Below are 284,350 nucleotides of genomic sequence, written 5' to 3'. Positions count from 1 at the left end.
GATAATTTATCTCTAAATTTGCAGTTTATGGGAATTTAAAGTATATAGAATTATATTTATTGCTTCGATTAAAAGTTAAATCTGTGGGATTTTATATTTTTGTGTGAATAATTTTATTATCTCCCGTTATTCGTTATACATATAAACGTACTTGTTGACTAGCTGAGGAGATATTAACTTTGTAACTAGAAATTGTTTTTGTTTTTGTTACAGGTTAAAATATTTCTTGAATATTTCAACCCATGGAATGGCCAAAGCCTGTTCAGTTTCAGACATAAAAAAATAATTTCGGCACAATTTTTATCTATCTCAGTCCTTGGAGGGACAAGCTCAGACATCAATTCATTTAAAACTAGACATACATTTTGCTGCATGATTTTCTAACAAAAGACAACAACAAACTAAATTCTCAGAACAAAACTTGAAATATGTTACATGGAAATGGGTCAACTCAGAACTTTCATGAACTTAACAGTCGATTCGTACAGTACTCGGTTTTAAGAGGTGTTTACAAACTGAACAGCAAAAGAAGCTCTTTGATATAGCATATGCTCTCTGGTTATACAACTATAGCACGAGCAGTGTGTCGAATTGTTTAAAAGGCATATATAGAACATCTGTGTCTATTTCTGTTTATATTTCTCAGATTTGTATGGATTTCCTTTGAGAATATAAAATAATGAAAGCAAAACTAGTGTAGAAAGTTGTCTTCAATGTGTGATTATTCGATTTTAATTTGTTTTTGAAATGATATTCATTATTGAATATATAATGTGAAGCTATGTACCTTATCGGTTAAAATTTCATCGGCCAAATTTTTTCGTCGGTTATAAAATTTCGCCGGTAAAAAGTGACGAAACTTTTTTTTAATTTTCGTCACTTTTTTTTCACCGATAAGGTACTATGTGGTTTTTGTATACTATTTTCTTTTTTTGTTTTGCGGGTTTAGTTAGAAGAACTTTAAAATGGGATCATGTCACGGTTTGTTTTTGAGACTAGTGGGTATAGCAAGGAGACAGAGCATAATTTTTCTTACCACTGGGAATTCGAAATAGTTAAAGGTGGTGTCTGCTATAAAAATAAAACAACATAGGAGAGAAAGATGAAGCTGGTTAAAGTTTGCTAGATTTATCTTGTGTCAACATAAAGAAAAATATACTTGGCCATGTTGAAACACAGCGCTCACTTTTCAAATGACTTACGCATAAAAGAGACTGGGTAAATAATTTAGTATGCGTAATTATACGTTTGACGTAGACGTTTGTATAGAAAAACAAAGACAAGAAAGGCGAGTAAAAGCACTACACCCCCAGATGCTTCCCAAGCTTATTTCCTAAGAAATATTCTTACAAAAATAATTCAGTTTCTTGTAAGAACGTGTAAGTTTTGATGTGTTTCTACTTTTTAAGAATTTAGAATAAACCTGTTACTATTACTTTTAAACATCTTAAAATTTATCTTGATCGTTGTAAAGAAGTGGTTTTTATTTAAAGTAAATTTCTGCTGGACTACGTGTTCAGCTTATTAAAAAAAACTAAAAATTTAGGGACAAAATAATATATCTATAAATTTATTTATTTAAGGTGGCTCACCAATAAAAAATACCCGATTTTGGTCAAAAATTCGATTTTGAGATTTTAGTTGATTTAAAGTAATTAAATATCCCTGAAAACGATTCTGAAAACCAATTTTTGATATCTGGTATAGTTTTTCAGGAATTAGCCCATTACCAGTGAATGTCCCCCTGGCAACGGTCCTTAGCAACGGTGATTTGGTCCCTTTTAGGGCTTTTAGTACTTCCAATTTTAGTATTTTTGACCAGCTTGGTTAACCACGCTTTCGACTAATAGGCCAGCTTAGTAAATTTCTTTTTTCTGTATTCTTTGATTGAGGAATAAAAAACAAATTATAATTTACAATCTTTTAATTATCTTTTAATTATTTCGTCGCGAAAAAGGCTTTCTTCTGGTGCAACAAGTTCCAGCAGACGCTTCTGGTCGGTCCTTCTGGCCCTCCGACTTCTTTTCGCTAGCGCGAGCAGTAATTTTTTAATAATATTTTGGCAAGTATTCCTAATTTTTCTCCTCTTTTACCACCTTGGCCACAAATCGTTTTGTTGGCTTTGAATATGAACACAAAGGTTAGTGGTTTTATCTTGCCGTTTTCATCTTCCACGCATTTCTAAAATAATTTGAAACGGTACAACTTAAAACAACCAACTTACTTAGTTTAAAAAATGTAAAATTAATCTACCTTGGCCACGATTAACTTCGTGATTATGATTGAGTGCGGCTAACTGTGTTCCGGCTAACATCTTTTTCATATGGTGCTTTTTGGAAGATACCGGATATTGAGAGAGTGGTATGCCTCAAGCATAGTTGTGTGAACTTGTTCGGTTATTTTCTCAAGGTCTTTCATAAATCTGGTCTCGGTAACTATTTTTATTAACTTTGAGTGAGCCTGTGAGCCCATGATAAGCTATTCTTTGCTCCGCACATCATCGTCACATAATGTAACATAGTCACACTTTATATAGTACTTATTATGCGGAGAGGAGTGCTTATTTACGCAGTGATGTACTACTGACTTGAACCTTTCTACAAGCTCCTGGTCATTCCCCCACATGTTGCTATGGAGCAGTAAAGGTGGTTAACGATGGCTGTTGACCAATTTTCAAGGATTTTCGAATCTAAGGAAAAACTCAAATTGAAAACGCAAAAAAATACTTTCATATGATTTATCATCGAAAAAAAAAACTAGCTGATTTAGGCAACTTCTCTTTTGGATTCCTTTACAAGTATTTTAAGAATTCTTTTTCCAATATGCCACGGATCAAACTGATGATGAATTTTGTTGAATCTGGGTTTATTAATAAAGAATTGTTAGAATTTTTATATATTGATGTTGGCCAAGTGTTTTAATCAGGACGCACTAACAAAAATAACAACTTACCGTGGATCTGTCCTCAACACTTTCTTAATATGAGGCGTGCTTATCGGTTTATAGGAGGGAAATTTGCAGATTGAAAGAACTTTAAATGTTGTTATTGCAACTAATGTTTTTTCTTCATTGTCTGAGAACTGAAGACTCCTTAGAGAATATATTATCCTCGAAAAATGGCCCTAGGTTGTGAAATTTCATCATAGACATTTGTTGCTGTAGCACCCCCGTACTAACCTTAACGTGGACAATGTTGGATCCTCCATAGCAGACACAGTGTTTTACGTGGCATTATGCCCAGGTGAATCACAGTGACCATCACCAGTAAGCGTCAATCTCTGAACATTTAATGATTTTTGCAAGTTCGTTCTGTTCCTTCCTCTATTCATGGTTGATTATAGGAAATAATAAAATTGGAGCAATATACGAAGTACAGTGGTTTTGAAAAAATACTTTATATTAAGCAAGTTATCAAGTTTTTTCAGAAATGTAATTGACCGTTGCTTTCAATGTAGGTCCAATATAAGTACTTTCAACTAACGATTGGACATTTAGACACTTACTCAATTTGGTCCCCGGTGGCCCCTAGTTACCCACGCAGAGTTTCACTATTCTTATTTAATGAAATGACGATCTATATGCAGTGATTTTCGGCTATATTAAAGGAAAATGAAAACATCTATTTTACTTATTACAGACAGACACACACACACACTCTTTATTATTAAAAGGGAAGACTAATCGATAAGATCCGTGGAGAAATCCAGTTACGCAGTTAGGAGAATGGAATAGTTCTGAAATTATAGGAATTTTGATGACATCAGCAACGCATATCAAAAAGAATTTGTAGAAATTTAAATAGAAATTGCTTTCATTGGGTTCTTGTCAAAATAACGTATAGGATCATCAGCAAACGATCAAGTCATATAGGAGATTAAAAACTTTAATGACGTAAGCAAAGATACGGAAGTGCAAAATAATTTTTTTAGACATTAGTTTACTGGTTGCCTCTCTCGCGTAGAGCTTCAAAAGCTGATCAAGAAAATGTATATCCGACACATTTCCTTGATTAGCTTTTTGTATTTTTGATGAAATGTTGAAATGATTTTGGGGTTTAAAGATTCTTGATGACGTCATTAACCTATCTATTCCGAAACGGGTGAATTGGCTCAGTTTTTAGAAATTTGTCCAACTTTAATACCTTACCAACGCAGAAGATGAATTCAATCATTCCCGTCCGTTTTCTAGTTATTCGGCGTTAAATTTAAATATGCAATGCAATGGCTTTACTAATTCTAAACATGATATTGCCATCAGTCTAAGAGGCATTGGCATCGTGCCGCAACGTCAGAAAAATTGGGAAATAAGACATAACTTCTTCGGGTACATAAAGGGAGAATGAGCCTGTTCACTCGCCTGTTACAGACAGAAAAACAGAAAGACAGACGGAAGTAGCCTAATAATATAAGCTACTTGTCAATAAGGGCCATGGAGCAATCCACTTAGGCAGAAAGGCAATTATAAATTTTAATGACGTCAGCAAATATTTCAGCATATTGCATACTGTTCTTTAGCACAAAAAATAATCTAAAAATGTAAAAAAGGGCTATTGCAAGGTTTAATTCCTAATTTAACAGAAAATGTTCCTAAAGTCTTAACAAAATATTATATCGAATCAAATCCTTCCCACAAAACCTTACACAAAATATAAAAAAACCGGCTTGCAAGATGTAAGTGTGGATACTACAAAGTTACAACATTGGCAGTCACAACACCAACAGCCACAACACCGATAATAACAACGTCAGAAATAACGCATATCAATTAAGTATAACTATAATGTTGATAACCTTTAAAATTGTCAAGAAAGAACAGAAAAAGAGAAACTAAAAAACTCAAAAAGTGAAGTAAAAAAAATCTAGTATAAAGAAAAATCGAATTGTAAGCAATAACCTAAAAAAATAGTTTATTTTAATGTTCCTAAGAATATTATTACCAGTTTCTCCTAAAATTTAGCTCTCATATAATACATTTTTAAACCCAAGCTTACATTTGGTTAACTGCTGGTTATTCCGCGTATTCATTGCGTTACTCTGACTCTCAAAATAAGCATGAAAGTTTGAACTAACCACAATTTTAACACTTTTGATGTTTCGGTGCACGGCAGTTTTTGTCTGACAATCCGCTCTGCACGTTGTTCTATTGATCTCAAATTGAACGACTGTGTTCTTGTGACATGCTGCTTTTACCATGTTTGTATACGTTAGTATCTGCAGAAATGTAGATACTGAAATTCGCATAGCTGAAACCTGGGTATAGTAAGATCGTAGTTTCACCATTAAATGGATACGATTTGCACATATTCTGTAGGATGTATCATTCGACTCTAACTTTTGTCGTGCACATGTTCAAGGTAAATGTAAGAGATGGTGTTTTAACGATTTGATTTCTGTACCATATTCGGAGAAGACGCGGTTAAGCTGCACTTCTCTTCGACTTTCCAAAAAGGATAAACTCTGTTTTCCCAACGTTCATGTTAACAACAAATTCATTTTTATCAAAATATTTAGCAACTCTGTCAAACTCATCTGTTAGTGTTGTCTTGATTGACTGTGAGTCTTTACCACACAATCAATTACAGTGTCATCGGCATACATTACAATTTTTGCAGATGATAGGTGGTCAATAAAATCGTTGAAAAATACAGCACAGACTAATTGTCTCAATATAAATCGTTGTAGGACACCTGTGAAACACGTTTAATTATTATATGCTTGATTCAGCATTTGAACGTATTGACTTATAGCAAACAAATAATCCGTAAACTGTTGCAATTCTACTCCGGTCACGACATACGTTTGCAGTTTATTCAATAATGTTCCACGGCTCAGCGTAGTCCACTGTTTACTTTCTTCTGAATATGATCCAATGAAGCAATTGTTGCCATATTAGTTGATCTGTTACGCCGATAACCAAACTGGCAATGAATAACAGTGTTTTAGTTTCTAAAAATTCAACTAGTTGAATATGCACAATTTTTCTAACACGCTCGATAATACTGGATTAGACACTCCCTTTTTGTGAAGAGGAAATACACGTGCAATTTTCCAGATAGTTGGGACAATGCTAGTATGTATTGATAAGTTGCGTACGAAACATATTGGTTAAGATATATGTTAACGACAGTACTTTAATGACCCTGTTGGAAATTTATCTACACCAGTGTTTTTTGAAAGATTTTAATTGGTTAAAAACAAATACGTTGAAAATTTACTGAAAGCGAAATATCTTTTTAGTGCATATCTGATACTTGTGTATGGGTTTTCAAACAAAGTTTGCCCGTGAAATTGCTTTTTTCTTTGTAATATTAACCGCTGTTGCAAAATAGTTGCTACTTCTGTGAGCAAACGATACGTCATTGCTGTTTACACTAGCTGGACGCATTGCCTTTAAACAGAACAAACAATCCAGACGCGTTTTGTTTTATCCTTATTTACTATAACGTGTTAAGCATTAATGTAAAATATGATGTGAATGAAACAGTAAATTTGTGAGTGCACAAACTTCAGTGGAGAGCTTGAATATGCTCTGGAACACAACAGCCTTCTTCAATGATGCTTCAAGGTGAAGTACGGGTTGTACTTTTATTTTTTTTCGGCTCTTGCTGGCGCGTTATTCTTTATTTGGCGTCGTTCGTCGGTAGTATCGGTTGTTCTTTTTCTTTGAACAGCGCGTAACACGCGACTTCTCCAAAAATAGACAAGTGGATTAAAGAGCGATAGTAACTTTCGCTGTTGTTGAATCATACGGCATGCAAAACGAGACAGCCAATGGATATGTCAGTATTATGAAACCACTCGTAACCATTCCACCAGTTATGGTAGCCGTAGTTTCTTTCCTCAACCTTTTGCTTTGAAATTGCACTCTCATGGACTCTTGTGATATAATATGTTTATATAAGGCGAATCCAACAAAAGAATAAACATATCCGAGAATAATTCCGGATGTAAATATTATTCCTGCCGATATGTAAAAAACTTCCTGTTCATATTTGATAGACGACACAAAACCATCATGAAATTGAAAAATTGTTTTTGAGCTTTGAATTAATAATGTCAAGATCCATAAGATAAAAATGATTTTTTTCATACGCCTTGTACCTGTATATGATTTATACCTCAGTGGATGCAACACAGCTAAGTAACGTTCAAATGAAATCATTAAGACATGCAGAGTTGAAGCAATAACCGAGAGGTGGGTAAATTCAAATGTAACAGCGGATATAACAAAGACGTCGAAGTAACCAAACTTTGCTCCGACCATGGACAAAAGTAAAGCTATCGCAGTGATGATGTTAAATATTGCGTCAGAAACCGCTAAACTCAATAATAAAATATCCATCGCCGATTTCTGTTTTTTTTTACGAATGGTGCAGTATATTACTGTAGTGTTTAAGGTTAAGCCAACTAAGGTAACAACGATTACTGATACAAAAAAGTAAATCGGGAGATCCTTACCAAAGTCTGTCGCATCTTGACAAAATGTTGCAGTATTATTGAGACAGAAACGTTTTAGTTCTTCACTGTCCATTGTAATGAAATTATATTCACTGACTTTAAAATCGTATGTTTAAAGTCTTTCCAGCAACATGGAAAAGTGTAGGCAGCTTTATCCGGGTTATTGACCTACTTTCCTTATTAAAACCATTTATTTCCCAAGACAACACTAAATGATAATTACACCCGCTCTTTACGTAAATTTAATCAATAAGGAATTAAAAAACTCATTTAGGAAACTTAATTGAAAAGCCATTGCAGCTTGCCTCAATGGTATGACATCGTTTTTGGCACGTGTTTTGTACGTGTAAGTGTTTTTCATTTTTGCCGATCGAAAGTGAAATGTGACACACCTTAGTTTCCTGTTTTTAATAGTATAACTATTTCGGTTGTTTTCCTTTCTTCAAGTGAAAAGAAAGATTACTGCTTAAAACTTAAGTGTTAAAAAGCAATTGATACACCAGTCAGGTGACACAGCATAATTTTTGGCATCTGAAAAATCGGAACAGTCGTTGGGAAGATTACGCTGGATCTCAAACGGATTTTCTGCCGTCAGAATACTGCCACATATTTAAATATGTGGTGGCGCTGTGTCTTCGGTGTTGAGAAGCAAGAAAGCACAGGAATAAGTCATAAGCGGTTAAGCAGTTGTAGAATAAAAATGCTACGCAAAGCGAGCAGAGATAGGCTAAATGTTTGTTTTTCCGACTGATGTACGGGATATAATCAAATAATTTCGCTTGTGCAGCATTGTCATAAACTTTGAAAGTTGAATACATCGTACTTATTTTATATTTTTAATTTCACAACTGCTTGTGTGCACAAAAATACGAAGAGATGACAATAGGAGTGCATGTAATCTAAGAGGGTAGAAATAGAGGAAAACTATCTTAATTCACAGCTGTTGAGATCTATTTAAATCCTGAATTGTTTTTAATAAAAATGGAATCATACACACGTCTTACTTGACCGAGTCTTTGTTGCTGAAAATATGATCAGAGCGCGGGAAAAGATACTAACTGGATGTTAAATTGACCTTCATTGTGCTTAATGTAGCAATTAAACGTTGTAAAAAGTTTATATATTGGTGCATCAATAAACCACATAAGGAACATTTGTAAAATAAAAATAGGCAACTGGTGTAGGCAATAAAAATAGGCAACTGGTGTAGGCAACTGGTGTACAATGTAAGCAATATGGCAGAACGATCCAGAACTAACATGCAGGTGAGAAACGCGTAGACGTCAAAACAAAGCGACTTTTGGTGGCTCGTAATCTTAGTAATTCATCGCATGTACCTGTGCGTGTGCATGTAGCTAGCTAAGTGCATGTAGCTAGCTAACAAAGTGTTGGTAGAGCTAGCAAATAGTCGAGTGGGAGAATATAAAAGAAATATATACACAGATATTTATTAGATCGGTAAAAACAATTTTCAGTCAATTTTGTGACGGATTTAGTTATATGTAAGAACAGGTTAATACATCTTTGTTCAGATAATTCCTGGCCTTTATCTTATAACTACTGTCCACAAAATTTCTTACATTTCGTTAGCAAAGAGCTGTAAGATGTTGACATTATAAATAGGCACCAAGTGAATTAATTGGGTTTTTTTATAGGTTTTCAGTGATTTTATTTTTCAAATAAAATTGACTCTATTTTTCCAACGTATAAAATAATTTTCAAAAGTTTACTTTGTCTTACATGTCGATGATTGGTTTAAAAAATGCTTTAGCGGAATCAACCATAACCATTGTCTACTAATAATAGTGCTTGTTTTTCGATCGTTTATTTAATATTTCGGTACAGAAAATGCCGCAAACACTTGCAGTGTAGATGAGCTAAGAAAGTTTGCAAAGTTCCATATATTTACGCTAGTTTATAGATTTGTAGGAATAAAAGGTTAAAAATGTATTGGTATTGTTTTTTCATCAACTATCCAATCACTTACCATTTTTAGCCTATTTTTTTATTATTTTTTTATTTAATATTTTCGATCGTCTGTTGTTTATATTTTTTGCCTGTGGACACGCGTGCGCATGTTCATATGCAAACATTATGTCACGCCACAACTCATCAATGGATTTAGAAATTTGTTTTATATTTTTTAGCTGCATGTCAACGACAAAGCAATATTTGTGGGTCCAATGGTACTTAATATACACTTTCTATACGCAACGCTGAAGAAACTCAACTCTGCGAGCGAAAATGTTCAAGAAAAAGTACCTTCCTAGATGAAGATGTATTACTAAATCTTAATAAAAGTTACCCTCGATACGACTTGATATTACACGGCATGTGCCGTCCGTAAAAAAAAAATATTAGACCTTGTCGAGAAAAAAAACAAATTATAATACTAAACTTTTCGTTGTAAAGAAAAAATAAAAAAAATAAACGTGAGGGCTTTTATAAAGAAACAACTTAAGCGGATGAGAAAAAACAAGTTTAAGAGCTGTTTTGACTAATAGGGGACGTTAATAAGCGGAGGCTTCTAGGGCGCCCCCTGAATCCGATGTTTTTTTATCGTCAGTACGGACGACATGGCCCTTTTTAGGTTAATTTTCAACCAGACAAAAAAAATCCTAATTCTGCCCAGACTTGCAAGAAAGTCATCGTTAGGGTTTCCCATGACAGGGGAATTATTATAGTTCACCCACATACTACCATATTTTATTCACCAAAGAAAGACATACGACTTTCTCCTCCTACTAATTCTATTAATTTTTCGTCAATATTGATAATAAAAGGTATTCGGAACCACTGGAAAATTATTAATTATAAAAATACACACTTGTACTAACATTGAGTGTAAATGAGTTTGCATTTTATCACCAAGAGTGGAATAAATATAACTGTGAATTCACTGTTCTACCTCCAATGTTTACAGCAGCTGCACCTATTGGTGCAACACTCGGTGTTTTTTTTATATTTTCACTTTCGTATATTAATAATTCCGAGAGAGATTTGTAAACAGTTTCGATCAGATTTTACTTTTAACTTTTCCACTAACCTGGTAGTAATATAGACAACGGTTTAACAACAGTAGGTTAAATGCAGTTACAATTCCTGATAAATTTTATTATATCCATATCTGAGGCGATAACAAAACTGCTACTGGATAAATTGGAATAAGTTGGTTCGTTTTCATTTTTTGTATCACTACGCTCCCTTTTGATGCTAAGAAGTCGATTTATCCATTTTCCTGTTTTGCATATAGATATTAATTAGTGTCCCTGAAAAAACTTCATCGTAAATTTCACCAAATGATCCAAGTTTTTTGCTGTTCGATTTAAAAATAATCAATATTTGCGGATGGTTCAGCTTTCCTATGTAAGCACCAAAGAGTAAATCAGATTTAAAAGGGTAGCATAAAAGCCAAAAGTGTTGACCATGTTTTTCTGGCGGAGTGTGCCGGTGAATTGTGGGACCTTTAGAATTCACGAGAGATATTGTTGATTGATACATAGAAAGTATATTGTTGATTTCCATCGATTCAATATTTACAATAATAAGTTGATTATCATTATCATCTTTTTCAGACGTAACAAAAAGCTGAAAATTTTGCACAACATATTTTATCCAAAACAGCATATTTACTTTTTTATAACATTGTATCAATTCTGCTTAAATGACGATCAAGAATGTTTAAAAGACTGCCATCAGGTAGCTACTACAGTTCTATCTTCCTTTTTGAAAACTCTGAATGTGATTACAGTAAATTACCATTTGCAAAGATCACCTTAAGGTTATCTCCCGCGCAAAATAAAGTTAATTGCATATGGAAGAGCTTGAAAGGTTGTCTATGAATTTGATTATTTTTTTTTTATTTTTTGATTGGTTCTTTAGAATTGGACTAAGAAGATTCACTAAGTATGCATGATGTCCTGAGTATGCTCTGCGAAGGTGTTATATCTAACATTTTTGACAAGACATATAGAGCTAAAAATGTTTTCTGGTCAACGCTTGCCTGTAATAAACACAACCCTCTTCCTACTTAAGAAAGATATTGAAAAATTTAATAATAAACGCTTCGATCAAAAAGGTTCGTTTATTAGAATTTTCCTCATTAAGTCATTTTATTATTAAACGGACCCCTAATATTTTAATATAATTTTTAGCATCCACTTCTTTGACGTAATATCAATTCATTTTTTGTTTTGTCAGAACGTATAAATTTATCGCTTATTTACAAGCTACATAAAAAGAAAAATACTAGGCACTTCGAGTTTTCTTGTCTATGCGGACTTTCCACAAGAACTTCTGGTAATTTCAAGTCAAGTAACCTGGCTTTACGTCAAATGGATCTTTATACATCGTTATCTTCTGATTCCATAGCTTTTAATTCTAGGTAAAGATTGTGTTTTAAATTGAATATACTAATAATATAATATACCAATAATATTAAATATACTTAAGTGGTTGTCATGGGTTTTGTTTATTATGATAACAGTTAACAGTCAGCGTTTTATAAAAACTGTTTTTTCAACACAAAAAAACTGTTCGTGGTATTTTGAAGTGAGTGTTCGCAGAAAGAGCTTGTTATTTCGAAGTCGCCTACAAAAAGGATACAAAACATGTGTAGCTATTACAACGACACAGGTGAAGATATTAATACGTATTTTGTTCTAAATAAAACGCTAGTTAAGAGGATATACATAAACCATGTTAGAAAGATAAAGCAAGTGAGTAAGCATTAAATAAGTAAGTGAGTAGGTAAGTACGTAATGGCGAGTTTAACGTCCTTGCAGATTTTGTAAACGTACTATTACATGAAAAATCGACACACTGTACAAGTAAGCGAATAGTAGCAAAAAAACTGTAATTTTTTATACTTTTGCAAACAAAGTTCACTGTTTGTTACCTTCGTAGAAGTGACGGATGAAGATATTGATAAAATGGAAGAACATTTTATGGTTTTCATAAGAAAACGACTCCGTGTAAAATATCTGTTGCTTGCAGAAGCTGATGAGCTAGAGAAACATCTCCGAAACGCAAAAATTGTTAAGGTGAGAGGAGTAGGATATACAGAAAGTTTCCTTTAGTGCAATAAGTGCGTCACAAAGAATGTTGTAAGCATATTCAGGTTTATATTTATTAAAAAATGAAGCAAAGTTTGGCAGATATTATATTTCTGTAAAATTGTAAATCAGGGGTGAGAGGTATTTTTTACAAAAAGTAAGCAGTATTTTGTCCAAAAACTGGATCGTCACAAAATGTGCTAAGGATAAAAACCTTTTTTATTTGTAGGATAATATTCTTTAAAATAAACGTTTTCAACGTAATCTAGCCTGTTTTCAAATGCCTGTAAAAAACAAGCATTTCTTACAGCTAGGAGGATGGAGAAAAAAGGAGGCAGATGTCATTTTAAACGACATAAATCTAATCATTTTTATTTTTAACAATATAAACTTGCCCACTCGCCTGAATTTTCTTTCATTAAAAAAATTAACTTGTTTAACTCGATTGACATGTTTTATCAGTCAAGGCTATGAAAGATAGATAATATTGCATGTGTTTAATAAAAGAAATTACAGCAAATATTGTATTGGAAATCGCATTACTTTGTATAGTCAATGCAAAGTGAAAGTTAAAAACGTGACTCCAGCTTTATTTATAAATAATCTATGCTTACAATACCGTGTTTTTTTTTTCTACTGATGGTTAAAAGTTTGGACTCAGACCTCCTAAGCCATTCCGCACTGATGTTCGCTATTATCACACAGCACAGATCAATAAGTCATACTTACGTCAACCTACAGTTACGTCGAAATGTCTGAGCAAATATCTGCCAGTTTTATCTGGTCTATGTGATATAATAGACAAAAATGTTATATTGTATAGCTAAGCACCTTTGCACTTTCATTTCTGATCTTTCATTTTCATAGTTATGTGCATTATTTGTGGAGGTTGAAATTGCAAGTTGTTGGAAGTTCCTTAGGTTCGTTTACCATGACAAAATAGTATTTAAGGATAGCTGCTAAAGGAAATTTCTTATTTGTGTCAGCAAATTTGAGAGGGGGATCGGTAGCTCAGTCGGTAGAGTCTTCGACTCATGACCAAGAGGTCTGGGTTCGATCCTCACATAAGGGTCTTGTGTAGTTGGACAGAAAATTCAAAAAGGTTTTTATAGCTTAATTGGGAGATTCAAGCACTCTAGAACTGTCTTTGTGTTCCCTGCTTGAAACAATTGACACAGTATACACTTGAAATTAGTAAGGCTAACCACAGGAAATATAAATGAATATTTTTTGCTTGGAAGTTAAATTCTGTTAATTCTTGATGTCATTGGATGTTGTAACTTTTATTTTGTCATTTTACAATATCTGGTATGAACAACGCACAATGTAAACTGTCCTTAATAAAGCTATATGACAGGTGGTACACGATCATTAAATTGTGTTGTAGAACTTTTCACATTTTCATGTATTTCCTGTCCTTTTTTATCACAAATCTTACTGACATTGTAATCGTAATTGCTAGCTAACGCAGAGCATATGAAACAGCTTGCAAGAAATGGCAATATGTAATGCACGTTTTTACAACTATGAGAAAACAGTAGGAAATACCAATTTTGAAAAAAAAATTTAGGAAACTTTATAACTTGCAACATGTACATGCAACAGAGCAAGACGCACAAACATAGTAAATGACGTTCATATAATGAAAACCATAGTCCAAACTTCAAAAGAGCCTTGTAAATACAAGAGTTTTCGCATTGAAATGAGGAGAAATTAGGAAATATTTGAGGCTCAATCATCAAAATTTTAAAAAACTACGAGCTTAACCAAACTCCTATTTTTTTAAAAAAAACCGTAAAATATATACCAGAAGACAGCATTTGTACAAATGATATTTGCCTGGAAAATCTTATTTAAATAATCATCCATTACAGCACGGTTTGTTTCACAGTTTCTTATTATTCTTATTGGACGAACGGCTAAAGAGATATTGGCCAAGGTATTTTGATGAAGTCGTCTGTTCCGAAACGGGTAGGATGACCCAGTTTTGTGGAACTTATCCAAGTTGGTCCCCAGTTGGTCCCCTAGTGGTAACCTAGTTACCACTAGGGGACCAACGGGACTTGCGGGAGAAGACGACAGTTGTTTCAAGCCCTTTTCAAGATGTAAGGCCGTAAGCAATGACATCGCTAATTTTAAAAATGCTATTGACGTCAGTCTAAAGCATTGACGTGGCACCTGTCTATTCTGAAACGGTTTCGGGGACCAAGGTTTGGACACTTATCCAATATGGTCCCAGGATGTTCCTAGTTACCTGCGCAGGGAAAAATAATTTATGTCAGCACCTCATTTTCAAGTTATCTGGCCGCAAACTATAAATGCATTGTAATCGCTTTATTAATTTTAATTAAGCTATTAATGTTTAATTAATGTTTATGTATCCCGAAGACAAATAAAACGCATAACTCTGTTGAACTATAAGAATTAACGCTAATGAAGTTTTTTTTCTCTACTTCCAAAACGATCCAGTTGGCGTTTGGAGTTTGTATTGTTTTGTAAATTGTTGCCCTGAGATATGATATAATTTTATACCTTGTAGATAATTCTGTATGTTCCCTCCTAGCACAGCATCAGTTAAAAGATTGATAAAACTTTTAAAAAATATTACTGCAGGAGGGGTTGCATATTAGTACATATTCTTTTCTTCAAAGTTAATGAATTTTCGGTATAAAATCGCTGTTCGGTGGTTGTTGTTTCTTTCATAGAACAAAAGAAAATATTAACTGCTTGTTCCAATCTCTAATTATGCGTTTTTGTTGGGTGATGGTTTACTTTTATTTCTTCGCGGTTTTATGTTACACAGAATGTTTTTTTAAAACGAAACAAAAAGTTGGTGGTTAATAGAAAAAATATATGCCTTTGCTTTGAATGATATTCCAGGTGGTTTTCCTATGTTTGATTGTTATGGGGCGTGTGTGCGAAATTTCGCGATTTTAAAAGGGAACTTTTTTATTTATTTACTGAACACATGGTAACCACTTTTATATTACGTAACCACACAAAATTGACATCAATTTGTTTATTTGGTAAACGAATTATGTTAATTTATGTTTAATGGCTCCTTACAATAACTACAAAACATTTAAACCAAAGTTTTAAATCTTAAAATTCGCTGTTACATGGATTGGACGAGCTTTCCAAAACAGGCGCACAGACACAGATCTCTCGGTTTACATAGATTAGCACGCACATGTCTAAAACGAACACATTTCTTGTTAGTTTTGGTAAAAAAATTTCCACACTTTTTTTGATTCATGACAAAAAAAGTGTGACAGAATATAATATAACAGCCAATCAAAGTTTTGATTAATTGTTAATGAAAAACAATCTCATTTTGGTATTTTTAATGTAGCATAATTTTATGCGCTAAGCCGTCAAAGTTTTAAATTTTTTAATTAACAAAAGAAAGATTATTTGGAAGACGAGCTTATTTCAAAAGAAATTTAAAAGGTGTTCCTCTTTCCCGTTCTCCATCCTTCTAGCCTACACGCATTTTTACAAAACATGGCTTATAAGAAGATTAGACTGGAATATCAGATTGAAAATAAGAGAAATAAAAACAATGACCAGCCGGGTTAAACTTTGGGTATTCTTATAAATGAAATCGTGTACAAACAAAGATAAGGCATTAGTATTGCAAAAGCATTCTTTAATTGTGACGTAGGTATGAGAGAAAAGCTTCATACTGTGGAAAAATTAGGTAGATAAAAATGTCACACGAAATATCACGGGTTTCATTTTAAATGTATACAGTGCACACTTTCTGTTTCAAGTAGCCTCTATGTTGAACTCTCTGTCTCGGACACGCACCCTTGCCTTCTATATGTTACTGTCTTACGTCTTACGTTTTCTATCTAACAAGTTTTTGGGTCCCTAGCGAGTTCGGGTTAGAGAGATTCCACTATAATGGTTTTGTAAGTATGTTGTCGGGAAGCATTTTTTATGTTTTCTGACAGCATAATGAGAGAGAACAGGCCCGTGCCAACCAGGGAGTAGAAAAAGGGGGTTAAACATACAAACAGCATTACGCCGAGGGGCAAGACTGCGGGGAGGGGCTTGACTTACTTCAAAAACGATTGATTGTAACTAACCCTTTGCAGCATATGAGGAATATATGGGCCGGCTATGACTGAAATATTTTAACTTTAGTTAACAGGTGCTCCACTCGGCATAATTGGAACTGGACTTGGTATCGCTGGTTTTGTTTCTGGATTTTTCACTCTTGGTGCAGGATTTTCCTTGTGTATTGCAGGAGCGGCCGTTGCGGGCGCTGGTGGTGCACTTGGAGTAGGTGGGAATGCAACAACATTTGTTGCTACAAAATGCAGTGTTTCTGAAGCAAAACGCTTATTAGAGGAAGACAGGCGCGCAACTGAACGCCTTAAAAGAGAATTGAATAAATGGTCTAACTTAGCATCTGCTGCTGGAGGAGTGGTAAGCACGTGCGTAAATGGTTGGAGTATCTACACCAATTCTATCAGGATGGTGAGCGCGGCATGCAATGCGATGGATGATGTAGCTCTCACTGCTTTTCGTTCCTTATCCAGCACAGCAAGAGTATTTCAAGCAATAGGCGTTGCGGTTTCTGTGGTATTCTTACCCTCTGATATATACACCATCGTTACACACTCACAAGATATTCACAAAAATAAAATACCACAGACAGTAACCTATTTGCGTGAAGTTGCGGAACAGATAACCATTCCAGATGAAAATGAACTCAAAGAAAAGTTTAGACGTCTGAAGAACCGGTCATCTTATTATTATCGGGATTCACTTATGTGACAAATCAGTTAGATATCTGTTTTATTTTGCCCACAAATGTGTCCATTTCAGTAGTAGATTACTTTCTCTTTTAAAGGCTTATAACAGGGGGAGGTGGGTTACTTAAGGAATGCGGAAGTGGATTTGATGGAAATTACAAACTTAAACTCTTTCTTTATAAAAACGGTTAACGTTGGATAAGTTTATTCTGTTGAAGAAATGAAGGCAAAAATTGTCCACATTACGTTCTTGGCTAACCAATATTTGTAAATGAGAAAACTATCATATTTAGCACTGTAAAAGATGTTTACAGCTTCTCGTTTCTAACCCAGTTCCGTCGACTAATTGTAGACATACGTGATTTTTATAACGTCCTGTAAACAATGTTATTGTAAACACTTATGCACCAATCTAACACCGATTTTTAAATTTGATGAATAGTTTCAACCCTTCAGCAAAATGCTGAGACAATGGCCATTTTGCAAATTTTGCAGAACGCATCAATTCAATCATTCTCTGACAAAAATTTTCAGGTCCGTAGGTTAGGTAAGCTGCGTTTATATTTCGCTGTTCGCACTTTCTAATACGTCAGCTTTTTACAGAATAATCCACGTCAGGTTTCACAAAGGCGTCGAGCTTTAATGAAATATGATCATATGCAGACGTCAGCAATAATTAGCATAATTTGAGAGTTGCTATCTAACCAAATCTCCCAAGGTCCTAAATTGTAAAGTCGTTGTAAACATCAAAAATTGCGTGAACCTAGTATAAAAGTAGCCTATATAATTATTTGTGGGATGGACTTTGAAATTTGCTCTCTATTTTTTGGAGTGAAGACGGGAGGGGGAGGTGTTGTAGTGTTTACTTATGTTTCAAACTTGTTTAATGGTGTTCGGTTAATGTATATAAAGGCATTTAATAAAGTAGGTTCTAATAAAGAAAACGTGTATTTGATTAGCCTTGGATAGCGAATCCCATAGATTTAGGTATACGGGACAAATTAAATGCTTTTTTTTTCTTTAAATTTTATCTTCACCTATGTGTTTGTATTATGGGGCAGAAATTGAGTTACTTTTCCTAACTTAAAAAATTTGACAAAAAAAATTATTTGACAACTAAATGTCCGAAACCTTCCTTATAGACGATATTCCAATAATTACAAAATTCCGTAATGTACGCGCCTATTCGACGGCAGGCTTTAAAAATTATTTTCCTCCTTTCTTAATTCGATCATCTTTGATTTCTAGGGTCTGTTGTTTATTTGCTGCTCCTGTATTTTTGCGCCATTGTTTTCTGAATTAAAATCAAAACAGACGTCAAACAAGATAATATATATAATCTTCCAACGAATGAAGAGCCGCAAACGCAATTTGTCAAAATGGCGTGGTGTGAAGGGCTAAGAGAGGGGGGGTTAAAAACTAGCTTATAGCTTTGGCTGCGTTAATCAGCGGCATAAAAAAACGTTTTCGTAACACCACGAAGCATACCACAAAAGGAAAAACATATGGACAGAGTGGGTGATAAAATCAGGTTAAAATTGTTAGCAGTACTTCTGAAGATCAAACAGTACTGCAAACCAGATGCCATTATTTATTCCTATTCTTTTAAAGTTTTTATTCAGTTTGGTATACCATTTCTTATATGCATTTGGTGTTGTGGCTATCTAACTAGGTACCTCTAACTAAAAAGTTAAATTAGCCAAATACAGTTTGGTTATCAACAAAATTCCAAACAGATTTTATTACTGTTATGAAAATTTGTTGTGCAAAATAAAATTGCTAAGTAATTTTTTTAACTGGACCGGGTAACGACACGCGGTTTCCTAAATTTTTTTTAACGGAAGTTGCGATAAAGTTTTTTCGAAAATGTTATTACGCCTATACTCATGTGTGACACGGTTTATCTGTGAAGTGCTTAGACGGGTTTTAACAAGGTTGTTTGCTGAGTTTTTATTTAAACTGGAGTTGCGTTCAATTGTTTTTGAAAAGGGTATTACGCCTATACGCATGTGCAACATGGTTTACCTCTGCCAAGCGCTTAGTCCGGTGTCAAAATTAACTTTCACAGGAACCTTTTCTGCGAAAACAAAGCAGTGTTACATGATTGTTTTTGCTTTAACAGGGTAAAAACAGGTTTAAAACTGTGTTTTTACTTTTACAAAATTTTTTCACAAAATAAAATTGCTGACTGATTGTTTAGCTGCATAGGGTAACAACGGACTGTTTCCTTTGTTTTTATTTAAACCGAAGGTAGATATTTTTTTTGGAAAATGGTATTTATTACTATGCGGATGTGTGACACGCTATACCTGTATTAAGCGCTTAGCCCAGTGTTAACGCCAGGCTGTTTGCTGTTTTTCTATTTAACTGAAGTTGCGATAAAGTTACACCTATATGACATTGTTTACCTGCACTAAGCACTCAGCTCTGAGTAACATTCATTTTTGAACTTTCACCGGAAACATTTTCCAAAAAAAATAATAAAAGGTTGGCCAACTGTTTTTACTATGACGGGATAACAACGGGTTGAAAACTTTGTTTTCATTTCAGCTGAATGTGGGAAAAAGATTTTTTTGAAAAAAAACGTTACACTCAAAACACCATAATGTTGTGTGCGCTTCACTTGATTTACGACATACTGCATACCTGTACTAGAACGCTCCAATTGTAGAATTTTTTTTAGTTGGATGGGGGTAACTTCTGGCTTTTTTCTGTGTTTTTACTCACACTTGTTGCAATAAAGGTTTTTTTGAAAAGGGTATTATGCGTTCTAGGCCTGCTGTCATGATTAGGTTTTGAATTTTCAAAATTAAAACATTTTGCCCAACTGTTTTTGCTATGATAGAATAACAACAGGTTGTAAACATTGTTTTTTTTCAGTTAAAGTTACGAGAAAGTTTGTGAGCCCTTCTCTCCATTTACGACATACTGTATACCCGTACTAAAGCGCTCCGCCCCACCGTGTCGCACAGTTTGCGGTTCTTATTAGGCGCTCCTTAGGGCGTTCAACAACAGTTACTTGCGGCTTAACCCGGTGTTTTGACGCCGAGCTTCCCGGCTAGTCTATATTATAATACCCGTATACGTTTGTCTATACTTCACGGAAAATGGTACCGCAGGATAAATTGGACGGGCGAATTCGTAGACTATACTACGGGCCACCGACTAGTCTCATCGGGTTTTCTATCCATTTAATGAAATTTAGAAAGAACGTACCGGATGCAGTCCTCCTACTTCATCTATTGCATTCAGCAGTGTGAATCTTAATGCCTTCCTTAACAATGTAAAATGCGACACATTATCATCTTCATCTGGTAGTAAGAAATCCACTTGCTATGCCCGTATATGCCATTGCAATAATTTCACTCATTATGACGACACTACGAACAATCTATCTGGAACAAACACAAACAGGGGCATATGTAGATGAGCTTTCAACATATGGATGCCTAAAAAAACTTTAAAAAATGGTGGGAACAGCTATGCGCAATCGCAACACTCTTTTTCCCTGAAGAAAGTGCTGGCTAATTGTAAATGTTGACCAGGAGGAAAAACCTAACAAAATCTTTAACTAAAATAAATATTATTAAAGATGGCAAGTGACCCCTTAATGTTATAATTGGGTTTGATGACTACAAGGAGAGCTATGTGCTAGGAAAGATCAACGGATGGTGTGCCGAATTGAAGAAACTATTTGAAATCGTTCAAACAGAGTCTCACACAACATACATGCCATTTTTGATTTCATGACGTGACGAGAACTATACTGGGGATATCTTACCATTTAACCCTATTAGCAGCGGTGAGGAGAAGGTGCCTGCTGCCCCTTTGACAGGGCATACCTTTTTTGGGTACGTAATTGACTGCTGAAATTTTTGTTATATTTCCTAACTTTTATTAGGGCTTGTAATAAAAGGAAAGTTTTTTGGAAAATACATTTTTCGAACGGGGGTAATTTTTTGTAAATTGAGCAAAATACCGTACTATCGAAATGAGATCATTTTCGATCCCAATGACGTGATTGAAATTCATTTATTTATATGAAATCACTTTTTTTCAATCCAGTGGATAAGTCTACCAAGAATGTAGGCTGCATCGTCAGTATTACTTCAGAAATTCAAATACATTGCAAAATTAGAAAATTGACCATTCTTAGGCATGTGTGACGTCATTTCTGATCCCAATGAAGTCTTTAAATTAAATTTTACCTGGAATTTGTTTATTTTTAGACTTTCTAAAAGTATGCCAAATTTTATTGTTAACTAGCCGGGGGACACGCCTTCGAAACACCGGGTTAAGCCACAAGTGACCGCTTGACCCGGTTTTAAACGCTGGGTGGAGCGCTTGATAATAGCCGTAAACTGTGCTATATATCCAGGTGAAACACCTTAGTACAGGTATGCAGTATGTTGTAAATAAAGTAAGACGCACACGACATTATAGTGTTTTCCGTTGTTACTCTGTGCAGTTAAAAAAATTACTCCATAATTTTATTTTGCGGAATAAGCAATAAAAGATGTAGCTACCTAACTGCATTTAGTATAAGGATTATTAAGATTTTTGTAGTAGCCAAACTGTATTTGGCTACTTTCACTTTCTAGTGTCAGAGGTACCAAGAACTAGGTAGATAACCACAATCCCAAATGGAAATAAATAACGACATACCAAACTGAATAAAAACTTTAAAAGAATAGGATTAGATAAAGGTACCTATAGCGAGCTGACTTAAGCAGGATTCTGCCTCATAATTCACGTTCATAGCTAGTAAAAGTCTTGAGATTGGTTTGTTTAAGATTTATACATGGCTAGATAACGTGATGAAATATTCATCTGAACATGTGAAAACACACAGGAAATAAATTAAGCTAAAAGCCTTCATTGGGACCATAGGGATATTATTTTGGCAATTCCTGTTTTCGTAATCCTATTATCGTTTGTGATATGGATGAACTTCAACTTGCAATGTGAGACCACCTTTACGATTGACCATGCACTTTTATACAAAGAATGTGAATGCATAACCATGTGACACAACTAGCTTTCAACTTTAAACCCAATTGTTGTCACAATGTGAAGATAGACTTGCGTTGAAAGAGTTAAGTGATAAAGTTTTACCAACATCGAAAATTATCTGTTGTCTAAAATAGCTAGACTAAATATAGTTGCAAGGAAAATTTGGTTAGCAGGCCAGATAGGAAAAATGGATGTCACGGTTTCGATTCATTAGCCAGACACCGTTCTCCAAGTGCTATGAACTAAACAAACAGGAAAAATAAGGCGAATGGAAAATGGAGTAGTCGAAGTCAAACATGGTTCTTTCACAGCACTTTTTTGAGCAATAGGAGGATCCCCCAATATCTCCTTAACCTTTCGTCAAAAGCACGTGACCCTATACATTATCTTGATCAGAGATTATACAATGGAAGTAACTGAAAAGTAAATTTCTAAAGAAAGGCATTTGAATATGCCTTGTTGATGTCGTAATTTCATCATAATTTCTATAACCTATCTTCTTCATTGTTGTTGAAAAGCACATGATCTATTACATTTCCTTGATTAGTACTTTAAGGTCTACACAACAGATGCAGCGGCTAAACAAATTTCTAAAAAATTTGTATGTGGACGGCTTATTACTGACGTAGTTAAAGTTCTTATTACCCCACTGTTGAGTATTTTCGAATGTTTACGTTTATTCGAACGTTCTCGGAAAATTTGATTGGTTTTTTTTTTCACGTGACCAGTCTATATGACGCCGTATTAACCAACATCAAAACAAAAACAAAACAAGAAAGTATTTGGTATTTGAAAACTCCCTTCGGGAAAAATAAAATTGGAGAATTTTTAAGTTCCAAAAAACACGGGCTTACAGGCAGAAAAGTGGCAAATCATCCCGTTAGAAAAACATCGATTGGAAAGCTTTTGAATGCAAATGTCCCCGAAGTTTATGTAGCCCATCACAGTGGTCACAAAAATATTGATTCGTTAAGAAATTACAAATCAGCTAGTACCACTCACTGTTACAAAATGTCAAACATCTTGAGCTCAAATAATAACCAACTTGACGTACATAACCAATCGACAGCTCTTAATACTTCCAGTTCCACGCAGTCTTCAACCCTCCCTTCATTTTTTTCCGGAGGAAATTTTAATAATTGTACATTTAATTTTAATACGAACACTCCACCAGCGAAACGACAAAGAATTGAATTTTAAAACTGTTTTGGAAATATTCTATTTTTAAAAGTTGTATTGTATTGTTTATTTTTGAACGAGTTGTGGATCGAATGTCTGTGTACGTTCGAAATATAAAGAAAGTTACATGGTTTCCACCTAAGCCTTGTTTTTGTTAAAGACCCCTGGACTCTAAAACCTTTTTTTCATTATTGGTTATGAAATAATCAGTGGGGTAATAAATGACTTATTAACCTTATTAGCCTGTCTATACGGGAAAATATAGACCTCTGTCACTCGCATGGACCTCACTGCGTTCGGTCCATGACGTCATGACCTCGGTCTATATTTTCCCGTATAGACCGGCTAAACGGTTAATAAGCCATTAATATGACGGATCTTTTCTATTATCCTTCTTCTGCCTAAGTGGATTTTTCCTAGTAATATATGTTAGGTTACTACGCTGTCTTAACAAAAAAAAAATAACGTTTTGAGCAAGAGAGATATTATGACGTTGACTGTGTCATGTACATGAGGAAGATTAAAGGTATACCTATTAATTGTGCTTTTGCGAAACTATTCACATTGTATAATGCAAAGTCATTTAAGAAAAGAGGATATGGTGTAAGCAATATAATATGCTTCGAAATACAATGGCTTCAATGCTTGAAAAAACTTGTCATCAGGTGGAAACAAAAACTTTTACCACTGCTTGGAGAAGAACTTGAAAAGAGGGGGAGGGAAAGGAGGTATTGTTCGTTGAGACATCAGCACGGTTGGATTTTGGACACAAAGAAAAAGGAAATATTTTGACACAAGGATTTTAATCCATTTGTCCTTACAAGTCTTCGTGAGAATTGGACAAAAGTCATCCTGGCAAATGAAAAGAATAAAAAAGTACACAAACAAAGAACCATTGAATTGCGCATAGTTTTCTTACCTCGCTATTGCTATTTCCAATAGTAGTGTGAGTCGAGAATATCGACATTTTGTTTCCACGTTGGCAGTCTAAATATCGATGAAGATAAATATTTAGAAGCGATAAAAAATATTTATTTTTTTGGTCCGGTTACTTGTGCTTTGTTTACGTGATTCACCGACATCCTGGTTAAATTTGCCGATATCTCAAAAAGTGGGATGAATCTTTCCTATGTAAATACATTCCACCAAGCCAGCCTGCCTATGCCAGATGAGTTTTTTATACTCACGTAATCAATATCTTTGTAATGAAAATTATTTCTTTTGTCCACATTGTTTAATGTTTTCATTGTTCACCCAATCCAATAGTTTTTTTTATATAAACACAAGCTAAAAGCCAACCTGGCAAATGATCAACCTCGGTTTGTATAACTAGCCCGCCTCAATATGAAAACTGCTTAATAGTCACTTCTGTTTTTCCTTTTATAAGATGCATAAAAAAATAGTTTATATTCAGCTTTTTCTATTCGCAAACAAAGTTATTTTAACATGAGAAAAAATATCGCAAAGGACTGTCGCAAAGGACTGTCGCAAAGGACTGTCGCAAAAGACCGTCGCAAAGGACTGTCGCAAAGGACTGTCGCAAAGGACTGTCGCAAAGAACTGTCGCAAAGGACTGTCGCAAAGGACTGTCGCAAAGGACTGTCGCAAAGGACTGTCGCAAAGGACTGTCGCAAAGGACTGTCGCAAAGGACTGTCGCAAAGGACTGTCTTTTTTCGAGTTATTTGATGATGATATCATAGCATGCGACAGTACGACAAAATTAAGCCAAAATTTATTCGATTAATTCCCATGGTTACACATAGTCAGGCAAAATATGGGCAAAATAAGACATTTTGATGCTTAACCAACTAGCTAAACAGCGTATGCGCCTTAAAGCGCGCTTTCGATAATCTATGTTTCCCACACGGTGCGATCATGGATTGAGCAAAAGGAAATCTTCTAACACTGAATCGTCTTTCAAAGAAATGATGCAGAATTTCTAGGATGAGAATTAGGCAACAGCAGGACGAAACTGGCGATTTCTCAGAGGACTAACTCAAAGTGAACACGCTAATTTAAAAATCAGTTCCGTTTAAACACTTAGTGGTCCTAATGGCTGCCGCGACAGAAGAAATTGTAAAATACACGTGCATAGATCTTGACATTTTCTGTTTCGCGTACTGAACTTAAACGGCGAAAGACGCGTTTTTGATATGTGGATCGACAAAAGGGATACCTGTGATCTTGATGAGTTCACATTTTAGAGCACATTGTGGAGTCTGATTTGTATGTACTTCTTACGTAATTTCATTTAGAATTTATGAGCTTAGAAACTTGCGGTAAGACCTGCAGAAATGTAAATTATGGACTAAAATGCGTTAAATTTAAGTAAAGTGGTTGGCGAGCTTCTTAAAGTTGTTGAAAATGGTTGCTGTGGAGGTTGTTATGTAGTTATTGCCGCAACTTGGTCAGCAAAGTTCCGAATTGCACAATATATGAACCAAAATTTATCATGAGCACTACTTTTCGCCGTATGCTAGGACAAATTTGGTGTCTAATAATAGGTAAAATACTGTTTCTGAAACTTGACCATTTTGTCTAAATTTTTAGCCTGATATTTCCATGAAGCATGCTCTTATAAAAGAAGTAGCTAACCTTTTATTTTTAACATTGTACGAAATTTGATATAAACAAGAAAATAAGTTAATTTATTTTAAAAAAAAATTTCACGTCTTTTTATAAGAACCAGTGAAATCTGACCTGAGCCTTTCCAGCCTGGTTTATTATTATTTTGTCTTTAATAATAAGAACACAACTTTAGAATTCAGAGTTATTTTGTTTTTATTTATGGTATTTTTTTCTTTAAAGGCTGAAATACACTATCATTTTTCAATGATCATTTTCCAATTATCATTGAAAAATGACAGTGTATACAGAAAAAAAATATCATTTTTTACACTCTTATTTCCAATGATCCTTAAAAATTAAAAGTTGAACATGTTCAACTTTTAATTTTTCAATGACATTTTTTTCTATTGTTTTAAATCGAATCCATTGTTTTCGCACACGTGTTTGTTGCACGTGATATAGGTTTGGGCGTAAACATAGTTAAAAACAAAGATTTAAACAAGATAATTCACCCGAGAATGAAGACGCAAGAAGCGACTGAAAATTTTATTGAGATTTGGAGAAGCCAGCCCAGTTTGTGGGATATCCCACATGATAAAAACTTCAAAGTTGCGGGTAGTTTGACTTTAACACGAATTGGATCTCGTTAATGCGTTTTTTTTTTTTCTCAATGTCAACTTCTATGAGATTAAGGAGCTCATCAAAAATATTCCACGGCTTCTTAAAAATCGCGTATACCCTTGGTATTGTAGTATTGTAGATGTCAAGTTCAGTTCGCCTATTTAACCACGGCTTCACCCATACACTTCTGTACTTTCTTTTTCTAAGTTTGACTATATTTTTTGATAACATACAACAACGGCAGCTGCCATCTCTTCTTCAGAGTCCATGTTGCAAAGAAAACATGCTCAAGTTTCATGTTTTTAACGATAGTGTATTTGCGCCAAAATTTGTCATTTTTAACGGCATTGGAATGTATCATTAAAAAATGATCATTGAAAAATGATAGTGTATTTCAGCCTTAAGATCTATGGATGTTTTGTTGTTGATGGAACTTTATAATTGTGCTCTGAACTTTAAGCTAGAGAAAAGATACTATAAGATACTAAGATAGATCACTAGCAAACCTTAGCTTGAGAAAGTATTTCAAGAAAGTTAGCTTCCTGTTCCTATTTTTTGCCATATTTTGAACTATTTTGTTCTTATTTTTCAGCAAAACACAAGACTTATGTTCTTATAAAAAGCGAGTGTTAATCAAAATTCCTATAAAAATGGTAATTTAGGGAACATATGAAGATTCCCCTTTGTGTATTTTATATTCCTTTTAAAATTAACCAATTAAATAACGCTTCTGCACAAAGTCCTGATACACTAGGAAAATAAGACTATAAGGCCAGTTATTCGAAGATTTTTATTACTGTAAACTTTTACAATATTTTCTTTTAAGTCGAACTTATCTCTGTGAATATAAACGAAATGAAATTTCTAATGACTTACTGTCGTTGTGCACAAAAATAACTTTTAAAATTATATCAGCTGTACATAAAAGTGCGTAAGAGACGATTTTTAGCTACAACCACTTCAAGTATCTCGTAAACATTTATTTTTAATTGGATAACATGCACCTACTAAAATCAAAACGTTGGTCAGAAAACTGATTCATGCATTTACAAACAATCTCTTTTTGATCATAGTTCTGTTACAATCAACTTTTTAGATTCATTCGATCGCATCTTGTTTAGGACTATACATCTTCACAGGATCACGATATTAAACAATGAAGTCGTTAATTTTGGTGTTTTGCTTACTTCATCTAAACCGATTCCGAGTCACTACATCGTCTACTGGCAAGTCTTAATATTTTTATGGGCAGATTTTATCAATATGTAATTTTTTTATCGTGTCGTTAACATCACCTTAACACCACGTTAACATCAACGTTAACATCATGTTAACACCACGGTAACACCACGGTAACACCACGTTAACATCACGGTAACATCAAATTACATATAACTAGTCGTTAGCTCGTGGAAAATCTACGGGTTCGCCCGTCCTTTTTATACCGCATTGCGTGCTTCTCGCTATTGCGCAGCTAAGCTACCATTTTGCGTGACAGACAGACAGACGTATACGGGAGAGATTATAGATTAAAGAACTCTTAACTTGTTTTTTTTTTTTTGCTTTCTTGAATCTTCGATTATATTTCCATTAAAAATCACCCGTTGAGTTAAATATGTAAAAAAACTTGAAATTCTTGGGAACAAAAGAAACTGAACGTAGATTTTCATGATAACGTCTAAGTGCTTTTATTTTTTCAGTTTGCAGAGATATAAGCACTCGCACACGTTGTTTGTATCATTTACAGAATTGTCAAACCAGCAGTGAAGTGCGTTATTATTGTCGAAAGTCATGTGGATTGTGTGGTTAGTATGACATACGCAGAAGATAAGTTGAGTCTCTTTTAATAAACTTGATGCTCAACACGTTGTGTTTACATTTTTTAGGTTGCAGGGATAGAAGTTTCAATTGTTTACATAACATTAAATTTTGCAAGAGCTACAAAGACGTACAATATTATTGTCCAAAGTCGTGCGGACTATGTGGTTAGTATTTACATATGCAGTAGCTATATACGATCGTGGATTTGTATGCTCGTTGAGGTATTATACCTATCCATGATTTGTAATATTTAAAAGCTAGTTGTAACACATCTGTCACACATACGCAAACGCAATAAAAAACATGTGTGAACACCGCAAGCGTAAACGCAAGAAAAATTTCGACGCTAGATATCAAAAAGTTTTGATATTCTTGCCTTTGCGTTATTGTGAGCCAGAAAAAGCAAGTAAACACAGACGCAAAGCACTGTAACAGGAATTTTTCAAAAAAAGATTAATAGAAAAAGTTGCTTAAATATTCATTTTTCCATAGATAGCGTCTATAGAATGTGTCACATTCCATAATCTCCTTATTTTGTTTTTCTCTTCTCTTTTCTTGAGTAATTATAACACATTATAATAGGGACTAGACATTTAAGCAAGTTCAAAAATCCACTTAGGCAAAGGAACAATGAAAAAAATCGTTCATATAAATTTTAATGTAATGGAGAACAAAAGAAAGTCCGAAAATTGAATTCATCGAGTCGAATGATCTTAAGACAAGTGAATGTATTTAAAAAACATCTTTCAGCAGAGTAAAATGTTGCAAAAAAGTTTAGTAAAAAAGAGAAATTTTCAAGATAATTAAAAAATAAAATAATAAAATGATTAATAAAACTTTGATGACGTCAGCAATAATGCCTGTATGGTATAGAACCTGAAATGCATCAACATAATGTACAAGATCATGTGATTTCAACGAACGGTTAAGGGAATGTTACAGTTTAAACATTTTGCTGACATCACCAAGGCCCTGCCAAATAACAAAAAAGCTTTTTAATAAAGTTTTTAACCCGCCGTGGTTTGCAACCCTGATCAAGAAAATGTATAAGATCGTGTGCTTTTAACGAACAGTTAGAGATTGGGGTTTAAAGGTTTTTGATGACGTCATCACCCCATCCATTTCAAAACGGATTCAGAAAACCAAAGTTTGGAAACCTTTCGGTCCAAGTGAAACCTCTCTCCAAGGTATTTGGCCTCAAAATTAGAATTGCATTGTAATGGCTTCATTTACTTAAAAAAGCTATTGGCGTTAAATTAATGGTATTGGCATTCTAGCCGTAGTGTGTGAACGCCTTGTGTTTTCGTTTTTGCGTCGGAAATTTTAAAATCAACATATATTGGCTGCGTTTGCGCTTGCATCGCAAATGTGAACCTGCCTTAAAGAAGATATTTACAGCAAAAACGTCATACAGTTTTATCTTGTTTTAGGAACAACGACACACTCGCCAACAATAACAAAGCTAGGTTTGTTTTTTAATTTTACAACTGCAATTGATCAATTCTAACTCAAAGGATTTTTGATTTTACCTCTGGTCAATTGGTTTCGGTTATTATTAACATTATGTTCTTACGTTGGTGCTATCCTAGCTTTAGGTGTCTATTCCACTTTGATGTCAGCTTGTTTCGAGAAAAAGTCAATCTAAGACAATAAATTATGACCTGCTTACGTAGGGACAACTACGTCTGCAGCTAAAGTTGCAACAACGATAAAAACAACAACTAAGTCAACTACAAAAAAATTACTAATTCTATAAGAGGTATGATTTTGCTGTTTGCTTCCTTTTAATGCTGCAATCAATTTTAAAGTTGTAAATATTGTTAAATGGTACTCGCTTCAATGTCGTGTGCTATATCCTCCATAAGAGGTGCTCGGGGTTTCAATGGGAACATTTCCAAACTATACTATGCTCACACTTGTTCATAACAATCGAGCAAGTATTTCAGAGGCTATTTAATGAATTTGAGAAGCTTTTAAATTTGAAACTTCCTTAGGCATTAGACATAGAGTCCCCTTTCCCCCATACCAAATATAACAAAATCTTTACAGGTCAAGTGCTAATTATGCGTGTTGATCGTAAAACCGTGTTTTTTTCTTCATTAAACATTCTTTTGTAAGTTCCATTCCTCCAAGGCTGTGACAGCAGGCGAAATTTTCCTGAACTATCATACGGATAATACACTCAGTCGTCTGTGAAAAATGAGGCGAAATGAATCGCTATTAGCTTTTAGACTACTAATTCGTTTTTCATTGATTTGTCTTTGCTTATAGAGATTATAATGCAAAGGTTTTATTACCGTTATGTACCACAGGTCTCTAAGTTCCCGGTCCAGTATTTGTTTTCCGTGTCTCAAGTGTAACTAAGGGTATTCTATTCTTTTTTGTTTTATTTCCAAAAGCGTATAAAGTATTATCTAAATTTTATCTTCCCAAAAATAATGTACATAATCTCTGATATAAATATCACGTCTGTCACCATCTCTATACTAATAATACTCGTGATCTGTTTGTATTTACAGACTGTTTTGCAGACAGGAAAATGTCATGTATGTACGTACGAAATATTTTTAGGCTAAAAATACAACGTAATATATTCAAACTGACTTTGTGTTAAACGCTTACGCGTGGTAAACCAATCACAGAGCGCAATTTTGACGATAAACCAATCCACGTTATTTGAGGCCATAACGTGCGACGAAATAATAGTAAATAAGGTCTTTTTGACTTAGAGGTGATAATTTTAACATCGAGAGGTGTCTCATTGCCTATTTTCTCTTCTGAAGATTTTATTTATAGAAATATTAAATTTTTATGTATGCACATGTATCGGTTTTGGCTACTTAGCTAGACTGGGTTAACGACAGGCTAAGCCTATGTTTTCATTTAAACCGAAGTGTTCACAATTAATTTTAGAGCTTTCACAAAAACGCAAGGATGACAGTTTTACCTGAATGACAGGATGTTTTTAATTAACCTAACACTGCTGGATAGAGTTTAAATAGAGTGTACCCTAAAAAGGCCTGTTGCTGTAAGAGCCCCACACGGCGTTGCGATATAATTTCAGAAATTTTCGGGAAATTATTCTGCAAAATAGTGGGTGGTTGTTTTTAGGTTATGATGTGTTGTAATCTGTGCTTGTATTTCAGCCCCAGTCGCGAGAAGGCTATTTTTAATTTTTCTTTACTGGATTTAGAAAAATTCGTTTTTTTTTAAACCGAAATTGAAATTTAATTTTTGAAATTAATAAAAAACTGTTTTGCAAGAAAACATTTTTAGGTGTCATGTTGTTCACTTTACGTAGTAACGATAAGCTGTATTCTCTGTTTTTCCTTGATCTGCTGTTACAGGAAAGTTCTTTTCTTAAAATTAATATATAGCAGATGTACGGCGTGAAGTATACCTGTACTAAACGCTCCAGCTGCATGTACGAATCGATTATCCAATTAGTTAGTTAAAAATGCCTGTCTGTTGTGATTGTGTTCTCTGTAGATCTATGTTTGGAAGATTTTAGTGCTTTTACTGGCGACCTACCTTTATAAGATATCCATATTCTACTTCTTGTTTTATTTTTTGAAAATAAAAACACATTGTATTTCGTGTTACAATTAACTATCTCACGTCTTTTTCAAAACAACTAAATGATTTACCGCAAAAAGAGCAATATAACAACAACCAACATCCTTTTTTTATCGAACTTAAACTTGAAATAAAGTTAGTACTATCGCTATCACTTTATAAAATTTTGTTATGCCCTGTAGAACAGGATAAGCCTAAGTATAAGTTGTTGTCTTATTTTGGAAAATCGTGAGACTTGAATTATTCCGTAGCTAAGGAACATTTGAAGATGTGATTAGCAGGTCCTAAATGCTGTTTAGCGTGCTTACGGATATGTAGAAGTTGCACTTTTGCAGTTTGTCGTATTGGCGAGTTGATGGTTTTTAAAAATTTTGGAAAGTGTCCAAAAAACTGCCGTGGTGCCAAATTTTTCGTCACTCATTGTAGTTAGACAAACAACACATTTAGAGTTATAAGTTTGAATGTTTGACTGTGAGAAAGTGATACACAACAACTCTTTGCTCAGAATTAATTCAGCAACTTTCCAAGAAGCAATTTCAAAACGAAAAATTGTTGATTCGCTGTTTCGACTATAGCAGAAAATATTAAAAGTTCCTTAGTGTTGCGAAATTGCAGGTAAGCATTTTCTTGAGCGATGCTATGCCAGATTGGGGGCATCACTGAAAGTGCTCCGCTGGATTTTTTTCTACAGTGTTCCTGTACTAAGCACGTTGCTCGGAGCCACTACACGATTTACCTCTAATGAGCGCTCAGCCTGACATACAATGCTTGGTCTGTCGGTTAGTAAGGCGATATAAGGGATAATAATGGATTCCAGGGAAATCTTACTTAAGATTAAAAAGCTGTGTTAAATTATATATTTGAGCCCATTTTTTGAATATTTTCCAGGATTTGCAAACTTCGCTTTTTTAAACTGCCAACTTTTGTTCGATTTTTAAATTTCGTAAATTGAACAAAAACTTAAAAATAAACTCCTTTTGTCTTCCACACAATGTATTTGAATAAATATAAAAAGACCTATTAAAATAGTGTTGTTACACAGAGAAACTCCATTGACAAATTCCTTTCTGTACAAGCAATTCGCCTTCTTCATCAAGATACAATTATATCTAAATAAAAAAGAAATAGGGTCTTATAATTAGTGCTCTAGATACTAATCCATATATATCTAACTAAAGTTAAACTACATAAAAATGACCACCTTTTTACACTCCGCACTGCAATCACAATAATTTGAATAGCATTTGTAACCATCACCATCGCACGGAGTAAATCTACAGGGATCTACAAAGCACTGAACAATCTGACATTTAGGTCTCTTTGGAGAACCTGAAAGGTGAAGTAAATGTATTCATTGTCACAATGAATTGTCACAATAACTGTCACAATAATCAATTTAAAGTGCAAAAAATTAATCGTACATCTCGCGACACATCCTGAACATGCATCAGCAACGCATTGTGATCCTGGAGAACATAATTTTTGGCTGCATGGGTTATTGATGCAGAGCTTGATGCGACATGCTAGAAAAAGTAAAAAAAGGTATAAACGGAGAGCATATGTTGAAGATACACGAATAAAAACTCTGCTAATTTCAATGGATTTCTCCTACTGTAGCTTATTCGCTAAGATTGAAAAATCACTTTTAAAATGATTTTCTTAACAAATTGTTTCAGAGTTACCAAAAATGTGCATTCTCAGTTTTAAGCCGCTTTACAGAATTTTAAGTTAACTGTATTTAAAACAAACAACAATTTTGAAGAATATAAAAAGAAAAGATAAAGTAAAAATCACTTTCCAAACTTTCGTTGACTTACGTTCTTGGATTACCAAACTTGAAACACACACTGCGTATGAAAGCAAACAAATCAAGCCACGGATATAATTCTCCATTATTGACTATTTTTCTTTAGATGTAGCTAAGATGTAGCACAATTTGAAATTTAAAGATGGTGAGACCTCTTTATATACATCAGTCACAGACAGTAAAATAATTAACCATTAGAAGCAAATTACTTAAGCATTTTCGCTAGCTATTATGTTTGTATGACAATGAGAAACATGATACCATGTGTTACTCGTCATTCCAATAATACCTCCACGCACTGCGTTTAATTTTGCATTTTGTAAAGATACTGACGTAGACAGATGACAAGAAAAATAACTTGTTGTAAATTGTTGCAAATATGACATTATTAACATAAAATATACCAAATTCATGATATATAACCCCACTGTTACAGTTTTTCAACTTGCTTTTATTAATTTATAAATCTTATTTTATATTTGGCGTGGCAGCTGATAACTGAGTTAGGAGCACTAATTATCTCTTAATAGTTTAAAACAACGTGCGATATGCAACTAAGATGAAAAAACACATTTCTCATGATGATGTCCGTTCCTCGTTAGCGGAAATGTAATCTTGTTGTTAATAATGTTGGCGCAAATAATTCATTTTATTGCTATATCATGATGGATTGTTGATCTTTTTCACTTGGCATTTAAAAAGCCAGTGAGAGAAATTTCAAGTTGAAAGTTGCGTTAATTTCACATTATGTAGACCAAATGAAGCAAAATTGATGGCTTAGGCAATTGGTAATTTTTCATGGTGGCGCCCGGGAATTAATAACTTATAAAATAGAAATGCATTATTTCAGATTTTTCGCTTTCCTTTACAATGCCCCGATGCATACTTGTAGCAGCAAGTGTGTTTTAAGTCTGGTTTGAAATCCGCTTAAAGTTTAAAGTAGACGATCAGTTTAAGCTGTCAATTTTAAACTGAGAATGAAAGGTGACCATGTTAACAGTAGCAAAAACTGATTCTTTTTAATTTTTTAAACGTGTCAGTGTTATTAAAAGATGGGCCTGTTCTTCAGTTTATCATGGTAAAAGAATGAAAATATCCATTGAACCCTTTTTTTTCTTTAGTCATTGTTTTTTCTTTCCTTTTTTTGCAATTAGCAACCACATCCCATCTAACGGTGAATTAGAGCTAAAAGAGGGTTATTTCAATACTTTAAGGATACTATAATAAATCAAATTACAATTATCTAATTAGGTCTTAATATTTCACGATTTGTGAAAGAAAAATGTACAATAATGTATAGAACCTGGGGCTTAAAGACCCTAGAGAGTAAGTGCCGAGACCTACAACTCAGAGCAAACTTTTTAACTTAAATGGTAAAAAGAGAACGCAAGTAAACGCTTTTTTTATCCAAATTTTTGGTTATCTCTTATAATAATACGCCAGTTCCGTGTCTCTGTGACAAGCAAAGAGGATATGATTATTTTCCTTTGATCTTACTGAAATTTTCTTTGAAGTAACCGAAAAATGCATGTCTAATATGTTATATTTTCTGACGTTACGGCGCGACGTCAATAACACTACTTTAACGTCAATATCTTATATTAAATTATGAAGCCGTTACAGTGCACTTAAAACTTTGAGGCCAAATAACTTGGAAACGAGGTGGTGACGTCAATGATTTTTCACCGCGTGGGTAACTAGGGACCACCTGGGACCAATTTGGGTAAGTTTCCCAAAACCTTCAAACCCCAATATCTCTGCAACTGTTGTCAAAAGTTCATGTTTCTATACATTTTCTTGATCAGCATTTCAAGATCTATACGATGAATGCAACGGGTGTACGAATTTGTGAAGAAAGTTTTTTTGGAACTTTTGGTAGGGACTTCGCTGACGTCAGCAAAGTTTTTAAGCCCTTATATCTTCTTAGGCGTTTGTCAAAAACATACGATACTATGCATTATTTTGACCAGCGTTTCAACTCTACACATTACAGACAACGAATGACTAAATTTCACCAATTTTCCTTCTGTATATGCACTGCTGATGTCAGCAAAAAATCTAAAGCAACCTATTTTTCTATTGTTCTTCTGCCTTAGTGGATTTTTCCACGGGCTTTATCGACTAGTCTATATAATAATAAGCCAGTTCCGTGTGTCTGTAACAGGCAAAGTTGATATCGTCATTTTCCTTTGATGTCGCCGAAAAAAATCTTTGATGTTGCCGAAAAAAATATGTCTAATATGTTATATTTTCTGACGTTACGGCGCGACGTCAATAACACTACTTTAACGTCAATATCTTATATTAAATTATGAAGCCGTTACAGTGCACTTAAAACTTTGAGGCCAAATAACTTGGAAACGAGGTGGTGACGTCAATGATTTTTCACCGCGTGGGTAACTAGGGACCACCTGGGACCAATTTGGGTAAGTTTCCCAAAACCTTCAAACCCCAATATCTCTGCAACTGTTGTCAAAAGTTCATGTTTCTATACATTTTCTTGATCAGCATTTCAAGATCTATACGATGAATGCAACGGGTGTACGAATTTGTGAAGAAAGTTTTTTTGGAACTTTTGGTAGGGACTTCGCTGACGTCAGCAAAGTTTTTAAGCCCTTATATCTTCTTAGGCGTTTGTCAAAAACATACGATACTACGCATTATTTTGACCAGCGTTTCAACTCTACACATTACAGACAACGAATGACTAAATTTCACCAATTTTCCTTCTGTATATGCACTGCTGATGTCAGCAAAAAATCTAAAGCAACCTATTTTTCTATTGTTCTTCTGCCTTAGTGGATTTTTCCACGGGCTTTATCGACTAGTCTATATAATAATAAGCCAGTTCCGTGTGTCTGTAACAGGCAAAGTTGATATCGTCATTTTCCTTTGATGTCGCCGAAAAAAATCTTTGATGTTGCCGAAAAAAATATGTCTAATATGTTATATTTTCTGACGTTACGGCGCGACGTCAATAACACTACTTTAACGTCAATATCTTATATTAAATTATGAAGCCGTTACAGTGCACTTAAAACTTTGAGGCCAAATAACTTGGAAACGAGGTGGTGACGTCAATGATTTTTCACCGCGTGGGTAACTAGGGACCACCTGGGACCAATTTGGGTAAGTTTCCCAAACCTTGGTCCCTGAATCCGTTTCGGAATGGACGGGTTGATGACGTCATCACAAAACCTTCAAACCCCAATATCTCTGCAACTGTTTGTCAAAAGTTCATGTTTCTATACATTTTCTTGATCAGCATTTCAAGATCTATACGATGAATGCAACGGGTGTACGAATTTGTAAAGAAAGTTTTTTTGGAAGTTTTGGTAGGGACTTCGCTGACGTCAGCAAAGTTTTTAAGCCCTTATATCTTCTTAGGCGTTTGTCAAAAACATACGATACTATGCATTATTTTGACCAGCGTTTCAACTCTACACATTACAGACAACGAATGACTAAATTTCACCAATTTTCCTTCTGTATATGCACTGCTGATGTCAGCAAAAAATCTAAAGCAACCTATTTTTCCATTGTTCTTCTGCCTTAGTGGATTTTTCCACGGGCTTTATCGACTAGTCCTAAAAGAATATTTACAGAAAAACATTGCAGTGCGTAGAATTTGCATGAAGGTAAAAATTGCAAAATTTTTACCAAACTTGATAAAGAACAAACAATGGCAGATGGCATTCTAAAAGGAAATTCGTGTTAAGCTAATTCTAGTCATAAAAAGGACTGGATTAATATAGCTATCCAAATGTATATGTAACAGTCAATGTGGACTTATTTTTTATACTACCATATTTGTCTTTTAATATAAGGAATTCTTTTGGACACTTTCAGCGCACTATTTTTTCTTGTGTTAACCTGGTTAACTATGCTCTATCTACTTCGTCCCTTATCTTTTTTTAAATCCACTTACTTTATGGTTTTGACTGCCACCTTGGCTTAGATATGCTTTCTGAACTTAAAAATATGCTTATTATGTATGTAAAACGATAGTTTGCAATTAAATTATCCTAAGAAAAAGGAGTTACAATTATGTTATGACTTTTGAATAACGCGAAATAAGATATTTGCCTTGGCCTCATAGCATACCATATATTATTTCTTCTTGGAGTAAATGTGAACTTGAATATGCCTATAATCGTTATATTCTAATTAGAAAAAACAAATTTTGCAGCAAAATGTATTTATCTTTCATATGATTTATGGCTACAGTATCAAAAACATAACAGTGTCGTTTGGTAGAAAATTCCTTTATAAATGAATTTTCACTTGAAAATGCATTTCTCCCTCGCCATCAATCAACAGTTATGCCTAAATAAAAATAAATTAAAAGTTCTTATTATTTGCTATATCAACCCGTATATTTTAAATTAAATACAATATCTTATTTTGTGGCATTTTTATTTCATTCTATTCTCCAATTTTTTTTCTGTACCGCTTTTACGCTCCAATTTAGCGCTTATGATTGTCTACTAATTTTTATATTTTTGGCTTCTAAAAGCGGTTTTGGCGAGGTTACTTTAAAAGTAGTAGTAGTCATTGCACGGTGCCAATAAAACTATTTAAGGTGGCAGTAACCCTTTTTAGCTGCCTAAATAGCTGAATTATTTACTAAGTGCTTTATTTTTTTTTTATTTATTTTTTTTTTTTTACTATTTTTTGAAAATATAGGCCTTAATGCATAATAAAATGATTTTAACTTAAAAACTGAGTCAGCAGAAATTTCTATTTATAAATGTATCATTAACAAGAAAAAAATCGGCTTCTACGAGCTCCAACTTTTTACAATCTCGTTATATTTCCTTAGCTTCTGTTCCTAAATGAACGTTGGGTTAACCCAGTTGAAACCGTGTGCGGATTTTTTTTGTTCCTTCTTATTTTTTTAACAATAGCCTTTTGTTTCTTTCGAAGGATTCTTTGTTAGCATCCCCTGCTGCATCGAACGCTGTTAAAAGAAAACTATCCCAAATAAAAAGACTTCCCCACACTGTCTCATAGCTGCATGGTTCATCAAGCATGTCTGAAAATTTTAAAGTAAAACAAAAATGCTATCGAAAATTAAAGTTGTAGCATAATGAAATTCGTCTTAAATTTCTACATAATGCGATATCTTTGTTGTTTTTAACGTTTTTCTTTAATAATTCCCCGTTCCCTCTATACGGCTAATTCGCAATGCATTATGGTAGTTGTATTCTACAGTTTTCCCTCCCAGAAGCGAGAGTTTGTAAATAAATAACAGCATTCTTTTTATTGTGGCGATAATAACAAAAAGCCGTTATTGTTTGTGATAATTTTCAAATCTCCTCAAGAAAATCATTATCTCCCTTATCCAAAACCCGTGTTATTGATGTAAACATTTAAATATTGTTAGTTAGTGAGGTTTTAGGAGTGAAAGAAGTCGAAATGGAAGTAATAAATAAGGATACAGATTTAGATATAATTTTAAGCTCTACAGATCTTGGGCCTAGCTTTTCTCAAAGCTCTTGTGTGGTACCAAGACCTGTTTTTAAAGAATTAACAAATGCCGAGAGGGACGAAGAAGTGGAGGAAAGAACACACGAAGATATAAGTCAATGGTCAACTGATCTTGCAGCTATGCCTTCGATCACCCAGGAGAAAATTCACCAATATTTAGTTCTTGGAAATAGCTGTGATAGCAAGCCGAAGGGTGCTACAAAGCATAAAATTCTTGGATACCAACTATTCAAGGAGAGCTACGTGAAGAAAGTGAGAGTTAAAAGTAATGTTATGGCTGAAAAATTAACTTTTCTTGTGAAATGTTTTGTAGCTGCTTCCATGAAAAGAGAAAAATATTCTGTTTATGTCCACCTGTGTCAAAGAAGTGGTGATATTTTGTATGCGAAATGTTTATGTAAAGCTGGAGCAGGAGGATGCTGTAAGCATGTCGCAGCAGTTCTATTTCAATTGGTTGAATACAAACAGTTGGACTTAAAAATTGTCCCTGATGACAAGACATGCACAGATTTGTTACAAAAATGGCATGTACCTGGAGAAAGTGCAAATTCTGCACCAATAAAATTTTCTGCAATGGCATTCGAGAAAGCAGACCTTACGAAAGACACAAATGAAAGTCGCAAAAGACCGTTGGTCACAGGAAATAGAAAATTTTGTTCTACACCACTGTTTGCACATGAGCCCTCAACCGAAAAAGTCAAAAAATTAGCGACAGACTTATTTGAAATAGGGCAAGGAACTTCAATGGCATATTTATTACAAGGAAATGACTATAAACCATCATCATTTTATGACACATCTATAAAAGAATTTAATTTTGAACAGACAAACAGTGAAACAGTTGAATTACGTCCGACAGTTAATTTATTTTTGCAGGCTCTTGACTTTGAACCAGAAATAGCAGAGTTATCAGATGAGCAAAAGTCATTTGTAAACAATTTCATTCATGTCAATGCCGAACAAGTTCGAGACATAGAAAAATCCACATGTACTCAGTATAAATGTGATATGTGGTACACAGAAAGAAAGAAACGCATAACATCATCCAATTTTGGATCTATTATAAATAGAAGAAAAAATATACATCCAAAAAGCATATTACAAAAATGTCTAAATAAAAATAATGAAGTTAATGCTCTAAACTGGTATCAAACCGAGAAAAATATTGAAGTCGAAAAATGTGGTTTCGTTATTAATCCAAAATGGCCGTGGTTAGGTGCAAGTCCTGATGGCGCAACAACTTTGAATGGGAATGCTCGATTGATTGAGGTGAAGTGCCCATATTCAAAAAAGGATTGCTCTATTTCTGACGCATGCAAAGATAAAAATTTTTTTTTACAAATATCGAATGGCAAGCCAAAACTCAAAGAAAGACATAATTATTTTCACCAATGTCAAGGTGTGATGGCAGTAACACAAGTCAATGAAATTGATTTTATTGTTTATACAAAAGTTGACCGACATGTGGAAACAATAGTTTTTCAAAAGGAAAAATGGAACAGAATTACTTTGCCTGAGCTAACACACTTTTATTTCACTTTCATGCACAGCAACATTACAGAACAACAGTGTGAGTAAATAAAATTGTTTCCTCACAATATTGTTTTGTCTTTATATTTCATGATCTAGTATATATATATATATAGTGTACGAAAGTTTATAATTTTTAGTCATTCGTATTTACATCTGGTACCAACTGTGGTAAAAAATTAACTAAATAACAACAAATAACCCATATCTTATTGAGTTCAGCAGCCATTGATAGTTTGAAAACTGTTTGTAAAATTCGGTAATTTTTTATACGTTCGATTGCTCGTTCGACATGTACACGTACAGATGCTATTCTTCTAGTTTCGTTTTCCTCTAATAAACTTAGCTGAGGTTTTCCATCTAAAAATGGTGGAATATTTAATGTTACTCCATCAGGTAAATCTTCCTCGAGCTCAAATCCTCTATCAGCCATCACAGAATCCCCAGGCTCTAGCAAATCGTATATACCACTATCTTTTGTTATTCGTTTATCCGAAAAGCGTCCACCATACAAATCAGAGACAAATGTCACTGATCCATCAGGAGCTATTCCGACTAATCCTTTTGCTGTATTATGGTGTTTGTAATTTGAAAAGGTACTGGACTGTGTGCGATATGACGTAGGCATTTCCACAAATACTTCTGTACAATCTAATATGACACGGGTATTTGGGTAACTTTTTTGAAAACATTTCGGCATTCTATTTTGTACTGTTTCTTTTGAAGCCCATATTGGAAGCATACGGAATTGTGAATGTAAAAAATCTGTCCATGTAATCAATATTCTGCTTATGTGACTTGTCGACATATTAAATCGAACAGCCATATCTTCTAACAAAAGTCCACATCGAATTCGAACCAGTATCATAAAGAATTCTTCTTCTGCGCTCAATGATCGTGATCGGCCTCGTTTTGTAGAGTTTATATTTTTTGTATTTTCAGTGTTAGTATTTGAACCCCAATATATTAGTTTATTTGCAGCTGGTTGTAAATATTCTAAAACTGCTTTGAATAATTTATAAGATTCGAATCCGGTATAAAACTTAAAGTGTGCTTCATTGTGTTTAAACCGGTCAATTGAAAATGCTATGTCACTTATAGTGGCTTGTTGTTTTTCAATAGTTTGATCAAGTTCCTTTTCATGAATTCTCATACAACTAATTTCGGCTCTCAATTTTTCCAACTCTTGTTTTAACTCTTCCTCCACAGATAATTCTGCAGCAATGTCATTTGTCGTAGCCCTCACAGGAGAAAATAGTTGCAATTTACAGTTTGTACTGTTGAGAGTTTTTCTTGGTTTGCTAGCTGTTGGTTTGATAGTTTTTGGGACTATTGTGGGAACATTGTTCATATATGTCTTCTTTCCACCAGTGAAATGAACAGAGCAAACTCTATGCGATGTAGAAGGTACAAAATCCTTTCTACTGATCATAAAAAGCCATTTCTTTCGAAGCTCTGAGTCTTTAGGAATGACATAAAAAGATAAGTCTGGATTCTTCTTTGAGTTGTTTTGACAGAGAGGTACACAGCAAGTTATCCCTCCTCCTTTACTTTTAGCTTGCAATAAAAAGCTTGAACTTGATGAAAAGTTTGAGCCAATGCTTGCAGGAGAGCCCAAGTTTTGAAAAAAACTGTTGTCTTGATTAGAATTTTGTATATCGCTTTGGTTTTGAGTAGAATTAAGGATGAAGTGTACTTGTTCGGCCATTTTTGTTACTACGAATGGTTTGTTTACGTTTTCGCGGAATACAACTACCATAATGCATTGCGAATTAGCCGTATAGAGGGAACGGGGAATTGCGTCATTTTTTTCTGTACAAATTCGCAAGCGCGTAGACTTAACTATAATTGGCAGAATAATTAATTATTCATGAATTTTATTTTAAAGAGGAATTGTTGAGGCTGAATATTTTTGGTGAAAGATAATAGTATTTTAGCCATCAATTCGTGACAAGTGTGTTATAGCAGAATACATATTGTTATATTCTGAAAATAACCTTTCATAACTAATTACGTAAAAAAAAGTCTATTTTTAAAAGGGTTAACTGCCACCTTAAAATATTTTATGGAGTTCTTAATATTTTGCTTAGATATTTCACTATCCTTTAGGCGAGTAAAATATACGAGAACTATAGAATTAAAATAAAAATTTGACGATATTTTTCGAGAAAAAGTGGGATAAATTGTTTTTCATATAAATCGAGCGAAAATCATTGTATTTGGTATACTCGGAAGATTAATGTACAATTTTAGTCATGTTTCACGAAAATCTCTTTCCAACAGCGATTGAAGTTATTTCAAGATATTATATATATGAACGTGTTTATTAACGCATGAAAAACTTTCTGATGAATCTATTTATCTGAAGTCACAGGTGAATTAAGCACTGGCTCCCAAAAGTACAATTGAATTGTGTGATTATTGTTCCACAGCTTTAGCCGGTAGAGCTTTAAAATGGGCTTCTTTTTCTGTCGCCGTTTTTACTATCGAGACTAGTGAACACGGAAGGGAGCGGCACCTAAATTTTTAGTTTTTGAGTGTTGATAACAGAACTACGTTTCTGAACGGTGCAAAAGGTACAAAAACCTATTATTTTTATAAATAAACCATTTTGAATTATTATTTTATTTTTAGCTGATTTCGCCAGTTTCACAAAGCTACAACGGTCGTTTGCTATTTTTTGTGATCTGAAATTTATAAAGCTAGATTTGTATTTGCATAGAAGGAGTTTCAACAGGCTAAAATTCTTTTAAAAAATCAAAATAAATCAAAAATAGTTGTTTTTATTGATTTTTGTGTTTACTTGAACTCATTTTTCTACTTTCATATTTTTCTTTCGTGCTTTGCTGTACCAGTTGAAAATAATTAACAAGAAGCCCTGGGGGCTCTAAGAATTTCCGCTCGCTACCAAAATATTTGATGACAACCTGCTAATTTGTTGTGTTATCATGCCAAACATTCGAAGAGGTTTGGTGCATGAAGCTCTGAAGGATTTGGTACAAATCAGTAATACGTCGTTGAAGAAACAGCTGGTTTATTAGTCTTCATTTTAAAAATATTATGTTTTATTTAACAATCTCTCGTTCTGCAAAAAGACAATAAATTCACTCAACCAATCCAGAAAAAAATTTCTGCTTTTTACAACCCAAAATCAACGACATGAATTCTACTTCAATGTTTTCTAATTGAAACATTTTGTTAACAACTCACCTTTACACATTCCGCAGTGCAAGCATAATAATCTGTTTGGCATTTTGAACCAAAAGGACACCATTTAAACATGCAGGGATCTCCAAAACTATGATCAGGGTTCAGACATGGTGGTGTGTTTGTTGTTGCTGCTCCTGGTTGTGGTTGTGGTGGTGGTGGTGGTGGTGGTGGTGGCAAGGAAAGTATTGGTGTCGAACCTGCCATAAAAAAAGAAGCCAACATGTATTAACCACGAAATATCGAAATATCAAAACTAAATGGTGCTACCGAACGCATGATATAAGTTTAACATGCACGAAATATCCAAGCGAAAAATTAGGGCGAATTTCTGTGAATTATTCTACGGCTACTGCTAAAATAATATTAAATTACCAAGGCATTTTTCGATACATCTACCGGAATCACATACACGAACGCATGGTCCTGTGAGGCAAGCTAATGTGGTACATGCTTTACTGAAAAGAAAATCTAAAACAAAGTAAAAATAAAGTAACTTGTTTTTCTAATTTTTATACAAACACATTGCGATGCTTTGGAGGATCATCATAGATAAATATGCAGATCACATGTATAACGTAGTAAAAAGCATGATGTGCTAGTATTAAGGAAAAAAAGTCTCTAATGCAATAAAAAATCATTTTTAATTTTATAGAACTTACGTTGGAGCGTTAAGCTTGACACAGTCATAGCGCATGCTAAAAAAATAAATAAAAAAAATTTCTTATCCATTTTAACTTTCTTCAGCCCTGCTTGCAGTATATTTTAAACTTTTATGGTTCTTACACTTTTATAAACCATCAGTTATGCAATTGCAAATCAAGCATTTGCAGAAAAAGATTTAATGATTTCCGTTAGCGGAAGCCGAAGAGTGTGTCCAGACTTCACGCAATCCCAGCTGCTTTAAATTATTCATTTTATTGAGGTACAGGAAAAATCTAATTTTAGTTAAATACTGAGATGGTCCTCAATGTTGCAATTTTTTAGCATTGTGTACCTGTTGTTATTAAAGGCTGTATCAATATTATTTATTTTTTAATTTTAATTTTTCGTGACTACTTGGTGAAGAAGTTAAGACGACTAATTAAATTAAGAATTTTTAAACAATTTCCTGTGATTTGGAAGTAACATAAAAATAATTTGTCATGATGACTCGACTGTTTAATGTTAGCAGTGATGTAATTTTATTTGCTGAGTCGCTTAAAAATCAGCGAGTCGTTGATATGAGTCGTTGATCTGACTTGAAGGCATTTCATATGCAAGTAAGGGAAATTATAATTTCATAAAACAGCGATATCTTATTTTTTTAATCGGTTCACATTTTATAGACTAATTGGAAATGATATGCATAGATGAATGTTCAACTTTTCAACTTTCACAGAAAGTAATTCCGTAAAATAAAATAATACTGACTTTTGTTTTTGCTATGACCTAATAAGAACAATTTGCAAACTATCTTTTCATTTTAGCTATCGTTGCTGGAAAGTTATATTTTGGAAACTATATTACACCTGAAACACCATAATGTTATGTACGCTTCACTCGATATACTTTATATACCTTTACTAAAAAACTCCACCCAGATTTATGACACAGTGCGGCTTTTTTACTAATGTGTAATCCTTTATCTAATATTCTGTTATTATTTTAATATTTTTTATCTAAAGTTACGGCCATATGTTTGCTACGTTTACAGTCGGCAATAAGAGACGTGAAGAAAGCTGATAGTTTTCACTTTCTCTCCCATAGTGTGGGTGAGTGGGTGTGTGTGAAAGGAAGCTACGCATGCCTATTAATTTTTTCATGAACTTTGATGTTTATAGAGTACTGGAAAACCTAATTTGGCCGTGGCTAAAGCTAATTAAACATTGAACAAAGAAAATACAACTAACAAAATTCATATTACCGTAGAACTTTGATCATTTCCCTTATCAGATAAATGTGCATATTTTACATGGCTAGCCTCACTAACATCGAGGGATTTACCCTATCTATTATTTACAGGATGGGGGCATGGCTTAGATGGGGAGTCCTATGACCGAGTAAATGTTACTATAGCTATGGTTTAACCCAAGCCATGTGAGAAAAATTGGGGAGATGACACACTGTGTGAGGCGTTGGATGTTGCACGGGCTTATTAAGATTTTTTCTAAAGTTTCTAATTTAAAACTTTCTAGAAGAGATTAGGGGCAATGCTACGAACATACAAGTTGGCTAAACGTCAGTTTTACCTGATAAAATGAATTTGGGTATACTGAATTTAACAATAAAGAACATTGTGTATTTAATAAATGAATTGACAAACTGATTCAAGTTCTAGCTTTTTATATTTTAAATATAAACTTGGAGATTCCTCTCGGATATGAACAATTCTATTTTTCATTACAAGTTTATTTAAACAGCTTTTTTAAGCTCATTTTTAAGTAAGAAAACTGATCGAGTCCACGCAACATTCGCAGATTTAAGTTTTTTTGACATGATATCGTTGCTTCTCGTGGTTATTTTGCTTTGCTTTAAACAAGGAGCTTTTTATCAATTCACAACTCCAACTGGTTAGTGATAGCTTCTTTATGATATTAATTTTGTTAATTTTAAGCGTTTTTGTGGTGCTTGTACTGGATGCAATAAAAAGTGTATTTGTTTGTACGTGGTAGGCTACGCACACATCCATAACGTATAATATGTTGACAGCGTGTTATACCTCTACAAATTTATAGCTGGATTGATTACACTTAGACTGTATTTACACTTGAGTCAAGTTACTAATAATAGAAATTTACACAGATTGCGCTTACATGAAATTTTGCAAAATTAGAAGGTTTAAAATCAAAACAATAAAAAATAAAAACGGAACAAAATTCCGAAAATATATTTTTTAATGTAACCTGAGAATAATTTATATATCTGTATAACTTCGATATAATACGAAGGTGATAATTCAAAACTTTTTACTTTTTGCATATGAGTGTACTTTTGGTTTTCGAACTTTTAAGTTTTCGTGCATATCCAATGACATACTTTAAATCGGTGTAAGTGCTCAAGTGTAAACGCAGTATTAATGCTTAGAACGTGAGTTTTATTCTTTTTATTTTTTTGAGCTTGCCAAGATAAAATCACGCTTTGTCGATATCTCATTCAAGATTGCAAAACCAACACCAACGTACAACGTGACTGCCAAAAGTCATGTGGGTTATGTGGTAAAATTTATATATGCAGAGGCAAAGGGTGTTTAACACTTTAATAAAATTTTTCGCAGAAGTAAACAAGGGGAACAGAACAGAACAGAAACTTTTCTGCCAGTAATTTCCACATAATAATACTGCGCACATTTTAACACAGAAATTAAACACGCGAATTGGAAAAATCTTGTGGGCTAACTAATTTTCTACCTGTCGTTTCTGTACACAACGCAAAACAAAAGCTAAACTTATTTCCTCTTTGGCCAGAGCAGAACAGATAAAAAAAATTCGATCTTGTGATGTAAAAATTTTAAGTACTTATGCTTATAAGCTTTTCTGTTCCATGAAGTGTAAGATGGTTTTAATTGACATTTGCTTTTCAATAAAAACAAAAGAATGGTGCTTTGTTTCTGATGCAGTGCAAATATAGCTTAAATGGTGTAGGGTAGGTTTTTATGGACTTTTTGCATTTAAATAACTAAGTAGTCCCCAGCAGAGATAGAGAAATGTTACTTCTGGCACAGTCGAGTGCTTCTAATACAGTGACGTCACAACAAATCCGGCACATACCATGCTTAGCAATGCCTGGTCATGCGTAGCAGTGTAAAGTCCCTAATAGGTAATGACGTCATCAAAGTATACAGAATGAGAGGTCCAAAAATGTTCTAGCGCAAATCTTATAATATTCTACGCGCATAAGGGGAAATTCCCTGAAGGAAATAACCGCGTTAGTTTTGACCAGAATGAATTCTTTTGACAAAACAAAAATTCCATAAAATAAGGAGAATGAATATACATACTGTCAAACAATTACGTGATATCACAAAAACCCGTGGACTTAAAAGGATACCTTTTGACCTTTGTTTTGCATAAGCACCTGATTCTTATGGATGTCAACGCCCTTTTCGCTGATAGTCATCAAAGGTGATGGATTTCTCGATGACACATCTCTTCACACCCTTCCCCTTGCGATCACCGCCCTCTTTGGTGAGGCTCTTGTATGCATATAACTTAGCCCTTAGGGTGACAAACTCGGTCATGATTTTGCCGCCTAATTCATCCTTCATCAGGCCTAGCACCGTCTTGTTTTTCCCTATAATCGGGATTATAAGCACTTGTATCAAAACGTTCCTCGACATCCTGTGCTATATACCTATAAAAGTCCTCCTTTCTGATGTGGTAATCGAAGCTGTCCGTATCCATATAGCAGAATTGGAGCTTGCTACTGTATTTGTGTTGCATGTAATCGTAATGGAACTCGTACAGCACCATTTTTGACATGTCCAAAATAGCCTGGCCTATATACACCGGTTTATTCATTTTAACCTTGCTCTTTCCCATTTCAACGCCTACCAAATTTTTTGCTAAACCGGCTTCCACCCTTGAAATTTGGCCTCATTACCAGCTTCATGTACTTGCCCTCATTGTTGACCAGCTGAATATTGCGGTGATTTCTGATTTTCTCCATGGTCTTGCCCAACACCTAGAGGTTCATAAACTTGTAGAAGTCCTTGTCAAACTCGCTCTTTGCGTTTGTTCTCAGCCTCGTGTTGTGATCGATATATCCCTTCAACCACGCCTTCTGGTTGAATCGAATCACCCTTCTTACTTTCTTAAGCTCAAGCGCATGTTTTAAGGCCTCATGAAGAGCCCTGATATGCACAACGTATTTACGCTTATCCTCCACATTCGGTACCAATTTCTTAACCTTTTGGACCATAGTACGTTCGGGTAGGAACGGCAGCTCGTTATGTTTGTCGTGTAACTCCTTGGGACAGTCAATATCAACCTTCATATATACCCATGCTTATTATCCTCAATGAGCTTCCCAATCTGCCTTTCGGTAAAGACCTCAACGTTTGATACCCATTTGAAGCCATCCGTTGGCAGGTCTTGACGCATCGCCCATCCGTATAGCTTGTTCGCATACAGGTATTGCAGGTAGGAGGACTCCTCATTCCGGTTATGCTGGCCCCCCATATACTTGTTATTGGCCTTGGCATACTGGTGTACGGCCTTGTTATACCTCCTTTAATACCTCTTTGAAAAATTAGGAGCATATCGGGGTCTGTGAGAAGCTCTAACTTTAGCCCCGTAAATTTGAGTGCAGCCTTCCATGCCAAGCCGGATGCAATGTGAAAGTGTGCGGGATCAAGGCTGCAGTTATCCAAGCAGACGACTGGAAATATCTCGAAGACGTTGGCCTATAGCAAGAAGGCTATGGTCAGGTAGATGTCATGGTAGTCCCCCATAGTAACGTTATCACCCTCTGAGGAAATGACATGCCATACCTCTTTAGCATAGGTATAGTCCCTTTCTCTGATCCCCTTTATTTTCAGCTTGCTGTAGAAAGATTCCTTTGATGGCAGCTACAGCTCTTCGAATCGCTGCCATCCATCCATGTACTCATAAGGATACACGCCTTTTCTTAGCATCAGCCTGAGGACATCTTCTTTGTCGATAAACTTTGCCATGCACGTTACATTTGCCTTTACTTTGTCTTGATGAAGTTCCTTGGTGGTATTCGAGTCGCAAAGTTTACACTAAAAACTTGACATGTATTCAGCGTCTATGCCCTGGGATTCTAGACAGGTATCTGCACATTGCCGACATTTCATACCTGCGGCATTAGTACCAATTAGGTTGCTTGCCAATTTGTTAACGAGGATGCCATAAATCGACAGCTATCGATGAACCTCATTTTGATTGTCATGTACTTCTCACCATCACCATAGCCCATGCCTCCAAGGGGTACTTTGATTTTCACGTTAAAACTGATATATTTTTCAGTATTTTCGGCGATGCACCCGATGTCCTGAGTGTCTTACTTTTCACCTAATTCTCGTATAAAGAGATGTGCATCATATCGTATGAAGATATGTGCATCACCCTGAAAGATTGTGGAATATCACAGGGATGTGGCTGGGTATCTTGTATCTGAGGTTGCAAATTGCGTGCGCTGCACCTCTATACAGTCCGGTTTGGTGGCAGTAATCTTAAACCTTACGACTACACTCACAGTCATCAAACGGCTTCATGCAGATACGACATTTCGATGCTTCGTCATGTTTCTTTTTAGGATCTCTGTTAGAGGCAGTATGGGCTGCTGCGGGTAGGTATTGTAGAGACATTTCTCCTCATCCTCCAGGTGATTCACGAACTTCGTCAAACAGTCCTCACCCCTGTATACTGTTAGGGGATCTGGTACATCCCCATAGACAAAGGTACTATACGTGAACCAATTGGATGGTACTTGCTTGCCCAGCCTTTTTTGTCTTTGTGTCCCTGGCATCTTCTACCGGCACTAGCAGACTCTTGAAATCTGCATAGATTGCAAAGGGCACCCTAAATTGCTGTTGGCCATCCGTATAGTATAGCCCTTTTTCAGCCTCATTTGGCATTGTGGTCTCGACTGCTTCGTGATCGATGCAGTATCTATAATCATTGTCCCTCGATTCAATTGTGGGAGAACCCTGTAGACAGTTTAGGCAGAAGTGCATTGGGTTCCAATTTGTCGAAGTCTCCTTGCTCGGGAGCCTTGATAGACTTTTCTTGGGTTTGTAATTGCGTCTTTGGAGGCTACCCATTTGGGTAGATCAATATACGATGATCCTCTTGTTAATCTCAATTTGTGAAAATCTGCATCGAGGTATAGTATTTTAGATATTATGAAGCCACTCAGTGGACGTGCAGGATTTTCCACGCCTGTTTTGACTTGGGCAAACATCCTATCCAGCACATCATCTACATCGCCACCCTGGAATACTTAGGCCATATTGCTATGAAAGACCTTCTTCACCTCAGTATACACATCATTAGCCCCCTCTATATTTGAGGGCTTCTTCCACATAATCCACAGGGGTAACTGTTCCTTTGCCGACCCCATATCTCCTACCTGGTCCCCAACCAAAGCTTTCACGTTTGATGGCACCATCCTTATATACCCGTCAATGTCGGCCTCTCCTACACTATTAATATGGAAACTTCGGAAGGTCCTTTAGAGAGCATGTTTATGTCCCTTAGGCGTAAAATCTTGCCCCGGCTGTCCATATAGATAGTCTTCCTCAGCCTCTTTTTCTACCTCATCATGGAGCGTAGGCCTTGTGTTGGCTGTCCTGTTATAGAACCCTATCACTCCACGTTTGAATGCTGCATAGGTACTCTTGACCCCTTCTTTTATGGGCTTTGGAACAACATTAACAAGCCTGTTTTACCATTTTTAGACAGTTCCGGTTTCTCGAGGACGTCCATTTTGGATGGAGGCAATACCCAGTTGTACCATTCCCTGATTTTACCCCCGTTGGTTGGACGGGTCTTGGCCATCTCCTGTCTTTCTAAGACATCCATATTCTCTGATGTTATAGGTCTAACCAGTTTCTGTGATACATTCTCCAATAAGGCAACCAATTCAGCTTTACGTAGTCTATAATACCCTTTTTATCCGCGGGTTTTTGCGATATCACGTAATTGTTTGACAGTGTATGAATTCATTTCTCTTTATTATGTACGATTTTTTGTTTTGTCAGAAGAATTCATTCTGCTCGACTTGCGTGTCTTTATTGCACATGCGTTGATTATTGATGAATATCAGAGAATATCCCCTTATGCGCGTAGAATATTATGAGAATTACGCTAGAAAATATTTCGACCTCTTATTCTGTATACTTTGACGACGTCATTACTTATTAGGGAATTTACCCTGCTAGGCATAACTAGGCATGGCTAAGCATGGTATGGTGCCGAATTTGTTGACTTGCCGTAACGTCACTGCATTGGTCACACGCGACTGCGCCAGAAGTAACATTTCTCTATCTCTTCTATTATACTAAACAAGTAAAAAGCCATGTGTGCCCAGCTCCCTTGATACGGATACAATGCTGTATTTTTTGTAATTATTATTCTGCAAAATAGTAGGTGGTTTTTTTTAGGTTATGATGGGTTGTAAAAAACGTTTTTTTTTTAAACCGAAATTAAGAGATGTATGGTGTGAAGTATACCTGTACTTAACGCTCCAGCTGCGACTTAAAATGTTTTGAAATGGTTGTTGATGGTATTGTATTTTCTTTTTATAACAAAAAAGTTATAAAATAATTGTTCTAATATTTTTAACGTACTCTAATGACGTATTTGCTTCTGTGTGTATAAAGGGTGTGTGTATACCAAGCTGCCCAATTGGTATGCATCAGGTTGGCAAATCACAACAACCAATATCCTTTTTTTATCGATATCTTAAAGTTGAAATAAAGTTGTTACTATCAACATCACTTTGTAAAATTTTGATATGCCTTTTAGAACAGGAAAAATATGTTGTAGATGCCTTATTTTGGCAATTCTTGGGACCTGGCGTGAATTACTCCGTAACTAAGGAATGTTTGACCATGTTCTAAATGCTGTTTAGCGTGCCTACGCATATTACAAAGTTGGACTTTTTCAGCTTGTTGTATTGGCGAGTTGATGGTTTTTGGCAAGTTTGAAAAGTGTTTAAAAAACTGCTATGGTGCCAAATTTTTCGTCACTGAGTTGAACGCACCACACATTTAGAGTTATAAGTTCAAATGTTAGACTGTGAGAAAGTGATAAACAACAACTCTTTGCTCAGAATTAATTCAGCAACTTTCTAAGAAGCAATTTCAAAATGTAAAAATTGTTGATTCACTGTTTCGACTATAGCAGAAAATAATAAAAGTTCCTTAGTGTTGCGAAATTGCAGGTAAGTATTTTCTTGAACAATGCTATGCCAGATTAGAGGCATCACTGAAAGTGCTCCGCTGGATGCTTTTCTACAGTGTTTCTGTACTAAGCACGCTGCTCGGAGCCACTACATGGCTCACCTTTAATGAGCACGCAGACTGACATACAAAATTGTGAGTTAGTAAGGCGATATAAGGGATAATAATGGATTCCAGAGAAGTCTTATTTAAGTTTAAAAAGCTGTGTTAAATTATATATTTGAGCCCATTTTTTGAATGTTTTCCATAATTCAAAAACTTTGCTGTTTTAAACAGCCAATTTTTGTTCGATTTTTAAATTCCATACCTTGAACAAAAATTTAAAAATAAACTCGTTTTGTTTTCTACACAATATATTTTAATGAATATAAAAATACCTATTAAAATAGTGCTGTTACACAGAGAAACTCCATTGACAAATTCCTTTCTGTAGAAGCAATTCGCCTTCTTCATCAAGATACAAACATATATCTAAATAAAAAAAAGAAATAGGGTCTTACAATTGCTGATCTGGATACTAATAGATATCTATCTAACTAAATAGAGTTGAACTACGTAAAAATTTCCACCTTTTTACACTCCGCACTGCAATTACAGCAATTTGCATAGCATTTGTAACCATCACCATTGCACGGATTAAATCGACAGGGATCTACAAAGCCCCGAACAATCTGACATTAGGTCTCTTTGGAGAACCTGAAAGGTGAAGTAAATGTATTATATCTATTCATTGTCACAAAATAACTGCCACAATAATCAATTTAAGACTTAACTGTACATCTGGCTACACGTCCTGAACAGGTATCATCAACGCATTGTGATCCTGGAGAACATAATATTTGACTGCATGGGTTATTGGCGCATAGCTTGATACGGCATGCTAAAAAAAGTATAAACAGAGAGGATATGTTGAAGATACACGAATAAAAACTCTACTGATTTCAATGGATTTCTTCTGTAGCTTATTCACTCCATTGTCAATAGGCTAAGATTGAAAATTACTTTTAAGAGGATTTTCCTAATGAATTGTTTTAAGGATATCACATGCATTCTCAGTTTTAAGCCTGTTTACAGAACTATAAATTAACTGTATTTAAAACAAACAACAATTTTAGAATAAAATCACTTTTCAAACAAATGTATTACCAAACTTGAAACACACACTGCGTATGAAAGCAAACAAATCAAGCCACAGATATATTTCTGCATTACTGACTTTTTTTCTTCAGATATAGCTAAGATGTAGCACAATTTGACATTTAAAGATGGTGAGACCTTTTTATATACATCAGTCACAGACAGTAAAGTAAATAACCATTAGAAGCAAATTACTTAAGCATTTTCGCTAGCTATTAGGTTTGTATGACAATGAGAAACATGATACCATGTGTTACTCGTCATTCCAATAATACCTCCACGCACTGCATTTAATTTTGCATTTTGTCAAGATACTGACGTAGACAGATGACAAGAAAAATAACTTGTTGTAAATTGTTGCAAATATGGCATTATTAACATAAAATATACCAAATTCATGATATATAACCCCACTGTTACAGTTTTTCAACTTGCTTTTATTAATTTATAAATCTTATTTTATATGGGGTGGCAGCTAATAACTAAGTCAGGAGCACTAATTATCTTTTAATAGTTTAAAACAACGTGCAATTTGCAACTAAGCTGAAAAAACACATTTCTCATGATGATGTCCGTTCCTCGTTGGCGGAAATGTAATCTTTTTTGCTTCGGTAGCGCAAATAATTCATTTTATTGCTGTATCATGATGGATTGTTGATCTGTATCGCTTGGCGTTTAAGAAGTCAGTGAGAGAAGTTTCAAGTTAAAAGTTGCGTTAAGTTCATATTATGTAGACCAAATGAAGCAAAATTGATGGCTTAGGCAATTGGTAATTTTTCATGGTGGTGCCCAGGAATTAATAACTTAAAAATAGGAATGCATTACTTCAGATTTTTCGCTTTTATTTACAATGCCCCGATGCATACTTGTAGCAGCAAGTGTGTTTTAAGCCTTTTTTGAAATCCGCCTAAAGTTTAAATTACACGATCAGTTTAAACTGTCAATTTTAAACTTAGGATGAAAAAAATGACCATGTAAACAGCAACAGTTGATTCATTTTTAATTATTTGGTTAAACGTGTCAGTTTTATTAAAAGATGGGCCTGTTCTTCAGTTCATCAGATTAAGAGAATGAAAATATTCATTGAATTCTTTTGTTTCTTTACTCATTTTTTTCCTTTCCTTTTTTTCTCAGTTAGCAGCCACAGCCCAACTTATGGCGAATTATCGCCATAACAGAGTTATTTTAATACTTTAAAGATACTATAATAAATCAAATTCTAATTTCCTAATTAGGTCTAAATATTTTACGATTTGTAAAAGGAAAATGTACAAAATAATGTATAGAACCTGGGATCCAAACACCCTAGAGAGTAAGTCCCGAGACCTATAACTCAGAACAACTTTACTAATTTAAAATATTACAAAAACCAGAATGGTGCAAATGTAAATATGGTAAAGAGAGAAGGCAAGTAAAGGCTTTCTTTGTCCAAATTTTAGGTTATTCCTAAAAAAATATTGCAGAAAAAAAAATTGCAGTACAAAGAATTTGCATGAAGGTAAAAATGACGAAATTTTTACCAAATTCGTTAAAGAACAAACAATGGCAGATGGCATTGCAATACGAAAGTCGTGTTAAGCTAATTCTGGACATAAAAAAGGGTGGATTAACATAGCCATCCAAATATATATGCAATAGTCAATCTGGACTTATTTTTTATACTACCATATTTGTCTTTCAATGCAAGGAATTCTTTTTGACACTTTCAGCGCACTATTCTTTCTTGTGTTAGCCTAGTTAACTATGGCTATTCTACCATTTCCCCGAGGGTAAGAAAATCACCTGTCTCCTGACTATTTTTTCTTTTTTTGTTAAACTACTCTGTCTATAGTTTTGATGCTTTTTCTGTAAACTTTAATGTTTCTTTTGTACTTATTTCCTTCTGTAATTCTATCCAGGTGATAACTGTTGGCTTTCTGTAGCCTGGACTTTAAGTTTAAAGTTAAGAAAAACTTGATATCAAGCTTTCTTTGATTGAATGATGTTAAATTGAATACGCTAACCATTTAAGTTTTCAACCAAAGTCGTCACTTGAATATAGTAAAATATATTTAAAAAGCTTTGTGTTCCATTTAAGAAGATATGTCGAAGTGGCAGTCCGTCTAAGAATAGCTGTAATAGACGCATACTTCTAATGGAACGCCTGGTCTTACCTTTCTCTTCGTCATAAGTAGACCCGTCACAATGACCAACCGCTAACGCCCGGTGGATTGGCTTTGATTATATCATAGATCAATTTTACTAACCGAGTAGAAAGCAGTATCAAGCCCTTGTTTTGTAGGTCATCCCTTACCCGCAAAACATCCTTTCTCTACATATGATACTCCGAATCCTCTATTGGAAAGTAGGAATACAAATTGAAAAACACGTCCCAGGTCCTAAGTCCAACCCTCTCCCGGCATCCAGGATCATACTTTTAACGTACGCCCGTTTTAGAATGCGCATAATAAACCCTATTTCAGGGGGTGTGTGGGGTATTTTCTTTAGGGGGTAATTTTACAACTGCCAGTGAATTCAAGAATGAGCAAATGCTTCTCTTAATAGTAAATATATTTAAGTCAGAAATTTTTTAGCCCATACCTCATCTAGACCAAAAGCTATTGATAAAGTTGATATAACTATTATCGTAAAGAAAAAGAATTAAAGATATAGTAGCTACATTTTAACCCTATTTTGTAAACCATAAAAATAAAAATTTTGGAAAAAGCTTACGTGGATCAAGATTTGTCTGTAATTTTGAAGGGGCGTTAAATATAGGTAAAATCCCAAATTTTGCCCTTAAAGTACACAATTTAGAACCTCCAGAAAGTTTATGACCAGTTCAGTTGCTCAGTATAAAATGAGGTTCCACCGAATTATAACATACTAGTCGATAAGGCCCGTGGAAAGATCCACTGAGGCAGGATAAAAATGAAAAAGAAACGTCATATGAATTTTGATGACGTCAGTAACCCATTCACAAAAAAAAATATTACCACCTCGTTTTCATGTTGCCTCTACTGTGTAGAGCTCAAACTGCTGATCAAAAAAATGTATATGATCATGTGCTTTTGATGACTTCAGCAATGGCCCGTTTAATCTTAAAAATGTTTTTTCAGAAATTTGTACACCTGTTACTTTACCGTATAGTTCTTGAAACGCTGATCAAGAAAACGTATAGGATCATGTACTTTTGACAAACAGTTGCAGAGACATGAATGTTTAAAGGTATTTGATGATCAACCCTTTCATTTCGTAACAAATTCAGTGACCCAGGTTTGGGAAACTTACTCAAATTGCTCCCAGGTGGTCTCTACCTACCAAAGCTGTGAAAAAACATTGGCGTCACTACCTCCTTTCCAAGTTTTTTACCCTTAAAGTTTTAAGTGCATTGTAATGGCTTCATTAATATAAGTTAAGATATTGAGGATAAAGTAGTTATATTGACGTCGCGCCGTAACATCAGAGAATTTTACATTTAAGACATAACTTTTTTTCAATTACACCAAAGGAAAATGAATACATCCACTTTGCCTGTTACAGACACAGACACACTTAGCGTAAGCCGTGGAGAAATCAACTCAGGCAGAATAAAAATGAAAAAGAAGCGTTATTTCAATTTTAATGACATCAGCAACCCATCCACAAAAAATTATTAGAATATTGTTTTCACGTTGCCTGTATTGTGCAGAGCTTAAACTGCTGATCATGTGCTTTTGATGAGCGGTTAATGAGATACAAGGGCTTCAAAATTTTGCTGACGTCAGCAATGACCTGTCAAAATTGTAAAAAAATGTTTTAGAAATTTGTATACCTAATGTCTTCATGGTATAGATCTTGAAACGCTGATCAAGAAAACGTAAAGGATCATGTAATTTTGACAAACGGTTACGGATATATTGAGTTTGAAAGATTTTTTGATGACGTCATAAACCCGTGCATTCCGAAAGAGATTTTGAAACCCAGGTTTGAGAAACTTGCCTAAATTGGTCTTAGGTGTTCCCTAGTTACCGACGTGGTGAAAAATCCTTGCCGTCACCACTTCGTTTCCAAATTATTTGGCCTCAAAGTTTTAGGTGCACTGTAATGGTTTCATTAATTCAACATATAGGATATTGACGCTAAAGTATGGTTATTGACGTCGCACTGTTACGTCAAAAATTCTAAAATTTGAGACACACTTTTTTTCGGCATCTTCAAAAGAAAATTTGGCAACATCAATGGAAAATGATGATATCCACCATGATCGTCACATACACTTCATATTATTAGAAGAGATTTAAATGAAGAGGCCAATAAATTTTTTGAACTTTCTTATCTAAATATCTTGTTTTTCAAAAATATTTTGTTTCAGTTTAAAATCTGAAAGTCGCATTCTCTAACGTGACTTTTGCAAGTTCAAAATGCCTAAATTGTCTGAATAATTTTTTATCGGAGTCGTACCTAGCTTTCCTTTCTTTTTAATTATGCTTAGCTTGACATAAATTAACTTCGTTTCTTATCTTTTTGAAATTCACTCACTTTCTGGTTTTGACTGCCACGTTTTATTATATGCATATGAATCGTGAAGTATGCTTGCTAAACTTTTTTTTAAAAACTTAAAAATATGCTTATTTTGAAAAACGATAGTTTGCAATTAATTTGCCGTAAGAAAAAGCACTTACAATTAAGTAAAAAACACATCTTTTATGTTAACAAATTACTTTCTTGGAAAAAAATGCCCATTTTCATAAAAAAAAGGTTCTCAAATATGACTTTTAAATAACGCAGAAATAGATATTTGCCTGGGCATCACCATCATGCATAACATATGTATCTTTTTGTTTTAGTAAGTGCTAACCTGAATATGCTTTATAAACGTTATTCTACTAAGAAAAAACATCTTTTGTCAAAAATGTATTTATCTTTAAAATGATTTATCGTTATAACGTGAAAAAAACATATTATAATGGTAAAAATTCCTTTATAAATGAATTTTCACTTGAAAATGCATTTCTCCCTCGCCATCAATGAACAGTTATACCTAAGTAAAAAAAAATTAAAAGTTCTTATTATTTGCTATCTCAACCCGTATGTTTTAAATTATACACAGTATCTTCTTTTGTGGCATTTCTATTAAATTCCTTTCTCCAATTTATTTTCTGTACCTCTTTTACGCTCCAATTTAGCGCTTATGATTGTCTACTAATTTTTATATTTTTAGCTTCTTAAAGCGCTTTTGGCGAGGTTAATAAAAATAAATTATTATCCATTTCACCCTTCCTCAACTCTGAGTTGAAGTATATTTTAAACTTATATGATTTCTACACCTTTATTTACCATTAATTATAAAATTGCAAATTAAGCATTTGCAGAGAAAGATTTAATGATTTCTGCTGTCGTTAAAACTAGAAGAATCCAGTGTAACAGCTTCCATTAGCGGAAGCCATAGAGTGTCTCCAGATTTTTCTTCACGCAGTCCCACGCAATCCCTGCTTTAAATTCTTTATTTTATTGAAGTACTGGAAAGAACTAATTTTAATTAAATACTAAGGCGAGCCTCATTTTTACAGTTTTACTAGAGTTATGTAAACTGCTGTTATTAAAGGCTGTATCATTCTTATTTATTTTATAATTTTAATTTTTCGTGACTACTTGGTGAAGAGTTAAGACGAGTAATTACTTTAACAATTTCTAAACAATTTCCTGTGATTTACAAGTAACATAAGAATAATTTGTCATGATGACTCGACTCTTTCATGAGTGTGTCGTTGATATGACTAACTTAAAGACATTCCATGTGCCAATAAGGGAAGTTAAAAATTATATAAAACAGCAATCTTCTTGTCTTTCTAATTTAATTTGCATTTTATACACAAATTGAAAAAAGAATCCTTTTTTCTTTTCATATAGAGGGCAAACTAACAACACACAAGGTAAAAAAAGAAAAAAAAACGGTTTAAAATGTTTAAAATACGATTTATTCGATAGAGAAGTTTCTTCGTCTATCTTCGTCTAATTTATGTTTTCCCTAAGGCATTCATGTTAACGATAATGTTAATTTCATTTTCACTTTAGTCTCTTTATTATCTTTTAATCACTTTATGTTTATACCAATGTTTTTGTCCATCTGAATTCTTAAGTACTGATGGTAAAGAAACGAAACAAATGGTTGGACACATGGATAAACTTTCATCCTTTCATCTGTTTATTGCATATTTGCGATTTGCACTTGTTCAGTCAGGTTAAAATGAGATTGTACCCAATCGTAATGCATTTATGTGAAGAGGCCAATATTTGACATCAAGGCCATTTTGAATTACTTTATTGAACTTTTTATATCTAAATATCTAGTTTTTCATGAATATTTGATATTGGTTTAGATCTGAAAGTCGCATTCTGTAACGCATTTACATTTTAAAATAATTCACTTTGAGCATACACTTATAAGCCAACTTTTACAAGTTCAAAATGCCTAAATTTGCAGTCTTGTTTGAATATATTTTTACCGCGATTGTAGCTAGCTTCCTTTTCTTTTTAATTATGTTTACCTTAACATAAATCTACTTCGTTCCTATCTTTTTTTAAATCCACCAACTTTGTGGTTTTGACTGCCACGGTTTTTAATACGCATAAGAATCAAAATTCGACGCAGAATATCCAGTCAACTTAAAGGTTGAATTTCACAAGCCTAGAAGAAATTTGCTATCATCCTATCGAGAACCCACTGTTAGCTTTGGGGAAAGCAAAATGTTTGAAGGTCAAGCGAGAATATTTGATGCACTTCCTAAAAACCTTCGGAAAACGCAAAGCTGCAAACATTTTTCTATAGATTCTAAAACGAGATTCTTGGGACATAATTTTAATCTGGCTTATTATATTGGCTCTTTTAATTCTTTGTGTCAATAGTTTTTCGCATTTTTTTTGTTTTTTGTGCCCACACCTTTTTTTTCTTATGTGACCATCTTTCTTATTTCCTTTTCCCTGTGCATTAATGCGACACAATTTTACCCCGTGATTTTAAGTTTATGGTTATTTTAGAATTGTATTTTTATATTATATACTAATAAATTTTGATTTTTTATTTCTATTTTTTAGGAAGAAGAACCATATTTTTTATATGGGTTCCGATTAAAAGATAATAAATAAAATTAATAAATAAATAGGCTCGGATATGTTTGTTAAACTTTGATTTTTTAAACTTAAAATTATGCTTATTTTGAAAAACGATACTCTGCAATTAACTTATCCTTATAAAAAGCAGTTAGAATTAAGTAGAAAGCACATCTTTTATTGTAACAATGCCTTTTCTGGGATAAAATTGAGATTTATAATACAAAGTTTCTCAAATATGACTTTTATATAACGCAGAAATATCTGCCCAGCTGGGCCTAACAATCATGCATAGCATATGTTTTTTCTTCTCCTAAATATGCTTATAAACGTTATTCTGATAAGAAAAAACTAAAAATCTATTAACTTTTCATATTGGTTTATTGTTACATCGTGCAAAAAAAATGTTATAAAAGTGTTGTTTGGTAGAAAGATTCCAATTTCACTTGAAGATGCATTGCTCCCTCACCATCAATGAGCAGTTATACCTAAATAAAAAAAACAAATTCAAAGTTCTTATTATTTGTGATCTAAACCCATATATTCTAAATTATATAAAATCAATATTTCCTTTTGTGGCATTTTTTTTCAATTTTATTCTCTAAGTTTTTATATTGTACCTCTTCTGCTCTCCAATTTAGCGCTTATTATAACCTATTTACGTTTATATTTTCAGATTTTTAAAGCGCCTTTGGCAAGGTAACTTTTAAAGTAGTAGTTATTGCACAGTACCTAGAAAAGTATCTGAAATATTTTTTTGAGTTTTCTATGTTCTTGTTCAGATATTTCGCGAGCTTTGAGCGAGTAAATTATACGAGAACAATAAAAACTTGAAAGTATGAGGTCATTTTTCGGGAAAAAGTGCAATAAGTTGTTTATTAGTTAAGATTAAAAAAATGCGACAAAATCAGAGAAAAAAACGTAACCTTTTTTCAATGTAAAATTTAAAAATAAGTAAAAAAAAACTCTCTGTTTTTTACAACACAAAATCAACGACATGCTGTATTCTAGCTGAATATATTTCGTTAACAATTCACCTCTACATTCGGCAGTGCAAGTGCAATAATCTGGATGACATTTTTGACCAACAGGACACCACTTAGACATGCAGGGATCTCCGAAACAATGGTCAGGATTCGGACATGGTGGTGTGTTTGTTGTTGTGGTGGTGGTTATTGTTGTTGCTGTTGGCAGAGAAAATATTGGAGGCAAGTCTGTTATAAAAAAGAAAAGCAACATTCACCCAATATCGTTCATTTCCTCTATAATAATAGCCGTATTTACCTGTTCGTGCATCAAAATCAATTGGTGCTGCGTAACGAAACGAAATGTTAAAGATACAACAAGAAAAATAAGTAAAACGGGCGAACTTCCGTGAGTTTTCCCACGGTGTAACTGCGAAAATAATTTAAAAATTACCAATGCATCTTCCGATACATCTACCGGAATGATACTCAGGAACACATCGAGATCCTCCTGCACAAAGTGTAAACAAGCACGGATTATTTACCAAGCACGCTAAAACAAAGAAAAAATAAATTAACTTTTAATTACTAGCTTTTTATTATATCAATTTCGTACTGTAATGCGAAGGGATTGCAGTGTTTCAGATGAAGAGACAGTAAAGATGAATATGCTGATTACATGTAAATTCATAGTACAAAGAACGGTGTTCTTGTGTCAAGGATAAAAGGTTTATGGTTTAATAATTTCCTAATCTTTAGAACTTACGTGAAAGCACGAAGCTTGAAGCAGTCATAGCGCACGCTAAAAAACTAAATAAAAATATATTCTTATCCATTTTAACCTTCCTCGACTTAGGGTCGAAGTATATTTTAAACTTATATGATTTCTATACCTTTATATACCATCAGTTATGAAATTGCAAATCAAGCATTTGCAGAAAGAAAAATTAATCATTTCCGCTGTTGTTAAGTACGTAAAGTGTAACCAGACTTCTTCCTTATGCATTCCCAAATCCTTCCACTGCATTAAATTCTTCATTTTAACAAGGTACTGCAAGATCTATTTTGGTCAAGTACTGAGATAGCCCTCGATGTTGTAGTTTTTTGGCATTGTGTAGGCTGCTGTTATTAAAGGCTGTATCATTTTTATTTATTTTTATATCTTTCATTTATCGTAACTACTTAGTCAAGAAGTTAAAAGGAGTAATTAGCTAGATTAACAATTTCTCAGCAATTTCCTGCGATTTTCAAGTAAAAGTGTCATGATGATTCGACTTAATGTTCGCGGTAATGTAATTTTATTTGCTGAGTTCGTTAAAAAATAATTTATGAGTCTGTCGTTGATATGACTTCTTCGATCTGTCTTAAAGACGTTTCATGTGCCAGAAAAAGAAATTAAAAATTATATAAGACATATTATCTTTTTAATCAATTCACATTTTATAGACAAATTAAAACAGAATGCTTTTTTTCTTATCGTGTTAAAGGACAAACTAATAACACACAAGGTAAAAAATAGAAAGAAAAAGGTTTAAAATCTTTAGAACACGATTTATTGGATAAGGAGTTTCTTCATTTTTTCACTATATAGCTAACCTTACTTATTTCTTTTATTTTAAAGGTTTTATTCAGTTTTGCATTATGAGATTATTATTCCAGACAATATTATTTATTGTTATGTTGAGGTTGTGGCTATCTAGCTTTCCATTTAGCTACCTCTGGCAATCAAGTGAAAGTAGCCAAATGCAGTTTGGCTACTTTCTGCAGATTGGTGAGTGATTTCTTTTAGCCCGGTAGGGGTAACAACGGGCTGTTTTCTATGTTTTTATCTAAACCGAGATTGTAATAAAGTTTATTGAAAAGGGTATTATGCGTAGATGGATGTGCAACACTGTTTACTGCACTAAGCGGTGTCACGATTGTTTAACTTTCACGGAAACATATTCCGTAAAATAGAATAATATTGATCGATTGTTTTTGCTATGACCGGATAACAACAGTTTGCAAACTCTGTTTTTATTTTTCCTATCCTTGCAGGAAAGTTGTGCTCGATCACTCGATTCACAACATTCTGTATACCTGCACTAAAGTGCTCCACCAAGATGTGTGGCAGAGTTTGCGGCTCTAATTGAGCGCTCCAATGGGGGTTCAACGGCACGTCGCACAGTTACTTGTGGCTTAACCCGGTGTTTCGATGCCGGGTTAAGTAAAATATATCCTGCGTAAAAAGATATGTGATATGCAATATACATAGCATCAACGCTAGGAATCTTGAACAAGTACTATTCTTAAAGGCTATTTTTTCACCAATGTGTAATCACTTATCCATAATTCCCTTATTTTTTTGATATTTTTTATCGAAAGTTACGGCCATATGTTTGCTATGTTTACAGTCGCCAATGAAAGACGCGAAGAAAGCTGATAGTTTTCACTTTCTCTCCCATAGTGTGCGTGAGTGGGTGCGTGGAGAGGAAGCTACGCATGCACTTTTTAATTAACTTTGATGTTTATAGAGTACTGAAAAACCTATTATAGCGGTGGACATCTGCGAAAGCTAAATAAACATTAAGAAAAAAACCTTATACAAAAAAGTATTCAATTTATACGACTAACAATTTTCACATCAACTTTGATCATTTACGTCATTAGATAGATGTGCATATTTTACATGGCTAGCCTCACTAATATAGATAGGGATATATCCTGTCTATTATTTCCAGGAAGGGGCATGGCTTAGATGGGGAGTCCTAAAGTATTTTATGCTCATTTTGAGCTATAGAGACCCAATTATGGGCTGCGTCTACCAGACAACTCAACGCAACATCCAACGGACCAGAAATTGTGCCATCTCCTCTATTTCACCTTACATAGCTTGAGTTATGAGCAAGTTATTGTTACCATAGCCAGTGGGTTAACCCAAGCCATGTGAAGAAGATTGGGGAGATGGCACACTGTGTGAGCCTTTGGATGTTGCACGGAGTCAATAAAATTTTTCTAAAGTTTCTATTTTAAAACATTCTAGCAGTGGTTGGGAGCAATGCTACAAAAATCAAGTTGGCTAAATGTCCTAAAACACTGAATTTAAGTACCCTTAATTTAACAATTAAGGGCATGTGTATTCAATAAATAAATTGTCACAAAAGCTTGATTCTACCTTTATTGGTGAGAATGTTTTACCAAGGTGCCAAGCAACAAACTGATTCAAGTTTTAGCATTTTATATTTTAAATATAAACTTGAAGAAGCTTCTAAGATATGAACAATTCTATTTTTCATTACAGGTTCATTTAAACAGCTTTTGACGCTCAATTTTAAGTAAGAAAATTGATCGAGTCCACGCAACATTCGCAGATTTAAGTTTTTTTTGACATGAAATCGTTGCTTCTGGTGGTTATTTTGCTTTGCTTTAAACAAGGAGCATTTTATCAATTTACAACACCAACTGGTTAGTGATAGCTTCTTTATGATAATGATTTTGTTAATTTTAAGCGTTTTTGTGGTGCTTGTACTGGATACAACAAAAATTGTATTTGTTTGTGCGTGGTAGGCTACTTATACACCGTGTTTCCCACTACAAATCTATAGCTTGAGTCAAGTTACTAATAATAGAAATTTCCACAGATTGCGTTTACATGAAGTTTTGCAAAATTAGAAGGTTTAAAATCAAAACAATAAAAAATAAAAACGGGACAAAATTCCGAAAATATATTTTTAATGTAAACTGAGAATAATTCATATATCTGTATAACATCGATATATTACGAAGGTGATAATTTAAAACTTTATACTTTTTGCATATGAGTGTACTTTCGGTTTTGAACTTTCAAGTTTTCGTTTAGGTCCGAAGACTTACTTTATATCGGCGTAAGTGCTCAAGTGTATAGGCAGTATTAATGGTTAGAACGTACGTTTTATTCATTCTATTTTTTTTCAGCTTGCCAAGATAAAACCACGCTTTGTCGATATCTCATTCAAGATTGCAAAACCAACACCAACGTACAACGTGACTGCCAAAAGTCATGTGGGTTATGTGGTAAGATTTATATATGCAGAAGCAAAGGGTGTTTAATACTTCAATAAAATTTTCCGTAGAAGTAAACAAAGGGAACAGAACAGAACAGAAAATTTTCTGCCAGTAATTTCCACTTTATAATTCTGCGCACATTTGAATACAGAAATAAAACACGTAACTCTCGCGAATTGAAAAAAAACTTGTTGGCTAACTAATTTTCTACCTGTCGCTTCCGTACACAACGCAAAAGTTAAACTTAATTCGTCTTTGGGCAGAACAGAACGGATAAAAAAAAAATTCCGTTTACATGATGTAAACATTTTAAGTACTTATCCTCAGAAGCTTTTCTGTTCCATAAAGTGGAAGATAGCCTTAATTGACATTTGCTTTTCATTAGAAACAAAAGAATGGTGTTTTGTTTCTGATGTAGTGCAAATATAGCTTAAACTGCGTAGGGTAGGTTTTTATGGAATTTTTTGCATTTAAATAACTAAGTAGACTTCAGAATGGTTTGAGCCTACTGATCAGAAGTTTTTGAAGCTTCAACCCTTTTCGCTACATAAAATACATTTCAAATTGAAGAGTACCAGTATTTTTGCAATCATTTCTCATGCAAGTATAAAAATTCTCTTATGGGTATCGCTCCCTACTCCGTACCAAATTACCGCCTCCATTCCCATTATCTACGCCCCTAATTTAAAAAGTACTTTTACAGTGTGCTATGCCTTTAGTTATTTTATGATCTCTAGCATATTTCAGGTAAAAAAGGGTGATTAGTTGGGGATACTATACTGTAATTGACATTGGGATAACGTTGCTTCCTTCTTGCAGTCAGAAGTCTGACTTCATGAAGCCGTGGCTACGATCTTAAAATAAAGAAATTATTTTAAAAAAATAGGACCCATGCGCCCGTTTTGACGTTCAGGAAAGTCTGTGATATCATTATCGTACTTTAGGAATGATTACAAGGAAACCAACAGCAACAAGATCAGGTAAAGCGTTTTAAGATTTCTAAATTTCACAACACATATTATTGCGCGATATATCTCAAGCATGTCACAGCATATGTATCATTTATACTTTAGCATGATTTTGGTCCATTGATATTTGTAATAAGTCATCAAAAATGCTTTAAGGAATACAATAAAAACTAACTATAATCTTAAAGCTGTTTGTCTTAGTACTAGCTACTTGCTAGCTAAAAACCACATGTTAATGTTACGTCTTTTGTAACGGGACAACAACAAAAACAAGGACGGTAAAAAGAGCGACAACAAATCAATTAACTACACCTAATTTTACGACAACAAGGAAAGGTAAGGTTCGACATGAAAAAGCACAGTGCCTTAAGTGCTGGAGGAGCCAAGAAAACTACTTTTGTTGGAAGTTATGAAAGTGGAAAAACTCATGTTAGTTATGCCTGTTACAAATGCTGTTAGCGAACGATGGTTTCAGCTTTGAATCGCATAAAAACTTACCTTCAAGCTACAACCACTGATACACGGATGAATTATCTGACGGTATTGCATAGTCACACTGATAATATGAAGTAGCTAACAAATGTATTAAAAAGAGAGAAAGTCATTCAGAAATATTCGGATCCTTCCCACATTTTAAAAAGTCCAAATGCGATGTAAATTTTCTAAAAAGTTCGGGCATCCTTAAATCCACCCCAATATTAAAATTGAAGTATATTCATTCTGCAAACATGTTCACGATGACTGTTAATGCTTCTCACATTTAGCATTGTGTGGGATTTCCTCGATAAGAAGTGCTCGGATTATTAATGGAAACATTTCCAAACCAGGAGAATGGCCTTGGCAAGTAGCTTTACTAAGAGACAATGTTTTTATCTGCGGTGCAATGCTCATATCACCGACGTGGGTACTAACGGCTGCACAATGCATTGATCGCATATCAGTGTCTTCCATTAAAGTAGTACTAGGTATGGCCTATGATTTCAAGTTTTGTGATACACACTCGTATACACACTCTATTTCAATAGAAAGTTTACATTAATAGGCAAAAAAGAGCCTTAAAATAGGAGTGTTTTCTTTATGTGCAATTTATTCCAGGAGAAGATGATCGCGAAAAAGCCTCTGGAAGTGAGCAAATAATTTCTGCCGCACATTTTGAAACGCATGGAAAATATAATCAACCAACAAATTTAAACAATGACATTGCATTGATCAGATTGTCAAAACCTGCACGTTTAAATAAATACGTAAAACCTATATGTTTACCGCTGCAAGGAACGAAACCTGGAAAAGCAGGAAGCTGTTACTTATCCGGTAAATAACTTTTTATTGCATTTATTGTCTGTTTTCATTTCCTCTTTTACCATATTGACACATTTTTCGTTTATATCTTTCTGTTTTTAAGGTTGGGGAAAGTCTACTCAACCTGGCCAATATGTCAATCGTTTGCATCATGCAAAATTGTCCATCATGGAGTCTGATAAATGCAAAAAATCCAACTCAAAGTACGTTCCAATAACTCCTCAAATGTTATGTGCAACTGGTGAAAACATGGCTTCTGGTTGCTATGGCGATAATGGTGGACCGTTTGTTTGTCAGGCTGCGAATGAACGTTGGACACTGCACGGAGTATTTAGTTGGGGATCTCCACGTTGTTCGGTTTCCGATGCTTACTCCGTCTTTGCGCGAGTGTCATCATTCCGTCAATGGATTGACAGATTTGTGTAATTATCGATTTATATAAATCTTATATTCTCAATAATTTTTTTCTACCTTGTAATCAAGCTGATATTGCTTATAATTGGGTTGGTTCTTTTTTGGTGTACTACTGCTACCAAAAGTTAATTTTAGTTTACCTTAACAATCTAATATCTCTATTAGATTTAAAGTTTATGAAATGGGAGTCCCGACCGAGTGGGCTGGAAGCTTTTAATTGCTTCAGGTTGGAAAACCGACATCTTTGTTTATGTTTAAATTTACATTTTTTGAGACAACATTTTGTGTTAAGAATGTTAAACACGTTAAAAACAATTTTATCTGGCTTTACAAAGTACTAAGAAAGAAACAAAGCGTTAAAGCGACGTGTTAAGCTACCAGTAATGAAATATTAAACGTCAGGTTAAGCGCCAAAGTACAGAAAAGCCTTGCTGCATTTCTAGGTGGAACGCTGTAGTAAAAGGTATACAGTATGTCGCAAGAGAAGCGCACACAGTGTTACCGTTTCGGATGTAATGTATAACTTTCCCGCAACTTTAGCTTGAACAAAAACAGATTATTACCTGATGATACCCTGTCATAGCAAGAATCGGCCGACATATTTTAAAATTTGCAAAATGAGTTCCCGTGAAAGTTCAAAATTTAATCACACACCAGGATGAAGGCTGAGTGACTTCTTTTTACATCTTTCTGACAAACACAAAAAACTACTTTTTTGGTGTACATTGGTATTTCGTTCTGGCTGAAATCGTTGAAATCGGTCGTGAATAATGTACAAGTACGAGTAATACAAGTAAAGTTTATAACGAAATCGTCGACGTGAGATCATTGCACAAAGAAGATTACTTTCATTGTAATTGCCTCCTACTCTAGGATAACAACCACCGTACTTTGTAATAGCCGAACTAATAGCTCTGATGCTTTTTTCGGTTGGGAAAACCTTTGAGATTGCTACTCAATGACGACGTAAGCAATTACTAACATAATTTCATATTTAACAATTTTAGACAGAATAATAAATGTTGAACTATCGTTGTTTGTTGAATTGATTAGGTGGTATTTTGTCTCGTCGAAGTCATTAAAGCAAACTGAACAATAAATTTAAAAAAAGGGCAATAAATAAGGCTAGCTGGCTATAGATGGCTTGATTCTCTCCCAAAATCTACGTTTGTAGCCAAAACCTTAGTCATGAAAGGAACGATTTACATGGCATACGTAAATTCATTATTAGAAAGGCGTACTTAAATTATACGGCTTTAAATCTTTTTTTTAAGATTGACAAGTTCGGAGTACGTATTACTTACATAAAAATAATCTTGTTGCTTTTGAAAACCCGCCCTCCTTTCTACTCATGCGTGACCAGTGTTGTAAGTTCATTTTAATTGTTGCTATTGTAGCAGCTCTTGTTGAATATCTAATTTTCATGGTACTTTTCTAAATTACTTTACGGTCTGATACCAGTGTATTATAGAAGACCTTGTTTGACTTTTTCGTCTGATTTTCATATACATAAGACATACATAAGACGTATTTAAATGCCTATTTAAAAATAAATATGGAGATATATCACTAGATTTTTTTGCAACAGTCTAATTGCCATGGGAGTTAAACCTTTTTGTAGATAAAGACTAGGCTTAGAAATAACAGAACTACCCATATTAGTTTCACTAGGATAGCTGCAAGCCACATGCAAATCTCATGGAAGGGCCCTAGTCATCCAGATAGTTAATCTGCAAGGTAACAAATAGCTACAGGACCAATTAAATGTTTGTATTAAAATAATTCCCAGGTGCTTTACTGTCGGGATAGATCGAAAACCGGTGTGAAAAAAGAAACTAAACAATTTTGGTTTGTTTGTGGAATCGCTGACATGTCTTTATGAAATGCACAAATCTCAAAATTTAAGTTTATTTGTTAAATTACATTTATTAACTTTATTTTACCTGAGAAAGTCGTTATTCATTATATATTCTATAATATATAATTTATAATTTCCTTCTACTTTAAAATAGATTGAATCGCTGATTTCAAAATAATATATTATTCAGGCTACACCACCGTCCTTCTTGATTCTGAAGCAAATTCTATAACTGTATCTCCCCTCTAAAAACACACTTCTGTGACAGAGGACGATATCATCACGTACGCAATTGTTACTAGTGTCTGTAGATCATAGTTTGCAGAAACAAGTGGTGTTGATAAGTGTTTCTTTAGTTGTATCCATAACAATAACTAGAAAGTGCTACAAGTTTTATTTAAAGATTTTTAAAAGACTTCTTAAGCTTTCTCTTGTGAAGGATAGTGGGAGTTATTTTACTTGGCATCGTATTTTAATCCTGTCCTGCAAATATTGTCTAAATAAATTGGATTTATGCTCCATTGGGAAAGGATAGAATCTTTTCGTTTATGAATCTAGGAATAAAGTAACTTTTCTTATTTTCCCGAAACACGTTATAACAAAATATACGTATTTTTATTGGTCAGCATTTATTATATATATTGTTCCTATACAAACAAGAAAGGTACATAATGAAAGAAATAGATCTTGAATGATCCTTTTGTTAAGGATAGTGGGAATTGATTTTACAGAAAATGTATAACAAAATATGCGTTTTTTTATTGGTCAGAATTTATTATAAATATAGTTCATATACAAACAATAAACGGGAGAATTTGATGCTTTATCGGCGTGTAACTGTATGTCACTGTGCTGTTCCATGTTAGGACAACGGCCAATAGTCGGACGATGAATTGATCAGTCAAATTTGACTGGTCACTCTGGAGGTTGGGTAGGGTGTCCAGGCCCAAAGAATACATGATGAAAACATTTACAGTTCACCCGATGATTACAAAAGTTTACTTTGTTTATATCAAAGAGCAACATTAACAAAATCAATCACCAAAAAAAACATGTTTGAGTTGAAGTGTGGTGTGCTAAATAGGTTAGTTGGACTACATCCCTCAACAAGTCAAAAAAACAACATATTTTTTCCATCTGTTGTTGCTGAAATATTAGAGCTTTAGATACCTTTAGCTGTACAAGGCAGATCTTATATCAAATTAGAAAACTCCAATTTTCTCTCACAGAGTCCTATAATTTCGTTCAATTTTTCAGCAATGTCAAACGTTTGTCTCCAGTTAGTCACTGTCAAAAAATGGGCTTTTAGTCATTACACTGGATTTAATTTTGGATAGGATAATACATTACAACCTTTTTAAATGACAATATGTTTTGTAATACTTATAAACCATCCGTGCAGGTAACTGCAATTATGAAGATAAAATTTAAAATGATGTATTATTTGTACAAAAAGATCTTTTAAAATTGTACCAGCTGCACAACAACGTGAAAAAACCGATTTTTTATATAAAACATTTGCCACCCACTTGAGTGCTCGATAAATATTCTTAAAAAAGAAAATTAATTGAAAATCGCTGATACCAACATACGCCTGAGGAGTTGGAGGCACTAGTCATAGAACAACTTTCAATGTTTCGTTTGTAAAATAAACAAACACACTTTCTTCAATTATATAATTATTTAAATAGTTTCAAGTTTCATTTCAAAAGATATTATCATTGAGTCTACGTGACGTTTCAGCCTTACAATGTTCAAATTGAAAACGTTTCTTTTGGTGATTTGCCTAATTCACTACAGTCAAGAAATATTTTTTCGAATCAGATTTAGACGACGCACATCGCCAACTGGTTAGTGATTACATTTTTCTTTTCGAATTCTGAAACTTATTTTCCATATTTTACATAACTGAATTTTCAAAAAAAAACCATATGAACCAAATTCACGGTAAATTAATTTTTATGGTTTGCTCCCTGTGACGTGGTAGTCTAAGTCGTCTATTTCATTAAAAAAGTTTTAATAATTCCTGCTCTTGATTTTAATTTGCTAAAGAAGATTTTAATGAAACGAACATGAAATTATGGGGTCGTTCAATTTTGGAATTATATTTTATGGCTTTTAAACCTGATAAAATTATCGCACCGAAGTCTTTTAGAATGTGATATATTTTTTTCGTTTTGATATTTTTGTCTGACAAGAACATCACAACTCAAATAATATTTGCCATATTTGTTTTTTAGTTTGTCGAGACAGAAGCGTAAATTGTAAATATCACATCCAAAATTGTCAAACCAACAGTGATGTACGTTACTATTGTCAAAAGTCATGTGGATTATGTGGTTAGTATGACAGGCAACAGAAATTGTACTTTTTATTGGCTTACTTTTCTTAGAACCAGGTTCTTGAGGTATTCCTATATTTTTTCACTTGTTAAGCCCGAAAATGTTTTTTCTTTTGTTCATATATTTTGAGCATTTTTAATACACTTTGCAAACTTGCATCACATGGTTTTATGAAATATTCTGTCTTTTCTCATGTTTATTGCGTCTGTTTCGGTAAATAAAGGGAAAATCAATTATATTGCAAACCTTCCATTGTTCTTATTTTTCTAGCAATTCTTAGTCTCGTTGTTGTGGGAAACACGGGCCTTATGCTTGATGCTCCCTTAAATATCGACATGCACAAGATTTGCGAAATTGCAATAATTGGTTCTGTAAATGATACCGTCTTTAAATGTGTTTCTTGCGCTTGTTTTGGCAAAAAAAGAGAAAATCATTAACATTGCACCATTCTTTACTTCATCATATGATACTGGCACGCGGTTATTTTGTTTAAGAAACCTCTTTTGTGTGATAAACTTTCTTATTGAAATAATTTAATATAAAAACAAAAAGGCTTGCTAAATAAAAGACACATTTGTTTTTTTAAAAAAAGAACAAAAACCAAGGAGTCAATATAATTCAAGGCAGAATTTTCGAAAATTAATTGCTTCGATTCCTCTAAACTTGTACTCAAATTTTACATCGTAAATATTTGTAATGAATTGTCAAACAACTAAGAAAAAAAAGGTCAAAATATTTGGCAAACTTTTTTATTCTATTTTAGGAACAACTACAAGACAACCAACAATTACAAAACCAGGTTGGTGCAAAAATGTTTCTTAATCATTACTGGCTTTTAAATTTGACTTGGATTGAATCTCCACTTCCTACTTTTTAAAAAGGTTTTATTCTAGTCCTATGTTACTTATATGTATATTTCAAACTATTCATTAGGGTAGTATTTTTTAGCATGTGTTGATCCACCACAATGCGACTATTATACTAAAGGCGTAAAAGAACTTGTGTGCGCAGCTCCATTGATACAGATACAATGCCGTGCTTTATGTGACAATTGCGGTAAATGTAAGTATTAAGTATTTTTTGTGCACATTTCTGTTTTACATAGACGTAACCTATTTAAACAATAAAATCAACACATATTTAGCTTCTCAAAACTTAAGCTACAATTTGTGACTGAGGAAGGGACCCAGACGGTTTATGTTTGGTAGCGTTGGGCAGACTAATTCATTCTCTTTACGAAACATAGGAGCTCTTTTTACAGCAACGTTATCCTCAGGACTTATAACAGTCTAATTGTGAGGCTTTTTTGCCCGATTTAGCTCGGATATCTTCAACCAAGTCACCTTGAGGTTTTTAAATGGGCATTTCCAATTTTGAGATTTGCTGTCAATATCAAGTAGACTAAACTCCAGTCCGCGTTTTGGTTGGCATGTACCTTTTGGAAGATAATATGTTGTTGGGCTGTAGTCATGCAAAGTACATAAAAGTAATATATAGGGTTTATATTTAGCAAAAGGTTTAGAATTTATAGGACTAAGCCATAGGCCTAAATAAACCCTACACGTAAACAATGTGGATCGGAAGCCTCAGATTAGTTGCAATAAGTTTCTCCTCTACGAGTCTTAACAGGGTATATTGTCCTAAGTGGCTTTCCTAAGCATTAAGCTTGTAAAACGCCAACATCTTTGTCAAGACCGGCACAATTTTTTACGTTTTTTGATATGTTTGGTATACTTATCTTCTTATTTTTTTGAGGATTAAAAAAATAACTTTATTTATCGTGTTTGTTGATGTGCAGAACATATATCAAACTAATTCTTTGTGACGTTTAAAGTTGATATAATTTTTAAGTAAAAAGTATTTGCAATATGATCGCAACTTCGTGTGATGTATAACTTGAATATATACTTTGGTGACAAAAAATACTGAATAACATAAAGAAGATTTCTAAAAAACATTTCAAAAAAACGTGCTGGAAGAAGACAGATATATCCTCCTGTCCGTCACTCCTATTTTAAACATTGTATCAACTTCATTTTGGTTGAAATATTCATATTATGTAATACGTGCTTTTTTCTGTAGGGACAACGCCAACGAAAACGACAACAAAACCAACAACAAAACCAACAACAAAACCAACAACAACAACAACAAAAACAACAACAAAAGCAGCAACAACAACAAGTAAAGCAACTACTAGAAAAATTACTACAACGACGAAAGGTAAGGTTTGACCTGAAAAAGTATATTCATTCTACAAACATGTTCACACGATGACTGTTAATGCTTCTCACATTTAGCATTGTGTGGGATATCCTCGATAAGAAGTGCTCGGATTATCAATGGAAACATTTCCAAACCAGGAGAATGGCCTTGGCAAGCAGCTTTACTAAGAGACGATGTTTTTATCTGCGGTGGAGTGCTCATATCACCGACGTGGGTACTAACGGCCGCACAATGCATTGATCGCATATCAGTGTCTTCCATTAAAGTAGTACTAGGTAAGATACGAATCTAGATTACTGTGATATAAGGAACACATAATATAACACAATTATTGTTTTTCAATATATTATTTTTATATTGTAGTCTTTATCTCTGCTTCTCTTTTGATAAATCAGCTTACTTGAAGTTTAAGATGAGCTAGAAATGAACTATATATAAACATTTTAGAAACATCTTTTGGGGTTCGATTGTATACCCTTAAAATGCTTTTTAGAGGAAGGCCTGTAAATAGATCATTTTTCTTTTTATGGAAGTATTTTGTGATTTAACAGTTAAATGTACCTATAATCTTAGTTTTTTATATGACAGAACATTCAGTCAGCTACTATCTTTGATTCAGATGGATTGACCTTGTACTTTTCCAGATGGCTAACATTCTCACAATGCTAAAACATTATTTTTTTGTGAGATTCATTGGCGACTTTAATGTGTCCTCTTGAGTAATAACTGGTGATGGGATGGAGCAGGGTGGGATGGGGTGGCGAAAACCCTTGTATTTGAACAAGGATATTTCTCTGCATCACTTTTAGTTAGTTTTAAAAAAGACAAAAAAGTTGATATGACGTCCCGCCTGATTTCATGGGACGCAATAAATAATTAGTAAAAAATTCGGACATTTTTCTTTATATCCTTTTTAACAATTTTACAGCCTTTTATGCATTTATCAAGTGATTTTCAAAATCTAAATCGAGTGTCAGTACATGTTTCTCTCTTTCTTATGCTTAGTCTTGATTTGATGACATCTCTTGAATTCTTTTGCCTTAACTGTCCGTGTGTCAAGTTTTGTGCAAAACGATGTTTCTAAATCTTTCGGAAGGTGGGGGAAGAGACTTTTTTACTCCACCCCCTCCCCTCCCCCAGTTTTTGGGAGTACCCAAAAAGCCCGTTCTAAGCACTCCATAAAAAATTTTTAAAAAATTAAAAAATTTAAACTGATCTGTCACCATATGAGCAACCATAGCAATGTAAGGTAAAAAAATTTGTGGAATAGGTAAGTGAATATTAAAATTATTATTTTACTTTCTAGGAGAACATCATCGCGAAGTACCCTCTGGAAATGAGCAAATAATTTCTGCTGCACATTTTGAAACGCATGGAAAATATAACCAACCAACAAATTTAAACAACGACATTGCATTGATAAGATTGTCAAAACCTGCACGTTTAAATAAATACGTAAAACCTATATGTTTGCCACAGCAAGGAACGAAACCTGGAAAAGCAGGGAGGTGTTATTTATCTGGTAAATAAGTTTTTAATGCTCATTATTTATCTGAATGCCTTAGCCCTTAGAATCCACAGGTCGCCCGTACACATTCTGGTCCTCAGGTTTTCGTCGTCGTACATATTCTGGTCATGCATCTTTGTTCTCCTGTTAGCATGAATTGAAAAAATTAGTTTGCAAGGGGTTCGAAATTGACGCGGCGAAATCACTTTGATCCATCCTTTTGGAATAAAAAGGAAAAAATTTGGTATGCCACGCCCATTTTCGAAAGCACTAGTTTATATTTTTTAAATTTATCGATAAATTAATGCTCTTATTTATCGAAAATTTTTAATTGTGGATTCTTACGTTTTATATAGTTTAAATAGTTTAGGTCATTGCTTTTAACACCCTTTGACGTCCGAGGGGGTTACTATGTGCCTACTTGATCCTTATTTCATTTTTCAATTTTAAGCTTGTCGTCCTATACAATTATCCATTTCCATTCCAGTTAGTAAAAAGGTACTCCTCCAGGTAACATTTGCTCTAAATAAACTGTATTGCATTAAAAATTTAAACTATTTTTGCTCTTTTGTTTAATTGGCGACTCAAATTAGTAGAATAATAAGACTGAATAAATAAAATCGTGTAAAATATCGTGTAAAATATCGTTTAAAATATCGTGTAAAATATCGTGGAAAATATCGTGTAAAATATCGTGTAAAATATCGTGTAAAATATCGTGTGAAATATTGTGTAAAATATCGTGTAAAATATCGTGTAAAATATCGTGTAAAATATCGTGTAAAATATCGTGTAAAATATCGTGTAAAATATCGTGCGAAATATCGTGTAAAATATCGTGTAAAATATCGTGCGAAATATCAAAATTATTATTAACTTCAACAATTCTCAAGCATATATTTGTTAAAAATATATGCCATCTTCGAGAATGGGAAGGAAAAATGCTGACGTCTGCTAAAATTATATTTGAAAATCATTACTTGAAGTGTGGTTTTTAATTTCCTTGTGACAAAGGAAAACTAATCTATATCTATAACCTAAAATAACGGAGGTTATGAGGATTAACATATCATTCAACATTTATGATTTTTTAAGGCTGGGGAAAATCTACTCAACCGGGAAATCATGTCAGAGAATTGCATCATGGAAAATTGTCCATCGTAGAGTATGGTAAATGCAAAAAATCCAACTCTAAGTACGTTCCAATAACTCCTCAAATGTTATGTGCAACTGGTGAAAACATGGCTTCTGGTTGCTTCGGAGATAATGGTGGACCGTTTGTTTGTCAGGCTGCGGATGGACGTTGGACACTGCACGGAGTATTTAGTTGGGGATCTCCACGGTGTTCGGCTTCCGATGCTTACTCAGTCTTTGCGCGAGTGTCAGCATTTCGTCAATGGATTGACAGATTTGTGTAATTATTGATTTATATCAATCTTATTATTGTCAATAAATCTTTTTGTTTCAATTGTTATTTATCATTTTTGGTGGTTCTCATTATATTTGTGTCCAGTCCATATTACCTGTTCTTTTAATTTTTGCGATGTCGCACAAGCCTGATTGTCTGTTAACCGCTTAATGTGTGTTATAGTTATAACTTGTGTTTCTGTCAACATCAGCCAATGAGTGGTCCGTAGATGGCTCCAAATGATACTATATTAAAAGAGTAGAGAAAGTGACCTGGAGTAGGTACTCTATCCACTATCACACTCAGTATGATTTAAGACCCTTTCTACGTAGTTCAAACTCTGGCAACCTTAGGAGTACATGTCAAATGCTATACCATCACGATGGTATCTCCGATGGTCATGCCTTGGAAAGTCATCAATTACTTTATTTGCTGACAGTCAAAAAGAATGAATTACAGTATCAATACTTGTAATCTTACCAAGATATTTTGATTCGCTGTGAACTATAAAGAATGAGAATTGTACTGAAAGTTGTAATGAATACTGCTAATCGTACATCTTCTATGGATAGTGGCGAGTTCCCCTTTATTTTTTAAATTTTTGCAAAAAATATTTTTGTTTTTAGAACAGAATTTATCAAAGCAAACAATTTCGTTTGTTACAAAGTGCTCCGGCCTGTTTGACTAGGTATAGCTTTTCTTGGTCACGTGATTCACTGTTGAAATTGCGTAAATTTTCCTAACTTTAAGTGGGACTTGTCAAAAATTTGACACTTTGTGGATATTGCATTATTAGGACAGGGTAAATATATTTGCATTTTAAAAATGGCTGACATTAACGTGATGGCTTAAAATGATACATTTGTTATATAAATATTTCTTACGTGTATGTTGGTCATCACGCGGTTGCCAAGAGGTTTCTGATGATTTTCATGGGTACTAAGGATAAAATACGTACCATGTTTGAGGTAAATATTAATCCGACTTAAATGACGTTGGTTCTAATCTCAATGACGTCATTACATTGCTTTTCTTACCACAACCATCTATAAATGCAATATTCTTTATATGTATCAAATATAATGGCATAAGTGTATTCTTAAAATAGCAAACTTTCTTGCAGTTATGACGTCATTGCCTATTCAATGACGTCATTAAGACTTACTTTTCATGTAAAATTGGTATATAGTACACTAGTGCAGCAAAAATTACAGCCGCAACATCATGAATACGTAAAAAAATAAGGCATAAAGAGGAACATAGTTTATTTCATGTATGCGTGACGTCATTTTTAATCCTTATGACGTCATTAAATATTTTTTTTACCTGAAATGAATTCGTATTAGGACGTTCTATAATTGTGCTAACATAATCACTTAAGCGTGATTTATGTCCCCCGCATTCACTTTATGCCCCCAGGGTTGCACGAGCCAAAAATGGCCCGATATAGTAGTGCTAAAAAAGCGTAGAATTCATCTTTACTAGACTTATAAAAGATATAACGTCTCTACAATTTTTTTCCAATGCACGCAATGGTCAAGTACATCCTTTTGTTTTTTAATCGTGTCAAACGAAAGGTAACAGCGCAGGATCCGTTTCATCTGATATAAAAAGAAATTCTACGATGGTCATTTTTGGTTATACGACTTTTGAAAAAAGACCTAATTGGCTCTTGAAAAGCATTTAATTTAATCGTTAGACAGTCCCGGTTCTTATATTGTCACATGCTTAATATACTATCTGATATTTTGTCGATTTAAATGAGTTTAATAGCTATCACGAAGATTGACCTAACATTAAAATAATACGCAATTTAAGTCCAATTTTTTAAAACAAAATTAATTAGATATTAATTAGATAATTGCATCTTTTTTATTGTTACCCAGGAACAACATTTTGAAATTTTTGATGTCACTGTTTTTAACTAAGTCACATAAACGACATAAGGAATTTTAGGATACGCCCTATCTTTTTTCTGTAGGGCTATACGATCACAGACAGTGTACACATAGAGGGGCCGCCCCCCTTTAACACATAATCTAACCCTTTTAAAGAAAATTTTTAAATATATGTTTTTGTTATATTTTTTTAGTTATTGAACTTTTTTACAAGTTTATCAATCCAGTCACGAAATGCCGCAACCTTTGCAAAAACAGTAGCCCCGTGCTTTATATCACATTTTGGTGACCCCCAACTAACAACGCCTTGTAGCACCCATCTCCCACCAGTTTGCTGACACACAAATGGACCACCCGAATCACCATGACAGCCTGATTGTCGATTATAACCTTTATTAGCGCCACATATCATTCTGTTAGTGACAGGAGCAAGTTTTGAATTTCTCTGTTCACACTCAGTATGATTTAGGACAAGCAAACTTGCATGTTGCAATTCTTGTGAACCAAAGAAACCAGCAGGACTTGTCTTGCCCCAACCTAAATTGTAAAAGATAAAAAGATAACCATGCAACGAGCCTCCAATTGTGATGCCTTGATGTGATCAATCGTCTCTAACACAGCATATCTTAAAGATTTTTTACTTTGAGTCCAAAATTATTGTTTTTACAACTCTTGATACAACAAGAAGGAGGCCTTACCAGAAATATAACATTTAGTACCAACAGCCACCTTCTCATTTTTCCCTGGCAAGCAAACTGTTTGGACATATTTATTCAGAATTGCTGGTTTTGATAATTTCAAGAGAGCAATATCGTTATCTGGTCTGACGTAATCTGGATGGTAAATTAAATACTTGACTTTGAAAGTTTGTTCATTGTTGGACACACGTGATCGATGTAGGTCACCTAAAGAAGAAGTTGTGTGTACCTATGTAGATAATCTATTGGTTCTATCAAGATTTTACAGTCAACCATATATCATTTTGGTAATTTAGTACTACACTGGTACAACCACAGTATTTGATCGAGGACAACACTCATTCCAAAAATTTGAGTAGCATATTTCCCCTTTTTAACTAAACCCTCTGGTTATTATAGTCATTAAAATTCACAGTGTATAAAGACAGAAAGAATTTTATTAGGGAAAGATTTACATACCTAGAATAACTTCTAATTCTTCTGCGTTGTGTTTATTTACACAATGCGCAGCCGTTAGCACCCACTCCGGCGTAATTAATGAACCACCGCAGGTGGAGTGTCCTCTAGTTTTAAGGTTAACTTGCCACGGCCATTGACCAGCTTTTGATGTCCTTCCAGAGATGACACGCCCTTTTGCAAAAGATCGGCCACAAATTTCTACGAGTTAGGATTAACTTTTTAACAAAAATTTGACATAAATAAGACATGCTGCTCACATGTAAATGATTTCTATATATTCCTTTAAATAAAATATAAAATATCAAACATAAGAACCTCTTGGTGTCGTTGATGTAGGGTTTGTAAACGCTTTAGTTGTTAATGTAGCGGTTGGTGTTGCTTTCCTTGTTGTTGTTTTTGTTGTTGTTGTTGTTGTTGTTGTTGTAAATGCTGTTTTGATCTTCGTTATTGTTCTTATTGGCGAGCGCGTAGTGGAGGATGCTTCTTTAGCTAAACGAGTGTTTTTAACACTTTTGCATACACAAACTTTTTGACATTATAGAGAAATTGCAACCTCTAACAAAACAAACAAAGCAGAACAAAACAAAACAAAACAAACAAATACTTGTTCCATGTGTTACAACAGGACTTGTTGTGGATGATGTTCCTGGAATTAAAAAACTAGTATTATAATAACAATGGGTTAGGTTTGTTATTGGCATGTGTGACCACAAACTTATAAACCTTTTAATTTTACTTACCACACAAGCCACATGTCTTCGTACAACGTTTTCTCAACCAATCAGCCACCTTACAGTATCCTCGATTTTTATAAAATAAACAGTTCCCACTGCTCATATCATCCCTGCATCCTAAATACATTTTTGGTCCACATTAATGACGATGTATATGAAATTGATAAAAGTTGTTAGCGACATTTTGCCAAAAGAAAAGCAAAGTTTGTAAAATATGGATTAACATAATTTTACCTTTCTGAGCAAGAATAATACCTAAAACTAAAAAAAAGAAGAAATGTAAAAAGGTAGCAAATAGCAAACAGAGTTATCTTACATTATAAATTTGAAATGAATTTATAGACAAACCTGTAAGTTGTAGTAAGTAGAATAAAAAACTTTTCTTGCTCCACATTGTTGCTTACCTCTAGCCTATCAACTTAAAAATGTTGTGGCTCGAGCTTGCGACGTTATAGTTTCGGTAGCACTGTGTTTTTAAAGTTGCATCAAAAGCAGTATGAAAATCTTTTTTATTTATGTAAAATGCTAGCAAGTTCTGATATAAACTTTTTTTGACATATTTTGACTTTGCCTAAAGTTTGGCAGGACAAATGTACTATTTTACCATAATATTAATTTTCATGGTGATAGAAAACTAAGTGTGTAGCAACTCTTTTGTTCGCCTTTAAGGCGACATTGATATTTTCAGCTACATACACAACACTTGAATAACACTAATATTTCCACTTGTTGTTTCAACAAAACTTTGACATTAAAAATTAATTAAGTTTTTTTATTGTAATATTATTGACTTAATTTTTCATCTATTTCAATTTTATGCAAAACTACTTGAAAAACGCATGACATTTGATAAGGACTTGATTTTGTTTCCTTTGCCAATTACATTAGTTGGTGGACAGGGAGAAAAAAATTTCGTGTTTACACATCAATCAGTTTATGTGCCCTTGTATTAAACCCATATATTATGACAAATCTCCTTAATGCCATCTGTCTGTTTGTGCGCGAGAAAAATTCGTGTTACGGAACCACGAAATACGGTAAATCACGGGTTGACGACTAGTCTATATTGTAATACTCGCTCTTTGTTTCTGAGCCAAGTTGAAGACCGACGAGCTGTAATGGAAAACGTCAATACATACACCTATAATTATAGTATTAACCCCCGTCTAAGTAAATTGCGTTACTTCATGTAAACAGGGGGCAAGGATGTACGAAATAGAGATGTTTTAAATATGTATGGCAAACAATTTTCGACATGTGGAATAAAATGTGTTTTTAAAGTGAAACAAAATCGAAAGCTTTGCTTAACATAGTTTTATTACAAGTAGGCATATTACATACTCCAAAATCTTTAACATTGGAAGAAGTTTCTAAAAACCTTTCTGAAAACGAGTTTTCATAGATTACCAGACGCCAGACATGAAAAATTTCGCAATTTTGCAATATTTAGAGACCTGTCTATGAAAGTAAAATGATTTTGGAGTATATAATGGGGATCACTGTGTTAAACCAGCCTACCAAATTTCATTTTAACTGCTCTTAGTTTTTCATGTGAAATGTTGTCACAAGTATACGCCCTTTTTTCTTGCAAGTTTAGCCTGAAAAGGGTGTGGCCATATTAAAATATTTAAAAATTTTAAGCCACCATGTCTTTGATGTATTCCTACTATCATTTTTTGATGAAAAAAGACATAAACAAAGGTGAAATCAATTTTTAGGTTTTTTTCCCTAGGAACCCCTTAAAAGCATATAGTTACCCAAGAAACCCTAAAAAAAATAAGATCTGGAAACTAAGTTGAGTACATGTATGCAATAAACCATCTATTTTTTGCTAATTTGATTAACTTGCTTATTGTTGTATCCCACGAGATGTGTAAATTCAATTAGTTTCAAAATTAGATCGGTACAATCCTTTGAATCGAATTTTACCATTGTCGTAGGTGTTGCACGGAAAACTATGAAAGAACACCGATAAGGTTTAACCAGCTGATCAATTCAAAATCTAATTAGCTTTATTTAACTTAATTAGCTTAATTAACTCATTAATTGCATGTATATACTAATTTTATTAAGAAAACAATATTTCGATTTTTAATCTTTTGTTTTAAAGCACAATTATTTTTGTAGTGCCAACATCAAAGAAATGACATACAATTTCTTCCGTCATGACTTGGGTTTCACGTACGAAATAATTGAAATTTTTAGCTAAAAGTTACCGCATTTTGAGGGTGTTATTTATGTTAGTGTAACGCAGCAGCTGCTACATACCATGGATGTTTTTTGTAGACTCAAATCCCCGAAAAAGCACTGCATAATTCTTATGTCTGTGCCATCATTGTTTTTAGGGAAAAACTTTAGATTATAAATTTGCGTAGAAAAGGTTTCTTTGAAGGGAGGGAGAAAGGCGCAGAAGGGCGCAGAAGGGGGTGGTTGCAACCATTTGTTATGTCTTTCACGAAATAGTTCATCACATATTCTTTATTTGAAACATGCATGAAAATTCTTGGTGATAAATAAGTAATGTCCTCCAAACACTCGCAAGTTCGTATAAGTTTATTCACCTTCATTTCCATAAAATAAGTATCCTATTTTTAGGACTCTTATACGCATTTATGATAGAAAATAACTGCCTTGTTATTGCAAAAAGATTGTTGCAACGTTAACACTGTGATGCAAGAATCACCATGGTTAAGTACATTTTACTCCAATATAAAAAACATTTTTTTTTTATAAAGCACGTTTTGAATAACAAGTTCTCCTATGAAAAAAGCCTAAAATTTAGATGCGATTTCGAGCTGATTTTTTACAGCTAATCATTTATGTTATTGATTTCAAGCATGCGCAATACCCTTATTATGCTTATCAGTCAGCATCTTTGCAACCCACGATTTATTGTTTACATTAAAATCTTATTTGCACAAAGAAAAAAAAGGATTATAAACGCAATTTAAAGCGACAACCATAGCAAACGGACAGTTTAGAAATAAAAGGTACACTCGTTTTGACAGGCTTGTTTCTATAATTCATCTACAGTCAGCTCGAAACGGGAAAGTATGGTGAAATCAACGTTGTTACTTCTTCTAGTTACCATTATAAATTGCGAGTACTTGCGTGTTTGTTACTACACAAATTGGGCGCAATATCGAGGTGGATTTGCGCGATACACAGCGAGTAATTACGAAATTGACTTATGTACGCATATTATTTATGCGTTCGCACAAGTGACGGTTTCCAATGGCAGATTTCCCATTCTTCCGTATGAATTAAATGATATTAGTTTTGGTTATCCCACGGTAAGTTCATTATTTTTTTTAACTTTGCAAGTAATTTTTTTGCCTCAAAGAAATTTTTGTTCCATTTTTGCGAGAAAATTCGCGTCTGTGATACTCAAGACCTACACAAAGGTCATATAATACGCTACTATACCTTCAATAAGTAGCCCTGGGTTTTGTTAGTTGAAAATCTTTAAAAATATTAATTTTAAGAGGCAAATTTGAATTAAAGGGGATAAGCGAGAAAACCGGCGTTTTAATTACATTAACTAAATTAATCTAATTAAACTCAGTAATTAGATGTTCTTCTATTGCAATTTCATTTTTAAGATGGCGTGCTTAATTTAATTGAGAAAAGTGACGTGTTGTTTTTGTTCAAATCAACTGCTAAGGTATGAGCAGTAGCAGTCCTTTTTATACCCTTCCGCGTGTTATTTGGCCGTGCGACACCTTGAATTTCATTGGACGAAGTAGCCACGCTGCTTATAAGTGCACTGTTCTGCGATTTAAAGAACGCTTTATCCTGTTTTCCATACAGCTTAACATAATTATATCAAATCAAAGGAGCGTTAAGAACGAAAACAAAACTGCCGCCTTAATTTTTCAAAGCTCAACAAATTTTTCTCTCCTGTGGTCGAATTTCATTGTTAAATAAAAGATAACTAAATACATCAAAACCTAACAAAACTACAGTTAATGTCGCTACACTTTTATGTATAAGACATTTATGCTAAATTCACACTGGAAAAAAATATTTTCTGTTGCGGCATGTGTAACCGTATATGGTAGCTGCGAAGTGACGCATACTCACTCACACACAGTTTTTCGCATGATGCTACCGTAAGTTTGAATCGAATCCAAATTATTTTGGGATCACATTTTTCCATTGTATACAAAGTGAAAAAAACCTTTTAAAATTTATTGTGTAGAAAGAAATGTAACGGTCGTGCAGCGACGTGCAGCGTTGCAGGAAGCTGCGCGTAAAATTAGGTTCAGGGAGATAACAGATAAAATGATGCCCAAACTGCCAATTCCATTAACATAAATTTCAAAAAATAATTAGATTTATTCACAACTCTGTAAACGTCCTTTACATCATGCTTGTTCAATTTTGTTCCTTTCAAATAGTTTCGGCCGCACTTTAGTCCCATTTACCCAGTACCTGTTCTCTAGTTACATAGGAGACGAGAGTCAGCTTCCTTCCAAGATTAAGAAAGCAATAACAGAACAAAGATGTCACTAAAAGAACCGCTCAAGGCCATAGATTTAGTGTCAGTTGTGTCGAGTTGTTTATTAATGTCTCTTTTTAACTTTTTCCCCAAACCATTTTACAAAATATAGTTGTAAAGCTTTAACGAAAGATTTTGTCGGTAAATCGTCATCTTACGGTACATAGCATTCTCGACCCCGGAGTTCTTTGAGATAAACTCAAAAGTAGTGCTTTCGAGGTTTTAATATCAAAGAGCTCTTGGGACGAGAATAGGTACATAGTTGATTAAGTAAAATCTTTAAAGTTCTATTTTCGATAATCTTACATTTCTTCTCAGGTAAATGCTCTGAAAGATATCGACCCAAGGTTAAAGACATTGCTTGGGGTAGGTGGGTGGAGACACGCATCAGCGATGTTCACTGAAATGGTGCAAACACACGAAACAAGGAAGATATTTATTGATGACGCTGTGGTTTTTCTGCTCAATCATGGTAAGCAAATATTTATTATCCTAATTTTAAAATTGTGAAATAAACGTCAAACCTCCCATTGTGTGTGTATCATGTGTGTATAGTGTTCATATCGTGTATGTATCGTGTATGCATAGTGTGTGTATCGTGTGTGTGTCATGTGCGTATCGTGTGTGTCTTGTGTGTGTATCGTGAGTGTATCATGTGTGTATCGTGTGTTTACCGTGTGTATATCGTACGTATATCGTATGTATTTTGCTATAGGTTTCGATGGATTAGATCTTGACTGGGAGTACCCTGGTCAAAGGGGTTCACCGCCTGGTGATAAGTTCAAATTTACACAGTTTTGCGAAGAATTGAAAAAAGAATTTTCCAAACATGGTTTGTTGCTTACAGCTGCTGTTGCCGCTGGGCAGGTTTCAGCACAAACATCTTACGAAATTTTAGAAATATCTCAACATCTTGACTTCATAAACCTAATGGCGTATGATCTACATGGAGGATGGAGCACCATAGCTGGCCATCACACAGATGCCAGTGCGGACAGACTGTCATTGGAATTAAGTGTTTTAAACTCTGTAAATTATTGGTTGAGTAGTAATATGGACCCCAGAAAATTGATTATGGGACTATCTACGTATGGGCGCACAATATCATTAGTAGATGCATGCAATGACTGGGAACTAGGGGCAACTACACGAAAGGCAGGTAAATTTTTACCATTTTATGAAGTTTGCAATATGACATTTGAAAATCGGGTCTGTACCGCGTCAAGTAGCGTGAATGCACCGTATGGTTCGAATGGAGAAGATTTTGTTGGTTATGATGATGAAGAAAGCATCGCGTACAAAGTACACAACATTATCAAAAAGAAACATCTAGGTGGTTTCATGGTCTGGTCATTGGATCTGGATGATTTTTCAAATCAATGTGGCAGAGGAAAATACCCGTTGATTAAAGCAGCTATTGCAGCTTTAGAGGATAGCATACAGCCAACAGGTGTATGTCAAAACATAAAACGCACTGGCGAATGCCCCCCACCACCAACGTTACCTCCAAGCAGGTGTAGAGTTAACCCGATCGGTCCATGGCGAGGTGAATACAATGAGGACATGTGGTGCAGAAACGAAGAAAATTGTCCTGGTAATTGTGAACATTATGAAGGTTGCACAAGTTGCATGTGTGAATGCGACGGCGCAGGAACATCACCTCCAACGACATCAATTCAACCGATCTCTTCTGTTAGTACTAAAACCTCAACTTTTTATCCAGGTGTACCTGGTACTTGCACCGTCCCGTCGGATCTTAGTTTAAGGAAAAAATGCTACTTAAACCCAAATGGATTATGGCCAGGTGATGACATTGCTAAATGGTGTCAAACAGATTGTCCTTCTGTTCCTTCTTGCGAAAACAATATGTGTTGCTGTGATTCAGGAAGTAATTCACTTTCGACTGCAACTTCGGCACCAACGACGGCAACATCTACAAAGATGGTGACAGAAACAACATCAACAACATTGCCTCCACCAATAACGACAACAGTAACGACAACAAAGTCAACAACAACAACGACGACGACGACGACGACAAAACAACAAGCAACGACAACAGAATCAACGTTAACATTGAAACTAACGACACCAGCAAAGCAATCGTTGACAACAAAACCAGCAATGACAGTGACGACGACAACGACGACAAAACCAACGACAACAACACAGACGGAAGCGACAACAGAATCAACGACGTCAAAAACGACGACAAGGCTACCGATAACAACAACATTAACAACGACGACTAAACCAGATACGACGACAGAACAAGCAACAACAAAAAGCGCTTCTATATCAACGACGAAATTACAAAACACTTGCACTCCTGTAGATCATCACGTTAGCAATATTTTCTTAGAACAATTTTGCCAACAGTCTTGCGCTCTGTGCCTTACAACGGCTGAGATAAGAATTTACTGCAAGTGTTCTGTGTGATCTTTTCTTTGTTAAACAGGTAACAAATATTGTCCTGATCTTTGTTCTTTGATGTGCTTTAGATTTATTTTCTTATGGAAAAGGAAAGAGTTTTAAGGATTCTCATTCAACACCTATTTGCTGCAAAGTAATGGTGAACTTTTTGTATAGATTTAAACTTCGATATTATGAATGAAAGTGTGTGGATATAGGAGTTGCACGTGTATACTATTTGATTGAAATGTATACAATGAACACAATATAGATGGTGGTTATATTTAGTTGTAATTACATTGCTCTGGAGTAATGGTTAAGAGGAGAGGCATACTGATTGAGAGGAAGGGAGTATTGGCTAAAGGAAGAGGGGGTAACACATGGATACTTTGGGGAAAAGTGTCTTAAGCGCAACGGTGATATTAAAATTTACAATCATCTTGGTGATGTCGATTAATTACAGCTCCACGTGGATTTTTTTTCACGAAGACATAAGTGTTTTTTTTTCTTTGAAGGAGCAAAAACGACTCTATTTATATTTGATGTTAATAATTATGAGTTTTTATATTTTAGTTACGCTTTTTATTATTAAAAAATACAGCTATAATTAATTAAGGAAAATATAAAACAAAATGTTAATAAAAGTCTTCGGTAGTTAACTACTGTTTAAAATCTTTTTGTGAAGACTATAAGAAAATCAAAATTCTAAGCAGACTGGACATTTTCTTATTTTTCTATTGTTCGAACATAGACTTATTGTTTATAACTGGAAATCACAGCCTGACATTTTTATCAATCATATTCTTTTAAAAGAAAAAGCGTGTAGCATTCTTTATAATACATATATTACATAATTTTCTTGTTTTTCTTTTTTGGGATTAAAACACCCATTTTTATATACGATAATCTTGAAATGCGAAGCTGTTTTTAAATTCGAAAACATATAACCAAATCTGTACATTAAATTAGATAAACTTCCACTTGAATTTCATTGTTTATGTTTTCGAATAAAATTTGCAACTTTAAACGCAGTTCTTATATCCTCTGTTTGCGACCCACCGGTGGATTTCGGTAACTTTCGACCAGTTTGTTTAGCCATTTTTTGTTCTATTTTTCTTTGCTCACTCAGCTGCTGATCCCGCTGAGATTTCATATTCAAACCGTACCTCATAGCTTGCTCTTTGAAATCTGGCGGTGGTTGCTGATGGTGACTTTTTGACTTCTCCTTTGAATGATGACGTCGATCCACTGTTTCTTCATTGCCTTTCGAATGTGACTTTTTAAACAAAAATGACATTCTGTTTTCTTACTTCAGTCAGTTCTACTTTTGGTACTACGGTTAGAACACTAAAGAGATACAAACGCAATTACATTAAAATATTATCATCTTAAAAAATCAAGTTGCAAATCTGTATGATAATAGACTTTTCTTGTTTGCGATTTTTTAGATGCGTCTGCAGTATTTCATTTTATTTTTACGCAAAGTTAATAACACTGTACCGGCTTGACACATAATTATTCTTACAACCATTTGCTTATTTTCTGTGTTTAAACCTTCTTCTCAAAACGAGGCAATAAAATGGTGAGCCCAAAAGTAGAAGGCTTTGAATATGACAAGCACGGCCCTGTAACTAGTATTCCCAAACTTGAATCAACTTTGTACACATAACAAAAAGTACAATACAAGTAGCTGTTTGTCGGCCAAACCACAACCTCGTCACCAGAATCTTGTGGCCCCTAAGCCGTTATTACGGAGTGGTTGGCTAAACCACGCGTGAAATTTTTAAACCATTGATAACAAAATGCGATTAATTTTTATTGGCTTTGTTGCTGGATTCCCGAGGACTTTACACTGGCTATCAAAGAGCGTGTATAAAATCCACGGTTTGTTTATCAACTTTAAAGAAAAAAAAATTTCCCGCTGATGTTCGCAATGGCAAAATAGAAACAACGATTGCGCAGAGTCGAAAGAAAGTCTTTGGAAAAACAAAATGCACTGCCAAGTTTTCGTCTGTAAATCACCTAACTGTGTTCGATAATTTAAAAAACAACAACAACAAGTTTCACCTTTCTGCTTCTTTTTCTTCTTTTTTTTAAATTCTTTCAAACACGTTTAGAATCTATTATTAATGAACTTCTTAAAAGTACAATATCAGACGATCTTTTTTTCCTTTTTTTTCAATAATGCTCTCCTAAAGAGAACTTGAAAACTTTTGGTATATTTTTAATTTTGTGAACTGTTAAATTCCATCTGTGCGTAAAACTGTAATTCTTTTTAAAACGTTGCAGTACTTAAATATCAATGTGTCGAGAGAAAAACACCTGCAATCAAATTCAGGAGAGAAAATACAAAAAAAACAGATGAAAACACTTTAAATGACTAAAAAAAATTTATCAGACTTTTTTTGTTTTCATTTTCAATTTTACTAAATACATTAATTGTCGGAGCATAAAAAATATAAAAATAGAAAAAAGGGAACGAGGAAAAGAACTTGTAAAAAGTGTGATTATCAGACAAAGATCCCAGCGTTATCTTTTATACCATTCATAACAGAAAAACAACTATATAGAAGGGTAAAAGAGAGGTGAAACACAACGAATTTCGCGGGTAAATACTGGACTTGCTGATTGGGTTACAAACTATTGTTTTTAATCACGTGGTCATCAAGAAAATATTGCGTTTACTGACTAATTTAAAATAAAATTTCCCGAGACTTTCTGCGAAGTTGTTGTGTTCTAGCTTTTGTTTGAAACACCCATCTGTTACGACCCCTAAACGAAAACTTCGCTAACTTGGTTAATTGCTACCTTATCGGACCAAACTTAGTTGGACAAAAGTGACTAAATTTTTTGGAAGTGACTAAAATTATGTCCGACTAATGTTTTTGTTCGACTAAAATTTTATCCGACTAATTATTATGTCCAACTAAATATTTTGTCTAAATCAAGATTTTCAAAATTATTGCTCAGTGCGAAATTTTACATGTTAATGATTTTGTAAAAATCTTTTTCTTCTTGCTCACCAACGAATACAAATATTTTTGGATAAACTAACGACTTAGTCATAAAAAAAACAATTTTAACAAAGTGGCTAAAGTAAGTCTTGATAAATATGATGTAAAAAATGGCACCAGTAAGTCAGAATCGGATGAGGATGTTGATGAGGTAATCAACATATGCATTCAAGTCTGATGAATCTTCAGAAGGGAGTGACAGTAAAGTCTTAAGGAATCCACATGACAAGAGAAAAGCACCGGTAATTACAGAAACTTCCGATGAAAGTGACAGTGAAGTTATTCAAAAGAAAAAAAAGAAGACAGCAGTAAAAGAAGAAACACCAGAAAGCAATGCAGGAAGCTGCATAGATCAGGAATATGACATTAAAATTGAAAAATAGAATTATGCCATTCAAGTAAATAAAGTATTGTATTGTTTTTTTGTCTCCCAAACCAAAATTAAGCAAATTAATGAAATTTAAAAAAAGAACCAAAATATTAGTCGGACAGAAATAACTAAATTTTTTGGAAGTGACTAAAATTATGTCCGACTGAAATTTTGTCCGACTAAGTTTTGTCCGATAAGGTATATGAACAAATTCTTCACCATAAATTGCAGTAAAGATTACAAAATAATCGAACCATTTAATTTATCTTCACATTTTCATTGTGGAAGAAAAGAATTTTTCATTAATAAACAGAAACAAGATGGCCTATTTAATTTTTAATTTCTGAAGTTGTTGCTCAGTGGAAATGAAACTTACCACAAGTTTTGTGCAAACTGTCAGTAACTACTCAAAAATGTCTGGTGCTTTTGCTAATGACGCAATCGGCTTTGCTACGGACGTCATCAAATTTGTAAAAAAAAAATGGTAAAACATTTACGTAACATTAATGTTCAGTTCCAATACTGCTACGCATAAGTATAAGTATATAAGTTTACAGCTGTTATTATCCCTTTTCGAACATGGTTAGATAGGCCTTATTATAAACTTTGACGCACATGTAGAACCTTATTTATTCAAATTAATTTATATAAATTTCAATAATGAATTTGGTTAGACACACCTTTTTAAATTTAAATCCCACCATTTATTAAATTATGGTAGGTATAAAGATTTCGTTTGTACATGGTGATGAAAGTTCTACCTTATCGGTTAAAATTTCGTCGGTAAAAAGTGACGAAATTTGAAAAAACCGACGAAATTTTATAACCGACTAAAAATTTTGATCGACGAAATTTTTCACCAAAATTGAATGTTCTATTTTACGTGTTTTTATTCGTGTTTGAAGTCGACAGGCCCTTTTAAAGTCATATTTGAAGCCATAAAAAGAGGTATTAAGAGGAAAGATAAGAAAACTAAAATTTAAGTAAGTAAAATATAAGTAAGTTTTCCCTTTTCATTGTAAATAAATCTATCAAGATAAATGACTAAGTTGTTGTCTCTGCTCATCAAATGGGTTCTCTATACGTGCAAAGACGCTGGTAGCAGACTTAATCACTTCTGTGATCCCTGCAGCATCAAAATCGTTGATAATAGAATCATTTTTAGCTTGAGATGGTTGTATGTTTCAACAATCCCCTGCGCATGTAGAGGTTTTAAATCACTTAACTGGAGAGAGGCTTTGACATCACCAGGTGCAACTCCGTTTGACAACTGCTTGCTTACTCTATTAGTGTACCACGTGTTGAACTTATGTAAAATGCATTTCTTGGCAGACTGTTGATGCTGATGTCTAAGGATTGGAACTTATTCTTGAGATTATGCGGAACAATAGCCAATTCACAGTTGTTTTTCGCACATAATTATTTCATTTCGTCTTTGTCTTGACCTTTAAAAGTATCCATGATAATCGAGGACCACTGTTCTTCTGGGTAACCAAGCTCTTTCTTTTTGGCAGATAAATATGGGAATATGATTATTTTAAATAGATCTTCACACTTTTCTAAATTAGACCAATAATTTGGAGTATGCGTGACATGAAAATTGGTCGGACATGCAAATTTAGGTAAACATCTTTTTGACTTCCCTTGATAAATAAGCTGGACAGGGAGAAAAGCACTAGTAGCATAAACAACAAAAGTCGCTGTAATTTGTCTTTTGTCATCAATACCTTTGAGACATTTTTTGCCTCCTTCGATGAAAATGTATACCTCCCAGGAGATACATAGGAGAGAGGGGTCTGGTCGAGATTCAGAACAAGAGCTTCGGGAATAACGTGATCCAATATAACATTTGAAATTTTTTTTTGGAATCTAAGTTTTTTCTTCTTCAAGAAACTTTTTTCATGGTTCCATTTTTCCAGTCGTGCCTTTTCTTTTGGTCAAATTCATTGATTTCAAGACATTACGAGCCCAATTTTCAGTTAATTCTAGTGCTCCACCGAATTCTTTTAACAAACGTAAAATATAAAAAGAATGGAATTGTTTTTTAATTTCTCTTGGACTTTTTTATAAAGTTTACTAACCTCTTTTTTCAACCTGAGAAATATTTCAAGTAATAACTTAAAGCTTTAAAATAATTCATGCCGAAAATTTCCTACTGATTTGTCGTTCGGGAAAATAAAAAACCTATACCTAGATCATTTGCTGTTATAACTCCTGTCCCGGTGGCGATTACTATCTTTCTCGAAATGACGGTACCTGCAAGACGTGAGCCTATTATACCGTCTTGTGTTTTTGTCAGCAATTCATCGGACAAAAGATTAGGTCGACAGATTTTTTTAAAAAAAATTGTCATTTTCATTGTTTTTGGGTGATGCTTTCCAGGAGTTTACAGAAGTTTGTTTAAATTTTGTATTTAAGATATTTCTTTGAAAAATGATCAAGAGTATCTTTAGTGCTATGCCTCAAAGCATATTTTCCAACTTCTATGCGAACTTTCTTTTGTACGCTGTTGTAGCTTTGACGAGCAGTTGACTTTTCTACCTCATCCTTGACTGTCTGAATTTCTCCTCTATTTACACTTTCTGTTGCAGAGACAATTATTTCTTGGTTAGACGGTTTGTTCTTTGAAGTTGGTCCATTAGAACCTGCTGCTCTTTTGCGGTTAAAGAATGCTCTTATATCTGTTTTCGACGACATTTTCATTAATGGAAGATAAAAACACTATTTAAACATTCGATTCGATCTTCGAATTAACTGTTCGAATGGCTTACTTTAATAAATAGCACAGTCTTTATTTCTCTATACACAGCGAAGAGAAATGTATGCTTTAGTTTTTAGGCAACAATTGCTTTACGTGGGTACAATATTTAAAAAGACACTTTGGTCGAATGCGAAAGTAAACAAGTAAGGTAAGATTGAAATTGAAACCAACCAAATTTCCATTGCGATTGGCCCATATGCCTGTATAGTAAAAGCAAAAGAAAGATACTTCGATAGATGGAAAACCATTAGTCCTGTTCCGAAAGAAATTTCCCGCTACATTAACTTCCTTATTAAACAAGAGAATGGAAAAATCACAGGTAATGTAAAGTCAATAAACTACAAGCCATCACCTATTCCTTCAACTAACATTTTGATGTCCCAAGCGATGGGTTCGAGTGATGAAATATTTTATTGATGATTTCTACTCATGCGATATCATTCATTCGATATGATATCATTCATAACAACAAAAGCCCTGACGAGGGTGATTTTGAAAACTGACCTTGAAATAGAAAGTACTAGTACTGGTATACTGATGTACTAGAAGAGGAAGAAAAAAGCGAAGAATGTTTTGAAAATGAAGAAAAAACACTTGTATTATTATTGCTTAGCATGTGTTTTGGCAAATATAAGTAAAAAAACTAAAAAACTGTTTTTTTCTGAAAGGGGGTTAAAAATTTTCGAGGGTTAAAAGTGGCGAAATTTCAGAAAAATTTCGTCACTTTTTACCATCGAAATTTTATAACCGATGGAAAAAATTTTGACCGACGAAATTTTAACTGATAAGGTACTTGGTGTATTCCTTTCTCGTAATGTTCTTGATGTTGTCTTTAATATGCTGATATTCGACAGCTGGCAAGCTCGAATACTTCGTCTTGTGTTGACAAAGACGACGATAATCCTGAATAAAAAATAAAAATTGTGAAAGGGCGAACAAAGGACAAAAATGTTGCTCGAGATAGACAGCTTGAAAAAGGATAAATTTGCTCGTAAAATGATCAGAAGTTTTATTTAAAAAAGGATCTATTTTGCGTGACAGACAGACGAACGGACGGACAGACATATACGGGTATTATAATATAGATACTAGAGTTTATATGAATAAACGAAAGTCCATAACAATAAAATCACGAGACCCTACGCAGGAGAGAGTGAATTTGGTATGAGAACAAAAAAAAAAAGAGATTTTTGCACACAATTTTTATCGTTCGAAAAAAGATTTGAATGTCTTTGTTAATACAAGCTTGTATTAAAACGCAAATGTGTCCCACAAGAATAATTTTTTTTGCCTCTCTGAGCACGGAAACAGGATTAGTCGTGTGTTCGAATCTTGTCTTAGTAACTGCTTTTATTTTTTTTCTTTGCTGTTATAAGTTTTATTTTTTAAAACGATAAGATAAGTGTTCAAGAGCATTATTTAACTAACTGGTAAAGTAAAGGTGTTTCCAATAAAGTTTACAGAAGTGAATGTAGGCAGAATTAAGGTCTCCCCAAATGCCTGAAAAGTAGTCTGCGAAAAATAAAATTTCCACAACATAACGTAAGAGAGAAACGAAGACGCTCCACCATATCAATCTAATAAATACATAGATTTTACAAAATTTGGTTGTGTAAGCAAAAGGCAAATTATATTGTAAATAATGACGAGAACAGAATTCTTTTCGCTACGCTTATGACACGCAAACATAGAGAAATATGATTTCGGAAATACTCCGAAAAAACGTAAATTTTCCGATTCGTTCTTGTTATTTGTCTCCGTGCCATAAGTGTATAGGATTCTTTTTAACAAAGTATGCTGCTTGTAAGGCTTACTCTTATCTTATTTTTTTATTTGCTTTTTCTTACTGATCGACTCTTTTATATTCCGTTCTTTTTTTGGTGGATCTACTGAATTACTACATTTCTTTCTTCTGTCAGTCAGTTTCCCAAGACTGACCCGTTGAAAATTAAAATTTCGAAGAAATTTTCCGTTCAAAAGATCTCACAAATCAATTTTAAAAAATAACTGTATAGTGTGTAACAATAGCAAAATATGTCGTGTCTAACTTCGTAACAGAAATCACAATCTAATAGACAGCTTTCTGTTAAATTTATTGGCGAGGTTGTTTACGTATATCATACGTCTTGTTATTACGTTTTTATAACTGACTGAGAAGTGAATAGATCAGAAGTAAATAGAGTTTGCTGACAGAAAAGTATGGCGGAGCAAGTTTTTCAATTCCCATCAGCTGTTTGAGGTTTATATTATTATCGTCGATACTGGCAACCAAGTCTAGAAGACAAATTATTTGCCACGCATGAAGAAGGAAATCCTTATGATTTTTTGCTATAAAGAATTGTTAAAAAATACTGGCGTAACTGTTGCTCATCCAGCGGTGGAAATCTGAAGATCAACTAAATTTTTATTGGATAGGGAAGCTACAATTTATATCGAATTAATCTCGAAGAATTATTGCATTTCTTCCCTTGTTCCAGGGAGGTCTCGAAATTCCTTGCTTGGTGAAAGTTTTAATGGCGCCAATAATCGTTTAATTGACATTTATAATGACTTAGTCGAGGTTTATTACGATGCGCGTAAAAAAGATAATTTGGCTGGGTCTTATTTTTGTTCGGATGAGGTCAATGTTAAAACAAAACTATAAAACAAAAAACAACAAAGAAAAACTGTGGTGGTACAGATACCTCTTTTACCGATAAAAGATCGTTTTTTAAAGTTAAGCAACAGTACAAAGCACAAAAACGTTTGCAAATAAAGATGCTGTAGTTGTATCGTTATTGACGAAGAGTAATAAATAATTCAACAAGCTCATTACCGTTTTAATTCTTCTTTTTCAGCCCCCTTTTTTATTCTCGTGTTGTAAAGCTAAAGAGGCTTCATTTCTTCCCTTAACTTGCTCACGCGCCATGAGGCATGGATAAAACAATCTCACGAATCAATTCATCTTATTAGCAGGGTAGTTAATTATTAGACAATAAATGGTAAAATAAATGGCTACCCAGAGTCTACAAAATCATGGTAGTATCCACCAAGTAATGGTTTTTCTTTTACAAGAATGTGCAAGAATATTAGGTTGAGATTTTAGGGTAAAAATACGTATTTTGTTTAGAACAATAGAAAAATAAGAATAATGACCAGCCTGGTTAGAGTTTTGGTATTCTTATAAAAAGCGTTCATTGAAAAAGTTGAAGGAATAACCTAAACAGAACAGCAACTAGAATGTATTTTTTTGAAAAGTATGTAAATTTTTGGAGATTTGTTAAGTGCTAAGAACACTTGATTTTTTTGCAGACCAGAATTGGGTCTCATAAATTTTTAAGTTCGTGGAAAAGAAGTGTCTTAGACTTAGGAAGAGAAGTGTTTTGAACAGATGAGAAGATTTTGGAAGAAAGAAGAAGAAGTGCTTTAGAAAAGAACAGAAGTGTTATTATTAAAAAGAGAAGTCGACCACAGGGGCCATCGTAATTAAGGTGTTAGGTATGTTGGTATGAAGATAAAAATGCTTAAAGAGAAAATTGAATAAAATAGTTACATTGTTTATTTTCTTCAACAATAAACAAATTGCGAAAAATAACAATTGGTTTGTATTGTTCACTGTTGATTTTTCTTAATCTCTGCGAAGAGGGAACGTTTGATTCTCCACACCATCTTTTGTTATTATACTTATGTGAACACCATCACCAGTTTCGATGTCTCTCTCAGCTGCAGAAATAAAGATATCTTTGATGAGTTCCACACATCTTTCTTTACTTAGAGGTTCATTTGACTTCTCTTTCAAATTCTTCTGTCCAATTTGATTATCAAGAAATGATTGCAGCATTGAAGATGATGAACCAGTGGCACGGTAAACTTCTCTTTCATATGATCCAACAGGGTCATAGCTGTACACAGCACCTTTGCCATCCTTGTCCAATCCAGCAATTATATTATATGTATAATATGGAAAAAACCTTTTATAATATAGCATTGTGGATAACATTTGAGCAATTGATGTACAACTCATAGTCTTATAATGTTCATGCTCATACATTTTCAAACGTACCTGGACATTTTTGACCAAGGTAAGAACATCTCCATGAAAACCACAAGATCCTAATATGGTTGTATCAGTGAGATGATATGTTTTTGGCTTGTCACGAGTGTGAATGTGAAAGCCTTCAGATAAACGTGTATCTGATGCTATGACGGCATAGTCTTCCCCTGCAATTGCGAGAACAGTTCCTCCATGGAAAGAATAGGGATTAAAACGATGTTGCAATGGAGTAGACACGGCTTTCTGCTCTAAAATATCCACCATTTTTTCGCCTTGTTTCTTGGTCTAGTCAAAATGTACTTTAACACACCATTATGAATCTTTCTCACAAATGCTGACTAGGCCTAATAAAACACATCCTTCCCCATCTTAAAATCAGAAAAATTAAAGGAGCAATATTTTTTAGAACATATCATGTAGCATTAAATTATTAAGTTTGAAGGCAGTCTATGACTTTTTGTATTTTATCTATATCTTTGATTTACATTTTTTGCGAAGAAAAATAGGAAAGCTAGGTCTGCAAATTGTTTGCGTATTTGTTCGAATCCAAAACATAAACATTAAAGATGGTGGATTAGCCGGGAAAATTTAAAAGTGATGTAATGTAGTTAATGTGGTGGTCAAGGAATATATTTTAAACGTCTAATTAATTCAGGTAAAATATATTGTCAGTGTAAGAAATAGTGTTTTTTCTTGGAAAAGTCCTCTTTTTTAAACACATTAATAGCAATGCGCATTTACCTTCTCCAGAGAGAACAACTCCAGGTTAGCTAACCTGTTAGAATTCTACCCACAAGCGACAAAACAACCAACGTTGCCAATAAACGCTGCTTTTAGAAGTGTTTGTTTTATAGGTTATGTAGATTATACATTTGGGGATCCAGAGGTAAACAAGAGGGTGCCGATAAGCCGCAAACGCCCGCATATATACAGGCGAGTTCGGGCGACTTTTCAAATAAAATTGGCGTTTGCCCCCCGAAATCACCTGCACTTTCCCGAAATTTCCCACGGGTCTGTCGAACGACTTCAGGGATTTCAAAAAAAACCTTAAAATTACGCCTGGAGAAACCTGAATCAACTCAAACATTTTTTTAAACATTTATTATCATGTATATATATATATGATAATAGATGACAGATGTGGAAACATAGCCTAAAGTAAACTCGCTTGTTCTTGACATGATATCTGTATTATTCAATGGCAATGACTGAACAGATAAGTAGTAATATTTTTAAAACAATTCTATACCGTAAATGGCAGATTAAGTGCCCAGGGCACTTATTTTAAAATTTCATCTTGACAGGGGCAGTTAACTCAGCAGGGGCGCTCCTAATTTTTTTTTCAAAAAAGCAAATTTTTTAAACTTTATTCTCATAATTTCTATGAACAAAAAACAGAAATACAAACAAAAAAGAAAGAAATACAACAGTAATATTTTATACATTGTTTTTTGTGCCGATCTGAATAAGCGGCCCCTTTTTCCAAGGGGGAAGGGGGGGGGGGCTTGTAAGAGCAGGGGTGCTTATTTACAACTTTTTCCCTAACCCACAGGCATTTAATTCGTCATTTACAATAGTTTAGCCCTACCTTCATTTTTTATTTTTGCTGAATTTAAATTTTATTATTTTAGGTATTAAATATTTTTCTAGTGACATGCCTCCAAAACACAATTTGAAGGTATAAATTATGTTTTTTCTATTGTTGTTGTTGTTGTATATTTTTCTCAACAAGAATTAAAAGTTTTTTTCAAATTAAATTAAAAGTCAGGATGCGGGATAACACAGACAATAGTGTTCTGTCCTATTTTTTAATAACGCCAGCCCAACTATCACTACTTAACTCCCAGATTTGTAAACAGGACTGCTGTTTTCTAAATTTTAGGGAAGCCATCTCCTGTTTTATACCCTTAAAATTATTTTTAGTAATCTCCCGTTAGTCTAGTTTTTTTCTAAAAAAGGCATATATATATACATGTTTTTAAATAACAAAACTCTGTTTGAAAATAAGCCACCTGACTCACCTGCCCCTTCCTATTTCTTTCCTTCATTAAAAATAAGTATATAGCTGTAGAATTTTTGTTTACATTTCTAATAATAATTTGTCCTGATGACAAAACACATATTACGTACAAGACTGAACTAAAGTTAAAAGCGACTGAGAAACATGCTCAGAAACATAAAAATCGAATTGTTGTTAAAGGGAACCCGAGAAAATGTTGTTGGATAAAGTTTGAATGCACATCCCTTAACAGGTCTAAAATTACTGATGAAAGAAAATGTCCAAATTTGCTGCATAATTAAATCTGAAATACTTTAAATGTGGATATCTTGAGAACGAAAAGAGCTTTTTAAAAAATTTAAAAAGACTTGTTAACTAACTTTTTAAGCTCTATAATAAAACTCCAACATCATTTTGTACCTCGGGTTTCCTTTAAATCAACTTTCAAATTTGTTCCAACATGTAATAATCTTAATAATCTTATATTCCTACAAAGATTCATCAAAATAGCTTACTTAAGCCATCGCAAAGTTATTTTAGATGGATAAATCCACCTCATTCACATGGTATAACACCCAAAACGCTCAGTATGAATAGGGTTAAATAAGAAGAGGAAATAATTTTATTAACCTTTTAATTGGACTTTTTAATAAAGAGCAGCAAACATTCATCTTAACTAATCAAACTGTTCTTTATTATTATACTCATAGAAATCAAGCCAGTCATTAATTTCAAGAGGATTGCCTCCAAGTAAGAAGTATGTTGCAGCAGTGTCTAATAAATTATTTATCTTCTTATTTTATTTTTTATTTTTTTTACTCAAATAAGAACAATAATATTTGTTTTTAGATCTTCATTCTATAGTGCTCACTGCGTGTTGATAGACTTGTACATAGTGATAGAACAATTTCTGTGGATATTCTTGTGAATTCACTAAGATGTTTTCACAGGCTTCACAACTCATTCACTTATATTTTTATTGCTGTACCAATATATTTAGCATAAACAATGTTTTTGAGTTCGTTTCAATTAATGTGTTGTGTGCAAAAACTGACCCTGCATTTAAGATAAAAAAGTCCATTTTTTTAAGGGTGTCACTGAAAGTGAAAAATCAAAATCCAAAGAAAAAGAAGGAATGCAATGACAGTGACAAGGTATTTGGGAGTTATTTTTGTTTGTATATTTTGATGATTTTTATAATTTTTTAGTGCTTTTTCCTAAATTTGACTCCGAAACCTAAATTCTACTAAATTCTCCTAAAATTATAAAGTTTTCAACATTTCAAGTGCACCATGGATTTTTAACTACAACTTTCTGATTTCAAATACAGCAAATTGCCATACACTGCCACTTCAAGTTCATATCCGTTTATCTTATACATTTACTAGATTGTGTTTATCTCTTCAGGTAGATTCAGTTCATCATGGCTTAGATAGATGTGCTTCCTTACTTGCAGTAATGCTGGATCCATCTCCCAGTATGTCTATAGATTTAACAAAAAAAATTATAATTATTTCGAAATTTTACACAGGAGAGTATCTTCAGTTTTTATTTCCATTGTTATCAATGAGGGTCCTGCGAAAAGTGTCCTATCTTTATTGTAGACAACACACTTATGTTTTTAGATGTACGATGTAGTAAGATCAAAGTGGCAGGTAAAGCGCAAGTTCCACATGCAAAACAACAAGGTTGGTGCTTTGTCGTTTCATTGAAGTTTGTTTAGAGCTTTAAGTTTAAGCATCTTATCACACAGCATATTGTTATGTACATATCTTGTGTTTTTAAGTTTTCTTTTTGCCCTATCAGGGAAATTTGTAATCAGATGCTAAATTTTAACAGACTAAGTCTTTCTTAGGATAAAGGATTGTCCAAATCTAATATTTTTACAGTTTTGTCCTGTAAATTTTAAAAATCTATTGATCAATCAAAATTTAAATGTTTTGGTGGAATAATGTATGTTTTTGGTGTCATTCCATATTAAAAAAGCTATAGTTTTTTTTAATTGTTTTTAAATGCATTTTTTTGTTTTTTTTTTTAAAACCGACTGGTACCCTTATGGTAGAGCGTTCGCTTCCAGTGCGGGAGGTCTTGGGTTTAAACCCCAGCCGAGTAATGCCAGAGACTATAAAAGTGTGAATCTGTCCTTTCTGCTTAGCGCTCAGCATGAAAATAGGATTGATATCTTAGGCAGTTGTCTAGTTGAGCGATTGCTGTGCTCCCACGACTTTCGTAGCCTAAATGGGAGCCTTAAATGCGCTAGGACCCGCTTCACAGAACCCTCTTGGAAAGCAGTACCAATAGGAACTGAAGAGGCTATCCTGGGTAAATAATTTCAATAAACTATTATATCAACTCCAAACTAAAAACTATTATATCAACTCCATACATGTAAAAAAATTGCGGAAAAATTTTAGTGTGCAAAATTTTAAGTAAATAGTAAATCTGTAAATTTGCTTCAGGTAAGAGAGAAAAAAGACTTGATCACACCAAACCAGCCTATAACAAACGGTTAATCTCCTCCACGCCACTGTTAAATGCGTCGAATGGAGACAGCCAGTTTACTGCCACTGAAAATGACACTGTGGAGGAGTTAATACAAGAAAGGGAAAAGTTACAAAAATATTTACAATCAATAACGCAGGATAAAAACAAAATTAAGGTAAAATATATCATTGATAAAATAAAAGATAAAAACGTAATTTTTTGTTTGATTTTTGAGCAGTATATTGCATATTCTTTTTCGAAAAAAAAAATCTTTCAATTTTTGATATTCTAGGATACATATAGTACGCTACTTCAAGAACATAATCAACAGGCTAAAGACAGTGAACAGTCTGGCAGTAAAGATGATACTACGAGCAATAACTTGCTACAGTCAGAAGGATATTTTAGCACGTCGAAACACTCTTCTCCCCATTTTCAAGCACAAAATAACGTAGTAGAGAAATCTCCGAGACAACTTGTTATCCAACCTTCCAACGGTCTAGACAGTGTGCCACCTGATGCGAATGATAGAAGTAGAAATATAAAGATGACTCCTACATCCGATAATGAGACCAGCATAAAAGAACTAACTAATCTAATGGCAAGTATAGCGAAAAAGCTGACACTTCAAAAAGACAGACCTGCGAACCCTGATCTGCAAGTCACTCCTATACCTAGTAAATCCACTGAAAATGTGTTTCCGACAAGTTTCAAGAGTAAAAATACTGATACCAAGGTTGTACCAAGTCTTAACTATCCACCCAACGAAAATGAACATGCGTGCGAGAGAAGTAACAAAGAAAACGTTGGAGGTGACACACCTGGAATGAGGATAGAAAACTTTACGGTTCGTGACGCCTCATTAGATGTTTCTGCTCCGGCTGCCGCTCAATATAAGCGATGTGATCACGATAGTGAAGAGCAAAAATCAGAGCATGTGCTAAGCGATCAACTTCCTCCAAAACGCGAGAAAACAGGAGTGACTGCGGGAACGGTACCTAAAGAATTGGGGATCGGCTCAGTTTCCAATAATATCCACCTTACTACGTTGAATTATTTGCTAAAAGAACTAAACGCACTGCTTGGTGAAAAAAGTAAGTTTTTTAATCAAGATGTCAATACGCCATATGTTAAGGGAGTAACTTTATTGGATTTTTTTTTTACTCAGTACTTTTTGTGTGAATTTTTTTTATTGCGAATCAGAGCATAGCTATGAGGGAAAAATATATAAAGTCAAAAATTACTATTTTGAGACTAACTTTCGGCTAAAAAGTCAGTTTAATGCGCACATAAAATATAGTTTAGATCGTCTGTAGTTTCAGTAAGGAACGTTTTCAACTGTTTTGCTGCGTCGGGAAAATGTCAGTAATTTAGGTTTAAATGACCAACCAGAACTATATTTCCCCACCCCTTAAAACATCAGCAAATTTAAGATGTGTTTTTAAAGAATAGTATTATCTTTGTGTAAATGCTTATCTAAATTAACATTTTTTAAGGAAATAATAATGTTTTCTCAAAATATCTGTACGACATAATTACAGCTGAAAAAAGTAAAGAAATATAGCTCCAAAATGTTAGGAAAATAAAGAGTGGTGGTCTGGAGACAATAAAAGTGTCCATCCTTTCTGTTTAGCGCTCAGCATGAGAATAGGATTGATATCATAGGCGGTTGTCTAGTTGAGCATTTTCTGTGCTTGCACGACTTTCGTAGCTCATATGGGAGCTTTAAATGCGCTAGGACCCCCTTCGCAGGATCCTCCTTGATAGGGACTGAAGAGGCTATCCTTGGTAAATAATTTCAATAATAATAATAATAGTTTAGTGAACACCCTGTTTGAATGTGTGTTCTTCTTGACGCAGGAGATTTAGAAGTGAACCGGTTATTGACAGAAATCGACCATGCTGTTGGGATGCTACCATTCTCAATGAATAGTCTACCTATTGATGTGCAAACGGAAATCAATTTTGCTTTGCAACCATTACGTGTCGATAATGCAGATTTGAGAAGGTAATTAATTGTTTGCTCTTCTTTGTGTGTGTGTTTATGTATGTTCTCACTCATGCTCTTTTTATTACGAGCCGGTTCATAGGAATTCTTGGTAAATTATGGAAGTGCATTGCTCTAATGTTTTGCTTTAAAAAAATTTGCAACAAAATGGAAGAGGTATTTCGTATTACAGAAATGGTTGTTGTTTAAAACTTCTTTGTAATAACATTTCATTACATTAAAACCAATAATTGGATTTATTTGGTACAGTTCTTATGTAGGACGTTTTTTAGATACTAAAAACTGCCTTCAAAGGTAACTTTTTAATACTAAAAACTAAACCGTAATTTTTTTAAAGAAATTGTACACGTTTTTAAAGTCTAAAATGTATGTACCTGGCCTACGTTTATTTATCTTTATACACTAACGTATTATTTTCCCTTTTAAGAAAACTTCGTTTGGCTAACCAAAAAATCAAAGAGTTAAACGCACGTTTGAATGAACAGCAACACGATGATAAAAATGAACGTAAGTTGTAAAAGAATCACGTTCGTTCGTTTGTTTGTTTGTTTGTTTGTTTGTTTGTTTGTTTTATTTCTATATTTTTTTGTTTGTTAGTTTTGCGCCCATTTATTAATTTCATGTTATATTAGTGGTGAAGTATGTTGAAGAGCTAACGCATAAATTGACGCTTGAAGAAAATACAAAGAAATTGCTAACCACTCAGATTGCTGACGTGTGCAAGGTTATTTCCCTATTTTTAGTTACTGGTTTCTTTTTTACACTTTCGTTTTACATACTGCTCCCCGATAAACGTCTCGTGTAATTCAAACGCTGCTAATAGACACCAGGAAAGCTCCTTAATGGCAAATCGTAAAACACCGTACCATTTTTTAAAAATAGCTTTCTTTCCTGCATCAAATGATTGCATTGATTTGTTTTTAACACAAATGCGTAATACCGGTATAAAAAATGTCACTTTTGACTGTTTTTGGTGTTCCACGAACTACACCTCGGTTTTTAAGTTCTATTCAGTTGTGGCTTTTGTGATGAGTAATTTAAAATATTGTGTTTGCGAAGTTGGTATACATAATTTTTGTTGTCAAGAAACTGTTAGATACTAAACATTTCTTTTTTAAAGTTATGTTGCTCGAAATTATCGATGAAAGAGACACCCTGAAATGCCAGTATTTCTGTCGGACGGACGCTAATACTACATTTCTGCGGTTTAAGGGAACTCTTCTAGAAAAACCTGTTTTACGGTGATGGATACTAATTTTATGTGAAAAATGTCACTGATTTGAAACAGTCTTATCATTGGAATACACGTCACTGTCTTCTTTTTGGTGGCCAAACTCATTAGCTAGTAAGAAATGTCACCTTGCGTCAGACGACTATGAACTCCTTGGCGCGTAATTTGGAAATAGTTGTAGTAAAGTTTGACAAAAATTATGCTTTTTTTTGCAGGTGAGCGAAGACTTACAAGTTGAAAATCAAAAGATACTTCAATCAATCTCGAGTAAGGTAAGTACGAGAGCGAATGAAGATTGTCGTAATTTTATAACCAAGATGGATGAAGAAACGGACTTGTTTAATCGCGAAGCTATTCTACTTTTGATTGCTTTAAGTTACTTTCCCAACGATTTCCTGTTAGTTTCTGTTAGTTCTCATTTATCTGATCTTTTTATGCGGTTTCCTGGTTTCATTATTTTCCGTAACAGAATCCCGATTTTATTGTTTTGTGTCTGGTGTAAAATCCTAGATGTAACCGGAACACCTTTTCGCCTGTACGCAAATTCCCGAATGCATTTAGTTTAAAATATTTTCTAAGGGCATATTCTGTACTGTTTAACATCATCGCCTACCTATTCTTAAGGTAAATAAAGCGAACCAACAATTGGAATTGCGAAAGAAAAGATTGCGGAATTAAAGATTGCGAATTTGGCCAAAATCCGCAATTTTAAGAAAAAGACAAGTTATTTATGTTTTTTGAAGATTTACAGGGGAAACACGTTAATTATTTGCATAAAAGGGAATTTTTAAAGAAACAAATCTTAATGACCAAGATGAAAAAAAATTATGAAGCGATTTTGTGGAAAAATTTATGGCTCATTGCTTCCATTCGCAATTTTAAATGGCGCATTTTGATGATTGTATCAACAATTTGCAAACTTTAGTTCCGCAATTTACGATTTTTTCCTTTTTTTTTCCTCCAATAAACTATTCTTTCCTTAAAGCAATCATTTTGGCATTCCGTGGCTGTCGCTAATTGGAGTTTACAGGAGTCACAATAAAGCGGCTGAATTAGATATGTTCTCTTTAGCTATACAATAACATACAAACGTTGCAACGCTAAGTTTAAGTTAGATACGAAAATATGCTGGAATGCGTTACTAAATTTCTTTTGCTGTATCTGTGTGGAAGTTGTATTGCATGAATATCTTCTTGTTTAAGGATCTGAAATACTTAGAAGATCATCAACTTTGGTTAAATGAGAAGTCTAGCCTCCAGCAAAGTAGTTTTTCCAAATTTAATTTTGTAAAATTCTCAATTTTAATTGACAACACTTGTGTTCTTAATGCAACATTTTTTTTACTATATATTTTTAGAAATACAACAAGAGCAATCTCGAACTGAAGAATTGCATTTGAGCTTACAAACACAAGAGAAGGAACTAAACATATTGAAATTATCAGCAAAGCAAAAAGATGCAGAAATTGATCGCTTATCAAATCTTAATAGGTGATTGTTCTACAGCTATCTTATTGATTTTCTTATGTGAAATTAAAAGTTTATGATAAGTGTATGGTAGTCCTGCAAAGTGACTTCGTAGTCCTGAAAAATGTTGTCTCTCCTCGACAGCAGTCACGTTAAGCTAAAATATTTGTAAATTCAGATGTTAAAATCGTTTAAGAAAGCACCAAAAGTTTAAGATAAAATTTCCCCCAAAAGTAAACAACGGTAAAGTTTAACGTTCTTGGGGATTCTATCTTAACGGCTGACTCTTCCTCTCATCTTACTGAAACTACGTTACGTTACTGCCAGTAGATGGCTCCAAATGGGCTGACAACTAAGGGCTGGCTTGAACCTGGAACCTTTTGATTGCAAGGCGAATGCGCTACCACTAAACCATTTCTGCTAAGCATTTAAAAAGAAACAAAGGATTATATTTAGTCTTGGAATTTTTGTAAAATTTTAAACAATTTTGTTATAGAAAAATCAGGAAAATACTATCCTTGAATGATTTACATTTATGTGTGGTCTCCATGAATCAGGAACAAATCCGAGGATTTTGAAGCTTCTCTTTGTAACAAGCCATATAATTAAATTTTAAATGAAGTAGTCGTAGAAATTTGCGAGAATTTCTATCCAATAATATTTTTCCAAAGTTTTTTTTTTGCTTTTTACAGAGATTTGCAGCAATCTGTGGCGTCATTAATAGCAGACATTGAAATCGAAAGAAACGCAAAAGCTAAACGTTTACCGAGTAAAAGGATTCTACCAAACGATAAAGAAGACATCGTAAAATTATTCGTGAGAAGTACGAACTATAAATATGATCAAAAACCAAGTTCGTCAAATGAAACATCTGATGTGACTTTGGAAAACACGACAAAAACAAACTCGTTATCCTCCACCACCTTTGCAACCAGTAAATTCGATTCAATGTACAGTGGTACTGAAACTTTATCAACTCTAGCGACATATGACAACTCGGACTTTCAAAGGGATATGGAGCATTTAGATGAAGAAATCGAACGTATACAGAAGTCCCTTAAGAAAGCTAAAAATTCAATTTGACTTTCTGTAACAAATTACACCATAAATTTTATTCAGTTTTATTTGTTGATCAGATAACATATAGATACAAATGTTGCAATGTTGTTTACTTTTGTGCTGGTATTAAATCATCAATTTGTTCTCCTTTCTCAAGACGTTTTTCCATCTCGATAAGGAGGCTTACACCATCAATAACGCCTTGCACCAACTCGACTTCAGAGAACCCCAAGCGATCTGCATTTGAAATATCAAACACACCACCCTCGGCTGCCGTATCAACTCCCCCAGTGCCTCGTTTCTAAAGTTGAATAGAAGCGGATGATATATTGCTTTAAATCTAAGGTAATAAGGAGATTATAAAAACAATTCAGGCGTCAAGTGTTACCTGTAATCGAAGTATGTCAAGTATTTCGTCGAACTTTGGGTGTTTTGCCATGTTAACCAACTTCACATGAACACCTAAAAGAAAAAAAAGGGACAAGTTATGATGGCATGTTCGATGATAGAGTAAGAAAAAGCAACCTGGTGTAATGTGGATCGTTAGCTGGGTCGTTAAATGCTCGACTTCGTTGTCTAATTGGGCAGAAATTTCCGGACTTTCTGTAGCTCAAATGGGACCCTTAAACACCCATAAACGATTTTGTTGTCCCTTCTGGCTAAACACAAACCAAATACTATCTGCTATATTTGACTAACAAAACAACACAAACCTCCTCTCAAGCCGGTTCCCAGATTTGAGGGACACGTCAAGACGTAACCCAAATGCTCATTCCACATAAACTCGTATCCATCGGATTTTATCAAAGATTCCACTTTATTAATTCCATCACAGAAACGCTTGAACACAGCTGCCATGTTACCACCTGTTTCCATTGAAATCATTCGGGTATGATCTTCTTCGTTTACCCAGACGAGGAAGTTTTTAGCTTCGTTATGCCATATACCACGGGCATCAGGCCAGTCCCGTGCCATGCCAGCACACGTAAGTAGAGGCGACACCTAAAAGTAAACACAAATATATTTTTTGTCTGGTTTTGAACATTAGGCAAAATAACTTCGCCACTCATGTTTTTTAACTTACAGGTTTGTCAAAAAGAAAATGATCGTTTATTAACTGATCTTGTTCTTCTTCCGTCATGGTTACCAAAGGATAGTATTTTCCTTTGAAATCTTCTGTCAGCTTTGCCAGCGCATCTACTGTTATCTTTTCAACTGCGCGCCTTTCAGCTCGGTTGCAATGAGGTGGAAGGCAAAAACCTCTGATACTTCTACCAGTGCGTACACGGCAGGAAAAGACATAATTGGAGTCAAGCTGGCCACCTTTCAAGTTAGCTGGGTTCATGTCGGTTTTATGTTTCTTGTCTTTGGTGTACCCGCTGTGACGGTTTTCGATTATTGGATCCAGCAATTCCGCAAACACGTCGTAAGTTTCTTCATCGCCTGCTACACACCCAACGGTGTAAATAAACGGATGGCCAGGATTGTCAACCCCTGTTTGAATGACATTGTCAAGAGTATATCCATTTGGTGTTACCTTATCTCGAAGATTTTTGTAAATATCTTTGGTTAAGCATTTTGCCATCCAGTTGTTGTGTTTGCTAAGATCAGGAAAGTCTTCGTCAGCTGGGAAACGGTTGTATGCGCTCTTTACGTTTGAAGCCATCTTTAAATGTGTCTTTTTTATGTGTGTGTTTTATGTTTGTTAGATCAACCAATGTGTTATAGATTTTGCAACGGTTTTTAACATTGCAGCGCGTTTTTATAGATAAAAATTCGAATGACGTTAGAAAGGTTTCTTTGAGGCAACTGCATTGTGACGCCGAGATCTTACAGATCTGTGTTTCAACGCAAATATAAAATCCTTAGATCTTTATATTTTATTTTTTATTATTAACTGTCTTTCAGGCACTTCCATATTATACAATGGCTATTCGTCCTATTAAAATAACAATAATATTTAAATAAAGAAATAAGTTATTCTATAAAGAAAAAGACACTGTAAACTGTAGACAGGATTGGCAGAGTTCAAAGTGGCGAAGGATTGAGAGACATCGATATAATATTCTGACGGAGAATTAAGACCAGAACATATAAAAAAGATAATTATACACCAAAATATATAATATGAAAATATACATACATTAAATATATTTATTAATCGACGGGCTTAAGAAATAAACAAAAACAATCGAGCAAATGAACAAAAATTGAGACTAAGTAGAGCAGAAGGAATCAATCAAAGCATAAAGTATTGCTTATGGATTTTTTTATCGGTCGGTAAAAGTTAAGTTAGGATATTGAGAACTTCGTCATCATTACGAGTTCCACGTACAGCAATTCTCAACTTGAAATCTTTCAAATACGATGGAAACTCATCCTGGTGAATCGATTTGTGGGCAAGTCTTAAAATTTCAAAGTGTATTTTTTGCTGGATCGGTAACCAACCAAGTTGTAATACATCCTCGAGCGGGGAATATCTCCGCGTTACAAAAAACGCAATTCTGCATAATAGTTCATCAAGTTTTTTCAGCTGGAATAGTGGCAGGTTCCAAAACAATGAACAGCAATACTGAATTTTCGAAATTAGAAGGGCTTCTGCCAGTTGCTTCCGCAAACGAAATGTTGCTGTGCAAAGGAGATAGCGAAGAACGTATAGTTTCGCAAAAACTGATTGAGAGAGTTTATTGATATGAGTTTCCCGGGTTAGATTTTGATCGAACTGGATGCCAAAAAGTCTGTAAACGGTAATGCATTCGATCAGTTGGTCCGAGTGGTGGACATGGAATGTTGAATGGTTGGGGTTCATGAGGTCGTGAAGTTTTGCCATTCTTGGGGTTGACAAAAGCATGATTTTTGTTTTTCTGTTATTGAACGCAAGATTATTTGTGGCCGACCATTGCTTCAGCTTGTCTAATCGTTGAGTCAAGTTGTTGATTGTAGGTTGTATGTTTACAGTCTTACAATGTTAATAAATAATATCGTCTGCATATTGATTTGTGGTCCCACCCTCGACGTTTTCTTGTAGGTTATTATACTTTTATGGTGGTTTAAGATGTTAGTTTGCGGCTACATGTAAAGGCTTTTTCCTTTTTTAGAACATGAGCATGATCACCATCTCGAATAAGCAACAGAACCGAAAAATTTGTTTAAAATGAAAATGAGAAAAACCGGAAATAAAATTTAACATTGTTTTAAGAGATCAGAAAATAACGAATAATAACAAAACATCTAGAGATTTCGTATTTCATCTAACGCAACTTCATTAAAAATAATCCTACGAAACTTTTATTCTAATGCCTCTTGCACTAGCGCCTTTTCTTTAATGTGCGCTGAGTCGATTCTGTCAGAGACTTTCTAACGCGGGTCAATCAAATCTAAGGAGCTGATAATTTTGAGTTTTACGATATACTGGTGTATAATACTTTTTATGATTTTGTCCTTTCTTTTTTTCAACCTATCAGTTTCTACATTCCAATTTCATTTGAAACTAACACACATCAACCGGCGTCATATCATACTCGACGTCATATCTTACACAGCTAACCAGACTTATGCGATAAGTCTTGATAATATGACGTCAAATACGCGCAAGATCATTACGTAAATTGTTATCGTAAAGCGAAGTTTAACTTCCACAAGATGTACAGCAAGTATGGAGAAATATCTGTTATCGTAAAAAATCTGCGAACTTGCAACATCTGTTACGAACGCCCTATTTTCTTCTCTGATGCTGATCTCAGAATACACGAGAGAAATTTCCATCACTCTTATCAGGAGGGAAGACACGAAGATCTGAAAGCAATCAGGTCACAATTACCGATTCTAACCAATCTGTTATCTCGACAAATAAACCCAGATCAAAGATCTTTTTACAATAGTATAGAAGAGAATAGTAAATTTACTGAAACAGAAATTCTTAGTCTAAAAAGACGGATGGTTGTTTTAGAAAACGAAATCAACGATTTAAAGAAAAGCTGCACGGGGAAATGGTTTCTTTCAAGTACAGAAAGTATGTGCTCATCTTGTACAAGGTTTGAGAGTCAACAACTTGACAGGGAGGAGGAAAAAACCCTAGACGGTGTTGATGGGCAGACGTTAGAAATCGGAATGTTGCAGAAGGAACTAGCCAATACAACAAGAGAGGCCAGGCAGTTACAAGAAGAAAGATCTAAGGATAAGCAAAAATTACGCAAAATAAAAGCTTTACTTAACGCAAAACAACAGAAGATAAAAGAGTTAGAAAAAGTCAAAGATGCTCAAAAAGAAAAAATAGAAACGAAGAATAAATTTAAAACTGCAAAGCAGAAGTTTAATCACATTAAAAGAGAAGAAAATCCTTTTTCACACGTAGCAGATGATGATGGTAAAGATAAGTTAAAATTTGAAAAAACGGAGGATAAAAGAGAAACCTTCCTGACGCAACAACGCGATAACACTAGCAGCTTTCCCGCAGTAAGGAATGAAAAGGAAGAATGCCCGTTGGATTCCTCACCTACTCAAAAATCAGAAACACTGAAGAACGAGATTGGAATAATTACTAAAAATGAAAAAGTGCCTAATAAAGACCTTGGTGAGTTTGTGGAGAAATTAGAAAATAAAACGCGAAATGAAGAACTAGAGAATAACGAAGAGATCGAGTTACCCCAAGAAACAATTTCTTTTTCAAACACTGTTCAGAGTTACAAAACAACTACCGTTGTACGACCAGCTAAAAGTCAGGAAAAAGAGAGAGCTGTAAAACTTTCGCAAAAGGAGAAAGAATTGAGAGGTACTCGGAAAAGTTTAAAAAGTCATGACAAACAGCTTAAGGAACCGTTGTCTGCTACGCTAATGTTAAAGGAAGAAAAACAACACCTTTTCAATCATGTTATTCAAATGGAGAATGAAAAAAAAAGTTTGTTTGAAAGCAAGGCAAATCTTCAATTGAAGTTCGACGAGTTAAATGATAAATACAATAAAGAAGTTAAAAAAGCTTCTAAACACGAAGAAGATTTAAAAAGATTAAAAGAAGTTGAACAAGAATTGTGTGAGGTCAAGCAAGAAAAGAAGCTTGTAGAGGGACGCGAAAAAGAGTTATTACAGGAACTATCCCAACTAACAAATAACATGAAACAGCAAAGAGAAAGATTCGAGTTAAGATTGAAAGCAGTTAACATAAAAGTTGAAGATTTAGAAAAAGAGCTTGCCTCTCGAAAGGGAAAGTTCAAGAATACTGAAAAAGAGATCTATAGCTTAACATTGGAAGATCGAAACATGCTAAATGAAGCTGATCAAGCACTGAAGTTTAACAAAGGATTTACTTTAAAACAGTTATCACAAGACTTACAAGAGGAAAGTCAAAAGGTAAAGAATGTTGAAAATAAAAATAAAGGGTGCATGAAGACCATTAAAGAGTTAGAGACCAAACTGCTTGCGAAGAACGAATGTCTTGATGTTACCAATAAGAGAATTGAAGAATTGAGTGCAGACTTGAAACAAATCAAGATGGTTTTTAAGAAAGAACATAAAGAAGCAAAGAAGGTGGCGTCAATAGAAGCTGACAAATCTGAAGACAATGTTTCCAATTGCAGCAAACAACTGATTGAAATACGAAAGAATTTGAACGAAGCGAGAAAGCAAATGCCAAAAGGACAGACTAGTTGCAAGAAAGATGTTGCAGAAAATACAGTGACTGACTTAGGTTTATTAAACAAAGGTAAGTGTTTTTAGCAATAAACAATTTTAAAAGGGACATTTTGTGTTTGTGAGACTACCAGGATTATTTATATTTTAAAACAAACCAATTGATGTTTTAGATAACACTGAAATAAAAGATCTGAAGTCTACTGAAGACGGCTGTTTTACTTTGCTTCCTACGCCATTACCACACCAGTGTGGAAAGTTAGCAGCTTTATCTCCATCGGGAAGTATTGTCAATCAAATTGAGACGAAGGTTGAGGAAAAAAACACAATTTTAACTTTGACTGGTAATGAAACAAAGTCTGCAAATGTTGAAATAAAATTCTCGCCATACCAAAAAACAGAACCTGAACTTGATGCTACGAAAAAAATCACCTCTTTTTTAACCGAAAGACTTACTGAAATGCGAAAAGACGTTGACAAAGTTCAAACAGACTTGTCTGAAGATCAGCCTGATTGCCAGAGCGCAGATAATAGTGAAAAAGATAAAACCAACATCACCGGACTTAAAGATATGAAATCATTTGATGACATCAGTTACTTCACGTTGCTCCCGAAATCTCCACAACCTTACAACAAGTTGGTACCTCTACCAACGTTAAACTATAGTAGTGTGTTTGACCTTCCACCATTTCATACAGCTGGCTCGTCATCGATTTTGATGGACAAAGATTCTGCAATTCAGGAGTGTCAACCGCTTGATGACAGTAATAACCACGATTGTGTCAGCTTCGATGGTGATGATATTGATAAACTTTTAGCAGGTGAAGATGATTTGGAAACAAAACGAGCTAGTAAACAGCAAAAGCAATTTTTTCGAAGGACTTAAAGATCATATATTGTTTCTTGAAAAGTTAATGTTTAAATATCAAGGCTTTTTTTCTCGCAAAAATCGTTGCGTCTCAATTCATATTATTTTAAGGACTGGCAAAAGGTTTAAGAATATTATGTTTTATCCATCAAATGGTTGTTGATTACTTGATATCGTCTGTAATATATAAGTACAGCATTTAAGAACAAAAAGGTCTCTTACTAACGATTTATTTTAGATCAAGATCTCGTTAGAAGCATATTAAAAATAAGGTTTTGCGTAACTAGTAATAAGCTTGAACAAGTAATACGAATACGGTTGAAAATACGTAAAACCTGCATGTAGCAGACGCCACTAAACATTTTTAAAAAATGGCGGCAGACCAATTACCGCCAGTTACAGTCGATCACTCAAGTGGACGCTATTCACTGTGTTCGTTTCAGCAAAATTGCCGCAAATTGCCGTCGCAAATCATGACAATGTGCAAACTTTGTTGGCTTTCGTACGATAATGGCAGCGAGTGCCCATGTAACCTGATTGCAGAAAATGTTCTTGGTTTAAAATCACTCCCTGTCTTGTATGTCGCTTTCAACATTTTTTATTTGTTTTTTTCAAAAATTAGCCATTTTTTTCCGGATTCAGTGGAAACCTTAAATAATTTTCATTTTTTTAAAACCTGCAGATAAAATCAAGAACGGTGAGGTGTAATGAAATAACAAGTTAAACAATTGGACTTTTTATATCTAGTTATTTATCACTTAGCTACACAACTTCTAAACTTACAACGTATCATATAATTTCTCACAAGCCCTTCGCGAAAATGCTCAGTAATAAATAACTTTAATTCAAAACCTAATGAGGATTGTATATAGCGAGTACATCATCCAACATACCGAAATGAGCATAAAGCAGATAAATCAGCTGACGTCACAGGTTATAACAAAAAAATAACAACCACGTGACAATTTCGCTACAGGCTTTACTTATGATATAGAATTTAAATAGGAATCAACGTTATAAATCTTGTCATATTGCGTCATACCACCCCCGGATATTTAATGCTAGTAAATCATTGCTGATATCATATTTAAGGTTTATTGAGAAATACACATCATTTCGGGTAAATACACAACAACCCAGGCAAACACACATCATCCTACTTCACCATCTTCTGGATTGACAGTCTTTATAACGTAGTTAACAGTGAGTGCGAACAGTGCAAAACCGATAAACACACAGAGGTTTGTGAACATGCTACCGTTTATAAAACTATCATTCTCATTTGACTCGTATTCGTCTCTTAATAATGGATCTGTTTGTGGAGAGCCGGTAGTATTCTCTGGATTGAGCTCCTCCTCACGTTGCTTTTGTATTTTATTCATTTCCTAAATAAAAAGCGAAACCAGAAATCGTTAATATCTTGTCAGGAATATCTTGTAAATGCCTATAGAATTAGTCGACTGAAGTTGGGTCTCAGGCGAAGAAAAAAAATTAGTTCAATTGTTAAAACTTCTGGAATACGAGCAATTTTTTAATGGGGGGAGGGGGGCAATGCAATCTGTTTGTTGCATACGCCTTAAAAAATGCACCGTGTACCATACGTTTTACGTATTCTGCAACAAAACACTGACGTTATACTACTACTTTTATACCACTATTTTATTCACACAATAAAAATAAATTCAGAAAAAGTGGATAGTGTTAAGTAAAGACCTTTTTACATTGAGCTAGCATTGAATTTATGAACAAAATTTTTGAATTCATAAATTATTTTCACATTTTTCTGACAAACACAAAAATCAGCAATTTGTTGCGTGAAACATTGTTAAACTAACAATAAATAAGAACTGTGAAACACATTTTTCTTGAAAAATCTTTTCACCTTTTTTGTTTCCTTTTACGTCCTCTTTTAAAAGGCTACCCTTAAAAACAAAGTTATTTTTAAAATTTCATAGTCAAAGTTTCTTTTGTCTACATCAGCGATTTTATTCTGAACTTCTTTCTCTCAAACGGGGAAAAGATTTCCATTAACTTCAAACTCGAGAGTAAAGCGCTCGCAAGCTTTTTTTTTTTTTTGCAAAGCTTTTAAAAACTTACCTCGACTATATCGGGAAACAATTCGCAAAATGTTTTATCTTTTAAATTATAATTTATACTGTTGATCGCAAATTGTTTTTTCTAAAACAGAAAACAAAAATAGTTAACTAAAAAACCGACTTACAGTGGCAATTTTAATACAATTAAATGGCTTACTTACATTGAACGTTAGAATCAAATGCACGAAATTTTTGACTATATTAAATTTAAAATCAGAAAATCAGAAAACACCCGAAGTTTAGTTTTTACGAATTTAAAGTGAAACCAGAGTAGTGTTTTCTTCTAAATTTCTTACTTAAAAAAAGGTCTTGGATCCAATATCGCAGTGCAAAACGCCTCAAAGTCGTATTTTAAAGCAAGACTAAATTTACAAATGTTAATAATATGATGAGATTTTTATTTATATCAGGAGGAAAAAAGCTGTAAGTCATAATTGTGGACTTGCAATCCGTGTAGCCTTGAATAGTATGATTTGTGTAAAAGACAAAATTGAACAAGGTATTTTTAATTTGATCCACAAACTTTTTGTATTTGTACTTTTCTGCAAGACATTTCCCATAACAGGGAGAAATGGACGAATTTATTTTATTAAAAGTTAGTTCTCCATGTGAAAAAATGCAAACAAGAAAATCAGCTTTTAAGAAACAAAACTTTTTCATAATGTCACTGGTAATAGATGTGACCACTATATGTAAAAAGAATTGCATACCTGATAGTCTGTCGTTTCTATGCTTCCTAGGGTGGGCGACTTTTCCAGCTAAAACAATAACACACTGTAATTGACACGCATCATGTACTTTAAAGTAAAAAAACTTTTACGAAAAAAACTTTCGCAAATTAAAAAAAATCGCGAAATGCAAGGGAAAAAACATTCGCAAACGACCATGTCAATGATTTCTGCGAGAATCCACTTTCGCGATAGTTGAATATTTTTTCAAGGTCTTAAAATTGCGTATGGAGTTACCGTTAAAATGTCAACAACGAGATAATTTTTAATCCATTTAAAGAGTAGGTTAATGATTATTACATGAAACTTAAGGCAAATAAGAACGAAAGTGTTGTAAAGGAATTTTTTATCCCACAAATAAAAATACGAGAGTAAAATAAATTAAAAAAGAACTAATTCTCGTGAAAAGTCTTTTTTAAGTGAAGTCTTTTCAAAATTTTTGTGGGCCTAACTTTTGCAATTTGGGCTAAAAACGAAGAATGCATTTGAAACGAAATCATTTCAAATGATTTAGCACATTACATCTGTCATTATATTACAGTCTAATATTATGACCACTTAAGCAATGTGCACAAGAAAACAGTATTAAAAACCTATACTTTCAAAAGTCCATACCATAAAACTTAGCAATCCTGTCAAGATAGTAGCCACAGACCATGCTGGATTCCACGTATCTGGATGGAAGTCACTTATTGATAGACAAAGTCTATAACAAAGAAACAATGACAATATATGGTTTTCCAGATAAGCATATATACAAGTAACAAAGATACACTTAAAATCACACCAAAAGAACTGTTAGAGTGAAGGTGATTACTACAGCTTATAAATACTAGAAAAACTTATTAAACATAGCAAGAAATATAAAAAAATTTGAAAAATTGGGTCTGGCCAATCAACACATGAGAAATGAGGATAACATACCTTGTATGAGTTTTGAATCTTCCATTCGGTGTAATCATAATAATTTTTGGTGGTTTGAATGGAAAATCTTTTGGGAAGACAAGTTTTCCATGAAAATAGCCCCCTTCGTAAAGTGATGTTTCTGGTCCTTTGATAACATAATGCCTAAAAATTGTCATTAAAAAAGGTGATTAAAAGAAATTAAATTTTGGCGCAATATTTTTACAGACAAATGTTTTTACTGGCTTTCTTTACACGACCATTCATTTTTCCTAATGTTATTTCTTGCGGAAAATTCTTTGGTGGATTTTTGATTTTCCTTTTTTTAGTGTGTTAAAAAGAAAAATGCCTTTAAGGATAAAAACGTTGTATTTTGAAAAACGTTGTATTTTGAAAAAAATTGTATTTTGAAAAAAATTGGATAATTTGTAATAAATTCTTATCAATTATTAGTTTGCTCTTTAACTCACCGTAAATGCTCAAAAATGTTCAGTATATGCTAGGGACCCATTTCCAATCCCCATGCCCTACTAAATGTATGCCTTAAATAATTTGTTTATTTAAGCTACAGTAGACGTCCGTTAATTCAAACGCGCAAAGGACTAAATTATTTGTTCGAATTAACGAATGTTCGGATTATCGGAAGTTCAGAAAAAACAAGAATTTTAATATGCTAATATAACTTTATTACAACTTCACTACAACTTTTTAACAAAATTTTTTGCCGTTGTTTGCTTGGCGATGGGCAAGGCCTCCAAATTCCTTATAAACTTCATTTTATATGAAATGCCTATTTAATTGATAAATTGAAAGAAATTTTGCCACCATTGATGCAATAAAAAGGAATAAAAATGAGAACGTTTTTTTTTTATTTTTCCTTAAAATTTTATTTATCAATACATAAAATTTCGAATTAACGAGCATAATGCAGCCTTGGGACTAAAAAATTGTTCGAATTAGCGAAATGTTCGAATTAGCGGAGTTCGAATTAAGCAGCTCCAAATATAAGACTTTATTAAACCAAACTCAAGGGGCTTGGCAATTTGTTCGAAATAACAGAAATTCGAATTAGGCAGCATTCGAATTAACGGATGTCTACTGTATATACTCCTAAACTATATACAATTTTGTTGGTACTTAAACTGTTTCTTGGTTGGGAAACACTGGAAAAATAGCAAAATGTTGGAATCATCCTGGCACAAGATTTTTGTTGACGGTGAGTGATTATTATTATTATTATTATTATTATTATTATTATTGAAATTATTTACCCAGAATAACCTCTTCAGTTCCTATTGGTACTACTATCAATGAGGGTCCTTCAAAGGGGTCATAGTGCATTTAAAGCTCCCATTTGAGCTACGAAAGTCGTGCAAGTACAGCAATCGTTCAACTAGACAACCACTTAAGATAACAATCCTATTCTTATGCTGAGCGCTAAGCAGAAAGAATAGATGACACTTTTATAGTCTCTGGCATGACTCAAGTTGGGTTTGAATCCAAGACCTCCTGCACTGGAAGCAAATGTGTCGGAAAACAGCAGACAAATAAGTAGGGGAATCAATTTTGGCAAGAACTAATTTCTGAAAATTCAGAAAGAAGATGTAAAAAGCAACTAAAATGTTACCAGTATTTTTACTGACTTTTTTGTCGCCAACTTCTTGTTTTTTACAAGATCTCATTTTGACATCTTTTAAAAGTGGTTGTTCAAGACAAGTGGTTGTTCAACATAAAAGTTTCTTAGTGTCTTAGTTAGTACTGCAACTTGTGCGAAAAACACAACAAATTCACACATTTAAACCTGCCCAGGTGAGTGGTAAAACAGGTATCATATTTTGATAAATAAAGATTGAAATATACCATTAAGCTTTATACGATCAGGTTTTAGATAATTTAAAACAAATTTAAAAACATTATCAGTGCCTGTGTATCATCATTGTAACTAGTTGGTTGGCTCCTAGAAAAATCCACTTCATAAGGAGACAGGCATTATGACAACAGAAATATAATTATGATGTGACGTCAGCTAAATCAATCTGATCAAGACATTTGTTAGGCTCTCAACTTGTATTGTGTATTGGTTAAAATGCTGATTGAAATAATAGGATCATGTGCTTTCAACAAATGGTTCAAAGTTATCTGGGGGCTCAGTTATACTAGCAATGTAGGAGAATTAAAAACCCTAATTAATGCGTTGAAGACATTCTGATACACTATGCTAAACATTAAAAAAATAAAAATACTTTAGGCACAGATAAGACTGACACATTAAACACATGATTATAGTGATCCTGCTTTACTAGTTATATACCCTTTCAACACATATTAATTTAATCAGTACTAGAAAGAAATGTGACAGTAAATTAAATTAAGAATATCTACTTCATTTGGAGAAACTTTTGCGAGAGAAACTTTCGTCAGTCTAAAAACTTGCCAATTTCTTTGGATAAATTTTTCGTGAATCTTTAAATTGAAAAATTTTCGCGAGATAAACTTTCGCGAAATCTGAAATTGGAAAGTTTTGGCAAGATAAATTTTTCGCGATTTGTGATTATAAACTTATTTTTTGTTCTTATAAAAAAGGTGACCTATATATTTCTTATGATAGAAAAAGGACGAAGTGTCATTAACGATGTAATTTTCTTTCTAATGGTATGTAAAAACTTCTATTTACAAATTGGGTTCATCGTCAAAATCACAAAACAGATCAAACACATTTCTAGGCTCCTAGTCTTCTTCCGGCTCCCATGTAACGTGGTCATTGTCTTATTCGCCAGTAACTTGGCTATAAGCACTCCACTCCTTTTTTATCAATTCTACAAACAGCGTCCAGATCAAAGCTAAAAAGGGGGGGTCTTGATCGATCAAGGGATCAATATCATGGAAAGGATCTATCGTCGGTAGCTTGCTTAATCTAAGTACAATGGCGTCGTATATTCCAGTGGCTTTCTATCCATAAATGATGATATCTTTAACATTGGCTGTTGTTATGTAGTTTTAAAGGCAATCGTCCAACCAGCATGCACAGACTTCAATGTTTCTCTTTTTTATATCAGGAGGGCGAGCCAAGTGAGGGAAAGTCAAGAAATAACATTTAAAACCAGCAATTTTTTTTAAATTTTAGTGGATAAAATTTCGCTAATCAACAATTAAGAAAGTTTGTACTGAATAAACTTTCACGAATGGCTATTTTTAAAAGCTTTGTCTCGCGAAAAAGGTAAAAAACCGCGAAATTTGCGAAAGTTTCTCTCGTGAAAGTTTCTCTGAATAAGGTAAGATTTTTTTTAAAAGTTTTGCAACGATAAGCTTCAATTAAGTTACAAAAAGATGCCATTTAATATTGGGAACAGAACACAGTATATATAATATAATTTTAAGCTATTTGTCAATACATTTTGCTAGTTTTGGAATAAATTATAATGATAGTAAAGTTAAAATTATATAAAAAAGGGTCATTTTATGCAGCTCTAGCCTAAAGTAAAATGATCATAAGTACACTGAGGGTAAGACCAGTACCTGTTGTAGCAAGTTTATCTGTTTTACAAACAATTTAATCCTAACAAAATGTAACATACCATTCTAAAATATTGGATGGTAATGGTTCTGCTCCAATCACGTAGGGAACTGGATCCTTTTTGATTCGCATGTAATCCTGCCGCAACCTTGCAGATGCTGTTGTATTCATTCTCTTTTTTGGAGCAGACATGGCTTTTTTAATGAATCTCACAAGCAACCTTTCTTATCATTCTGTCTAAAGATTTTAACAAAGTATCAGACAAAATTAAACATCAACAAATTTAAATCTATTTAACATGTGCGAGATGGAACTCCTCACTGACATTCTGTTTGTAGGCCACTTGTTTTTTGCATGTCAGGCTTTGAAACAGCAAACAAATTAGTGTGTCTTGAAATGCTAATTTTTGGGGAAAAAGTTGTCAGAAGTTGAATTTCTAAAGAGTTTTTACTTTATATTCCAAAAAAATACGAATGTCACAAAAAAGCAAAGATAATTTTATTTACAGTAAATTATACAAACATTTTGTGATATAAAATCTAAATATGACTTTCACAAAATCACAACAATTAATTATGCTAAAATTTTTTGCCTTAAAAGATGTATTCCCTATATTTCTTCTGTTTTTTTTCTTAGCAAAAATAGAACACATAGGGGTAATTTTGGTGGAACCTTGATATATGCTTAAGAATATTGCAAGTTGAGTCTAAAATCTGTTCATCGAATATTTATTTTTGATTTTGTATTTTGAAGTCTACATTGCATTGTTCTCAATAATAAAGTTGATTTGTGGTTTCCCTCTTCAAAAATCACTTTTGGCATAAGCACTGAGTGAGCTGTTAAGGTATGCTTAGCATTATGGTTATTTTTTGAGACATTTGAGCTTGCAATTGCTATAAACGCTATGCTTATAAAAAAATCTACTAATGTCTAACATCATATCACTATACACAGAACATGGGAAAATGGGAGGATGAAAATAGGTCGGTTAGATCGGTCATTCATTACCTTTTAAAAGCATATTTCTGGGGAACAAACATTTCTAATTTAAATCCAATGATATATTGCAAAAGAAACTGTAGGCTTTTGGAAAATTATAGCTTACTAGGTAAATTATTCTATGGTTTTTGAAATATATATATATATAAATATAATACTACATATCTCAAAAATTTATAATTCGTACAAAATCCAAGCAAAATGACTCTTAAAAACCCACTCTTAAAAAAAACTTTAAATTTTATCTGTGTCTGATCGGAAAAAGCTATGGACAGTAAGCTAGAAAAAAAGAATTCCTTGAAAAATCTGGTGTTAAATTTAGGGTTTGACCAGAAAAACGACATGGGTACACCATTTTATAATAACTGCGTAAGTTTAAATGCTGGCCCATGATTGGTTTATCCAGTATTTTGACGCGTTCCTGTATGCAAGAATAGTTTAGCTATTTTGTAACTATATATTTAAGAAAATTATTCTGCTGGTCAGCAAATGTATGATACTTTTAAACAGGGTAGCCATTATGATTTGAAGGAAAACACACCTCTATAAATAAGTGCTAAATTTTTTGTAGAATCTTTGTTTTCTAGCTTCAAACCTGATTGTATAGGTATTTGTTTTAATTGTTAATCAAAGATTTATTCTGTAAGAGTTTCAGCAGGAAACTCCTATGTTTTTCCTCAACTGAAAATTGTTCCATGTGATATTTTGGCCTGGAAAATGTTACATCTTACATACTGTAGCCTGTTTAGTAGATTATCTTACCACTCTGGTTCAGGAACCCATTCTGAACGTAAACACAACATGGCGCTGGGATATGAATTTATTGTGATAAATAAGTGACAGAGCAGATAAGTATTATTTTATCTGTATTTGTATATAATTTCAAATGACAGACACGTGGCTTAGCGAACGTGGAAGGAAAGCTGGAAGAATTATGCTGTGGTAATGCAGTTGAACACTAAGGACACAGCCCAGTTGAATCGCTAATGTGAAGAAGAAAGCATGACAATTTACATACAGTGCTTAAAATAATGGCTGGTCAACGGTCACTGACCGCCAAATTTTGTTAATTGACCGTCAGGATCACGTTACAAGCGGTCAGACTGACGGGCGATCGATTCCTTGCTTTGCAAAAAATATCATTTATCTATTATTAAGAATAGATAATAATCTAAATATCTCGCTTCACATTTATTTACCATTGATTCATACACATTTTTTCATATAGACAATGGAGCAGCGTTTTCAATCAGGCACCAAAAACACTTGATGTTGAAATGTCTTTTATATAAAGTAATTATTTACTTTACTAAAAATCAAAGAAAAAAATGACTTAAAGTTCGGAATTTGAATGAAAAACATGCGCATTTAAAAATGAATTATTTTTAGAAATCAAATATGTTACATTGCATAATAACACCCGTTGTTCTTTTCGAATGTTACTGGTTCTTTATGTTTTGAGATGAATTCATTAGGTTATATATCACAGAGCAATAAGTCAGGGCTGACTTATTGCCTGCTATGTTGTGTGGGAGACAGAACTTCTGGACTTCTTTTTAATACGATATATATTCTTTTTCGATTATTACTAAACATATTTAATTTCTCTTTCCCTTTTTGAAAAGATTTTTTAAACTTTATTCAACATGTTTTTTCTTTGGTATTACATCACGCGAACCTTTGTCCGAAAGCTGTATTAAGGTACAGGACACCTATGGTCAAAAATTTATTTTAAGCGCTGACATACATACACAATGCTCTAGACGACACTCTGACACGAGACATTAGAAAGGACCATCAAATCCAGAAACAGTATTTTGACTAAAATCATCACACCAACAAGTCCACTATCTTAAAAAAACAGGTAGTGGCAATCCATGATCACCATATACCAAGCAATGGAGCAGAAAAGGAATAATTATTTCATCTACGCTAACAGCAAATTGGCCGCTAGATTTGGACCCCCCTCCTTTAGCCCCTTAACGGCAAGCCCATTTACCCTACATGAGTTTTCGTCTCCGTTAAAGGCAAATTTGCCGTTAAATAGAATTTTGCCCTCCTCCGCGCTTTATAGAACAATCTTTGTGGAGACTTTATGAACATGAGATACATTTTTTTAACAACCAATTCTAGATTATGGCTAATTTGTTGATTTTTTTTCATTTTCCCTAAAAGAAACAAAAAGGGTGAGAAAGTGAAATTCGTCTCCATTTTTATAATTTTAATGGACAATGCATTACCCCCTCCCCTCCCCTGACGGCCAATTTGTCGTTAATGGAGACGAAAACTGTTTGTCGACGGTCCCTAAGTTCGGACAGACAAGTGAAGCAATTGACTATGAACACTTGTAAAAAGAACACAACAACAAAAAAAGTTTAGTATATTTTTGTGGCATATTATAGGAACCCCAGTCTTTTTTGTTTTGAGGGTGCAGGATATATTTATTTATAAAAAAACAGTGTGTATATAAAAATTTCTGAATCAAGAAGGAAGATGTTACATCCATCCAACATGCTGCACAGTGTGTTCATAACAAAGAATTAGGTTAAAATACAGGAAATTACAAAGAATATATCTGTATTTCGAAATAATTAATACATCAGCTTTCGATATCAAGACTGATGTATAGCTAGCTAGTTCATATGAAAAATCTCAGAAATTCTTGTGAAGTTTTATAGTCAATGGAAAGACCTGCATTGGTTGGGACTTGGACTGAAAGGCAATTCGTTAACCGTCTGAATGAAAAAAAAATGACTTCGGTAACTAAAATTAAATGGATAAGAAAGCAAAGTCTTCTCTTCATTCTTATCTCACATTTTCCCTTCACGTTCCTTGTTTTCAATCATTGTTTTTTACTAAACTTCACTGGATGCGCGAAAAAAAAATGTTTTGGAAAATTCCCCCGCGGTTATCATTTAATCTAGAATGTTAAAGGAAAACAGAAAACAGTGTATTTAAAACATTTAGTTTTAATTTCCTACCATACACAACAGCCTCGTTGAGTAGATCAAACTCTCCTACTTTCCTCTTAGAATCACATTTTTATTCTGACATATGATCAAAATGTATTTCAATTTATGTCTCAGATATCGGTATCGGGACTCACCACACAGGAAACTCGATCTTTACACACGGGAGTACTGTACAGCGTGTTTCTCGAAAAGATATGCATCGGGACTCATCTTGATTCAGGCTTGACAGCTGAATTTGGAAAAAACACATGGATTCCGACGCTGAAATTCCAAGATGGCGGATGGTGGTGATTGGGGTGCTCTAGTTGATGATTTTGAAGAGCAAGTAACGAAAGAAGTAGAAAATAAGGTAGTTGAACTAAATCAATATATAAAGGGTGTCAAAGGGAAAGTAAACACAAGAATTATTTTTTGATATATTGTTACTTCTACCATAAGGAAAGGAAGTCAAAATAACTTCATATAAAAAAGGCATTAGAATTTTTCAATGTAAGCTAGCTAGCTAGCTAGTTAGCTAGCTATAACAACATGCTATACTGTAAGAAAAGCAAGACAATTGAAGCTAGAAGAAGTTATTTGATCCTCCCCTGGTAAATACATTAGAGACTGCTAGCCTCGGCATGGGAAAACTAGAAAAACGATTATAATGTGTCAGTACTTTTTTTGGGAAAGAGAGGGAATATTCACTGAATAATTTACTCATCAAAAACGATCCCATATTAGTTTTCAAAGCCATGAATCACATTGCTCCTGATTATACATGCGCTCAAAATTCCTTTTGGCAAATGTCGTAATCATCAAACAAGAAGAGCTTCAAAAAATTTGAATGAATGATACATTACACGCCTCAATAATTCCGGGCGTGCGGTGCGCGTGAGATCCTAAAAATTTTAATTTTTAAGAAGCAAAAGTAAGAACAAAATTTCTTTACCAATTAAACTGCCCAGGGGCTTTGTTTTGGCGTATGGAACATGTGAAAAGCAAGTTCTAACAAAGTGGGAATTTGAACCGATGGTGAGTAAAGTCATTAATTAAACTTTGTAATTATTTGTGGGACAAACAATATCTAATGTGAATTAGATTGCGGAAAGTTTATGCATGGCTAATAACAATATTTAACATTTCAATGCTAGGGATGGATCATGAAATTCTTTCCTAAAATGATATTCCATTACTATAGTCGAGGCACCTAAAAAATACGCAAGGCAGAGGCCTCTTGAAAATACGCGACCCTCAAAACTGACAATAGAGATTGTTTCTCTGTGCTCTTTTAACTTCATCAACAACTTGGAATATAATACTAAGTAGCTAACTATTTAAAACATATATATCGCCCGTTGGTGGGTTATAATTAGACATGTTCTAATATGAAACTGCAAAAGTCGAAATAAGGTTTCCCAAACACTCACAAGATTTGCGACGAGAGCGTAATTATGTGCGTTCCGCGCTTCATTTCACTTTGTTTTGGTTCTCCTGTGGCTAAATTTTTAATGTGCCCAAAAAGATTCAGCTTAATTCGGGCAGATATCGCTATATAAGTTGCGTTTTCTTTAGGTGCCCAAATAGTTGCTAGGTCGCTAAAAAATACGCAAGGCCTTTATGTAACCTAATTTCTTTATTTAAATCATGAATAAAGCGTGAAAGTTTACTGTGATGCTGTGATATTGATTTTAACGTATTTCTTTATCATTTGCTAGAATACTATTATAACTATTAACATTGGGAAAAGTTTTAAAGAGCTTTTTTGGTTATATATTATATTGTTGTGTTAGGTGTTATTGGATAATTTTTGTTGGAATATTGTAAGCAGAGGTAAGTTTTTACATTTTTGTTTTAGCGCTAGTGAGCAATGTTGTACTTTCTTGTCTGTCTTCCTGCTCTTTGTGAATTGAATGGATGGCAAATAATATATGTAAACAATTATATTCTTAATTCATTCCAGGTTAACGAACTGAGATATCATCATTGACTGTCCTTCATCTTTGGCTATAGAGGCAATTTCGTAAGCATTTTCTCCTCTTTTTTTATCTATTTCCTTCATGAATTGAATGGTTAGCAAACAATCTGTAAAGAAAATTTTATTCTTGATTCATTTTAGGCTACAAAACTGAGCGATTATCGTCAACACTGTCTGTAACCCTTGGCTTTAGAAGCAATTTTGTAAGCATTTTCTCAACTTTTTTGTCTTTCTTCTTCGTGAATTAAATGATTGGCAAATAATTTATTTAAACGATTCTCTTTAGAGCTTTAACCGTATCTCTGAGTCATGTCTAAACGCAAATTGCAGAAGAAAAAAGCTAGGACAGGAAAATCGTGGAATGAGGCTGACATGGAAGATGCATTAGCGGAAATATCCGCAGGAAGCCAAATACGACCAACTTCCAACAAATATGGTATGTCAGAGGCGGTTTTACGGCAAAGAATAAAGAAGAAAGCTGAGGGGAAAGTACTTGTGGGATCAGGACGAAAGAATACACTGAGCCCAACAGAGGAAAGCGATTTAGCAAAATGTATTGCATCGCTATGCAATCTTGGTTTTAGCCCTTCCAGTAGCCAAATAAAAGATTTTGTAAAGGACTATGTAAAGCTACATAACATGACAACTCCCTTCAAAAACGATCGCCCTGGAAAGAATTGGCTAAGTCAATTCATGAAAAGGAACAATCTCAGCAAAAAAAAAGCCAACATGATTTGTGCTGCACGTAAATCTGTGACCAGCAACCCTTTCATTATTTATGATTTTTATGATACAATAGAAAAATTGTTCAATGAAAAGCAATACACCCCGGCACAGGTATGGAATTGTGATGAGTCGGGATTCCCAACAGATCCCTCAAGAGCGAAGGTCATTGGACCTAAAGGAAAGGTTGCCAACAAGCTGACATGGGGTGCAGGCCGTGAAAACATATCAACATTAGCTGCCTGTAGTGCAGATGGTCGAGTTCTGGACCCACTCATCATATTCTCTGGGGTGAACTTTCAATCAACATGGAGAGGGAAAGAACCACTCCCAAATACGATCTATGGAGTGTCGAAAAATGGCTGGATGACAACTGACATTTTTTTTCAGTGGTTTCAAAAATTTATTGAGCAGGTTGAAGAGCGTCCTCTTCTCCTAATCTATGATGGCCATCTCTCCCATGTGTCTGTAGAACTGATCGAACTAGCACAGGCAGAGGACATTACCTTAGTGAAGTTACCGCCACATGCTACCGATCGCCTTCAACCTTTAGATGTGTGTGGATTTGGACCTCTTAAAAGACTTTGGATTGAAGAATTAAACAACCGCGTTAACACCTTAGGACCAAAGGAAACGATCTCCAAAGCAACATTTGTTGATCTACTGTCAAAGGTTTGGCACAATGGCTTATTAAAAAAGAACATGATTTCAGGTTTTCGTGCAACTGGAATTGTACCATTGGATCGCTCAAAGTATCCTGAAACAGCTTTTGATACGAGGCTGTTGAAACGATATAACGCATGGGTGGAACTTGGTAAACCGGAAGATCTCTTTGACTCGCTGAGAACCAGCACAACAACACCAACAAAGATGAAGGAGAGAATTGCTGAAACATCAGAGCCTGAAGCACCATCCACATCAGAGCCTGAAGCACCATCTATATCAGAGCCTACAGCACCATCTACATCAGAGCCTGAAACGTCGACTCCTACGCAAAGTATGGTGGACGATTTCGACCCTGCTACTCCAGTTTCTGGTCCAACTGTGTGTTACGAGTGTATAAAGATGGGACCCATGCCACCTCCTGTTGCTGGTAAAATATGGGTGCGTGGGTGGTCATTGATTGATGCTTCACAGTGTTTGCCACCCGCATCAACCACACCAACCTCAGAAAAAAGTTTTGAAGATGTAGTTCTTAATAAAATGAAAGGTTCTCAAGAAAAGCAAGTAAAACCAAGAAAGAAAATAGATCATAAAACGAAAGTTATTACTGAAATGGAGTACCTCGCCAAGTTAAAGAAAATAGACGAAGAAGCAAAACAAAAAGAGGAGAAACGTCTCAACAGAAAAAGAACTCAGCCATCTGTAGCAGGAAAAAGACCTACAATAAAGAAGAAAATCAAATTTGGTAAAGGTAATGGAAATGACAGCAGTATCGAAGAAAGCACAGATGAAGAAGAAGAAGAATTGACAGATTCTGATGATGAAAACAGTAGCAATGAGAGCGATAATAGTGATGACAGCAGTGAGAACGACGATGAGAGTCAAAAGGAAATGACAGCGGAAGAATCTTTGTTGGACTTATGGAAAAGCTTAAGTCCCCCTGCTGAGGAGAGTGATGTAATACAAAAGTGGTATGGATGCATTTACGAGACCAAAGGAAAATCCCGCCTTTATGTTGGTAAAGCCATTCGACGATTTTTGATTGAATGCAATGGCCCCATATCTGCAATGGAAATAGAATGTTTAAAGCCACATGTTGGTCTGGATTCCATTCTCGAGTCTGTTCCTGAGCACCTTGGAAGAGATATAGAAGTGTTTCCTGTACACAATATTATTGGGGGGCCGATTGAAATGTTGCCGTTGAAGAATAATCGCTGGAACGTACCATCGTATCCACAACTAAAAAAGAAATTTGAAGAATACTTGAAAGTTGACAGAAAAGCTCTTTTTACGAAATTTCAAATTGTAGCCAACCAACAATAAGGCTTTGCTTAAACATTGAATTGTTCTTTTTTTTTCACCCACCACCCCTCCATTGTTGTTCCGTTATTCCCAACTCCCATCAGAAAAAGGATGAATGAGATTATTGACAACTACTGATTCTTTGCATTTTTGATATTAAATAGAAAAGTACACATTGTCATTACAAGTTATAAAAGCACAGCTTTGATTTCGTCATACAATGATTAAATACTTTCAATCAAGCTTCAATAAGTTGTCTGTAAATGTCTATAATAGAGGTACATAATGATATAGCATGCAATCTAAGTAACTCCGGGCACTCATTTATTACAGAGTAGATTATATTTCAACCTCGATCCCAGAGCTTTTTACCGAAGGGTGCACTGAGAACAAGGTTGCACTAATTCTTTGTTTGAATAATACACAGGCTACCCTTAAACACCACTCTATACTATATACTGAGATGCGTAAATTCAAAAGTACCCGACGCGTATCTTTCAGAGACCATGCGTATGTTTTAGCGATCAGGGGTTCTGAAAAATACGCAGTGCGAAAATTTTAGGGGCCGTTGCGTATTTTCTAGTGGATTTGACTTTTAAAAAATACGCACATATTAATGGGATTTATTGCATACGCGGATGGTTAGGACGTAAGAAATTTATGTTAACGCGAATTTTAAAGGCTGGGAAGCTATCAATTTTATTTACAGCCGCTCTGGGTGTAACAAAACAAAGAAATTCGAAAGTTTGGGAAAATGCGTATTTTTTAGGTGCCTTGACTATATCAAAGATTTTTTTATTTTTTACTTATTTTTTCTAATTTATTTTTTAACTTTATTTCTTCGAAAGACAATTATAAAAATATAAAGCTTGAATTACAAAGACACAAAATCGCTAATGAACGGAACATATAAATAGTTGTCATTTTCCTTTAAGAAATGACACAAATAACACAAATTTAATTTTTTTCTCTTAATAACGATTTTCTCACTCTCTATGATTCTGGATATCAATTTTTCTTTTGTGTTGAATGTTATTCTAATCTATTTATATCTTTGCAGTCATATTGAGCATATTGAAATGATTTGCTTCTTGTAATAGAACAGTATGACAGGTATCATTTTTAGGTGTTATTGGCATGTATTTTACAACCTAGTGCCCAGGACTAAATTGATAAATGCGGTTAAATTAACAGTAAGGAAATGTAACAATTTAATTGAATAATATTCGTTTTTTCTTTTTTTTTTATATTCGCTACTTCCAAAGAACAGGTGGCCACAAAAAATGTAAAAAAAAAAAAATTTTAAAAAACAATTAATAAGACACATGAAACTTTGTGCTCCCCATTTCTGCCACTCATTTTATCATGCACACTATGAAAATGAAAATGGATAAAATAATTATATAAGCATGAGAAAGAATCTTCCGTACATCGTTGTTACAGACGATCTGTAATAATTCATTATTTTGTTTCTTTTTATGTATTTTAACTACTCTGTTTTCTACATACAAGAAAAGATTTAAGTTAACGGTAAGGGTTGCAAAGCCTTCTTAAATCATTCTCTGACTTCATATTTTACTTTTTTGTGATTTCAATTCAGAAAGCTATCCCAGACAACAAAATTGGCACATGCCATTAATCTCACGCCTTAACAAATCTGAGCATGTGTGGGGGCGTGCGCATATGATCGCGTGCGCGTGTTATCGCATGTCTTTCATGAAATGATGTGTATTAAATTCGTATAAAATTTGTATGTGATTTTAAGTTAAATTGTTTAACTGATTTCTGTTATATGAATTGTATACACTTTTTATACAAATTATATTTAATTAACTTCTAATATATTTGTTTTAAAGTCCATACAAAATTTATAGATGACCTCTTAATCGCTCAGAGTTTTGAAGGGTATACACTTAATGCTTTGTGGTACATCTACCCTATTTATAAACAATGTTTTTTTGTTGTGTGAATTTCGTCTTCTTTGGGGTCAGTGACTATTGAGTTGTCATTATTTTAAGCGCTGTATGCGCTGTCTGAAGAATTTCAGAATATTTTCGCGGTAAGAAATATTTACTTACTTTTTAATAACAAATGGGCTTTGCCTGCGATCAGCTCGTTCTCTCAATGGCTTGCCTCCACGATAAAAAAATGTGACAATGTTGCACCCTACACAAAATGTAAAAATGCTTTTTAAATAATTATCTTCCCTAAAAATATTTTTAACTGGGGTTATGTAGGTAGATATTTTTTAAAAGCTATTCTCACGGATGTGTTATCACGTGATATGGTTCTATGCTCATATTTAGATATAGGGTAAAATATAGACTAAATATAAAATATAGTCAAACCTTCACAGTATAAAGTCTAATTAAAAACCTTAAAGAAAATGAAAACAAGTTTGTGAGAATAGGCTACCATTAAAAATATATTATGTTGTTTATAACCTTTTTTTGCCTTCCTTGATGTTTGTGATGTATTTTTTACTGTTTTAGGTAGGCGCTCTTCAAGTGGAAGAGAAACCTGCTGCTGGTGCTGCTGCTGCCCCAGAAAACGGTATGTTTTTGTATCTTACTTTAATCAACATGTCCCTAATTATATACTTGTTACTATAACAAAGTTTCATTTTTTTTAAGATGATTTGGCAATTCCAAGCGCTGAAGCCTCTTTGATGACAAAAGTTCTTCGGGAGAACATTATTGATGTTAAAGCAGATGTGGAAGTGCAGCAAAAAGATCCCAACTCTCCATTGTACTCTGTGAAGACCTTTGAAGAACTGAATTTGTAAGGCTACATTTTGAGTGCAAAAATTACTTTTATATATTTAAGACCAAATTAAATTTTACTTTAAATTGTGATTTTTTAAGGCCAGAAAAGTTATTAAATGGTGTATATGCAATGAACTTCAACAAACCATCGAAAATTCAAGAGACAGCTTTACCAATGTTGCTAGCTGATCCGTAAGTTTTTATCTTTGAATTCTTTGAATGCATTTTAGGTAACAAAGGATGTTTAAAGGAGAACTAACAATTGATAACAAGTTGTGCCTATAATGTTTGTTATAGTATGAATATGAACTGTGTTAACCTTTTTATTTTTGCGAGGTTAGGTTCTCTAGATATTTAAGGTCAAAGTTGTTAAATGATTCTTACCTTGATGAGGAAACTTGAAGGCTTCACCAGTCTCTAATACTATTGTATTGGTTACTGAAAGATAACAACAGAATTAACACAAATCGCAATATCAACATTGCCACCAGTAACACAATTTTAAAGCCAACACAAGTAGAATATCAAATTGCATGCTGCAACTGTTTGTCATAGTCAACATGACAAACAAATTAAAATCATCAAAAAAAAACACAACGGTAATCACTACAATCAATTATTGTAGAGATATTTTGGATGTCTCCAAAACCTCAAGCAACTTGTTTGGAGACGCTCCATGTTTTGTCAAGCAGTCGGCTAATTGGTGTTTTCCTTCAACCCACTTGACAGTAATCTCATCTTGTTCCATCATCTGCCTCAATCTGGCTATATCAACTCGCAATCTCAAATCCTTTGTGACATTTGTCGTTTTCAAGGTTTCAAATAATGACTTGTTGTCGATAATACAAGTGATCTTTGGAACCTTTGTCAACTTGCAGATTTGCTTTATGACATTGGCCAAATAAAAACTAGCATCAGCTCCTTCACTCAGAGCAAGTGTTTCCGAAGCAATTGGGCTTTTGGTTACCCTTTGTAGTTTTTTTGATTGCCAGCAGATTGGTATAACTTCGCTCAGGTGTTTCACAAATATGATGAATGCACCTTGTGATGATCCACACTTCAAACTGGCATGAGTTGCATCTGTGTAGCAAATAATTTCACAATTTTTCATATTTGCAATTTTGGCAATGGTTATTGCAACATGCTTGCTCTTAATTTTTCGAATAATCTTGTTGGCATCTTTCAAATTTTGAACTGTAGGTTCCTTGCCATAATTAGACGTTTGGCAACTATCATAAGCCACATCAGGGCGGGTTTGTCCGGCCACCCAAGCAATTTGCCCACTCAACGATCTCAGCATGGTCTTTTCCTTGCTAGTCAATTTTCGTTCATTGTTAGCATCATTTTCAATATTAACAGTTATCAAAGACTCTATATAGCTCACTTGATTAATCTTAATTTTGCTTTTAAATTGATCCACATCTAATCCTAGATACTTGAAGGTTGAGCTTGATTGCGTACTGATTTTGAACGTTTCGAAAAGTTTAGCAATAACTTCTTTGTGGAAAGCTGGACTACCACCATACACAAAGTCATCAACATGGCAAACAAGAATTTCAGTGATTTGCTTGACTCTATACCAGTAAAACACAGCAGGGTCGTAGGTACACATTTCACCACCAAGTTTCAACATTTCACTTCTCACTCGTTTGTACCATGCTCTAGATGCATCGTTTAACCCATACAAACATCTCTTTAGTTTCCACACTGTTCCCAATGACAATGTGTCTTTTGGTGGTTGTAGAAACAGTTCTCTTTCAATAGCATCTCCCTGAAGAAAAGCTGCAGTGATATCAAGTGAATTGATCTGCCAATCATTGCTAACTATGATAGCCATAGCAAGTCGAAGACTTTGTTTGCCACAAGTTGGAGAATCTGTTCTCAACGATTGTGAATTTTCTTCAAAGCCTCTAGCCACCAATCTAGCTTTCACAACCCTTTTTTCACCTTTGAACTTCTCAGTTATGACCCATTTGCTTGATACAGTTGTTTGACCAGTGTCTGGAACTTCTTCGAAGACATCATTTTCTTTTAAATTCTGCAATTCTCTCTCCTTCGCATTAACTACTTCCTGTGAAAACATATCGACATCACACATATAGACAGGGAATTCCGGATTTTCCAGCTCGACCCATTTGGACACATCATTCCAATTGATGCTTTTTGGCTTTCTATCACCATCATTAGACACATTAACCCAATTTTTATAAGTGCCACTTCTTTTGGGTTGTGCTGAGAGAACTCTTGCACGATACCATCTTCCATTTAGATTGTATTTGATGTATGATTTTGCTTTTGGTTTCGATTCAACTTTCTTGGATTCTGTAGATGGTCTTCTGAAAATGTCACTTGTACAACCACTACCTTCGTCTTCTTCAGTTTCATTATTTTTATGAGTATCCCTGTTTTCCTCAACTTCATTTTCACTTGTGCCAGAATCTTCTTGGTCATTTTCGTCTACATTTCTAGCTTGTTCTTGATGATATTGCTCTACATCTTCAGAATCATCATAAACATCTATCACATTCTTATCAGCTGTGTCATCATCATCATCATCATCATCATTATCATAATCATCACCACCATCATCATCATCATCATCATCATCATTATCACAATCATTGACGCTATCGTTCATATCACACAACTTATTCAAATGGCTTTCCTTCTTCTTGACATGATCTGACTTGAATTCACTAACTTTACAATTTTGGCTATGTTTCATCAACTGACAGGGATGCACTCGGTAAAAGTTACCACCATGTCTGACAAGCACCATTTGACCATCTTGTCCCAAAACCACACCTGGACCTTTCCAACCCTTGGTGTTTTTGCGCTTGTAGAAGACTTTTTCTCCATTCAAATACGTCTCATCAGAATATGTTCTAACATTATGTCTCAGCGCTCTTTTAATTCTCTCACTGGATTCTGCTTTAATGAAATTCTCCCTTGCCTTATGCAGAGCAGATAGATTTTTTCTCACTATTTCACTTGACGTAGTTGGCTCCAATGCTGGTAAATGATCTGTCAGAATAGTGGGTGTGTTCACATTATGGCCAAATACCAATTGGTTTGGGCTGTAGCCACCATGATTCTGTAAAGAATTCTTTGCGCTGAGGGCCCATGCTAGTGCTACGTCTGGTTCACACTTCGTATCTTCAATTGTCTTGAACATGGTCTCTGCCAGAATTTTATTATGTCTTTCCACAATACCATTGCTGAAAGGAGATTCGCCTGCTGTTGTTTTTGTCTCAATATTGAGCTTTTCATTCATTTCTTGTAAAACCTCATTCGAGAATTCACCACCATTGTCAGTCAAGATTGTACTTGGTGATCCGAAGTATGCAATCCAAAATCTAAACACTCTACTGACAATGACATCTTTATGTTTCGATTTGATAAGACATCCAGCAGAGTAACGAGTTGCAGCATCAATGATATGTAAGATGTGTTGTTTATTATGTTCATAAACCTTTAAATCCATACATATTACTTGATTAAAAGTGTTTGCCAGAGGTATACCCACAACTGGTCTACTGTATGGCCTTTTATATTTGTGACATATTTCACAATCATTGCAACATTCTTCGATGCATGACAAAAATTCCTTGTCATACAAATTACTATCCTTTACAAGTTTGAGTAGCTTATCTTTGCCAGCATGAGCGAATTGGCGGTGCAGTTTCATAGCTTTCTTCATTTTCTCTGTCTTACTAATATTTTTCAAATTTTCTCCATGTAGAATGATTTTTGTTCCTTTTTGAGCATCAAGATCACAATGTGTTAGTGGAAGACAATAGTGTCCTGTTGTGGTACATATTAAGTTAATTCTTTCCTTCCCAATAATGGCCAAGTCACTGGTAAAATCTAACTTCATACTGAGAGACTTCATGGTACTACGACTAATCAGTAGTGGTATTTCAATCTCTACTATGTCAACAGACAATTTATACTTGTTGCCACCTAGAATAACTGGTATTATTAGATTTCTTGTAGCTTTCACTTCCTTTCCATCACCAAATCTATATATAGAATCAGTACTATTTGAAACTACAGCATTTTTATCTGATTCAGAGAGAGTCCCAAGATATTTATCCATCCATTTCTCCCCAGCCACTGTCTTTGTACAGCCAGAATCCAAGACACCTCTACCAAAGGATTCTCCAACAAGACAATATTGCCTTTGGTCTGGAGAGGCTGCAAAAAGGGTGATATGGATCTCATTTACATCTTGTTTCTTTTCTGTAGGTCTATTGTTCCGTGATCTGAAACCTCTTTGCTCTTGATTTCTATGAGGACATTTATTAGCAAAATGTCTTGTTGAATCACATTCATGGCACCTCATGAGTTTCCCATCCTTATCAACAGGATTCATTCTTGAACGTGTATTCCTTGACAAGCTGTCCTTGGTATCAGCATGAAGATTTCCATATAAGCATTCTTGTTTCACAGGAAGAGCTCCCAAATGTGCAGCGTCTTCTGCTGTGTTCAGTTCTCCAAATATCTTCATGATTGTGTCCTTCATATTCTTATACTTGAGTTCTGCACAAGTTGTACGAGCCAGTTTTTCATTTTCTTCAGACATATTCGCAGCTGTGAGAAGAAAATACGCCCTGACAGCTTCAGGCAATGCCATATCATATTTGGATATCTTATTGTAAAGCTTCTCAAACTGCACAATAAAATCAGGAAATTTGTCTCCACTATTCCTCTTATAGTCATAAAACTCTTTAAAAGCAATAAATGCTCTTGTGCTTTCATCTTTCAAATATATTGAATCTAGCTTAGATATAATCTTGTCCAAACCATCATCTGATCCCACTTCTGCAGGTGTCAGGTCGCGTACTGCCTCCTGTGCCCGACCAGTCAGTGACAGGTATACAGCTGGACCTTGCTTTTTCTTTGGTAGTTCTGTAAACATCTGCCAGATCTCCAAATCGTTCTTCCAACTGCTATAGTCATCATCCTCTTTAAACGCTGGTGGAGCCTTCAATGTTGTTGTTGCCATTGTTCACAAACCACTTCACCAATTGGTTTGCACACACACGTGTCAACAAATAGCCAACAAAAGGGAAAGTTATCTCTCTTACCTCAAGGAACACATCCGGGTGTGTGCCCTCAATTGCTTTCTTTCAACTCAAATGTCACTCGCACAATGATCATAAATACCAGGCCAGTTGATCTGTACCTTTTAACTCTGCTACCATTGTTAAATGATTCTTACCTTGATGAGGTAACTTGAAGGCTTCACCAGTCTCTAATACTATTGTATTGGTTACTGAAAGATAACAACAGAATTAACACAAATCGCAATATCAACAAAAGTAGTCCTACGGTTGCAGCGTTGACAGTGTTGAAAATGCTAGCTTGTGTGACGTAAGTCCACAGAAGTATGTAAACAAACGCATTCTTAATAAACGAAGCTTGTGAATGCTAAACTGTGCCTTTTGCAATTGTCAATGAGTAATTTTGTTATTATGTTTTGAAATAAATATCATTGGAGAATAGAATGTTTCAATAGTATAGAAATAGTCTTAGAGTTTTAGACATGAGTTATCACTTGGAGAAAAAATAAGTATTAGCTTTGTGTATTCAAACTTATTAAGAAAATTTTCTTGTATTATTTTTGTATCAAAACAACTTGAAAGACAACAGGTGCTTCATTTAATTTGTTACATATGAAAACGAAACTTTAGATAATTACGAACCTCTAAATCATTGTGTGCAGCGGAGTGCACTGAAGGTGATTTTGTGATAGCAAAAATTTTTTGTTTAAGTACAACATTTTTATGAAGTTCTGCTTTTGGGCTTGGTCACCTCCATTTGTAGCTAAGTTCCTACTAACGAATTTTTTGTAAAAATTCTATTTCTCTGGATACTTTATACTGACCGTTTACCCTCATGTTGATTTTTTTAATACATGTAGTCCGAACAATATGATTGCACAAAGTCAGAGTGGAACTGGTAAAACAGCTGCTTTTGTGCTGACTATGTTAAGTCGTGTTGACCACAAGAAACCCTACCCACAGGCCCTCTGTTTGTCTCCTACTTATGAACTGGCACTTCAAACTGGTGGTGTGTTGGAGAAAATGGGGAAGTTTTTAATAGAAGATGGTTTAAAAGTAACATACGCTGTTAAAGGATCAAGACGTGAGTATTTCTGCACCAACAGTTTATAGGAACCTATAGTTACGGTAATGTGTGATCATATAAAGGTTAGGTCAAAAATGACTTGGCTGTTTTTGTGGGAAATATTCACACCATCATTTAGTAGGCAATACATTTCTATGATGGCAACAACTATGCAGAGATTTCCTCTTTAAAACAATATGATAGGCACAAATGCGTTAACCATTTAACCTATTTAAACTCTAATCTGTAGCATAACTTTTTGCATAAACAGGTAACTTCCCAATAATGTAGTAAATTTACAAGACTACCTGGAAAAAAGATACTATAAAGCTAAAATTCAGTAAAAGGATAGAAAAATGTATAAAAAAATGAATAAAACCTGTGTCTGTCTTTTGTGTTTTTGTTCATCAATTTAAAATGGTGGATTTTATTTTAGGTACAAAAATCAATTTTTTAAAAAAATTGATTTTTTTTTTTTTTTTTTTTTTTACACTGGAAACTTTTCCACATAAGAAAACATGTCATTAATTCCAGTATTTAAGTACCAAAATAATTGGCCATCTCATTTGCAAATTTTTATTTTAGACTTTTTTAACTTAAACTATAAGCTTAAAGATCTGGAATAATGGGGTTTGTGTAAAAGTAAGTACTTTACAATTTTAGCTTCTTTGGGTGCAAAATGCAATGACCATATCATTATTGGTACACCTGGATCAGTGTTGGACTGGATCATGAGGCACCGTTCTTTTGATCCAAAGAAACTTTCAGTTTTTGTATTGGATGAAGCTGACGTAATGATTTCACAACAGGGTCATCAAGATCAGAGCATCAGGATTAAAAAGTAAGTAAAGTAAAAATTAAGTTAGTTGTGCAAAAGTTTTTGCAATTACAGTTGGATTTTTTACGTACTGACATTTTCCATTTCACAGGACAATGAAACCAGATTGCCAAATGTTACTTTTTTCTGCCACATATGATAAAGAAGTGATGAATTTTGCATCAACCATCGTTTCAGATGCTGTGGTCATTCGACTACGTAAGGAAGAAGAGAGTTTGGATAACATTAAACAGTATTATGTCATGTGCGCATCTTCTGAAGAAAAGTATGAAGCTTTGGCTAATTTATATGGCGCTCTAACTATTGGACAGACTATGGTGTTTTGTCATGTGAGTACTCTATTTTGCAAGATTATAATATATAGTAAGCAGTGAAACCTGCCTAAAACACCCTCCAGTGAAACAGGCAGTTTTATTGTTTCCAGGCCTATCAATAAGAAAAAAGAACGCCCACCATAAATTGCCCAAGTTTCCATAATTTTGTTTGCACGAGTGATCACGAAATATAAAAAATTACAAATAAAAATCTAAAATGTGAAGTAACAAAATTCCTTTACCCCTGTGAACCGGACATGGGTTGCTGATTTGGCCTGTGGAACAAGCTTAGTACAAATTCCAACAATGTTCACGGCCAGGAATTTTAACTCGCATATCAAAATTTGTGAGTCAAGTTGTTAATTAAATTTTGTGATTACTTGTGGAACAAACAATATGCGTAAATTAGATTAGGGAAAGGTGAATAATGACAAGGCTAACATAAACATGAAAATCACTAAGATCTTTTTATTTTTTATTTTTCTCCAAAAGACAACTCTGCAAGTGCTTTAAATAACGTTTTAAAACATAAGATTGTTACTCTCAAAATCCTGGTGGTTATACTTTCCTGAAAAATGACCACCCATGCCAGGAAGAATAAACATTTTTGTTCTATTATGCTGAAATTAACCAGGAAAAGTCTATTTAAAGCCAACCTGTACATCCTACCTATTCCACCAACTCCTGACCCAGATAAAGTATTACGTAGCCTAAAATATCTTCAAAACGGGACCTTCAAAGTTGGTAACCCATGTGCAGCAGTTATAAGCTCAGCTATTATCCCATATCTCAGAACTAGGCATGTATTTGCTTGTGCAAAAGCAATTATTCGCCCCTTATTGATAGGTCTGATTCCAGTGGCAATTTCAAATACCATTCTCACATCGCAACATCTCCAAAGAGGTCACCTGAATAAAGCTGAGCCTTTATAACGCAGACATTTTTTTCCAGTCTCCCAAGCAATTTTGCTTTAACTTGACCTGCATAAAGGGGAATTAAGCAAATATTTTTTTGTTTAACATCTTTATAATTTTTTTCAAGACGCCTTAAGTCTTTTGTCATATGACAATTTTAATGCAACAAATGATTTCCTGCTTGTTCTTGTTCTGTTTATGGTTAAGTTTTAAAGACTTCCTTTTCACTTCTAGACAAGAAAAGCAGTAAATTGGTTGGCAGAGAAATTATCCAAAGATGGCCATGCTGTAGCTTTGTTAACTGGGGAATTAGAAATTGAACAAAGGCTGGCTGTTTTGAATCGTTTCAGAGACGGAAAAGAGAAAGTTCTTATAACTACTAACGTTGCTGCACGTGGGATTGATGTAGAACAAGTCACTATTGTTATTAATTACGATTTACCTATAGATCAATTAAACAGACCAGATTTTGAAACTTATTTACATAGAATTGGACGGACCGGTCGTTTTGGAAAACACGGATTAGCTATTAATTTTGTTGATGGACGCAGAACTATGGCAATGGTAGAAAGTATAAGCAAGCACTTTAATAAGCCTATCGAATTGTTGCAAGTCGATGATTTGGATGAGTTGGAGAAATTATCGAAACCTTAAAGAAATTATTGAAACCTTACAGAAATTAGAATACGAACATACTTTTTTATGGTTGCAAGTCAGTTGTGATATAGGCTATTGATTTGAATAATTTCCAAACTTATCAAAACCTTAAAAAGGATAAGATTAACTGAAACTTTTATTTTTGTTTTGTCTTTGATCACATTAGTTAATTTTTTAAAACTATAAGGTGTATTGATTTATTTGTAGAGAAAATACAAAGACAGAAAATATAAAAACAGAAGGCTTTATTAACTCTTTTTCTTTATTAACTCTATCCCATGATAAATAATATACATTTTTTAAGAGAATTCCAATCTGAGACAATATTAGATAATGTAATTCTTTATTGTTTCTTAATTTGTAGGCATTATAGTTCATATGCTTCATATGCTTTTGTATTTGTATATCGAATCTATGATTTATTATACTTAACATTTATGCAAATCGTTAAAATAGGTTTATTTCTTGTAGGGCTTTTAAGTAAGGCGGGTGTGATAAGCTCTCTGTTTTTCTGAGTTGTATTGTGTCTTTTTTATATGAAAAAAAGCAATTTGAGCTATTTTCAGACATCTAATCAGTACTTATGTTTTATTTATCTTTTCTATAAATTTATCATTACATCAGAGCCTTCTCATCAGTGCTACCAAGTTTTGCTGATAAACCATAAAAGATATTGACAGATAGCTACTATGGTAGGTTTTTTATCCTTTAGTTGTGCATTTTACTGCTTTTTTAGTTTTAAATTGCAAAAGGTATGTTTGAGTTTATTTGATGCATGCAAACAATTTCTTGGATCAATTAAAATGAAACATGTGCTGTAATGAAACCAAAACATTGAAAACTTAACTAAAAGACTAGTATGTTAGTAACGATCTGTGAAGATGAAATCAGCTCAACTAAACATGATTTCTATGAATTAAGTAACTCCACGTCTACAGCAGTAACCCAGAAATTAACTCAAAGATTAACTGGGCTAACTTGACCTACTAACTTTGTGCTCTGATTATAAAGGTGTTATGTATATGTATACTTATATACAAACCTTACCTTTAAATAAGTCCGAATAACTATAGGCAGTGACGTATCCGGGATTTTTTGAGGGGATACCGGACTGCCAGGACAAAACAGCAGGGGGTCAAGGGCTAACCCTGGTGAGGGTCCAGGGGTCAAAGCCCCTGAAAGCTATCTGATTTTAGCAATTTTCAGTGCCATGAACAGCTAAAAATAGTGTAAAAATGCTGCCATTATGCTCAAAAAAGAGAATAAACATAGCGGCAGCACTGCTAAGAATTCGTTTTTTTTTTCATGCTTTTTGAATTTAATTTAAGGACAACGTTAAGTGGAAAATTAAGGTTGGTATGTTATTTCCCTACAAAATAAATCATAGTATCATAACAGGACAAACATCATTTTAAGAGAAATTTCATGTTGAAAATTCAAGTGAAATTCATTGTTTGGGCGTCTAAGTTTGGGCGTCCATGCCGGTCTACCAGTATCAAATTTTCACTGGATACGTCGGTAATAATTTTCTATGGGTTTTCTTGTTGTGCTTTGCTTTTTACACCAAACAACATGTGTGTGGTATTCAAATTAGAAAATCTTGTTATACAGATAAAGTCTCTTTTACACTAGGTGAAATTCTCCATATGGAGCATGATAAGAATTCTGACTGAAATTTCTATCGTTTAAAAGTAGAAATCAATCATGCTTTTGAAAATGGGAATTTTTCCAGTCAATCAAATTGCTTAAATTTTTTTACTTGGAATAAGTCACCAGTGTGTAAAATGTGACAATGAAAGCAAATATGGAATAAATTCTGATACAAAATATGTTTGGTACCATCATCTCTATCATTTCTTATTTTTGATGTTGGATGAACCACGTACCTAATGTTTACAAAGGCGATAACCAATTTTCATGTATGACTATATTTCAAAGTGTAGAGACTATAATTAAATTACCTTTATTAATATATTATTATGTAATTATAATTATTATAATAATTAAATAATTATAGTTTTGATTTCTCTTAGGCTTACATTTTCTTACTGTGAGGTATGTTATAGTTATTACACACTATTAACACAGCGTTTCCATAGCTAGCACAATTAAATGAAATATTTTAGAATAATAACCATGTTGATTATAATTACAAGATATAATTTTTTACAGGTAATAGAGATTGATACAACCTTTGAGGTTTCAGATGTTTTCTTTCTTACAGAATTTCATGGTGTAGTTTTTTCTTTTTTAATGTTCCAAAATTACTGTTGTTGGAAGAACATATATTAAGTTTAATTTCAACATTCAACCTAACTGGCCTATATTCCACCACCATTGCAGTATGGTAATTTTCCGTGCAATTATGAAATTGATATGAAAATTACTCTTTTAGCAACTCTCTTGTTTCTTGTAATCAGGTAAATTTATAAAAACAATCTCAATTTTTTGCCTGTTTTTAAAGTACTCCTAAATCAGGGTTTTTACGCCTCCTCATAACACCTCACATCTCCTCAAATTCAAAAGGTCTCCTTAATTCTCCTCAACTATCCTTAATTTTTTTTTGAAATTTAGGTTTTCTCAAATCTTAAAAAATGTTTGACATTTGGTTATTTTTTATATATGCTACTTTTTATGTTATTTAGTTTGAATCACCAAAACTTGTAGTTGCTGTGGCCTGCAAACATTACTTTTTTGTCGTGTTTACATTTGAAGCAAAGTTTCTTAGTTGATGCCAGTCTGTGTGTTCCTTCATTTTTACAGATGCAAGTTTTTCTCCTCAAATTTAAATTATGTTAACAAGGGCTCCTCAAAAATCACAAAAATTTCCCCTAAAGTCCTAAAATTTTCTCAATTTTGTTTTGAAGGACGTGTGGAAACCCTGTAAATTGTTTTAAGGAGCATCCCGCTAATAAATGATTGAGTGGATTTATTTTTCTCCTTTCACTGGATGTCTTCGTCACTTCAAAACATGTCACCACTTTCTAGCTGTACATGTCATCTTCCTTTTTCTTGTCTGTGTTTCACTTCTTTTCATTGTTTTCTATTTATGGGTGAATTTCTGCTGTTGTTGTTTTTTCCTCAAAACAATCTCAACATTTTCTCTTATAAAGATGTCCCACAGCTAGGGCAGATGAAGGTTGTACGAATAAATCTGTGAAAAATAATAATTTTCATGTGTTAAACTGGCTAAGATTTTAGGTGGGTGCAGTAGTATCTGTTTTCGCAGCCTGAGTAGCATAGGCTCAGATAAGGGATTATTAAAAGCATTTACTTCGCATATTGCCCAGCCTGATGATTTCTTATGGTGTGTGTTTTGTCTTGTCTTCTTATATGAATATCTATTAAAAGACAACCTTTTATTTTTCCCTTATACAATAAGTAACACCAGTATAGTGTCTGAATTTGGGTTTGTTTAATTGCATCTTAGTTTTGTCGCTCTTCTATTATAGCTAAAAACCATTTCATACCATTGAGACAAGTTTTAAGTTCTTCATTCGTTTCCCCAATTAGCATAATGTAAACATACTCTAAGCCTGATCGAGCTTTTCACAAAAGCATCAGCTTATTTTAAATTTTTACTTGGTTATAAAAAAACATGTAGTAGTTATTTTTTGTTCATGAGAAATTAGCATGAGTTGATTGTTATAAATTGCTATTCTAATCTTGTGCAGCCATTGTATGGTTTAAAAGAAGTAATACACCTATCCCGAATTTCATAAATTATAATTATTCGTCATCCAAAATGTTATAATAGTTTTCTGCTCTTTAAATAAAGGATATTTAGATAGAATATCAAATTATCACGTTAAAACTAAAGTTTTTAAAGCAATATAATATTCTGGCTGGATTTTATTTAGATTTGAAGAAAATTTATTATTTTGAAAAGGAGGCTATTCTTTGAAAGCTCAACTATATAAAGGGTTTGACTGTAACTTTCAGCTCGCAATCGAAGCACTTAACAAACAGAAATATTAACGAAATTAGGTAATTTGTTCTACTTTTTGATAAGGAACTTAGGGATAAGAATCATTATTAGTTTCGACCTCTTTTATTGAGTTTAACATAATTAGGAAATTCGGGAAAGGTCTTTTTATGGACAAGATATTGTCTCCCTGCATATGTGGGATCTCAGGTAATTGCTACTATGTTCAGAACAATAAAATTGAAGTAGAAAATGTACTGAGCATGTTCCACACATAGTAATGAATAACACAAGTAATAATAGTTGGCATAAAAGGTTTTTGAGATAATCAAAACCTTGATACCACGTAACAAGGTAAGACACTTAGTGCAATTATGTGTTAACAAAAGCTAGAAGTAGAAGGGTAGATAAAAGATGGAAGATAGAAACTAATTGAATCAAGAGGTATTGCGAAATGCTTGTTAAGCTTATCAAGTTTATTCTTTCAGCAATTTCTTATACCAATTGATTTGATAAATGGTTTATAGTGTTGCTAGAACACAGGCAAAAGTAGTTTCGCTGAGTGGGGAAGTTATCCTGTATGAATGTAAGATCTATTACTTGAAGCATCAAATGTTGTACGTATACCATGTTTTTATTATTATTATTATTTTTTTTTTTGTTTACAAGCGAAATTTAAAATTTAAAATTTTAAGCATAGGGTGGCGTACCTTTAGGCGAGGTGAATAAAAGTAATCTTTCTTTTACGTAGAATTAGTTAAAAGTTAAGTAAAAACAAATATATTAATAATGAAGTAAAGATATAAACATTTATTTCGGGTGCAAGTTTGTATTTATAATTATTAGCTATAGAACTATTAACCTTAGTACAGATAGTAGGAACGTTTTGTAAACACATCCACGACGTTGTTAGTAGCTATGGTCTTAAGACTGAAACCTACAAAGTCTGCAATCGTTTTAATTAGTGGACAAGTATAAAATTTTGTATCTCCCACAGTTAGTGTTAGAGTAAAAACAGTGGTCGACTTTAGTCCAACCTTAAAGGGGGGAGAAATTGAAAAGTTCACGCATGTTTGTATCTGTTTTTAAAACCTGCCATTATTATAATGGTGCATGGAGAATGGACGTCAAATATCAAGAATAAAATGATGATAAAAAGCCTGCAGTGTGCCCACACAATGCTTTCGTTGAACCTCGATATTAATTGTTTTTTTCTGAATAATATTATTATTCTGGAGTGTGTAACCACAAATTGTAGTATTCTAGTGATTGAAAAATAAATTGAAATTTAGGCTTTGTTCTTTAGAGATTGAAAAATAACGTAGTTGTGAGAGATACTTATGAAAAGTGGGAGTTTTTTGTAGTGGTGACGCACAAATGGAAAGGTGAGAGTTAAGCGTCAACCCGACATTAGGTTGAGAGGAAGGCATTAAATCCTTTAACTATTTTCGACTCAATTGCTATCTACTTTACACGAATTCTTTAACATTCAAATAATTTATATTACGAAAGATCGCTTTTTTGTTCCAATAGGAAGCATTTTAAACATGCTTCAAATGAGCAAATGAATGAGTGCGGGTTAACGTTTTTTTATTGAACGCTATTGAACGAATACTCCAATCTAACGTTTTTTAATTGAACGTTTGGGACAAAGAGGAGAGGGTAAAATCTAAACACTTTTTAATTTATGAGCCACCCCTTGTAAGCATATTGTTCGTCTGCATTTTTCTTAAGTTTTCTTATGTTTTGTGTTAAGTGCGTTTTGGGGTTAAATTTCCCGTAAGTTTGATAATCAAAGCTATAGCATGCTTCATTTTTCCTTATTTTTAAACCTTCCTGTTGATCCAGCTAACCATCAAGACGAAAAAAAAAGTTGTATGTGTATTAGCGCGTAAGACGCTAATACACATACAACTTTTTTTTGTTTACAAAAGCGTGTGTCAAATGGCTTGATCATAGACAGCAACTTTCTCTGACAGACAGTTGGTAGCTTTTGTTATTTGGAAATTTGGTACTGCTAAAAAAAAATTTGAAATTCTACAGAAACTAATAAAGTGGATCGTTTAAATATCTCATTTGTTTTGTATTTCTTTGCGTAATTGTCGTGTTCTGACTAAGTACATGGTTTTTTTGGTCACAGTAAAAATTATATTTTCCCACATTTTTTCATGCAGGTTGTATTATGGTTTGCAGATAATTTTGATGAGTTTTTTTTAATGGCTTTACTCATAACTTTTAACCATTAATCATCTATTTGATTTATATTTGGACGAATCGTTTCGTTTTGTGTTGAGGTCAGTCCGATTCCAGTCCAACCTAATAATTATCAACATAACATAATACCACTCATTAGCCGTGATTTGGCAGCCATTTTGAACAAAAATCTTCGATATCTCCAGCAATTATTTAGGTTTGACTTAACTGTATCGTTTTACCTAATTAAGTAAGGATATTACTAATGTGTGATCCTGCAACTATCTCGTCGATAGGAACTGCCTTTTTTGTTTCTTTGTAGCTATGCGTTTGTTTTTTTAGTACTAGACAGCTGAGATGAAGTACTATATATAACACCAATATTAAAGAAACATTAAAACCGGGAAAAAAACGACAATTTTGTTATAATGAAAGAATAAACAAAATGAACAAAGTTTTAATTGGTGACTGGTAACTAATTTGCCTCTTGAAAGAATTAATTTTTTAAGAAACCTATAACAAATAAGACTGTGATGTGGGGCAAGGAACTTTTGGAACAAGACCTCTCACCACGTTGCTTGATTTGCAAAAAAAATATTTTAGCAATCTGCTAGAAACTGCAAAAGTCGTAGGTTTTTAAAACGATTATTTCTTACCATGAGGATATTTTTCAGCATAAAGTTACTTTAATTTTTAGTAGCAGTACAATATGATAACTTTTCGCGGAAATTTATTTTTGCGCGTTAAGGTCATTGGATTTTGCGAAATGGACGAAAAACCCCACGAGATTCACAAAAAAACTTGTTCCAATAGGAAGCATTTTAAACATGCTTCAAGTAAGCAAATGCCCATGTGCGTGTGCATGAGAATACTCCAATCTAACGTTTTTTAATGTAACGCTTGGAGCAAAGAAGGAGAGGGTGAAATCTAAACACTGAAAAATCGTTCAAAGCACATTTTTTAATTTATAAGCCACCCCTTGTAAGCATATTGTTTGTCTGCATTTTTCTTAAGTTTTCTTATGTTCAGTAGCAGTACAATATGATAACTTTTCGCGGAAATTTATTTTTGCGAGTTAAGGTCATTGAATTTTGCAAAAATGGACGAAAAACCCCACGAAATTCACAAAAGAACTTCCCGTGAAAATTAGTGGTTTAAGGTATTCATTTAGCTGACACAATTTCTTTATCTTTCGTGATAATTTCTGCATTTCACCTGAGTTCATTACTACTCACATAAGAATCACTTTCATTGTTTATTATTTTACGTCAAGTTTGTGTGTAGAGTTTACTTTTAAGCTGTCAGGACCACTGGATGATAAACTTCCATAGGAAATTACTCAAGGTGTGTTACTCTTTGCGTATCTTTATGCACTCTTCCCTTCAGAAACAGAAAAAAAGGCTTATAAACTATCGCCTGAAAGAATTAAGAATTAATATGGGTTGGTTAGTTTTTAATCAAAGCAAGAAAAAAGTTGTAAGTTTCCACTTGTACACTACATGTTTTTATTAGAACAACACTCAACTCGGTGGGAGCCTTCAAATGTTCTTAAATTTCTTGTAATTTTTCATTATTTTATCATTGTTAAGTTTAAAGAGGGTATTTCAGCACTTCTTTGTGTTGACAAAGCCTTAAATATTCTTAACATGTTCTAAAGTTTTGGACTTCTGAAGCCATATGTTTTTATATTGTTTGTTCTTATAAAAAAAACGTATATCTGTCTTTGCAATCTATTTCGAAATTCTTTTCTCTGTTATGGCAATACATTTTGTTTATTGTGACATTTTACCATGCTTGATAATATTAATTTTGTGTTCATTCATTTTAAATGACAGAAAGATAGATAGCTAAGTACGTTTAATTAATTTAAATGCAAACACGATGAAAATGACAGATCTACAGTTTCCTATAAAAGCAAGTGTGTTTTAGAGCTAAGATAAGTTCACTTGCATTAAGGATTGTAGTAATGGCGAATTTTATCTTAAAAATGTAATCTTGACAACTTTGTGGGAGAAAGGGTAAATATATATATTAGCCCAGGTGTGGTCTGGTATGCGTAATTAGGACTAATTAGAACATGTGCTACGCATGTAATTTCGAGCTGATCTGTTACGTACACCACAATAATGTGCGTTGCTTTGGTAGAGGTCATGTTGTTTCCATGTCTTCACGACTTGTTTGCATGCTTCAGCGGTTTGTGTTTTGAAGAAAATAAAGTGATCCATGCTGCTCGCCCATGAGGTTGTCTGTTACTGCGGACAGAAGAAAATTTGGTGTCACAAATATCTTAGTTGTAAGAGTCTAATGTTTTGTTGATACATGTTATTGTTGATGGCTGAAGATGGTTTATTTTTCATGTGGATGATGGAAGATGTACCCTTTGAAACGTTTGACATGAACAATCGTTTCTATCCTATGATTAGAAAGTTTTTTTTTTGTTTAACGAGACCATTACAAGAAATATTTTTTCATTATCAGTTAAAGATTTTTTGGAATATTGTTTTCATACATACTTTTTTAATGTGAGAAACTCCATCGCTTTTCGTTTGGTAAAATGAATTTTGGTTTAAGCTTAGTCTGATAAGCCCGGCAATAGCATTTGTTTACTGGGCGTTTTTTAACTAATACAGACGCCACTGGGCGTTTCTCTACAAACTCGTGCTTCTGTGAACTACTAGACATTTCTAACTGTTACTCTCCCTCAACCATTCGTTATATCTCTTTCCTCATGTAATTAGATGAAACTGGAAGTGGGTAGGGTTAATTTACCAGTTGGTTTATCATAGGAAGCAGTAATGAAATAACGGTTTTAATTTCACTATCTCATTTGTTTTTGTCTTACATCACGACGGGAGGATATTATTTGAATAGAAGTTGATGATGTGATATCCTTATTGTTTGTCCTTTTAAAAATTGCACATGTTAATGACGGAATAATTACACGTCGTTAGAATCTCGTTAGAGTAATAATGAACATTCTTGTTGATGATTTTTCACGGGTAACCAACAACTCGTATTGAGTGACAATAGAAGAAGTTTGGTATGTAATGTGTGAAGGGTTTTTACTGAAGAAAAGTGTTGCTGTTTCTCTAATGTTCTTCCAGCTTTTTTCAATAAAATTGTAGTCACATCATAACTGGGTTCAGCCAGAATGTTGTTGTTTCTTCATTCATTAAAAGCCTTTAGCTTTCACTTTTTCAAAATTTAAAGTTTTAATTGTGCTGCATAAATTATGATGTCAAAACTAAGTTAAATTCAATCTTGACTTTTTCTAGCATCCATAATTTTGGATTTTTCAAAGGCCTATACCCTAATCATGTGTAGATACCATTATGTCAGCATGACGCTAGTTTGCTCTTTTTAACCCTCCTGAATTTATAGTGACGTCATAATTTATGCAGCATAAATAATCAAGGCTTCAAATCTTGAGTACGAAACCAAAGTTTTTAAAAAATATTATAGCGCCAATTTAAGACTCAGCTGGTTGGCTTCCAGTTTATATTTCTGTAATTTTCTTTTTCGTTTAACGTTTCTTGAAAATACCTTTCTCTCGCAATTTGGCACCCAGCGTCTCTTTTTAACGTCCATCTCCCACTCTTAATTGTGTAAGGCACCATACAACATGGTCGCGTCACAGGAAAAGCTGTTCAACAGTTTACGAGGTTAACTCATTGCCAATTTTGTTTTAATTCGCTTCCTTTCAACAAGTTTTAATCTGAAAATTGTTAGTCTGTTGTTCTGTGGTTAGTCCTTCGTGAAGCAAGTTTTCGTTCTGCATATATATTTTCTATTCTAATTGACGAATTTATGAGTAATAATTACTAATTTTATGGTTACTTCGTACGGTTTCTAGGATCCATCATGTTCTTTGAATATTTCTTCACATCATCGCACATGACTCGTTAGCGGTGAAAATAACAATATAAAGTAGAAGAGGTTTGGACACTATATTGTTCATTTGCTGGTTAACTACAAGTTTAGATGTTCTTAATGATAATCGTTGAGATTCTTCTCTTCTCGTCAACTTGCTAATTGTCATAAAAAAGACAGGACGTAGCGGATATTTAGTGTATTTATGGTGTTTTATTTACTTGAGAAATGTGTTTATAATTTTCACGATTGATAAAACAGGGGTGAAGTGTTTTTGTGTCACATTTAGTAATGATATGTTGGCTTTATCACGGTTAGGGGCAGACATGCGCGTGTGAATGGCTGACTGACTTCACGTTTTACTTTTTGGCTTAAGCTTTAAAATTGTTACGTCAATCTTCTGTATATAAGATTTTACTAATTTATATCGTTCGTTAAAGATATTAAAATATTTATGGAATTATGGTGCATAGTATAATGGAAGATATCCCAAAGAAACCTAACACTTTCGGTATACAAGAGTTTAAACTAAGGTTCAAGAGGATAAAGAAACGTCCCCGATCCTCGACTGATAGTGATATTAGGCGACAGTCGTGGCTGTCTGTTCATTCAACTAGTAAGTATTTGTTTGTTTGTTTGTTTTTTTGGTTGGTTGTTTGTTTGTTTGCTTGTTTGTTTGTTTGTTTGTTTGTTTGCTCTTGTTTGTTTGTTTGTTTGTTTGTTCTTATGTCTTTTTACGTCTTATTTTGTTCGTAACGTTCAAAGTTTATGACGATGCGAGTTTTTATGACTCACAAATCGAAAGTGTATGCTAAACGTCAACCTAAAGTTAGGGAGGAGGTTAAATCCTTTGACGTTAAAATAATTTATACCGCGTGAAAATTTTTTGTCTAGACGCTTAAGAAAAGCGTTTTTTAAGTCCTTGTGATTTTGAGATTTAACTGAAGTATGTTGCATTTGATTTTGTCGATTAGGACAGAGAGGGAGTTAAGGAGAATTTCAATCTAATAGCTCTGTTTTGTGTATATTTTTCGACCAGCCCTTTAAGTCATAAGTTTTTTTAGTGTGTATTGATTATTTTGTTGGATGAGAACATTTAAGCATTACTAATTCACTGATGTAAAAAAATAGAAAATGTCGTTGAAGAAAAGTCAAAACTTTTTAGCTTGTTTATATTCGGTCTATAGATAAACAGTGCATTCAGTTTTCGGCTTTGCTGAGAACATATTCAACTTTCATTAACCCGAAAACTCTCTAACCCGTTTTCCTTACAACCCACAACATTTGTGTATGTTCTCTCTATTATTTACTTACGACTTTCAGAAAATCTTAAAAAGCCTTATTTAGACAAAAAAAGCTGTATTACAGCGTTACTATTTATAGTTCATGTGTGTCTCTTGATGATTAACTTATATTATTTCATAATTTAAAGAGTAATGCGGCTAATTAGTATGGTTGTCCCTAGTTAATAGAAGGCTTAGTAAATGTGACGTAAATGCGTGGATTTTGTTTGGAAATCTACTTGCTGTATTGTTAATGGTAAAGTTATATAAAAATACGTATGTAGAAAATTAATAAAATAATTAAACAACGCGAAGCCTGATTTTAGTAACTTGTGTTTTTATTGTTGCGTATATTATTCGCGCTTGAGCGCTAAAAGGAATTTTTCTTAAAGCGTTTAGAATTAGAAGTTGCTTGAAAAGAAACACGTTAAATCATGGAACGTCCAATGTTCTCAAACTTGTTCAATATTATGATAGTTGTATAACAAAAGACGCACTCAGAAATGTTTGAACTGATGTACATTATATATATATATGCATATAAAAGCTGTTAAAAAGGCTCATTTAGAAGCTTAATGTATCTCAAGAGAGGTTCAAAATAGCGTTTTATTCTCCGTGTATAATAAATCGTGAAAAAAAAAATTTCATGCTAAGATGGACAGCAGCATTACTTTCAAGTATACTGTCTCCGAATGGAACTTTGATAACAACAACAATCTCATTCATAATGGTAGGTAGAGACGTGACCAGATCGTCGCGCAGCGTCGCTGTAATAATTTTTAGTGACAATAGGCTATGTTATGGTGTGCTGTAGTCTTCAAATGATAGCTTTAATCGTGTTTTGCGATACAGCTAAATTTTTTTTCTTATTTCTTGAACAATGCCAAGTTGACAAATTATACTGCTCCGACTTTTACTGTATTTATAAATTATGTTCTTATAGATTCACTGCTTTCGTTGAGAGAGGATGAAGCAACTGACGATAGCACATCGATAGGTACTCCAGAAGAGGTTTGTGCCAATTGATTTGTATTTATCATGCTGAAAGTGAATTTATTTCTTTGCACTGACACTTATAAAGATCTATGAGTAGTCGCCATAAACAAGATTGCGTTGTATTCTCAAACAATGTTTTCATTTTGATTCTATCGTTGCGTTGTTTAGTGAGACACATCAATTATTGTGGAATTGTTGGACTAGAGTGTTTATAAATTTTTGGGGGTGCATTCTTCTGTCTTTATGTTTGCTTTAAAGCCTTTTTATTCTTTTGTAAATTATTTCGATACTTACTGATCGGGAATTGGAAATGGTCTTACATAAGCCATCAATAAACAGGACAAAACAGTCACTGCACATCGACTGTGAGTTGCATCACGGTTTCGTCACTAGATCGTACACCTACGTCCAACTTTTAATCAACTTGCGTAACAATGAGTAATTCATGCAGCGTACATCTCCTGGTTAGACATTTCCTTTCATGTGGCTTCTGAAACGAGAACGAAACGAAAATTGAGGTTTTTTTACACATGCTTTTTACTACCCGTTAATGTGTCGCTGAAGTGATAAGAAGTGTTCATCAAAGCCATCTGTGTTTTAAACATCCTGTTTTATAAGTAAATTGCTGTGACAAAAAACGTTTGTGTTAAAAAATTCAATATTTGCTCTTCCTATATCAAATTTTGAAATGGTAAACATTAAAAATATATTTTGTTGTGCGAGCTTAGTGCATCTTCGAAGAGAACGTTAATCGTTTTAAAAAAGTAATAAAGAAAAGGATGCACATTCGTGTGTAAATATAAAAACTGATTGTCATGGCTGACTATAATGGAGATTGCAGACAACAAGTAAAGAAATTGTTTTCTGTTTGCTTGAAGAGTTTGATTTGAAAAAAAAGTAACGGTCGTGTCTAATTTCAAGGTGGATTTTCATTTTAATATTATACTTCGTGTTTCGCATAATCAGTCATGCAACATGGGTTGGTTTCGGGGTTTTTTCGGTTTTGTTAAACGAATGTTAAAAGCAGGTTGGTGCGATCTTTTTGGTATGTGCGTCTAAAGCTGGAGATTTTCTATAAACGCATTGAAACTAAAGAAAGTTTGAAATAATTTTGTTCTCCCAGTTTTAATTATTTAAAAATATATATATATATATTTTTTTTTCTCTTCTTAGGAGGATTTCTTTGACATCCTGACTCGCTTGCAGGTAAGTTGTCTGTTGTCATAGTAACTGAATTCTATCTCGTGGCAGACTACATCCGCCCTCTAAATCCACCCTTATGTTAAAATAGAATTTATTAATGAGTGCTATCTTCTAATCAGCGCCCTATATAGTACTACCCTTATATTCTAATTACCGCCCTATTTAAATAGATATTTTTCATGGAAAACTTGTGCAGAAGTGACGAAAAACTTTCTAGTGGTAAAAGCAAAGTAGTGTCTGCTCGATTTTTGAAAACCTTGAAATCAGACAGGTGACCTTGAAGATCTTAAATATCCCTTCTCTAGAAATAAACCTAAAAACGTTGGAATATGAATATTTTCGAAATCATTTCTGTTTTGTTGTGGAACATTGCGTCGCATAAGTTGTTGTGTTTGCATTTTTACAAATAATTAATTTTCATAACTTTAAATGTTCAGCACTGCAATTTTGGGAGTATTTTTTTACCTTTTGTATACCTCGGTATTCCTGTGTGTTACAAAACTCTGGAAACAACCCCAAAAACAGTATAAAAAAACCTTAAAATTGTTTAAGAAATTGACTGGCATCCTGAAAGACTTTCCTTGATGAAGATAAGCACTACATCTTTACAAAAATGGCAACAAAGCGATAAACAACATGATAATGTCGGTGTTAAGGTTTTTTACTGCTCCGTTTTAAGCTTTTTTGAGTTAATCTTTTCGTCTAAAATGTTGTTGCTTTTGTTTTAAACGATTTGATGAAATGCGTTAGTACAGCCGCCGCCTGGTAAACGCTGCTTTTAGACGTTTCAAACTTTGATAAGCGTAGGGTCATAAGGAAATGGGGGTGAGTTAGACAGATAAACTACCGCGTATAATCCATGTTTGATTTTGTTTCTCACAATCATGAAACGGATTTCCAGTGAACGCTTTCTCCATGATGTCCTATCCTTGAGCCTAAAAAAAATCTTTTCTACTTTTTAAGATCAGCTTACAGGTGTCAATCATTAAATACGTCTGGCCAATCCCTCAAGTCAGAAGCATTTTCACATACGTTCCTGCTCGAGAATGCTAGGAACAGTTTAAATTTTTATTGCAAACTTATAAAAACAGAACATAATTAGTCGCGTGTTAAATTTGTGATCGAAAGTTTGATATAATACAGTGACGTCATAAGGTTGAAGATTTACAAAGATTAGAGAACAGCTTTTTTTGTATCATTTCGCGTATCTGTGTGTGTGTTTTTTTGGGTTTTTTGGGTTGTTTTTAAGAAGAAAAAAAGAAAACATTTTGTACTGTTTAAAAGGGTTCAACTGTTCAACTGTTCTGTTTGTAACCTTAATCAAGTGTGTATTTGAAAGTACTTTTGCTGAATGACGTGACAATAGCAGTGTTGTTAATCACGGGTTATTTATAATGGCTGCCAATTTGCAGGGCAGTGTTAGTTTGTCACAGATTTGGGAATTTACAGGCCAGCAACTTAATACAAGACCCCAAATAGGGGTCTTGTATTAAGTTAGAGTTACTAAGTTAAGCTAAGATTTTAGCATTTGCACTTATTTATGGTCGCCAGATATATGTAGCTAGGAGGCATGGCATTTAGACAAATTCTACTCTTCAAGTTTTGTTTACACATCAACTCTAAGTGTCAGTTGAGCAGCCTGGTTTTTACATGCATTTTTTACGCTAGTTGTATGTCTTTGCTACTTCCTTCTGACTTTCAATCGCATGTAAAAACAGGGCTTAAGGTTCTCATCCTAATGTTCAGGATAGTTTGATGTTTATGTTCTGGTAAAACTCTATATGAGACCATAGTGTGAGAAAATAAATTTTTACTGTGTCATCATGATGAAAAAAACATACGACATGTTCAAAAGAAGAGTAAGAATTACCACTGTTGTTATTTCATCTTGCTAGCAATAACACCATCTTCTTTACTGTCCTGAGAAGCTGACATCTTTCGTTGTTCGTAACGTTTTTGTATTTTTTTTATTCACAGGGTAGCAGATTAGATGAACAGAGAATCGAAATGCCAGCCTGGCTGTTGAAAGTAAGTTACTACACGTTCTTATAACCTTCTTGTTTCGTAGTGATACTTTTTTGGTGTAATGTTTGTTCCTGGATTAGGACCAGATGTTAATTTAGCATAGATTTTCTAATAATTGTACAGTAATTTCTCTTCCCTGGCTATAAGCACAAAACATTTTCAATGGACTCACTCTAGGGATTAGAAAGTCACAGAAAGTACCTAGATAAAGCAATGATAAACTGGCCATGGACCAAAATATTTATTCGAGGTAGGATCGAGGCAAAAAGTGTTCAAGATTTATCTTTAAAAACATTTTTTATCATATGAGAATGTTTTTTTCGTTATCGCCACATCCATCAATTATATCGTGTGGTATTTTTTTCTTTCTTTTCTTGTCCTCTCTCATTCTTCAAGTGTAGCTTATCTTCTTCAGATCTCAATTCACCAAAGCAGTGTACAAATTCTATAAGTTGAGTGATACCACAAGTTTCCTTTCCCTCGCATCTTAACGGAAGCACTCTTCAACGCAGAGAAATTCTAGTTCCCAATGCACCCCTTTTATCAGCGTCAAATTTATAATTAAGTTGCGGAGGAAGTCCCAAGCATGTGCATATCTCAAGTGCTACCCTAGGAAAAAACGAATGGTTAACCTTTAACCACAGTTTGTAAAAGCATTGGAAAAGCATTTCTTTAACATATTTTATTACACAACTACGCCTTAACTTAATACTTGATTATATTTTAGTCTCCAAAAAATCAATGTTTTACAGTATAAAATATTCAAACGTCTAATGACCCCCCCTTTTTTTTTCGTCTCTTTTTCGTTTAAGGTATATTTTTTGATTCTTGATTCATACCTTGAGCCTATAATTGTTATATGCAAAAAAATAAAAAATTAACCATGATAGATAACAGATACCAATTTTTCAGTAATTTCAAAAGAAGCTTGTTGCAGGCCCGAATGTTAAATTCTGAAAAAAAATAAGCTTCCTTGGTATTGGCTACTGCAAATTTATTTGTTGTTAGTTGGAACAATATTTACATAAAAAGAACTTTCCGCAAATAAAGAGTTAAGTTTGCAATATGAAAAGATGAAAGAAGAATTGCTTATGTATCGATTCGAATTGGTCATTATGAATAGTTCATTTAATGAGCTTCATTAGCGTCTTTTGTGCGGTTAATGAGAAGTTTTCAGAAGGCTTCTATAGAAACTATAAACTATTACGAAAGATAAACGCGTTTTGTATGCTTCGAATGAAAAACGTTCTCAGTAGTGAAAGTAAAAAACGAAATTTTCTTCTTTGCAAGCAACACATTTGTTAGCTGACTCAGCAAGATGTTTTATGTGGATTCGTTTTTTACTATAAATGAAGATGATGAGATGGATGGAAAGTTCAAGTGGAATGATTGTAAACTTCATGACTTTCAAGATGAAAACAAGGTAGTGGTGATTCGAAATTTGATGGTGTAAAATATGGCGTGACAGGAAGGAAATATTAATTATATCAAACACTGTTGTTTTTTTTGTTTACAGAAAATTTACAGTTTGTTGACGTTTGACAATTTTTATCACTTTCGCTTTACGCGGGTTGTTATTTTCGTCGAATGTGTCGTTACTACGCCGCCATTTTACTTACTGAAAGCTATGTTTAATACAGCCCTCCTGTAATTTTTCAAAATACTTGCATCTATATGTTTTTTAATTTATATTAAAAAGTACAGCTTCAACTTAATTACGTTTCCATGTACCTTTCAGTTAAAGATTTTATTTAATTACGACTTTGTTGTAGCTGCCCTGGGTTTTCAATGTTTACACTTTTTTGAGTTAACAAGGAAACGTTGACAATGATAAGATAGGACTCTATTCTCCGCACTCGTGTGCTTTATGACGTGTTGTCATGGTGACGTACCCATTAAGTGCTTTTTTAATTGACCCCTCCTCATTAACTACGTTTCATGATCGCCTACAAATAATTATTATTGATAGTCTTTATGAAGATTATCTTCTAAACATGCTAGCATGCTTCCTATCTTTTCTTTATTATTAAACAAGTGTTCAAAAAATCACAAAAATAATCATGTTTCTCACAATCAAATTCAACTGTTCTTTTCATGTAAATTTTTGACAATATCTATGAATCCCTATCATATTCGCGTTTGATAGAAGGAAAGAGAGAAATGACTACAAACAGAAAATGGCCGCTGAATATACTTTACATTCGATTTAAAAAAGAGTGAATTCAGTTTCACTTTCTTTTTTTTTATCTTTTTTTCTAATTGTTTAGCGTTTGTTTTAAGTCTTTCGCCTTTTAAATCATTCACAGCCACATTCAATGTAATTTTTTGTATTTTCAATATGAATACATGCATCTGCTTCACTTTAATTCGTCTTCATCAATATTTGATTCACTTTGCGTGAATGAGCATGAGAATTCATTCTAATCGAGGTTTCCATACATTTCGGAGCAGTCATTTTATACATTTAGTAAAGGGTTTTTTTCCATAGAGAGATATGGGATTGAAGAAGTTTCGTGTAGCTAAACAGGTTGCCATTTTATTTTATCTATTTAAAACGTCATGTAGTAGATTATTTTGTGCATTATATGGTAACGTCATGAATGTTTAGCAGTATACTTCTTGCACTTTTCATGCATTCAGTGAATCATCTTTTATTACTGTCGAATTGCTCGCTTGTTTTTTTCAGAAAGGACAACCTGGGAATGACTTGACTGTGTGTCTGTGTTTTCGCTACCGGTTATTTTGACGTATTTAGCAAGAGTTGTTTCTTTGTTCTGTGCTCGCAATATCGTCTTTAATGGAATCACTTGTCTATTCTTTTATCGACCGTCCTGTTTTTGTTTTTATACAACGTAGAGCCGCCATGTCCCTGCCATGTTGTTTACTAATCTAAACTTAAGTTCTTAATAATTTAAACTTTGTGTCATTCTTGTACGCTTGGAACGTAGCTGAGTGACGAGTGTATTGACCTCTCGTTTTGTGCGTCATTTTCGGCATAAGAGAACTGACAAGCTGAACATTACATTTACGTTGACATCGGACGTTGACGTTTAATGAAAAGAAACTCTTGAATACACTCACATTTTTCTGTGGTGCTAAGATTGTAATATTGAGTTTTGTTATTTTTGTAGCATCAACAGGTGAAAATGGAAATTGGACAAGCTAACGAGGACAAGAAAGATGTGGAACCTATAAAACAGGTAATTAAAGTAAAAAGCCGTAAAATTAAATAGTTTTTGTCAAACTTTGGATTGTGTGCAAGACTACTTGAAAACATGAATGCTTTTAGGTTCTGGCTCTCGGTGCACCGTACCCAATGGTGGTACTGCCAGTGGATGGAGAATACTGGATGGAAGGAAACTACCATGTGTTATCACGAGACACTGATGATCGACCAGTTTTTCCTTCAATAGATATGAGTAGGTGTTCGGTGCTGGAAGACAATAGTGTTTATAACTATCGCAGACATTTTGTGGGCAAGGTCAGTTTCACGTTGTCGTTAAAATAATTTGAATTCCACGCAATCTTTATCCTGTCTGCAAGTTTTCGCAATTTTGTAGGAACATGTCAACTTCGCAGGCGTGGATAACAAGTATGGACCTCTGCTTCTATCCGTCATGCTAGACTTATCTGTGGATGACGATATTCCTGATCAATATCGGATTATATTGCGTTTGAAAGATCGGACGATAGATAAAATACTGCCCACGACAACGTTTCAGGCAGACAATCCCGGTCCACGCGACTTTATGAAGGTCAGATATATTTCCGAAATACTTTTGTTTTGCTTGTATTTCGGATTTTTTTGTATATGTGATCGTTTTTACTTTAGTCTGCTTTGGATGACGAAGTGGAAGTAGAAAGGTTTCATCCAATCTCTTTACTCAAAGCTAGTGACGACATCACCAAGTTCGACGAGCATACTGTAACAAACTCGTACAAAGTTGGAGTTGTGTACCAAACATTTGGACAGGTGTTTATGAGTTTTCTTTTACTCATCTTAACCACGTATTGTTCGACTAATAACGGTTTAATAACGCGTTTCTATGTAGTAAAATGTGAAGCGGGAAAATTCTTCTGATGTATCTGAGTTTTCATTTTGGGAATGGTACGCTACGACCCTCACATCCTATCTTGGACTCCATATTTACAAACCTGGAATTTTTCTATTTTAGACCACGGAGGAGGAGTATCTACAAAATCAAACTGAATCTCTTGCGTTCCGTGAATTTCTTGACATGTTAGGCAACCGAGTGGAATTAAAAGACTTCCCTAACTACCGAGGAGGTCTGGATGTAAAATACGGACAAACAGGAAATCATTCCTACTACGCTAACCACAAAAATAGGTGTGCACCCGACATTATTTAAATTTAATTTAACTTAATTTATTTTCGTTTGGTTGCGATAGTGACCATTGTTTTCGCTAAATTTTTATTGGCATTTAAAGAATTTAATTTAACTACTAGCCAGAAATGCAAACGAGCATGACGATCCCATGTTTTTTCGTTTGTTTGTTATTGTAACCATGAAAACTGGCGGATTTATTCAGCAAAGTAGTTTTTCATATATTTCCATTACCTCTCTGACTATTTTAGAGAATTAATGTTCCATGTTTCGACCTTGTTGCCGTTTACGCCAAACGATTCGCAACAGTTAAGTCGCAAGAGACACATTGGTAATGATGTGGTTGCTATTATCTTTCAAGAGGAGAACACCCCTTTCTGTCCCAACTCATTTCGATCGCATTTCCTTCACGTATTCATCATCGTTCAAGTTGTGAATCCGAATAGCGCAAATACGCATTATAAAGTTTCTGTGACTGCGAAAGATGGCGTACCAAAGTTTGTCCCGCCGTTGCCGAACCCTTGTATATTCAAAAAGGGGCCTGAATTTCGAAACTTCTTGCTAACGAAAGTGTTAAATGCTGAGATAGCTGCAGTTAAAAGTGAAAAATTTTCTTCTCTCGCTGTAAGTTGGGTTTTTCTGTTGCACTCAGAAACTGCGAGTGTATTAATGATGTAACCGCTAATAAATGAAGCGTTTTACTGGAAAGTACATTGAAAAAGGGTACATCGGCAGTGTAAAAAAAGACTTTTTTCATGATTTTTTATGTTTAATTATACCATGTTAATTCAGATCGTGTTGATGAACTTCATTTTCTTTTTCTTTTTAGTTGCGTACACGATCTATGCTGCTTCAAAGCTTAGTCAACGAATTTGTGACAAAGAACGAAAAACTTTTAGAGGACGAAACTCTAATATCACAAAACGAGTCAACTTCGAAAACAAGTAGTATATTATCATCGTTTCGATCAGCCATAAAGCGGTCTGAAAGTATAGTCTCTAGTAATTCCACCGGTCTGGTTCAATCAAAGAAAAGTGGACATTCTCTCTCTTTGAATGACATCAGTTCGTTGACAGTGAACGATCAGAAGAAGGACGTAAGTAAATTATGTTTTTGTTTTTGTTGTTATTGTTCCGGTTGTTGATTTTTTATTGTTGACGACGACTCGTCAACATCACCAATGATTCGCACATTTTTTTCAATTAAGTTTTATTGTGTTTTTTTGGTATATCTACGTACCTGCGTTGCCACCATTCCTTGTATCGAACTTATTGCTTTTAGTTAAAGAAAAATTCAAAAGAAAAGAAAAAAGCCAAAAAGGAAAAAAGGTTTGTTGTATTCGTACATGACCAAGTATTTGTCAGCATTGGTTTTACATTTTATCGTAGCTTATCTGCCATTTAGGATCTGCCATTTTAAATCTGTCTTTTTAATTCTGCCATTTTGAATCCGCCCGTGTTTGCTTTTCATGTTTACTAATTAATGTTTACGTATGGTTGATTGTTACTGGTGTCTTTATAAATGAGTCGTACCATGAATAGTGATTTGTGTGTTTTTGAATATGAATGCTTTGAGGCGAACGAAATTCTAATAAAATATCGCTAACATTGAGGAAGACACGATTTCGACGAAGTTGTTTTTTCTTTCATGTATCACTGAGTAAAAATTATCAAATATAGGAACGATCTAATTTTAGATTATCGTCAGGGTCACTCTCTCCACGTTCAAGAAGTCCTCCACTAGTGAGTAACCGCATACATGTTGATTTGAATAGCTCTGGGGAAGTGAGTCCAACATTGCGTGATCCAACGTCGTATAAAGTGAACGGCCGTCCGAAAGCAAAGTCCCGCTTCTTCACAAACCAACTGTTCGATACGGACTTTCCACCGCAATCGCAATCACTACCAAGGAATATGTTGTCGACCCTTAATGGACGCTTGTCACCGACAGTAAGTTCGCACTTGTGATAAGATATTTTTGTTACGTTGGCATCTATTATTCCAGTACATTTTTCTGTTTTTTTTGTTATATTTCTTTTATTCTACTCTGATTTCTTTAGGCTCATTCTCCTTCAAATAGTGAAGTTATTCATGGCGAGAATAATAATGAATTTCAGGACGATCCGTTGGAATTATGTGAGTTATTTTGAGCTTTTTGCCTGTGTGTATGTTTGTTGTGGAGGTATTGGCGACTTTAGCCTTCATTTTTATTTCATTTTATTTTTTTATTTTTTTTATTCTGTTTGTGTAGCTCCGTCGCAAAAAGAGATTGACAAACTCAAGGCAGAAATCAACAAGTTAAAGATGGATAAAATGGACTTAATGAGGCAAAATGTGGTGAGAAAAACTACCTTCTATTTTGTCTATCTGTAACACTTACACGGCCTAATTTTACGGTAACGATAAAAGTGACAATATCATGTAAATTACTGACGGCTATCTACATTATAACGACCATTTAATCAGTTTAACGACTGTTTAAAATAATGTTTAAAATAACGCCCTAACAACCGTCGTCGCAAAAAAAAAATCCATTTAACTCATCACGACATCTTCTGACCTTTCGTATGTAAAGTAGATAATCACGCGAGTCTTAACGACTACTTCAAAATATACGCCTAAAATAACGCTCTACCAACCGCCATTGCAAACAAATACTTTTAGTGGACAAATTAGATAATTACACGTTTTTTCGCACGGACGCACACCAAAACAGACCGTACGAAAATTGCACCTCATTCGCACGTTGTTATTTTTTGACATTAGTGTTACTTTGTTCTTAATTCTTACTAGCTTTTAAGGGAACAAAAAGAAAAACAGGATCTTGCTGCGAGTAAGGTTAAAGGTAAACTGTTTTTTATATAGATTACAGTAATATGCACCCCACTCCCCTGGTTGTGGGTCATCTCAGTGAGATGTTAAAGTAATGAACTAACGTAGTAACTATCGATAATTTAATACTACTAAAATGAATTTTAAACTACTAAGATTTAACCATAATTTAAAATTTTTCATGTTTTTAAACCCACAAAATAACACGATTTCTTTCAAATGTTTTGTGAAAGACAAAGCAAACAAGCGCCTTTGGCATGACTTGAAAAGTCATCTAAAAGTCTAGCCAGGAAACCAGGTTTTCCTGGCTGATCAATGGCTTACATTAGGGATTTTCATTCATTTTCTTTTTAGTTGCATCAACGAGAACTGAAAAGACTAAATGAAAAAAACGCAGCTATGGACTCGTACACGTCACAAATTAAATCTTTACAACAACAAACTCGAAAGTTTAAAGCAACTCCAACCACTGCAACAGAATTTGTGTAGCAATTCGTATGAAGGCATATGGCTGTTTTAGAGTAATGGCCAACCCTGCAGAGTGGTTCAAACTATATTAGCTGTTTCTGTAAATATCTTAGAGTTTTGTATTTATATAACTTTATATAACTTTGAAAAATAATTCGTGGTTTGCTAGCAATGATTAGTAGATATTTTAGGTTAATTACTATATCTCATGGTAAGTAAATGAAGATGGAAAATAAGTTGCCGTGTTCACACAGACTGAAGTGAAATTACACGTGGGTGTCAAGAAAGTAAAATGACGATTTTTTGCATATTTGGCATATACTTCCTCCCAGCGTCTTACAACGCTACGATGGCACAGAAAGGTGTTCTTTGATATGAGAGTTCCTTGAAATTGCAACGGTGATCGTAATACTGTGATAATCACAATATTTTTTCACAAGACATGACTAATGATTTTTTTTTTTACAACTCGCTATGTTTTGTTAGTTTGTTAACATTTAAAATTTGTTTCCGAGACGTCGCATTAAGTTGTTCAGGATTTCTGAGCTAATGAACCTTGAGATAATATACACGGTAATTAAAGGGCAGTTATTAAAAATACTGACCGGAGCAATGCCGTAAAATGGAACTAGCTACCATCCGAATTGCTGCGAACAATGTAAAGCCCTCGCATTTACAGATTCTATCGCACTTTTTAAAATTGTCAGTCGGAGTTTAACTTACTTGTCGAGTTCATAAAAAGCCAGAAACGTTCCACCTTTTTCAGCTAAAATGTAAACTGAAAGTATCCAACGTATGTATCTTTGAGACATTTTGATCGATAAAAATATCATTTACTGGCAAAATATGCACCTTTAACCGATATTTTATTAACAATTGGGGTGTGATGTGATGTTTTTAAACCCTTAATTCGCAAACCTCAGTTATGCAGTAATAAAATAAGAACAGGCATTCTTTTAATTTCGAGAAAAATTTGTACGTTAAATAAAAGTAATATGCCGCAATTTAAAGCCAGCTGTGGTAATGGGCAGAAAAAACACGATTTTAAAAAATGGTTTATTTCGATAAATACACCTTAGCTTCAACATAACTTTAAAATTATAAAATGTTCAGCAATGATTACATGAACACAAACAAATATGAAGTTTACAGTACACAAGAGTTGTGTGCAATGCAAGAAAAGATAACATACAAAAGAATTATAAGAAGAATACTGGCGAAGCTTCGAGAACTGTTTTTCCTTTAAGAAAGAAAGAGAGATTTATGCAGGAGTGAAAAGACTTTGACAATTTATGTGTAAAACGAAAGCTGCTTTATATGTCACCTTCGTATTTTACTGCTTCCGTTTTTATCTTTGGATCGAATCTTTTCTTTGGCTCTGCTTTTTAAATATTTATCTTTACGAGAAGGGCTCGGTGATCTGCCATGTTTTACGGGTGAACGAGATCGACTTCTTCGTTTCGATTTTGTGTACGAACTCTTATTATAATGTCCATTGCTTTCTTTATAGCTACTTTTATCACGTGACGACTTACTTTTTCGGTAATTATCAATCGGACTGGCGGCTCGTCGAATTTTTGACGGCACGACGGCACGTCTGTCGTTGCCGGAATCAGAACTTGGCGAGCGTTTCTTTTTTTCGTATTGCTTTCGTTGTTGTGTGTATTTTTTTGAAGGTAATTCCGCTTCGGAGTCGGAAGAGTAGTCAGAAGATTCTTCACTTTCCGACCTTTCACGACGACGATTGTATTTATAAGATTCCCGTTTTCGATCATTACTAAAAATAACAAACACGCTTGTAAACATAAAAATTGATTTTTGTTCACCTTTTGTTCAGACTCTTAAAGAAAGGGGGACTTACCTGTCGTCTTTTTTAGAACTGATAACCGAACTTAAAACTGCACGTTTCTCAGTAGTTTTTTCTGTCGGCGAGTCTATAAAAAGTAAACGTTTTAAATTACATCCAAGATATAACAAGACGCCATCACACACTACTACAAAAAATACCTACTTGTCTTACTGGATGGTTTTGACGAATTGTTATTGTTTACTGCATTCGGTGCCGGTTCGTTGGTTGATATGTTATGCGAGGGTGTAAATGAACCTTCAGTGCTCTCTGATTCTTTGGCTTCTGATGATTTTTTCTCTTGTTCTTTTGCCTTTCTAATTTTATTTACTTGGGCTTCCAGCCGGGTTATATCAACCTATGTGACCAAGAAAACAAAAAAAAGGTTTTTAAGCGAATCAATCGGTGCAAATATGTTCACGCACACAGCACTGAAAAGTAAATTCAGAAAAGACAAAATTTAAACGTCACAGAAATGAATTTAACTTTCATACCTTAGGTTTGGAATACAGTCTGAGTATCGATAACGCAATATCTTCAATATCTTCGTAAGGAGCATCAAATAATTGCCACCAAGGTGGTCTCAGTGGCAAGTTTATCTAACGAAGATTTGATTATTTAAAATTAAAATACAAAGAAATAAAATCAAATCAAGATTTTTCCAGTTACCTTGAAGAAAAAAAAATTGCAGGAAGAAAATTTCGCGAGTTTTGCAAATTGTCTTTTAGAAAAAAAATTCCCGCAGAAAATTTGATTTTCTGTAATACGCTAAAAAAAATTTAATTCCTGCAAATAATTATTTTTACATGCTCGATTTTTATGAGAAAAGTACCGCCTTCCCTTTACTGCCAGTCACATTTGATTAAAATGGAAAATGTCTTACTCAAAAGTTTGAATTCTCTGAGATCCCGAAAATAAATTCTTGGCAAGTCGAAATTAAATTTTCGCGAAAAAATTTTCTAAATTCGCAATATAAATTATCGCAAAAAATTTTTTTTTTGATTAACGAAAAGCATACGCATAAATATTTTTATGCACATATTTTGTTTGCGTGTAAATGAAAGAAGCAACCTTGTATTATTAAGCCATCAAGAGAGAACAATAATATTACAACAATTTTACTAGGTAAAATACTATAATAATGTAATTACTTTGATTGTTCTTGCAGCTAGAAAAATACAAGCACATGCGATTATATCTGGAGAAAAACGAACGAAAACATCAGTTCGCAGACCGTCGTTCATATAATTCCTAAAAAAAGAAAGCAAAAAAGTTGAACGTATGATGACAGGTCTGTTTTATGTTATTAAAAATTATCCGAGTCGTTCCTACCATGCTGTTCTTGCTAAATTCGCATTCTTTTCAAGATCCAATATTTGCAAGTAAGTTATAATAATCTAAAAAAAATACAAAATACTATATTCAATTCTAATTTAATAATGCTATTAATCCAAACATTAACACCATTCGGTCTGGGGCTGCCGGGTTTTTTCAATAATTCTATTTTACTATGCTGCATGGTTAACATACTTTATCTATTAGAAAGCGACTTGCCAATTTTTTTAATTCCCAAACCTCTTAGAGCCTCATATATTGGCTATTACTCGAAACTACGCCTAAAAAACTCTATTAAAAGCTTTTAATCCTGGAAATATAACTTGTTAGGATTATCCTTAGGACTTAACTTTGTTTCATCAAGGGGAATCATTTTGTAAATTTTAAACGTTATCAATCCGATTTTACTCGACGCAAAAATCCGATTGGGGAAATCAAGTCTATCAAAAGCTATTGAGGGGTGCAACAATATTATTTGGGGTATAAATATTATCGTGTTTACATATATACTTTCTAGTGCTAAATGAAATTCATTTCAGTAATTTTGCTCGAAATCAGCCTAAAAATGAGTTTCATTTTGTCAACAATCATTTAAACAAAATAAAACTTCATTTAAATGCTGCATAAGTTACAAAAAGAGACGGAACAAGGATTAACATACCTTGTGTGGATGTTTTACGTGAACACAAAACCCAAGTACCTTGAAAAGTCAAAACATATACATAAACGACCTTTGAATACCGAAATAGAAAACCAGCAGCGATGTGCCAAATACAAAAATCTGGTCAGCTTTATTGATACGAATACCAGTAAGGTATTTTTGATAATAATCGTACTGAAGAACTAAAATAATCGTACCAAGTAAACATTACCTTTAGTATTATTCTTTCTGCTTTTATTACAGCGTTCTTTAAATTATAGTAGTGGTTGCCCAAAAAATCCATTGGTACGCATGGTCTGTAAAATAAAGTGATTTTATTGGTTAAATAAAGAACTTGGCAAAAAGCACAAAATTAACTTTACCTGTTAATACAAGACAGCAGATGATTTGTTCTTTGAAGTTTTACAAAGATTTGTCTAAAATATCAGCTTATCAAGTGCAACTTGGTTTACATTGCAAAAAAAAAAACACACACAAAACAAACAAAAACAAACATAGAACTCTTTCTTCTTGACAGTCTATCATTTTCCTGCAAATTTTAAATATCAATGTAATTTCTTGAATGGGTATACTCAAATTATCTCTATTGTTTAAGTACTTTTTGTTTATTTCCTCTGAATAATCCATACTACTTTTTGTGTGTGTGTGGTGTATCCATATCGTTCTATATTTCATCTTGAAAACAACGTCTAAACATAAGCTGTAAAATTATTGTCACACATCTTTAAATATCAATTCATTTTCATTATACCATTCAACTTTTGTTAAGCTGCTTCTAGCCCTCGTACATAATATAGCTAATGTGTATGCTGAGACATTAGTTAGAATGAAACATTTTAGTTCTTCTGCATGTCTGTGAATTGTAAATCTTGTGAACGATTTTGACATTTATCAAATCATTCCAAAATTATTGTGAAAGAATTGTTTAAAAATTTCTTCAATTGTCCATGATTGAAAATGTCATATCTTTTAACATCTTCTCAAATCTAAAAAAAAAATATTTATATATATAAATTCAGTTTATAATAAACTTAGAACAAAAAAAAAAAAAATAAAAAAAAAAATTTGATTTATCTTAACCTTCTCAGAAAAATATTGAAATTTCTTATTTTTGAAGTTTATCTGACCTGGCGTTTTTATTGTGTTTTATTTACAACAACTTATTCAGTTCTGTGTCAATTTTTTTTTTTAAGTGAGGTCGGTTGACCTGACCTCAATGCAGCTTTTTGATAAGTAGAATAATGCTAAGTCATTTATTATAAACAAACATTTAAAGACATTAAAAATGGTAGCTTGAAAACTACATATAATAATGGTAGGCATTAGGATATAGCAAGAAATTTCAAATATTAAGAATAAAAGTAAAAACTTCAAAATGCTTATCACAGATCTTATTCTAACTTAACCCTACTTCAAAGTCGAACAATCATATTTTTTTTTAGTTTATAAGTTGATGTTTTTTTGTGTTTTAAAATTTCTTTTTTCTATTGGAGTGGAAAAATTTGTTATTATAATGCATTTTCTTTATATTTTATTGACAATGTTTTCAGATAGTGTAAAATAACATTTTTTAACTGAGGTCAGGTGACCTAAACAGAATGTAAATTTTTTAGTAAATAAATTTATGGTAAGTCATGTTATCTATATATTTAAAGATTCAAAATGGTAGCTTATTAAATTTAAAAAATGGCAGACATTATTTAGCAACATGGCAGCTTTTAATTTACAAAACAAAAGTGCAGAATTCAAAATGGTAGCTTATAAATAAAAGTTAAATTCAAAATGGTAGCTTTTATATATTAAAACAAAAGTTCTGATTTCAAATGATAGCTTGAAAATTACTGAACTCCAAAAGGATAGATTTTAAATGACTGTACTTTAAACAGGTAGCTTTTGAATTGATACTTCCTTAAATGAAAAGTTTTGGTTATTGAACATTAAAAACTAGCTGAAAATCTGATTTTCCCCTTAGTGTTCAGTAAAATCCAAAAAAAAATTGAGAGATTAATTTACATGTCAAAACTTCTAGAATGATCCCTATAAAATTATATTGTATAAGTTAGCACGTTCTAATCATAGGAAAAAATTTTATATGTTAACAACAGAACTTTGAAACTAGAAACAAATCATATGGCTATTTCTGCTGTAAAATACATCATATCAATAACACCTAGAAAAGATATCTGAAATACTGCTCTATTAGCAGAAGCAAAATAAAAATAGACTAGAATAGCTATCAAGACAAAAGAAAAATGTCTCCAGGAGAATATGGAAATCGTACCAAACAGCAATAAATTGTATTTTCGTATGTACTGTAATGAAACCAAATGCCCCTTTTCTATAAGCCTTCTTGTTTAAAAATCCTTCTATTTGCTGCTGATATAACGGTGCAATCTTTTTTTTCTTCACTCTGTTCATGCATCTCATCTCAATTTTTTTATCAACAAAAACTTGTGTTCATAAGGAAAATGAACCTTAGCCCTATGATGCCTCACATGTATCATGTTTTAATAACTTCTGATGTTTTTTGTCAGTTTCCTAATTTGTTTACATAATATAAGAGAATAAATGAACACTTATCCGTTAAGTAAAAAATATAATACACAACTGTGAATGTAGCTTTAAATATAATTGTTGATGACGATATTGATGACTTATTACAAATGTGAAAAATATGTATTCCGTTGCCAAAAAAAAACACTTTCTCAGCCATTCTAATTGAAAAAAAATTTAACATCAGCAATATGACATGTTATTTGCCTGCCTGCAATTGTTCACCATTGAATTACAAAGGCTGAAGATTTTGCATTTATTTCCAGCAAAAATTGTTCAGTTTATGATTTGTAAAGTCATCAACAAATTTGTGTCATGGTTACTCATACAACTTTTTAAACCTTACAGTAAAAACAGTAATAGATTCCTATTTAACAGTTGGCATTCACAATCTTAAACAACTGTTTTACATGTCCCCCAATCTTTGAGTTTAGTATGACCATGCCTTGATACTTTAACAATGAAAAATAACAATGACAGTTTCAGAATTAATTAATTCAATCTCGATAAGTTTGGTTTCGGTCATCATCAATTTACCATTTTTTAAGGTGATTTAAAAGAATTACTTTTATACGCACTATATTCACAAAGTGGGAAAAAATGAGTGAATTGATTTCTTATTTTGCATGCAAAAAGGTGGGTACAGATTTAAAACTTCATAATTTTAGATTTTAGGAGAGTTTAGGAGACTACTGGATGGTATTGAAAGAGTAAACACATGCAAAATTATTCCATATTTTAGGAGCTTTTACCATTTTATTATGGAAAATAAAAAGTCACTGATAAGCCTTATTTTTTTTTAATTTCAAACTGCAACTATGTAAATCAGTGTTCGATTTTCATATAAAAAATGCTTTGCACATGTTTTATTACCTGCAATCAGCACACACATATTGCTTGGTAATCACAATGTCTGGACATTTTATTTTAGTTCTTATCACACATGCCCACTTTTTTACGGTCGACGAGTTACGAATAACTTCTTTCCCAGCTCCTATGTTTCTGGGAAAGTGAACCAAAAGTCATCGAATAATTTCCTTTTTTCAAAAAAAACTTCTAGCTTAAAAAAAATTAATTTATTAAATAATAAATAACAAATTGTCATAACTTTAACAAAAAACAAGCTTAGGTTGTTACAAACTCAATGCACCATTCTCGTGCATAGACTCAGGGTAAGGGGAAAGGGCCGCAATGAGTACATTTAAAAATTGTATCCTCGCCGAAAGATAATCGACGAGCGTTCAACAAGATGTTAGTCTCACAAAGAATACTGCTATAAATATGTCGTTCTAAAATTACATAAAAAGCTTTCTTTTGAAATTTAAATTTTGTTACAATCTGTGTATTTTAATAGCCAAATTTGATCATAAAAAAAGTAGTTTGCAACCTGCTATGCATTTACAAAATTAACCAATTAGCAAACTTTGCACAACTTCAACATTTCTTCCTCTCAGTAAAACTAGAGTCATAGGATGAAATAAAAAGATTTATTGTTTCCATGTGGTGGTAAAAAGGTAACCTGGCCAGCAGTATTACAAATTTTTGGTTTTTATAGAGTGCAACCTTTTTTGTTCATAGATACTTCCCAAACGTCTAACCAACTAAGTTTTCTACTATTTTAAAAGTTACAACTTATAGCAGACATATATCAAAAGACATTTTAATTACACAAGGGCTGTCATTATGGTGTTAAAAACTCACCATTAACCCTGATACTAATGAATAGTCTGGTCTTTATTCACACTTTGCAACTATTTGTTAAACAAGCCAATATTTTAATGTACATTAAAGTAAATCAGATGCTAATTTTTGATTAACATGCTTTTTTATCAAACCACTCATTGTATATACACTATCTAAGCTGATAATATACTTATTTTATTATACAACTAAATGGAAAAAATATGTTCCATCTACAGGCCTTTTCAGGAGAGGCGTGCAATAGCACGCGCACACCTCCACACACACGCAAAATGGCTTAGGCGTGCTATTGATAGCACCTGCAAAATGACAAATTTTATAAGAAGTTAATCAGTGCAGCACACCCAAAAACACACCTAAAATACTTGAGGCGTGCTTTTTGGCACACACATATTAAAATTTTCCTGAAAAGGCCTGCATCTACTTTTAATAAAAAAGGTATATAAGACTTTCTTATCATTTCCTTTTTGTGTGCGCATCAATAGTGTAATAAAAAATGGTTTGTGGTTTTACCATTCCTTCGTACATTAAACACAAGGAAAATATCATGTGAAAATCATTAACATAAATACTTTCTTTTTTTTCAAAAGGAAATCATTCAAGAAAAAAAAAATCAACATGCATTTTACCAGAAATAATCTATTTATTTTGGCCTGGTGATAAGGCCCCTTTTGGAAGAGAGTTTAGGTCTAGTTTTTTACTGTAATACTTTTTGCATATTAGAACCTGATCATGAGGCAGTTTTACCTGTTTAAGGCTCACCTTATACGCAACATGATAAAATTCTTAAAAAATTAGGCTCATTAGTTGAGTTTACTTGGTTTATATATCATTTTGTTGAGCTAGTGCTATTTTAAAGACAATATGTTTCAACCATGAATGTATAAACCACATTAGTTTTTTCATTACAGCCATCGAAATCAGCCAAAAAATATGTTGGTATAAAATTGCTGATAACAGAGTCGTTTTTTAATTCTTTTTAATTTTTACACATTTGTATTATATAATGCTTTCATTATTTAAGAATCTTTACTGTTCTCTACATTACTTTTATAACTTAATAATTTTATCAGAAAATATATATATATTCTATGCATTATATTCAAATTAAGGGCGAATTCCGAAAAAGCCCTGATAATATCCACATTTCTTTTGCTGTTGCAAAGTGAAACCGCACCAGCAATTGCTGATCGCACTTGCTAATTTTTAGGGCTGCATTGTATATAAAAAAAACATTTAAAAAAAAGCCTGCAATTGTGTTGACTTACCTTGTTTATGATGTCAGAATAGTTTCTTCATGCAACGAAAATAACATTTTCATTCCACCATAAACAGCTTATACTGAAGTAAATAATACTCTTCACACACGGTAACAGCTTATCCACTTTTCACAATTTGGAAAAAAAGTGTCACACTACATCTAAACAGTTTTTTTCCTTTTGTTTTTATCCATACAAAAGAACATCTTGGTTAAGTATACATTCCAGGCTCAAGTAAGCTTGTCAATTTATTTTTCTAGCAACAATCTTTAATAACCAGTTACATTAGCCTTGTAATACAACAATTGAAATACTTCTGAATATCAATTTAACAATGAGTTTCACAACAATAACAAAACATACACCAAGCTACACAGGAAGCAGATATAAAAAACAACTTTACAAACTTCAAAGAATTAAATAAATGAACAACCTTGCCTTTACAACATTTCCCTGACGTATCCCTGTTGTTTTCCATTCACAACACACCACATCATGTATATCAACTGTTTGACGATGGACACATGAGTGATGGTTGATAGTGAGGGGTGCTAATTACAGCAACAACCCATGTTTACAATGCTGTCTTGTATTGACTGTAAAGTAAAGTGTGTAAAAAATAAGTTTGATATGAATACACTAAGACATGGCTTGGCTAGCAGACAAAACTAAAAAAACAAAGCTCTTAAAACCACCACTTCTACCTCGTAAGTATCCTACCTTAGAAACAGATAGTATCCATAATACTATTCATTGCAAGCTCAGTAAAAATGTGCACTGAACAACGTTTTGCACCAAATACAACCATTAAATTTGATACATAGTTTACAAAACCTCTTAAATCAAAAGGTTTTCCAAATGACTGTTCTTTTTAAATTAAGAATTGTACTAAAGTTAAAATTTGAATTCTACCACCCAGAGTATACTTGTTTGTGAAGCCACGATGTTTTAACATGAGAGGATTTTCCTTCTTTAAATTACCAAAAAAGCTGAAACACAATTCTTTACACCATATTGTATGTAGCAAAAAACAATATTAACACACTTACTTTTTTAACATATTTTGTTTCACATGTTCATATACATTTATCACGTCCCTGATCCTGCGAGGACTTTCTTCTATTTTAGCAGCTAAGAATATGGCAGCCATTGCACTAACCTAAATATTCAGTGTCGAGAAATTGTTTAAAATGAAATAAAAATACGACAACTCTAAATTATAATCAGCATGTACAACCTACCTCAACCTCGTGTTTAACCAATGATTTTGTATAATAAAAACGTTGTAGTAAAACTTGACCAGTAGCCATAGCAACCTAGATGTGCAACATTATATAAAACATGCAGTTTTTAATTTACTGTCAATATTTCATCTATAAACAAACTACAATTTAAGATGGTTCGTCATTGGTATAGCCTTCTATATATTTCAAGGTACTTAAACATTTATATGTTATTTATATTTCATATGTTATTCTAGGTTTAGATATACTTTACCTGATATATACATGGCCTTAGTCTTTTAAAACGTGAATACTCCTTTATTATTTATTTCAACATTGGAACATAAAATGTAAAAATGAATATTTAATTTTTTGATTCTTTTTAATTTTGTTAATTTCCACTTAAAGTTAAAACTAAAAAAGGTCCCTGTGTAATTTTTATTTTTCCTAACAAGTCAACTTAGTCAAATAGCCAACAAACCAACATTACACCAATCTCTGACCACCATTCCCATCTATTATAGATCATATTTTAAAGATAAAAAGGGGTAAAATCAAGGCTAAAGAATTTTTTTTTATTTCATTGTTACAAAATCAACATTTCTCTTAAAATGTCTCAATGTCGCCCTTTGACACTAGATGTGCATATTTTACATGACTAGCCTCACAAATATCGAGGGATATACCCTGTCTATTATTTCCAGGAGGGGCCATGGCGTAGATGGAGAGTCCTAGAGTATTTAATGCTCATTTTGGGCTACGCAGACCCAATTAGAACCCGCGCTCTACTAGACAACTCCCGGCAACATCCAACGGCCCACACAGTGTGCCATCTTCCCAATTTCCCTCACATGGCTTGGGTTAACCCGGGGCTATGGTAACATTCACTCGCCTATGTTGAATCGCCATCAAGAGGAATCGAACCCCTGTCTCCCGCACAGAGTACGAGAGCTATAACCACTAATCTACGGCGCCCCTTAAAACGACTGAAACTGTTGAAATAATTGATTTAGCCTCTAACTACATCATAAGACACAATTTGTATATTCAGCGATTCAGTTCAGCTTTGTTACCGTAGTGATGATTGACATTTAAATTTGACATTTACCTAATTGACGAAACAAATTTGTGCTACATGCACCACTTTTAAAATTTCACTGGGTAAAAACAAACCTAGTTCGTAGGGGAAAAGAATGCAAAAATATGTGGAAATGGAAGAATAATTAGCTAACGAAAGGTAACTATAATAAAAATATGTCTGGAAATGATGCTGAGCTAGCTAGCTATTTAGATTTTGCTCCAAAAAATTATACTTGCTTTAATTTTTAACATTGTTCTTAAAACTCCAAAATGTGTAAAAATTGTTATGAGGTCAAACCGAATTGCCGAATATAGCTAGCTACAGAACATAACAGATTTCAAATTATCTACTATTTTTTAGACATATGACTTAGTATGGGAGACAATGTTATATTTTGGATATTGTCTCCCAACATAAGAAAAAAATATTTTTAAGTTCTTTATTGGTAGCTATAGCTGTTCTGCCCAGATTGCGAAAACGGCCTGTTTACAACCAGGACAGCCGGATTATGTATGCATGGTCCGATTATGTTTTTTTTTGTACTGGTTATGTCGTGGTGACCGGATTATGAACGCTGATATAATGGCTGGCCAGGCAGGCTGTGATTGGCATTTTCTTCGAACTTTTGTGAATTAAACATTCTCTGGAAGATAGAACACCCCCAAAAACTAGACATGGCGAAAGAAAAAAGTACTCTTGTAGTAAATACATTTCAACATAATATACTTTGAAGTAACTAAATTTCACGGAACCTAAATTATTCTTTTTGCGGGAATTAAGTTTGTGAAAAGTTATTAAACTTGCGAATCCTAAAATTTAGTACTTGCCACGAAATTTCGTTTCATTTGAGAACAACAACAACTTTGCCACCAGGCTATTTGCTTGTCAGAAGTGATGACGAAGGATATAAAAGCGGTCGGCCTGATTATATTTGTTCTATCGGCCTTCCCCGATTATGTGAGTTAGAAATAATATAAAAATATCCTATATAAGCCGGTCGGCCCCGATTACGTTCGTTCCTGTAAGTCTCGAGACTGTCATACATAAGTTTATGTTTGTTCTAAAATAAGTGAGAAATAATATCAAACTGTGGTATATAAACTGGGCTGCCCTGATTATGTTCCAAATAATATTTTTTGAGTAATAAGCCGGCCTGTCCTGATTATGTTGCCCTGATTATGTATTTTCTGCTCTGTTCTTAACCAGGGCAAGCTTCCGTACTAAATCAGGGCAGCGTTTATTATCCGGGCAGAACATAGTTAGCTTTAGAGTTACACAATAACAGCAAAATCATAAGAACACGTCCAACCTGCGGTAATCTTAGTAACAGTCCAGCTGTTTGTATTAATTCACACCCAAATATTCTTAATTCATTCTCTGTATCTCGATCTAAACCATCTTTCATCGACGGTGTTTCATCCAGGTTTTCAGACGGAAGGATGCAATTTTCGAGAGAAATGATAATATTATCATAATCTCGCTCTTTTTGAATACGCTTTGTAACAACTGGCGCAGCCATTTTTATACAACCATGTAAAAATTACAAACAGAACTCGGTGAAACTTTGAGTTTGGAATGTGAAAGGTGAAAAATTTAAGCCGCCATTAGTTTTGGAAGCAAAAAGAAAATATCCTCGTTCTCGGAACCTTTTCCCACAATGCATTGGTTTAAACCTGGTTTAGATAAACATTTTTGTATGATGACTACTCAGTGTGTAATAATGGGGCACCGAGCTATGTATACACCACATGGCCATACTCGACAAAATAGATAGCTAGATGGATAGATGTGCATATTTTACATGGCTAGCCTCACTAATATAAAGGGATATACCCTGTCTATTATTTCCAGGAGGGGCCATCTATCTATCTAAGTCCTAGAGTATTTAATGCTCGTTTTGAGCTACGCAGATCAAATACACCTTTACGATATAATTCAGTGGTACATGCGTTCCTACGGCTCCCCATCGTTTTGCAATATCGGAAAAAAGGAGGTAAAAATCGTGTTTTTGTGAGAGTTTGTTAGAGACGAAAGCGTGTTTTCTCAAGTTTTTTAACTTCCTTCGTATCAATTTCTTTAAAAATAATTAATAATCTGTGGCGCCGTAGATTAGTGGTTATAGCGCTCTCGTACTCTGTGCGGGAGACCGGGGTTCGATTCCTCTTGACGGCGATTCAACATGGGCGAGTGAATGTTACCATAGCCCCGGGTTAACCCAAGCCATGTGAGGGAAATTGGGAAGATGGCACACTGTGTGGGCTGTTGGATGTTGCCGGGAGTTGTCTAGTAGAGCGCGGGCTCTAATTGGGTCTGCGTAGCTCAAAATAAGCATTAAATACTCTAGGACTCTCCATCTACGCCATGGCCCCTCCTGGAAATAATAGACAGGGTATATCCCTCGATATTTGTGAGGCTAGCCATGTAAAATATGCACATCTATCTATCTATAAGATACAACTTATGTGTACTTTTCATTAAAAACAAAACGCGGCAAGAAAAAGTCACGAAGAAACGTGCTTTCTCATTAATAAACTCTTATAAAAGTGTGATGCTTACCTCCTCTGATCGCTAAATAAGCTGCGATGCAGTGTTATTTTTCCCGAATTATTGTAAATTAAATTGTGTATTAGGGCCTTCAAACACCTTCAAACTCTGCATTTCTATTCTGATTAATTTGCCACCTCGTGGTGGTACCTGCTCCATTGAAAACGTACCACCACTCGGTTAAAAAATTCTGCTTAACGTATCCATCAATCTTCTCAATCAAATTTGAATGCAATGTGTATAAATGATGTTTTACCAAAACAGGTAAAGAAGAAGACGTCAATAATGACAGTGATTCTGATTCTAAAAACGTGCAAGATTGGGTCCAATGTGACAGTTGTAAAAAATGGTAGTACGCACAATGCGCACAACAACAATAGCTTGATCGAACCGTAGATGCAGATGAATGGCATTGTTGCAAATAACGAACACGTTTTGAACACAATATGTACACAATATTTTTATTAGGCTAACTTGTCTTAAGAACATTCCAGTGTGTTCTCCATGGTCTCCCAACTTCCGTTCCGAAATTCCATGTGAACATCATAAATACCCAATATTGATTGGTCGAGCTTTACGCATCAATCTTTGTGGAGACTTATACCAACACGAGAACCATTTTTTTAACAACCAATTCTCGATCATGGCTTTTTATGATCATGGATTTTTACTGTGGAAACATTTTCTAATTTGTTGAATTTTTTTTCATTTTCCCTAATAGAAATAAAGCTGATAAAGTGAAATTTGTCTTCATTTTTATATTTTTAACGGACGATGCATTACCCCCCTTGGCCGTTAGGGGGGGGGCCTAACGGCCAATTTGCCGTTAACAGAGACGAAAACTGTTTGTCGACAGCCCCTAAATAAGATGCAGTGTTGAGAATGTTTACAAAGATCAGTAGGAATATGTAGTAGGCAAAGCAAAGTGTATAACCACAAAAACTCTGAGCCAATAAACAATGAACATTTACATCAAGCTTCAACTGGATCATTTAAAGCAGTTACATATCACTTATGGGTAAATTAAATTGTGAAAAAAAGGGCAATTTTTATTTAATTCTTGCCCAGTGTAAAATTAAACATTCCTTCTTTTTTAAAAAGAATTGTATTTTGTAAAGAAATGTTACTTTGACCTACTACAATTCCCTGATAAAGAGTTGATATTATGAAAAAAACTTTAAAAAAAGCAATAAAAATGAAATTCATATGAAAAAGAAGCACATATTTTGCTAATATGTTATCTACATATTTGTAAAATATGTGCACAAATTTTGGGGCGTCTTTTCGCTTGAGAAAGGCAAAATAAATGATGTTAAGAGACCATCTACATGTCTGGTCAGGAGACTAGTGCAGTAGCACATTCACAATTTTGTAATACCTTTGTTTTGATAACTTTAAAAATAACTAAGTTTATAGGTGTGTGTGCTCTAGTTTTCTCTGGCGACATCTCAGGGTGCAATCCAGAATGGTAAAATCAGGGTTGCTAAATCCCAAATGGGATTTTATTAAGGTGGTTTTAGGTATTTTTGAAATCTTATTCCTTTATAAATTGCATTAAATGGGTTATAATTCTCATATTTCGTAGTGAATAAATTAGCTCCTTTGATAATTTGGGATAAATTACTGAGAAATTACTGGTGGATTACACCCTGATCTATGCTTTGTACAGCTTTATGTGATTGTCATTTGGCTGTTTGTGGCTGTGTATTTGTTATTTATGAATGAAATATCTCATTCCGTAGAAACTTCCTTAAAATAATCCATATATTTTAGAATAAAAATGGGTAGAAAGTCATGGAGTGAGTTGAAAGAAAGAAGAAAAGGACCTGGAAGGAAGTCAAGGAAGCAAGAACATCCAGAAGAAAATATTCCACAAAAATTTTGTAAGTGCACTGACACTCTTTTTTGAGACTAAAATTAGAACTTAATCATATATATGCTTCTTGGTATAAGCTCGTACTAATTGTGCTAATATAAATCAATACTCACTCTCTCTGTGTGTATGGGCACATCTAGGAGATAGTACGAAGATTTTGGATATAATTCTGGGTTTTTTGTATATTTTTATAGCAAAGGGTCTGTGTACAACATATTGTGTAAAAAAGCATATTAATCAAATTAAATACACCTATACAAAACGTATTCTGTCCATGAGCAACCTTTTAATTGGTAGGTAATAACAAAGTGAAATAGAACCCTAATTAAACAACCAATGCTTTTTTTAGTAAGTCCATCTGATCGAAAACGAATAAATATTAAAAAGAAAAAAAAGGAGAAAAGGTATTTTTTTTTAATTTTTATTCAATTAATAATACTAGTCGTTAGCCTGTGGAAAAATCCACTGGTTCGCCCATCCTTTTTATACCGCATTGCGTGCGTCTCACCTGCGCAGCTGAGCTACCATTTTGTGTGACAGACAGACAGACAGACGTATACGGGTATTATAATATAGATTCGTGGTTGGAAGTCCAAATGTAATCTTCTGCATATGTGCAGCTCCCATGAATATTTACTCTCATAATAAAGTCATTGTTTTGAAAGAAAATTATTGTTCTCATAAAAATAGAAATCTGTGTTAAATGATCTTGAGAATACTTTCCTATAGAAGTCATAAATCTAAAAAATTTGTAAACAACAAAAATTAAAAAATATATTATATATATATAAAGTATTTAATTTTTTCTGAGACTATTTTTTTGAGACAAAAATATACATAAATTTTCTTGTTGTGATGAAAATGAACTTTTGCCACACAGAAAAAAAACCAAACATTTATTCTGGCCTTTTAATGAAGCCAATAGGATAGAATGCGTATGTTAACACAACTGATGCATACATAATCACATACTTACCTAACCTAACTTTACTTACACAATTTAATTTTTACACTCTCTCTAAAACACAATCCTAAAGAACCTTTTTTTATTCTTTTGTGTTGAATGTTGTTCTAATTTATTTTTATCGCACTGAGAAAATTAAAATGATTTGCTTCTGTTAGTAGAGCAGTATGGCAGGTATCATTTTTAGGTATTATTGACATGTATTTTACAACCTAGTACCCAGGACTGAATGAATAAATCCTATTAAAGATAATAATACAATTAATAATGCATAAGAAACATGTCTTCCCCATTACTGCCACTCATTCTATCGTACACACTATGATTGCTAAGGTATTGTCTTTAAGATTAATTTTTTAGTTTTATTTTTGATTCAAATTGAAACGATTTTTATGGTATCATTATTTATTTTACATCATTTCATGTCGTATCATTAAGCGACTTAAATGTTTCATATTTTTTTGCAAAATAATTTTATAACAGATTAAATAAATGGAACGATTTGGATAAAGTTCTAAAACGATTTGGTACAATTGTCCAAATATCATGTGTTTTGAAACGATGTTAAAATCAATTTAAAACCAATTAAACTTGTTAGACGTAAATTATTAGTTTGTAAAAAGCCACTGTTACTACTTATATTTTTACTTTGTAGCACACCCCAATAGAGGCTTATCATTGTATATACCCGCAAAGCTGTATTGGTTTTCAGTTATCATAGTTATTAAGGAAAAAAAATATTATCTCTGAGATATTATATATATTTGCTTTAATCGTTTAGTAAAAAAACAGTTGTGAAGGATGTTGCAGCTGGCCAGGAAAATGGTAAGAAATTGAAATTCTGCTTAGCATCAAATTGTTGCTTTCTAAAAAGCATGTTTTATTTAAAGTTGCCGCAATATTTCTTAATAAATTTAATGGTTATCCTATGCTAATTTTCAGGGGAAAACGAGATTGTTGATTTCACAACAAATGTTGCATCAAAGACAAAAATGGTTTGTAACTTTAATTTTTTTACTTGAAGCATCACTCTTACACAATTTATCTCATTTGACAAGCATTGTCCCTAACTAATTAGTGTTACACACCAGGCCTATCTACAAGGGAAGAACGATTGCTTTTGGTCAGGCAAGGAGTCACCCAATTCTGAGAAATAAGAAACTAGCTGAGCCATAAATTGCTCCCTCAATTCCACAAAATTTTTGTCTGGTAGAGCAATATCAATTCATCTCACATGAAAATCAATGTCATCTTTCTTATTATTTGCATAAAAAAATAACTAAAATATATAAAAAAAGTCAAGATAATACATAAAAAAGATTTTGTAATGAAGTATGAGATTATAAACTTATTCTATTTATTCAGGTTGTTGCCCAGTCTAAATTATTGTAACTTTGGGTGAGCGATTTATTGCTCAGATGTTATTTTCCTATTGATAGGCTTGCTTGTATATAAAAATACTAAAATCTTATTTTTTTTTTTTTTTTTAATTCATTGCATGTATTGAAAAAAAGACAATACAGTGATTTTTGCAATCTGTTCTTTTCTTGGAAAATCAAGTAATTGTGTGTTCAAACTTTAAAGAAAGAATCCCCATGAGAATATAAAGTTGTGTTAAAAATTTAAAGAGTCTCTAAGAGGTATGACACTTAAAAATATGACAATGGTGTCAATAGATAATTATAAAAACTATCACAACCATGCAGTATATTAAAAATCACAGTATTTATTTTATTGTTACTGTAGGGAAACAAAAAAGTTCAGAAGTTGAAGAAAAAGTAAGTTATACCCACATAGTGTTGTTGCTTGATTGGTTTAAAACTGTAATAAATCATTCTGTTTCTTTTTTGTCAACAGAAAGCAAAGCGATGTGACAATATTCGATTCAGATAGTGAAAATGACTATGAAGATGGTTTATATTCTTCAACAAGAAATCTTCCAGAAGACACAGATGATGAAGAAGATCAAATAAAGACTCAGAAGGAAGAAATAAAATTGCAGGGTATATATATCAACAAAAATTATATGTTTTAATTATTCACAGTGAGCTATTAATGCTTTAATAAGTAGTAGCAACTTTTTTATTGATTTTACAGATGCAAAAAACAAATTGAAAGGACAAAAGAAGAGGTAATTTTCTTGTTTGTTTTCGTTTTTCTTTTTGAAGAGACGGGAACAAGTGATCAAGAAAAACCACCAAGAAATTTAGAAAATTAAAATAACATTATTTTTAGTTCTAGTAATTTTAGATCTTCAAATTTTCAGGAAAGGTATTGCTCCAATGATGTTTCTAATGATTTTTTTTCAATGTGTATATGATGATTTTTTTAGTAGGGGTGATTACGTGCTTTTATGATTTTTATGAGGATAGGTATAATCAAGATTCAGTTCTTAAAACTTTTTATCTAGAACGACATTGGATTCGTTAGAAAACACTAGTAAAGAAGACATCAGTGATGAAGATGGAGAAGAGATGGATAGTGATGATGAACTGGTATGAAAAATTTTGAACTTCTAAGAAACAAAAAGTGGATCTTGTATTTTTTTTATCTTACATAACACATTTTTGTTTAGCCTAATAATGATTTTGGGAGTGATGTATATGATGATTCAGATGAGGTTGAAAATGAAAATGACGATGTAAGTTTATTTAATAGTTGTCTAAATACCTTTTTGCAACATATCTGATTTATGTGTACAATAAATCAATTTGTAAGAGGTGGTGCAGTAGTCAAAAGTGTGATAATTAAATAAGAAAAAGCACTTATAAAACAGAGTATCTGTAGGAAAACCATTAAAAAACCATTAAAATCAGACTAGCTGAAAACCTTTAAATCTAAACTTTCTAAGAAATTTGTCTATTGTCTCATAGTAACTTGCCAATGCCAATTTTAAGTTTTTTTATCCATTTTTCCCTTTAATGTTCTTAGGGTTTTGTTCTCGAATGTGGCAAAATAAATTGGGGAAAATATGAAAAGCTTAAAAATTACCAGTCACCGTGTATTATTTTTGATAAATGAAAATAAAGTGGAATAATGCACACTGGCTCACATGGCTCACATGACACAGATTGGTAATTTATAGTTGGAATATGATCCCACCTTAGTAGCTTTTGTAGATTCAATAGGTGTTTGCCTAAGATTACTACTTGTGTCCATTATAATGATCTCTCCTATAATCTCTATTTTGTTTTTAGTTACTTTCTGTTCAAAAGAAAAAAAAGAAGTTACAACATGCTAATTCACAGTCTAAGTATAATAATTTTCTTCATTTGGTTAGCCATATTTTAAAGTATATTGGAGTTGTGCAGTTTTAAGCAAGAAACTTACAGGACCCTATTAGATAACAGTACCATTTTGTAACTGGTTAGGCCATCCGGTGTAAATTTTAACTAATAAAAAAATAAATAAATAAATAATACAAGTATCCTGAAGAAATTGTACATTTCCCATCTTATCCTTAATAGAACTAATCGAATCATCAAATTTTCGTGTTTTTACAGAGGTATCTCAGATGAAAACAAGGAATGGCTCCGTATTAAAAACGGTGCAAAGAATTCAGGAGGACTTAAACCTATGATGGAGAGCAGTGAAGAAGAAGAAGATGAAGAGGGAGAAGAAATGGAAAGTGAAGATGACCTGGTATAGAGAATGTCCATTATGAGAATGACAAAGATTTATTATACTTTGCCTTTTCTTATGTGATATGCTTTTGTTTAGCCTGATGATGATTATGGCTGCAATTCGGATGATGATTCAGATGAGGTGGAAGATGAAAATGTAATTGTTTTAAAATTATCACCACTTATCTGTTCAGTCATCGTCACTGAGTAATATAGATATTGCCTTTTGTTGATCAAGCAAGATTATAATAGACTACGTTTCGACAGCTACAGCTGACACTGACGGGCCTGTCCAAATGTAGAATAAATTGCTTGTTCATAACATGATAATATCCATATTATTCAATGTAATTAATGTTATTGTTTTTTGTTTTGTTTTCTCCCCACAGTGTGCCTTATTTCTCACTGTTGACTTAATTAAAATTAACACTTAACAATTACTGTATGTGGTGAACTGGTCTATCTCGCTCTGGCAACATGCAGCTGGTTGTTAAAATTAAAACGTTTGAATAAGGTCATAGTTAGATACCACCTTCATGTTTTATAATGCACAAGAAGTACTTCTATTGGTGTATTGCCAGTACTAAAAAAATTTATAAGCCCACATGGTAATTTTTTTGTTAGAACATAACTGTTATGCTGATTTGTTTTTAGTTACTTCCCGTTGAAAAAAAAGCAAAGAAGTTACAAAAAGCTCATTCTCAGTCTAAGTAAGTAAAGTGCCTCAAGTTAAGTGCCTAAAAAAATAATTGTGGTGTCATATAGTCATGTATGGAGTATCACCAGCTTTTCTATGTCACATTTTCTCGTTAGTAAGAAATTGTTGTGAAATACAATTTAACTGTCTGGTTTGTTAACATGTTGCTGTGCACGTTGGCAATTGGAGTACCAACATTAATAAGAGAGACTGTGTATACACTGTATCAGCACTCTTAGATAGATTTTACTACTCTGCACTTGCAACGTAAAGGATTAAATAATCGTCTTTGAAGGGAATCTAAGGTGATGAAAGATGTTAAAGTTATGTTACAGAGTTAAAAAAAAATTTTTAAATTTTAAAAAAGCTCTTTTTGTTATTAAGATAATGCTATTTTAAATGTTTCATCAAATTTTTATGATTCTAACAGAATTTAAAAAAAGCTATTTTTAAAGCGAAAGGCCAGTGATAGCATTACCATCTTTAAATATGCAGTGCTTTTTATACATTGTCACTGCTTCTTTTTTTTGGTCATGCAGGGCGTGTTTGTAGACATGCTTGATACGTGATACTCAATTTAGTGATTAATTAATTACTTCATGTATGTAATTAGTTAACTCCTTTCTTTGAGAAGAGTGAATAAAAATTTTAACATCTATTACATTGTATGACAAACACCTAGTTGATTTCAGTTGGTTTTGACAATTCCGTATTTTCTATAAAGTGTTCTCACTGATGTGATTTGTGACAAGAAATGGCTTACTTGTGTGCAGATTTAACCATTTTTCAAGCTGGAAAAATATTTCCTCACAACAAATTTTGTATTCAAATTTCTTTTCCAGGAAATTAGCTGAAGAGGAATTAAAAACGAATATTGCAGAGAGCGAGGTATTTGTGTTGCCTAGTGGTCAAGAAATTGAGAAAGAAAATATCCTTTTTTATTTTATTTTTTTATTTTGCCGGTTTTTTGTTTTGTTCATTCGTAGAAAAGTTAAATTTCATTCCTGCTAATCATCAAGTGAATGCCAGTGACGTTTTGTAATTTTTAACTATTTGGGTAGATTTATTTTGTATCTATTCTAATTAATATTTGCCGGAGTTCCATTATTGGAAATTTGGAGTTTATTTCTTAAGCTTTCTGAAAATACTAATGCAGGCCAATTTCCTTGTTCTTTCTCAATTTCCAATAATTCTTACCTTATTATTTATTGATATGCTATTCTCTTTAACAATACATATTTACATAATGAAGCTCCAGATTTAGCTATTATTAATCAAAGAATCAAAGACAATATCCATGCATTAAGTAATTTTAAGAAGTTTCGTCAAAATGGAAGGAGTCGAAGCGAGTACATGGATCTGCTCGTTCGAGACTTGATGATCTATTATAGTTACAATGAATTTCTTATGGAATATTTGATTAATCTCTTTCCTGGGGGTGAGGTATGGACTTCTGTTAAAGGTTGCAAGAAAAGAAGTTTTTTTTGTTTTAGATCTCTAAATCGAAAAAAAGCTGACCAAATCCAAAGCTGCTTTGAGTAGTAACCAAGCTGATTCTTCGTTTGTTTTTACCTTATAGATTTTGGAATTTCTTGAAGCTTGTGAAGTAAAAAGACCAATTACCATCCGGTCAAATTCTTTAAAAACACGAAGAAGAGACTTGGCACAAGCTTTAATCAACCGCGGTGTCAACTTAGACCCTATTGGTAAATGGTCAAAAGTTGGGCTGGTAGTGTACGACTCGTCTGTGCCGATTGGAGCTACTCCAGAATATTTAGCTGGTCATTACATGTTACAAGGTGCTTCCTCTATGTTACCTGTGATAGCATTGGCACCGCAAGAGGGTGAACGTATTCTTGACATGTGTGCTGCTCCAGGTGGAAAGACTTCTTACATAGGTTGGTATTAGAAAAATCGCCATACCCCTGAATTTTAAAAATATCACGCGATCATACAAAGCTAAAGAATGATTTTTATGCGTAAAATATACCTAGCCCTTACATACATAACCCTTACAAATTCAGCATACTGGCTAACAAAATTTGCACATTAAGCTTGACCTTTATTTGTTTTTAAGGAGCACTTATGAAGAACAGTGGGTGTTTGGTTGCAAATGACGCTAAGGCTGCACGATTGAAGTCCTTAATAGCGAATTGTCATAGACTTGGCATTACCAATACGTTAGTGTGCAACTATGATGGAAGATCGTTTCCGAAAGTAATGGGAGGGTTCGATCGGATATTATTGGATGCACCATGCAGTGGAACAGGTGTTATATCGAAAGATGAGCAGGTCAAAATTAACAAGGTAAAATGTATTTTTGTGTCGCATAGACTCAGTTATCAAGGACAATTTTATGTGAACAATTGTCAGTGCAAAGCAACGTTGATGTTTAAAATTTCAGTCGCACTGTATGAGTTATGTTGGTGTAATCTGTTGGAGAGTTGTCTATGGTTACATTTTGTTTTTAGTCAGACAAAGACATACTTCGATGTGCGCATGTGCAGAAGGAGTTGTTATTAGCGGCTATTGATTCTGTAGATGCCAAGTCTAAAACGGGAGGATACATTGTTTACTCGACTTGTTCTATAATGGTGAGGCAAAAGTAGTACAAATTAATATTCATCCAATATAATCGAATCATGAGCTTCATAGAGAATTTCCTGTTGGTTTTGCGTTGGTCAATTTACGTCTAAGTTGCTAAATTAGGGCGTCTAGTTCTCCTGGACAATCTTGAAACTCCTGGAAATTTAATATACTCCTGGAAAGATGAATGAGGAGAAGTCCTATCAAATAATATTTCGTCCTAAAAAGATACAAAAATAAAAAAAACTCATGGAAAATACTTTTTCTAATTCAATTTCTGTCCAGGTTCGGTTTGGGTTTTTTTTTCACATTGAAATTTTTGTTTTTGTAAAACGAAATTACTCCTAGAAGAAGGGCAGAAAACCCCTAGAATACTTCCTAGGGTTTATCTTTTAAAAGTAAGTGGCCACGCTGTAGATTTTGTAGGTGTTTTGCCCAACTACTTTTACATTTGTTAAAAAAAATTTTTGTTTTGAGCAGCAAGAAAAAATCGGTCAGTAAAACAAAGTGTCAATTTAAATATCCTAATAACATGGCTTTGAGACTTTTTCCTGTTGTTTTAGGTAGAGGAAAATGAATGGGTTGTTGATTTTGCGTTAAGCAGACGAAATGTCAAACTGGTTCCAACTGGTATTGATTTTGGACGAGAAGGGTACACGAGGTGACAATCCATATTTTTCATGAAAATTTCAAAGTTGATCCACATGTAATTTGATTTTCATACGTTGTTGTTTTTTAGGTTCCGTGAACGAAGGTTTCATCACACTTTGAATTTGACGCGAAGGTTTTATCCACATACGCAAAATATGGATGGCTTTTTTGTGGCAAAATTCAAAAAATTCACCAACAAAATTCCCAACAATAAAGGTAAGACCTTGTCACTACACTTTTTCGAGACATAAAAAACATTTTCGTATGATTATGTTACAGTAAGTTAATTATCATCCAATACCAATATAAATTGTATCCCTCATACAAGATTATATGTAATTATGAAGGAATAAAAAATCAGTGTCAAAGAACGGGGTCGTATAGTCCCCCCCCCCCCCCAAAAAAAAAAAAAAAAAAAAAAGTCAGTCGACTAAATGTTCAGATCTATGGAGAACTTGAAATTCAATCACTCAGGTTAACAACTATTTATAGTTACTTCCGGTTTTTTATTCTTTGAACTGTTCGTATTAAAAATTAGAATCCAAATAAAGGGCTTGAATATGTAGTGTAGATAATTTACAGAAACTTGTTTGTAAATAATCAAAAAAAGGTGGGAAACATGAAGTGGAAATTTTTGTACAAAAATTGTTACATGGCCACTCTCGTAATTTAGATGTCAAAGAAGAAACGTCATTGGAACTAGCAGTTGAAGACGAGGATAATGAAGAAGAACGGAATAAAGCTGAAAATAGCGCTGATAATGTCAAAAAGCCAAAGAAAAATAAGAACAAAGTGGAAACGCAACCGCAAAAAAGTAAAAAGCCTAAACGTGATGTTACGACTAAAAAAGAAGACATTGTAAAGAGTACTGAAGAAGTAAAATCGACAGAGAAACCAGTTAAAAGCACGCCAAGACGTGAAAAAGGACAAAAATCGAAAAAACTTAACCACAGTGGAAAAAAAGATAAGTTGTCTGAGAAAAAACTAAATAAACGCAAAAGAAAAAGAGAAGAAGATGATGATGTTGATGATGCGGATGAATAAACATTTTTTTATTTTTTTAAACTATATTTTCTTTATACTGTATAGAGCTTGCTCATACAAGAATAACTTGCTTAATCCAAGACAAATATTTTTTCGAGAGTTATATATTTTAAGAGCAACAAACTTTCGGGGGGGAAATTTTTTGGGTTTAAGCTACTCGATTGAAATGCGACCAATAAAAAACCCATTTACCGAACCTGAATTAGCTGGGAAATTTACTTTAAAATGATTTCCGCCAGTTGGCCAAATGAAGCCCTGCATTCCTGCTAGCGTCCAGTGTTGCAATAAGATTGCGACCTTCCATTTTAAAGAAATTTTAATAATTGTTTACCATTTCCAGGACTGTTTACTCTTACAGGCCTCCCACACGTCCTGTATTTCCTGTATTTGACAAAAGTGCCCTGTATTGTCCTCTGTATGCCCTGTATTTCTGAAGAGAAAAGCTGAACTATCCAAAAATCTAGAAAATTTTAGAGAAAAAACTAAAGAAGTAATATTTTTACATTAACTTTAGTGTTGATATTGGTTCTTTTGTTGACATTTTATTACTAACCTAGTAAAAAACTCGTAGGTGGGTTTGGTACTTACATTACTTAAATTTTAGGAAATTTTTGCATTTATTTCTCAGAATTTTAAAAATGTCCTTTATTTTCGCACTAAATTCTGTATTTTTGTAAAAAATTTTTGTCCTGTATTGTCCATTTTTTAAACCATTTTCTGTCCTGTATTCCTGTATTATTTTGCTCAGCTGACTATGGGGCGCCTGCTTTTATCCAAAGCGCAATATAATTTTTGCAATGTTTGAAACCGTGGTGTGGCAAGCTGGAAATTAATTTAGCCCCGCCGTCTGAATGTTTTGTCTAAAGAGATTGGGCTCTTAGGCCCAACCGTAAAGATATTTTCAAAAAATTTAGTTGTAAGTCCCCGACGCTTCCCTGTCTGTAGATCTCCAGGCCTCGATCCTCGTACGTTGTTGACGTACGAGGATTGTCGTTCCTGACCTATATTGAAGTTTCACTTTGTGTACGCTGTATTTTAGTTCACCATAAAGGGTACATTCTTTCAGAATGAAGAATGGAGTGCCAAAAGTGTTAGACACTTCAAAACACTTCTGACGACCAGAAACCACGTTTGCAAATGTTCGATCCTGAATGATATGTAGATGGGTATCTTAAGTGTTTTTTGACTTTGTTTTCCCTCCAGTTAAAAACTTAATCGATAGATAATTCTACACAAAATATGCCCCCTAACTTATACAACAAAATATTTGTGCTGTGCAATCTCTGGTTGTTGTTAGCTATGTATATTTATATTATCTTTTTTCAGTATATATTTTACGTTTTTCTAAGGTAAGGTGATCATGTATCAACAAAGTAAGTGTCAGAAATAATATTGTGACTACATTGCTAACTTTTAAACCCCTGAATCCGGGATATTTTATTTTACCAATCCCATTATATGGATATTCCTTCCATTATATGGATATTCCTTCCTGTAGCGTCGTGGCGCCGTAGATTAGTGGTTATAGCTCTCGTACTCTGTGCGGGAGACCGGGGTTCGATTCCTCTTGACGGCGATTCAACATGGGCGAGTGAATGTTACCATAGCCCCGGGTTAACCCAAGCCATGTGAGGGAAATTGGGAAGATGGCACACTGTGTGGGCCGTTGGATGTTGCCGGGAGTTGTCTAGTAGAGCGCGGGCTCTAATTGGATCTGCGTAGCTCAAAATGAGCATTAAATACTCTAGGACTCTCCATCTACGCCATGGCCCCTCCTGGAAATAATAGACAGGGTATATCCCTCGATATTTGTGAGGCTAGCCATGTAAAATATGCACATCTATCTATCTATCTATCTAGCTGCTGGATAGTTTTTACTTGACTGTCTGGTCATCGGATTCCCAGCATGGAATCCCATGACCTTGGCATCAGCCCCCATGGTCCAGGCATCAGATCTCCTAAACCAGAGATTGAGATTTTTGCTCTTATCAATGCATGCTCTTCCTAATCAAACATAGTTTTTTCTTTAGTAAGGATTAAAGTTAGTTAAAGTATCTTGGTATATTTAACCATACCAAATCGGGCATTTTACAATCAAATTAGATGAAACTTGCATCCAGTTAGATTGACAATACTTAGCAACCAACCAAGCATTAAGCTTTGAAAACATTGTAAGGGGCCGTCAACAAACAGTATTTGGCTCCGTTTACGGCAAATTGGCCACTGGACATGTTCATAAATACACAATATTGATTGGTCGCACTATGCAACAATCTTCGTGGAGACTTGTACAACCATGAGATCTATTTTTACAACAACCAATTCTCGATTATGGCGGACTTTTACTGTGGAAACATTTTCTAATTTGTTGAATTTTTTTCATTTTCCCTGAAAGAAATAAAGGTGAGAAATTAAAATCGTCTCCATTTTTATATTTTTAACGGATGATGCATTACCCTCTCCCCCCTCCCGCCTGAAGAAAAATATAACAAAAAATGCTTAAATGACCAGAGGCACAACAATATTTTTTTAGTATTACTAACTTTTTTAGTCTTTACATTTGTAAACTTATCACCTCCTGTATATAGTTTATTAAAAATAAATGCAACCTGTTTGATCATTAATAAAGCTTGTCTACCAGTTGTTTATCTAACTAGTCGTTAGCACGTGGAAAAATTCACGGGCTCGTACGTCTTTTTAACGCGACATCCTGAAACACATACATGTAACATTACATTCAGGCGGTATAATGACATTCTTTCAACCTGTTCGAGACTGTGCTAGATTTAAACTCAACTTCCCCTGCATAAAGTCTGCCCTTGTTACTTCCTGCCAAGTCTTTCTTGGTCTACCTTTTATTTTTTTCCCCAGGATATATCAAGTTTTAACACTTTCTAACCCAATTATCCTCTTTTATTCATTCCAAGAGTCCCAACCAACTCGACCTTCTTATTTGAATAACATCTTTATGCTACTGATACCTAGCTTTTTTCTTAGCAAACCTGAACCATTTCTGTCTCTCAAACTGGCATTGCACATCCTTTTAAGTATTCTTAAATCATTCTTTTTTAAACGATCAAGATCTTTCTTGCTCATTGCCCATATCTCACTACTGTACAACATAACAATTCTTACACAAGGCTTAAAACAACCTACCTTTTACCTAAATCGACAAGACTCTGTTAGTCAACAAAGGAATTAATTCTCTGAACCTTTTTCAAGCAGAACCTATTAAACAAATAACACTTTGTTACATAACATATCATATAAGTAACAGAAGTTCTCAACTTTCTCTAACGAGCCACTATTGTACATTATTAAAGCTGGAAAAACTTCATTGTTGTCTATAATCTCACCTTTGCAACACTTGCATACAAACAGAATGTTAGCTCTTAACCTTTCTCCAATACCAGTGCACTTCTTATGTGCCCCAAAATTAAGTTACTGTCAATGACAATGTCTCATTTGCACTCAGTGCTACTAATCATGACTTGAGACTTTGCTGCATTCACTCTTAGTCTTCACTTCTAATCCTTTCTTCCATCACACTTTTTATCTAATTCCCATTGACTCCGCTACAAGAACCAAATTATCTGCATACAATAACGTCTATGACCAACCTGTTCTGAACTCAATCAACAGCACTTCTAAGACTAAAGCAAAACAACAAAGGACTAAGTACAGAACCCTGATGTCCACCAACATTTACACCAAGTTTATCACTAAGTGAATTGGTAATCCTGACACAACTTCTAGCATTGCGTACATTAGACTGTACCATCGTAACTAGCCACTTACTCATCCACACCTAATTCTCATTGCTCACCAAATAACTTTATTTGGTACTCTATTAAAAACCTTCTCTAAATCTACAAAGGCAAAATAGAGATTTTTTCTCTTTCCTAAATACTTTTCCTGAAACTAAGAAAATTATATCTGTAGTACCACGTTTTTGAAAAAAACTAAATTGTATCTATATGTCAATTTTTTCTCTAAGTACAACTTATCAACCACTTTTTCAATAACTTTCATTGCTTGATCAACCAACATCAACCCTCTACAGTTACCTCTTTCAAATGCACCACCCTTGGCTTGAAACAATTCACTGTTAAACTTGACTGCCAGTCACTCAGGATAACATCATCCTTTATAATCTGATTAGCAAGACTTTTACCATCTCTGCAACAACACCTACAGGTTTGCCAATGTTCATTTTCCTATTAGTCCCCACGACCCATTCAGTTTTGATCTGGATAGCTGATAGCCCTTCTACAACATCATCATTAGGCAAATTATCCTCATACATCGTAAGGTTTATCCCGATTAATGAAACACGTCTGCTGAAACTTTTTTTCAATGCTGAAAATAGTGGTGGTTGGGAAAGATCATTTTATCAAAACGTAATAAGTAAATCATATCTCAATTATTTGTTTAATAATATACATTTTATTGCCACAATATTCACATTTATTTTGTCCTTTTCTTCACCCAACACAAAATCATTTTCCTGCTAGGCAATGGCTGACATTTTTCAATATATATATGTTTGCAAAGTGGTCTTGCTTGCCCAATGCACCTCGAAACAATGAGTTGTCTCTAGCAGGGAAGCAATATTGACATATCTGCAAGACATTAGAAACACTATTACTTGTGTATTCATTATAATTTTAGGTACCTTACAAACTTAAGGTTGCATAAATACCTGTCTATCTATAGGAATAAAAACAAAGTAAATGCGTTGTAATTCAATTATCACCAAATCGGAATGCATTGAATGCATTAATAAATTATAAAAAAAATTTATTACAAGTGAATGTTATACATTTGTATTTGATAGTTAAAGGCATATTATACAGGCCTATCAATAAGGGGAGAGCAATTGCTAGCTGAGCCATTAATTGCTCCTCCAATTCCAAAAAACGTTTTTCTGGCTGAGCAATATCAATTCATCTCACATGGAAATCAATGTTATCTTTTTTATTATTTACAGTAAAAAAGAACCAAAATATATAAAGAAAGATAAAATAAAATAAATAAAAATGACTTTGTCAAAATATGTGTTTATAAACTTATTCTATTTATTTAGATGCTCGCCCAGTTTAAATCATTGTAACCTTGGGGGAGCCATTTATTGCTTGGTTGTTATTTTCTTATTGATAGGCCTGATTATACATATTAGACATTATTTGTAAAACCAGTTTGTAATAGAAGCATAGAAGATGTGGACAGACTTTTTATTTCCTGTTACCAGTAGTCAGCAAATGCTGAGTTTAATGCTGGTAGGATAAAGCTTCTGTTCACAGTGATTCATATTGGCATTTTATTGCAGTTATGTAGAATTTTTTAATCATATTGTGTTGTTATATAGCTTCTTTAAATGATTCACATGAGAGAATTTGCTTATAGCAAATTTGAAGTCTATATACTTGATAATGTTTACAAGAATGGTGTGTGATCAGTTGGCTGCAAATAGGAGAGGCTTGAAAATGTTAATGGAGCTAAAAAAACATCTAAGAAGTGGTCACAGAATTTGGTGCAAAAAATAATGTGATTTGCTTTAATGTTATGGTTGTAAAATGTTTCTAATTGCTTTAAAAGCATACTGCTGGGAGTTATGGCTCAATTCTTATATTGTTGTGCTTGTGTCATTCTGTAAGAAAATTCTCAAATTATCCTTGTTTTCTATTGGACTGGACTTTCCTTACTGTATGTATATTTAGATGTGGCCCTGCTTATCACGTTCAAACGATTGGTCGGTCTAGTGTTAAGACTAGACCTGTTTTAAAATTGAGCACAATATAAATGAAACTATATAGTTAAATTTTTTTAAACTTAGTATTTAAATTTAAATTTGCTACCCTAAAAATTTTTTTGTTGTTGTTGGTGAAAAAGTGCATAGAAACTCTTAAATATATATAGGGAGACCTGCATAATGTTAATCAAAGTTACTGTTGGATTGCTACAGAGGGGGACTGTAAAATAGTTTTTATACTTTTAAAAGCTGGAACTAGGTTTCTCCTGATTGTATATATTTGTTAACTACCCTAAAAAAATGTGGTTGTTTCTTCAAATTTCAAAGAAAAAAAGTGACATGCGCTTATGTGATTTTTTTAACCCCTTGTGCCAAATCTTTTCAACATGTTTGTGTGAAACAGAACCATCACAATTTTAGTTACTTATCATGTTCTATTTTTTATTTCAGCAAAATTTGAAAATGGCGCACTTATCAGCCACGCAATACATGGAAGAAGTATGTTCAGCTATTGAACAACATGATGGTAACTACTGGTCGGAACTTATTAGCCACAAAGATGCACATGTTGCAAGTCATAAGCTACAAATTCCAGAAGCTGCTCACATAACAGAAAGATTCTTTGATCCTCCACTAGATGATATGATTTCCAGTCATCTTCGTGTAGTGTGGGCGATAGGAGAAAATGATTATTATGAAGCCTACAAATCCCACATACTGGTCATTCAAAACTTCATCAAAGTTTTTCAAACACAGAAGGAAGAGAATTGGGCGTTACCTGTGTTATATAATCTTTGTCTTGATTTGCGAGTTTTTGCAATTAACGCTGACACTCAACGTGTGAAAATGGGAGTGGGTACAGCAGATGAAATGTTGGAAAAGTCAGCGGAGTATCTTATGAACTGTTTCCGAGTATGTGTGAGTGACACAAGAGCCGCAATCGAAAACTCTAAAAAGTGGGGAATGCTGGGAATTGTGAATCAACTATTTAAAATTTACTTTCGAATAAACAAACTTCAGCTATGCAAACCGTTAATTCGTGCAATCGATAGTTTGCCCATCAAAGATATGTTTCCAAAAGCACATTTAGTTACGTACAGATTTTTTGTTGGTAAGAAAGCAATGTTTGATTCTGATTATAAACTTGCAGATGAATATCTTTCCTATGCATTTGAACATTGTCACAAGGCCTCAAAGAAGAACAAAAGAACAATATTGATATACTTGCTTCCTGTTAAAATGCAACTAGGTGAGTCTTCTATCTTATCTTAACATGTACTCTTGAATAAAGTTGTAAAAAATAGTATATATCTTATGACACATTGTATGACACATTGCTAAAAATTTTAGATTTTTAGGGTGGTAAGTTCTTATACAGTAATAGTCATTTAGTTAGATTTTAACTGTCTGTTAACCGACATGTTAATTAAAGGGGCTACGAACCGGTTAAAATGCGCACATTCCGTATATCCCGCGCACATATTAAAAATCCGGCAAAGGTGTTTTGCGCAATGAACAGACCAGCGCACTTTCCTTGCTGGTTTAATATTTTTTTCCACAAGTATATTACAAAGAAATATTTCAGCGAGACTCATCCTGGATGAAAACATGCCCAAGGCTGGAGAAGATAAAAATTCTTGATATATCTATATGTTTGAGTCTGTAAATTACATACATGCTGGAAAAATAGCCAGTTTGTTTTTCGCCGCCATCAGCTTGACTTTTGTGTAGTCAATAAAGTCGAAAACCAACAGCCCTTCTGTAGCCCCTTTAAACAGGTAAGCAAATAAATGTATCACCTAGCAATTTTTTGCCAACTTTAAAAAAAATGGGTTAGCACACTAATGCAGGAGGAGGAGTTGCACAAAAACACAGACCAAAAAATTATAATTTTTGTATTGAAATTAGCTTTAACTCGTGTTTGTTTTCAGGTAAGATGCCAAGCATCAAACTTCTTAAAAGAAATAATTTGCTCCCGTTTGTGGATGTTCGTAATGCTGTATCCTCTGGTAATTTGTTGTTGTTAATGAAAGCCTTGGACGACCATCAGACCTTCTTCATAAAATCAGGAATATACCTGATCCTGGAGAAGTTAAAGATTATTACTTATAGAAACTTGTTCAAAAAAACTGCACTTATACTCAGCACACATCAACTTCCAATTGAGGTTAGTTAAACCTTAAAAAATCAAAATTTGCTAAAAAGAAAGCTTGACTCAACTTTTTAAAAATTGCTGAAAATCCGTTAGAATTTAGTCCAGGTAAATCCTTTTTTGTTGGCAAAAATTTAAAATTATCCTAGGAAAGTATTTATGTTGAGTTAAATTCTTTGCAATTAAATCTTGTTACAGCAGCTCTATCAAAAGAATTTCCTTACAAAGTGCTAAAAAAACTAAAAGATGAATTTATTTCTCAAGTGAAATTCCTGGAATGGCATGGTTAGCCATTTTAAGCCTTAACTATTCTGGAATCTTAATTGCCACAGAAAATAAGAAACACGTTCTCGAATATCCTGGATTTTTTTTTTATTTTTTTTTTGTAGTCACCATGTTTATTGACAATTTTATTCTACATCAAGATATTTGCAGTCATTTTAAATATATTTTTACTTGTGTATTTTTTGTAGGCTTTTCGTGTTGCATTACATTACATGGGACAAACTGATGTGGAAACAGATGAAGTCCATTGTATTTTAGCAAACTTAATCTACGAGGGTCATATTAAAGGCTACATTTCTCTGCAACATCAAAAGCTGATCATTAGTAAACAAAACCCATTTCCGAGTTTTAAGAAATAGTTTTCGTTTATGGTATTTTTACATGGAATTCATACACAAGCAGCTTTAAATTTTTTTTACAACGGTGGAACTTTTCTAATATTTTATGAGAGTGACTTCAACTAGGTACTGAATATATGCATGTATTTTATAATAAAGTTGAAGAACTATTATTGGCTTTATTGCTAATTTCTTCTCAGTTATTTCTTTCTGTTAGTATTAAACTTTTTGCACAATAAAATTCATCATTTCTTTTTCTACAGTATGGTTTTTTATATTTTTTTGTTTTTGAGACGCATACATCTTTTAAACGATGTAGATTTTGTCAGGGCATAATAGCAGTTTCTCTTCAACTAAAATAGATAAGCCTGAAACCCTTGAATATTCATCATTCTCAACACAAAAACCTTCAACTAGTTTTGATACATTTGGTTATTTTATTTTGGGTCTTTTTTCTGAGAACTTAAAATACTCTAAAAAAAATAAAGGGAAAACTTATTGTTATAAAAATAGGAAAACTTTGTCAAAGTTTTTGGTGGACATGGACTGGTGGATGGAGTGATGTGATGTGAGTATTGAGATCACTGCCTTTTAGCTTGATAGGCTGTCAATACATAAATGAGGATTTATTGTACTATGTTATTGTAATTATTAGCACCTTGCAGATTAATTTGTTGTTTTAGTGTAAAAATTATGTAAGATATGACAGAAAGTGCAAGTGAGAGCAGTTACATTACTGCTTCCAGTGTGAACCAAATTCGTAAACTGCGGAAGAAACTTCGACAAATCGACAAATTGAAACGTTTACAGAGAGAACTGTCGTCAGAAGAAATGGAAAAGGTACACATTATTTATTTTTTTAACTAAAAGTTTTAAGTTTGATAATTAAGGTGTATCGTCTAAGTCGAGGTTGCTTGATGTCTTGGTGCAACAATTTTTATTTTTGCTTGCATTGTTTTTCTTGGTAGAATAATACACCACACTCCTTTTCCGGCCGAAAGCATGTTCAAAGAACTACGACAGAGAGAAGAGAGGGGTATTTTCACTAACATTATTGTTTCCAATGCCATTCAGTTTATCTATATCTAGGCAATGGGCAAAACAAACTATTTCAGTGATGCATAAGAAAGAGTTGCGTTATTTCGATAAGTTCATTATAAAGTTAAAAATCATAAAGTCATCAAAATATTTTTATCACTGTGTTCTTGTTTATAAATGATTTAATTAATCCGAAAATTGTTTTTACAATACAAAGATACTAATCCGTTTTTGAAAACAATAGGATATTGGCGTGAGCCATGTAGACATTTTTAATTACTTAAAGTTTTAAAATACTGCGCCAAAGTTCTAATCTTGCATTTGGGCTGTTACATAAAAAGTATTAATGACTTCGATAAAATGCTTGTGAAAGTTCTGTCAGATATATTAAAGTGGTTTTTAAGAGGTTTTAAATAACTGTGGTAAAAAGAAATAATTTAGAGTTTGTTAAGTTGTTTTGAGACGTATCTGAGAATATTCGATCTGCAGTTCTGTTCGTCCACGTGTGTGCGTCGTCTAAGATGAACGCTTCTCCGGAAAAACATGTTGTACGTTCTTCTGAAGCTTTTTTCGGCGACGTAAGGGTGGATAACGTTGACAGGAAATACACATTTGAATTGAAAGCACGATTGCTAAGTACTGATTCTGGTATTTTTGAAGATATGGTTGATACGTATACTTCTGATGAAGATGAAGAAATAAAACTAATCACTGGAAATATTGAGAAGAAAGAGAGAAGAGGATTTAAAGTGATTAAAACTGATAGGCATGATATTTTAGTAGATGAGAATAGAAATAAAAATATGGTAGGTAAAGCCATAATGCATGCTTGACTTGTTTGTTTTTTATATCATCTTTGCTTGTTTGCTTAAGCCAGCGTGGCCACTACTCCTGGAAACTCTTTGAAACTCCTGGAAGTTGGATGTACTCCTGGAAGAACTACTGGAAGAACTCCTAGAAAGTTGTAAAAATAGAACTTCTGGAAAGTTGCAAGAATGGGAAAACTTTTGGAAAATAATTTTTCTAACTGTATTTTTTGTTTAGGTGCGGGTTTTTAGTTTCCAGTTTATGGCAACTGTTTACGTTATTTCTCATTGAAATTTCTCTTTTTGCTAAGCATAAAACTTCTAAAGAAGTCGTGTAATTTACTCTTTGAAAATGAGTGGTCACCCTGTTGGCACTTGCCTCTTAATAATACCCGTACTCTATCTGTCTGTTTGTGTGTGTGCAAAAGAAAAAAGCCGTGTTTCGAGCACACAAAATAGCGTGGAATTGTAAGGACGACCGATTTTTTCACAGGTAAACGACTAATATTTATGAATTTTCTATACCTAAGTTTATTCCTGTATTAAGATTGTTATTCCGCTTTATCGTGCGACTGTAAAATGTTTTCCTTTTGTTTGTTTTTGAGGTGCTTAAATTCCTCTTACATCACCCAGCCCTTTCAAAAGGGTTATAATTCTTTATATACTTGTTTGTATCTTTTTAATCTTTGTAACCATTTCTTATAGACGGGAGATCTTAGGATGTTTTAATTCGAAAGCTGTACCCCTGAACCAAATTTTTTTGAGTAACATTTACCTGTATTTTTATATCGACCGCTATTGCGACAATTTAGACATTTTCACCCACACTGAATACTTCTGTTTGTTGAGTTCATTGAACTTGTATGGCCAAACATGTTTGACCTATCAAACAGTTAGATATTTAAACCGCACTGACCCATCCCACATTTGAGGTCTTATAGTAGTTATTCAAGCTCATGTACCAATCAAAATTGAGCATGTTTATGCTCTCATTTTCAGCATATATGTTTTAATATTATTCTCGCTGTAACATGATAAACAGACACAGTTTCATGTCATGATTGACAGTTAGCTTTTTATATGCATGTTTTTGCTGAATCATCATTTTCGGCATAAAAACTATACTTTTGTTTGGTTAAGACGTTTATCAAAGTTTACTGTAGACAAGCGTTATATCTTTTTCCTAAACACTTTTGTAAGTTATGAATCTTCGTTGCAAACACATGTTGGCATAGCTTCATAAGCGTAGATAGTGATTAATATTTTATTTCGCTTTTTTAGATAAAGACCAAAGATTCTCTCCGCTGCGAATTACACGAGTTGCTTGAAGGACAAGAACAAGCCATGGTTGCACTAACTGAAAAGGTGCAAGACACATCGGTGGTAGATGAAGGAGCGACAAGGAAAGTCAACGCCTTAGTGGAGTTTGACCACAAAAATCTAAATGGTAGGTTTGTGCTCAAAGGAATCTTTGTCTATTTTTATAGTAACAAAGACTCATGTGATAACCTCATTGCTAAAGAAGAAAAACGTGGACAAAAAATTCGCAGTCTTTTTCTCTTATAAAATTGACTTCTTTCAAATAACTTCTTTCAAAAAGAGTTTTTCTCTGACTTTGGTAAGCTCTTAGGTCAAAGTTTCAAATTCTCAGACCTCCGCAAAGCGTTAATTTTTATTTCTTTTTTTTAAGATGAGGTTAATGCTGCAAATAGTGAGAACTGTAGATACGATAATGAGAAAACTGAAATTAACGGTGTGCACGACCTAAAAACAGACGAAGAACGTGAAAAAGATAACGCTGATCAGGAGGATAAAATAAAAAGTTATCAGTCTACTCCTACTGAAACAACCGTAAAAGTAGATACGGCGCTAACTATTACGCGTAAGTCCTTAAGAGAGCGTAAACCCAAGAGTAGTGTCGAAAGTGCAAAAACGAAACCGGGAAATCCGTCTATTACAGAACAGTTGTTCCAAGACCTGAATCTTAAAGTTGGGTTGTTAGAAGGCCATCACGACGACGCGTGTGCGGTTGACTTGTGTGGAAATTTTGTTGTCAGTGGAAGGTATGTGATTTCCATTTTGATTATTTGTGTCTCTGTATAATTCTCAAGTGAGTCATGATGCTAAACCTTCTCCTCATAAACATTGTTTTCCTTTTTCTTATAGTCGAGATACAAGTTTGAAATTATGGATAGCATCTTCGCGTGAAGAACTCAAAAGTCTAGGTGGACATGACGCAGCTATTACTGGTGTATGCTTTATGAGAGATAAACCGTTTTCCACTTATCCGAATGCCGTGACGGCGTCGTATGATTGTTCGTTAAGAGTTTGGGATCTCGAGAAAGGTACACTTTAAAATCTTTTGCGTTAAATTAATCTCCGCGTATTAACTTTTGCGCAAAATTGTGTTTATGTTTTCCTTGCTATATTTCATTTTGAACGAAACAGAACAGAGGTAATTTTTGCAGATATGTATTTATTTTTTTGGAAACTTTGATTTTTGCGCGTATTTATTTTTGGCGAATATTTCTTTTACTTATTTTTGCGAATTTTTTACATTTTTGCGTAAATGCCTAAAATAAATTATTTGTTTTTAATAAGGAACATAACTTTTGGATTTAGCCTCGATGTTTCTTAGAGGAGATTTTCCAAGAAGTTTTTAAACACCTGTTTTATACCCTTAAAATATTTTTTTTTATTTTCACATTATTTTGCAAGTAAGCAGTTGAAAGTATCTATAATTTCAACCTTGAGTTAAGATATATTGTGTTGCTAGACGACTATTGTTGAAGATTACTGTGAATTAGGTATAACTTCTGATTTTATCGCAACCATTTTCACTCATTTTCATATTTTAGGGGAAACTATGAAATCCATATACGTGTATTCACCTGTGCTTTGCCTCGATTATTCAGCTGGTGTTGTTGCAATCGGGACGGGTAGGTTGAACAGAATATTTCAAGTAAGTTTTTTTTCTTTTTAAGAAAGTTCTAACTTACCAGACAATTTTACTGTTTCTTTTTAGAGGGGGGTAAGGTTGAGTTGTATAATGTTGAGAGCAGTCAGCAGTTGTTTACAGTGAGAGCACACGAAGATGCTGTGTCAGCTGTAAAGGTTTGTTTTTTTCTTTTTATCACCCTTGCACATTTCTTTATTAACACTAAATTGTGAGGAAACAATGGATGAACGAGAAACTCTGACAGGATTTTCACGTCTACTCGAAACTCTTTAATTCTCCTTCAGAAAAGTAGATTGTTATAAACAACTCTGGCCTCAATTTTGATTTTACAACCTGTCGCATGTTTTTAGTAAACTTTTGTTGTACCACAATGGTTTGTTCTTCACTCATGGAGTCACCTTTAAAAGCCCCCTCAAATCTTCTCAACCATTATCTTCTCAAAAAAATTTTGAAAATCACATTAAAAATTAAAACTCACCAAGTTTATATCTATAACAAAAATGACAACCTTGTATAAACTTCTATATTTGTTAATATGCACGTGAGAAAAACCTTTGTTTGCCTTGGGTGAAGTAATTTTAAATTTGGGTAAAATTTAACAAACTTTCGAGTAAAGGGTATGCTTACGCGAGTAGATCTAATTATACAACAAGAACTATCGTAGCTTAAATCCAGATCAGTTGTTATCTCTCGAGAAATAGTAGTTTTATTAGTTTCACGGTGAACGACGATACACCTACTTTCTAACGAAGTGTGAAAGAAGTACACCATTTCTGAAAGAAGAAATACACCATTTCTGTCTATTAAATATATAAGGTTGAGTGGAATAATCCACGGTTGGTTTTACCTGCGAGATACAAGACCTAGTAAAAATGTCTTAATTGTACGGTAGTGGGCGTATCCATGGGTCATTTACCTGATGAGTTTCACTGTAATCTTATTGAGAAAACTAAAAATTTGTGCAAACTTACGAATATATTCCACCTTAGATTTTATCTGATCGTAAGATTGCATCGGGTTCATCTGATGGCATCATTAAAATTCATGACCCAAAAGTTGGTGATGCTGCCATCTTTGTGTTGGATCTTGCTACCATCAAGATCAAACAAGAAAGTAAAGAAAACGTTGCGGCTACACCCCTACTAAATACATCAAAGATTAACTGTATTACGTCATGGAATGATTACGTCATCTATGGTGATGATGGTTTTAACGTGAAAGTATTGGACTATCAGAAGGGTAAAGAATACTGAAGATTTTATGTATTACATTCTGCATAGTAACTGGTACAACGTTTGAATTACCATACCCTCTCAGTTACCCTAGACAACAGTTTTAGCTCTTCTTAGAATTCATGTAGCAAGACTTAAGCCAAAACTTCGCCTATTTGAGTGTATGAAGTCATTTGCCTTCCCCACAAAACAAAAGAAATAGTTTAATGAGAATTTTACACGTTTAGAATACAGTATTTCAAAATTTAAATGTTTTTGGAGAGATAAATAATCTTCAAGAAAATATAATACAGGCATATTTCGAATGGAAATTCAATTTATTTCTATTTATTCTACTTGTCAATAGCTTCGCTTTTTATGCCCTACTTAATTAGATCGGTTTACGACGTTTTCTAACACACTGTTTTTTTTTCTACCCTAAGCAAACATTAAAACCCCTTTTTAAATTTTCAGGCCTAAAACGGTTGCTTCAGGGAAATATGAGATATTTCTAATAAAGAACGTGTATGCAATCCAAATCAAATATATTTTTACTGTTTTTTTTGCAGGAGAGGTCATCAAATTGCGCAACAACTTAAACGAGTACTGTCCAACAGAAGCGTTGAGTATTGGCGAGGTTCAAGGTCGTCCTTTCTTATTCAGTGTTGGTTCTGATGTTGATAAAGGCGATGGGTATATTAATGGTAAGAAATGATAAACTCATAAAGGTCTCTTACAAAACGCAAGCTTATTTGATTCTAAATAAGACCCGCTGTCTGTCTGTGAGTTAAAGATGGTAGCTGCGAGTAGTGACGGAATAAAGAGAAACATGAAGGTATACATTTTTTTTTTAGTTCGTTCCTTACCAGACTTTCAGTATCTTGGAACTATACGAGATACAAAGGAGAATTCTGGTTCCATCACCACATTCCGTGTTGAGGAGGTAGATTCTAAGCTTTGTTTCGTTACTGGTGGTATGCAGCTTCGAGTATGGGATCAAGCACGGCGAGCGAAGAAGAGAAAAGGGTAAGTTTTATTCACTCGGGGTAAAAAAGGCGGTAAAAAGTGACCAAATTTTGACTCGATGATTAATATTTTGCCAAATTCTTTACGGACTTTTTTTTTTGCTGTTTAAGTTTTTACACTGTTTTTTTTCTTTTTCTTTTTTTAGTGCATTAGAAATCAAAATAACTGCAAAATTAAGAGATATAAAGATTGAATATTTTCGAATTTAATTTTTTAATTAAAATTATTATTTAAAAAAAATATTTTTATGATTTTCTTTGGATATTTTTTCTTATCCGTTCTATCTCAAATAGTGCTTGATTTTAAAAATTTTGATTTTAAATTTCGTAATTTTTTTACCCATTAAAAATTGTTACCGACTTTCTTTTTAGCGATTAGGTATCCTAAATTTAGTTTTCTTATTATCGATACATATATCACTTTTTTATTGTATTTTCAGCTCTAGCGAGGACAATTCGCTAATCCCATGCAAGTTCATCTGTAGCTACACAGAATGCAAAGAGTCAGAACCTGAATCAGAGAGTGATAGCGAATCGCAAACGAGTAGCAAAGAAGCTTCGGTGATATCAGAACAAGCGAGACAAAGTTATTGCGTCATACTGTGATTTCGTTACTAAGCTCGATCGAGAGAGAAACTGGTGTTGTGGAAAATTAAGTTACTAGCCTCATATTAAATATAGGATTGTATATATCGAAATGTTCAGATTTTAAAATGATTTGCTTATTTAGGCGTTTGTAAATAAATATTTTGGAGTAGATTTATTTAAAAAACTTAAACCTTCTCTAACGACCACCTGTCTGAGACGATCGCATTTGAGTCCTTCTAATGTAGTTTATAGTCATTTGCCACTCTATTAGACGGCCACCCGCCTAACGCGATCAGTGACTGCTATTTTTTTATCCCCCAGACAAGATAAAACCTGTACAAAACTACCATTTAAGATCTTTTTAAAAATACAGAAAAAAACATCCTCTCTTTTTTCTACCACAAAACGAATGCGTAGTAACATTGGCTTACATTACAGTTTTCATAACTTGTAGAACAGCGCTTGCATAGTTTCTGACGTTCACAAGTAGATTGAAAGAAAATATCTTATTTTCTATTTTATTTTCGGTACATTTTCCAACTAACTTGCATATTGTATGTAGAACGAACAGGTGTGTTAAAAAGTAGTATGTTAATCACTGCCAGCTAATCTTTTTGCAAGTATGTCACCACAGAATCTTTCGGTCATCTTATTTAACAACCTATTCCCCAGGGCTGTTCTACGCCTATGATATTCTTACAGTACGGCAGCCGTTTTGTCAAAAGTGATCTCTGGGATAAGGTTGCTTTTTTAACTTTCCTGTAAATACACATGAAGCCAAACTCGTCCCCAGTGCCTTTTGTCTCTTTTTTTTTTTACTGAACGGCGAGAAAAAAAAGAGACAAAAGGCACTGGTTTGTCAGTAGTGAGAATCAGGAACAGCAATTTCAATTCCAGGACCTATGGAGGGTGGGTCACTTTGACAATTGATAGGCCAAATCTTGAAGCAATATTAGAAATTGTGTTGCGTATTTTTATTATTCTTATAAATGTATCAAATTCAACTAAACTAAATTTAAAATATTTCCATTTAATTATATACAAATATATGTGAAAAATATTTTAGTCAAGCAATAATATAAAAAATTTAAAAATTGCGATTTAAATATGCGTGTGAAAAATTATTAAATTTAAAAAAGCGCCTAACACTTCAAAATCACCCTCTGCATATAAGACTCATATCATTGTCTCCAACGGTATTTTAACACGTTCGGATTAAATGGTAGAGAGATCTGTTTGGTGCAGCAGAAGTAAAGCTCTTTACACCATGTACTATTATCTTTAAAAAATTATGTGTTATCAAAATAAATTATCAGACGTGCATTTATAATTAACTGTGTACCGTATAAAATATATACCGTAAAATGCCGTAATCAAGCGCAGCGCTTATCAGCAGTGATAGTAGGACTTTGATACGCTTATTAACAGGTGCACTTATAACCTGATGCGCTTATTCACGGGTGCACTTATAGCCTGGTGCGCTTGATTACGGCATTTTACGGTATTTTCCTAAATGCATCTATAATATATTATAATTTAATGTAACGAATGTGTACCTTAATTCGTATAATTTTCGGGCACATGGTTATTGCAGATTCAGCCGAAAATTGACGTAAGCGTAATATTTCTTTCTAATTTACGGAAATTAGATTTTGTGAAATTAAAAAACTCAAATGACGAGATTCAAAGTATTGTGACACAAAATTGATCATGAAATTAATAATCGTGAATAATGTGTGGTGGTTTAATGGGTTCAAGTAGCGCGAAAAATGACTGTGTGTTAAATCTAGGCTTGGGAAAATTTAATTTCATTGAAATCAAGAAAATTTCATGAATTAACATATTCGTAAATGTTGTTTAAAATTTACTTTAAAAAAGGCTGTAATGCAATTGTTTTTAAAAAACAGTGGATTTCCATAAATTAAGATCCCTGCGAATCAAAATTGTTCCGAGAAAGCAATGATATAGCCGGCCCGAGTGGCATACTATTTATTAGATCATATAAAAACAATGCAATTATGTATGACAAATTTCAAATTTTTCGGCATCGCAATTGTCCTCTCTGGTAACATAAATCTATCAATAACCAATCAATGGATTCGCGAAAATAAATTCTTATAAAATTAGTACAAATTTAGCGAATGGGACAATTCGTAAAAATTCCAGGTCACGAAAGTTTTAGACATTAAAGCAAATTTTCTTTATAGCTTCCAGGCTTCAAACTTTATCCTAGTACAGAAATTTTGGGAAATAAATACCACATTGTATAAGGTTTCGATTTCAAAATATATCTCGTATGTATTTTGAAATCGAAACCTTACGTGCGATATATATCCGATAGAAGTGAATAATCGAATTTTTACGGTTAAATAAAATTTGTCATAGCCCAAAAAGGATTACTTAGGGTCTAAATTTTCGTCTGTTTTATACTTTTTTATCATTAAGAAACAGATACATAAAAAGCACAAAATGAACAAAAACAAAGTGTACTCATTCGCGCGTGGAGTGTTCAATTGAGCGTTGTTTATACCCTTCGTGACGCAATTATGTTGTCTAGCGGTCGACGTTCCTACAAAAAAGGTATGCAATCTCACAATACACTCACGCATTCTTTGAAAGATGCTTGCTTTCCCAGTTTTGGCATTTTCCTTCTCTCCGTACCCCTTACTGTTCTCCATCGTATAAAAGTATGGCTTGTTTTTAGTGGGGCATCTATAGTATTCACCCGTGTGCCATCTAAAAAACAACAAAGATGGAGAGTGAGGAAGACGTCAAACATGCAGAATATTAGCAGTAAAGCTGGTAGTAAAGAATACACTCACTCTTTACTTTTGCTTCCAACAGGTTCAAGCATACTGTTCCACAGCGCAAGTGCAGAAGCCGCATGAGCTTTACGCGAGAAGTGGAAGCAATCAGGAGCAAAGTAGGTTGTGTCGACCTTACCATTTGGTTTGCGTGGTATGATCGTTTCGTCGAAAAATGGTTGTAGCACCACCGTAAAATCGTCTCTAGTGTCGTACCTAAGATTGTAAAATTTAGATTCCTCATCCTGACTGTCTTATTAAAATGAGGATGAGAAATCAACAAAATAAAGTTTTAGCATTTTTTTTCAAATTTGAAACAACATCATTATTGTTTTAGTTATTAAATTTTTAAGGATTGATTAATGCCGCATTAAATCTTTTTTATATTTGTTTGAAATTTAACCTATATTCGCAAGTCCCGTAAAGCATTTTGTAAACAGAAATTCGCAAAAAAATGGTATGGAAGAAAAATGTTTACAATACACAATAGTAACTAACTTTTATATTCCTTGCGAAAGTTCAAACCCAAAATCTTTCGCGAAATGTTTGTTTGATATCAGAATGGCAGAAATAAATTCCGCAAATATTTGGACTTGAATTCCAAAAAATAAATCTCTGCAAACATATTACTTAACCATCCAGCATTAATGATTCGTCCAGTATAAATGCAACATTTACTGTGAAATGTTTAACAGAGGTATTTAGAAACTTTTTAAAAAAGCAGTAACCGATAAAAAAGAGAGGCATATGACATAACATACTTCCTTGATTCCACCAAATCTCGGAAGAGTTGGTGGTACTTTTGAGCAGTAAAATGTGTGTAATTTCTAGCTTTTTTCCCCCACACTGTGCCACATTTACACTCAATAAGATGGGGAAGATCACAATACAACGATCGCAAGTCGTTAAGAATTGTTACATCAGGAGCGTTTATTAAATTGACGAACATCTTTGGAACTCTATCGTGTAGGTAATCTAGCGCTGCCGTAACTTCTAAAAAAAATTATGGGTTTTCCTGGAACATTAAAAAAATATATGGTCAAATTACGGAATGATGATAGATGAGAGCTTATCACAAAAATTTATTAACGCCTTATTTCTTTTATGGCCTTTGACATCATAATTAGACACACCCCAATCATACAAAATAAAGTTGTACCCTTCACATAATTTTCAGGAGAATATTCCACATTGTAGTCTTTGTAACTTCGACAACATGAACACAAATCATTCCCACCAATAAAAAAAGTTAACACTTTCCATGAACCAAAAAAATCGTACTTGGAGTCCAGCACCATTTTCTCCACCAAATGTTTCGCTTGTTTCAACATACCATAGGATGTAGCACCTAAATAAACACAATTTTAGTTACAAAAGCATGTGCTTTTCTCATTTACAAAGAAATATTTTGCAAAAAGAATTATTTTAAAACTTACTTTTGTGGAACTTGTTTTTGCGATTTTAGCCCCTATTTGCAAAATTAAGTTCTGCTAAATTTCACCTTTTAGAGCAAATCCAAAAAAGAAAGTTCTACAAGGTAGGAAAAACATGATAATAATAACAATAAAGAGAATGCAGACAAAACATGACCAACCTGATACAGCTACATCCAAGTGTTCATTTGGAAATGCCACAAGTGGAGGGGTGATACCAACTGCGTACCCTTTCAAATTAGAGTTGTATTCTTTTAAAATATTTGGTAATGTGATATGTTTGTGAATATCATCATCGCCACCAATACTCCATGATATACCTCGACATTCCACGAATAAATCAATCAAGGTGTACGCGCAAGCGCCAAATCCTGCAGTCAGAGAATCACCCATGGCAGCAACAATATCGATATCATGAGGTGTCAACTTATGTACAGATGTTGCTTTGATGTAATGTTTTGATTTTTCTACAATGCAATCAAAATCTGGGATTTCTGTTTTGTTTATTTGAAGGTCCACATAACCCATTTCCTAGATGCATATAAAACTCTTAAACACATTATGGTTTAACTTCAAAAAAATATGAGAGCATAATGTATTTACCTTAAGCAGTTGATGATTTCTTAGAGAAATGTTGAAGATTTCACCGTGTGTTACTCTGTTTAAAAACTCATAGAAGTTTTCAAGGTCTCCCATTCCATTTGTCTTGAACAGTTGCCATAACCATTCTGTTTGATTTGTATTTTGTGGCGAAGCTACTATTCCGGTCTCATTAATACAACAGAAGACAAGTAAAGCCAGTAAGAACATTGTATTTAAATTACTAAGAAAATAATATCCAAACATACTGCAATGCCTAAATCTTTGAGTCCTAAATTTCATGATTTTTAAGAAGTAAAAGTTAAAATCCTGCCAAAATCTTGAGTCTACAGAATCAACACAGTTTATGGGGGCCAGGGCAACATTCATATAAAAATTAGGATAAATTTTTGTCTTATTTTTTATGAAAAAAGCACATGTCAATATTGCCTCTCAAAAACACTATAAATCTTCATATTATTATAATCATTTTCAAAAATTTGGACTACAAAACCTTAGGTTAATACTTTTCTTTAGTACGTAAAAAATCATTCAAAGTTAAAAAAAATAAACAATCAAAACAACAAAATGTGAGAAATATGGTGTAAATCTGCAAGCTCAAAAACAACATCAGCAAATTTTGCTGCCAAAGCTACAAAATTGCTGCATTGTTCCCATAAGTGTGGAAATTACAACAGCAATTATTTGTTGACTCATAAAATGCTGAATTACAAGGGCTGGTTTAAGAACTATGTGTGCCAACCATATACATTTTCTAGTTACAAGATTGTTTGTTAATGGTACAACATTGAGCCTTGTATATGTCAATGTTCCTGCACATCACTTTGACAAAAATGATAATAGCAAGGATACCACAAAAGCTGTATTTGATGCAATTTCCTCAATAAATCTGTTTAATGAAGGTTTACTTGCTTTGGGCATTCTCTTTTTGTCCTGGAATTGACAAAACTAATTTAGTATTTCAACAATAAATCAGGCAAGTTTAGGAGAATCCAGGAGCTTTAATAAGAAAACTTAGAATTGCATTTGAAAACTTGCCTGAAATCACCTTTGTTATTATTCAGGGAAAAACGATAATTCTGATTTTATAATGATGAAAAAAAAAGATATTAACTGTCATTATAAAGCTACTAGTCAATAAAGCCCGTAGAAAAATCCACTGTGAGGCAGATTAAAAAAAATTAAGAAGCATTATTTTAATTTTGATGACGCCAGTAACTCACCCACAAAAAAATAGAACCTTGTTTTCACATTGCCTCTATTGTGTAGAGGTTAAAACGCTGATTAAAATAATGTACAGGATCATATGTTTTCGCCAAACGCCTAAGGAGATATCAGGGTTTAAAATTTTCCTGACGTTAGCAATGGCTGTTAAAACCTAAAAAAAAAATTTATTTGTTTACCTGTTGCCTTCATGGCATAGATCTTGAAATGTTGGTCAAGAAAATGTATAGGATCATGTACTTTTGATAAACGGTTGCAGAGATATTAGGGTTTGAAGGTTTTTTGATGACGTCATCAACCCGTCCATTGTGAAACAGACACGGGGACCCAGGTTTAGGTGGTCTCTAGTTACCCACGCGGTGAAAAATCATTGAAGTCAACACCTCATTTCCAAGTTATTTAGCCTCAAAGTTTTAGGTGCACTTCATTAATTTAATATAAGATATTAGCGTTAAAGTAGTGTTATTTTCATCGCGCCGTAACGTCAGAAAATTTAACATATTAGACATGCATTTTTCGGCAACATGAAAGGAAAATGAAGACATCCACTTTGCCTGTTACAGACAGGCACAGTCTCTGTATTATTATAGAGAATATATGTATAAGCACCTAATTATACTGTATATGTGTACCATATAGTTATTCTGTACAGGCTAACTTTTCTGACACAGGCTAATTATTACTTCTCCATGACTGATATGCAGTGTTTGCAGTTCACTGAAACCCTTTTTTACCCCTCCTTATGCTCAACCTCCAAACCTTAACCAGGAATTCCATGTTCCAGGGACTTTAATTTTAACATATTTGTTTACCACAATCAAGTGATGCTCATGCTATAATATACTTGTTCAAACCAAGTTTTGCTGTCATAAACCCATTCTAGTTTTCATATCTGAAATGTACAGACAGTATTAGTTAAATAAATGATGGATTCATAACTGCCAAAACAACAAATTCTGTGTGTCATAATATTTGTCAAGTTGAATGTTGTGGTTGATTATTTCAAATATATGTTGACCACAGTGTATGCCAGTTTCAGCCAAACTTATCATAAAACATCTGATTTGATAGATTAATTCTACAACGATACTTTAGCTCTGATTAAAAAACGCATATGTGCCAACAAGAGGGAAAACCGCAATATCTATATTGATTGCTGTTTTGTTAGATTGACCACAACTGTCTGCATGATCTCTGAGATAGTCAACTGGATTCTAGAGAATGAAAATCAAAAATTTAGGTTGTTGTTACAACAACATGGGTACGATTTCCCTTGTCAAATGTTACCTAGCCCTGGGTTAACCCAACCCATGAGAGGAAAATTTGTGAGACGGTACACTGTGTGGACGACTACTGTTGGGTGTTGCAGGGAGTTGTCTGGATGGTATAACACAGACCCTAATTGGGTCTGCATAGCTCAAACTGAGCATTAAATACTCTAAAACTCCCCATCTAAGCCAACCCATAAACCCTGCTGGAAAAAACTAGGCAGGGTATATCATGCGATATATTTGTGAGACTTATTAGTTTTGTAAAATTTGCACATCTATCTATCATTTTGACAAAAAGACGGGAAATGTGACATGCTTGCATTCTCTACTTCCAGGTATTGTCCAGTGTTTTTTTCCATCAGGTACTTCTTGAACTCAACTTAGATTAAACATACACTCTCTTTCTCTTGCCCTTTTCCTTTCCTTTTCGGCCCCCAAGTGTGGCTTTCATGTGATTGACTTGATGAACAATTTCTGTGTGAAGATTCGGAGCGGAGTTATCGAGAGTAGTAAACAAATAGGTATGTCAGGCTGGCCGAAAATACAAAGTTTATTGGCCGTCAGGCTTTGCTTAAGCGAATATTTTTTTTCATTTTATAGCCAACTAGGAAAACTAAACTTAATAAAAAGTTGGCATTGTTGTGTCGTTAAAAGATCGTTGGAGTCCGGTTTTCGGTGTGGTTCTGCGTCGGACAAAGAGTGCTGTGTAAGTTCTAAAGTTCTCCTCTAAAGTTGTATTTAATTCAATGCGATGTATAAGATTTATATCTTGTTCTAAATACTTAATTAATTAATTAAAAAGTAAAATGGCTGTAAAGGTCTTATATTAGAGGATGAAAAATAATCTCTGTGATGGAGAGTTCTTAATAAACTCCCCCACGTGTTATCTGTGTTCAAAACAAAGATAAACCTGTAGGTTGCATATCATAGTCCAGCTAGCCTATTGCGGCCTTCTTTTAAATTTTGATTGCAATTATAGTAATTGCAAGAAAGATCAGTGATTAGCAAAATATTTTGTCCTAATGCCAATATAAAAATAAGCAAAAATACATCAAGATAATCCGTAGCTAGCTAGCTAAATCTCTAAAAGAAGCCCTCCATTTTAGCACTTACTGTAGGCTTTGCCACCAAGAACAGAGGTCTAGCTTGATCCACTTTTGTATCTGTATGCAAGACTCTGTATGCAGCTTTTATATGCTTCTTGAAAATTCTCATTCTTTAAGTGTCTATTTGCATATCTGCTTTGCAGATTTTATATGATGCTAAAAAATTCTTGTTCTTTAACAATGCATATCTGCATTACAACTTTCATACTAAGATTTTGCTGCACAATTTTTTTGTCGCAAATTTTATCTTTACTCTGAATTTTTGTTATAGTTTGAAGACCAATTAAGCAAAACATGTGTCCAGAAACAGAGCCTTAAATATAGTGATGCAGACATTGCTTTAGAAAAACAATATGTTAGAACATTTGGTCCATTATTTTTATTATAAATCTTGATTTGGTAAGTGGAAATTGCAAATAAGACACCAAGGGCTTGGTAGATAGTTCTTTGGCTAACAATATTTTCATGATTTAATTCATAAACAAAAATTGTTGTTTATTTATACATTTTTTTTTTGTTTCCCAAAAAGTTACGAGAAAAAAAATTGCTTTAATTCGCAAAGCTTTTCGAAAAAAAACATTTTATTTAAGGCAACTAATTTAATTTAATGATACAATATTTTTGTTCAAATTTTATACATTAGTATTATAAGGAAAACTTATTAAGTCTGTTCCTTTGAAGTTTTATTAAAGGTACAAATGATGTTGAACTTAAGAGCTCACAAAGTTCGGTAACAAGTCTTGTTTTTTAAAAAGCTCTTTTCGTTCTTAAGATATTCACATTTAAAGAATTTCAGATTTAATTATGTTACATAAATTATAATGTCATATTTAAGTATATAATAACAAATTTTGACATTTTCATTCATCAGTAATTTTAGGCCTGTTAAGGAATATGCATTCATACTTCATCAATGCATAGACATTATAAAGGTGAATTGATTAACGTAATTTTTAACAAAAATGACATACTCTCACATCCTAAGACATTCAGTAACTGAGAATCACCCACTTGCTGAACAAAAGAACTTCAGTATTTTAATAGATAATGTTCACCACTTTAAAAAAGAGAAAAAATAGCTGAGGCCGTGTATATCCGTAATAACAGTCCCATTCTTAATGTACAGGAATTATCTGTTCCATTAAAAATTGTTTTAAGAAAAATATTTATATTTAACAAGGAAAGGAGTGCATTTGTGCTCCATGCGATGGGCGTTACCCTTACCAACAGTATATAGTTTATATACCCTTTGGTTTGCTGATGTGTTATATGTTTTGTTAAGTATTGTTTTATACATCCTCTATGTATTGTGTAGTTGTTGAAAATTGTATTAAAAAACTTGTGAGATAGTTGTAACAATTTACTTTGATAATGTCTTGTAGTAACAAGACAAAATGTCTGTTAAAATAAAATAATTGTCATCATCAATCAAACTTCTCGTATTTATTTTTATTGTGAAGTTATATGCCCAAATTAATATATGTAAAATAACACTCGTTTTTGTCTGTTAAACCTATTTGTGCAAAAAAAGTCTTTAAAGTGCTTTTTTTGTTTGTATATATATATTGTTACAGTGCACTATTTTTTGCTTGTCACAGTGTGACTCAATTTTAACTGTTTCCCATTTCTGCAAGTTTGATGACATCAGTGGCACAGCATTTTCTTGACCAGGTTATTACTGAAGGCCTGCACAACAGTAATAAATTTTATGTTAAATCAACAACAACTTTAGAAATTGAAGAAGGAAGGCCTAATCAGCGCCCCCCTCCTGGCCACACCACCCATCCCAAGATATGATAATTCCATAAAAAATGCTATTCACCTATAGGTCGTCCAGGCATATCACTAATCAATGCTTTAACAATGCTAACAGAACAGAGATAACTGTGCTTACAAATCATGTAGTGTTATAATATATATTCTTTCTTTTAGCTTATCATAATGGAAGTCCGGCAAAAATTTCCAAAATCTCCTTTGACAAGTCCTGACCATTTTAAATCGCACAATAAAAAGAGCTTTCTTGGACCAAAAATAAAGTTTGATTTCAAACATGGTTTTACTCAGAAGTCATTGCATGGTATATGGAACTGTCTTTACTGGTTTTTATTGATTTGTTATAGATTTTTTGCTATTGCTGTTATTATAAAAATGTAATGTTTTTCATTCTAGGTGGGAAACCAATGCACCGAAAATCAATGGACCGACATAAACCATTAAAGATGTTATTTAACAATGACCCATTAAACTTGTCTGCCCTGTGTAATAATACAGATGGTCGCGAGTCTCCAGAAACTTCGTCCCCAGTCCTAAATCGGTCCCATGAGTTTGAGCCTAGTAATATTCGCCCGGTTGACTTCAAAGACCCATTAAATTTGAATCAGGAGGATAATGCCTCAATACAAAAACCATCAAGAAAACGAAAAAGAAGAAGGCGTAGAAATACTGTAACATCACCAGACAAGGAAGAAAAAAAAGACGACACATTGAGTGATATGAATGACACTAGTCTTTTTAACGAATCAGACACTTTAATTTCCCCCATAGAAATCATTAAAAGTCCAATGTTGGGACAAAATATACAGCATAGTATTACAAAAGGCAAACACACTACACCTTGTGAACGTTTACGAAGCAGTGTGTCAGAAACACCTACGCAAAGTGTGTCTAAACAGAATTTTAACGAAAAGAATAAAAAATACAAGTTTGGGAATTTTGTTCATTATTATAACAGTGACAGAAGGGATAGTGTTGATACAAGACTTAGTTGCTTTAAGAAGGAATGGTTTGAAAATAAAGCATGTTTAGATATTGGTTGTAACACTGGCAGAGTAACATGTTTAATTGGCAGCCACTTTCTACCTCAGTCTATCCTTGGAGTTGATATAGACACCGGTTTAATAAAACTAGCTAAAAAAAATATTTTTCAGTCACCTGTTTTTCATAGAAACATAAAAAGATTCCCCCTTTCGCTAGAGCAAACATATGGACCAATTATTGACTCAAAGATAATAAAGCGGCCTGAATTATTTAACGTTAAATTTTCGGTGGTGAGTTAATTTTTTTAGTTGTGTTATTCTCAAAATTTTTAATCTAAATAAAATAATTTGTAAATTTGGCACTTTGATGGAAAGTTATTTAAATAGTTTTTCCTGGCTGTAGAGACCATCTCTATAATTATTAAGGATTTTCCCATGTTTTCACTTTGGAAATGAAACTAACCAAGCATCGTGTGTTCCGTTAAGGAATTTGATATCTGATACCTAAATATCTGTGCCCTGTAACTTGCTTTTATAACTTCTTTTAGGAGAATTACGTTCCTTCCTCACCAAATGTATTGGAGTTTGTGAAGCCCAGATACGAAATGATATTATGTTTAAACGTCACAAAATGGGTGCAACTTAATTTTGGCGACGACGGCCTGAAGTGGATGTTTAAAAAAATATATCTTCAACTTTTACCCGGAGGAAGATTATTGTTAGAACCGCAATCATATAACTCTTACAAGAAGAAGAAAAATTTGACGGTATGTTTTTTTCTTGCGTTTTCTTTTTATCATTCTCATGCTAATCAAGAAACATCAGAAACGTGTCCTGATGAAGAGGAGATTAGACAAAAAGTTCAAAGTATCTTGAGAATGTGCTCATCTTGAAGTTTTGCTTGTATCATTATAAACGTTTGGTTTTTTATTTTATGTTAACTCATATAAACTTGTGTCCTATAATTGATGACTTCTCAGATTTTTAATAGGCCGGTTAAACAACAGGATCTTATTTTACACCATTTTGCATTGTCAGATTTTTTAACCTAAACTGTACCAAGAATATCCTAACAATACACGTTTTCTTTTATAAGAAACCAGTCTATAAAACAACCTGGACAGTTTTAAACTGTAGTTAACTTTGGCAGGCTAGGAAATCTCCAACTTCAAGAAACTTATACATTAACCAAAAAAAATCAAACATAGCAAATGTTGTTCGTACATATCCAAAACTATAGTCCTTGACTTGCAGCTTGTAAGGGTCCTTTGGAAAACAAATTATTTGAAAATCTATTTAGAAAGTATAAATATACTGCTAGCATAAAAGAAGTATTACTAAGGCTAACAAAGAAATGGTCATGCTTATGGAAAAAACAGTGTTGTAGAATTTCTTAACAAACAAGCACGCGACAAAACAGTGGAAACTAGAAGTGGTTTTGCAATTCATCTATTAATTTTGTTTCACTAAAAATCCGCTATTTAACTTCCACACGTGTTGCAGTTTTTATTTGCAATTTGAAAGTGTTTTCAACTACTTTATTTCTCTCATAGTTGGAAATACGCAAGAATTTTGACGACATGAAGTTAATGCCGACAGATTATATTGCATACTTGCTGTCTAATGAAGTTGGTTTCGCGCAATCAGAACGTTTAAATTATTCGGGCAAAGGAAAAACAGGTAGTTTTTTGTGTTTTAAAGAGAATTGAGCAGTTTAGGAATGTACTACTATGCCCGGTGATTTGAAGATCGTGGCCCCGCAGTCGTTGTTATGGACTTAAAAGCTTACCGAATCGAGAGAATATTCATCAATTAGTGAAAAAACGTTTAGTATTCAAATCATTGGGCTGGTAACAAGTGTTATTTGACTTTATTTTCTATGTGATTTTATTTTTTATTTTTATGTAGGATATGATCGACCGATTTATCTTCTCACAAAGAGTGGTTCACAAGCTGAGAAAAAGATGTGATATTGCCCTTGTACTCTTCTTTCCTGTTCCTTTAATATATGTTCTTATTACATATTTGTTTTTTGTTTTTTTTGCTGCCTGTTTAAAATGTTGGAAATATGTGAAGATAAGTCGTGATCCATTGTGTCTGTCGGATTAGGCTAGAGAATCTACATACTGCAAGAACAAAAAAATGAAATAAAAGAGCCTGGATATAAGGTTTCATTGCGTGTGCGAGGCTAGTAATCTTTTCCTTTAACGTAACAATAACAGACAATAAATCGCATAACCCAATGTCGTTGACGTAATTAGCAGCGTGGAAATTTTGTCTTTGTTGATAAACATTAATTCTTTTGCTTTGTTTTAATTAATTCTTTGTGTCTTGTTTTATAGCTTCTCGTCTCTTGCAACGTTAAGGGCTTCTTAGATGTCCTTTTAGACGGATGCTGTGGAAGGCCTGGAAACTAGGTTAAAATATTAAGATTAAGCTGTTGTCTTATTTGCGTACCCGCCTTTGCTTATTTGTTAGCTTCAACTGCGTCGAAGTTTTTTTATGTATTGGCATCAATTAGGATTCTTTCAAAAAACGTCTAGTGTACTTAAAGCTCTCATTAAAGCTGTAGAAACCACAAGGGAGCACAACGCGCAAAAAGACAACCCACTACTCGAACTTAAGAGAAGCCTTGAATCTATATTACAAAGTCGTCTACGTCTGTCATCAAAATAGTACCGCAAGTAGTTGGAGGCAAACAATGCGGTATAAAAAAGACCAGCCAGCCTCGTTTTCAGGGCATTTTCTTCTTGTTAATTAAGTTTCAGTTTCAGTTAATTAAATTTTAGTACGTATTGCTATTACCAAGACCTTACATTTATTTAACCTGTTTTAAAGTTTTGGACCTTTGAAGCCATATGTTCTTATAGTTTGTTCTTGATACTCTTCAGTATTTTTTGCAGACGACAAACGTACTCTTACATACCTAGTCAACACGTGTAAGGAATAGTTCAAAAAAGTTATAAATTCCTTAATTGACTGAATTACATTACTATTTGTCTTGTAGAAATTTGACTGAGTTGTCAACTAATGTTTGCATACTTTCTCTTGTTGTTGACGAATAAACAACCTTAAATAAAAGCCGCTCTATAACAGCCTTGTCCCAGGGATTTGTGCTTTTTTGATATGAGAGAAGAAAGCCCTTGGAACGGGTGATTTTATAAAATTAACTTTTCCTCAATAAACGGTTCTTTTGAATCTATACTCCTATATAGTCAGCCTCAAACTTCGTTTCCAGGGCGTTTCGTCTCTCAACGGGGCTGCGATTGCGCCATTAGGTAAATGCAACATGGCCTGTTGGATAAAGGTTGACAAAAACAATCTCTTTGCAAAATTTCGGCAAGTATGTTAGGTCTACTAAAACGAAATGCAATATCAACATGAAACCTCGTCTCCATTTCCTATAACCTGGTATAAACACTCCACCTTTTGAAAGGTATTGGGTCCACTTCTTGCATTTTCTTGCGAAAGGGGGAGAATAAGATTGGCTGCTAAAGCAAATTCGATGCGAAAAAGAAGAGTAAAGGGGTACTTATTATAGTATAGTTGTAACCATATAACAACTTCAACAAGAAAAATCTTTGTTTTTTAGCGTAACACATTTAAATTTAATTTTCATACTATATTATCATTTATAAAAATAAAAATCATGTAATAAAAATTTACTGAAATACCAGAAGAAAAAAAATCTATTTTGCACTTTTATTTGTGTACCTCGAAAAATAAATACTCGACCACTGGCGATTGTCTAGTAGTTTATAGAAGATTTGTTTCGAATTTGATCGCCAATTTGCGACAATCATATAAATTGTTATTTAATTTCGGAGTTACATATCGCATTTTCGTTCATTCGGCAAAGCATTAAACTTCATACCGCCATTTTATTTTTAACTTTCTATCACATCGCCCTTTTTTTCTTTATTTTTCGTTTTCTTCGATTTTTTGACGTTTCCTTCTTTGTTTTTCTTCTCCTTATTCTTCTTTTCTTTTTTCGCTTTTTTACTAGCTTTCTTATTCTTGTGTGTATCATCTCCTTTTGAATTCTTATCTTTTCCGTTCTTTTCTTCTTTGTTTAAAACTCCTTCATTTCCATTTGTATGTGGCGAATTCTTGCCTGCCATCTGGCTTTCCTTATCGATCACAGAATGAACAGGCTGATCTTCGAAGCTAACTTCTGAGCTAAGATGTGCAGTGGGTGACGTTCTTACTGTAGGGTTGGTACGGCTCTCGCTTGCAATATATGGTTCCCACTCTGTGACAGGGTCTGTCTCTTGTTTTATTTTTAGAGCAGGACTGTTTTTCATTGAACAACCACTTGGGTCCCATTCCATTCCAGGAGCATGTTGTGGAGTGTTATGTTCTGCGATGGAATCAGTGTTTTCCTCAGTAATCTCTTTTAACATGTATTCATCTCTCAGAGAGCCTGTATTTGAAGAATCTGAACACGAATAGGCGTGGTCCCACTCTAAACTTTCAGTCGATATATTAGCTGTGTTTTTCATTTCTTCTTTCTCTTTCTTTTTACTCTTCTTTTTTTTCTTCTTTTGTTTACGATTCTCTTTATCTTTATTATTTTTAACCTGTTCAGTGGTTTCATCGTTTTCTACAGTCTTAATTTCTTCTTCCTGTAACACATTAACTTCGTTTGTGTCATTTTTCACTTTTTCTTTTTGATTTTTAGTTTCATTGTCATTCTTTTCAGGTATTGTATAGAACGTAGGACCACGTGACACACGACTTTCAACATCAACAGGTTTCCCGTTAACTTTATTTGGATTAATTCCTATAGTAATCTTTTGTTCTTTGGGCAAATCATCCGTATTTACAGCGCCTTTGATGTTTATAAAAGACGGGAATTCTGTTTGACGGTTTCGCGAAGGGCTATCAATTCCTTGTCCTTTTACGCCAGGCTTCAATGGACTTATCTCAGGCATAGCTTTGGGTGGCTTCACACCTCCGTCCACATCATCAAGCAGTGGTATACTTTCATCGGGTGTTTTATTGTGTTTCATTTTAGTCGGAGTTTTATGATTTTTATTCGCTTCTTCCGGTGCTGTCTTTTCTAACAATGGTACATCTTCACCTTCTGTTGTTTTTTCATCCTTCGCTGTACTGGAAGAACGTTTCTGGAGTGTATTTCGTATAATTTCTGGCGATCTACAAACTGCTTTAGGTAACGCTACTCCGCTTTTAGTTTTTCGCTTTTTATTTTTCTTAATAATTTCCTGTGTTTTTTCAACCTTCGGGTCCTTGCTTTTGCCGTTTTTGTAAAGTTCTTTATTCGACTTGGGCGATTCTTTCTTCCTGGATTCAGTAAACTTTGTATCGCCGTATTTGACACGAGGAACGAACTCAGAATCGCACGCTCGGCAAGTCTCGCTACAGGAGCATTCGCACACAAGCAGAACATCCTCGGTCACTGATCGTTTTCGCTGCTTAGAGCACGGTGAGCCATTTCCAGTACAACAGCAACACGAATTTCGTATGGTATAAATCAACGGTTGTATTAGCGTCACCAACATCAGGGCGCACACACGACCGACGGCAGACACTTCGCGAGAAAACAATCCCAAGTGCGGTACAGTCAATACGTAACTACAAACCCAAATGATGAAACTCACTAGTATCATAATAAATATAGGATGCTCTTTATTAATTTTCCGCTTCACCTTTTTTTCTGGATCTCTCCTTCTCTGGTTGTACAGATACAAAGGGTATCTTAATAACAAGAGTAAGGCTATGACATAATACCAAACTTCTATACCTGACAGCAACCACTCAACTATTGTCTGTGGGAATAATATTGAACATAAGTAACACCAGGGATCTAACTTGATCCAAGCCATAATAGCAAATACTCCAGAGAGCATGACCCCTTCTAAAATATACACAATCCCTTTAAATTCAGCGTCTCTCCCACCTGCACCATTGATTGAATAGTGAAACGTTAACATAATTAAGGTCCAAACGCCTGATCCAAGAGAAAAGAGTTTAATCGACGTAAATCCCTGACAAAAACGTTTTTGCCAGCTGAACGATTCCTGCGATAAATACGCTGCTATGGCAATTCCATATATTGACAGTAACATATTGAAAAACATTAGTGATATTCCGAACAAGGTGATAACTGGTACGCCTTGACACGAGCATAATTTCGTCATTAGGACGAAGTTCACTATCAATGCAGACACACTGAGCGTTGCAATGCTTGCCACAAAGTAGTAATGGTATTTATGTCGTTTATTATTTTTCCTACTAAGTGGATTATTGTTTCTTGTTGTCCTTTCCGTTGTCGTTGGATCTGTAGTTTTTGCTCGAGTTGTTGCTCCATTTGCGTTAACAGCAAGAGTAACCGAGGGGTGGGATAATGTATTTGATTGGTAGGCGCTGATTTTGCTTCCAGAAATAGCTTTTGTAGTATTTAATCGAACTTGAATAACAGTTTCTGTAGCTTTCGTTGGATTTGTGTGCATCGTGCTAGTTGAGAGGATTACAAACGAGGGTGTCAAATCAAGCGGAGCTGGGATAACTGTTTGCAGGATAGGAATCATGTAGAAACAGTATAATGTTGATGATTTCATCTTGATTAGTTGATAATTAGTCACAGCCTAAAAAAATCAAAAACACAATATAAAATACCGCGTTTTGTGTGTCTCGCTACTTGCGGTACCATTTTGCTGTAAGACAGGCAAATGAGTATTAACTAGTCCGCGCTTGGGAAAATTCACGGAAATTCGCCCATCGCTACCCGCAGCTACCATTTTTAGGTCAGAACCGAAAATTTAGTTAGAGCATGGTTAGAGATATTCCTTGATCTGTGCAGTATTGTTAGTGGAGTGAACGTCTAATTTATTTTTGTAGAATATTAAAGATAATATTTGATGATGTAACGCGATAAAGGTGATCAACATGCTGATGTCAGCAATAAGGTTATCTCAATAAAACAATAGACGTAGTCACATGATCTAAAGACGGAAAACATGAATACATCGCATTATGAACGTGTAATATAACTTCACAGTTTATGGAATATATTTGTGAAAAAAAGAAGTTAAAGAAATAAATTTCCAGCCTCAAAATCTCGAAAAATTTTAGCATCTTTTACGTACTTTAGAAAGTTATCTTCCGATACAAAAGGTGGCGGACATTCCCCAGAAAAAAAACATCTGAGTCATATTTTGATTTGCTCTCATATCATCGCATGTAATCTTTAAATATTTATTTTTTGTATACGTAAGCTTATCTTGGTCTACTTCCAGTTGCATGCTCAGCCTGGTTTAAAAAAATCCACCTGTCACACAAAGCAAAAAATGAATTTCCAATAAAAATAGGAGTGTTAAAGATTTTGTTGTTGTTGTTGTTGTTTATTTGCGTTAAATGGAAAAAGAGATGCTATTGGACTAAATATTGCGGCACATTAATTTTTCACTTTCTTCGGATTTCAAATATTATGCAACGACTGTGCGTTTTTATGTATCATAAAAAGGTCGTTCGGAAATATGCTCTGCTTGGTAATGTTCAGCAAATAGGTGTGTCCAGAGCTACCTGGACAGTTATCAAAAATGACCCTTAGCATTCGGTGGTTGCAACCCCTGGCCTGTTTCCCTTCCAATGGCTTTAAAGAAAAAACAAAAGAAAAAAAACAACCATTCTCCTTGTTTTTTAATAACCAGAACATGCAAAAGTTTTGTTCCCCTTGCTAGGAATGATGGTTTTTACAGGTCTGAAAATAAGATGACATACAACATCTGAATTAAGCAAAAGAAAGCCAGATATGTGAAAGTCTGTGCTCCTCCACAATGAATGTTGGTTTGTCATTAAAAGTTGAAAATAAAAATATGAAATAAAAATAAAAATAATGTAAAGATATAGTGCTTTTTTGTTTACATTAAATATCTCGTACCTGTTGTTTGCATTTCCTCGATGGGATACAGGGCCGCTAAAAAGTTTAAAAACATTCTTTAGTTATTCTACCATTTTTTCTCAGTTATTCATGTCCTTTCTTTCTATATCGTTTTCTCTAATATTTTACGTCGTAAAATGACTTTCGCCTGATTTTGTAATTTATTTGCGACTACAAAGGCTCCATTTAGGTGTTTCCCACTTTCTCTTCTTCACTTGTTTGAGAAAAAAAAAGAAGTTTTAAACAATATGTGTACATAAAAAGCATGGAGAAAATCTTTAGTTTGTAAAACATCTGCTTATTTTCGAGAATTAAATTCATTTCTTTTTAACTTCTTTCTTTTAAAAGAGCATGCGGGATAAATTAAAGTTTTATAACTCGCTAATTCAAAAGCTCTCTTGAGGTGTTTTCATCGACTATAATTATCTTGTGGTACATAAAACGGAGCCGACTAGTCAAAAACGTACTCTCTCAAAATAAAATCACTTATTTAAACTGAAATTAAACATTAAAAAAGCGCGCCATTTGAAATAAAAAATGGAAGCATATAGAAGTCGGAACTAATTGGAGAAAAATATCTATCTATCAAATACTCTGAATTAAATAATCCCACCACAGGAATGGAGATTAAGGGGTGTGTCCACATTTGGAATTTATCCTAGAAACTATTAATCTCTACACTTTTTTAACCATTTATCTTTTAAAGAAGAATTGAGGTCATAAAACAACCTTAGCTTAGCGTTTTTTCTTCCTTAATATATTGGTGCACATAAAAATTCTTAAATTTTTATATATAGCCGTAAATTAGCAGTTTTTCAAGGTCACGTGATTAAGAATGTGACGACACTAGTGCGAGACAGTTTCAAGCTGCAGGTATATACATTCGTTCAGCGATGGCGTCCTCAGACGGTGACATAGTTTTTTTTATGCTCTTTTGATGATATTTGCGAAGATAGCTCTGTTAGTTCCGTTGCTAGTTATAAAGATTATTTGTGTGAATATGTTGGAGAGCTTGACATAGCAAAGAAGAACTGAAGAAAAGAGAGTGACGATGGCTACGATGAAGACGAGTTTAACTCAGATAGGACAGCTAATCTGTATTGGTGCAAATTTACGTTTTTTACGATAATGCTGACATTTGTAGAATGTAAATGATGCACAGAGTATGAAACTTTACTTGGTGATAAACTTAATTCTGGATGCATAACAAAACATCGCGACTTTGACACATTATGGCTTAATACATGCATGTTTTTATCGTTTACGAAAACATCAGCGGAACCATGTAGCTACAATTCTTCAAATATAGAGGTAGAAGTCGTGCTGCACTCCTTCAACATAAACATTCGACTTTGTGTTTTGTGCACTTCAGCCGCTCCCACACTTTTGACGTCATTACCGAATGACTTTGTAACCTCATATCTCCCTCAATTTTATGGATACAATTTTATTTTTTTTAGAATGAATGAAATTAAAACAAAGAATAAAAAAATCAATTTTGACCTTAATTCTCCTTTAAATTTCTCTGAGGGGCTGATCACATTAGGCGAGTCAGCCCGGTTAAGCTCGTCTGTATCATCAAAATAGCAGAGATGAGTATATCTAATGAGTAATAGTGATACTGTACATCATTGGAAAAATGTAAGTATCTATAATCTCGTTTGAAAGGCTAAAACTGGATGTCACCTCTAAAACTCTCTGCAATACCACTTTTTATGTTCCCAATGGTTTTAAGTCCAACAAAAAAATTGAGTTACTATCAACTTTTTTCTTTAAACTCAACAAATTCACTTTTCAACTTTAAGTGAATAAAAAAACTGAAATTATATTCTGATAAAACAGAACACTTTTTAGACTCCAAAAATCCAGCTTTAAAATTATTTTATCTTTAAAAGGACTGAGTTCTACGTTCTTATAGGAAAAACAAAAATAAAGAAACACGTATTGAGATGCATGTAAGGTTGGGTCATAAAATAAATGTCTGCCCCTTTTTAACAATAACCACAAAACATGTCAAAAAACAAACAAAAGATTATCGAAAGTTTTTACAAAATATTAGCGAAAAAGAAATTCTCTTACTAATGTGTTCTTTTTTTGTACATTCGTTTTCAAAACATCAGCAAAAAGCAGTTTCTAATAAGACATCGTCGTCACTTTAAAATCCTCCCAAACAAGTTTTCATATTTAATTTTACGAGCTTTTAGAAAAAATAAAAAATATTGGAACTCAATTATATATAATAACGAAAATGCAAGTAACAAACTTGATAGTCGATCCTATTTTCTCAAAAATACTATTAGTAACTTCTACTGCAAATTTTTTATAAAAGTTTTTTAATGACTTTCTCTATTCGAGAATATGCAAAAATCCATAAATGAGCGATGTATCAAACATTTTTCTATCGCGATTTTCTTTACTTATATTAAATTTTACAGTTAACTTACAGAAGTAATCTTTTGTATACTGTTCAATTGTGATCCATATTAGCAGTATATGATCTATTTTATCCCGGAGAGACCTTTAAGCAATTCTATGAATATGACATGCATTATTTGAAAATGAACAGGTTTGGAGAGAGTTTCTCTATTGTACCACCAAGACAATAGCAATGAAAATAACAAAGAAACAAATAAACAAACAAACAAATAAAAAAATAATAAATCACGACAAAATCAGCAGCCAGAACAACAATAACAACAACATCAGCAACAACAAAACAAAAACAAAAACAACGACAAAAAATAATAGCAACAATAACAGCAGAAGCAACAGAAGCAACAATAAACAACGACAACAACGACAACAACAACGACAACAACAATAACAATAACAACGACGACAACGACAACAACAATAACAACAACGACAACAACAACGAAAACAACGACAACAACGACAACAACAATAACAACAACGACAACAACAACGACGACAACGACAACAATAACAACGACGACAACGACAACAATAACAACGACGACAACGACAACAACAATAACAACAACGACAACATCAATAACAACAACGACAATAACAACGACAACAACAATAACAACGACAACAACAACAACAACGACGACAACAACAATAACAACAACGACAACAACAATAACAATAACAATGACAACAACGACAACAACAAAAACAACAACAACGACAACAACAACAGCAACAAAGATGACAACAACTAACAGTTACATACCGGTTATCATGTTGTCAGGTTTATGACGCAATAACTTTACCATTGTTTTATCTTGCACAGTATATCTTCCCATATTTAGCGCTACTTTTTCAATGAGTGTACGCGCGAGTGTGGTGTTTCTAATTTCAAGAATTTCAAATGATTTTACCAAAATGTTATTTAAAACATGTTCTAATGCGCGAAGTTCGATTGAATGAAATGTAGTTTGAATATCTTGCATGAAAAATTTATGTGGCTTGTTTGTCTTTGAAGAATCCATATTGAAGAAATAGGAAAAATTGATTCAATTAAGAATTCTCACATACGCGACGTGAGGGTATGTTAGATAAATATAATTCTAGCTTTTTTAATTAACTCTTTACTTTAGCTGATAAAGAAATTTAATAATTATTTTCAGGAAAAAAAATTAGTTTGAAGTTTATTATTCTTCCCTGTGGGATATTAGCAGACAATTTTCTGCCTTTGGAAATCCACTTACTCCTGTTTTGTGTAAAATCGTATTACCATTAACTTCAACTACGTCCCCTGCGCACTTATCGACAGATCTGACGAAAACTGCTCGTCTCGCCGTCAGATATACAAAAAGAGAGACTCTGGGATCGAGATTACATTAATTGTCCATCTTGTTACACGCTTTTTCTTTTATAAGAATATACCTTATAAGAAAATAAAGCTGGGATTTTGGTTCTCCTATAAGAAAAACGCGCGCGCAGTCATTATTTAACAACTCACTGTACACGCACGTGTACAGTGAGTTGTTAAATAATGGCCGAAGACTTATTTTTTTCAAGTCCTTTACATATATTATTATATCACTGAACTAATTTCAAATTTTATTCTTAATAATAATAGCTAATTTAGAAATCCTTATAAAATTATAGAAAAAATGAAAAAATATCGTAACAGTTCGCAGTGTGTTAGAAAACGTTTTTCTCATCACTAGAGCTCTTTGCAATAAACCTCGAGTTCTCAAAACCAGAATGAAAGAATCTCGTAAATATTCCCATAACATATCGTAGATACTCTCGTAGATATTCTCGTAATGGGTAAGAAAATTTCGTAACACTTCGTAATAATTCATAAATTCGAGAAAATTATTTTTATTACAACTTAATGAATCATCGCTGCTTAATCTTAATCTTGTTCTGAGGGCATGTTCTTATCGCCGTCTCGGATGTCTGAAAGGGGATTCAAGATGCCCTGGAAACGAGGTTGATCTCTGCCTTATATTAACATGTTGTCGTGACTTCGCTACATTTGTTCCGTCTTGTTTATAAATTACAAATACATACATACACACATACAAAGATGGTGTAGTGACTCGGCTGTAAACATAAGGTTTCAAGTTCGAGTCCCCCCCCCTTCCGGCTTACTTTAAGGGTAGTGTTGCTAGGCCATTTGGTGCCATCTACTGACCGCTAACCAGCTCGTGTATAACCAAAACGTATCTCTGGCGGTGATTTAACATATTTACAGTCGGAGGGAAAGAAAAGCCAGTCGTTAGAATAGAATTCCCAAGTACATTTAAATCGTTACTTACTTATTATATCCAACTTGTTTTAATTAATTTTTATGATATATTTAATTTCTGTTAGTGGAAGTACTATTTTTAATAGTTTTGTTTTGATTTTGTAACCTTTTTTTACTTCCTTAGGAAAGACGGCATCACGATGTATACTATGCACAAAATGAAAAAAGTCTTATCTCCCGTGTTTAATTCTTCAATTTTTAATTCGTTGACCATAAAATATTAACCTCGGCACAGCAGCCTAACTGTTGAAACTGATGAAAAAATTCTTAAAATAAAATTAATTTAACCACGGTTGAACTTGGGCTTTTCTGTTAAAACAACCTGAAATTCATATATATATATATATATATATATATATATATATATATATATATATATATATATATATATATATATATATATATATATATATATATATATATATATATATATATATATATATATATATATATATATATATATATATATATATATATATATATATATATATATATATATATATATATATATATATATATATATATATATATATATATATATATATATATATATATATATATATATATATATATATATATATATATATATATATATATATATATATATATATATATATATATATATATATATATATATATATATATATATATATATATATATATATATATATATATATATATATATATATATATATATATATATATAGCTTTCTAGAAAGAAAAGTTTACATTTTGATTTAATTTGACCAGAGCTTAAAGAGACCAAGTCATGTCTAGAAAAATGATGCTGGAACCTATTCCAGCAGAGAATAAAAATAATAAAAATAGTATATGCATAAAACATTTAATTTTAAGGACTTCCCTATCCACCCTATTGCCTATTATTTCCTTGTAAAAACAGGTATATTAATATGGTATATTTATTCTCTGTGGAGTTACAATGTAGGAAAACTATATGGAGTACCTTACTTTTCCATGGCTGGACAATACACGAATCATAGACTAAACTCTGCCATCATTCTTGTAAGGACTCCAGTCATCATTCTAAACTTGTTCAAGATAAAATCCAAAAACTTTTTAACAAATTCATAGCAAAAGTTCACTCTTTAAGATTCATTAACTCAAAAAAGTGCGCACGAAAGGCAAACGCAAAAACTCTGTGGAGGAGTGTAAAAACAAAATGGCTTAATAAAAACTCATTAAAAACGAATTCTATGGAAAAGCAAATGCTGGCTCCAAATGAGAAAAAATCTTTTGTTTTGGTAGCGATAAATTTTAAACGTTTCCTTGGAGAATGGTATTTTCTACAATTTTGATCATCTTTAAAAAAAAGGTTTTAGATAAATTGGAGAACGAAACAAACAGTGTAAAAGTCTTAATATTTAAAACTATTCACAAACCTATGCATATAAATATTTTTACCACAAGAATTGAATTATTAGAACTGCTTGTAAACTAGTTCTTAGACCGTATAATAATCCACAAAGATTTCGGCCGTCGTGCGTATTTCGTAATTCGCTAAATCGTGCATTAGGAGACTTAAAGCGATGCGACATGTGGTAACACGTGAAAATGCTATGCTTGGAAATTTCTGTGGCCAATGTATCATACGGCAAATCAATACAAAAATGGTATTCAACCTCGTTCCCAGTTCCCAGTTCCAATACGCCTATGAAATTTATGCCGCCTCCCAGTCTCAAAATAAATGTCATTAGGGTTAAATAAAGAAGTTTGTAAATGTTAGAAAATTTGTTCAAAGCAGTATTCTTTCCCTGTGCCCGTACCCGCACGATAATAGCTTACCTTTTTAGTTTAGTTCGGGATTTTAACACGAAACTTTAAAATTGCTATTTATTTTAAAAATAGTATAAAGTTAATTACAAATATATCAGATTAAATATAAAAATATTATTGAGTAGGAATCCTCATGTTAAAACAGGTTTCCTCATACAGATATTTCTTGTAATTCCAACGAATTGCATTTTATCCTGTACTGTTCTCTTACACCGTATATCACACCAAGTGGTAAAGGTAGCAGCGCACATATGCACAGTAGGATCGACATGGTAGTCGACCACAGCGTGTACGGAATCTCTATTGTTTTTCCCTAATATTAACAAAAAAACAATATAAATACCATAGCAACATGGCAAGCAGTTCTAAAGCACTGCGGTCACAAAATCCAATCTTGTCCCCAGGACTTTCTTCTCTCTGTCAATCTCGGACGGCAAGAGAATGAGAAAAAGACCCCAGGGCAAAGTTGACAACATTTTACTTATTTACAATCCCGGACTTAATTTATTGGAAAAGAGGACCGAATTTCATAGTTATAAACACTGTTTTTACAAAAGACAAAGGCATTAAGAACTTGTCAAAGTTCACTTATCAATGATCGCAAACGGACTTAGAAATTTTTTGGTTAGTTTCAAATTCTTAACCGATACTAATTTTTGCTCACAACAGCACACCCCGTTTCCCCGAATTTTAGCACCTTAGCGGGCCGTCGTGTGGATTGTTCCAAAATGCAGACATAGCAGAAACTACCAGTAGCGCATTTTCGATGCTATTTACCTAGCCTACACATCTCCCAAAGTAAAGCTTTTGCCGCCTGCCGGCTGCAGAGTTTTGACTTTCATTTGGCCAGATCGAGAAATAGCCAAAAATTCGCCTTTTCCAATAAAATTATGTCCAGGATTGTAGATAGGTAAAGGGAAAACAAGTATTTTTCTTTTAACACACTCCTTAGACATGGTTGACTAAGCAAAATGTCTTAGAAACGAGAATGTTGGCAAGGGATGATAGCTGTAATTAATCTTGCCTTGAGATTCTTCACAAGTGTGTTTTAATGATGTATAAGAAGTAATGTGTGTGTAAGTGAACAAATTTCAAGCAAGCCTCGGGACAAGAGATCAAAGCCCCTAGGTACAAGTTTGGATCTATAGATATCAACGTAAAAGATATCTTACCAGAGCTCCATTCCACGCGGTAAATACGTTCTGTGTAGATATGTACGTGTATATTCGTAAACCCACCACACAAATTATAATTACAGGAGAGATTATGCGCCATGAAATTTTAAAGAAACCCTGTAATTTCTGTTTGTTGGTTTTTTCTAGTTTCTTTGTAAATCTAAAAAACAGTAAGAATTTACATACGCGTTTTATGAAGCACTAAAATCAATAACACCAACCAACTTCGTTTTTGAAACTCGGAACGGAACAACGGAAATAAGAGAGCAAAACAATTAAAAAGTCTTAAAAATTCGCGTACTTGTTTACACCGTAGATGTAGGACAATGCCATCACTTCACATACTGCTACTATTAGTAACGGAAAATCAGTGCCATACACCAGGATGATATCCATGACGTATGAACCAGCTCTTGTTGTCATGGTAAAGCCGATTAAAAATAATGGCGCACAAACTAAAACTATAAACACAGAGCAAGATATTTTCTTCACAGAAATTGGTACTAAAAGAATGCTTCAGAGTTTCATGCAAACATCCTTCAAGGTTCAAGCTTTAAAATTGTTTATTATGGCTGCTAGTTCTGCTAGATAACGCTTAGCTACTATCTTCTGCCTAAAACGAAAACCGTATCTCAGTGGAAATTCAACTTACATAGCGGTATCGCCTTAGCCATTTTTCTTAGCCTTACATTCATGCGCAGTGCACTCACAATCACTTCAATCATGCCAAACATACTATCTGTTCCCAAGGCAACTAGTAAAAGAAAGAACATGACGGAGAAGAAAGGCGAGCCCGGCAAATGAATAATGGATTCTGAGAAAGCGATAAATGCCAGACCAGATCCAGATGAAGCCTAAAAATGAAAGTAATAATAAAATTATATAAAGTTTTGTTTTAAAATGTAAAGATAAGGAGGTAGCACTGTCAAAGCAACCTAGATCCCAGGGCCTGTGTTTTCTTTTTTGCATATCGGACGGACCTATCAATAAGCGCAGCGCTGATGAGACAAAAAGCTCTGGGAACAAGGTTGCTGTAACAGGATTTAATTAAGCCTAGGAGGATAGATTAAATAAACGTATTTTTTGATTAGCTTTACTGTTTCGTTCGCCATGGGACATTTTGTAAAACTGCGGTGCCTCTTGTAATCTCCATAACTCGAACCTTTCAGTAACTCGATCTTTTTACTCGGTCTTTTACTTGATTCCTAGGCCCTTCTTGGGGCATAAAGACTATTAAGATCTCCAACATCTAAGTCAGCCTTAAAGGGCTCGAAATAAAGAAAATAATGTAAGGAACAAGATGCAAATTAATAATTTTGCGTAATAATTTCTTGGTGATCAATTTAAACTGAAGGCTTGGAATAAATTGGGATGGAGTGGTTGGAAAATTTATTGTATTAACTTGGGAGGGGAGGGTTGAAGCAGCAATTAAGAGAATGTGGGGTTAAAAAAATAGAAAAGATGGATAAATTGGGTGAAGGGCTGCACACTACATCTTTGGTATCATGTAGAATTTTTTAAAACCTTAAAAACTTTTTACTATTTTGCTGGACTGTATCTCATCAACACTAACCTGTCCCATGAAATATTCTTTCGAACACTGAGAACGATTTGATGGGTGGTTTCCATGTTTGTTCAGACGTTTACCACTACCAACAGACATGCATTCTTCAAACTTCCTGGTCGCCCTGTGGTAAAAAAATTTCAAAACAAACTTTTCCTAAGAAAATTGTGATTCTTTCTTTCTTAACTAATAGCGTCCCGACAGAAAGTAAAATGAGTCCTGAGACTGAGGAGGGGATTTAAAGTATTTGAATCGGCACTGACTAGTAGCCTTGTGGTAAAGGGGTTTGTTTTTATCGCGAAAAAAATGGGGTTCAAACCCCGGCAAAGTCATCCCAGAGAAAATAGGCTGAATTGTTTTGTTCTGTTTAGTGTTTAGCATAAGAATTGGATTGATATCTTAGGCTTTCCAAAGTTCTCAGCTCAAATTCGAGCTTTAAATGCACTAGAACTACCTTCGCAAGACTCTCGTTGGTAACAGTACTATTAGGAACTAAAGCGGCTATCCTGAGTAAATAGCTCCCATCAATGAAACATTGATGGGAGCTATTTACTCACAACATTTAATTTTCTTTATAATACCTAAACCCGAGAATTTGAAATATAACCAATGCTCCTAAGATAGAGGATCCAATGTCTGCAAATGATATGATGAGTGTATCTGTTAGGATGTTTTGTTCTGGTGGACAAAAACTTGAGTATGTGACCCAAACACCGAGGGAGATTCCCATGGAGTAAATAATTTGTGTAACAGCGTTGTACCACGTGTCAACTTCCAGTAAAACTGACCACTGAAAGAAGGTTATAGTATAAAATATAATCTGGTGTAGAAAATACACAGAAAATATAAAAGAACGGAATCATGCCTTATTTCACTTATTTTCCATATGAGTAAAAATATACAAAAACCCTGGCGAAATAACAAGTTGAGCCAGTCTATTATAATGTTAACGCAGTTTAGGACAGGGTATGGGAGAAGGAGTAAAGATGTTGCCTTAAATCTCAACAAAGGGTACCTTGCAGCATTTGAATTTGTAAATTCATAAAGTTTGATGCATAAGGTCTTTTTCTTTGAGAAGTTCTGTGGGATTTTCATACTTTTCTTTTCTCGTCCCTGCGCAGTATCCTAAATTTTCCAGATGCCGCAGTCGCCTCAATATCTTATTTAATATTTACGCTACTTAATCTCTGTTTCAAAAAAGGGTGTTACTTTATAATTAGTCTTAAATGTCAGCAGATAAAGAAATACCTTGGGTGTGATGAAATGATGCAATCCAACATCAATTGCACCTTCCAAGAAGAATCCTCGCAGAAGCAATATTACCAACGCAACATATGGAAAAATTGCCGTAAAATAAACTACCTGAAATTTTCAAGAAAATATTGTCATTTTTAAAAGTGTCGTGGAGGAGGATTCAAGTCATCAATAAAAGTGCTAAATTCGTCCCAAGGGCCTTTGTCTCTTGGTGGCGCTGCGCTTTTTGACAGGCCTCGCTGTCTGATATACACAAAAAGACGTGCTCTTGAATCGAAGTTGTAAAAGTGCAATAATATGTGAAGTGGGTTATACAGCAAATCTAATTTTGACCTAGTACTTAAGTTGCTAAGAAAATTACTAATTGATAAAAAAGTTGCTTAACGGCTGCTTTGCAGAAAGCCATAAAATTTTGAAGATAACCAAAGCTTAGCTAAAAGTACATGTATTTAAACGCAATTTGGTTTGATGCAATTTTTACCTAAAACCACAGCAAAAAAAATTATATCATAAAAGTATAAGCGAGTATCTTGGAGAAACGAAAAGGATACCAAAACCGACGTTTATAATTCCAATAAAAAATTGGCTTCTTAAGTTGCTTGCAATCTTACAAATTTTAAAACACTTACAACCTCGTCCCTAGGAATGTTTACTTTTTTGATATGAGCCGTCAGCTCTCATATCAAAAAGGCGAAAATCCCTGGGGACGAGGGTAAGAGCAGTTGCTTATACTGGTTGCTTATAAAAAATACATGTATTAAAGACTATTAAAGTCAGCAACGCCTTTTCAATAAGTAAATACAGAATTACCCTCATCTTACCTTTCCTGCAGACTCAATTCCTTTATACAAAGATAAGATCAATACAACCCATATGAATACATAACTTATTGTGACGCCCCCGTGTAGTGTCCAACCTTCACTGATTGATTCTGAAATGTCTAATTTAATTCGAAACCAATGATAAGTGACTGGATCAGAGATATTACATTCGATGTTCATTCTTGAAACGTTGCCTGATGTTTCCCTAGACGAATAATTAGATAAAAAGTTTTGGTCCAAGGTACACGTGTGGAAGTTTTAAACGCCAATACCATGACAATACCAAGACAACATGCGAAAACATATATAAATATATGCTGATGTCAGCAGCAAAAATCCCGTAATAAAACAATAGACATAGTCACGTGATTTGATGCGAAAGTTACAAATTATAAAATGGCGGCATGTTGTAAACAAACACGAGAAAGGACAGTGAGAACACCTATTTAATCCAAAACGATGCTAGATGTAAAAGATGTCACCATAGACTAACTTCGTCCGATGGGAAGAAACGAACATTTTAATTAGGTTCCGTCCCAATACAAAAGCACATAACAACTCCTGGGGACAAATAGGCACCAAAGGAGAAAACAGAAAATTTTTAAATTTTGATCTTACATGGGACAGGACGACCATGGTAGAGGATACTGGAACGATGAAATGAAATACAGGAAGCACCAGGCTACCACCACGATGTAGTAGGTACATATCATAAAAGACACCAAGATACTGGTCATGCCGATACCGGCAGCATAATTTGAAACTTTCTTCCATGTTTGAATCGTATGGGTTCTCATCAACCGCCCAACGGCTAGCTCCAAGTAAACAACCGGTACTCCCACCAATACGAAGAAAAGAATATATGCAATCAAAAATGCTCCTAAGATATAAAAAGAAACAACAATCTCTTTATTGTGAAATGCAACATTGTAAATAGCTGTTGTGCAGATTATCACTGGAAACGAAGTTGAAAAATCGACTTAGTAGAGTACCTCCGCCATATTCTTTAACCAACCACGGGAATCTCCAAAAGTTGCCTAGTCCAACTGTGTAACCAATGCAACTAAGAATAAACTGCCGGCGATTCCCCCATCTGGGACCATCTTCCTTGCTTTCTGTGGAAACAGCGGAAATTTGTCTTTCGCAAATATCATTTCCATTGAAGTGGGAAGGCTGGGAACTACTTCTTTCTCTGCTCATTACGCTGTATTTTGTGTGTTTATAATATAGAAACTAATTAAGCTGACTGCTCAATTAATTATTGACCACAGATTATTTTCTGTTTCAAAATGGTATAATTATTCCAACAAAAATAACTTTAAATATTTTATGACGAACTTTTTTTCTTTTTTTGTGCAGCGAACGACGTTTAAACGCTTCCCCTCCTTCGTTTTTTCAATGATAAATATCGCATTAAGTTGGTAAACTTCTGTTGCAAAATATAATGAGTCTTAATTGCTTATAAAAAGGTTTTTTCAATTTTATTTCACTAGAGAATATCACAACAACAACAAAACTCAAAAGAAAACAATTCGTGAGATTTTTGTAGCAGTTATTCACCGCGAAGCAGATATTTCATTTTATGCGAGCAGGCGTTAAATCTGCTCTCCACCACACATGCTAAATGCCGTATTGTAGAAGCAGTGCTATTTGTAAATACGGAACAACAACCAAGACTATGCACTCGCTTGTTATGGCCCTTGAAACAGACTTAAATCCAGGCTATAAATACCATTGCTGCGTAGAAAAAACCTAATAAATTCGATTGTTTGACAATATTAGAGATTTTGTCTAGGTGCGCACGTGCTGAGAAAAAAGACTCGTGAGTGGACCCAAATGGAACGAGCTTCATCTTATTTATCCATAGATACACTACTAAAATCATCAAACTGTGTCAGACCATTAATATTAGCCAATAAATAGACTTTTGTCAACAAACATCTAGGAAAGATAAACTATACAACATGTAAAATAAAGTTTGTTACAAACGCACAAGTCAAACTATGGATAAAAACTTAGATCGTTTCTTGCATACAGAACTGTTTGGTACCTGGCTAAAACATGGTAATTGACAAAAGCACTTGTCCATAATAATCCTTAATTAAAATTTTGCTTAGAACTATCAACTCGCATAAGGAGTACCTCTTATAAACTTCCATCGATTGTTATTCTAAAATAATATAAAAATTATCAACGCCATGTCTAAAAGTTTCTAAAGCAACTAACTCTAAATACATTACTCTTAATCTGATGAGCACAACTTCGTTTTAGGCCTTTTCATAAATTATTGCGCAATAGTATGCCTCGTATTGAAAACGAGACAAGCGGTGCTAAACTTTGTTGTAAACAAAATGTCGGAGGGGAGTACGAAGAAAAAACATAAAAGATCTCAAGGAAAGCAATGTGCTGCCTGGGGATGCAATAATCGTAGCCTGATTGAATTTGAAAATGAATTTATATCTTCAACCATAAGTTTTTTTAAATTTCCAAAAGATTCAGGAACAAGGAAAGTGTTCCATACTGTGCTGTGCGAAAAACACTTTGCAAAAAGTGATATAAGTCCTGGAGACGTGGTTGACGTATTACACTGTAAATTTGAACCAGCAATTTTAGACGTAGGAGGACGTGCCGTCGATGTCGACGTTAACTCCTCTTTGCTAACGTCAGTAACTCGTCAACATCGTCAACCTCCATCTACGACCACGTCATAAAATATAAGCATTCTTCCGTAATTAATTAAAGTGACATTAGGCTGTCATTAACCGATTAAAAATATTTTTTAATCAAGAAGTTAAAACAGAGAAAGATGGCATCATACATTTTTGTTATTCTTTTGTATTCGTTTGGCACAGTGTCTTCTGTCTTATGGAATCCTCGCCCATCGACTGGTATTGTTAACATTTCAACAATAGGGTTTGCTACTAAATCGACTGAAACAAAAATAGTGGGAGAATATTTTTATAAAGTAAGTTTTTCTTAAACTTCCTCTTTGTCATAGTGAAAGTTGAAAAAACACTGTTTCTACCAAAATAGTTGGCTGATATCTTAGCTACTGCAAAGACAAAGAATTGGGTCTTGATTTTAAATTTGTTACAGTTTTTTCTAGCTAAGTTTTAAAGTATTTCAAGCTTTATCCCGAAAATAAAATCCATGGTTACAGTATTTTTTTCCATAGGGTTTGTTGCCTGATGTCAACGCCGGTAGCGCTTACTTGACAGCTTTGTATATGCGGCGCGTATCATATGGCTAAGGCGATGGCTCCACATACTGTTTCAGAGAAGTGTCAGCCACAACGTTTTATACCTTATTAAGCGCAGAAACGCCCTAGGGACGAGGTTGACTTCATTTTTTTTAATAAATTTATGCCGTGAAAAAATCTCGTTATTTTTGATGCAATTTTTAGAGACAGATAGACGTACACGTGTATTATAATATAAATATCTTACGATATGGAAATGTATTTTAGATAGATAATTGGTCCCGCCACAAATCTGTACTCAGATTAAAAGACACAGAAATTACTCTAGACCCATTTCAAGGAGTAAGCATTCTCATAGACCTTAATCTACAAGTACGTATATTTTGGGCTGTAAATCAATTGGGTGTGAATGCTATCACGTCACAAATCAAAAACGATCGATTATTTTCATGCATGCAATCATTTGAAACAGACAGTCGTTCATACGACGCAACATCCTTTTTTTTTGCCTCTCAATATCGCAATGTACCCAGTAGTAATGATAAAGGCACTTCAACTTTCCAGTCCATGGCAATAGGAGTTCCTGCAAATTTTTATATTTACTACGAGTATGAGAAAATAGCATCAGATATCGAGTTCCCAACGGCCTTATATATTGCACTTATTAAAAACGAAATATTTAACTATACCTTCCCATTATCGGGAAGAAAACGTTTCCCAGAGATTGTCAATCAAACGAATTGTGGTTCACCCGGAAGGTATGTGTTTCATGTCAAAACGAGTAAGATTTCCACATCCGCTGCACCAGCAACAACATTAACAGGTGCAGCAACGACAACAACAACGACTACAGAGGCAGTTACAACGCCCAACAAAACAATAACGACAACACCGTTAACAACAACAGCAACTGTTACAAACCCGATAATAGCAACAACAACAACAACAACAGGACCGACAGCTACATTGACAGTTACAATGCCCAACGTAACAACAACAACAGCAGCGTCGACAACTACAGCAACTGTTACAAACCCCAATGTAGCAACAACAAAAACAACAGAACCGACAAATACATCGACAGTTACAACGCCCAACGTAATAATAACGACAACAACGTCGACAATTACAGCAAATGTTACAAACCCGAATATAACAACAACAATAGGAGCGACAACTACAGCGACTCTTCGACCGTTAAATAAAACAACAACGGGAACCACAGCAACAACGCCAAACAAAACAACAACAATTTCAACAACGACGACGACGACGACGACGACGACAAGAACAACAACACCTGCGCCTGTTATTATCAATGGAGGTTGGTCAGAGTGGATAGTCACTGCTGAATGCGTGAAACGTAACAACACTTTTGTTCGACCCTCTCGAAGAGAATGCAACAATCCAACACCTGTAAATGGAAAGCACTGCCAGGGAGAAAATAGAAGATTCACAGCTTGTACACCAGAACAGAACCCGCCGGTTACACAGTCCACAGAGGCAAAATTGCAAGGTAGATTGACGATTAAAAATTTAACTATTAATGGAAAAACAACAACAAATCAGGAGCTGCAGCAGATCATTGAACAAAAAGGAGAAACATACAAAAAACTGAAAAACGAATCTGAAGCAGCATTGTTGGTGATCTTCAGGAAAACCAATCCAAACGTAGTAAGAGTCATCGTGCAGGAGCTTAAAGTTGGCAGTTTAATTGTGGATTACGTGGTAGTGTTTGATGTTAAAAAGAAAAATATAACGATTGAGAATCCTATCAAGAATACAACTAATATATTCTCAAGTTCATCAGTATTCGAAGGAGAAACTTCGCCAAAACTTAGCGAAATTGCAGGTGTGTGATCATTCTCATTATATTTATCTCTATCTTTTACATTAACTTTTGGAAGACGTTGAGAAATTGTTTCTTGATCAGGATATCGACATTGCTATATCATTTCCGTATATTTAATTGGATGTCATAAAAATTAATAGGTCATTATTTAATATATTATGTTTTGATGCAAAAAAAAAAGTTTCAAAGAGACCAACATACAACAAGAAATTAGGGTAGTCAAAGGAAACCTTTTAGTGGCGTAGTCAATGGGTGGGGGTGGGAGAAAGACTCCCAAAATATTAAACAAGAAAAAGGTCCTACTTAGACTAAACATAAGTGTTGAATTATAGAGTGCATTTATATAAATCTAAATAGATAAATTTCCAAAAAAAATCAGTAAGTCCCAACCAAGGAAGGGCTTCCATTGTCACTTTATATCTTTAAGGTCCATAAACTTTACAACCTGCAATTGTAAAGCTATAACTACGCCTCTGTTGTTAAAATATCAATGTACACAAGATGTCTGTGATAAAGTTCTTAAAAATGACAAAGTTAAACCTTCAAAGACAACATTAAAAACATATGACGCCAGTAGGAAGAAAATTTAATTGGTTTAAGGGAGTAATTTGTGAGACCAGTTCAAACTGATTTGTTCTTAACTGGGTATATGATAAAATACGAATACGTATAAAATATACATGATCATTTCAAGATTTTTCAGCTAAGCTGGAGTAAAACATGAACCCTTTTTGGTAGATTATTAAAACGCGAAAGTTTTAAAATTGAAGCAGATTTCAGTTTTTTCGCGAGGTATTCTCGAACGTGGTTGTTTGTACTCCGAATTCGTTCGCTTAAAGAAACCTACGTTTCCAATGGGAATAATTACTTCTGCTCCCATCGTGGATTTCATGGAAGTCTGCCCTTAAGAAAGGAGATAAACCACTTAGCATCACTTGTCATTGAGAAGACGTATAGCGAAAGGAATTTTTACTAAAACGAAACTTTTATAATCGATTCTATACTCTTTATCAAATTTGAGAATGTCTATTGTAAATACTTCATGTCTAGATTACAATGAATGCGACGATCGTGGCTCCTGCGACACAAACGCACATTGCTTAAAATTCAAAGGCGTTTATTCATACTCATGTCAGTGCAAAGCTGGATTTACTGGAACTGGTTTCTCCTGTCAAGCAGGTAGTTATATAAGTTGGCTTTTATTCATTTAGATTTAAAGACCTGAGAATTAGATTTGTCCTTTAAATCCTTTTTGTTGTCTTCTTGACTCAAAAGTTGAATAAATTGATTAATAAACGGTTTGTTTCTTTCAATTTTTTGTTGGATAGGAGAAGTAAAAAGTGGAACGATATCTTGGAAGTTAAGTTTGATTGTTTTGCATATCATAGTCGGTCTTGCGATGATACTCCCATTTAAAACATATTTCAGGTTTTTGAGGTCAAGAAATATAATATAAAACGCTGATTACAATTGTACATACATTAGCTGATATTTCACTGGATCGTCTCTCTCAGTCTTTAAAGGGGCTACGAAACGATTCAACAAGCTCTCAATCCTTGCAATTTCCGAAGAATGGCGTGTATTAAACGGACCACTTAAAAGGTCAAGGTGCAAGAAAATATAACACTTTAGAACCACATAAACGTCTAGACAACCTGTTTATGAATCATTAATTTCTTATGATGAACTTTTTTTTTATTATTTTCTAAAAAAAGAAAGTCTTCATTCAATATTCTTTTTGGCGGTTAAATAAACTACGGTTTGCAAAATATATTAAATATCAGTAAATCGAAAGTTTGTTTTGACGAGGGAACAGAGACAACACGGGAGCTGTATTTGTTAAAAAATGCTATGCTACTAACTTTAAGTTATATAAGTTCACGTGCAATTAACTTATAGGTTTCTATGCAAAATTTTGAAGGATATAGCTAGTTAGTTCGAAAGGTTTGAAGTTTATTTTATTACAAAGTTTGAGTTAAAAGCAAGGTATATTATATATAGCGAATAAATGATGGATATCAAGTATATGTGGGGAACTCTTCTGTCATTTTCAGTTATATTTGGATGCCCAATATGATATTTAAGATGATGTAAGTTGTTGCTTTTGTCCTCAGTGATCATGAACTTTTCCACAGCCATTAGCTCGACTTTCGTGTAAGTCACTAAAGCCAAAAACAAACCGTTTCGTAGCTCCGTTAAAATAAATAATATTCTGGTTAATCTGTTTTATCGTAATTTTATTTCATTTTTAATTATCAGTAAAATCGAAGAAGAAATCAAGTAAAAGCTTCCTTATTCTTATTGTATTGGTCGTTGTCTCTATATTACTGGTGGCGCTGGTAGCTATTTGTTGTTACATTCGACTGCATCAAAAGAAAAAACCTAAAAGGAAAAATGCTTTTAAAAAGTAAGTTCTAACTAATTCACTGATCATGATGGGCTAATTTATTTTTATATTTTATCAGACAAGAGATTACGCGGGAAAAAGCACCAGTAACTATTTTATAGAAAATGCACTCTCTTATTTTTATTTGACCAAGTGTTCTTTTGGCCAAAAGGCATACATATCATATTTTTTCAACAACTTCACTGTTGACAAAACAAACGAAAGTTTAGTGTTTCTTTCCACCTGAATTTAGATGGAGATTCTGTTTTCCACAATGCAGAAGAGAGCCAAGAAAGTGGAGATATCCAAACAGCTCTGAGGAGGAGGGTTATAACCTTCAAACTCACTATTCTACGCATGACTAATTTCTTTTAGGAATTTCAACAATACAATGCGCTTCGAAGCCATGCGCAGAGAAATCGATCAACGGACAAACAATGACTTAATTAATCTTGAAGCTAGAAAGATATGAAGAAGTAGACAAATTAATATTTGTTACTGTGACGTTTATTTTTTTATTATTTTTATTTATTTTATTAAGCGAATATTTATACTCGATATACATGTCAACCTTTGTCAACTAAGAGCTGTTATAAATACGTGTCCAGTTAAAATAAATAAAAAGATATTAAAATATAAATATATATACATAAAAACAAGTATGATGGACACACAAGAATCAAGGACTGGTCAAAAATAAAGAAGCCGGGTGAAAAAGAGTTTAAAAAAAAACTAGAAAAAAAATAGATTGAAAGCAGAGACACACTATGAAACTTAAACCAATCAGTTATACCAAATATTAGTTATACAAAATAAAAAAATAAACAAAACGAAATAAATAGCTAGTGAATGTGAAAAAAAACAATTTGAAAAAATGGCTAAAAGACCTAAATATTATTAAATGAAAACTAATTGAAATGTTCGTTTAAAAATGTGTTATTTATTGTATTATATTTTGTGAACTATGAAGAGTGCTACAGGTTGCTTCATCGCTGCTTTACATCAATCGCTTATTGGTGTAATTCTGAAATCTATATTTTATTGTTAATATTTTACTTAGAAAAAAATTCGTATCAAACATACAATGTAAGGTGATTGATAAAAAGTTGGTTGTGATCGAAGCATAGAGCATATAGAAACTGAAACAGGCTCAGGTATAATTATTAAGTCTATTTAGGTTGGGGTAGAGGTTCAAAAGTACAGACCAAATAAGGCTTTCGGCCTGTAATTCTTACTCGAGCACAATAACTTGAAAACTACAATATCTGAACATTGATTTAAATGGTGCTTGCGTAGTGATTTTCAGTCTTCGCCTTGGAGTGAAATACAGTTTTCGATCAGTATGTATGCTTTGAGGTCAAAGATTCTGTGGGCCATACTGAAATTAAGTTCAACTCGAAACATCATGTAAACTGTCGCCATGCGGTGTAAAATTTTATTTTATCTGAATCACCCTTCAGTCTCACGTAAACGATCTCTTAGTTGTAAAAGTGAATGATCTTGTTTATGTTGTTATTCAGTCCTGTAGGCCTGTGTGTATTCGAATACGTTTCAAAATTTGGCGGGAACAAAGTTGGTTAACTTGTGTTGCTTTGTCTGGGTATGAACAATGGGACACGCAAAAAAAAGGGGAAAGGATATCATGCTCCGCTACATAAACACCTATGGGGTAAAAGAGCCCAGTTTTTTTCTTTTTTTCTTTTCTCCAAGCACATACAAATAGGTTATTGTATATAGTTTTTAAAATAAGATACCGTAAAATAACACCTTTCCTTGGCTGGCGTAGAAATGGTGACTACACACCTAGCTAACACGCTCTGCTGTTTACACTCTGTAATGTGTATCTACTGCTATTTTATTATGTTTTTAAGTAAAAGTAGCAAGGTAGCTAGCTATAGACACTAGCTTCAGCTATAGATATTCAGCTGTATGTTTTGACATAATCAATATAGTCATCATATTAATATCATATTAATCCCACATCAGAGGGGTCAGGGAGGGTAAATATTACCTTAGGCGTAAACATATATCTAAATATTAAAAAATAGCCGTGGTCATTATTATAACTAGTGTCCGCAATTTCTGAAAACCAAAGTTATAACTTTAGCAAATTAAAAAAAATAACTATACTCGATACATTTTTAGACTGGTTTAAAATTTCTTCAAACTTTCGTCAAACATAATTTTTTGTCCGACAAAACTTTCAACACCTATGAAAAATTTCTTCACTTTTGTCCGACATTTTTTTGTCTGATAAGGTAGCAAACAAAGATGCCCATTGGTCGAAAGGTGGACTAAGGATCTTTAAACATTGTATGAAATCACCGACACCCAACCGCAGGCTGCTTTTACGAAAGGAAACAAATCCAAGTTGTTCTTATTTCATCCGGACATTCGAAGGATTTGAGCAATTCACTGAACCTATTGACTCCTTGCTTAGTGACAATTTCCTACCCGCCCTATTCGGAGGCCAATGCGAAGTATTTAACAATCATAGAGGTTTGCTCTCCTTAAATCCATCAAAAGAAGGACTCGGAATTAGCACCATTTTAAAAATAGCAACCGAACAACACCAAGTCTCCGTTAAAATTGCAAAGATACATGTCAATGCAATCTTAAGTCAGAAAAATCTAAAGCCTGAAACCGATGGTAACAAAAAAACAACGAAAAGCGAATTAAAAGCAGAAGTAAGAAGTTAAAAAAAGATAAGGTTAGAGCTATTCACGAAAATCTTCCCGATAACATAAAATCACTGGTAGATCAGGCATACGACAAAGGAGCTAGTGGATGGTTGAAAGCTTTACCCATTAAGGAGCAGAACCTAGACCTTAAAAAGGAGGAATTCCGAAACGCCCTTCGTTTAAGGTACAATACGCCACTCAAAAACTTACCAATATATTGTGCGTGTGGCGAAAAATTTAATGAATGTCACGCAATGAATTGCAATGGATTTGTAGTAAACAGACACAATAAAATTAGAGATTTTTTAGCAGTGTGTTTAAAGAAAGTCTGCAATGACGTAAAAACAGAACCGCGTTTAATGCTTACCACAAATGAGAAATTTTCCTTAGAAACTGCCAACACCAGAGACAATGCTAGGTTGGATGTTAAAGCGAAAGGTTTTTGGAGGAAGGGAGAAACTGCAAACAGCAAGATTTAGAGATGGTAGACACAACGTTAAAGAACTTTTTTGTTGATTAAAGCAAAATTGTCAGAATATTAATGATTTTACTCTATTATTTGGCTTAGCCTGATTGTTTAATATTGGCGAAAGGAATTAGAAAATGTTTTGAAAGTTTTTCCCATTAAAATTCACGAGCTCTAGGTAGCTAGCTGGACTATGTACTATGTATGTACCTAACTAGCTAACGTGACATCCTGAGACAGATTTACTCAACCACATATTTATAAACGACATATTTAATGGCTATTATTTTCTAGGCGGGTGATTTTGTTGAGAACACGTTAGAAATTGTATGAGAAGATATGAATACTTAATTTCCACACAAATTTTTCTAATATGCACATCAATTTTTCAAAATTTATTTTTTAAAATCAAAACTAAGAATGACAGGTTGTAGTATTTAAATTATGGATGATTCTCGGATCTGGGTTAATATGCTTAACATTTTCTGATTTTTTTCAACCAAAATGACGAACATTTGAATTCAGAATCAAAATTTATGGAATCTTGCACTGCCCATATTGGTAGCAAAACATTTGATGTTTTATAATGAAATACACAAATCAACTGCAGTGAAAATGGTTCACTACAGTTGAATATTACAATCAAACTCTTTTAAAATTTAAAATATAGTAAATGTGTAGCTAATTCATATTCTCTTTAAAAATGATCATAACCTAAACCCAAGATTAAAACTCTATTCCTACCAGTTTTAAAATGTAAATTTTTGCCATGTTGGTCTTAATTATATATAAGTCAGTTAGCTGTGAATTCAAATTACAGAATAGTTCCCATAATAATTAAGACTTGAATTCAATGACTTGCTTCCATCGATATTCCTGATTTGTTAAGTTCCCAAAAAAATCCCAGGACTTTTCAGATCACTGAATATCAATGGTTATTAATGGCGGAAATCTTCAAGTCGCAGGGCTTCCTGTTTAACTAACTGTTTTGCCCCTTGTTAATCATTTTGTGAGATCATTATCCGTACTAATTCTTGGGCAAAATTTATTCAAGTGGATATCAAATAAGGGACGAAAGAAAAACGAGCATATGATATTTACTGAAATAATTGCGTTACTATCAACAAACTAAAAACTACAAAACTAACAAAATTACATTGATTGTGAATAAATTGAATACTCTACGTGTTAAACTTTTCTTATAATCGTTCTACTAACAAGTTACATTAACAGAGCAAATGCGATATAAAACTGTTTTATAAGCAACACGTAAAGTCCTAATTCTTTAAAGAATAAAACAATAGCCAAGCTTGAAGTGGGTAAATAAAGAAAAGGAAAAGGACTAAGAATTAATGAAAAAGACGCATTTAAAACCTCCTGTCCTCTTATTTAAAAAAAAAAATTGGGTTTTTTTTTCGCACCTAGCGAGCATGTGAGTTAGTTATTACCATTTACATAGCAATCAACAATCAACAACTAAGCATCGTTTTAGGCTGTAAAATAGATAAATATTAAGATTCTCAGTCATATCTTTGTGTTGCTCATAAAAACGTGTTTACGTATTGTTATTCTATATATGTACTAATATAAGCTACAAAATTTTATTCATTGCAGTGGCTGTCATTTTCAGATAGCAACAAAGAACTGCAGAAGTGATATTTACTGAACTCAATGCAAATGCTGTACATTCGGTCATTAGCGAAAATTAATGCATACGACAAACGTTCACAGACTCGTGAAATTTAATTCGCGTAAGTCATTACTCGCGAAAATTAGCCCTTCATCGTACGACCAGTAGCTGACATTACAACTCTTTTGTAGCTTAAACGTTACATAAAGACATATCATTGTCTTCTGTCGTTAAACAAGTCGAAAAATATGTCAGGTTTTTTTCTTTGCGTGTTAAATGGTATGGAGCATTTGATGAATGGCATAAGAATTTTTGGTTGCTTCTTGCGTCTTTAAACATCTCTGTGCAACGCATTCCTGGCTCATCACCTTAAAATATTTAAAATAAATAAATAAAACAGTTAAAGTCATAATACTCAGATAGAACCAATATGCAACAAAAATTAGAATTAAAATAACGATTGAGGAAAAAAAAGTGGTGTTGCCATCAAAATTGTACCTGCTAATTCTATGATATTAAAAAGCAACTATAAAAAAGGCTCTCTGAAATATTATTTTTTATCATGGGAAACAGGAAAAAATGAGCAAAGAAGTACTCACCATTTCTGCTCCATTCAAAGGAAGGATTAAATTTCGTTTTTCTGTGGCACAAGATAACACGACTGTCACTTTCAATGCATTTGCACCTACATCCAGGTAATTTGCAACCACACGAATGGTCATTCCCAGATAGTAAAAGATTGAAGTCCGCCGGCCAATCAGGAAAACCTGCATAACAAAAGTTAATTTATAGTCCAGTAAAACAACATTGCCACGTCTTATTCTTGAGAGAAATTTTCTTTAGAAATAATAAAGCCATTTTACTCACCATTAGATTGTGAGTTTAACAGTTCGCTTTCTGATGTTGTCTGTTCGATTGGAATCTGAGTGTTCGCAATTGATTGGTTTGTATTTTCAGCTTGCGACACGCCTGTAGCTGTAATAAAAGGCTTTATTGTTGACGCTTCTGGAAATGGTTTCGTTAGTATTTTTGTTAAAGTAACTACTGGGCTTGATGTCGTAGAAATCAGTCTCGTGTCATTGAATTTGTTATTTTGATTTGCTGTAGAGATCTCATTGTTATTTTTTAACATTTGGTTAGTATATACATCATCTGTGACATTTTGTTTGTGTGAGCTGTTCCCTATTGTGTTAGGATCAGTTTCAAGTTGACTTGTGGCTTTGTTGGCTTGCATTTGAGTGGTCATTTGTGTTGATGATGTTGAATTATATTGATTGGATTGGTCAGAGGCTAACGTAGTTGTTGCTTGTGTTGTCGATATCGTTGATGACGGTAAGAAATTTGTTTTATTTCTTGATGTCTCCAATTTCGAGACTGTTGTTTTCTGTGTAGGTTGTACAGTAGGAGACAATGCAGAGTAGTTTGTTGATCTTGTACTGGATATTGTTGATGAACGTTTAGGTGTGGTTGATAAAGTTGAAGTTACTGTTGTACTAATGAGATTATGAGAAGGCGATTCTGATGATAATGTCTTATACTGCATTGAACCATTCGAAGATATCAAGGTAGGTGTTGTCGGAGAAAAACTACTAACAAGGGAAGGAGTTGTGCTTGATGAAGTATTCGCTGTAACAGCTGGTGTCGTAGAAAATGTAGGCATTGAAGCTGGATTTTTCGTTGCGCTTGATTCTGGAATCATTGGTGTTGTATAAGTTGTTGCAACTAATGTGGAACTTTTCGTGCTGGTTGTAGAATTACTGGAATAAACAGTGTTACTAGTAACGTATTCATCTGTAAATTCTGGTTTTAATTTATTTGTAGGTGTAGTTGAAGACGTCAGTGGTAATGTAGTTAATTTGGATTGTGTAGTTGTTGAAATGGTAAGATCCTGCATTAATTTAGAAAATTTAGCAGGACTAGGTGAAGTAGAAAGTTCGGTATCCTGGCGAAATGCCGCTTGCGTAATTTTATTCCACACTACGCTCCACGGACTATTAGTAGTAGTATTCGTTGATTCTGTAGGCATTGGCCATTTCACGGTTGATGTGGGTTTGTTTGCTGCAAGATTGCTTTCATTGGGGGAAGCTGTCGCTTCAACCGGAGAAATTACCTTCCAAACCACACTCCATGGTGCAGAGACAAACGTTTGACCTGTAGTATTTGATATATTTTTTTGTTTATCTTTACTTGACGTCGAGGAAACAGATAAAGATGCAGGAGTGGCATTACCGATGCCAGGAGTGGTTGGGGTAGGTATAATTTTCCATAATGTTGTCCAAGACTCAAAAGGAAATGTATTAGGTACAGAAACTGCAGAGGTTGACTTTGTTGGAACAGAGTTATCTGGTTTGCTTGAATTTGTTTGATAGTTGGAATACGCTTTGCTAGTTGCTTTTGTTGTGCTAGTGAAGGATTTATTTCCTTCAATAACTTTACTGCTATATGTTGGTGGAGCAGAGGTATTCAGAGGACCATTTGAGGTAACTAATTTACTGCTTGAAGTTGCGGTAACGACTTTAGGTTCCATGGTTGTGGTAATATTTGGTAACAATGAATTAACGACGGAATGTGTTATCGGCGGCAATGTTGTAACGTTAGTTAAGGATTCATTACCATTTGGGTTTAAAGTTGTGTATGTGCCTTTAGTTTTTATTAGTTTAATGACCGTACTGGATTCACCATTTGGGGTAATCTTCTTTAGTATGGAATTACTAGTAATGTTAGTTTCCAATCCTTTTGTTGTAGATACACTGGAGATGGCTACTGTAGTGTATGGCATTCTGGAGGTTGTAGTAATTGGCTTTGTAGTGGTGTCAGATGTATGGTTGGGATTTAATGTTGGGAACGATGTAGAAATACTTGAGCTCGGATTTTTCGTGATATTTCCAGTAGGAGGTTTTGGGATGATAGTTGTAGAAATATCCACACTCGGCGTAAATTTTGTTTTAATGCCTTGTTTGGCAGTAGTAGTAGTTGAAGTTATGGCATTTGCAGTTGGCTGTGCAGTATTTGTAGTAGATTGTGTACCGCTTGTTGGTTGTGGCGTAGATGAAATAGTCAAGGTGGTGATAATAGTAGTTAAATTAGTGGTGGCTAGGTTTTCAGTTGCTGTGCTAGATGTTATAGTGGTGGTATGCAGTGGAGTAGCGGTATTAGCCGAGGTTGTTATAGTCGTAGTGGGTTCTGTAGTAGTGGTAGTAAATATGCTAGTGGCCGGCTGTGGAGTACTCGTCGTAGGGGTAGTCGTTGTGGGCTCTGTAATAGTTGTAGCGAGTTCTGTAGTAGTTGTAATAGATGTTGTGCTAGTGGACGGCTGTGGAATAGTTGAGGTGGTGGTAGTTGTAGTGGGTTCTGCAGTAGTCGTATTGGGTTCCGAAGTAGTTGTGGTAGATGTTGTGCTAGTGGTTGGCTGTGGAGTAGTTGAGGTGGTAGTAGTTGTAGTGGGTTCTGTAGTAGTCGTAGTGGGTTCTGTAGAAGTTGTAGTAGGTTCTGTAGTAGTTGTAGTAGATGTGCTAGTAGTCGGTTGTGAAGTAGTTGAGGTGGTGGTCGTCGTAGTAGGTTCTGTTGTACTTGTAGTAGATGTGCTAGTAGTCGGTTGTGAAGTAGTTGAGGTGGTGGTAGTCATAGTAGGCTCTGTAGTAGTTGTAGTAGTTGTACTAGTGGTCGGTTGTGGAGTAGTTGAGGTGGTCGTAGTCATAGTAGGCTCTGTAGTAGTTGTAGTAGTTGTACTAGTGGTCGGTTGTGGAGTAGTTGAGGTGGTGGTAGTCGTAGTAGGCTCTGTGGTAGTTGTACTAGTGGTCGGTTGGGGAGTAGTTGAGGTGGTCGTAGTCGTAGTAGGTTCTATAGTAGTTGTAGTAGTTGTACTAGTGGTCGGTTGTGGAGTAGTTGAGGTGGTGGTAGTCGTAGTAGGTTCTGTAGTAGTTGTAGTAGATGTTGTGCTAGTGGTAGGCTGTGGAGTAGTGGAGGTGGTGGTAGTCGTAGTAGGCTCTGTAGTAGTTGTAGTAGATGTTGCACTTGGGGTATTTTCGCACTAAATATAAGTAAATAATAGGTGAATAATTATTTTATCAAAGAGTTAAAGTTTTTACAAGTTTACTCAACGTACCTTAAATACATTTTTAATTTGTTGAACATCTATTTCACTAAGTCCTTCCCTTTGTCCAATTTCTACAGTTGGATCCTTTGCTACAATAGTTGGTTTTCCATTTTTGCTAAAGGCATTACTTCCATAATGCATTACACTTAAGTAATCGTATCTATAAAGAGCAACAGTACAGAGTTTTATTCTTGTTCTGTCTTGGAACAACATTTGTAAAACACGATATATCATACCCTGCTCCGTAGTAATCCGCTAATCCTTTCTTGTATTTCTCAAAGTTTTCTAACACACCTAAGGAAAAAAAGTTAAACACTATAGCTCGGTTCATATGGACGCCAAAGGACTCTTGAAGCTGGTATGTCTCTCTAAAACCGGTATGTACATATGGAAAATATGTTTCAAGTGGCTATATAATGTCTGTCTGGCATATAATTGAACAATATTGAATGCAAGTTTCTACATTTAGTTGCACAAGTGTTGTGAACAATATATTGTAGTAGTGGAATCAAACTGAGTAGATCCTTAGCCGAATGCAGAACGGTTTTTATGCATTAAAACTAGAACTAACCTGTTAACATAAAAGTAAAACATGTTTTAAGTATCTAAGATGTTTCATTACTACGCCCTTAAATCATTTTTGAGAACCATGTGAACTTAACTTAAATAAAATAACATTGAAATAACACATCAGAGAAACACTGACCATCGACAACATTATCTTTATATACAGTCACATATTGATCTCTATCCAAACGAGTATGCTCATGAAAAAATCCAAGCGCGTGCATCATCTCATGCGCAGCAGTTCCTAAAATTAAATTTTTGCTTTTACATTTATGGTATATACAACTAGTTGTTAACCCGTGGAAAATTCACGAAAGTTGCACGTCACAACAAAGTCAATAAATTACATCGCATTTGTTTTTTTCTGCTTAAACATTTGTGTGTGGTTTAGCATAACCAGATTTTGGCAGACAGACAGACAGACAACATCTAATATTATGGAGAAGTAAAGAATTTCAAAAATATATAACCTTTATAATGACAATTGAGTCCCAAACTAAGATCCTGTTTTCCTCCTACTCGTCCGACGTAAGACCAGCAACTAGAGTAAAAAGAAAATGCGGAAAAAATAAAATAAAGGAAGAAATCAAATGCTACCATTTTGGATAATAAAAAAATCTACCCTGATCCTTGATAAACTCTGATATAGTCTGTCTCTGCTGTTCTTGGGATAAAATTCACACAGGTATATTTTTTAAAGTCTTCAATTGCACTCATAAATGCTTGACGAGTTTTTTCATCTAAAATAAAGCTTTTAGTTTTTAATAGCTAACTTAGGAGCATTTTTTTCACGGTTTGGCAGAATTTAACTAAAGCATCTGCTGTTTCATGATCTGCAAGACTTTTAAACATCATCTACCTAAAGCAGGATCGAATTCGTATGGAATATTTCTAGTAGGCCATTGGTATCTCGGATAATTGATAAAGTCTTTTCTTGTGCCAGTTTGTTTTTGAACTTCCTTCAGAAGCTTGAAGTATTGATTAACTTTGATGTCACCTTCAGCGATCTGACCATTTCCATTCATATATTGTGCTAGAAAAATGGAAAGCGGGAATATGTGAGAAAACCCGAAGTGAATTCCCCCCTTACGTCATGTTGTTTATCAAGAAACTTCATTTCATTTTGTGAATTTTATTCGTATTATGACCGGGGTTGGGAGACGAAGAGGGCTCTGTCCTTTCCTTAACTTTTCATGGAAGCAATACATTTTTGCTTATGTTAACACTTTTTGTGACATGATCTAAAAATTAAATATAAATAATTATGGAATAGTTTTGAGTAATTGCTAATATCTAAAGCTCTGATTGGACCTTAACATTTGGCAGGAAGGTGTCTAATAAATAAATATGACAATTCAGTAAGTATCACAGCTGTGCCACGTAGCAAGATAGAGTTTTAAAAAACATAGAAGGGGTTGGGGCGGCATTCACTCCACACTTGATCGAATAGGGTTTGAATACTTATAATAGGTTTTTGTAAATCATAATTTGTAACTATAGACTAAACAAATACATAGATATTGTAGGCATTAAAATTAAAAACAAATACATAGATATTGTAGGCATTAAAATTAAAACACCTGGTCCCGTTACTAGAATTTATGCTTTACTTTACCTTTTGTTGTATGTATTCGATTGAGGAGCTGAAGAGGGATGTATAAGTGAGATATACCTTATCGGACCAAAAAAAAATGGTACGAAGAAAGTTATACGCCGCACAAAATCTTTATCACCCTCGGAAAGCACCCTCAGAAACTTCTGAACGACATTTACTTGTCTAATGCTTGTTCTTTTCATAATAAGCACTTTATAAGGAGCGTTAGACTCACCTCATCCCTAAGGTTTTTTGTCTTTCCTTCATATCAAAGGGACAATAAACCCTTGGGACGAGGGTGCATCAGGCTTGATTCTTTATAATCAAGGCATTTTTTAAGAAAAAAAACAAAAAATGTTGTGTTTCCTATAAAAATAATGTGTAAGGCAACCTCATTCCCAGAGCATCTTGCATCTTTCTGACAACACGATTTTGGAGAAGATACAAGATGTCCTGGGAACGAAGTTGACGTGTAAGGCAGAATAAGTCCGGATGAACTTAAACGAACACTTCATATGAAATATATCTCATTACCACTTTCTTCAGCGGATAGTTCTTCATCTAATTCTGCTTTTGTTTTGGCTGTAGAGTTAGCTAAATACAAGGAAAATTAAGTACATTTTTTTTACATATGTAAAATATTATGTTAAGGAAACCCAAGACTTAGGTTATAGGTATCATAACTCCAATCGCGAAGCATTGAGAAGAATTGAAACGTCGATAAATATTGAAACGGCTGACGCTTTTATAGAATAGAACTTTCTTAAATATGATTCTTTAAAGATCTTCTTTGAAGTTTAAAAAACTGCTCTGTATTCAGGCTTAAACAAAAAAGTGTACATCCATTTTCATTATAACTTTCAATTGTTTAATATACCAGAGTAATGAAATATAAATGACTTTAATAACTCACTGTTCTCTTTCCCATATATGGTTTTACTTTGAACACCAGACCCATTTGTAACATAACTAATAGGCAAACATAATAAAAAGCTCGCCTGAGCCAACAATATGAAAATTACAAGAGATCGTTGTTTTGTTACAAAATTCATTTTCCATGTTTCTATAGTCAGCGTTTCATGCTTAAATTTACTATCTATTTCCAGGCATATATTCTACTATAACACTGTTAAATGCCTTTCTGTCTAAATTTTCAGACAAATTCGGCATTGAGAGATGCGCTTAAAAATACAGAAAGTGATTGATCTTTTCTCAATCATGCAATAATAAACACAAAACAAAACACTTCTTACGTATAAAAAACACAACCGAAGGATAATCATATTTCCACTAAGGGATTACCACGAGAATGGCGCCTTTGCTAATTTTTTTTACATTACATACACTATGGTTTTAAATAACAGTTATCAAGAAAATCTGAATTATTAGAATTCAGAATATTTCGGCATCTTTATTGTGCCATTATTAACCTTATATGATTGGATATATATATGGCAGATGGTTAATAACGGCAACCAAAAAGGCTGTCGAAATGTTCTATGTTTAATTGAGCGTGGTTTTCTTGATGGTTTTTATTTAAAACTTAGAAGAGATATAATTAATCTCAGGTTATGAATTTTTATTTCAAAACTAAACTTGTTTTCCTACTAACAGCTACCGTGAAAAAATATCTAACATGAAAAAGATTCACTTAAACAAGGTTTTATACGTAATTTATCTTCGACTTTTTCGACACAAAGCCATGCTATAGTTCTAAATTTTGAACAGCGCTTACGCCAATCTAGAGGGCTAAAAGTTCGAAAATTAAATGCATAGCATGCCTCAAATAAAAACAGCTAAGTCCTGTTATTTTTTTCATTACTAGTCGTGAAAAATCCACGGGGATTCGTCCGTCGCAGCAAAGTCCATAAAAATATACGCATTGATTTTTTTTTGGTATAGCGACTAGTCGTTAACCCGTGAAAAAATCTACGGGGTAGTCCGTCCTTTAAATTCCACGTTATTTCGTGTGCCCATAGCACGAATTGTTTCTTGCACGCGTGTACAGACACACCACGGGTATTATTAATGTAGAGTGCAACGACTGAGAAAGCATATTGCGCATGCTTTTGACCTAGATATAAAAAAAGTAATATATGAATTAAATTTTTTTAAATATTATATCAATTCAAATCAAATAATTCGCCTTTAATTTCAAACGTGACCGTTCAGAAGTAGCTTCATTTCAAATCTTTGCATAGATCACTGAACAAAAATCCACAAGCAAACAAATATTTTGTTAAAAAGTGTAACAACAGAAACTTTTAAAAGTATATTAAATTTATCGTTGAAATTCGTTGTTGGACAGTTTCGTTTATTCATTATAAGTACCGGAATATCGTTATAAATCAAATTTAACGTTTAAGTACAAAAAACCTTCTGAACTTTAAATTTGACTGGTTAATTTTTGTCGTCTGTATTTTCGATATTTAAAGGAGGTGCTTACTTTCTAGCTTTTCACATCTCTTTAATTGCGCCCCGCCGAAGGGGCGCACATTTAGTGGACCGCGGGTATATAGTGTTTGTTGCGCCCCGCCGAAGGGGCGCACATTTAGTGGACCGCGGGTATATAGTGTTTGTTGCGCCCCGCCGAAGGGGCGCACATTTAGTGGACCGCGGGTATATAGTGTTTGTTGCGCCCCGCCGAAGGGGCGCACATTTAGTGGACCGCGGGTATATAGTGTTTGTTGCGCCCCGCCGAAGGGGCGCACATTTAGTGGACCGCGGGTATATAGTGTTTGTTTTATGTATGGGAGAAGTTTTTTTCTTACTCTCAACTTCGCGGGGGAACTTCGGCTCGAACATCCAACCTAGGTTTGATATAACACAACCTGTGTGTTTGGTACCATCAAGACAAAAATAACACTGATCGAGCAAAACTTATCTTCTCTCGGTTTCTTTGTTGTCTCTGAAGATTTGACTGCCATAAAAAATATTAATCGAGATTCTTTTGTTATGTTAATTTAAAGCTTTGTAATATTGTCTCGTTTAATATGCTTAAATGTCACTGCAGCCCACGTGAATTTATCTTCAAGAAAAGGTTTGTTTTTCTTTGTCCAAGTTGTTTCGAAACTTGTTAACAGTAAGTAGAAGGATTACTTATATTTTATATGAAATTAAACTCAGAACGGTTTATGGCGTTGATCCAAAGGCCGCAATTTATACATGCATCACAATTTAAAGTCAATCAAGAACAGAACATTGCGTGTATGGCCATGACTAAAACTGCTTGCATTTTGTTGGTCTTCCCTTCCCGATGGTCTGGCTTGTCGTAATAGCTTTAATGATGTAGCTAGGGAGCTAAATACTTATTTTTAAATTCTTGCATTTTATAAGTTAATAGTCGTAAAACTACTCTCACTTGTACTACAGCTATCAAGCTAGAACTGCACAAAATAGTGCTTTCATTAGAGTCCCTTTTTTCAGAAGCAACAAAAAACTTTTATCCTGCCCTGTGTAATTTTATCAACGAGGGTGCTGATAAGCCACATACACCGTAAAAAGTATAGGCGTTTTGGGTGAGTAAAATAACTTCTAAAGGAACCTTTGTGAGGCTGCTATCATGTATTCTTGCGGTCAGAATGTTCTCCTTCGTTGCTATCCGATGGAGAACAAAGTGGACTTTTCACTGTCAAACCTTCAAAGTAGCAACCTTACTTAAACAGAATTTACAAGTAAAACGTCAAAGATTTGACTAAAAAAAAAAGAATTCCTTGAAAAATCCAGTATTGTATTTATGAAGATTTCACCACAAAAACATTAATTACGGCATTTGTACCCCATTTCATAATGGCTGCCCGTGATTGGTTGACACGAATCCGACCGCAAGAATATATATAAAAAGATATTTGTTGAATCATGAAAAAATATTGTTGTTCATTGCACGGAACAGTCAAGTTGAACTGATAAATTAACCAATAACATAACATAGTTAGCCCTTGCAGTACAACTAGACGCTACCCACAGTATGTTACAGGTTTCTTTGTTTTCTTCCCTTTTTTATGTTTTTTCTTGAAATTATAAATGATGTTGTTGATTTATCAAATCTGACAAATTTATTAATTGAGTGTCTACCCTTTTTTGTATCAACTTGTTCAATTCAATTCGAAAACAATGACCAATCAATTTCCTCGATAATAAACAATCAAATTTGTAAAATTCAATAAATCGATTTCAACAAAATAAGTCCTGTATTGTCCACAGGTTTGAAAATCTTGTATCGCCTGCTTAATATTATACTTGTTTAACAATGATATCAAAGCCAGCTTGACTAAATTTATATATATATTTTTATTTATATAGTATACCTTTTGTGTATCACATGGCATTGATTTGTATCTTTTTAATAAATTCCAACTTTAAATCAGATAAGTAGACAATAATTAAACAACCTAGTATTAATTCAGTTCTGGTAAAATTGTATTCTTCTTTCTCAATTTTAAATATACTTTCTTTTTCAGATCATTTGTTATGAAACCATGCACCATCAGCATTTTCGAAAAATCTTCAACGAGAGAAATTTTTAAGGATTTTATTGGTAACTTAACAGAGTAATAATTCATTGAAATTGAAATTGTTCAGAAGTTATTATATATATTCGAATCGTGAAGTTCATACATAGCAATCCTGCATCCTGGAATTTTCGAGATCAGTTATAAAAAAATCCAGTTAAAGTTTTAACTATTGTTTTAGAATATATACTATATATATGTAAAAAAAAAATTATTTTTTATTTATCAAGTTGTATTTTACGTTAATTACAATAATAATTGAGAATTAGGATACTTATGATGTGTTTATATACCCCATTGTTCTCCGTTTTAAAGTCTACTTCAAATTTCAGAATCTTTTAGGCTAATGACGGAAATCTTCAAGTCGCAGTGCTTCTAATTTAAAAAATTTCCCCTGGGCAATAAGCTTATTCACAAGCCTCTATGCAATTCCGTACTGCATTTCTATCATATTCGTCATATTTGGCGGAAAATGTTTCAGCAGAATAGCTTTCAGACACAATTTGTTATTACAGCACAAGAATTTTTGGAGATTTGATAAGTCAAAAATGTATGCGTAAGTCTTTTGAACGAATTTTAACCAAAAATCAAAAGCAATGATTACGTGAAATTACACAACAAGAAGGCTAGAGGCGTTTAAAGTGTACATATATTTAATCAAGATCTAACTTTATAGATAGAGCCTTAGCCAAATGTGAAAATAACGAAAATAATAAGTTCTAACACTGCAGTTTTTATAGATTTCAAACGTCCACCATTTTCCATTTTAATTTTAAATCCCGTTCTAAATTTGAATGTTTGAAATCGTTATTAGTGATTCGGGGCGCATTAGTGGTAACTATGGCTAGTTTTATGTATGGGAGAAGTTTTTTTCTTACTCTCAACTTCGCGGGGGAACTTCGGCTCGAACATCCAACCTAGGTTTGATATAACACAACCTGTGTGTTTGGTACCATCAAGACAAAAATAACACTGATCGAGCAAAACTTATCTTGTCTCGGTTTCTTTGTTGTCTCTGAAGATTTGACTGCCATAAAAAATATTAATCGAGATTCTTTTGTTATGTTAATTTAAAGCTTTGTAATATTGTCTCGTTTAATATGCTTAAATGTCACTGCAGCCCACGTGAATTTATCTTCAAGAAAAGGTTTGTTTTTCTTTGTCCAAGTTGTTTCGAAACTTGTTAACAGTAAGTAGAAGGATTACTTATATTTTATATGAAATTAAACTCAGAACGGTTTATGGCGTTGATCCAAAGGCCGCAATTTATAAATGCATCACAATTTAAAGTCAATCAAGAACAAAACATTCCGTGTATGGCCATGACTAAAACTGCTTGCATTTTGTTGGTCTTCCCTTCCCGATGGTCTGGCTTGTCGTAATAGCTTTAATGATGTAGCTAGGGAGCTAAATACTTATTTTTAAATTCTTGCATTTTATAAGTTAATAGTCGTAAAACTACTCTCACTTGTACTACAGCTATCAAGCTAGAACTGCACAAAATAGTGCTTTCATTAGAGTCCCTTTTTTCAGAAGCAACAAAAAACTTTTATCCTGCCCTGTGTAATTTTATCAACGAGGGTGCTGATAAGCCACATACACCGTAAAAAGTATAGGCGTTTTGGGTGAGTAAAATAACTTCTAAAGGAACCTTTGTGAGGCTGCTATCATGTATTCTTGCGGTCAGAATGTTCTCCTTCGTTGCTATCCGATGGAGAACAAAGTGGACTTTTCACGGTCAAACCTTCAAAGTAGCAACCTTACTTAAACAGAATTTACAAGTAAAACGTCGTTAAAATGTCGCAAAATGGCAAAAATTAAGCAGTATCTAAAACATATTAAAGATTTGACTAAAAAAAAAAGAATTCCTTGAAAAATCCAGTATTGTATTTATGAAGATTTCACCACAAAAACATTAATTACGGCATTTGTACCCCATTTCATAATGACTGCTTAACCGGAATACTGGCCCGTGATTGGTTGACATGAATCCGACCGCAAGAATATATATAAAAAGATATTTGTTGAATCATGAAAAAATATTGTTGTTCATTGCCCGGAACAGTCAAGTTGAACTGATAAATTAACCAATAACATAACATAGTTAGCCCTTGCAGTACAACTAGACGCTACCCACAGTATGTTACAGGTTTTTTTGTTTTCTTCCCTTTTTCATGTTTTTTCTTAAAATTATAAATGATGTTGTTGATTTATCAAATCTGACAAATTTATTAATTGAGTGTCTACTCTTTTTTGTATCAACTTGTTGAATTCAATTCGAAAACAATGACCAATCAATTTCCTCGATAATAAACAATCAAATTTGTAAAATTCAATAAATCGATTTCGACAAAATAAGTCCTGTATTGTCCACAGGTTTGAAAATCTTGTATCGCCTGCTTAATATTATACTTGTTTAACAATGATATCAAAGCCAGCTTGACTAAATTTATATATATATTTTTATTTATATAGTATACCTTTTGTGTATCACATGGCATTGATTTGTATCTTTTTAATAAATTCTAACTTTAAATCAGATAAGTAGACAATAATTAAACAACCTAGTATTAATTCAGTTCTGGTAAAATTGTATTCTTCTTTCTCAATTTTAAATATACTTTCTTTTTCAGATCATTTGTTATCAAACCATGCACCATCAGCATTTTCGAAAAATCTTCAACGAGAGAAATTTTTAAGGATTTTATTGGTAACTTAACACAGTAATAATTCATTAAAATTGAAATTGTTCAGAAGTTATTATATATATTCGAATCATGAAGTTCATACATAGCAATCCTGCATCCTGGAATTTTCGAGATCAGTTATAAAAATATCCAGTTAAAGTTTTAACTATTGTTTTAGAATATATACTATATATATGTAAAAAAATTTTTTTTTTTATTTATCAAATTGTATTTTACGTTAATTACAATAATAATTGAGAATTAGGATACTTATGATGTGTTTATATACCCCATTGTTCTCCGTTTTAAAGTCTACTTCAAATTTCAGAATCTTTTAGGCTAATGACGGAAATCTTCAAGTCGCAGGGCTTTTTATTTAAAAATTTTCCCCTGGGCAATAAGCTTATTCACAAGCCTCTATGCAATTCCGTACTGCATTTCTATCATATTCGTCATATTTGGCGGAAAATGTTTCAGCAGAATAGCTTTCAGACACAATTTGTTATTACAGCACAAGGATTTTTGGAGATTTGATAAGTCAAAAATGTATGCGTAAGTCTTTTGAACGAATTTTAACCAAAAATCAAAAGCAATGATTACGTGAAATTACACAACAAGAAGGCTAGAGGCGTTTAAAGTGTACATATATTTAATCAAGATCTAACTTTATAGATAGAGCCTTAGCCAAATGTGAAAATAATAAGTTCTAACAATGCAGTTTTTATAGATTTCAAACGTCCACCATTTTCCATTTTAATTTTAAATCCCGTTCTAAATTTGAATGTTTGAAATCGTTATTAGTAATTCGGGGCGCATTAGTGGTAACTATGGCTAGTTTTATGTATGGGAGAAGTTTTTTTCTTACTCTCAACTTCGCGGGGGAACTTCGGCTCGAACATCCAACCTAGGTTTGATATAACACAACCTGTGTGTTTGGTACCATCAAGACAAAAATAACACTGATCGAGCAAAACTTATCTTGTCTCGGTTTCTTTGTTGTCTCTGAAGATTTGACTGCCATAAAAAATATTAATCGAGATTCTTTTGTTATGTTAATTTAAAGCTTTGTAATATTGTCTCGTTTAATATGCTTAAATGTCACTGCAGCCCACGTGAATTTATCTTCAAGAAAAGGTTTGTTTTTCTTTGTCCAAGTTGTTTCGAAACTTGTTAACAGTAAGTAGAAGGATTACTTATATTTTATATGAAATTAAACTCAGAACGCCACAGTCAAGTTGAACTGATAAATTAACCAATAACATAACATAGTTAGCCCTTGCAGTACAACTAGACGCTACCCACAGTATGTTACAGGTTTCTTTGTTTTCTTCCCTTTTTCATGTTTTTTCTTGAAATTATAAATGATGTTGTTGATTTATCAAATCTGACAAATTTATTAATTGAGTGTCTACCCTTTTTTGTATCAACTTGTTCAATTCAATTCGAAAACAATGACCAATCAATTTCCTCGATAATAAACAATCAAATTTGTAAAATTCAATAAATCGATTTAAACAAAATAAGTCCTGTATTGTCCACAGGTTTGAAAATCTTGTATCGCCTGCTTAATATTATACTTGTTTAACAATGATATCAAAGCCAGCTTGACTAAATTTATATATATATTTTTATGTATATAGTATACCTTTTGTGTATCACATGGCATTGATTTGTATCTTTTTAATAAATTCTAACTTTAAATCAGATAAGTAGACAATAATTAAACAACCTAGTATTAATTCAGTTCTGGTAAAATTGTATTCTTCTTTCTCAATTTTAAATATACTTTCTTTTTCAGATCATTTGTTATGAAACCATGCACCATCAGCATTTTCGAAAAATCTTCAACGAGAGAAATTTTTAAGGATTTTATTGGTAACTTAACAGAGTAATAATTCATTGAAATTGAAATTGTTCAGAAGTTATTATATATATTCGAATCGTGAAGTTCATACATAGCAATCCTGCATCCTGGAATTTTCGAGATCAGTTATAAAAAAATCCAGTTAAAGTTTTAACTATTGTTTTAGAATATATACTATATATATGTAAAAAAAAAATTATTTTTTATTTATCAAGTTGTATTTCACGCAATAATAATTGAGAATTAGGATACTTATGATGTGTTTATATACCCCATTGTTCTCCGTTTTAAAGTCTACTTCAAATTTCAGAATCTTTTAGGCTAATGACGGAAATCTTCAAGTCGCAGGGCTTCTTATTTAAAAATTTTCCCCTGGGCAATAAGCTTATTCACAAGCCTCTATGCAATTCCGTACTGCATTTCTATCATATTCGTCATATTTGGCGGAAAATGTTTCAGCAGAATAGCTTTCAGACACAATTTGTTATTACAGCACAAGAATTTTTGGAGATTTGATAAGTCAAAAATGTATGCGTAAGTCTTTTAAACGAATTTTAACCAAAAATCAAAAGCAATGATTACGTGAAATTACACAACAAGAAGGCTAGACGCGTTTAAAGTGTACATATATTTAATCAAGATCTAACTTTATAGATAGAGCCTTAGCCAAATGTGAAAATAACGAAAATAATAAGTTCTAACACTGCAGTTTTTATAGATTTCAAACGTCCACCATTTTCCATTTCAATTTTAAATCCCGTTCTAAATTTGAATGTTTGAAATCGTTATTAGTAATTCGGGGCGCATTAGTGGTAACTATGGCTAGTAATAGCCGTATTTTGTCTGTCTGTCCGCGAAAGATGCGTCCCGTAACGGAAACACGAAATTTTGTAAATTACGCGCCGATACCAAATGCGATATATTTTTACCGACTTTGTTTTGACCGCTCGCGCGTGGAATACCATTCACAACGCCTGATTCTTTAAAAAAAAAACCAAGATTTTCGCGACCAGAAAGAATCCAAGATCTTCGCGGAACGAAGGCCATTTTGATAATGGTCGTGTTTGTGGGCAGTGTGTGAGGTTTGTAGGCCTGTTTGACTTTTTTATCTTCTAAAAGCCTTATATATTTGTAATATTTGTTTTCTGTTTGTTTTCAATGTTAGGATAAATATATTGTCACGTTTTTTAGCCACGTACAGATCTTAAACGCACCAGTTTTAGGATGTTTGGCTAGGAACGAAGATTAGCTAGCTATAGCTACTTAGCTAGCTAGAGCCTCACTTATTGCTATTCTGTATGGTATAAGAGCTTTTTATCCTAGCCAACATTTATTTTTATGTTGAGGCTGTGGCTATTTAGCTAGCTCCTTAAAAAGTGAAAGTATAAAAATGCAGTTTGGCTACAACAATATTCAAGCAATATATAATTTTTATGCTAAATGCAGTTAGCTAGCTAGGTATAGCTACATATTTTATTATTTTTCTGCAAACTTTTTCTGCAAATGAAATGGCTGAGCGATTGTTTTGGCTGGACGAGTAACGACAGGCTGTTCCTTGTGTTTTTATTTAAACCGAAGTTGCAATGAACATTTTTGGAAAAGGGTAATACGCCTTATGCGCCTGTTCAACTGTGTTTAACTGTACTAAGCGGTTAGCCCAGTGTTAAAAACAGACTGTTTTTTGTAAAAGGCTGTTACGCCTATGGGCATGTGCAACACCGTTTACCTGTATATACTAAGGTCAGCCCACCACTGTGACAATTAATTTTTAAACTTTCTTGGGAATCACGCCTGGACTAACCGCTCAGCCCTGTGTCTGCGAGAAAGTTTTTTTCAAAAGGGTATTATTACTATACGCTGTACAACACGGTTTAACTGTACTAAGCGCTCAGCCCAGTGTCACGATTAATTTTTTAACTTTTAAAAAGACTTTTCCACAAAATAAAATAATATTGACCGATTGTTTTTGCTATGATGGAGTAACAACACTTTGTAAACTCTGTTTTTATATCAGTTATCGTTGCGGAAAAGTTATTTTTTGAAAAATATGTTACAGTCGCACACTATAATGTTGTATGCGCTTCAAATGATTAACAACATACTGTATACCTGTACTAAAGCGCTCCACCTGATCGTGTGGGACAGTTTACAGCTCTTATTAAGCGCTCCACAGAGTGTTCAATGCCGGATCACACCTTTACTTGTGGCTTAACCCGGCGTTTCGACGCCGGGTTTCCCGGCTAGTCTCTTTAATAATAGCCGTATTTTGTCGGAAAACATTAGTTACAAGAGTCGATTGGTAGGTCGTATTTTTTTTATCATGTCGCACTTGTACTGGAGACATCTCGAACATAAAGAAAACTGGAAAAATACCGAACACAAAGCAAAACAACATAAAATTTTGCGCACATGCTTTTTCTATTTGGTAGAAAAATATGAGACTTGCTATTTATAGAAAATTGTTAACTCGTGTTTTTTTTAATTTTATTTCATTTCATTTAAAAACGTTTCGCGATCGATTCGCCTTCATTTTTGCGTGGGGAGGAAGACATATTGGAACGGAAGCAGAGGAAATTATTCTTCAACACGAAATTAATACCGTTTGGTAATATTCCATCCATAAAAAAGATAAGCTATTCGACACGAGTGAGTACAACGTCTATACTTTAAGTATATTCCTGAGAACAATAAAACCTTTTACTTTATTAGGTATATTTTAGGTATTAGGTATATTGTTTTGTATTTATCTCAGAAAAAATAAACATCGTAAATCACAAGATCCAATTTGAATGCAACAAATGTCTGGAATGGTTCCAGAGAAAATGCGAAGACATGCCTCACTATGTTTTTAAAAGGAGTTATTGCAAAGCTGGTTTTGTTCCAGTTGCAATTGACTCCAGCCTCACATTTATACTAACTGTTATTATTTGGTTATTTAATTTTAAAAACTAACTAAATTATGTTAAGAAAAAAACAAAATTAATTTGCGATTTTTTCTAAATCCCATATGACGCACGGAGGCCGTAATAAGCAAAGAAAGCCTGGGGATGAAATGTTAACGTATTTTCGAGTATTTTTGGCTGATTTGAATAACTGCTTTGCAGTATACTGCAACCTTGATTTATTATATTTTAGCACAATTTTGAACCTATCAATCGACTCTTCTAACTAATCTCTATTATAATAGCCGTATTCCGTCTGTCTGTCTCTGCGCGGAACCCCCGCTGAGTTAGAAAATTATGTCACGGAAACACGAATATCAAATGCGATATATTTTTATCCACTTTGTTGCCACGGGTAAATATAATGGACGGGCGAACCCGTGGATTTTTCCACGGGCAACGACTAGTACTATATATTTTGTGGTGTTATGGAGAAGTTTTTTTCTTACTCTTAACTTCGCGGGGGACTTCGGCTCGAACATCCAACCTAGGTTTGATATAACACAACCTGTGTGTTTGGTACCATCAAGACAAAAAAAACACTGATCGAGCAAAACTTATCTTGTCTCGGTTTCCTTGTTGTCTCTGAAGATTTGACTGCCATAAAAAATGTTAGTCGAGATTCTTTTGTTATGCTAATTTGAGGCTTTGTAATATTGTCTCGTTTAATGTGCTTGAATGTCGCTGCACGTGAATTTATCTTCAAGAAAAGATTTGTTTTTGTTTATCCACGTTGTTGCCAAACTTGTTAACAGTAAGTAAGTAGAAGGATTACTTATATCTTACATGAAATTAAACTCAGAACGGTTTATGGCGTTGATCCAAAGGCCGCAATTTATAAATGTATTACAATTTAAAGTCAATCAAGAACAGAAGATTCCGTGTATGGCCATGACTATTTTCTTACATTTTGTTGGTCTCCCCTTCCCGAGGGTCTGGCTTGTCGTAATAGCTTTACTTATGTAGCTAGGGAGCTAAATACTTATTTTTAAATTCTTGCATTTTATTAGGTAATAGTAGTAAAACTACTCTTACTTGTACTACAGCTATCAAGCTAGAACTGCACAAAATAGTGCTTTCATTAGAGTCCCTTTTTTTCAAAAGTCGCAAGCAACAAAAAACTTTTATCCTGCCCTATGTAATTTTATCAACGAGGGTGCTGATATGCCACATACACCGTAAAAAGTACAGGTGTTTTGGGTGAGTAAAATAACTTCTTAAGGAACCTTTGTGGGGCTACTATCAGGTGTATATATAAAAAGATATTTGTTGAGTCATGAAAAAATATTGTTGTTCATTACACGGAACAGTCAAGTTGAACTGATAAATTAACCAACAACATAACATAATTAGCTGTTGTAGTACAACTAGACGCTACCCACAGTATGTTTCTTTGTTTTCTTCACTTTTTCATGTTTTTTCTTGAAATTATAATATGATGTTGATTTATCAAATCTGACAAATTTATTAATTGAGCGTCTACCCTTTTTTGTATCAACTTGTTGAATTCAATTCGAAAACAATGACCAATCAATTTCCTCAATAATAAACAATCAAATTTGTATATATAATTCAATAAATCGATTTTCGACAAAATAAGTCCTTTATTGTCCACAGGTTTGAAAATCTTGTATCGCCTGCTTAATATTTTACTTGTTTAACAATCATATCAAAACCAGCTTGACTAAATTTATATAAATATTTATATAGTATACCTTTTGTGCATCACATGGCATTGATTTGTATCTTTTTATTAAATTCTAACTTTAAATCAGAGAAGTAGACAATAATTAAACAACCTAGTATTAATTCAGTTCCTGGTAAAATTGTATTCTTCTTTCTTAATTTTAAATATACTTTCTTTTTCAGATCACCTGTGATCAAACCATGCACCATCAGCATTTTCGAAAAATCTTTAAAGAGAGAAATTTTTAAGGATTTTATTAGTAACTTAACTGAGTAATAATTCATTGAAATTGAACTTGTTCAGAAGTTATTATATATATTCGAATCATGAAGTTCATACATAGCAATCCTGCATCCTGGAATTTTCAGAATTTTTCAGATCAAGATCAGTTATAAAAAAATCCAGTTAAAGTTTTAACTATTGTTTTAGAATATATACTATATGTAAAAAAAAATATTTTTTATATATTAAGTTGTATTTTACGTTAATTACAATAATAATTGAGAATTAGGATACTTATGATGTGTTTATATACCCCATTGTTCTCCGTTTTTAAAGTCTACTTCAAATTTCAGAATCTTTCAGACTAATGATGGAAATCTTCAAGTCGCAGGTCTTTTTATTTAAAAATTTGCAATTCCGTACTGCATTTCTGTTATCATATTCGTTATCACGCAGAACTAAAATTTTTGGTGGAAAATGTTTCACCAGAAAAACTTTCGGACACAATTTGTTATTTCAGCACAAGAATTTTCGGAGATTTGTTAAGTAAAAAATGTATGCGTAAGTCTTTTGAACGAATTTTAACCAAAATTCAAAAGCAATGATTACGTGTTTAATCAAGATCTAAGAAAGAGTCTTCAGGATCCAACGTTATAGATGAGCCTTAGCGAAATGTGAAAATAACGAAAATAATAAGTTCTAATACCACCATTTTCCATTTTAATTTTCAATCTTGCTCTAAATGTAAATGTTTTAAATCATTATTAGCAATTCCGTGCGCATTAGTGGTAACTATGGCTAGTAAAAGCCGTATTCCGTCCGTCTGTTTCTGCGCGGACCCCCGCTGAGTTAGAAAATGATGTTACGGAAACACGGATATCAAATGCGATATATTTTTATCCACTTTGTTGCGACGGGTAAATATAAAGGACGGGCGAACCCGTGGATTTTTCCACGGGCTTCTATATTATAATGCCCGTATACGTCTGTCCGTCCGTCTGTCTGTCACGCAAAATGGTAGCTTAGCTGGGACGGGCTAACCCGTGGATTTTTCCACGGGCTAACGACTAGTCTCTATTATAATAGCCGTATTCCGTCTGTCTGTCTCTGCGCGGACCCCCCGCTGAGTTAGAAAATGATGTTACGGAAACACGAATATCAAATGCGATATACTTTTATCCACTTTGTTGCGACGGGTAAATATAAAGGACGGGCGAACCCGTGGATTTTTCCACGGGCAACGACTAGTGTTTTCCTATTTTGTCTGTCTCTGCGTGGACCCCCGCTGAGTTAAAAAATCGTGCTACGGAAACACGAATATCAAATGCGATAAATTGTTATCCACTTTGTTGCGGCGGGTAAATATGAAGGACAGGCGAACCCGTGGATTTTTCCACGGCCAACGACTAGTCTCTATAATAATAGCCGTCGTCTGTCTGTCTGTTCAAAAGGGTTACCGATATTCCTTTGATCTTTCCGCGAATTTTTAGAAAACAGGGGGTTGTTTAATCGCAAATCTTATTATTGATTAAAATAAATTCTAAAAATTAATTTATTTCTTTAATTAATTGAATTACTTTAATTTATTGCCATAAGTAAGAGAAATAAATTTAGTGATAAAATGAATGCATTATTTTAATACGCCATTTTTAATAATAATTACCCCCGTGACCTCAATCGCTGTTTTCGCTCAGAAGCTACAGAAAACAAATGGGACAGTTTACTGACAGTTTTACTGACTTTGTTTTGACCGCTCGCACATAATACATCAATCAAAACGCTTAATTGTTTAAAAAACCAATCCAAAACTTTCGCGGCCTGGGCATGCCAACGAAGAAACATGAGGACCGAAACATGATGGCCATTTTAGTTATTAAAGTAATGGTGGTCAGTGCTGTTTGTAATTCTGTTTCGTCTTCTATAAGCTTTTTATTTTCGTAATATTGTTTTTATGTATGTTCTAAAAAATGTTAAGATAAATATATTGTCACGTTTTTAGTCACGTACACATCTTAAACGCAACAGTTTTAGGATTTTTGGCTAGGAACGAAGATTTTGGAGGCTAGCTAGCTAGAACCTTATTACTATTCTGTATGGTATAACATCTTTTTATCCTACCCACCATTTATTTTTGTGTTGTGACTGTAGCCATTTAGTTAGCTCCTATCTTTGGCAAAAAATTGAGAGTATAAAAATGCAGTTTGGCTACAACAATTCTTAAACAAAAAGTGTTATGCTAAATGCAGTTAGCTAGGTAGGTCTTTTATTATTTTTTCCTGAAAGCTTTTTGTGCAAATAAAATGACTGACAGATTATTTTAGCTGAACCGGTAATGACAGGCTGTTCCCTGTGTTTTCATTAAAACCGAAGTTGCAATGAATTTTTTTTGGAAAAGGGGTATTACGCCTATACGCCTGTTCAACTCAGTTTAACTATACTAAGCGGTTAGCCCAGTGTTACAATGTTTACCTGGACTAACTGATCAGCCCTGTTGTGTTTTTTTTAAACAGAGTCTGTGAGAAAGTTTTTTCCAAAGGTGTATTATTCCTATACGCATGTGCGACATGGTTTAACTGTAGTAAGCGCTTAGCCCAGTGTCACGATAAATTTTTTAACTTCACAAAAACTTATTCTGCAAAATAATATAATATTGACTGATTGTGTTTGCTATGATGGGGTACCGACTGTTGTTTGTAAACTGTGTTTTTATTTCAGCTATCGTTGAGGAAATATTTTTTGAAAAATATGTTACAGTCGCAAGACTATAATGGTGTATGCGCTTCACTTAATTTACGACATACTGTATACCTGTACTAAAGCGCTCCACCTGATCGTGTGGCACAGTTTACGGCTCTTATTAAGCGTTCCACAGAGTGTTCAATGTCAGGTCACACCTTGACTTTGGCTTACCCCGACGTTTCGACACTGGGGTAAGCCAAACTCGAGACACGCTTAAGTGGTATAAAAAGGATGGGCAGACCCGTGGATTTTTCTCCGGGCCATCGATTGTCTACATTATAATGCCTGTATACGTCTATCCGTCCGTCCGTCTGTGTGTCATGCAAAATGGTAGGTTAGCTGCGACGGGCGAACCCGTGGATTTTTCCACGGGCTAACAACTAGTCTCTTTAATAATAGCCGTATTTTGTCTGTCTGTCCGCAAAAACCGCGTCCTGTTACAGAAACACGAAATGCAATATATAAAGGACGGGCGACCCCGTGGATTTTTCCACGGGTTAAGGGCTAGTCTCTTTAATAATAGCCGTATTCCGTCTGTCTGTTCGTGCGTCTGTTTGACTTTTTTTACGGAAACACGAAATTCAATTTATAAAGGACGGGTGACCCCGTGGATTTTTCCACGGGTTAACGACTAGTCTATATTATAATGCCCGTGTAAGTCTGTCTGTCTGTCACGCAAAATGGTAGTTTAGCTGCGCAAGTAGTAATACGCACGCAATGCGGTAAAAAAAGGACGGGCGAACCCGTGGTTTTTCCACGGGCTAACGACTAGTGTTAAAAATTTTTTAAAAAAAGGTAAAGAATATGCACTGCCAAAAATGAATTTGTGTGATAAATTGCATTGTTCTTAAATTCTGTAAGCATTCCATTTTGCAAAACTGCCTGCCCCTCGGTATCAACAAAGGCAACCCTTCCCTCCACCGGGTAAAAATTATATATATTGTTCTTCCGAAACAGTTTTGTTTTATATAGGCGTTTTCAACCTCGTTTCCAGGGCAATTTTTCGCTTTTTTGATATCCAAGACGGCGCGAATCATTTCTTCTCGCCGTCCTAGATTGTTAGAAAGAAAAAAATGGGTCTGGGGACGAAGTTGAGGCGTTTTATTATTATTACTATTATTTACCCAGGATTACCTCTTCAGTTTCTATAGGAACTGCTATCAATGAGGTTCCTGCGAAGGGGGTTCTAGTGCATTTAAAGCTCCTATTTGAGCTACGGCGTGCAAGCACAACAACCGCTTAACTAGACAACCGCCTAAGATATCAATCCTATTTCTCATACTGAACGGTAAGCAGAAAGGATCGAAGAGACCTTCCGCACTGAAGGCAAACGCTCTACCACAAGGCCACTGGTTGGTTTATTATCAAGGACATAAAAAATAGTTTGTTGTCTATAAATTGTTTAATTAATTAATCGTTGCTTGTGTACATGTTGATGATTGTATTTACAATGATGCAGTTTTGTTTATACATCCTTACAATATTTGTTTTCCACATAATAGCTTGTTAGTTCCACTGTTTGTGCTGTAAGCGTCCACGCACCTCATCTTCAGTCTGCCACTATCGTTACTGTCCAGCCATTTTAACTCGTAGCCTGGTATGCTGGAATAACACAAGTATTTCTTTCTCTGCTGACCGTTATTCTGTTTCGGACTTGCTATGCACTTTTTGCCAGGAAGTTTTTCTGAAACAAAATATTTCAAAATGTTGCCACATAATATGGAGGCAACAAGACCTAATAATTATTGGCAAATAAAGGCGACCTATGATTTCCGGCGACCTAAATGTTCGTCAACTCTGTTTATATTCATCACTTAGGACCGGCAAATATTTTTTTCGGCTTTTATGAAATTTCATCTTTCTTAAGTTTTAAATTTCTAAGTGAAGGAAGAAAAGAAACATTTATCAAGAAACTTTATTTATGACCTTAAATTTTCACTTAGTACTGACGTGTTTGGGCTCGTTAGGTTTGCTATTCTAACACACAAGAAATTTATTCATTTACCAGTTTTCAATGACACATACCTTTTGTTGTCCAAATAAATAACGGATCATGTTTTGATCTTTTATAACAAAGATGGTTCCCTTTTCCTTCGTTGACAATATCATTGTCCATATTCACGCATTTACAATGGCAATTACCAATGATGTGTCGACAATTGCAGTTGTTCGTGGTGCTGCTCATTGACCAAGAAAAATCATGCGGCCAGCATGGGTAATCTGGAGTTAAAGTTGGAGTAAAAAAACACAATAGGAAACAGAAACAAAGGAAAGAAACAAGTGAAGGCGGATTGTTTATTCACTTTTGTTTAGATCTATACTTCAAAAAAGTAATATAGTCAATATTAAAGAATAAGTATATTATAAAGTTACCTGAACATGGAGTTGAAAGTGGTGGCCCATTATAAATTTGCGGTATTTTCGTCACTTTGGGGAAGATGCTACCGACTTCTTTAGTTCTGTCAGCAGTTGCTTGTGGTGGTTTTGGAGGTTTTGATGGTGCTGGAGGAACAGGTGTTGATTTTACTTTCTTTGTAGTAGTCGTTTTTTTCGTCGTTCTTGTTGTTGTTATTAAAATTTTTGATTTTGTTGGTGAAGGGTTTGAAGGTGGCGGTTTTGTTGATCGTTGTGTCGATGAAGAAACTACCTTAACAGTCGTTGGAGCTGGATTTGATGGTGGAGCTTTTGTTGTATCCTTGATAGCTGTTGGCTTAACTGTGGTTTTTTTTGTTGTTGTAGTTTTTGTTGTAGTAGATTTACTTACTGTAGATGCAACAGTTGTGGCTTTGACTGTGGTGGGGTTATTTGTGGATATTACTGCTTCAGTTGTTGTTGATGATGTTGTTGTTAACTTGACTGTTGTTGGCTTGACTGTTGTTGTTGGCTTGACTGTTGTTGTTTTTATATCGACAATAATATCAGTGGTTGGCAAAACTTTGGTTGTTTGTGTCGTTTGAACTGTTGTTGGAACTTCTCCGGTGGGTGTATTTGTGGTTGATTTCGTTGTGCTTACAATTTCATCACACTAAAACAGCAAATATGTTTTAGATCGTTACATTTATTGATTTAAAATGGATTCCGGTTGTGGAATAAAAAAGAATAATATGAGATTGATAACTTTGATATTTTTTTAATTGAGTACTGTGCTTGCCAAGCTCAAATGGGAACTTTAAATATCAGGAATAGAAAAATAGGAATTAAAGAGATTATCCCGCTTAATTAATTATAACTAATAATGTTCAAACCTTCATGGCTTTTCTTATCTGCGTCAAATCAATATCGCTGAAACCTGATCTCTGACCAATGCTGCTTGTATCGATACTCTGGTCGAGGGGAATAATAGTTGCTTGTCCATTAGATGAAAATGCTGTCGTACGATAGTGCATGATACTGCTGAAGTCATAACTGAGAAAGATAAAGGTAAAAATTAAATAAAATTTTTCTCGTGCTGATTTAACTGCAGTGAAGTTATTTTTACTGTCACTCACCCTTGGCCATAGTAGTCTGCAATGCCTATCTGATATTTTTTAAAATTATCATCAACTCCTATAAAAACGAATAGCTAAAACCATTATGATGGAATTTTTTATAGTCATAAGTAAATAAATAAACCTTATAACAATTTTTTAAATGTAAATTAAATATCAGATATTGATAAAATCTATGATTTAATGCGATATATTAAGACGGAACTATCAGTCTTGTCTATCTCTGAGCCTCGGTCAACGTATCAATCTCTCAGGCTCGGTCTATACCCCGGATAATATTGCACGGTAGAGTTTATTAAAGGGTTATTATTTGATATAGTTTCTATTATATGCATACCAATAAGACCTCGGGGTCAGCTAAAATAAGGCGTACATTCTTGACGAACTTCAAACAGTGCTACGTTTTGTACCTTTTACATACTGTCTGACATGTCTTTGTTCTTAAAATGGCTGTCCTTGCTTTCTGATTTTCAATTACGAGAGGAAGGCGGGTTTAGGCGGGTAAAAGGATAACCTAAGAACGAAGGGCTTTATCAGACAAGTGATTCTTATACCCTTTCTGTCCGGTTAGTGATATTGATCCATGATAAAAATCATCAAAGCTACTCGATCTGAAGTTCGCGATCAGTCATTATTATGGGCCTGGTGAAGAGAAATGGTTCAAGATCGTTTTATAATGCCCTTTTGATTTGTGTGTTGGCCTTGTGTATGGCCCTATGGATAGTTACAATTGGTAGGTGAAATGCGCCGTCAACAAGTAGATAGTAATTGTTAAACACTGCGCACTGGGTAATTGACGTAATATGGAGTTTAAGAGCAGCGAATATCAAACAAGGTTAGGGACGTCGAACACGGGAAGAATTGGGGATGAATCTTACACTAGGCTGTCAACAGAGCCCAAGTGCATATGTCAATATTGAGTAAAATTCGATCAGAGGTCGCCTAAACTGCGAGCTGTAAACGAATCTACTACACATATAAAATACAGTTTACCTGGAACAAGATTATCAAAGTTGATTTTTACATATTTATCTCTGTCTAAACGAGTATGTTCATGAAAAAATCCAAGCGAATGCATCATCTCATGTATGGCTGTACCTGGAAAAACAATGGTATTGATATTATTTGAAATTTCCAATTGATGAAATCATTATGGAAGATGATAAGCGAGCGCTTACCTTTTAATTCACAACCAGCTCCTAAATTGATCTCCTGCATGCCTCCTATCTTCCCGACATATGACCAGCACCTGAAAAATAACCAGTTTTTCATAGTTTAATAAGCATTAGCAGTATTATTTTGGAATGCTAAACAAAGTTTTAACAAAAAACTTTACGTAAATTTAAATGTTTCTCTATCTGAGTACAATCCTGGTAAAAACGAATTTCAAAAGACGGCGAAGAATAATTGTAATATTTTTTTTCCAATGTGTATGGTACAATAAATCTATGGTGCTATTTAACAGGGTGTGATACTGTGATACCTCAATATACACTTTTATACCTCAATAACACTCTTCTATTGAGCAGAATACCTCAATAACGCTCTTTTATTGAGCAGAATACCTCAATAACGCTGTTCTATTGAGCAGAATACCTCAATAACGCTCTTCTATTAGGCAGAATAGAACCTCTTTATTTATAATTATACTATTTCTTAAAAAAGGGGCGTGTCCTCTCGTTGCTTCAAATAAAAGTTTAAGAAACCAAGCTTTAGAAAAAGCAAATGTTAAACTTTGGGAGATCGGGATCTTTAATTTCAGAAAATTTCTACATACAACAGAAGAAATACATAAAAACGTAGCAAATGTTGTTCCTATATACCTTAAAAAAATCTTATTCATAGAATATTTTTTAAGAAACTTTCAGGATCAAGTGAGGAATACTAAGAAACTTTTGAGGCTGAAATTATCGAAATGGTAATAAACTCCAGGTTCAACTAAATGCTTAGGATAAAAAGTGTGTATATTAACTTAACCAATCTTACCCAGAACCTGTTGTAAACTGAATATAGTCACTTTGACTGGTCCTTGGTACAAACCGGACACAAGTATAGTTGTTGAAGTCATCGATAGCACTTTGCACGACATTCTTCAGATAATCACCTTAGATATATAACACATATATAATTTATTTAAATTTGGAGAATAACAATTTTTTTCAAGTCTTGCTTTGTGGCCTGAAAAAATTCTAGTTAAACTTTTGGGTACGGGCTACAAAGATCTAACATTTACAATATAAACACATTAAGCAAGCACTGGCAGTGTTTAGTGTGGACAAGGTAGTGAGAGGTTAATTAGGGTATTGATAGCCGGAAAGTTTCAAATCAGGATTTTTTGTTGCAAAAAGATTAGTTTTATAGAAATGTATTGGTGTGACAAAACATGCGGGAAGAACAGCCATTCTTCGGCAAATTAAAAATTGTAGTCAGTTATTCAGCTTGGAAATGTTTTTCTTAATTATACAATGTTAAAAAAACTTATAAAACAAAAATTTATATATCCGAAATGTTTACTTTTTCTTCACGTTTTCTTATTAACCAATGGGAACGCACTTAAAAATTATAATTTCCAAGCTTGCTAATTTTTATGAAAACATTGGATTGACATGCTATAATAACTACTATGACTTGAAAGTACATCCCATATTCTTCCTAGAATCGACCTACTCGTTAAAAGATTTAAAAGTTGCATCCTTCTTTTTCAGCCATATGTTGTATGGAAAAGCAAGACTTGCCTCGCTTGCCTTTAGTATATACGCATCATTTCACGTGTTGTATAAGAGTTAGTTATTTGAATATCGTGAATAAGTAACACGAACATAAAACACATGTAGTTCTTATCTCACGATCCCACTACACATAACACATACACAACCTTAATGACTGCACGTGAGCTGTTCCTCAAGTTTAAATAAACTTTTGTTTGTTTTTAATTGTTCCACTTTAAAAAGTCAAAGATCTCGTGTTGTGATAAACGCTCATGAAACGAGGGGGACTGGGCATGAGGTCCCATATTTTGGTGCAGTCTGATGTAACAAGTTAAAATTATTTAATGAAGTTCCACAACCATTAATTAATTATGAATAAATAATTAAATTTAAACCTGCAGTATCACTGAATATGTATGGTATTTCTTTATTCCATTGATATTGTGGTATAGTGAGGACATCCCTCGAATCCGCCTCTTTTCCATTTCTGAGTGCCTTTAATGCATTTGAAAGCTTCATATCACCTTCCACAACATTTGCAACCCTCTCTTCAGCTGTTCAGAGAAACAATCACCTTTTAGTCAATCTTACCAGCTGACATATCAATTTAGTTTTTAATAATGACAAATTTGCTTACTTTTTTCTTCTATTTCATGTTCTCTCATTAAGTCGTCATGGGTATGTGCTTCATATTTATCTGTCAATAAATTAATAAATTAATAAATAAATAAGCAAATAAATAATAAACAAACTAATAAACAAACAGATTTGACTTTTTTTGGTTAAATGTCGAAATACTCCTAATGGAAAAATACCCATCTCAACAATAGATAAATTATATTATTCGAAACGGGACTTGGTCTGTGCAATTTAAAAAAAACTGGGGACAAAGTTGTGGTTTTAATAATAAAATGTCGCAGTTCTTGAAACTTTAGTGCAGGGCGACTCTATCTCAACCTTTTAAGCAACACTTGGCGTTGAGTCAACCTTTCCAAGGCATTTTGCCTTTTTAATTTGGTTGCTCCGTAATAACAGCTCAGCTAAGAGACCCGGGAACGAACGATGGGGTGAGGCTTCAATTGATTTATTACGACTTCTTCATCTACTGTTATTTTAACTGTTATTTTATTTAACATTTTTACACATTGTGGCGCCTTACTTTGAATTTAAACCCCTTCCCACTCTATATCATACTTTGTTACAACTTTTTGCTCTTTGTGAGGATGGTGTAGTGGTATCGCATTCGACTTGTGATCATAGGTTTCAGGTTCGAGTCCCCACTCTAACGCACTTTAAATTCAGTGTTGTCACCCCATTTGGTGCCATCTACTGACCGCTAACCGGCTTGTGTGGCAGGCAAGGGCGCTTCTCCGCCCTCCTGTTTTTTGAATTGCTTTAAAAGGTTCTGATTTTTGTGACTTTTCCTAATTCATAGTTTTCCGGAGGTAGCTATTTAGTTGTTCGCAGGCGTTATCTACAATGCTTTTTTATTGATATTATAAAAACTGATCTTCAATTTAATTATTGTAATTTATTTTTATTTTTTGCTAATTAGAATATGTGTAATTTGCAGATTTTTCATGTTATGTAGATACTGCTGTTCATTAATAAATTTTGTGTCAGTGCATTATGATAACATTGCGAATATATTCTTTAGTATTTCTAACTACTACTATTTGAATTTGCCTATATAATTAGTGGCCACTCCTTTAACTCTAATGATATTTGCCAACAACAGTCCCTGGGCGCCTGTTTGAGAGCGACACTAAAAAAAATTGCAAAAAAGTGTGAGTGCTTACTCGAGATGGGCGTTTATTTGAGAGTGGGCGTATTCACAGTACAACAGATTTTAAAGAAAGAGATGCTTCTTAAAACTCCTCTCTATTTCCGCTCCTTCTTGTTAGCTCTTTGGAAAAAGAAGAACAATAACTATTACGCACCTTAAACTTTTGAAACTCTTCAAGAAAATAATCAAAAAACTGTACCGGAAGTAGCATCACAAGAAATCTAGTTTAGAAAGTCGAATAACTTATCATCCTTCGCCAGCGTTGTTGCCTAATGTCAAAACCGCTATCGCTTATTTGACGCATCCTCATCCCCAGGGTATGTTGCCTAAGGGCCGCTAGCGCTTACTTGACGGCTAAACAATTTATTTTGCCGCCCGCCTCGATGTCAAAAAGGCAAAAAACCCTGGGGACGAGGTTAAAAACAGAAAGAGATGTACGTCTGTTGACATCATAAGTTTTTTTCTTACTAATTGTTTCAATAAAACATTGGAGGAAGATTAAACTAATCGTACATTTCAGCCTGAAGGTAAAACTATGCAGAGCATAGATTTGCAAAAAGTCATACTCAAAGTGAACAGAGGATTCCTGCATTTAATATATGTCTCCCATCGTCTTTACATGATATTGATGCATTTAACAAATTTAGATAGCATTAGTAAACTGCTTTTTATTCAAAAATTTCTTTTTCACTATTTAAGGTATCTAAATAACGATAACACAGTTCGCAGTATAAAATTAATTTGCAAAGAGCAGCAAATGAAGCTGAGATTTCCCTGAGAAAGCTAACATACCATTTTCCTTTCCGTGAATAACTGTAGATAATTTCGCAGTCGGCTTACCAAATGCTAGGTGATAAAAAACACAGAAAAAAAACGTATAAAAGATCTCCATATCTAAATCGCTTTTCTCATTTAAGCTTGCTTTTTATTTGTTCCGCTTCATCACCTCTAGGCATATTTTCCAACGGTTTTTAAAAAAACTATCAACCAGACCTTCGGTTTAAAATTCATTGAATCGAGACAGTATCGAAACACCGACGAAAATATTGAAAAAAATATAAGATCATACGTCATGAGCCGCGATGCGGCCAAGACTTTGATACTTTTTGGTTCCACAGTTAATTCTTTTTTAAATAAATATATTATAAATTAAAAAATGAGGCTGCTTTTACCTCGTCCCCAGGACATTTTGTATCTTTTTGATATCGAAACTTAAAATTTAAAAAAAATAATAGCTACTGGAAAGGAGCAAGGCTGTTTGGATATATGCAAAGCCTAATATACAAAAGCAATTTTTTAAAAGAAAGAAAATTTTCGTTCTTAATGTGGTGTACATAATGTATTTCTCATACTTCATTCTTTTCCCTTTACATCATGTGGCTAACGCGAAAAGAAATAGAGTCTTAAAAGATTGGTGGTACTTATTTTGTAAATCACGGTTTACGATATACTTTGCGGGACTCTTTTTGGATATATAGGGCCGAAAAATGATTTGCGGGACTTTTTTGCGAATATCAGTGAAAACCGCAAAATTTAATTCTGCAATCCTTAAAAAGCAAGCCCAAGCAAATCAATTGGGAAGCTTCATTGCTGTAGCTTAGTGGTAATAATCACCAAGAATTAAATACGGGCGAGTGAACGCTACCATATCCTCGGGTTAACTCCAGCCATGTAAGGGAAATGAGGGAGATGGCATACTACGTCATGCAAAGTAAGCACATCTCCATCATTTACCTTCATGCAGCACAAAAAACCGAGTACTTCATGGTATGTAGGAAAGTTAATCTCTGTCTTACACGTTGCTTAATTGATATTGCATTTACTCAGAAAAGCAGCAACAGTCATTCTTCTCCCCAGAGCTCTTTCTAGATAAAATGTTACTGAAAGAGCTCCGAGGAAGAGAATAAGCAATAATAAAAATAACCACGGAGGTATAAAAGAACCGTCATAAAAAAAACAATGCAGGAAAGACATTTCTTTTAAAAAGATAGCGAAACAGACAGCGAAAGCAATTATACTCGCCATTTTAAGTTTTGTAGATCGTAACAAATGGTCTTTAAAATATAACAAAAAGGTTAGCTAATAACTTTCTATAGATCTCTGTAAAGACTTTTTCTTTCGTTTTTTAAAGCGCATTCTTTCTTTTGCTTTATGTTTTTACTTGATGTGGTTCTCCAACCTCGTTCCCAGGGCAATTTTTCGTTTTTTTTATATCCAAGACGGCGCGAAGATTGTCAGAAAGAGAAAAATGGGCCTGGGGACAAGGTTGGTGGTTCTCTAAAGGTATTTTTGTATTTTTCGTTCAAAGAGATGGTAGTTATAGGGGGTATTTTTAAAGGGTAACCAGCTCGTTCCAAGGGATTGTGGGGCTTAATGTGAAAAGTAAAAAACCCTTTGGAACGAGGTTGTGATGTAGCAAAAAATTAAGGTTCAAGATTAAATTGTGTCTGAAATCGAACAATTGAATGAGACCGGGCCTGTCAACCTCATTGCCTTGGAGACAAGATTTAAGACCGTCGCCCTCTCCCTGGTATGTTTTTCTACTTTCTGTTTGCACGGT

General features: G+C 33.8%; 26 protein-coding genes and 1 long non-coding RNA gene across 47 annotated transcripts; 15 read left to right on the top strand and 12 right to left on the bottom strand.

Moving 5' to 3' along the window:
* Positions 1-6,708: 6,708 nt before the first annotated feature.
* Positions 6,709-7,530, bottom strand: LOC130642238 (substance-P receptor-like). The gene has a single exon (XM_057449326.1). It carries the CDS (start codon positions 7,528-7,530, stop codon positions 6,709-6,711), a length of 822 nt encoding a protein of 273 aa, XP_057305309.1.
* A 4,375-nt stretch (positions 7,531-11,905) lies between these two features.
* On the top strand, positions 11,906-21,928 carry LOC130641272 (uncharacterized). The gene is made up of 3 exons (XM_057448010.1): positions 11,906-12,092; positions 12,363-12,499; positions 16,661-21,928. Exons 1-3 carry the CDS (start codon positions 12,068-12,070, stop codon positions 17,294-17,296), a joined length of 798 nt encoding a protein of 265 aa, XP_057303993.1. The 5' UTR covers positions 11,906-12,067; the 3' UTR covers positions 17,297-21,928.
* Positions 21,929-28,029: 6,101 nt separating this feature from the next.
* On the top strand, positions 28,030-70,762 carry LOC130641271 (chymotrypsin B-like). Of its 3 annotated transcripts, XM_057448009.1 has the most exons (8): positions 28,357-28,461; positions 28,543-28,641; positions 29,908-29,943; positions 66,102-66,200; positions 67,136-67,171; positions 67,924-68,124; positions 68,255-68,470; positions 68,562-70,762. In XM_057448009.1, exons 5-8 carry the CDS (start codon positions 67,138-67,140, stop codon positions 68,882-68,884), a joined length of 774 nt encoding a protein of 257 aa, XP_057303992.1. In that variant the 5' UTR covers positions 28,357-28,461; positions 28,543-28,641; positions 29,908-29,943; positions 66,102-66,200; positions 67,136-67,137; the 3' UTR covers positions 68,885-70,762. The 3 variants fall into 3 exon arrangements, with proteins under 3 accessions (XP_057303989.1, XP_057303991.1, XP_057303992.1); XM_057448006.1 differs by having other exon boundaries at positions 28,030-28,641; XM_057448008.1 differs by lacking the exon at positions 67,924-68,124 and having other exon boundaries at positions 28,030-28,641.
* A 133-nt stretch (positions 70,763-70,895) lies between these two features.
* Positions 70,896-78,273, top strand: LOC130641270 (chymotrypsin-like elastase family member 3B). The gene is made up of 8 exons (XM_057448005.1): positions 70,896-72,580; positions 72,971-73,069; positions 73,836-73,871; positions 74,021-74,134; positions 75,155-75,295; positions 75,373-75,573; positions 76,605-76,820; positions 77,901-78,273. The coding sequence occupies exons 1-8, from the start codon at positions 72,481-72,483 to the stop codon at positions 78,221-78,223; spliced, it is 1,230 nt and encodes a 409-aa protein (XP_057303988.1). The 5' UTR covers positions 70,896-72,480; the 3' UTR covers positions 78,224-78,273.
* A 1,998-nt stretch (positions 78,274-80,271) lies between these two features.
* On the bottom strand, positions 80,272-83,166 carry LOC130640664 (chymotrypsinogen B-like). The gene is made up of 8 exons (XM_057447182.1): positions 82,351-83,166; positions 82,237-82,263; positions 82,009-82,119; positions 81,873-81,914; positions 81,584-81,757; positions 81,269-81,466; positions 80,810-81,016; positions 80,272-80,648 (listed from the first exon to the last, which is right to left on the bottom strand). The coding sequence occupies exons 1-8, from the start codon at positions 82,394-82,396 to the stop codon at positions 80,302-80,304; spliced, it is 1,152 nt and encodes a 383-aa protein (XP_057303165.1). The 5' UTR covers positions 82,397-83,166; the 3' UTR covers positions 80,272-80,301.
* A 1,375-nt stretch (positions 83,167-84,541) lies between these two features.
* Positions 84,542-89,270, top strand: LOC130641266 (chitotriosidase-1-like). Its single transcript, XM_057448003.1, has 3 exons — positions 84,542-85,295; positions 86,822-86,975; positions 87,219-89,270. The coding sequence occupies exons 1-3, from the start codon at positions 85,056-85,058 to the stop codon at positions 88,940-88,942; spliced, it is 2,118 nt and encodes a 705-aa protein (XP_057303986.1). The 5' UTR covers positions 84,542-85,055; the 3' UTR covers positions 88,943-89,270.
* Positions 89,271-89,519: 249 nt separating this feature from the next.
* LOC130641269 (uncharacterized) lies at positions 89,520-91,339 on the bottom strand. The gene is made up of 2 exons (XM_057448004.1): positions 90,983-91,339; positions 89,520-90,262 (listed from the first exon to the last, which is right to left on the bottom strand). Exon 2 carries the CDS (start codon positions 90,210-90,212, stop codon positions 89,904-89,906), a length of 309 nt encoding a protein of 102 aa, XP_057303987.1. The 5' UTR covers positions 90,213-90,262; positions 90,983-91,339; the 3' UTR covers positions 89,520-89,903.
* Positions 91,340-98,580: 7,241 nt separating this feature from the next.
* Positions 98,581-99,444, bottom strand: LOC130641265 (proteasome subunit beta type-1-B-like). The gene has a single exon (XM_057448002.1). It carries the CDS (start codon positions 99,355-99,357, stop codon positions 98,668-98,670), a length of 690 nt encoding a protein of 229 aa, XP_057303985.1. The 5' UTR covers positions 99,358-99,444; the 3' UTR covers positions 98,581-98,667.
* A 204-nt stretch (positions 99,445-99,648) lies between these two features.
* On the top strand, positions 99,649-109,443 carry LOC130641263 (coiled-coil domain-containing protein 14-like). Of its 3 annotated transcripts, XM_057447998.1 has the most exons (15): positions 99,649-99,748; positions 100,725-100,771; positions 101,803-101,849; positions 102,183-102,246; positions 102,500-102,569; positions 102,718-102,780; positions 103,552-103,751; positions 103,869-104,670; positions 105,437-105,584; positions 106,012-106,091; positions 106,217-106,308; positions 107,031-107,087; positions 108,018-108,078; positions 108,173-108,305; positions 108,974-109,443. In XM_057447998.1, exons 2-15 carry the CDS (start codon positions 100,748-100,750, stop codon positions 109,362-109,364), a joined length of 2,232 nt encoding a protein of 743 aa, XP_057303981.1. In that variant the 5' UTR covers positions 99,649-99,748; positions 100,725-100,747; the 3' UTR covers positions 109,365-109,443. The 3 variants fall into 3 exon arrangements, with proteins under 3 accessions (XP_057303981.1, XP_057303982.1, XP_057303983.1); XM_057447999.1 differs by lacking the exon at positions 100,725-100,771; XM_057448000.1 differs by lacking the exon at positions 100,725-100,771 and having other exon boundaries at positions 99,692-99,748; positions 101,803-101,842.
* Positions 109,391-111,058, bottom strand: LOC130641264 (creatine kinase, testis isozyme-like). The gene is made up of 4 exons (XM_057448001.1): positions 110,425-111,058; positions 110,054-110,342; positions 109,729-109,802; positions 109,391-109,641 (listed from the first exon to the last, which is right to left on the bottom strand). Exons 1-4 carry the CDS (start codon positions 111,004-111,006, stop codon positions 109,450-109,452), a joined length of 1,137 nt encoding a protein of 378 aa, XP_057303984.1. The 5' UTR covers positions 111,007-111,058; the 3' UTR covers positions 109,391-109,449.
* Positions 111,059-113,422: 2,364 nt separating this feature from the next.
* On the top strand, positions 113,423-115,389 carry LOC130641259 (golgin subfamily A member 6-like protein 24). Its single transcript, XM_057447993.1, has one exon. It carries the CDS (start codon positions 113,451-113,453, stop codon positions 115,050-115,052), a length of 1,602 nt encoding a protein of 533 aa, XP_057303976.1. The 5' UTR covers positions 113,423-113,450; the 3' UTR covers positions 115,053-115,389.
* Positions 115,390-116,558: 1,169 nt separating this feature from the next.
* LOC130641262 (ubiquitin-conjugating enzyme E2 J2-like) lies at positions 116,559-123,273 on the bottom strand. The gene is made up of 6 exons (XM_057447997.1): positions 123,136-123,273; positions 119,582-119,725; positions 119,273-119,363; positions 118,640-118,687; positions 117,931-118,011; positions 116,559-117,218 (listed from the first exon to the last, which is right to left on the bottom strand). The coding sequence occupies exons 1-6, from the start codon at positions 123,264-123,266 to the stop codon at positions 116,985-116,987; spliced, it is 729 nt and encodes a 242-aa protein (XP_057303980.1). The 5' UTR covers positions 123,267-123,273; the 3' UTR covers positions 116,559-116,984.
* A 3,981-nt stretch (positions 123,274-127,254) lies between these two features.
* LOC130641261 (ATP-dependent RNA helicase DDX19A-like) lies at positions 127,255-143,326 on the top strand. Its single transcript, XM_057447996.1, has 8 exons — positions 127,255-127,394; positions 134,183-134,243; positions 134,324-134,471; positions 134,555-134,647; positions 140,382-140,605; positions 141,251-141,428; positions 141,517-141,754; positions 142,888-143,326. The coding sequence occupies exons 1-8, from the start codon at positions 127,320-127,322 to the stop codon at positions 143,305-143,307; spliced, it is 1,437 nt and encodes a 478-aa protein (XP_057303979.1). The 5' UTR covers positions 127,255-127,319; the 3' UTR covers positions 143,308-143,326.
* Positions 128,719-132,427, top strand: LOC130641256 (uncharacterized). The gene is made up of 4 exons (XM_057447983.1): positions 128,719-128,857; positions 128,988-129,047; positions 129,144-129,205; positions 129,289-132,427. Exon 4 carries the CDS (start codon positions 129,312-129,314, stop codon positions 131,709-131,711), a length of 2,400 nt encoding a protein of 799 aa, XP_057303966.1. The 5' UTR covers positions 128,719-128,857; positions 128,988-129,047; positions 129,144-129,205; positions 129,289-129,311; the 3' UTR covers positions 131,712-132,427.
* Positions 143,327-143,919: 593 nt separating the features above from the next.
* Positions 143,920-166,622, top strand: LOC130641257 (rap1 GTPase-activating protein 1-like). 9 transcript variants are annotated; one of them, XM_057447985.1, is made up of 17 exons: positions 153,746-153,914; positions 155,525-155,592; positions 156,751-156,783; positions 158,758-158,808; positions 161,937-162,005; positions 162,095-162,286; positions 162,366-162,560; positions 162,638-162,778; positions 162,981-163,153; positions 163,403-163,775; positions 163,981-164,247; positions 164,433-164,479; positions 164,848-165,100; positions 165,211-165,286; positions 165,402-165,487; positions 165,944-165,995; positions 166,337-166,622. In XM_057447985.1, the coding sequence occupies exons 1-17, from the start codon at positions 153,761-153,763 to the stop codon at positions 166,366-166,368; spliced, it is 2,262 nt and encodes a 753-aa protein (XP_057303968.1). In that variant the 5' UTR covers positions 153,746-153,760; the 3' UTR covers positions 166,369-166,622. The 9 variants fall into 9 exon arrangements, with proteins under 9 accessions (XP_057303973.1, XP_057303974.1, XP_057303968.1 ...); XM_057447990.1 differs by lacking the exons at positions 153,746-153,914; positions 165,944-165,995 and adding an exon at positions 143,920-144,002; XM_057447991.1 differs by lacking the exons at positions 153,746-153,914; positions 165,944-165,995 and adding an exon at positions 147,834-147,852.
* Positions 166,623-167,492: 870 nt separating this feature from the next.
* On the bottom strand, positions 167,493-179,757 carry LOC130641260 (cyclin-L2-like). The gene is made up of 11 exons (XM_057447994.1): positions 179,419-179,757; positions 177,047-177,121; positions 176,855-176,964; positions 170,504-170,588; positions 170,293-170,331; positions 169,629-169,693; positions 169,448-169,547; positions 168,791-168,895; positions 168,462-168,654; positions 168,312-168,384; positions 167,493-168,227 (listed from the first exon to the last, which is right to left on the bottom strand). The coding sequence occupies exons 1-11, from the start codon at positions 179,626-179,628 to the stop codon at positions 167,771-167,773; spliced, it is 1,512 nt and encodes a 503-aa protein (XP_057303977.1). The 5' UTR covers positions 179,629-179,757; the 3' UTR covers positions 167,493-167,770.
* A 2,634-nt stretch (positions 179,758-182,391) lies between these two features.
* LOC130641252 (uncharacterized) lies at positions 182,392-192,182 on the top strand. The gene is made up of 21 exons (XM_057447976.1): positions 182,392-182,536; positions 182,879-182,933; positions 184,275-184,318; positions 184,436-184,488; positions 185,240-185,271; positions 185,351-185,496; positions 185,591-185,624; positions 185,904-185,988; positions 186,069-186,134; positions 186,691-186,746; positions 186,997-187,135; positions 187,214-187,273; positions 187,771-187,826; positions 188,656-188,744; positions 189,060-189,256; positions 189,393-189,711; positions 189,891-190,120; positions 190,285-190,407; positions 190,963-191,060; positions 191,139-191,266; positions 191,724-192,182. Exons 1-21 carry the CDS (start codon positions 182,434-182,436, stop codon positions 192,092-192,094), a joined length of 2,484 nt encoding a protein of 827 aa, XP_057303959.1. The 5' UTR covers positions 182,392-182,433; the 3' UTR covers positions 192,095-192,182.
* A 730-nt stretch (positions 192,183-192,912) lies between these two features.
* Positions 192,913-200,803, top strand: LOC130641255 (PCI domain-containing protein 2-like). The gene is made up of 4 exons (XM_057447982.1): positions 192,913-194,497; positions 198,297-199,095; positions 199,778-200,013; positions 200,472-200,803. Exons 2-4 carry the CDS (start codon positions 198,309-198,311, stop codon positions 200,640-200,642), a joined length of 1,194 nt encoding a protein of 397 aa, XP_057303965.1. The 5' UTR covers positions 192,913-194,497; positions 198,297-198,308; the 3' UTR covers positions 200,643-200,803.
* Positions 200,804-201,169: 366 nt separating this feature from the next.
* LOC130641253 (uncharacterized) lies at positions 201,170-208,438 on the top strand. Of its 2 annotated transcripts, none has more exons than XM_057447977.1 (10): positions 201,170-201,461; positions 203,747-203,912; positions 204,156-204,528; positions 204,632-204,810; positions 205,324-205,404; positions 205,491-205,579; positions 206,414-206,663; positions 207,205-207,339; positions 207,490-207,661; positions 208,101-208,438. In XM_057447977.1, the coding sequence occupies exons 1-10, from the start codon at positions 201,324-201,326 to the stop codon at positions 208,264-208,266; spliced, it is 1,749 nt and encodes a 582-aa protein (XP_057303960.1). In that variant the 5' UTR covers positions 201,170-201,323; the 3' UTR covers positions 208,267-208,438. The 2 variants fall into 2 exon arrangements, with proteins under 2 accessions (XP_057303960.1, XP_057303961.1); XM_057447978.1 differs by lacking the exon at positions 201,170-201,461 and adding an exon at positions 203,437-203,660.
* A 769-nt stretch (positions 208,439-209,207) lies between these two features.
* On the bottom strand, positions 209,208-216,010 carry LOC130641254 (phospholipase B1, membrane-associated-like). 2 transcript variants are annotated; one of them, XM_057447980.1, is made up of 7 exons: positions 214,489-216,010; positions 213,089-213,308; positions 212,647-213,016; positions 212,212-212,400; positions 211,814-212,045; positions 211,071-211,268; positions 209,208-210,984 (listed from the first exon to the last, which is right to left on the bottom strand). In XM_057447980.1, exons 2-7 carry the CDS (start codon positions 213,293-213,295, stop codon positions 210,645-210,647), a joined length of 1,536 nt encoding a protein of 511 aa, XP_057303963.1. In that variant the 5' UTR covers positions 213,296-213,308; positions 214,489-216,010; the 3' UTR covers positions 209,208-210,644. The 2 variants fall into 2 exon arrangements, with proteins under 2 accessions (XP_057303963.1, XP_057303962.1); XM_057447979.1 differs by lacking the exon at positions 214,489-216,010 and having other exon boundaries at positions 213,089-214,427.
* Positions 215,893-221,464, top strand: LOC130642237 (probable RNA methyltransferase Y17G7B.18). The gene is made up of 7 exons (XM_057449325.1): positions 215,893-215,915; positions 216,181-216,286; positions 218,619-218,763; positions 218,856-219,733; positions 219,991-220,209; positions 220,996-221,122; positions 221,351-221,464. The coding sequence occupies exons 1-7, from the start codon at positions 215,893-215,895 to the stop codon at positions 221,410-221,412; spliced, it is 1,560 nt and encodes a 519-aa protein (XP_057305308.1). The 3' UTR covers positions 221,413-221,464.
* Positions 221,465-222,767: 1,303 nt separating this feature from the next.
* On the bottom strand, positions 222,768-233,225 carry LOC130641251 (uncharacterized). Of its 4 annotated transcripts, XM_057447971.1 has the most exons (3): positions 233,047-233,225; positions 227,346-227,381; positions 222,768-226,050 (listed from the first exon to the last, which is right to left on the bottom strand). In XM_057447971.1, exons 1-3 carry the CDS (start codon positions 233,074-233,076, stop codon positions 223,330-223,332), a joined length of 2,787 nt encoding a protein of 928 aa, XP_057303954.1. In that variant the 5' UTR covers positions 233,077-233,225; the 3' UTR covers positions 222,768-223,329. The 4 variants fall into 4 exon arrangements, with proteins under 4 accessions (XP_057303954.1, XP_057303956.1, XP_057303957.1 ...); XM_057447973.1 differs by lacking the exon at positions 227,346-227,381; XM_057447974.1 differs by lacking the exon at positions 227,346-227,381 and having other exon boundaries at positions 233,042-233,220.
* Positions 233,226-233,920: 695 nt separating this feature from the next.
* LOC130641250 (sodium-dependent neutral amino acid transporter B(0)AT2-like) lies at positions 233,921-240,181 on the bottom strand. Of its 2 annotated transcripts, XM_057447969.1 has the most exons (10): positions 239,678-240,180; positions 239,304-239,565; positions 238,686-238,890; positions 237,859-237,972; positions 237,192-237,400; positions 236,620-236,734; positions 235,699-235,900; positions 235,348-235,507; positions 235,044-235,206; positions 233,921-234,184 (listed from the first exon to the last, which is right to left on the bottom strand). In XM_057447969.1, exons 1-10 carry the CDS (start codon positions 239,883-239,885, stop codon positions 234,023-234,025), a joined length of 1,800 nt encoding a protein of 599 aa, XP_057303952.1. In that variant the 5' UTR covers positions 239,886-240,180; the 3' UTR covers positions 233,921-234,022. The 2 variants fall into 2 exon arrangements, with proteins under 2 accessions (XP_057303952.1, XP_057303953.1); XM_057447970.1 differs by lacking the exons at positions 236,620-236,734; positions 237,192-237,400 and having other exon boundaries at positions 239,678-240,181.
* Positions 240,182-241,381: 1,200 nt separating this feature from the next.
* LOC130641248 (uncharacterized protein DDB_G0280205-like) lies at positions 241,382-246,702 on the top strand. 2 transcript variants are annotated; one of them, XM_057447968.1, is made up of 5 exons: positions 241,382-241,650; positions 242,152-243,736; positions 244,787-244,915; positions 245,996-246,143; positions 246,498-246,702. In XM_057447968.1, exons 1-5 carry the CDS (start codon positions 241,492-241,494, stop codon positions 246,592-246,594), a joined length of 2,118 nt encoding a protein of 705 aa, XP_057303951.1. In that variant the 5' UTR covers positions 241,382-241,491; the 3' UTR covers positions 246,595-246,702. The 2 variants fall into 2 exon arrangements, with proteins under 2 accessions (XP_057303951.1, XP_057303950.1); XM_057447967.1 differs by having other exon boundaries at positions 246,376-246,702.
* A 4,079-nt stretch (positions 246,703-250,781) lies between these two features.
* Positions 250,782-258,225, bottom strand: LOC130641247 (mucin-2-like). Its single transcript, XM_057447966.1, has 11 exons — positions 258,070-258,225; positions 257,691-257,750; positions 256,422-256,595; positions 256,185-256,302; positions 256,033-256,103; positions 255,702-255,806; positions 255,232-255,289; positions 255,005-255,155; positions 251,767-254,929; positions 251,499-251,666; positions 250,782-251,267 (listed from the first exon to the last, which is right to left on the bottom strand). The coding sequence occupies exons 1-11, from the start codon at positions 258,206-258,208 to the stop codon at positions 251,092-251,094; spliced, it is 4,383 nt and encodes a 1,460-aa protein (XP_057303949.1). The 5' UTR covers positions 258,209-258,225; the 3' UTR covers positions 250,782-251,091.
* An 8,620-nt stretch (positions 258,226-266,845) lies between these two features.
* Positions 266,846-271,362, top strand: LOC130641246 (uncharacterized). Its single transcript, XR_008982442.1, has 2 exons — positions 266,846-267,300; positions 271,030-271,362. It is a non-coding gene; the product is annotated as an uncharacterized LOC130641246 (long non-coding RNA).
* A 3,829-nt stretch (positions 271,363-275,191) lies between these two features.
* On the bottom strand, positions 275,192-282,753 carry LOC130641245 (zinc metalloproteinase nas-14-like). 2 transcript variants are annotated; one of them, XM_057447964.1, is made up of 11 exons: positions 282,583-282,753; positions 280,642-280,701; positions 280,400-280,558; positions 279,283-279,400; positions 278,475-278,545; positions 278,290-278,394; positions 277,297-277,354; positions 277,054-277,213; positions 276,182-276,833; positions 275,834-276,028; positions 275,192-275,492 (listed from the first exon to the last, which is right to left on the bottom strand). In XM_057447964.1, the coding sequence occupies exons 1-11, from the start codon at positions 282,680-282,682 to the stop codon at positions 275,284-275,286; spliced, it is 1,887 nt and encodes a 628-aa protein (XP_057303947.1). In that variant the 5' UTR covers positions 282,683-282,753; the 3' UTR covers positions 275,192-275,283. The 2 variants fall into 2 exon arrangements, with proteins under 2 accessions (XP_057303947.1, XP_057303948.1); XM_057447965.1 differs by lacking the exons at positions 280,400-280,558; positions 280,642-280,701; positions 282,583-282,753 and adding an exon at positions 279,964-280,003.
* Between the last annotated feature and the right edge of the window lie 1,597 nt (positions 282,754-284,350).

This window comes from Hydractinia symbiolongicarpus, chromosome 4, assembly GCF_029227915.1.
Source record: "Hydractinia symbiolongicarpus strain clone_291-10 chromosome 4, HSymV2.1, whole genome shotgun sequence".
Lineage (NCBI taxonomy): Eukaryota > Metazoa > Cnidaria > Hydrozoa > Anthoathecata > Hydractiniidae > Hydractinia > Hydractinia symbiolongicarpus.
The sequence above is the reverse complement of the archived record's forward strand: the minus strand, read 5'-3'. Positions and strand labels throughout refer to the sequence as shown.

What these genes read in the sequence shown, in the direction of transcription:
- LOC130641270 (XM_057448005.1), top strand. Translation starts at nt 72,481, where the DNA reads ATGTTCAAATTGAAAACGTTTCTTTTGGTGATTTGCCTAATTCACTAC. An exon ending in ACCAACAATTACAAAACCAG is followed by an intron (nt 73,872 to 74,020) that starts GTTGGTGCAAAA and finishes AGTATTTTTTAG; the next exon opens with CATGTGTTGATCCACCACAA. An exon ending in AGGGAGGTGTTATTTATCTG is followed by an intron (nt 76,821 to 77,900) that starts GTAAATAAGTTT and finishes TGATTTTTTAAG; the next exon opens with GCTGGGGAAAATCTACTCAA.
- LOC130641253 (XM_057447977.1), top strand. Translation starts at nt 201,324, where the DNA reads ATGACAGAAAGTGCAAGTGAGAGCAGTTACATTACTGCTTCCAGTGTG. An exon ending in TGACCACAAAAATCTAAATG is followed by an intron (nt 203,913 to 204,155) that starts GTAGGTTTGTGC and finishes CTTTTTTTTAAG; the next exon opens with ATGAGGTTAATGCTGCAAAT. An exon ending in CGAGCGAAGAAGAGAAAAGG is followed by an intron (nt 207,662 to 208,100) that starts GTAAGTTTTATT and finishes TTGTATTTTCAG; the next exon opens with CTCTAGCGAGGACAATTCGC.
- LOC130641269 (XM_057448004.1), bottom strand. Translation starts at nt 90,212, where the DNA reads ATGTCATTTTTGTTTAAAAAGTCACATTCGAAAGGCAATGAAGAAACA.
- LOC130641272 (XM_057448010.1), top strand. Translation starts at nt 12,068, where the DNA reads ATGTGTAGCTATTACAACGACACAG. An exon ending in TAGCTATTACAACGACACAG is followed by an intron (nt 12,093 to 12,362) that starts GTGAAGATATTA and finishes TTACCTTCGTAG; the next exon opens with AAGTGACGGATGAAGATATT. An exon ending in GAAACGCAAAAATTGTTAAG is followed by an intron (nt 12,500 to 16,660) that starts GTGAGAGGAGTA and finishes TTTTAACTTTAG; the next exon opens with TTAACAGGTGCTCCACTCGG.
- LOC130641252 (XM_057447976.1), top strand. Translation starts at nt 182,434, where the DNA reads ATGGGTAGAAAGTCATGGAGTGAGTTGAAAGAAAGAAGAAAAGGACCT. An exon ending in CATGCTAATTCACAGTCTAA is followed by an intron (nt 186,747 to 186,996) that starts GTATAATAATTT and finishes GTGTTTTTACAG; the next exon opens with AGGTATCTCAGATGAAAACA. An exon ending in TGGAAAGACTTCTTACATAG is followed by an intron (nt 189,712 to 189,890) that starts GTTGGTATTAGA and finishes TTTGTTTTTAAG; the next exon opens with GAGCACTTATGAAGAACAGT.
- LOC130641254 (XM_057447979.1), bottom strand. Translation starts at nt 213,454, where the DNA reads ATGAATGTTGCCCTGGCCCCCATAAACTGTGTTGATTCTGTAGACTCA. An exon ending in GAAATCATCAACTGCTTAAG is followed by an intron (nt 213,017 to 213,088) that starts GTAAATACATTA and finishes ATATGCATCTAG; the next exon opens with GAAATGGGTTATGTGGACCT. An exon ending in GTTGGAAGCAAAAGTAAAGA is followed by an intron (nt 210,985 to 211,070) that starts GTGAGTGTATTC and finishes GTTGTTTTTTAG; the next exon opens with ATGGCACACGGGTGAATACT.
- LOC130641247 (XM_057447966.1), bottom strand. Translation starts at nt 258,208, where the DNA reads ATGAATTTTGTAACAAAACAACGATCTCTTGTAATTTTCATATTGTTG. An exon ending in TAAAGATAATGTTGTCGATG is followed by an intron (nt 255,290 to 255,701) that starts GTCAGTGTTTCT and finishes TTTTTTCCTTAG; the next exon opens with GTGTGTTAGAAAACTTTGAG. An exon ending in CTTTGAATGGAGCAGAAATG is followed by an intron (nt 251,268 to 251,498) that starts GTGAGTACTTCT and finishes AAATATTTTAAG; the next exon opens with GTGATGAGCCAGGAATGCGT.
- LOC130640664 (XM_057447182.1), bottom strand. Translation starts at nt 82,396, where the DNA reads ATGTGGAGCAAGAAAAGTTTTTTATTCTACTTACTACAACTTACAG. An exon ending in CTACTTACTACAACTTACAG is followed by an intron (nt 82,264 to 82,350) that starts GTTTGTCTATAA and finishes TCTTTTTTTTAG; the next exon opens with TTTTAGGTATTATTCTTGCT. An exon ending in GAAGACATGTGGCTTGTGTG is followed by an intron (nt 81,915 to 82,008) that starts GTAAGTAAAATT and finishes TTTTAATTCCAG; the next exon opens with GAACATCATCCACAACAAGT.
- LOC130641261 (XM_057447996.1), top strand. Translation starts at nt 127,320, where the DNA reads ATGGCGGATGGTGGTGATTGGGGTGCTCTAGTTGATGATTTTGAAGAG. An exon ending in CGCTGTTAAAGGATCAAGAC is followed by an intron (nt 140,606 to 141,250) that starts GTGAGTATTTCT and finishes TTACAATTTTAG; the next exon opens with CTTCTTTGGGTGCAAAATGC. An exon ending in AGACTATGGTGTTTTGTCAT is followed by an intron (nt 141,755 to 142,887) that starts GTGAGTACTCTA and finishes TTTCACTTCTAG; the next exon opens with ACAAGAAAAGCAGTAAATTG.
- LOC130641250 (XM_057447969.1), bottom strand. Translation starts at nt 239,885, where the DNA reads ATGAGCAGAGAAAGAAGTAGTTCCCAGCCTTCCCACTTCAATGGAAAT. An exon ending in TTTCAAATTCTCGGGTTTAG is followed by an intron (nt 236,735 to 237,191) that starts GTATTATAAAGA and finishes TTTTTACCACAG; the next exon opens with GGCGACCAGGAAGTTTGAAG. An exon ending in CCGCGTGGAATGGAGCTCTG is followed by an intron (nt 234,185 to 235,043) that starts GTAAGATATCTT and finishes TGTTAATATTAG; the next exon opens with GGAAAAACAATAGAGATTCC.
- LOC130641271 (XM_057448006.1), top strand. Translation starts at nt 28,512, where the DNA reads ATGCTCAACACGTTGTGTTTACATTTTTTAGGTTGCAGGGATAGAAGT. An exon ending in AAAGTCGTGCGGACTATGTG is followed by an intron (nt 28,642 to 29,907) that starts GTTAGTATTTAC and finishes ATCTTGTTTTAG; the next exon opens with GAACAACGACACACTCGCCA. An exon ending in GCCAACAATAACAAAGCTAG is followed by an intron (nt 29,944 to 66,101) that starts GTTTGTTTTTTA and finishes ATTTTTTTTCAG; the next exon opens with CTTGCCAAGATAAAACCACG.
- LOC130641245 (XM_057447964.1), bottom strand. Translation starts at nt 282,682, where the DNA reads ATGGAGATCTTTTATACGTTTTTTTTCTGTGTTTTTTATCACCTAGCA. An exon ending in TATTCACGGAAAGGAAAATG is followed by an intron (nt 280,702 to 282,582) that starts GTATGTTAGCTT and finishes ATTTATTGACAG; the next exon opens with ATAAATATGAAGCACATACC. An exon ending in ACTTTCAACTCCATGTTCAG is followed by an intron (nt 276,029 to 276,181) that starts GTAACTTTATAA and finishes CTTTAACTCCAG; the next exon opens with ATTACCCATGCTGGCCGCAT.
- LOC130642238 (XM_057449326.1), bottom strand. Translation starts at nt 7,530, where the DNA reads ATGGACAGTGAAGAACTAAAACGTTTCTGTCTCAATAATACTGCAACA.
- LOC130641263 (XM_057447998.1), top strand. Translation starts at nt 100,748, where the DNA reads ATGCCTCCAAAACACAATTTGAAG. An exon ending in AATGCAATGACAGTGACAAG is followed by an intron (nt 102,247 to 102,499) that starts GTATTTGGGAGT and finishes TTATCTCTTCAG; the next exon opens with GTAGATTCAGTTCATCATGG. An exon ending in GAAGTCTAGCCTCCAGCAAA is followed by an intron (nt 108,079 to 108,172) that starts GTAGTTTTTCCA and finishes ATATATTTTTAG; the next exon opens with AAATACAACAAGAGCAATCT.
- LOC130641256 (XM_057447983.1), top strand. Translation starts at nt 129,312, where the DNA reads ATGTCTAAACGCAAATTGCAGAAGAAAAAAGCTAGGACAGGAAAATCG.
- LOC130641259 (XM_057447993.1), top strand. Translation starts at nt 113,451, where the DNA reads ATGTTGCAGAAGGAACTAGCCAATACAACAAGAGAGGCCAGGCAGTTA.
- LOC130641266 (XM_057448003.1), top strand. Translation starts at nt 85,056, where the DNA reads ATGGTGAAATCAACGTTGTTACTTCTTCTAGTTACCATTATAAATTGC. An exon ending in TTAGTTTTGGTTATCCCACG is followed by an intron (nt 85,296 to 86,821) that starts GTAAGTTCATTA and finishes ATTTCTTCTCAG; the next exon opens with GTAAATGCTCTGAAAGATAT. An exon ending in GGTTTTTCTGCTCAATCATG is followed by an intron (nt 86,976 to 87,218) that starts GTAAGCAAATAT and finishes ATTTTGCTATAG; the next exon opens with GTTTCGATGGATTAGATCTT.
- LOC130641257 (XM_057447984.1), top strand. Translation starts at nt 153,761, where the DNA reads ATGGTGCATAGTATAATGGAAGATATCCCAAAGAAACCTAACACTTTC. An exon ending in CGATAGGTACTCCAGAAGAG is followed by an intron (nt 155,593 to 156,750) that starts GTTTGTGCCAAT and finishes TTCTCTTCTTAG; the next exon opens with GAGGATTTCTTTGACATCCT. An exon ending in AAAGCCAAAAAGGAAAAAAG is followed by an intron (nt 164,480 to 164,847) that starts GTTTGTTGTATT and finishes ATCTAATTTTAG; the next exon opens with ATTATCGTCAGGGTCACTCT.
- LOC130641265 (XM_057448002.1), bottom strand. Translation starts at nt 99,357, where the DNA reads ATGGTGGATATTTTAGAGCAGAAAGCCGTGTCTACTCCATTGCAACAT.
- LOC130641255 (XM_057447982.1), top strand. Translation starts at nt 198,309, where the DNA reads ATGGCGCACTTATCAGCCACGCAATACATGGAAGAAGTATGTTCAGCT. An exon ending in TCCTGTTAAAATGCAACTAG is followed by an intron (nt 199,096 to 199,777) that starts GTGAGTCTTCTA and finishes GTTTGTTTTCAG; the next exon opens with GTAAGATGCCAAGCATCAAA. An exon ending in CACATCAACTTCCAATTGAG is followed by an intron (nt 200,014 to 200,471) that starts GTTAGTTAAACC and finishes TATTTTTTGTAG; the next exon opens with GCTTTTCGTGTTGCATTACA.
- LOC130641251 (XM_057447971.1), bottom strand. Translation starts at nt 233,076, where the DNA reads ATGATTCGTGTATTGTCCAGCCATGGAAAA. An exon ending in TATTGTCCAGCCATGGAAAA is followed by an intron (nt 227,382 to 233,046) that starts GTAAGGTACTCC and finishes TAAACTTTTTAG; the next exon opens with CGGCCCTGTATCCCATCGAG. An exon ending in CGAGGAAATGCAAACAACAG is followed by an intron (nt 226,051 to 227,345) that starts GTACGAGATATT and finishes TGATTTTTTTAG; the next exon opens with GCTGTGACTAATTATCAACT.
- LOC130641248 (XM_057447967.1), top strand. Translation starts at nt 241,492, where the DNA reads ATGGCATCATACATTTTTGTTATTCTTTTGTATTCGTTTGGCACAGTG. An exon ending in TGGGAGAATATTTTTATAAA is followed by an intron (nt 241,651 to 242,151) that starts GTAAGTTTTTCT and finishes AATGTATTTTAG; the next exon opens with ATAGATAATTGGTCCCGCCA. An exon ending in TGGTTTCTCCTGTCAAGCAG is followed by an intron (nt 244,916 to 245,995) that starts GTAGTTATATAA and finishes TTTAATTATCAG; the next exon opens with TAAAATCGAAGAAGAAATCA.
- LOC130641260 (XM_057447994.1), bottom strand. Translation starts at nt 179,628, where the DNA reads ATGGCTGCGCCAGTTGTTACAAAGCGTATTCAAAAAGAGCGAGATTAT. An exon ending in AAACAAAATATGTTAAAAAA is followed by an intron (nt 170,589 to 176,854) that starts GTAAGTGTGTTA and finishes TTTATTTTACAG; the next exon opens with ACCATGCGTACCAATGGATT. An exon ending in ACGTAAAACATCCACACAAG is followed by an intron (nt 169,694 to 170,292) that starts GTATGTTAATCC and finishes TATTTTTTTTAG; the next exon opens with ATTATTATAACTTACTTGCA.
- LOC130641264 (XM_057448001.1), bottom strand. Translation starts at nt 111,006, where the DNA reads ATGGCTTCAAACGTAAAGAGCGCATACAACCGTTTCCCAGCTGACGAA. An exon ending in ATTTTCTTTTTGACAAACCT is followed by an intron (nt 110,343 to 110,424) that starts GTAAGTTAAAAA and finishes GTTTACTTTTAG; the next exon opens with GTGTCGCCTCTACTTACGTG. An exon ending in TTGACATACTTCGATTACAG is followed by an intron (nt 109,642 to 109,728) that starts GTAACACTTGAC and finishes ATTCAACTTTAG; the next exon opens with AAACGAGGCACTGGGGGAGT.
- LOC130642237 (XM_057449325.1), top strand. Translation starts at nt 215,893, where the DNA reads ATGCTTGCATTCTCTACTTCCAG. An exon ending in CTTGCATTCTCTACTTCCAG is followed by an intron (nt 215,916 to 216,180) that starts GTATTGTCCAGT and finishes TTCATTTTATAG; the next exon opens with CCAACTAGGAAAACTAAACT. An exon ending in TACTCAGAAGTCATTGCATG is followed by an intron (nt 218,764 to 218,855) that starts GTATATGGAACT and finishes TTTTCATTCTAG; the next exon opens with GTGGGAAACCAATGCACCGA.
- LOC130641262 (XM_057447997.1), bottom strand. Translation starts at nt 123,266, where the DNA reads ATGTCTGCTCCAAAAAAGAGAATGAATACAACAGCATCTGCAAGGTTG. An exon ending in CAGGATTGCTAAGTTTTATG is followed by an intron (nt 118,688 to 119,272) that starts GTATGGACTTTT and finishes TTATTGTTTTAG; the next exon opens with CTGGAAAAGTCGCCCACCCT. An exon ending in TGTTTCCCGATATAGTCGAG is followed by an intron (nt 117,219 to 117,930) that starts GTAAGTTTTTAA and finishes CTTTTTATTTAG; the next exon opens with GAAATGAATAAAATACAAAA.